The following is a 288,358-nucleotide window of genomic DNA, read 5'->3' as shown; positions in this document are numbered from 1 at the left end:
TCTATCTATCCCGCTCACTCTGTCTATCGCCCTCACTCTCTGTCTATCTATCGCACTCACTATCACCATCACTCTATCTATCCCACTCACTCTATCGATCTGTCTATCGCCCTCACTCTATCTGTCTATCTATTGAACTCACTCTATCGCCATCACTATCTATCGCACTCACTCTATCTGTCTATCTATTGAACTCACTCTATCGCCATCACTATCTATCGCACTCACTCTATTTTTCTATCTATCGCACTCACTCTATCGCCCTTCCTCTATCTATCTATCACCCTCACTCTATCTATCCCACCATCACAGCATCACTCAGGGGCACCACAGCATCACTATGCACTACCACAGCATCATTGAACGCCACAGCATCACTCGTCGCCACCACATCACTCAGCGCCACCACAGCATCAATCTGTGCAACCAATCAACAACTGGTTCAAATACGTTCTCTCAATGTTTCAAGCTTTATTACAAATGTCACAAAAAGATGTTAATATTTCACTTCTGTCCTGATTTTCGTCACAATAAAATACACTGAACATAATCTTCACAAAAGTTATTTACAAAAGTTTAAGCTATTGCCACTATAAATTACAATAACTTTTATTTAAGTATTCATTATTTTAAAAATGTTAAAGCCATTGTTATTTGTAATATCAATACATCTAAGTCACGTAAATACAAAACATCTTACATTACAAATGCTAGGGGTGTCACATTTGCAAAAGTTAAAAGTATTGGCATTGTAAATGACAAAGCTATTAATTTCGCTATTTTCAAAACGCACACAAATAAAAAATGTGTCATTTACAATACCAATAGCTAAAACTTTCCTAATGCGAGACCTATTGCATTGCAAATGCTTGTTATGTCTTGAAAAGTGTCATCCACATGTTTTCAGAAGAGAGCTTCCCCATCGAATGGAAGATCCAGTATTTTGTTCTGGACTTCTGGCCTGAACGATGTTGCTCTAAGCCAACCCTGGTGACGTACGACCGCAGCTCCCGCCAGAGATCACAAAGGTGTTGTAGCAATGTCCATTGCACAATCAATGACCTCCGAGGAGCCCTCTCCCTTCCTGGAAAATCTTTTTTGCTTCAGTTTTACTATCCTCAGGTAGTTGATCGATGTAATGAGATAAATCACACCACATCTGCCAGTCATAGCGGCCCAGAAAGGCTAAAGAGTTAGCTGCTTTCACCAGTAAACCTGACATAGAAGAGAAGGTCTTGCCTGAGTTGGTGAGGCATCTACTTTCCGTGTCCGGAGGCCTGGTGAGAGGAGCTGCCGGATTCTTAGACTTCCACTGCGCTGCCTGCGATATAACGGAGTCCAGTTTCGTATAACTCACCAGGCAAGCCGGGCTATCTTCTGGGGCCTTATATTTTTTCTCAAATCGTGGAAGCACCGGGACAACCGTGGCCGGGGTCTTCTTTACCTGAAGACCCTCCTCCCATAAATGATTGGCAATGGGAACGGCTCGCACCATCTTTTGAAAGGGCTCCTTAAAGTCATATAATAAATATTCTGTCTGCAAAGTATTAGGCAGATCAAACCTCTTGGCCGCCCTTTCCAGTAGATTGTGAAAGCCACCTATATCCACCTATATCCCCTGGTGGAGAATCCACAGGAACCGGTGAAGGGGAAGGAGTGGGGATAATGTAGTCATCCCACTCCCTATGCGGGTCTGGAAGATCCTTCCCCCCCCGATCATCATCTGAGGTATCTTGGTATTGGATAAAAGGTGGAGTTGGTGGAGGTTCCTCTATTTGCAGCGATGGTGGTGGTACCCGAGGGGTGGAAGGCACTGAGTGTTGCCTTGTAGGAACTGACACCTGTTCCGGAATCGAGGATGGAGTTGGAAACCTTCTCTTGTAGTCCAACAGCATGTATTGCAAGTCCGAAATCAAAGAGGAAGGCATACAGACTACCTCTTCCTGATACTCCCTATGGTACTCCTGGGGAGGATCATAGTCCTGCTCTCCTTCATATCCTTCTTCAGAATCGTCCTCCTGGCACTTAACGTGCAACTCTGGAGGGCTATGTGCATAACCAAAAGGTCCTTCCACATCTGAATCTTCCTCTTCCAGGAGGTGAGAAGGTAGTAGAGAATTCACCTTGCCTGGTGAAGTAAGTTCAGGAGGTACTGGACGCTTCCTGACTTTTCCCCCGGAAATTTTCACTCCTGTCGACGAGGTCTTCGACGGTGTTGTCGATGATGATATTGCCATCTACGGAGCAGTCGTTGATTTTGTCGTTACCGAAGTCATTGCGGTCGCCGTCATTCTTTCCGCTGCCATTTTCGTCGTCGCTGTCCACGACAACAGCTTCGCGGTCACAACCGTCATAGCCTCCGTCGTTGATGGAGGCAGAACCTATTATTGTCGATACCAGTGAGACTTTTGGGATGATCCCGTTGTCGGAACAGTTGGAAGCGGAGGAGACTGGCCTTTGTCACTCTGTGTCGACGATGATGGTTTCTTCGTCGATGGTGTCGTAGACTCTGTTAATTTCCTTCACTGTTTTTCCTCAAGAGGAACAGAAGAGGACTTTTGAAAAATGTTCTTGTTTCAGGAGGAGGAAGAAAACAAGTTACTTACCTGTAACTTTGGTTCCTCAGTATTGGTAACTTTCATAGATTACCATGCTTTTGTATCATTCCCCGTCGTCGGAATGGGAGTCTCGGTAACAAAAATACCATAGCAGTAGGTACAAAAGAGAAAGAAAAAAGGCCTAGGCCTTATTTCCTTTTGTAGCATATCACCCTCTTTTTGTAAAAGAGACCAAACTTAGGCATCAGCCAATCAGAAGTGCCTCACCCCTTAGAACCCTCCTGAAGGAACCTCAGAGCCTCAGATTTTCGTAGCCGTTGTGTACCAGACACCATATCTGTTGTAGGCTGAGCTTTCCTCGGGGAGGTGGGTGGGCGCATGGAATCTATGAAAGTTACCAATACTGGGGAACCAAAGTTGCAGGTAAGTAACTTGTTTTCTTGCCCCAGTATTGGAACTTTCATAAATTCCCATGCTTTTGTATCAGAGTAGCAAGCACTCAGCAATAAAGAACCACATTTTGTGTCATAAAATCATTGCAATAGCCAACATGACAGAGATAACAAAATGTGTAACAACGGAAGGTAGGATAGAAAGGAAAGCTCACCAATTATTGGAAGAGGTTCCTCAGGACCGTCTGTCCCACTGCCGCATCATCTTGTTGTAAGGACTCCAAGCAGTAATGCTTAGTAAAGGTGTGAACGCTGCTCCAGGTAGCAGCTCTGCAAATGCCCTTAATCTGTACCCCCGCAAAGAGGGCTGTTGAAGATGCCACAGATCTTGTGGAATGTGCCCGGATCCCGCCGGCCAGAGGTTTTCCTGCTGCTGTGTGGCAATGCAGAATGGCACTTGTGATCCATCTTGAAATACTCTGTTTGGATAGCGGGAGGCCCTTGTTTGGACCCCCCAAAGGCAACAAACAACTGAGAGGATTTCCGAAATCCCTTAGTCCATTCCAAATAGAATTTTAAGCATTGTTGCACATCCAGCGAATGCAGTGTTTTTTCCGCTGGTGTAGCCGGTTGAGGAAAGAACGTCTTCAAAATAACAGGCTCGTTCAAGTGGAAGTCCGAGGGCACCTTAGGCATAAACCTCGGGTTAGTTCTCAGGATCACAGTGTTTCTTTTAAATTGTAGGAAAGGCTCCTGGATAGTAAAGGCCTGCAACTCTCCAACACGTCTAACCGACGTGAGAGCCAGGAGGAGAGCCAATTTCCATGAAAGGTACTTCATGTCAGAACGATGAATTGGTTCGAATGGGCCGTTCATAAGCTGAGAAAGTACTAGATTTAGATGCCAAGTAGGAGACGGAGGCCTCACTGGTGGATAGACTCTGGTCAAGCCCTTCAGAAACCGCTTTGCAATCCTGGAAGACCATAAGGAAGGCCCAGACCCAGACCTTCTGTATCTTGAAATGGCCGCCAAATGGACCTTAATCGATGAATGGGATAGTCCCGACTTAGCCAGGGACAGCAGATAAGGTAGTAGCTGATGAGGCTTGGAAGCAAAGGGGTCAATCTTTTCTCTCTTACACCAGCAACGAAATCTTTTCCATTTAAGACGGTAAGTCCTGTTCGTTGAAGGGGCCCTTACCTGGGAGAGGACCTCCTTAATTTCGCTTGAGATGGGGAGATTCATAAACTGTCTCTGCTCAGGAGCCATGCTGTCAGGTGTAATGAAACCGGATCTGGGTACCAAACTTGTCCTTCGGACATTGTGAGGAGATCTGGTATAACCCTCAGAGGAAGAGGAGGAGCTAGAGACAAAAGATGGAGTTCCGTGTACCAGAACTGTCTCGGCCAAGCAGGGGCTATTAAGATCATCCTGCACGGCTCCACCTTGATCTTCCTGATGAGCCGTGGGATCAAAGGGATGGTGGGAAAAGCGTAGACAAATGTCCTTGACCAGGCTATCGAAAACGCATTCCCCCAGCGACCCTCGATGGTGAAATCTGCTTGCGTAAGCCCGGCATTTCTTGTTGGTCGGTGTGGCAAAGAGATCCACCTCCGGTCTGCCCCACTGGCTGAAGACCTCTTCCAGAACTCGCTAGTTCAATTCCCACTCGTGGCTGACTGAGGATGACCTGCTCAGTCTGTCGGCGTTGTCGTTCAGAACTCCTGGCACGTGTTCCGCCTTTAGCGATATTCCCTGCAGGATTGCCCATTCCCAGATCGGTTGAGCCTCTTGTGACAATGGACGAGATCCGGTCCCTCCTTCCTTGTTCACATAGTGCATGGCCGTGGTGTTGTCCGTCCTTATAAGCACTTGCGAACCTCCCAAGCGGGGAAGAAAGGCTTGCAGAGCCAGTTTTACTGCCCTTAGCTCCAAAAGGTTGATGTAGAGTCGCTGTTCCTGAGGAGACCAATGACCGCTGACCTGCAGGTCTTGCGTCACTGCTCCCCAACCCTCCAATGACGCGTCCGTTGTTACTACTTGAGGAGACGGGTCGTTTACGAAGGATAGACCTTGGGACAAGTTGTCTTGATTTGTCCACCATAAGGCCACTTCCCTCATCATTGGAGTGACGGTCACCTTGTCCTCGAATGATCCGTGAACCTGCTTCCATTGGTTGTCTAGCTGCTCCTGTAGAGGGCGCATTCTTAGTCTGCAATGAGGAATTAGGGGAATACATATTGAAATTACCCCCAGCAGAGATTTGTAGCGGCGTACTGAAAGATACCTTCTTTCTTGTAAGTCCCGAGCCAAGGTTTGTAGTTTTTCCTTCCTTTCCAGAGCAGGGAAGGCTTTCGGGAGCTTTGAATCCAAGATGGCTCCCAGGAAACGAGCCTTTATGGATGGGACCAGGGATGACTTCTCTTTGTTTAGAGTGAGTCCCAGATTCTGAAACAAATTTGTACAAGCCTGAACAGCGTCCAGCGCTGCTTCCCTGGACGGGGCCTTCAGCAACCAGTCGTCCAGGTAGGGGAAGACCTGGAAATGGTTTCTTCGCAGAAATGCTGCTACTGGCGCCAGCACCTTTGTAAAAATCCTCGGGGCTGAAAGGAGTCCAAAGGGTAAAACCCTGAACTGAAAATGGCTCTTGGCTACTGTGAATCGTAGAAACCTTCTGTGTGCTGGGTGAATCGGGACAGGGAAGTACGCATCCTCCAGATCGAGCGTGGCCATGAAATCCTCCGGGCTGATGAGCTTCAAGATGTCTTGGAGAGAGACCATCCGGACGGACAGGGAGATGATAGGTGTTGAGCTCCCCAAGATCTAAAATGGGGCGCCATTTCTCTAACGTCTGCCTTACCAGGAAGAACCTGGAATAGAATCCCTGTCCCTTTTGATTGGAGGGGACCGGCTCTATCGCTCCCTTCCGGAGCATCTGTTGGACCTCGAGCCGCAGGATACGCTGGTGTTTCGATGGAATGGCTGCCGGGGGCTTGGGTGGAGGGACTTGCGTAAATTCCAAGGTATGCCCTTTCCGAATGATGTTGAGCACCCAATGGTCCGATGTTATCCTGGACCAATTTTGAAGGTATTTGGCTACCCTGCCTCCAACTGATGATTTCTTGGAGGAGGGTCCAGTAGGAAGAGCCAGGAGGCCGCTATTGGCGCTTGGACGAATCTCGTCCTCGTCCAGCCTGTTTCCCTTTATTGTAATTGCAAAAAACACAGTTGATGGACAGAATGTAGAACAATGTCATACATTCACCCCAGTACCAGGATCTGGGCCTAAATCCATCGTTTTTTTGCACTCCACACCACCCTGGGTTAGACACTGGCTATATGCAAATCAGCTCTGACCCTGTGCCTCATGGGAACAGTCCAGTCCGAACTACCAAGCCATGTCTTTCCCAGACCGGAATCAAGCATCCAAGGACCGGTTTCTGGCTATCAGCCTTCATCAGCCTGGATAGCTTGACTCCAGTGGTGTGGAGAGCCTGGGACTCACGTCTGAGCATCCCCAGCACACTCGGGGTGAAATTGCAAAAAACACAGTTGATGGACAGAATGTAGATCAATGTCATACATTCACCCCAGTACAAGGATCTGGGCCTAAATCCATCTTTTTTTGCACTCCACACCACCCTGGGTTAGACACTGGCTATATGCAAATCAGCTCTGACCCTGTGCCTCATGGGAACAGTCCAGTCCGAACTACCAAGCCATGTCTTTCCCAGACCGGAAAGAAGCATCCAAGGACCGGTTTCTGGCTATCAGCCTTCATCAGCCTGGATAGCTTGACTCCAGTGGTGTGGAGAGCCTGGGACTCGCGTCTGAGCATCCCCAGCACACTCGGGGTGAAATTGCAAAAAACACAGTTGATGGACAGAATGTAGAACAATGTCATACATTCACCCCAGTACCAGGATCTGGGCCTAAATCCATCGTTTTTTTGCACTCCACACCACCCTGGGTTAGACACTGGCTATATGCAAATCAGCTCTGACCCTGTGCCTCATGGGAACAGTCCAGTCCGAACTACCAAGCCATGTCTTTCCCAGACCGGAATCAAGCATCCAAGGACCGGTTTCTGGCTATCAGCCTTCATCAGCCTGGATAGCTTGACTCCAGTGGTGTGGAGAGCCTGGGACTCACGTCTGAGCATCCCCAGCACACTCGGGGTGAAATTGCAAAAAACACAGTTGATGGACAGAATGTAGAACAATGTCATACATTCACCCCAGTACAAGGATCTGGGCCTAAATCCATCGTTTTTTTGCACTCCACACCACCCTGGGTTAGACACTGGCTATATGCAAATCAGCTCTGACCCTGTGCCTCATGGGAACAGTCCAGTCCGAACTACCAAGCCATGTCTTTCCCAGACCGGAATCAAGCATCCAAGGACCGGTTTCTGGCTATCAGCCTTCATCAGCCTCGATAGCTTGACTCCAGTGGTGTGGAGAGCCTGGGACTCACGTCTGAGCATCCCCAGCACACTCGGGGTGAAATTGCAAAAAACACAGTTGATGGACAGAATGTAGAACAATGTCATACATTCACCCCAGTACCAGGATCTGGGCCTAAATCCATCGTTATTTTGCACTCCACACCACCCTGGGGTAGACACTGGCTATATGCAAATCAGCTCTGACCCTGTGCCTCATGGGAACAGTCCAGTCCGAACTACCAAGCCAGGTCTTTCCCAGACCGGAATCAAGCATCCAAGGACCGGTTTCTGGCTATCAGCCTTCATCAGCCTGGATAGCTTGACTCCAGTGGTGTGGAGAGCCTGGGACTCACGTCTGAGCATCCCCAGCACACTCGGGGTGAAATTGCAAAAAACACAGTTGATGGACAGAATGTAGAACAATGTCATACATTCACCCCAGTACAAGGATCTGGGCCTAAATCCATCGTTTTTTTGCACTCCACACCACCCTGGGTTAGACACTGGCTATATGCAAATCAGCTCTGACCCTGTGCCTCATGGGAACAGTCCAGTCCGAACTACCAAGCCATGTCTTTCCCAGACCGGAATCAAGCATCCAAGGACCGGTTTCTGGCTATCAGCCTTCATCAGCCTGGATAGCTTGACTCCAGTGGTGTGGAGAGCCTGGGACTCACGTCTGAGCATCCCCAGCACACTCGGGGTGAAATTGCAAAAAACACAGTTGATGGACAGAATGTAGAACAATGTCATACATTCACCCCAGTACAAGGATCTGGGCCTAAATCCATCGTTTTTTTGCACTCCACACCACCCTGGGTTAGACACTGGCTATATGCAAATCAGCTCTGACCCTGTGCCTCATGGGAACAGTCCAGTCCGAACTACCAAGCCATGTCTTTCCCAGACCGGAATCAAGCATCCAAGGACCGGTTTCTGGCTATCAGCCTTCATCAGCCTGGATAGCTTGACTCCAGTGGTGTGGAGAGCCTGGGACTCACGTCTGAGCATCCCCAGCACACTCGGGGTGAAATTGCAAAAAACACAGTCCATCACCACCCCCTTTTGTACCGCTTTTGGCCACCATAAGTGTGGCAGGGTATGCTCAGACGTTAGTCCCTTGCCCACTTTGCCACTGGATTCAAGCAAGCCGGGCTGAAGACGGCTGGAATGCCAGAAACCGGTCCTCGGAAGCTTGTTTCCGGTCCAGGGAAGACATGGCTTGGCAGTTCGGGCTGGACTGTTCCCATGAGGCACAGGGTCAGACTGATTTGCATATAGCCATGTCTGAACTGGGGTGGCAGAGTGGGCTAAAGAACGGTGATGGATTAAACCCAGATCTTTTGACTGGGTGTGAGTGTTTGATTGATTCAGATGCCCCGTCCATCACCACGCCCTTTTGTACCGCTTTTGGCCGCCATAAGTGTGGCAGGGTATGCTCAGACGCGAGTCCCTTGCTCACTTTGCCACTGGATTCAAGCAAGCCGGGCTGAAGACAGCTGGAATGCCAGAAACCGGTCCTCGGAAGCTTGTTTCCGGTCCAGAGAAGACATGGCTTGGCAGTTCGGGCTGGACTGTTCCCATGAGGAACAGGGTCAGACTGATTTGCATATAGCCATGTCTGAACTGGGGAGGCAGAGTGGGCTAAAGAACGGTGATGGATTAAACCCAGATCTTTTGACTGGGTGTGAGTGTTTGATTGATTCAGATGCTCCGTCCATCACCACCCCCTTTTGTACCGCTTTTGGCCGCCATAAGTGTGGCAGGGTATGCTCAGACGTGAGTCCCTTGCTCACTTTGTCACTGGATTCAAGCAAGCCGGGCTGAAGACGGCTGGAATGCCAGAAACCGGTCCTCGGAAGCTTGTTTCCGGTCCAGGGAAGACATGGCTTGGCAGTTCGGGCTGGACTGTTCCCATGAGGCACAGGGTCAGACTGATTTGCATATAGCCATGTCTGAACTGGGGTGGCAGAGTGGGCTAAAGAACGGTGATGGATTAAACCCAGATCTTTTGACTGGGTGTGAGTGTTTGATTGATTCAGATGCTCCGTCCATCACCACCCCCTTTTGTATCCCTTTATTGTAAGGCCTGGAGTAGTTTGACGATTGGCCTTGCCTCTGCTGATAAGGCAGACGGTATTGCTGGGAACCTGAGCCCGTAGATGAATAGCGCTGCTGTTGATAGGATCCCCTGTAGTTATTATCTCTGCCTCTGGAACCCTTAAAAGGAGACTTGGGGGGGCGTGGCTTCAGCGGCAATGGAGTAGGCAGTGACTCCGATGAGCTCCGGTGCCCCGCTGCCTGTTTGAGCTATCTTGAGCGGAGTTTGGGGGCTGTTCATCATCTCCGGGGCTTGGGGAGACCCCTGGCTGAGTGGGGTGCTGCGACAGCGACAACAGGAATCTCGAGCACTGCCTGCGGAGCAGTGGTGCGACGGTGGGCAGTCGCGCCCGCCATCTTGAGCTTTGATCTTGCGCTGCAACGCCGGAGTCTGGTGCAGCTGACAGTGGTCCCGCCGGTGGAGGCCTCGGCGCCCCGTGGCTAGAACGAGCGCCGGACTTGTAGGCGGGCTCCCCCTGTGTTAGGCAGGGAGGCCCGAGGGAGCGGACAACCTTGGCGCCAGCTTGCCTGGGGATCGCGGTGCAGCCGCACATCAAGCCCGGAGACGGGCTCCCCCTGTGACAGGCGGAGAGGCCCGAAGGAGCAGAGACCTTTGGTGCTGGCTTGCCGGAGGGTCGCGGCGCTGAAGAAGCGAGACAGGCCCGGAGCGCCATTACAGCCGCCATTTTGGGCATCTGCCCACCGTGGTGGTGGCATCGCTGAATCACGGAGCCCTGAGGAACCGATGCGAAGGCAAGAAGGCGGAGGTGAGGTGCATTCGCTGGGGGCTGCGGGGGGTGCGGCTGAACGTGGAGGGCGCCCCCTCACCCCTGGTGTCTTTGGTGGGCTGAGGCCTGTTACCCTGCGCCCCTCACCCCTTGTGGACTAGGGCCCGGTCTGAAAGCTGTGCTCGGCGAGGGAGAGTTGGGGTCCTGCGGCCCTCTGGAGCAGGGGACACAGAGGGAAACTGAGCCTTTGACTGCCTGCTGGCCGCCCTCCCGTGTGTTCTGGAGGCGGGGGGCCGCGGCGGACTGTCCTGGCTGGGGGCCCTGAAAAGCAGCCTGTAAGGTGAGGAGCGGTTGGGTGCTGCGAGCCCTCCTTGAGGGAGGTGCGGGTCAGTTCGGGGCCCCTGGGGCCTGTGATGGTCCCTGACTGGCGAGCCATACCCTTAAATCAGCGGCGGCGCACTATCGCGCTCAACTGGGCCTCACCTGGCTACAGCCTGACCTCCCGACTGGCAGTGTGGACTTGGCGGGGGGTGCAGGGGCCCTGCAGACACTTGGAACTGCCGCTGAATGACGGTGGAAGGAGTTGCTGCCTGCCGTTGGGAATTGCCCTGCACCTTGCAACTTGGAGACTTTGCCCTTGGTGCGGTGGCGTGGGCCCTGGATTGCCTGGGCGGAGGAGCTGGCCGGGAGGACTTCCGGCGCCGCTAGACCCGGTCCCTTGACGGTGAAGGTGCCCCTCCTCCGGCCTGCTCGAGTGGGCTACAGCGCCTTGCTGAGGTGTTGAGGACGTTGCTTCACCTGGGGCATTGCTTCTTTGAACTGTGTGCGATCTCGCATCTTGTCTCCCTGCCTGTTGCCTCTTTACCCCCGGGTACGGTGCCTAGATCACCGCTGGGCCCTATCTTCTGCTTGCACTGCTCGAGCGCGCCCTCGGCATGCCCTCCCCCTGGGTCTGTGGTGGACGGGGGGCCCTAGCCACTGGTCCCTGAACTGCTGCCGCCTGGGGGACCCGGGGCTGTGCCACACTGAGAGGGGGTGAGGGGACTTGCGGTGACGCAGCCTGGTGTGGACCCTCCTCCCGCTGACTATCCCCTTGAGCCTGCGGGGTTGCACCCTGCTTGTAGTGGCACGAGCTCCTAGCTTTTACCTGCAGGCCTGACGATGACAAGGTCCAAAGGAAGCAAACAGGACCCGGCGGCGGCGGTTAAAGACACGTCGGTGATGGCTATGTGGGGCAAGACTGGAGCGGCGGCGCCGGCCGACGGCCCCCCGTTGGCGGCTGCGGACTCGCCTTTATGGCCTCCTTCATGTCTGACCTTAAGACGGAGATAGGTTCCTTACGCACGGAAGTACAAACATGCGTCAAGGAAATGCGCAAGGAGGTCACTGAGCTGGGCGACAGAGTGGACGGCTTGGAGAAGTTAGTCGACGCGCGCACGGAAGACCAAGAACAGCTGTGGCAGAGAGTGGCGGCCCTGGAAGAACAGAATATTGAACTACAGGTTAAGCAGGAGGACCTTGAGATCAGGAGCCGCCGGAATAACCTCCGAATTCGTGGTGTTCCGCTCAACGAGGAAGGGACGGACATTCTGACCTACGAGGCACAGCTCCTACATGAGGTATGGGGGGATGAGGACGCCTCCCCCCGACTTTAGATCGTGCCCATCGGGTGTACGGACCGGCAGGTAGGGCAGGCCTCCTCCCGGACATCCTGACGCGGGTGCACTACTTTACGGAGAAGGAAGCCATCTTGAAAGCGGCTCGGGACAAGCCCAACCTCACCTACGGAGGCCACAAAATACAGATTTTTCAGGACCTGGCTCCTAACACCCTGCGCCGGTGAAGAGCTTTTCGGCCGGTGACGGAGAAGTTGAGGGCTCTCAACATTGCTTACCAGTGGGGCCACCCCTTTGCCCTCATCTTTCGCTGGGAGGACAAACGCAGGGTCATCCGGTCCTATCATGAGGCAGCGCAACTTCTCAAGATGCCGGAATCGCCGGCCCACAGCCCTTCACGATCGCGACAACAGGAGAGAGTCCCTGCTCGCCCGGACTGGACCAAGGTTCGGCAATATCGTCGGTCCCTTCCGGTGGATGAGAGGTCCACGTCGCAGGTCAAGCAGGACATCATAGCGCACATCCGCTCTCTTGAGGGCGACCGAGATGGCCAGTCTTCCCATCCGCCTACCCCGTGACCTGGACCTCATTGGGACATATTCTTCCGCGGCCCTTACTGGCGCTATGGGGCGTTCCCTTGCCTACTATCCTGCGATACTGTCTTGGCATGCTGCCTACCCTGATGCCCCTTGCGGTGCCTGGACTCCAACACTTTACTGCTGTCGCCAGAAGGAACACCAATCTCCTTGTAGCGCAGATGATCTACACCCCCTTGACGTCCTGACCTGGCCTGCGCTTGGGGATTCCACTGCCCCCGACCTCAGCATACGGGCCCCCTCTGGTGCCGTTCACATAGTGGGCCTGGACCTGTAGGGGATCCGCCTGAACTACAATGCCTGGTTCGCCTTGAGGGGCTGAGTGATGGCCGTTGATATGCCCGACTACCCCGTCCAGCTGTGAGGTGCCCCTGATTCCGGTTCGAGCAGCGGGGCTACCGGTGTCGAGGTTTCCTATCGTACCCGTGGGTACCCCCTGTACTGCCCCATAGGGAGTGACATTCCTGAGTGCGTCCAAACCCTCGGGTAGAGGATGCTTGGTGACTGGGGTAGTCCGAAATGGCCCTGTTGGCCTATGTTGCCCTTGGTAAATACGAGGCGTGTTTGGCCTCCTGTTGTTTCCTCTCTCCCTCTCTTTCTCTCCTTCTCCTCTCTTTTGCTTTCCTTCACCTGGAATGCCTCTCTTTCCCTTTCTTCTGGTTTGGCGGGTGGTGGGACAGGGATGGGGTGGCGGCTATCACCTGGGTGAGGCGGGCGGATCCTTTGGCAGGCTCCTATGATCGCCTTTCCCTGCGCTGGTGGGAGCGGGGAACGTGGGCAGATCCTGCTCGCTATTCGCTATGGCTGCGATTGTGCCTAGAACCCTGAAGGTTTTGTCACTCAACGTTAAGGGCCTGAACTCCCCTAATAAGCGCAGGCAGGTTTGGCGCTATCTCCTCCAACAGCAACCCGACATTATTTATCTTAAGGAAACCCACCTACTGCAGGGGGACACACCGCATGGCCCACCCCAAGTACCCTCTTCAGTTCTGGGCAGCTGCGGACACTAAAACTGCGGGGGTGGCCATACTATGCAGAGCTGGCTTCAGGCGGGGAGACCCCGGACCCTATAAGAGTGGGGATGGGCGCTTCCTAAAGGTAACAGTATATGCGGGACTACGCAGATTCACTTTGTGTAACGTGTATGCTCTCAACCAGTTGCAGGACCGATATCTTCAGACACTCCTGAGGGAACAGATTCCATGTGGAGACCCGCACATGCTATTGGGAGGAGACTTCAACCTAGTGTGGGAACCTGACCTGGATCGCTGTGGTGCTGCTTCTAACGCCTCTGGTGTGATGTCCTCTGCGCTGCGCAAGCAGATTGCAGACTTAGGACTACTAGACGTGTGGCGCTATCACAACCCGGATCTTAGAGATTATTCATTCTATTCGCACACCCATAGATCTTACTCCCGTATCGATTTCCTCTTTGCGTCGCTGGAGATGCTCCGAGACACGTTGGGAGTCTCCATCTCGGACATTTCTGTCGGACCATGCCCATGTGGAAATGTATCTCCAGGACCCGGCGACGCGTCCCATGCGTGTCGCTCGTTGGTCTTTCCCACCGAGCGTCCTTCGGGACGCTGACGATGTGGATAGCATTCGGGAGGCCATAGACGCCTATTTTGCCTCTAATGACACTTCCGAAATGCCTTTCCCGGTGGTGTGGGACGCCTTCAAGGCCACGATTCGGGGGCACATCACCTCCCTGGCGATTGCACGGAGGCGCGCTGCCTGCAAACTGGAGGTTGATTTGGCAGTGGACATTAAGAAAGCCGAGGTGCAGGATCGGGAGCGGTCGTCACGAGACACTAGGAGGAGATTGGCCACTCTTAGAGGGCAACTCAGGCTTCTGCGCACCAATAAGGCGGAAGGTGCCCTGTTGGCCCTGAAGCAAAGGTACTTTGAGGGTGGCGACAAGGTAGGCCGACTGCTGGCGGGAAGGCTGCGAGCGCGCGCTGCCAAGGCTCACATAACTAGTATCCAAATGTAGGATGGGTCCAAAGTAGTCTCGGAGAAATCCAAGCAGGCTGCATTTGTGGACTACTATACCTCTCTGTACGGGAGGGAACCTGTCTCGGTGGATGCAATAGCGGCTGTCCTGGATAACTATGAGGGACCGGCGTTATCAGCTGGGAGCGAGACGGAGCTGGAAGGCTCCAAGGTCACGGCGGCGATTAAGGACCTCCCTTTGGGGGAAACGCCGGGTCCGGATGGCCTGCTGCTATCTTTCTATCGCACATTTCAGACCCAGCTTCGGCCTTACCTCCTTCGAGAGGTGGGCCCATCCCCTGACATGGGCATGGCGGAGATAGCGTTAATACCGAAACCCGGGAAAGACCCCGCACTGTGTGCGTCCTACCGCCCTATCGCCTTGCTTAATACGGATCTTAAAATATACACTAAGCTCCTCGCCCAACGCCTAGACCCGTATATGCAATGGCTTGTGGACCCCGACCAGGTCGGATTTATCCATGATCGTCAGGGGGCAGACAATGTTCGCAAACTTGCGCACCTTGTAGGGAAAGTGCGTCATTGGAAAATCCCGGCCTGCCTTCTCTCCCTGGAGGCAGAGAAGGCGTTTGATTGGGTGGACTGGGCCTTCCTTAGGGCGGTACTTCGTATACTCGGGCTGGGTCCGAAGATGATTGCAAGGATCATGGCTCAATATATAGGGCCCCAAGCTAGAATTTGGGTCAATGGAGACTTAACGCTGCCACTAGCGATACATAGGGGCACTAGACAGGGGTGCCACCTCTCACCCCTCCTATTCGCCCTTGCAGTGGAACCTCTCGCTGAGCTGATACGGCGCGACTCGGACATCCACGGGATAGCGCACGGTGGGCGGGACAACAAGGTGGCGCTGTTCGCGGATGACCTGATCCTTACTCTTACGCGCCCGCGGGAATCCTTGCCGGCTGTTCATAGGGGGCTTTGCCTCTTCGAGAGAGCTTCCGGCCTCAAGATCAACCACGACAAGTCCTGGGCTCTTAATCTTACCATCCCGGCAGAGGATCTCTCCACCCTGAAGGGGATTGTGCCCTACCAGTGGGCTGAACGCCATATCAGATATCTGGGCCTCACCTTGACCCCCTCCCTAGACGACTGGACCTCTGTCAATTGGCGCGCCTGCCGAAAGGAAATCCTAGAGGACCTGCGGTGGTGGAAACCCCTGATGTTGTCCTGGTTGGGCCGCCTCCACGCGGTCAAAATGTCGATCCTGCCCAAAATCCTCTACGTGTTTCAATGCCTGCCCACTCCAATCCTGCTTCACTGCATACGAAGCCTACAACGCGAACTTACATCCTTTATTTGGGGTGGTAAGCGATCACGCTTCTCCCAAAAAATTCTTATGGCTCCGCGAGACAGCGGAGGACTAGCTTGCCCTAACCTGGTCCACTACTACTGGGCTGCGCACCTCCGATTTGTGATAGAGTAGGGGGGGTGGGGGGGGGGGAGAGAGTGAAAAAGGGTGGCTACACATGGACAGGGCGCTGACGGGGCGTACCATTTGGGACCTGCCGTGGATCCACCGGGCGGCCCGCTCCAGAAGTGCGTACCTTGCAGTGCCCACGAAAACGCTGCTGGACATCTGGGATGCCACTGCTGTATCCAGGGGTCTTACTACGTTCCCGTCTCCGCATACTCCCATAGCGGCAAACCCTCACTTCCCGCTGGCCTACCAAACTCGGGCGTTCGAGAATTGGGTGCAGGGGGACTGCAGGGTGCTCTGCGACTTGTTTGACGGGGGCTCATTTAAATCGTTCTACCAATGTCGCGAGGAGTTCCTCTTGCGGCCCGCTGCACGGCTGCAATATGCCCAACTGCGACACTGGGCCTCCGATGGCGATACGTACCGAGCTGCCACACGTGCCTTCACCCCTTTCGAACGCTTGGCGCGCACCCTCGGGGGGTTAAAGCAGGTTGGTCTCCAAAATCTACCACATTCTACAGCATCCACCACTCATACCCGTCCACCCGTACCAGCGCCAATGGCAGATAGCGGTCGATACGGACATTACACCCTCGCAGTGGGACGCGGTGTGGAGAGACATCCCCAAGGTATATCGGAGTATCACGCAGAGGGAAAATGCTTATAAGCTTTTAACTCAATGGTATTACACCCCTTTGCGGCTTCATAAGATGTTCCCCAATGTCTCGCCACTGTGCTGGAGGTGTCGGGTTGCGACGGGGGACTTTGTGCACATATGGTGGGCATGCCCGCTCCTCACTGTCTTCTGGAAGGAGGTCCTTAGCCATATAAGGGGGGTGTTGGGGTTCCCCTTGCCTGAAGCCATAGGTACGATCCTGCTGTGTGTCAGGCCGCCAGACCTTAAGGCCCTCACCCGTAGTGACTGGATTGTAACGCTACAAATGCTAGGTGCGGCCAAGCAGCTCATAGCCTTGTATTGGAAGAAGAGTGAAGCACCTCCCATAGCTTCCTGGTTTGTATGGCTATGGCACGTCTTGGCAATGGAGCTTCTCACGGCGCGGCTCCAGTTGCGTCACACTCGCTTCGAGACAGTTTGGAAGCCCTTGGTGCGCTACCTTTGCTCAATGAAACATGCACGACACATGCCCACTAGGCTCCGGACCCTGCATCTCTTTGAGGATGCTGTCGTCCCTACAGATCCCACTAGGTTGCTCCCATAGACAACTCCCATAACATCTGAGTTCTAGAGGCAGACCCTCGCTGCCCGATGCCACCCCTCACCCACTGACCAACTCATCCAACCTGCTAGCGCGCTATCCCTTCCATCTATTGTCTCTGGCCTCTTTCCTCTTTTCTTTCCTTTTCTCCCCTTCCTCTGTAGCTCTTCTCTGAGTTCACGGACCTCTGTTGGGTCGTTCATAAGTGTTGGGCTTGTTGACTGCCCACCTATTCTCCCTGATCTGTCTTTGGGGCTCTGTAAGCGCTGAACAACATTAAAAGCTTATCCTAAGCCACCAGCTGGCCCCCTTGGGGTTGTAGGCAAGGTGCTGTGTTAAACAGTTTGACTACGCGAAATTCATGGCCCTATTGCACATTCTTCGCGGCCGGCCTCGGATAGAGGTTGTAGGCTAAACGCTGTGTTACTGTGCCTCTTCCAGGGGTTTTATTCCAAAATAAAACAGACTTGTAACAAAAAGGAGACTTGCGGTATTGCAGGGTACCCAAGGATCTGGCAGTGTCCGTATCCTTTTTAATCTACTGAAGAGAGTCAGCAATCACTTTCCCGAATAATTGCCTCTCCATCAAAGGGAAGATCCAGGACTTTGTTTTGGATCTCAGGCCGAAACCAAGTAGCCTTCAGCCACCCCTGGCGACGAAGGACTGCAGCCCTAGCCAAGGAACGGAATGCTGTTGTTGCAATGTCCATGGCACAGTCAATGATCTCCATTGACGTCGCTGTGAGAAGTTGGCCTGATATACGATGTTCACTAGTTCTAGTGACCACCTTGTATCAGTCCAAACAACCCTTATGGTGATTGGTTGTAAGTCAACCTTATAGACCAGCTATCCTAATGGTAGCATGGACAAAGCAGTCTTTAGGCTAAACTCTTTTGGCATGTGAAGCCAGCTGTTTCACCACAATATAACCCCTTGAATACCAGATGAAAGGACACCACACAGGTTGTTATGAAAATAAACAGTATATTTATTAATAACAACACCTCTGAACTCTTTATGAGGTCAGAGGGCTAAGCACATGACAATCTCTTAGGAAAAATACGTTAAGTTGCACGAAATCACAATGGTGCCCTAGGGGCACGACAAACCATATACTAAGTAAGTGGAATGTGAAAGTCAATAGAAGGAATGGAGCTGTCCAGAGGCTGTAGGATCGATGGGACCATGCTACACTAACACTAGGTAAGTAATAGGAGGCCCACGGAACGCGTGTGCAGAGTGTGAACTCACACGCGAGATGCGTAACAACAGCTATGGACAGTACAGTTCAAGTTAAAGGGGAGTACGGACAATCCTGACTAGATAGAACTAAAAAGACTGTGGAACTGGACACTAGGACAGTTAAACTACCCTTGAGCACCGAAATGCTCTTGTTACCTCACCCACGGGCCGCGGGTGCATAGGGTTTAAAGTGCGTCGGGTTCTCGCGTTGAAGTCAATGGAGCCTGAAAGAAAAGATGCTGCAGGCGACCAGGAGGAAGATGTCCGGTGCAATCCAAGGGTGGATTGTTGAAGGAGGAGACCTGAAAGCAGAGGGGACAATGTTCACAGTCACTAGCCAGTGACTGGAGTGGAACCAGGAAGGAACCAGATGTCGTCGTCGCGATCAGGTGAAGAGTGGACGCTTGACTCTGCAGCCACGTGGACCAGGAGGTGTCTTCGACGACCAGGATGGAGGCACGAGCTGTCCCACGCAGGCTCTCGCTGTCGGCGGTGTTGGATCCGGAATCGGCGTCAACAGGCCTTGGCAAAGGCAACCCAGTGGAGAAAGCGTCTGGTGCGGACTACGAGAGTCCAGGGTGCCCCTCTTTTGGAAGGGAGCAAGGGCCAGTCTGGAGCAACCAGACCAGCAGCAAAGATTCAAAGGTTCGTCGTCTGCGAGGCCACTAGCCAGCCGGCAAGTGACCAGACAACGCGTCGAGCAGCAACAAAGCAGAAGGGCCCCACGCAGATCTCGTGGATGCTGGAGAGCTGATCTTCGGTGCAGGAGCTGCTCGGGGATGGGGCTTCTCAGTCCCCAAAGCACTTGGTCGAGTTTACCTCGGGAGTCGTGCTGGAAGCGAAGTGCAGTTTCTTCCAAGATGGCCGGTCCCACGTGTCTCGTCGCACCCACGGGTCTCAGCTTTGCTGCAGATGTGGGTTGAGGTCGGAGAGGCCTGGGAATCCGGGTCTCGTCGGGCTCTGAAGTCTGGATCCTGGAAGGAAGACGACAAAGGGAAGCCGCTGGACGCTTGATGGTGCCTGCTTGTGCAGGGTGGACACTCCTTGCCCACAAGGGAGATTCTTCAGTCTTCTGTGGAGCAGAACGTCGAAGTCCAGAGTTTCTTCTTGTAAAGTTGTTCAGGATAATCTGATTTGGAATGGGACCAGCTCCTACCTTTATCCTGCTAAAGGGGGCTGCACTACTGACTAGGTCCCTCCCCTGGGTGGGACCAGGAAGGGGGGTGGTTACACCCCCTATCCTTTGCCCGGTTTCCCGCCAGAGCTGGGGCTGGAGTGACCCAGCAACTGGTTGGAACTGGTGTATGCACAGGGCACCTTGTGTGCCCCAGGCATGTCTCATTCCTTTCAAGCCTACCCTACCCAATACACAAAATCCTGTCTGGGGTGGTGCTAGCACCTCCCAAGGCAGGAAACCCTTTGTCCAAGCCGTCCTCGCTGGAAGGACTCCCAGCAGCAGGAGGTCAGACTTGTGTCTGTGGTGGCAGCATCCATTTTGTGAAGCCAAGGCTCGAGTTAACTTTAACCGGGGTTCTCAGTTACATACATGTCGTGTCCCTCTAGAAGGGTGGAATGCTACCCCCGTCGCCAGAATTGGTGAGGGGGTAGTATTCCAATTCGTATGACACCTTACTCGACATGTTTTGATAATGTTATACCAGAGTTAGCATTTAACCGCGAGGATTATAATGCACTTAAGAGTATATGGTATAGCGTTATCATGGAACAGCTATTAGGACTTGGTTCCGCAAGCTGCAAACGGGCTCAGCTCTTGCCAGAGCACCATCTCACATAATTCCAAGCACTCTGCCTTCAGGATTGATAAGGCCTTCCATAGGAGTGACTGATAGGAATATATGTGTCCATTTTAGGTTTAGATATAGGGAACTATATCTAAAGCAAAGGGTGATTACACCACCTTGCCCCAGCTGTCGTGCAGCCAGTTGTGTCTGTTTAGATGGCCAGCCAGGGGTGGCATAATACATGCTTCAGCCCCTGGTAGGCCCTGGGTACACCTATGCCCTGGATACCTAAGGTATACTGTACAGGGACTGATAAGGTGGCCCAGTACCAATTGGTAAATGCACCTAAAGTACATGGTTGTAAATTTAGAGAGAGAACAGCTAGGCTGTGGGTCTGATTAGCAGGCCCACAGCCAGGGAAAGTCGTAAACCAGTGAAGCAAAAAGCAAAAATCTGGGGTGACCATAGGATTGCAGACCCCACTCTCCTACATAACCCCCCCCCAAACTTAGGGACATTAAACTAACCTTGACCAGGTGAGTCTTCCTGTTCTAAGTGGAAATACCTGGAGAGACCATCTGCATTGCCATGGTCAGTCCCTGGTCTGTGCTCCACTGTAAAGTCCATCCCCTGTAGAGAAATGGACCACCTAAGAAGTTTGGGGTTTTCACCTTTCATCTGATTTAGCCATAAGAGGGGCTTATGGTCGCTCTGAATCTTGAAGTGAGTTCCAAACAAGTATGGCCTCAACTTCTTCAGGGCCCAAACCACAGCAAAGGCTTCCCTCTCAATAGCTGACCAACGTTTCTCTCTAGGGGTCAGCCTTCTGCTTATAAAAGCAATGGGCTGGTCATGACCATCAATATTCAGTTGAGATAGAACAGCTCCCACACCCAACTCAGATGCATCCGTTTGGACAATGAAGGTTTTGGAGTAGTCGGGACTCTTGAGAATAGGTGCAGTACACATGGCCTGCTTTAGGTCATCGAATGCCTTCTGACAGCTAACTGTCCACTGAACTTTCTTTGGCATTTTCTTACTTGTCAAGTCATTAAGTGGTGTCACAATGGACCCATAATTTTTGACAAATTTCCTATAGTAACCAGACAGGCCCAAGAAAGCTCTGACCTGTGTCTGGGTGGTTGGAGGAGCCCAGTCCTTTATGGCCTGTATGTTGCTTTCCAATGGTTGAACCTGGCCTCCACCTACAAGGTGGCCCAGGTACACAACCTGACTCTGCCCTATCTGGCACTTAGTAGCCTTGATAGTGAGGCCTGCCTTTTGCAGGGCCTCCAAAACTTTCCTCAGGTGGATCAGGTGATCCTCCCAGGTGGAGCTAAAGACAGCAATATAATCTAGATATGCTGCACAGAAGTCATCCAACCCAGTGAGAACTTGGTTCACCAACCTTTGAAAAGTGGCAGGTGCATTTTTCAAACCAAAGGGCATCACCACAAATTGGTAATGACCTCCTGGGGTAGAAAATGCTGTTTTGGCCTTGGCATCCTCAGCTAACCTGATCTGCCAATAACCAGCTGTTAGGTCAAATGTACTTAAGAAAGTTGCAGAAGCCAACTTGTCTACCAGTTCATCTGCCCTAGGTATTGGATGGGCATCTGTCTTAGTGACAGCATTGAGACCCCTGTAGTCTACACAAAACCTCATCTCTCTCTTACCATCCTGGGTGTGAGGTTTAGGCACTAGAACTACATGACTAGCCCAAGGGCTCTCTGAGGGTTCAATGACTCCCAATTCCAACATCTTTTGTACTTCTTTCTTTATGCAGTCCCTGACGTGGTCAGGTTGCCTGTAGATTTTACTCTTGACAGGCAGACTGTCACCAGTGTCCACCTCATGGGTGCACCAGTTTGTCTGACTGGGGGTCAGTGAAAACATTTGTCTAAAGGATTGAAGAACCTGTTTGCAATCCGTTTGTTGATGCTCAGAGAGGCTGTCAGAAAAGACTACACCATCTACTGACCCATCATCAGGGTTCTGAGTGAGCAGGTCTGGGAGAGGGTCACTCTCTTCCTCCTGCCCCTCATCTGTGGCCATGAGCAAGCCCATGTCCTCCCTGTTGACAAATGCTTTGAGCCTGTTTACATGAAGCACCCTGTGGGGGCTCCTGGGAGTTCCCATGTCCACCAAGTAGGTGACCTCTCCCTTTTGCTCAATGATGGTATGGGGTCCAGACCATTTGTCTTGGAGAGCTGCTGGGGCCACTGGCTCCAACACCCACACCTTCTGCCCTGCATGATACACAGTTAGGACAGCCTTTTGGTCATGCCAATCTTTTTGAAGTTCTTGGCTGGCCTCAAGGTTTTTTGATGCCTTCTCCATGTACTCTGCCATCCTGGAGCGGAGACCAAGTACATAGTCCACTATGTCAAGTTTAGGCTTTTTGAGAGGTGACTCCCATCCTTCCTTTACAAGACATAGGGGTCCTCTTACAGGATGTCCAAACAAAAGCTCAAAAGGGCTGTAACCAACCCCCTTCTGTGGGACCTCTCTGTAAGCAAACAGAAGGCAGGGTAAAAGGATGTCTCATCTTCGCCTAAGCTTTTCAGGTAACCCTTTTATCATCCCTTTGAGGGTCTTGTTGAATCTCTCAACAAGCCCATTGCACTGTGGGTGATAGGGTGTGGTGAATTTATAGTTGACACCACATTCCTTCCACATTGCAGTCAAGTATCCTGACATGAAGTTTGCACCTGTGTCAGAGACAACCTCCTTAGGAAACCCTACTCTGGAGAAAACTCCAAGCAGGGCTCTGGCCACAACAGGAGCTGTAGTGGTCCTAAGAGGAATAGCTTCTGGGTACCTGGTGGCATGATCCACTACCACCAGTATAAACCTGTGCCCAGATGCTGTTGGGGGGTCCATTGGTCCAACAATGTCAATCCCCACTCTTTCAAAGGGAACCCCCACCACAGGTAGTGGTATAAGGGGGGCCTTTGTTGTGCCACCTGATTTGCCACTGGCTTGACAGGTGACACATGAGCGACAAAACTCTTTGGTGTCTTCAGACATATGAGGGCAGTGAAAGTGTGGGGCAAGCCTGTCCCAAGTCTTGTTCTGGCCTAAGTGACCTGCAAGGGGAATCTCATGGGCTAAGGTGAGAAGGAAACCTCTAAGAGACAAGGGGATGACCAGCCTCCTGGTAGCACCAGGCTTGGGGTCTCTTGCCTCAGAGTATAGGAGTCCATCTTCCCAATATACCTTCTGGGCACCTGTAGCATTCCCTGCAGCCTCAGCAGCAGCCTGCTGTCTGAGGGGTTCAAGAGAGGAACAGTCTAATTGGGCCTGCCTCAAGTCTGCCCTGGAAGGTCCCCCTGTCCCAAGAAACTCAACCTGTTCAGGTTCAAGTTCTTCTAGGACAGTTCCTTCTGGGGTCCCTCGGTCAGCCTCCTGAGAGGGCTGATCCTCAACCTGAGGCAGGGGGGAAGGCTCAGCCTTACCCCTACTGCTCTTTCTCTTGGGTAGTGTCTGGTCCATTCTTCCAGGATACAGCACTAGTTCAGCTGGGAATTTCTTGGCCTGTGACCTGGTCACAGCAAGGACATGTGAGGAGAGACCTAGCATTTCTACATGAGTCCTGTACTCCACATCTGACCACAGTGAGGATTCCAAATCATTGCCCAAAAGACAATCTACTGGGAGGTCTGAACTAACTACAACCCTTTTGAGGCCAGTTACCCCTCCCCAGGAGAAATTAACAACTGCCATACTGTGATTGGTAGTGACATTGCTAGCATTGGTCACTAGGTAATCTGAACCTAGCATGATCTGGTCAGGGTCCACAAATGTTGGTGTCACCATGGTGACACTTGCACAAGTGTCCCTGTAGGCCTGAGCCATCTTTCCATTGGTTAAAGGCGTTTGTCTGTATTTGCCCAGAGTACTAGGACTTACAGTAGGGGCCATATCCATGTCCCCAGTACAAACAAGAACTGCCTGAGTAGGAATTCTGACTAAGTCAGAACCCACCTCAGTTCCCAGGGTTAACCCAACTATAGCCTTGGGAGGTACACTACCACTACTAACTGTACTAGGGGGTGCAGATGTCTTCGGGACAGTAGTGGTAGGAGTTTGGCCTTTCTTGGTGCACTCACTAAACCAGTGAGTTTTACTTTTACAGTATTGGCACCATGGTTTCTTGGGACCATCATTCTTCTTCTTTTGGGAATTTTGGGACCCACCCTCCTTAGGTTGTTGGGGCCCTGTTGAAGACTTCTGGTCATTTTGCTTATTCTCATTACCCTTCTGGTCTGCTTTCTTCTGGCCACCACCCTGGTTCTGGTTCTGCTGCTTGACCCTTGTCCTGACCCATCTGTCTGCCTTCTTTCCCAATTCTTGGGGAGAGGTCAGATCTGAGTCAATCAAGTGCTGATGAAACAACTGGTTCTGACAATTATTTAAGATTTGCTCTCTCATAATTAGATTATACAATCCTGTGTAATCAGTAACTTTACTTCCCAGTAACCAGCCCACCAGAGCCTTAGTGGCACAATCAACAAAGTCAGTCCAATCTTGAGCCTGAGTTTTCTGGGTATCCCTGAACATTAACCTGTATTGTTCAGTGGTTAAGCCAAACCCATCAATCAGAGCAAGTTTCAAGACTTGGTAATCATTAGCATCCTCCTCTCTAACAGCGAGGAGCTTGTCTCTACCTTTACCTTCAAAGGAGAGCCACAATATAGCTGCCCACTGACTCTGGGGTACCTGCTGTACTTTGCAGGCTCTCTCCAAAGCAGTCATCCACTTGTGGATATCATCCCCTGTCTTATAGGGGGGCACTATTTTGCTCAGGTGCCTATTATCAAAACTCCTGTATTTATCCTTAGGGATATTGCTGCCACCAGTGGGGACTACCCCACTCAACTGTTGCTCTCTAGCAAAGGCAAGCTTCTCTTTGGCAAGGGCAAGTTCTTCCCTCTGGATCCTCAGATTAGCCTGTCTCATCCTTGCTTCATGCTCTCTCCTCTGAGGGGGAAGTCATTCTCCTCTGGGGAGAAATGCTTCTCCTCTGAGCAGAGGCATGAGAGTGCACAGATGCATTGGAGTCCCTAGAATGAGATCTATCTCTTCTAACTCCAAGGTTAGGCCTGCTCAGGGTCAGTACTGGGGGCCCCCCAGATCCTTCCCTATGTAGGTCTAAGTTGGCCCTTGTAAGTCTGCTGACTAACTCAGGACCTTTGTCTGCCTCATCCCCAGAGGTGTCCCCTTCTTCCTCCTCCTCCTCATCTACATTCTCTGTTTCAGGGAGATCTGGATCACCAAGGGTACCTTCTAAGGCTGGCATGCTCCCATCTGTATTAGAAGCCTTTCTAGCATCATATGTCTCTAAGAGACCTAACAGAAAAGGGGTGGTAGGGTTAGAACCCTGTTTCAATTTCCTGGAGGTACACAATTGTCTCATCTCCTGGAAACTGAGTGCTGCATATCTGGAAAGGACCTGTGGAGGGTCACTAACCACTAGGGGAGTCTCTGAAGACTCTCCATGGGTAGACATGCTTCTAGTGAGGTGTAAGTGATGCACCTACCTACACTATGGGGTTTCCTACTGATCCCTTGCTAAGAGTTGTAGTCAGGGTGTGCTAGGCCCTTTCGTCTACAACAGCTGGTTCAGTAGAACTCAGAGTATTTCTAAGCTTGTTATATGTACCTAGAGTACCTTATGTGATCTTTCAAATGATATTTCAAGATTATACGTGGTAAAAACAACAGCAAGCTCAAATCCCAACCGCTGCACACCAATGTGAGAAGTTGGCCTGATATATGATGTTCACTAGTTCTAGTGACCACCTTGTATCAGTCCAAACCACCCTTATGGCGATTGGTTGTAAGTCAACCGTATAGACCAGCTATCCTAATGGTAGCATGGACAAAGCAGTCTTTAGGCTAAACTCTTTTGGCATGTGAAGCCAGCTGTTTCACCACAATATAACCCCTTGAATACCAGATGAAAGGACACCACACAGGTTGTTATGAAAATAAACAGTATATTTATTAATAACAACACCTCTGAACTCTTTATGAGGTTAGAGGGCTAAGCACATGACAAGCTCTTAGGAAAAATACGTTAAGTTGCACGACATCACAATGGTGCCCTAGGGGCACGACAAACCATATACTAACTAAGTGGAATGTGAAAGTCAATAGAAGGAATGGAGCTGTCCAGAGGCTGTAGGATCGATGGGACCACGCTACACTAACACTAGGTAAGTAATAGGAGGCCCACGGAACGCGTGTGCAGAGTGTGAACTCACACGCGAGATGCGTAACAACGGCTATGGACAGTACAGTTCAAGTTAAAGGTGAGTACGGACAATCCTGACTAGATAGGACTAAAACGACTGTGGAACTGGACACTAGGACAGTTAAACTACCCTTGAGCACCGAAATGCTCTTGTTACCTCACCCACGGGCCGCGGGTGCATAGGGTTCAAAGTGCGTCGGGTTCTCGCGTTGAAGTCAATGGAGCCTGAAAGAAAAGATGCTGCAGGCGACCAGGAGGAAGATGTCCGGTGCAATCCAAGGGTGGATTGTTGAAGAAGGAGACCTGAAAACAGAGGGGACAATGTTTACAGTCACTAGCCAGTGACTGGAGTGGAACCAGGAAGGAACCAGATGTAGTTGTCGCGATCAGGTGAAGAGTGGACGCTTGACTCTGCAGCCACGTGGACCAGGTGTCGTCTTCGACGACCAGGATGGAGGCACGAGCTGTCCCACGCAGGCTCTTGCTGTCGGCGGTGTTCGATCTGGAATCGGCGTCAACAGGCCTTGGCAAAGGCAACCCACGCGGTGAGTGGAGAAAGCGTCTGGTGCGGACTAGGAGAGTCCGGGTGCCCCTCTTTTGGAAGGGAGCAAGGGCCAGTCTGGAGCAACCAGACCAGCAGCAAAGATTCAAAGGTTCGTCGTCTGCGAGGCCACTAGCCAGCCGGCAAGTGACCAGACAACGCGTCGAGCAGCAACAAAGCAGAAGGGCCCCACGCAGATCTCGTGGGTGCTGGAGAGCTGATCTTCGGTGCAGGAGCTGCTCGGGGGTGGGGCTTCTCAGTCCCCAAAGCACTTGGTCGAGTTTACCTCGGGAGTCGTGCTGGAAGCGAAGTGCAGTTTCTTCCAAGATGGCCGGTCCCACGTGTCTCGTCGCACCCACGGGTCTCAGCTTTGCTGCAGATGTGGGTTGAGGTCGGAGAGGTCTGGGAATCCGGGTCTCGTCGGGCTCTGAAGTCTGGATCCTGGAAGGAAGACGACAAAGGGAAGCCGCTGGACGCTTGATGGTGCCTGCTTGTGCAGGGTGGACACTCCTTGCCCACAAGGGAGATTCTTCAGTCTTCTGTGGAGCAGAATGTCGAAGTCCAGAGTTTCTTCTTGTAAAGTTGTTCAGGATCATCTGATTTGGAATGGGACCAGCTCCTACCTTTATCCTGCTAAAGGGGGCTGCACTACTGACTAGGTCCCTCCCCTGGGTGGGACCAGGAAGGGGGGTGGTTACACCCCCTATCCTTTGTCCGGTTTCCCACCAGAGCTGGGGCTGGAGTAACCCAGCAACTGGTTGGAACCGGTGTATGCACAGGGCACCATGTGTGCCCCAGGCATGTCTCATTCCTTTCAAGCCTACCCTACCCAATACACAAAATCCTGTCTGGGGTGGTGCTAGCACTTCCCAAGGCAGGAAACCCTTCGTCCAAGCCGTCCTCGCTGGAAGGACTCCCAGCAGCAGGAGGTCAGACTTGTGTCTGTGGTGGCAGCATCCATTTTGTGATGCCAAGGCTCGAGTTAACTTTAACCGGGGTTCTCAGTTACATACATGTCGTGTCCCTCTAGAAGGGTGGAATGCTACCCCCGTCGCCAGAATTGGCGAGGGGGTAGTATTCCAATTCGTATGACACCTTACTCGACATGTTTTGATAATGTTATACCAGAGTTAGCATTTAACCGCGAGGATTATAATGCACTTAAGAGTATATGGTATAGCGTTATCATGGAATAGCTATTAGGACTTGGTTCCGCAAGCTGCAAACGGGCTCAGCTCATGCCAGAGCACCATCTCACATAATTCCAAGCACTCTGCCTTCAGGATTGATAAGGCCTTCATAGGAGTGACTGATAGGAATATATGTGTCCATTTTAGGTTTAGATATAGGTATGCTATATCTACAGCAAAGGGTGATTACACCACCTTGCCCCAGCTGTCGTGCAGCCAGTTGTGTCTGTTTAGATGGCCAGCCAGGGGTGGCATAATACATGCTTCAGCCCCTGGTAGGCCCTGGGTACACCTATGCCCTGGATACCTAAGGTATACTGTACAGGAACTGATAAGGTGGCCCAGTACCAATTGGTAAATGCACCTAAGGTACATGGTTGTAAATTTAGAGAGAGAACAGCTAGGCTGTGGGTCTGATTAGCAGGCCCACAGCCAGGGAAAGTCGTAAACCAGTGAAGCAAAAAGCAAAAATCTGGGGCGTGGCCAAGGCGGCGATCATGGCGGTCGCACTCTAAGAGAGCTCCGTCCCGCCGGCGCACTATCCTATCAAACATCCTGCATCGCCCTGACCCACTACCGCCCTGGTGAAGTACCTGGCCGCTAACAACGCAGAGGAGGCTCCGGCGGTGTTTTGGGGTCATTTGTGGCATCTCCGCCGAAGATCCGAGTCTTGAGCTTGGAGGGCCTGTGCCGCTCGGGAGTGCCGGGACCTTGCGCTGGCCTGCGCCTGGCCGGAAGTGAGCCGACGCGGCGTGCAGCAAGACGGAGTTCGCCGGGCCCCACTTCTGGCGGCGGACAGACCCGGAGCTGCGCAGGGACCGGCCAACGGCTGCTGCGGAGGGGTCCCAGTGATATCCTGAGGCCGTCCTGCCATCGGGGGCCGGGTAAGCCGCAGGCAGACATTGCGGGGGGAGGGGAGACATCCTCGACTGGGCCTGCTCTCACTCGGCGGCCTAGTCAGACCGCGGGAGCCAGGCGACCCGAGTGTGGGGAACGGCTCGGCACGTTTACACCTTCGGCCCTCATCGACCAGACCCCCCACCCCCCTCCCCCCCAGTGGGGACCCGGATACCGGAGTGAGGCTCGTGGGTCCTACCGGCAGAAGCCCCTGAAAGAGACCAGACGGTCACAGCTGGCCTGGATGCTAGCGCCTCGGCCCCCTGGCTACAGGTCTGTGACACTAGACACTCCATCCTGCACACTGGCGCTATTCTTGTGACTGGTGGGCGCTGCGGTGACCATACCCCCCTGCGTGGCCCGCTGGTTCTTCGGTGCCGCCTACAAAGGCCGTGTGGCTGCAGCCAGAGGCCCACACCCGGTGTGAGACAGGGGTTCCTCCGGCGCCCCGCGGCCTGCTTGGACTACGCTCCTGTGCCAGTGGCTCACCATGACGAGGGGGGGCAATAGCGGCAACACTTCAAAACAAGGCACTATAGACAAATTCACGGGGCCGAGTGGCGGGGCCGGGGCCGCAGGAGGCTCCCAAGGACCGGGCCCAGACAACGCGGCCCTCATGGCTGCAATCACGCAGTCCAGGGACATGTTAGACGCAAAAATTGGGGCCGTCGGTGCGGATGTTACCCTGCTTCGACAAGACCTGCGCAATGTGGTGGTCCGCATTACCAAAACCGAGACCAGGATCACCGAGGTAGAAGATGATGTGGTCATCCTTAAAAAGAAGGTGGCTACCATGGAGGGCATACAGAAGGGCCTCGCGCTCAGGGTTGAAGACGCAGAGGGTCGGGCCCGGAGGAACAATCTACGCTTTGTGGGATTTCCGGAGGATAGCGAGAAGGGCGATATGGCGGAATTCCAGACCCGTTGGTTGGAAGGGTGGCTCCCCCCGGATTCCCTATCGCGCTGCTTTGTGGTTGAGAGGGCGCACCGAGCACTACTCCCGATGCCACCTGTGGGTGCCCGTCCTAGGCCCGTGATCGCCAAACTGCTCAACTACCATGATCGGGATGCTATCTTGCGACAGGCACGGGCGAAGGAGCCCCTGATGTATGACAATCAAAAGATCCTCATCTTTACTGACTATACTAAGCTAGTGCAGCAACAAAGACAATCCTTCACTGCGGCAAAGGCGCGCCTGCGAGATCTGAAGATTCAGTACGCCCTGCTGTACCCAGCACGCCTCCGAGTGGTCTTCGAATCCCGGACACCATTCTTTAACTCACCTGAGGAGGTCTTTGCTTGGACAGATGAAACAGTTCGCATTAGGGTGCATACTCCTCCAGGTAGAGACTCGGACTCTTCATCGACAGGCGGACCTTCGAGAACTCCCCGGAGGTCACGCAGCAGAAGCAACTGGCGTGCGCGCTCCCAGAAGAGTCAATCTTCCCGCACTGGAGAGGCCGGGGCGGCTGAGGAGGTGGACAATCCGACATCGGCGTCTTGAGGCCCCGCGCTACGCCGCACATCCTGGCCATGGGGCTCGGAACCTTTCCCATTTGACCGTGGCTACACCGGAAGAGAAGTTCTTGCTTGTGACTTCCCATTTCACTGTGTGCTCCGTGTAGCATGTATACATGGGGGTTGTGGATTGGGGCATGCCTGTAGGAGGGCGGATGTACCCCCGGGGCTGTTAGGTCAGTTGGGTAAGGGGTAGGTAAAATTAGAGTGGGTAGTTGGTGGGGATCCATTGGGGTAGTAGGTACCTGGCCTCCCGTTGGGGGCTGGCGATACCCTATTCCGCGACAGGTACTTCCATGTTGGTGAGGTATGGGGTGGGGGGGTGGGCGGGTAGTTGCGGGTTTAGATGGGGGGGTTGGAGGGATGGGGGTGCAGCGGGAGGGGAGCGGGGGGGTAGGGGGGCAGAGGGGGATGATGGGGAAGTTGGGGTAACTTGTTATAACACAGTGTCTATTCGTGTCCGCTTAACTTCCTATGTGTGCGTGCAATCAATGACACCCAGGGCCTTGCTGTACTTGCCCCCTGATGGCGGGTGACACTCGTGACACAGAATCCCCGCTGGCTTCCCTGCGAGTCGTGAGCTGGAATGTACGGGGGATGCTTGATAAAATCAAGAGGGGTGCGGTCTTGCGGCTGGAAAAGAGAGAAAAGGCGGACGTGCTACTCCTACAGGAGCCGCACCTCCTTGGGTCCAAGACTCTGAGCTTACAGCGTTACGGTTATCGGCAGGTGTATCATGCTGGATTTGTGCGAGGGTCACGGGGGGGTTGCGATCCTTGTCCACCATAGAGTGTCCTATTCCCACGAAACACAATGGGTGGACAGCCATGGCAGGTATGTCTTCATCAAGGGGAAGGTGGGGAGTGAATCTGTGGTCTTCGGAAGTGTGTATGCCCCACCTCCACTGCAGGCAGCTCTAGTTGAGAAACTGTTTGATGTATGGGCTGAAATCCCGACCGTGTTGGCGATAGTAGGGGGTGACTGGAATGACGTGATGAATGGGAGCATGGATCGCCACGGACCGGGAGGGGGCCCCCTGGCTGATACCTCGACTAGATTGAAAGGCATGGTGCAGGGGATGGGCTGGATTGATGCTTGGAGATATCAACATGCGCATAGCCGTGAATATACTTATGTTTCAGCAGTCCATGGGTCGTTCTCTAGACTCGACTACTTGTTCGTCCTCCAGAGTTGGATAGAGAGGGTGGCCTCCACTTCCATTCTCCCGCGCGGTTTATCCGATCACTCTCCGGTCTTGTTGGACCTCCACCTAGACAGGAGACGGCAGCCTTTTAGATGGCGCCTCTCCACCTGGCACTTGCAGCAAGTAGATTATCAGTCGCATATGAGGACCGCCATAGCCCGTTACTGGGACGAAAATGACAGGCCGGAAACTGACGCAGTGACCCTTAGGGAAGCCTTGAAACCTGTACTTCGTGGGGTGGATATTGCATGGTGTGCCGCAGCCCGAGTGGCCCGAAGGGAGGCTATCACTGATGCGGCACATAGGGTCCGAGATCTAGAGGTAAAGTGTACGACTGGGGATGATGCCGATGCCGTGGGACAACTGCTCCTTCAGCAGCAATCATACACCTCCTTGCTGATGGACGAGGCTCGCCAACTCTGGTTGGCTACACAAAGTAGGATCTACCAGTGGGGGGACAAATCCAGCGCCATGCTTTATAGGCTCTGCCAGTCTACGTTCCAGGCGCACTCTTTGCCAGGCCTATGTGATGAGGCGGGTGAAGCGGTGACGGCCCCACCAGCTATCGCGGCCAGCTTCGCACGCTACTACGCGACCCAATATACTCCTCGGGAGTCTCTCCCGGCGGAGGACGTGGACAAATTCCTAGCGGATCTCCAGCCACGGGCGCTGTCGGATGCGGGACGTGCCAAGCTTGACCTTCCATTGTCGGCCGAGGAGCTGGGCACGGCGCTGGGAGAGCTGAACACTGGCAAGGCCCCGGGGCCCAATGGCTTTCCCTGTGAGTTCCTGAAGATGTTTCATCTCCAGCTGGGAACCTATTATGAACGAGCGTTAGAGGCGGCAAGGGACAGTGGGCGCCTTCCGGCAGACTGGCGACATGCCGAAATAGTGGTGTTCTGTAAACCTGGGAGGTCTCCTAAACACCATGAATCTTACAGGCCGATCTCGCTCCTGAATGTGGAGGCGAAGCTGCTGGCAAAGGCCTTGGCTAATCGTCTGCTCCCGTACATAGCGGATCTGGTTCACCCGGACCAGGCCGGATTCATGCCTGGTATGGCGACACGCCACAATATCAGGCGTGCTCAGGTGGTAGTGGAGGCGTCTCGAGCAGCCGGGCTTCCGGCGGCGCTTCTCCTGGCGGACATTGACAGGGCGTTCGACTCCCCGAGTTGGGTCTACCTACGTGCCCTCCTGAATCTGGGGCCCCGATTTCTTTCCTACATACACTTGCTATACACCGACTTAACGGCGTCCGTGAGAGTAGCGGGAGCGGTGTCCAACCCCTTCCCTATAGGCCGGGGCACCCGCCAGGGTTGCCCCCTCTCGCCCTACCTATTCGCCCTGGCGATGGAGCCACTTCCGGCATGGGTGCGAATGGACGCTCAGTTGCGAGGTGTGGAATGGGTGGCGGGACCCTCTGACAGGATAGCGCTTTATGCCGACGACGTCCTATTCTTTCTTACGGACTTAAATAGGTCGGGCCGAGAGTCCTGGAAATTATGCGTATCTTTGGTGAGGTGTCGGGCCTCTGCCTGAACCTGCGGAGCTATGGACGCTGGGAGATCGCGGGGGTCTGGGGCCCTGGGCGGATGTCTTGCAGGAGGCTACTGGAGGCATTAAATACTTGCGGATATTCCTGACGGACGTCCCGGGGGTCTCGTGGGCTCGCAAAGTACTGCCTGTGTGGGATCGTGTGCGCTCGGACATGACGACGTGGTCCAGAATGCCCCTGAATGTCTACGGCCGTTCGGCCATATTTAAGATGGTGGCTCTCCCGCGCCTACTGTACCAGCTACAGAACTATCCGTACCCTATTCCGCTGCAATGGTTTCGTCGAGTGAACTCGGCACTGAGCCAGTTCCCTTGGGCGGGTGGGGTAGAGAGAGTGGCACTTCGCACGTGTTTTCTTTCCACTTACTGCGGGGGGCTGGCCACGTCGGATATTCTGTCCTATTACCAAGCGTCCCACCTGTTGGTGCTGAACGAATGGTGGTATGGGGATCGTAGCGATCCAGCCTATGCCCTTGAGAGGTTTCTGATGGACCCAGCCACACTGCACACCATCTTGTACTCGGCGGCGGCACGGAAGAGGCTTCCGGAGGTCACACAGGTGATCTTTCGGGTGTGGCGCGGTGCGCTGCGCCGCATGGGATGGTGGAACAAATTGACGAGGGAGACTCCCCTATGGCACAATGGGCGACTGCCGGCGCTGGCATCCCTGAAAGGTTTCAGCGGCTGGGACGCAATAGGTATATCTGCCCTGGGCCACGTAATGACAGGCACGGCTTTTAAGACGTTCCAAGCCCTGCGAGAGGAATATGATATGCCCACAACACAGTTCTTCTGCTATCTACAGCTCCGACACGCCCTGTCTCCCTCCCTGGTCGGTCTGGACTCCTTGCCCGAGTTCAGCCCGCTGGAGGCTAAGGTCTTCATGGGTGAGCTAGGCACGAAGAAAATTTCTAGTATATACCAAACGTTAATCACGCATTGCTCCTCTTCTCTAGATACTCTGAGATCTGCTTGGGAGAGGGACATAGGAGACCTGGAAGAAGAGGACTGGAGGGAAGCCTTGGAGGCCCGAGGGGGGCGGCAATAGCGGTTCGCCTGCGCTTTATCCAATTTAAATACTTGCACAGGGCCTACTATACTCGAGACAGATTGTGGAGGGCGGGCCTGATAGCCTCCCCTGATTGCTTGCGGTGTGGCCGTGCGATTGGAACCTTTGTACATACGGTGTGGGCGTGCGATAAGCTGGTGAGATTTTGGACTGGTGTCTGGGACTGCCTGTCTGAAGTGTTGGGATGGGACCTCCCCCGCTCCCCGCAGCTGGGCCCCTTGCACGTTATGGAACAGGTGGGAGGTAACATCTACAAGCGCCACTTGCTGCTATTGGGCCTCACAGTGGCCAAACGTGATATCGCCCGAGCCTGGAAGGACCCAAGGGCTCCCTTGCTAGGGGTGTGGAAAAGGGGATTAGACTTCTGTATGGGGCTGGAGCGTCCGGTGTTTGCTGCCAGGGGCTGCCCCCGAAAGCACTTTAAAATTTGGAAGAGGTGGGCGGAATATAGAGGGTTGTGGCTGGAACCGCCAGCGTGTCATGATGTTGATGACGGACACTCGCTTATGGACCTGGGGTGAACGGATCCACGCACGGACTTTGCTATTAAACTGTATTAGCTATTGGACTACACTGGCACTGTGAGGGGTTAGGGGTGGGATCCGGGAGGGAGACTAATGGGATGGGAGTTGGGGGGATGGGAGTTCAGGGGTAAATGTTCCTATTGAATATTGCTTGTGCTGCCTGTGGATGATAGCTTAAACAAAACCAAATAGATTTATCGAGCACTCAAAGTCCAATCAAAATAATCAGTCTTATGTTATCTTGCAAAGACAAAGGTTTTATTCTCGAATCTTTCCAATTCTCATCTTCATTGGATACATCCTTTACATCCTTCTGAATAGTACAATCTTCATACTACATGTAGCCACGCAATCTTGCAGCCAACACGTGTTTCGTCCGGTCTATGTGTGACCTAATGACTTCCTAAGGGCTGCAACCCAAACATAATGCAATAATGCCAAATTATTAAATTGTAATCATAAAATATTAACTTACGAGGCATATCTAAACTATTAAGGGATAACATCCCAAACCTTAAAAAGGTGCTCAATGGTAACAATACACAAATCAAGAAGAGCTAACCACCAAGCGAAGGAAAAGCTAGAGGCACCAAGGTATAGTGAGATCTAAATAAATTCCAAATTTAAGTCAATGTCACACTAATAAAGTTGGAGGGTGCAAGAAAAGAAAATAATGATTAAGTTGTGTCAGAGACGAACATGCTGAGGGGTATCATACCTAATTTCTTCACGTGTAGAGTTATAGAGAATCTGATCCTATTATTTCCTGTGTGATGCTACACAAAGTAAAGGATCAAAGTTATCCCACCGATTCTTATTTTCAAAGTAAAAAGCTAAGTCTTCTCAGAAATCTGCTCGTTTCCTCTTACCCAATATCCAAACGACTTCACGTATTTCTGAAGTCTGCCCTGCTCGCAAAATGCCAGGTGTCCGTGTTCGTCACCTGCAATACGAGATGCCATTTAGCGTGTATCGCAAACTGTCAGGATTGGAAAAAACTAATGTAAATATCGCACAAGGAATCATCACAGGCATCTGCCGGCCTGGAAGGATCCTGTGGAAAAGATGTTTGAGGGTCAGGGGATACCTAAGCAGGTAATCCAGGCATAACCGTTGATGGAGAAATCAATACAGGCGGAGCAGGCGCTGCCGGAACCAGAGTTGGCCTAATCGCCTTAGATTTGTAGTCCTGCAGCATCTTATGCAGGTCCTGAAGAAAAGAAGATGGTACTGTAACCATATCCTGCCCAGAATGATGTTGTGACTGGGCTGCTTGATGACCTCCACCATCCTCCTGGTCATATTCTCCTTCAGAGTCCGTCTCTTGACATTTGACTAGAAGTTGAGAGGGCCTACTGGCATAGCTGTACGAGTCCTGGTCATCCACATCCGACTCCCCTTCCTCAAAGAGCAAAGCTGGTGGCAAGGGGGTCACTCTCCTAGGAGATGTAATCTCCGGCGTAATTCTCGTAACAGAAATTTTAATTGTCTTTTCTGAGGACAATACCGTCGACGGTTGGTGTTGTCGATGTCGTCAACGATGAAACTGTCGACGATCCAGCTGTCGTCATTGTTAAAGTCGTCGTCGACGATGCCCTAGTCGATGAGATCGTCGTCGAAGTCGTAGTCATCATTATCGTCGGCGACGCTGTAACCCTCGTCGTCGATGCTGTAGTACTCGTCGACGCCTTTGTCGTCGACGTCTTCGTCGTCACCGCCTTAGTCGACGCCTTCGTCGTCGACCCCGTCCTCGATGCCGTAGTCGTCGAGCCGTCGTCGGCAAACCTCCAGTCGACGCTGATGAACCTGCCGTCGACGCTTCCTTCAACGACGATCCCTTCGTCGACGAATCCCCCGTCGACGAGCTCGTCGACGAAACCAATTTTAATTTTGACTTTGATTTCTTCGTCGACGGAAACTCCGCCGTCGACGCCTTCGTCGTTGAGGACTTCGAACTCCTCTCAGAAGACTGGGAAGAGGGTTTCTTGAAGGCTGAGACAGTCTTCTCACCCTTGGAGGGCGTAGCTGGTCCTACCCTCTCCTTTTCACCTCAGTGAGGAGATTTGCTGGCACCCTGGCTCTCAGACTCACTGGGGGTCTTTTTTGAGGCCTTAGAAGAACGCTTCACAGAAGGAGAAGGGGAACCCCAACCCCTCTTCACTGACCTTCTTGAGGAAGATGCCGATGCGGTCTCCTCACTGTCACTAGAGACAGTATCCTTCCTGGATTTCAGCTTCTGGAGCCATGTCAAAAGCCTACCCTCACGGTCCCGGAGGGTCTTGGTCGAAAAGGTGCAACAGGTTTTACAGTCCGCAGCCTTGTGGTCAGGATAGAGGCAATAGATGCAGTCCTTATGCTTATCCTCCACAAAAAGCCTTTTCTTGCCACAGGTGGAACATGGCTTGAAAAGGGCCTTTTTCTTCTCCTTGTCAGGCATCCTGGAAGTCAGCTAACGATTCTGAAGTGAATCTGAAAAGAATCTGAAGATAAAATCCTGAAGAAACTCCTTGAAGAGTAGAAGTTGAGAAGAGCTCAAAGGAGACTCCCTAAGCACAACGTGCGGTAGAAAATCGGAGGCTCGGAGGTTCCTTCAGGAGGGTTCTAAGGGGTGAGGCACTTCTGATTGGCTGATGCCTAAGTTTGGTCTCTTTTACAAACCGAGGGTGATATGCTACAAAAGGAAATGAGGCCTAGGCCTTTTTTCTCTCTTTTGTACCTACTGCTATGGTATTTTTGTTACCGAGACTCCCATTCCGACGACGGGGAATGATACAAAAGCATGGGAATATATGAAAGTTCCAATACTGGAGCAACAGAGTTTGCCTTCCGTATTCCACTTTCTGCTATCAGAAGTCCTTTGCACCTCGGTGAAGAGATTTAATTGGACTGAGCCTGTCAGACCCATGGGAGGTCTTTTTTTTACAGGCTTTTTGAGGGCGCTCCTCTTAAGAATTGGGGTCAGGTATACCCCTTTAATAGATCTTCTAGAAGAAAAAGCAGATGAGGCCTCATCACTGTCGTCACTAGAGACCAGCTCTCTCCTGGATTTTAACTTATGGAGCCAGGTAAGGAGACGTCCCTCATGGTCTTAGTGGAAAAGGTAGGACATACCTTGGAATCCTTAGCTTTGTGGTCAGGATACAGTCAGTAGATACAATCCTTATGAGGGTCATCCACAAAGCCTCTTAGAGCAGGTGGCACAAGCTCTGAAAAGGCCTTTTTTCTCCTTGTCGGTCATGAGGAAGAAAACAAGTTACTTACCTGTAACTTCAGTTATCCAGTATTGGTATATTTCATAGATTCACATGCCTGAATCATTCCCCGTCGCCGAGACGGGAGTCCCAACTCCCGCCTCGACGACGGGGAATGATTCAGGCATGTGAATCTATGAAAGATACCCCAATACTGGATAAGAAAACAAGTTACTTACCTGTAACTTCAGTAATCCAGTATTGGTATCTTTCATAGATTCACATGCCTGAATCATTCCCCGTCGCCGAGGCAGGAGTTGGGACTCCCGCCTCGGCCACGGGGAATGATTCAGGCATGTGAATCTATGAAAGATACACAATACTGGATAATTGAGAAAACAAAACCAAGTTGTAGAGTAGTCTGGAAGATCAACAGTTGAAAATATCTCTCAAGAGTAATAGAATAAAGAATAATTGAGCAGAGCTCAGTGGAGACTCCCTAGCACAACGTGTGGTAGAAAATCTGAAGGTCTGAGGTTCTCTCAGGAGGGTTCTAGAAGGTGAGGCTGATCTGATTGGTTGTGTGTTTTATTTGATCTTTTACACAAAGAGGTGGATAGGTTACAAAACTGAAATGGGCCGAGGCCTAGTTTCTAGTTTGTAATAGCTTTGCATTGCTATATATTATTTTTTTTTTTTTTGGTTAAAAACTTTTATTAAGCAATCATATAAAAAGTACAAGGATGGGCCTACAACCACACGGGCTGGCCGCTAAGTCACATAGCACGACACATGAAGTAAACAATCATTCCCGAGGCCAGGCCGAATCATAGAATGAAATTGCTTCAGACATAGGACAGGATACAACAATTTTTATATTAAACATGAAAATAACAAACACAAAAACAAGGCGAGTGCAGCAATCAAGTCAGCCCGGATGGCAGAGGGGAAGGTCACTAAGCAGGAGAACAAAAGTAAATCAATGAGACTCGGTAAGGCCGTGAGGGGGGGGAAGCAGGGAGGACAGGAAAATCCTAGAACAGAATGAAAAATTTCGGGAATGTCAGCCTAAGGAGACAGGGTAACATCGGAGGTGGCAACCAAGGGAGGGGTACAAATTTCTCCACGATATGTATTCCATTGACCCCAGATTTTCGTCCACGCCCCGGGTCTGCCCCTAGCCACATAGACTGTCTTCTCTCGGAACATGGACCAGTCCATGTTATCCTCCCACACCGAAACTTCAGGAGGTCGGGATGCGCCCCAGAGCTGCGCAATGTGACGCTTCGCGACCATGTAACCCAAGGTCGCCCATCTAGTCTGGGCCACAGAGTAATCGGAGGGTTCCCACACGTTCAGCAGGCATCGTCGGGCCTCAGGCCGCAGGGCAACACCAGTCACTACAGTCATTACCGCAAGCACATCCACCCAGTAGGCTGCCACCACAGGACACTCCCAAAGTATGTGCATAAAGGTAGCGCTCATCCCGCAGCCACGCTTACACAAGCCATCCGGGGAAAAACCCATTACAACCAGACGCGGACCAGTCACATACACCCGGTGGAGAATCTTAAGTTGCACCAAACGAAGACGGGCGGGAATGGCGACCTCTTTCGGAGAGGAAAGTGCCGACTGCCAATCCTAGTCATCTAATTCCAATCCATCACCGACCCACATCTCCCTGTGCGGGACCAACAAATCAGCGCGATTATGAATCAGTTTCTTGTAGATGAGGGAGATAGTGCTGTCGGGCAAGTGCCCATCTAGTATACGATCTTCAAGGGGGGAGGACTCGGGCAGGGCCACATCAGGAGTCAGAACCGAAGTCAGGGCATGCCGGACCTGCAGATACCGGAAAAACTCTATCACTCAAGTTGTATTCCGCCTTAAGGGCCTGGAATGACTTCACGCGACCATTCACACAAACATCACCCACCTTACAAATCCCAATCATATCCCAGCGTTCAAAGCCCTTAGTAGACCAGAGACACCCCAAACGTTTAGAAGCATAAAGCGGAGTCGCCAGCGTCAGTCGATTCTCCCATCCCAAACTCACATTCGCAACGCGCCACACGTTGACTGCAGCCCTGGATGGGCCCGCAAGATGGCGCCCGGCCGATCTAGAATATAGCGCTCTATTAAAGTCCCCTCCCGGCAACTGGAACTTATCCATCTCAAAGGCCGGATCGCGACCCGGCGAGTACATCGCGTGGTTAATGGCCGATAGCTGGGCAGCCCAGTAATACCTCTTGATGTCGGGAAGCGCCATGCCCCCGTCGTACCAAGGGATAGTAAGTTTCGCAAGGGCGATACGTGGACGCCCGTCCCAAATCAGTTGTCTCTGCAGACTCTCGATTTCTCTGAAATAAGTAGCGGGAATGTCGTCAAAGGAATTCTGAAAGCGTAGAGGAACCGCGGCAAGGACATCATTTTAAAAAGAGCTGCCCTACCCAGAGGAGACAGGGGTAGCTTACGCCAACGGGCCACATCCAGTCGCAATCGAAGAAGCGGGGGGAGGAGATTACGCTCAAAACCGGAGGGAGGGGTCCAGAGTAATAAAAATCCCCAAGTACTTGAAGCCAGACTGGACCACCTGGATAGGAAATCTGGCCGGCAAAGGGGGCAAAACACCCGAAAGAACATACACACAGGACTTAGCCCAATTAATAACAAGGCCCGAGTTAGCACCGAACGAAGTAAGAACATCAAATAAGACATTCAAAGATTTACGCGGGGATGTAAGATATAGAAGAATGTCGTCCGCGTAAAGAGAGACGCGGTCCTCAAAGTCCGGTGACCAACGGATCCCTTTGAGTGAAGGTTCCCATCGAAGCCACGCAGCTAACGGTTCCAAGGCCAGCGCGAAAAGCAATGGAGACAAGGGGCAACCCTGACGGGTCCCTCTACCAAGGCAGAAGGGGACAGAAACTCTACCGTTCACCACTACTTGCGCTAAGGGTTCAACATACAACAACTTCACCCATCCGATAAATTCAGGTCCAAAACCAAATTTTTCGAGAGCAGCCCAAAGATAGGGCCACTCGACCGTGTCAAAAGCCATCGAGGCATCCAACGAGGCCAAAATGTCCGGCTCCGTCAGAAGCCCCGCCCTCGCAACAGCACCGTGGAGACGACGTAGGTTAAGAGCCGTGTTGCGATGTGGGATAAATCCGGACTGATCCGGATGAACCAAGCCACTAATGACCGTCAGTAGGCGGGTCGCCAGGAGTTTAGCCAGGACTTTAGGTTCAACATTTAACAGGGAAATGGGCCTATAAGACGAACAAAGGTCTCGCGGTTTCCCGTCCTTGGGAATTACGACTATCGTAGCCAGACGCTGGTCATATGGGAGAATACCCCGTTCCCGGGACTCCAAAAACATAGCACGAAGATAGGGCGCTACCCTGTCAGGGCGTAGTTTGTACAGCTCAATTGGCAACCCATTCGGGCCCAGGGCCTTGCCCGAACGGAGCGAACGAATGGCAGTCGCTATTTCATCCGTAGTAAAAGGGGACTCCAACGAGACACGGTCTAGATCGGAAACACTGGGCAAAGCTATATCGCGCAACAAGAGGCGAGAGTCAGCCACATCCCGCCCAGACACAGGGGTATAAACCACACGAAAATACTCTGCAAAACATTCAACAATTCCAACCGGGTCTGTCACTTCGACACCATTCGACGACTGAATCACAGGCACCACACGATTCGCTCTCTCTTTCTTATCCAACCATGCCAATAATTTACCCGCTTTGTCCCCCACATCATACAGACGACCCTGCTGTTCCCGGAACATCAACCTAGCCGCATCCGTGACCAAGGACTTATAAGCAAATTGTTTCAGACCCAGGGCGTGGAGTTTATCAGAGGTGACCTCCGACTCTAAGTCGGCCTCCCTCTCCGCAATCTCTATCTCAAGGTCCACCACCTCCCGATTCCTAGCCTTCTTGGAGTCAGCAATAAGGGAAAGGGCTTGCCCACGAATCACTGTCTTAAAGGCCTCCCACAGGGATACCGCCGAGGAAACGGACCCCTCGTTATCCAAAAAATAAGCATCTAAAGATTTAGTCAAAAGGTTGCGGGTCTCAGGGGAGGCAATATACCAGGGGTTAATAGGAGCCACTCGGCCCGTCGCTCCCACCCCAAACTCAAAACAAAGCCAGAGCGGAGAATGATCGGAGATGCCCCGGGGGAGGTGTCTAATCTCACGCACCGCCGGCGTCTGCGCCGCGGGCATCAGGAAATAATCCAGTCTAGACAGACTCCCATGGGCCCCCGAATGGAAGGTGTATTGAAGCTGGGTAGGATGCAGAAGCCTCCAGCAATCCACCAAACCAAACGTGTCCAAAAACCCACCCAGCCACTGTTGGGCTGAAGGAGTATCCCTAGGGGGGTAGCGATCTTGTAGACCGGAGAACACAGAATTAAAATCGCCTGCAAGAAAGAGAGTACTATCAGGGAGGTTCAACAACACACGGCCCAAATCGGAAAAGGTAGAAGTCTGTAGGCCGGGGGGCACATAGACAGCAAACAAGGAGAGGGTACGACCCTCATAGCGACCCACGAGGACAGCATAACGCCCCCGATCATCAAGGATCACATCATCAATAGCTAGGGGAAGGGAAGCCCGAACAAGGATACCCACCCCCCTGGAACCCGTGGTAAACCCTGAATGTGCGGCAAGGCGATATCCCCACCTATTCATCGCACGACAAGTATTGCCCACCAAATGAGTCTCCTGCAAAAAAACAATATCTGGAGATAAACGGCGTAGACATTTTAACACCACACTCCGCTTAATGCGATCTCCCAGACCATTAACATTCCACGAAACAATCCTCAACCCGCTACCCCCATCCCACACAGCAACGCCGAAACCCCTCTGCAATGAGCATGACACAAAAAACATCAGAAGCAAGATTGATTCGCCTTGAAAACATAACACAAAAACATCGAACATCCCAACCACCCACCCCCCAACAATCAAGAAAACACCCCCCACCCTGCACCCCTGCAAAATGCTAAATAGCCACCCCAACATGCAGTGTGCCTGTCGCCCAAGAACCCCCATTCTACAAAAAGAACCCCGGAGGAGGAAAGGCTCTGGCCCACCCGCCACCCCGAGTAAGACAGATAATGAGGAGAACACACAAACAGTAGAGGCACTGAGGCATAAAATCCCTGAAGAGTTTACTCAATACGAGGGCCCAGGCGTGGGCGGATTGTTCAGCTCTCCACACCACTCTCAGCACCACCCGGGTGGGCGGTGGACTCAGTCTCAGGAGGTCGGTCAGGCAGGGAGTCCATCCAGCCATTTACAGAATCAGGCCGATCAAAGAAAAAGGTTCGATCGTTGTACTCGACGCGCAGCCTGGTCGGAAAAAGCATGGCGTAGCGTAACCCCAATTCTCGGAGACGTTTCTTGACACCACGGAAGCCCATACGCTGTCTCTGGACCTGTTGAGAAAAGTCCGGATAAAAGTTCACCGTGGCGTTCTCAAAGGCCACCGGGCCCTTCACACGTGATGCTTGCAGAATAGCGTCCCGATCCCTATAATGGAAGAGTTTCGCAACAATAGGCCTCGGCGGGGCACCCGGCTTACCCTTGCCCCCCGGAACACGATGGGCACGCTCCACTGCGAAAAATTTAGTCAGACCAGACGGAGAGAGGTGGTTCTGGATCAAGTCCTCAACAAGGAGATCAACAGAGTGAGGTTCTGGATTCTCCGGAACTCCGACCACGCGCACATTACAGCGACGTGCCCTGTTCTCAAAGTCCTCCAAGCGCCGGGTCATGAAGTCGTTCACCCTACGAAGGTTGCCGATCTCCGTCTGTATCTCCGAAACGTCTTCCATGAGGCTGGATGACTTGAGATCCAAATACTTCACCTTCTCATTGGTTTTCGACAGGTCAGCTCGAATCAAGTTCACATCAATGGCCACGGTGTCGATTTTGTGGGCCAAAGCTTCATATTGTTGGCCTATCGTCTCCTTCATGGCAGAAATGGCGCCCATGATGTCCTGCGAAGACGGCTCCGTCGACGCGTCCACAGTGTGGTCCGCGGTACTTGATCCGGGCAGGGCGGCTCCGGGGGACCCCTTGGAATGGGTGTAGCGGTCCATAACGTTAGACTGGACCGGGCCCCCACGCAGGGGCGTCTTGGTCTTCCGAGTCTCTCGGTCCCCCCTGCCAGCCATATTAGAACTGCGTCACCGGAAGATTACCCAGGCTCGATGGAATGGCCACAGGAAAGTAGGGCCTCGGGACCAAAGAACCGCAGCTAGGGTACCACTAGTAGGAGGGCCAACAGATAGGAGAATAAACCAGCCGAAGGCCCGATAACCGTTCCGTGCCCCGAGTCCAGCCCAGGCCAGGCTCTTCTGCCAGATGTCTCAGTCTGAGGCAGAAACAAAACCGAAACCTAAGAGGGGGACCCACAAGTCGAATCCCCCTGCCGCTGTTGTTCAACTTCAAGACGGCCACAGAGCCTCACCCAGTCCCGGGCGTACCTCGAGGGCGGAGCCCGAAAGTTCGAATCACCGTAACTCCGGCATCCCGGGTCCAAATCAAATTTCAAAAAGTCCAGGGCAATCAGCCCAGCGTCCTCTACACAAATCCTCGTTAAAAGTCAGGGTAAGTTCAGGATATCATGCCGGGAGTGGCGGGGGTCCGGGGAGCGCTGTGCTCACGCGGCCATCTCGGATGCCCGCCAAGCTCCTCCTCCATTGCTATTTTGATGTACCGGGGACTCCCATTTTGACAATGGGGAATGATTCAAGCATGTGAATCTATGAAAGTTCCAATACTGGAGTAATAATGGTTTTTAGGGTTCAGAGAAGGGCAGGGTTAATTCGTTTTTAGGGTTCAGGAAGGGTAGCACTATGGGATAGTAGGGGTTCAGGGAAAGGTAGTGTTAAGGTAAGCAAGGAGTGTGCAGTGTTCCGGTAATGGTAGCGTTAAAGAGCATTAAGGTTTTTTTAGAACTGGAAGTAAATTAAACATATTAGTGCAATTTTTAATAATTACATTTAAATTAACTTAACTTTTGGGAGCAGAGTGGATTAATAAAAAGTCGCTCCAGCACATAAATCTTAAAACTAGGAATTAGAAGTAAAAAAAACACATTCTCTTGAGGAGTACCGTGTTATGGTGATAATGGAAGGGGGAGGTGGGCTGGGACTGCAATACAAAAACATATTTCTTCGGACAGTCCTCCTCGCGTCAGTGTTGCTGCCAGAGAAGAACTTCCGTATATCACTCGGAGAAACGTCATTGAAGTGGCATGTGTTACACTTAAAGCTAAAGTGCTCTGACACCTTGATAAACAAATGATTACAGCTCTTGTAGGGTAAGCACTTCCTCTGTGGAAGCAAACAACTTCTGCCAATCAAAATACGTACTCCTCTCCAACATGTGGGCAGAACCAAAGCCCCTCTTTGTAGTACTCCTGAAAGCTTGTTTTTAGGTTGTTCACAAAGTCTGGTGATGGTGTACGGTTAAGTCATACCTAAAAAAGGGGTTACTTAGTGTGTGAGAATGCAGGCCAATCTTTTGAAAAGTAGAATCCTGAAGAGCTCTTGTTCAATCCAAACTTTCTAGTTATTCACTAGGACACGGTTCCTTCAATTTTCAATGAGTTACTGGAACTTATTGACTGTAACCAAACTGCATTACAATTTACATACATTTTAACTGTTTGGCTAGTTTCAAGTTTCTTACCCACATTCTATATATAGCTGCATACCCTGGTGGACCCTGCAAAGATTTACTCTGGCTGCCTGTAACCAGTGCCCTTCTGTGGGGTGCTCCTGCCACTCCGGACTGGTCCCAATGAGTTTTTATGATGGCTGCATTTCTTCAATACATGCCACTGAGTTACTTCCGGTTGTTCCTGTATGGATCATTTACCATGGCTGGCAGCGAAGCAGCAATAGCTGGGAGGAAATATCTTGCACTAGGTAGGCCTCTATGTGACACTCCTGAGGTCCAATCTTGTGCTGCCCTCCGTGCAACTGTCTTCTACTTTGACATCTGACCATCACTATAGGTAATAAAAACAAAATGACAGGCAGCAACGGGGGGGCCTAACAAGGGGCTGGCTGAGCTTGACAGTGTAATCTATAACTAAACACATTATGCACGCTGTGCTTCTAACAGCTTATTCAAGCCTTTAGGTTTGACCTCAGTTGTGCTACCTAACTATGCAAGCGGAAAACTGTCCTTGCATTGCAAGGGCAAAGAAATGCAAGGGGAAGGGCAGTTTTCTCCACTTGCTAAGAAGGTCCCAACTTATTGCACGGCTGTAAGAAGCACAGCTGACACAATCTGCTGTTGTATAGTTGGCCCTGTCATGTTGGACAACCAATAAAAGCATCAATGCTTAATCTCTTGCAGCATCCTATATTCATAAAAACACCTGGCGCAACACCTTCTTCCGTAAACTAATATACCTTGGACAAACTCCCAGAAACTATTCCCAGATTACAAGGCTTCGGTCATTACTCACTCTCCACTTACACATGTGAGCAATCACTCCTTCGCCCATCCTAGCTTGTGATCCCTTCTGCACCCTTAACAGGACCTATCAGACAGACGGAGAGCTTATCAAAGGGAATGCAAAGATAATTTCCCATCCACCTTCTCAATGTTATGTCTGTTGGACACCCAGTTAAAAGTCAGATTACCTTTTCTTAAACTTTACCAAATTTCAGTATTTTAGTTTTACTGTAGCTGAGAATTCAGGGGCCACTGAAGTGACCACTAAAGAATGGTGACTGGGCAAAACCTGTGTCAATTTCACAGCACATGGCAGCTGGGTTTTCAAAAGGCTCTAATAGGCCTTGGAAGGGAAAAATAGGGTGAATGTTCATAGTCAAAGATAGATATTAATAGAAAGGTTCTACTTGTAATCATCACTGGGTGCGAGTCATGGGAGAATCTTTGAGAACAAAGGCTATAGATTAAGGTGTACATTAAGACTTACTCCAGGGCTGGCAATGTGTTGCTGACCAGGTCGGTCTCCAAGCAGTAAACTTTGGCAACAGTGTCAAGGCGATCATCCAAGTCGCCACGTTCAGATGAAAAGGTCCTGGTTGGACTCAACCTGTCCATCATCTTGTCAGCTCACGGGACAGGATGAGTATATGTCTTGTAAAAGGGCTGGGATTCTGGGAGCAGACACATCAGCGCAAGAACCGAGCATTGATCCCAGTTTATGCTACTCAAATTAAAAGGGTGTTATACACAAGATTCTCCATAAACGGTTTCGATTGTGGTAGCTTGTTTCAGGTGGTGGGAGGGTGGCAAGAGGTGTGGTGAACGAGCAGGGACAAACTGAATGTAATGTCAGATTTTCAGCAACAGCAGTGAGATTAAATGAAAGGAGTGGTAAGACCAAACATTTTGAATATTACCATAAGCTCTGCAGTAAGTAAAAGTCCACACAAACATTAACCAATCAGGATCACTTTAATTATTTTTACACTTTGTAAACATTTGTTAATATGTAATAATGCTCCTCGATTTGTAAACATAGCAGAATAACTACAGGATTAATATTACAAGCTTATGAACATTATGCTAGCGATTTCTATTTATAATGAAAGATTACAGGTACTGTATATCAGAATACTGTCTCTTCCTAGAATTGCAGATATAAAACTTTTATTTCTTAAATTGTTCTTTGTGCAAAAAAACCTAACACACTAATTTGGCATTTATGAAGACATGGTAGTTCAGATTTTTATACTTCTGAGAGCTACCAAGCCCAACTATCTGACATTCACCGGAGAGTGTCACTACTTACTCTCCTAGCAATTCTGTGCAAATTGATTGGTTATAAGTGCAAGCTCTGTTTTAGGACTGGCCAGAAGGCGGAAACTGTCGAAGAACTAGCATCGAGCAAGTTGGAAGTTAACCTCTCATACACTCATATTTCAAAATCTTGGAATGAAGAAGACCAAAATGTTTGCCCCATAAATACTTCACATGCTCAGTGAGACTGCAACCCCACCGCCCCCCCCCAAAAAAATCAGAGTCCACTTTAGCCAAGCACAATCATCTGTGCTGCAAGCAGTAAAGTGAATTCTTAGTTCTGGAAGTTAATTTTCGGAAATTCATTGCACATTCAAACATTCATACAATGTAGCTAGTCTACTTCAGCCAAATAGCACAGCTCGCTGTTGCTCGTTTTCTGGTAAAGCGCTTTGAGTCATGCCCGAGATAAGCTTTTCAAGAGCGTTAGGCTTCGGTCGGGCCTGGGCACAGCAGAAACAGGTAGCTGGTGTCAGTCAGGAGGGTTTTGCTGGTGAGATGAAGTGCAGAGGTCCATGAAGGTGCAAGGAGGTGCAAGACTGTACAGTCCTGGGTATAGGCGGCTGGTATCGACCCGGAGTTTACTACCAACTTGAGTAAGAATGCTTATGATCTTGACATAATCATGTGAGCTTTAATGATTACATTGTCCAAAGGGACATGTGGCAAAATACAATCTGGGGGATGAACAACTCTCCATTGCCTAGGAAAGAGTATTTGTGCTGCGATTACATTCATATCATGGCTCTAGTGGGGTCCATCATTTTAAAAGGAGGGGGAGCACCACACAAGCTGGTGTAACCAGGTTCAGAAAGAGTGAGCAGCAACTGGTAGTGAAAAGGTACAACTAGATCCCAGATGTGTTAAGATCTCAGACAGAACTGTGAGCCGAAACTCAAGGGAAATGGATGGAATGAAACCAACATGTTTGTAAAACTAGGTTTGTACATTTCTGTTCCCAAGAGCAGTTGATCAAGTGCAGGTCAGCATCCTATTGGGGGGGTGCAGAGTATACATATATTGGCACCCCCCGGAGCACAGCTCGGTAGGCACGGGCAAGAATGTCCCTCAGGCCAGCCCAAGCCTCTTCTCTTCTGGAGATCAGACCACTTCGATGGCAGGGTATACGTTTTCCCAGTCTCCCAAGAGCCAGGTGGGAATGACATTTACCCAAACCCCTTCGGCCAACGTGGAGTTTCTTCTGCCATCAAAAGCATTGTGCTGATTAAAGGTCATCATCGCCAATACCTTCAAAAGCAAAGTTTCCGTGGAAGTCATTTGCCAGGTCACCGGATGAGCTGGAGTTACTGATTCCACGGAGGCTGACGGAGGATAGCTTACTCTGCACAGAAGCCAGCGAGGAAGGAAAAACAAAAAGTTAAAGTTATTAAACATTTTAGTTGTTGTTGATAACTTTTATTTCGGTCAAACAACCATAAAAAGTGCATATAAAATACATCCGCACAACATTAAAATAATAAATAATCATAGGATGTTTAAAAAAGAATTAAACTAGAAGTTATCACAGTACAAGACATTAAAAACAGTATATAAAGCAATTACGTTAAAAAGGTTTGTCTCCTACGCCACACATTAAATAAATAGCGAGAGACCGCAAACACAATGGGAGGATGGGTATCATGAGTCAGTATCCTACAGGCCTGTGTAAAGTGCAAAAGTCCCAAGTTCTTACAAATAGGTTTTAACCAGCATTTTCTAATTGCAGAATAGGCAGGGCAGAAAAACAATACATGGGTTACGTTCTCAGTTTTATAGCTACATGCAGGGCAAACTTCATTGTTCGGGTTTGACCATTTAGATGTAAAGGACCTAATAGGAAGAGTGCCATGCCTTAAATGTAGACATAGCTTTCGAGCAACTGGGGGTTCAATTAGGTTCATGAATTCCTCAACTTTAGGTTCTGGTTTAACTAGGAGGAACTCAGATGTCAGCCTACCCAGTGATGCAGAGCTCATTAGTGTTTGGTGATTTAACATACGTATCTGAGAAAGAAGTTCATTCTTAGATATCCAGAGGCAAAAGATCTCAGGGGTTTCCCACAGTTCAGGAAAACCTAACCGGATACTAACAGCACTAATGTGCTGGAGCCAAGGGATCGTTTTATTTTTAAGAAGAGACCAAATCTCAGAAAATTCTGCTCTGTACGCGACCAATTCAGGGACTGACCACAACCTCTTCCAGTACATAATTGGTCTAGCACTTGTGATCTCCTCTATTGGCAACATGCCAAGATCAAATCTAAGAGGGATCAGAGGCGTACTGGATGGTAACCCAACTAAATTTCTAACAAAGGACTGCTCCACCTTTTTAAGATTCATTATCTGCTTGTGCCCCCAGAGTTCAGCCCCATAGTTTATTGCCAATCTAGCCTGGTGACAATATATCTCTAGGGCTGGGGACACCAGCCTAAAAGTAGACTCCCTGAAGACTCTACTTATGCCCCCCGCTAACTGGGATAACCTGAGTGAAGATTTAGCGATCTGCATATTCCAATCAAAATTCTTTGTCAGAGTGACACCCAAATAAACAAATGTTTTAACCCTTTCAAGGGGGGTGCCATGTAAAACAGGGTTTGGGCGTACGCGCTTAGGGGGATTAGAAATCATAAACTTTGTTTTTCCTAAATTGATTTCCAATCCCCGAAGCTCGCAAAACTCCACAAAGCCATCAAGTATTCTTTGAATGCCCGATGATGCTCTAGACAACAACAGGGTGTCGTCTGCGAACATCAGAGCAGGCACTCTACCTGTAACCAATTTAGGGGCATTATTATTTTCCACACCATTCAAATGTTCCACAAGGCCATTTATATAGAGGCTAAATAACGTTGGTGCCAATACGCACCCTTGGCGAACTCCTTTTTGAACAGGGAATTGATCTGTAAGTTCGCCATGCCTACCACACCTGACCTGGGCAAAGTTGTTTGCATGAAGCCTAGAAAGAATGGCTAGCAAGTAGGGCGGAAGGCCCAGGTCTGCTAGTACTCTCCACAGTTTTTCACGCGGAACTAGTTCAAATGCCGCCCGCAGGTCCACGAACACAAGGTAGAGGCTGCCACCCTCCACCTTTGCTGTTTTCCAGTACAAGACCTGCAGGCGGAATATCTGGTCTAGAGTGGAGGTGCCGGACTTGAAGCCTGCCTGGAGTATAGACAATATCCCGTTATCCTCGATCCACCCAAGAATCCTATCAAGGATAACCCTCCCCATCAGCTTTTGAGATGTATCGATTAGGCTGATGGGTTTATAATTAGTGGGGGTTAATGGGCAGCCCTTTTTTAAAATAGGCACGATTTCAGCTCCAAGCCAAGTGGGGGGCAGGTCATCTCCCTGTAGGATACCATTTAATAGAACAACCAAATAGGGGCCCCAGATTTTCGATTGCGTCCTAAACAAATCCCCTGGCAATTTATCCAAACCTGGAGCCTTATTAGGAATCAATTTGCCTATAGCTGTCTCTACCTCAGTCAAGGTGAAAAGTTCAACTGGGGCGGGCATGAGGGGACTGTAGTTAACCATCCCCGCTTTTAATGCGAGGTTGGTGGAATTCAAGAGTGCTAACAGGCATTCCATCAAACTCAGAGATGCCATAAAGAGCACTAAAGTGGCTTTCCCAGATTGAAGGGGCAATGTTGGGGGCAAGTGCGGGGGTATGTCCACTAAGTCCAGTTGCGACAATGGACCAGAAAGATTTGGATTCGTTGGATCTAAGCACAGATCCCAATTCCTCCCACATAGTGGCCTCCCATTCCTTCTTGGCATCACAGATTGCCGTTTTATACATGATGCGATGGACCCTGATTGCTTCCCTGTTATTGGTTTTTATTGCTGTTAGAAGGGCCTTTTTGGCCTTCCGACAGGAGGTATTGAACCATCGAGAAGTCGTGGTTTGAGGCTGGTTTGCCCTTCTCACAGGATACAAAGTATCTTTAAGTGCGGCAACCAATTGAATGTGTATTTCAGATGCCCTACCTAGATGGCCAACTTTCCCCATATCTTCAATAAATGGAATAACGGTTTCGTATAATTCGGCAAGTTTACTAGTGGACATCTGGACGCTTGGCCATTTAACCCTACGCCTGCAGTTTGTTATTATTGAAGGCACAGTGGTGCAATGTTCAACCGGAGTTTGGCATTTCAACCCAAAACTCCCCGGTTTAAGTGACAGGACCAGGGCATTATGGTCACTGTCAGATCTTTCAATAACCCTGAACTCATGCAGCCTGTCCCAGGGCCTGGCCTCGATAAACATTTTATGCAAAGTCCATACAACCAAACACTTATGCCTCAAAGTTAAACAGAACATGATTTTATAGATAGAAACAGGGCTGGTTCATGTGCATACAATTGCAAATCTAGCACCAAAGGGGTTTAGGGAATAAAGTATCATATCCAATATTTAAATAGTACAGAATAAGGTGCTATGATGAACTTTATTGCTCTCATTAGTTCAGTCTACTCAACTTGAATGATTCCTAATCTATGGCCTGCTTGTCTGTGCTTCGGTACTCTTCATGTATAACATGAATTTATGATAACATGTATTTTTTTGTAACCACCATGTGAAATTAGTGAGTGGCATTATTAAGGCTATTATTAAGCTATCACCAGTGACCGTGAATCAATACATGTTAATGCCGGAATGCATTAACTGAGGTATCTGCATTGTTCACTGCAATAAATGGGTCTTCTACATAGTAAATAGGTGGCCTTATCTGAACTTTGTCACAACATTAGCGATGTTGAAAATTAAAAAAGTTACAGTAAGTCAAACAATGGCACGACAAGGCTACAAAAGTTAATTCAATAGTAGGTTTATAGGAAAATCCAGTGTAATTGTTTGATTATAGTAAATTATTAGCGGAAGTAAATTTACTATCACACAACACCAGAATCCTGTGCATTGGTCATAATGTGGACTTGGTAAATTAAAAAAACTGACCCAGTAGAGTAAGAAAATAGGAGGGAGAAGTTCAAGTCAGCGGGTGAGAGAACGGAGCAGGAAATCATGAACACCGAAACACATACAACCGTTGAAAAAGGGAAAAAAGAAAGGACACGAAAATGGGAGGCAGAGGAGTGAGCTAAAAGTGATGCACTGGCCCGTGGAGTCGGGCAGCATCACTTGAAACCGCTTGCAAAATGTACACACACAAAACATACTAAATGGACAGGCAGGTCTGTTTCATCCTAAGAGGAAAAATGCTTAAGGAGAAAGCACTCAAGAGAAAGGCATGTGTGTGGCTGAATTTATCAGCTTTGAGACTTTGGTGGCTAAATGATCTGGCACACTATACCGTATAGTTTCTTACCTCTCGGTGTAGTTTTGCAGCTTGAAGTCTTTCTGGATTTACTATGCTGTGCATTATTCCTTCATCTAGTGTTTGGGTCCGGAATTGTAGTACTTTCTCTTTTTTTTCGTGGCCCAGGTGGGCGTCGACATACCACCATTTGGTGTCCTTCGTGACGTCGACACGGTTCCTGCGGAAGCTCCCACCTTTGTTGGCCATCTTTGGATTGTTTTTTCTGGTCTTGTGTCATCTTCTTTCGCTGATCCATTTAGTTATGTGTGCAATATAACCCCCTTTCCTCCTGTCTTATCTTTCTGGCGGAGGAGGGTGGGGTCGCTAGTGAATCCAGAAAGCCTTCAAGCTGCAAAACTACACTGACAGGTAAGAAACTATACGTTTTGCACCGTGAATCTTTCTGGATTCACTATGCTGTGCATAGACTTAGTAGCGGTTTGTTCTTATTGAGGTGGATGGGTGGAAGATAAGCACTGGTTACTGAAAATGTGTTGTAAGGCCTTCTGTCCCACTTGTTCATTTGAATATCCACACAGTAGTGCTTAGTGAATGTATGCACTGAAGACCATGTTGCAGCTTGGCAAATGTCTTGAATAGGTGTGTTAGCTAGAAACACAATTGTTGCTCCTTTCTTCCTTGTTGAGTGCGCCTGAGCTGCTCCTTGCAACTGTTGTCCTGCCTGGTTGTGGCAGAGTTCAATTGTTTGTGCAATCCAGCGTGCAATTGTATTCTTGGTGACTGGTCGTCCCAAGGAACTGCTAGCAAAGGAAACAAAGAACTGCTTTGTCTTTCTGCACTCCTTTGTCCTTTCCATATAGTGCATTACAGCCCTTCTGGCGTCTAGAGTGTGTAGCAACCTTTCTGTGTTTGTGGTAGGTTTTGGGAAAAAACTCCGTATTTGGATTGTTTGGTTAATGTGGAACCAAGACACCACCTTCGGCATGAAGTGTGGGTCTGTTCTCATTACAATCCGGTCATTGTGTATTTGTAGGTAGGGCTCTTGGATTGTTAGCTCTTGCAACTCGCTTACTCTTTGCAACGACGTGATAGCTACTAAGAAGGCTGTCTTTAGCGTGAGCATGTGCAGTGCAGCCTTGTGCATAGGTTCAACGGGTGCCTTCATCAATTGAGTTAGCACTACGTTGAGGTTCCATGTTGGTGCTGGCATTCTTTTTGGAGGTGCGATTCTATTAGCTCCTTCCAGAAATATTTTCATAACTTGGGAAGTGAAGAAACTTTTCCCCGTTTCCCCTCTTGTGTAAGCCACTATCGCAGCTAAGTGCACCCTTAGGGATGTGTAGCTTAGTTTGCTTTGAAGCAGGTGTGTTAAGTATCTTAGTACTGTGGATTCCCTTGTGATTTTCCATTGTTGTTTCTTCTTGATGCACCATTGGATGTACCTTTTCCATTTTGCTATGTAGCACTTTCCTGTAGTAGGCCTCCTTGAGTACTGCCATAGTACTTGCTGGTAGTTTGAGGTGTGCAAATTCTAGGTCTTCACGAGTCATGCTGCTAAGCGAAGGCTCTCTGTCTCTGGGTGTAGCACCCTTCCGTTCTGCATGGTTAACAGGTCCCTTCTTCTTGGTAACCTGTGTGCTGGTTCTTGTGCCAGTATTACTATTTGTAAGAACCAGGACTGTCTGGCCCACTCAGGTGCTATTAGTATTAGCGTGATGTTGCTGATCCTGCATTTGCTGAGTACCCGGTGTATCAGTGGTTTTGGGGGGAAAGCGTATACAAATGTCTTTGACCAACTTATCCATAGCGCATTCCCTCGTGACCGATGGTCCGGTTGTCTGGATGCGAAGCGTTGGCATTTTGCATTCTGGTGTGTTGCAAATAGGTCTATTTGCAGTGTTCCCCACCTTTGGAATATTTTTTCTATTTCCTGCTGGTTGATCTACCATTTGTGGGATGCTGATGTCTGCCTGCTGAGTCGATCCGCTTCCACATTGTCCATCCCTGGGAGATGTATTGCTAGTAGGTCTATCCTTAGTGGAATGGCCAATGTCCATATTTCCTGTGGTAGCCCTGATGGTGCTACTGATTGTGGTCCACCTTGCTTGTTGATGTAGAACATGGTAGTTGTGTTGTCCGTTTGGATCAACACCCTGTTTCCGTACAGCTGCTTCTGAAAGGCTTTTAAAGGCAGGAACACAGTTTTTAGTTCTAGGTAGTTGATGTGTCTGACCACATCTTGCTGTGACCATAGTCCCCTCACCTTGAGTTTGCTCATGTGTGCGCCCCACCCAAGCTGGGAGACATCCGTTGTGATGGTTACTGTTGGAGTTGGTTGTGTGAATGGTTTCCCCTGTGATATGTTTTCCTTGTTCCACCACTCTATTTCCTGATGCACTGCGTGTGTGACAACCAGTAGATCTTCCCAACTCCCTGTTGCGTGTGACCATTGCTGCTGTATACATTCCTGGAATGGTCTCATGTGGAGTCGAATATTTTGGACTAGGTGGATGCATGACGCCATCATTTCCATTAGCTTGCTCACCGTCCTCACGGTCAGAACTTGCCCCTTGCGGTAAATATGTGTTTCCTTCAGTATCGCCAATGTTCGCTTCCTGCTGGGGAACACTTTGGCCTGTATGGTGACGATCTCCGCCCCTAAGAATATCTTGATCTGCTCTGGCTCAGTTGACAATTTTTTCCAATGGATTGAGAAACCCAGTTGGGTCAGTGTTTGTACGACCTGCTGGATGTGTTGTTTGCAGTGGCTGTCCGAACTTGCCTTTATGCGCCAGTCGTCGAGGTACGTGTATTCCTTGCCTTCGTAGGTGCGTTGCTACTGCTGCTAGGCATTTTGTAAACACCCTTGGTGCGGATTTGAGCCTGAATGCCAGTACTATGAACTGGTAGTGAGTTTTGTTGATCACGAACATTAGTAGATGTTTGTGCTTGTGGTTGAGAGGGATGTGTAAGTACGTGTCCTTTAAATCTATAGTTGCCATGTAATCCCCTTGTTGTATTTCTGGTATTACCTCGTGTAGGGAAGTCATTTTGAATCTTTGAGTCCTTGTGAATTTGTTCAAGAACCTTAGATCTAGGATATGTCTTAGTGTTTGGTCCACCTTTGGCACGAGGAAATAAGTGGAGTAAACCATCTTGTTCCTTTGGTTGTGCGGTACTACCTCTATCGCCTCCTTGCTGAGCAGTTCCTGTGCTTCTAGTTGCAAGAGTGAAAGTTCCTTTGCTGAGTGTGTCTTGTTTCTTGGTTTCTGGTTTGAAGGTTGTTTTTCTAGCCCGTTACAGTATTCGTATTGTATGATGCTTAGTATCCATTTGTCTGTTGTGACCTTCCTCCACTCCTGGAAGAAGTCTCTTATTCGGCCTCCTTCTGGTGTTGTGTGTCCGAGGTACTGTTTGTTGTGGAACATCAGGTTTTTGTTTTTCTCTATGTCTTTCTGCCCCTCCCGTGGTGTTGCTAGGGTGGGTGTTTGCTTTTTGGCTAAGTCATTCAAAGGTAGGCTGCTGGCCTCATCTCCGTGTCTCCCTCGTCCGTTTGAACGCCATCGAAAGGATCGGCCCCGGGGCTGGTACTGCCAGTTCTGCTGCTGCTGCCCCTGCTGGTGCTGGTCTTGGTTGTTCCCTTGATAGCTTTGTTGGAATGTTCGGTGTGATGTAGTAGGCATGTTGTCTCCCCTACCACCTGGCCTTCTCGCGGGTGTACACCTTCTCATCCCTCTTAACTGCAGCGCTCCCATATACCTTGCTGTCTCGTTGTCCTTTTTGAGCTGGGTTAACTTGTCATCAACTGGTGTGCCAAACAACTGCTCTCTGTTAAAGGGTGTGTTCAGGATGTTGTTCTGCACCTCTGGCTTGAAGCCTGAAATTCTAAGCCATGCAGGTCTTCTCTCGGTCACTCCGATCATCATTTGTCTGCTGGATGTGTCCGCAGCATCCAAGGCCGATTTTAAACATGTATTCGCCATGTTTTGCCCTCTTCTACCAGGCGAGCTGCCCTTTGTTGGTACTGGTCTCGTAGAGACTTTAGGAGTTGCCCCACTTCCTCCCAGTGCCGGTATGCATGCCTGTTGATTAGGGCCTTGGAGTTTGCGATGCGCCATTAAATTGCCGCACTCTGCTCCACCTTCCTCCCCACATCCTTCTACTCTCCTTGTCTGGAGGTGGTCCAGCATTTGTGGGTACATTGGCCCTTTTCCTAGCCGTTGCTGCAATTATGGAATCGGCTGGCATTGACCCCTGGATGTACGCAGGGTCCTTTGAGGAATGCTTATATTTCTTCTCTGTTCTTGGAGTCACTGCTTTGCATACTGCTGGTTCTCTGAAAGCATCCCTTCCCTGGTCCGGCACACTAGGGAGCATGCGCAGGAACTGACCCCTAGTTTGCTGAGGCCTGAGATTGCTCTTCTGTGCAGACAGGTTCCATCTCGGCTACTATGACCCAACCCAAGAGCAGGACATTGAGGAGATTAAGGTGCCAACCCAATGCACTGAACTCAGTTCCTAAAGGCTGACAGACTATGCAGGATAGCAAACTAACTTTTAACTTTAGTAAAATACACATAACCACTCCTCCTAACGGGGACCCAAGTGGAAATGGTGAGGACACAGTAGATGCATTACTAAATGTAAGTAACTTATCTTATCGATGCTTCTACCTGTAGATTCCTCTCCTCTTCAACCCATACTCAAGTAGTACCCCAAGGTGGTGGGTCCGAGAAAACGATTAAAACAATAAGTCCTGCAACGCTGATCAGGCAAAATGGCCAACACTGCAGACTTCAGAGTCCAGGCACTGTGGCCTGGTGATGGTGTGGACTGATGTCAACGTCACTGGAAGCAGATATTCAGGACAGGAACACCCCTGGAAAGTCCAAAGACGCAACCTTTGTCCTTGTGATGTCCTCAAGGGGCTCCTTCTTTTGTAGTGCAGTTCCCTGCGCAATCCAGGCCTCTTACTTTAAAAAAGTAGAAGCTTTGATCTCCTCTTTCTTATGGGCAAAAAAATCTCCCAGACTTGCACTGAGCACTTTATATTTATCATCCACACAAGGAGGGCTGCCCCTTCCAAATATTAGAGAATATTATTTTGCGTCTTTTGCACATTATAGTTACAGGTTTTTTTATTTAGATTCTCATGAGACAGACGATTTTTTTATGAAAGGAATGTTGTTGGAATTAAAAATCTATGATCCGGTCAGAACCACGAAAGATCCAAAAAAAGTACGATATAAATCCCTGCAGTGGATTTTTAAGGTGAAAACTCCGTTTTTTTAATTTTATGACTTACCTAATTTAAGTAATAAGACGAATTTAATAAATTTTAGCTTGGGAGATGCTGGCTGTATGGACAAAAATATATTAACTCTCTGGAAGGAGAATGGCTTTGAGAAAATTGAAGCCTTCCTGTTCGGTAATAGGTGGAAATCTTGGGATGAAATCTATAGCCAGTTAATCCACTCGCACTTTACGCTGAACTGGTCCTTTATTAGGATAAATCCAAAACTTAGAGAACGCAATATAGGAAATGTATTTAATAAAGAAAATATTTCCACTATCCTTAATAACAAAATACAAAAGAAAATGAGTATCTGGATTACATTATTAAAAGAAAGTAAAGACCAGGACTTTTACAGCAAGATTACTGAAAGATGGAAAAAGAGGGAAGATATTACAATTAATCAACAGGTATGGGATAAAATAAATACATTCAATAAAACCATTTTTCGAGGAGCAAATTTTAAACGTATGCAATTTTATAATAAATGGTTAATATATAGAACTGCGTCCTTTTTACATAATATTTTCCCCCAAGTAGCCGACAAATGCTTCCGATGTGAAGGAAAAGGCACTTGGAAACACACTGTCTGGGAGTGTCCAAAAATCCAGGTATTCTGGAAGGATATAGAAAAATATCTCTCAATTGTCCTTAAAACTAATATTGTATTCGATGACCTAATTCCCCTCTTAGGCTGCTCTCCTATTCACACCCAACATGACGAGTCCCTTTTTATAGCTTCTTTAATAGCTAAATCCCTTATATTACAGTCCAGGAAAACAGATCTTGTCCCATCCTTCCAGGCATGGAAGGCAAAATTACTTCGAATCCAGGGTAGGGAAAGAAAATATGCTCTAAGATCAGGGGCTCTCAAAAAATATGATAAATACTGGAGTGTGTTTGATTCTTAAATTTGTCTTGTTACTACTAAACCAGATCCATACTCTCCTGAAAATATTTATTAGTCTATTATGATTGTCTCGACTCCGCACGCTGCATTTTATAACTTCGCTATGAGATATTAACTGAGAAGAAGCCCATCGTATTTAACTGCTACATACTGTTTTAATTCTAACAAAATCTTTTGAATATCAGTGACAGTCGATTGATTGTTTGCTCTTACACAACTCTGCACTTTATAATTTAAATGTTACAATAACAAATTGCATGGATGATTTTAATATTCTTCTTTCTCGTACTGTATTAATTGGATTTCAACTGTGTCTTGTTTCCTATATTGTATTGTTATATTTGAACGCTCAATAAAAAATGAAATAAAAAAAGGGGCTCCTTCTTGCAGAGTTTGAAAATAGTCCACTTCTGAATCTCCTTTTTAAAAAAAGACACCTATTTATTCCTTTTGTCAACTCGCAAGTATTTATATCCACTGCAACATACCATGAACCCAACAGTGAAGGTTTATGGACAATGTAGTCACTTATCAGTAAAGCAATTTTAGCCCATCTTTCCTCCCGCTTTCTACTCCGGTTTTCCCTGTTCCAGTAAGCCGCCCCTTTTATTAATACTTTCATTCAGCTGCAGGAGGGCTGGGCTGCTGCTGAACAGTGGGTGCATTTCCAAGTCAATGCTACAGTAATATCAATGCCCTTCCCACATCTTTGCGAATTTCTATGGGCATCCTCTCCCTTCATAATCCACCCTTTCAGTTTCCATGCAAAGATACTCATGGCTGTTTGCCACATTTGCTTAGTTGGGGTTTGTTTGATGGTCCCCTACTTAGCTTTTGGTAGAATAAAACCCAATGTTCAAAACACTTTAGACACTAGGGGTGGGGTGGCGGAGTGTCAATATCACTTGGTAATGCTCAGGATGACAAAATGGGGGTGAGAGGTATTTTGCTATCTTGAAAACCTCTCGAAGCACTGAAACAGACAAGACAGTCTGGATAAACATTCTGGGACCAGTGAGGTAGAGCAAAATGTCATCCGCTTAGACATCTTTTCAGGTTCATCCATTTTTTCTGGAAATCCACTCACAGCCACACCCCACAGGCCAAGGACTCTATAAAGAGAGCAAATGGCAAGAGGAAACCGGGCTCTAGCGTAAATAGCTCAGAGAGCCCCCCCATTTATCCTCACAGCTATCCATGGCACCCCAGAAAGCAATGATACTCCTTTACAGAAGTTCTGGCCAAGCTCAAACCTTCAACCTCAAGATCATATATTTCCAATTTATAGAGTTATATAACTTTTGGAAGTCCAACAACATTACATTACATAACATTTCATTTGTAAAGCGCGCTACATACCCGTGAGGGTCTCAAGGCGCTGGGGGGGGGGGGGGGGGGGTTGTTTGGAGAGTGTTCCAGGTCTTGGCGGCGAGGAAGGATCTACCGCCGGTGTTGTTTTCCGGAAGCGTGGGACCATGGTGAGGGCGAGGTTGGCAGTCGTTGAGGTATGCTGGTCCGGTATTGTGTAGGGCTTTGTGTACGTGGATGAGGAGTTTGAAGGTGATCCTGCTGTTGACGGGGAGCCAATGTAGGCATCTCAGGTGGGGTGTGACGTGGCTGCGTCGGGGGACGTCTAGGATCAGTCGCGCCGAGGCGTTCTGGATGCGTTGCAGCCGTCTCAGGAGCTTGGTTGTTGTTCCTGCGTAGAGGGCGTCCGTAGTCCAGCCTGCTGGTGACGAGGGCCTGGGTGACGGTTTTTCTCGTGTCGGAGGGGATCAATTTGAAGATCCTGCGGAGCATTCGGAGGGTGTTGAAGCAGGAAGCGGAGACGGCGTTGACCTTCCTGGTCTTGGAGAGGGCGGAGTCGAGGATGACCCCCCAGGTTGTGTGCGTGGTCGGTGGGTTCTGGGGCTGTTCCGAACGATGTTGGCCACCAGGAGTCGTCCCAGGCTGAGGGGGTGGGGCCGAGGATGATGACCTCCGTTTTGTCTGAATTCAGCTTCAGCCTGCTGTCCTTCATCCATTCGGCGACGGCCTTCATACCTCTGTGGAGGTTGGCTTTGGCGGTGTGGGGGTCTTCGGTGAGGGACATGATCAGCTGGGTATCGTCGGCGTAGGAGATGATGTTGAGGTTGTGTTGTCGTGCGACGTGGGCGAGTGGTGCCATGTAGATATTAAACAGCGTTGGGCTGAGGGATGATCCCACAGATGATTTCAATGGTCTTGGAGCGGAAGGGCAGGAGGCGGACGCTCTGGGTTCTGCCGGAGACGAAGGATGTGGTCCAGGCCCGGGCCTTCTCCTGGATTCCGGCGTCATGGAGGCGTGCTGTTAGGGTGCGGTGGCAGACCGTGTCGAAGGCTGCTGATAGGTCCAGCAGGATGAGGGCAGCCGTTTCTCCTTTGTCCATAAGGATCCTGATGTCGTCGGTGGCGGCGATGAGGGTGGTCTCGGTGCTGTGGTTGCTGCGGAAGCCGGACTGGGATGGGTCTAGGATGTTGTTGTCTTTGAGGTAGCGGGTCAGCTGTTTGTTGACGATCTTCTCTGTGACTTTCGCCGGGAAAGGGGGCAGGGAGATGGGCCGGAAGTTCTTGAGGTCGTTGGGATCCGCTTTGGATTTCTTCAGTAGGGCGCTGATCTCGGCGTGTTTCCAGCTCTCTGGGAAGGTTGAACATAATGGCCATTGGTTCACTTGTAACTCCTGCTTGATGTAGCCAACTCTGAAGTCTTCTAAGATTATGTATCCTCCCCACCCCTTTGTTTCATACTCTGGCTGAATTGCCTTCCACTATCACAAAAATAAAATGTATCCCATTAACTGTAAATGGATTTTACTAATGAATATTTTACTTGTTTTATTGGTGATTGTGTAATACTCTATATTTCCATAATATGTTTCCTTAGCAATAATTGAATTCAAAGCAACAATAATAATGCAAATACTGTGAAGCTTCCTATCCAAGACAAGCCAGCGCTTTATTAGTTTAGTATTCTTTATCTGGTGGGTCTGTCCTCAACAACTGAAGCTCTGTGGCGCAGATCATAATCAATTACGAAAAAGGTGGTGGAGCTTTCCTATCTGCTTAAAGCAAAACCACCATAGGAAAGAGACTAGCAGCTTCAAAGAAGTTACTGTTTTAAAAATGAAAATGAAAGGGGATGGCAAACCATAATTGTGACAATATTTGCTTTATAGGTCAGCAGATCTTAGTACAAGGTGACAAGTAAAAAAGGAAGGGGGTGGATGATGGCTAAGACTACCATAAGAACAGAATGCTGCCTCCTTAAGCGAAAGTGAAGGGAGTGAAGGGAGTATGGAATGATTATAGAAACTTTAAGTGATAACTATGGAAAATAAACAGGGCAATGGAAGGTTGAAACAAATACAAGGTTAGAAGAGAGGTGGAGGATCTGTAAGTCAAAGGTAACGGTACAAAGAAGTTAGAGGAGCACAAGGAAGGGGATGAGATGGTACTGCTAGACTGAGAATTATAATAAACAGAGCGCTACGACTTACCGACAGTTTGACAATGGGCTCTCTAGTACCATCTGGAGAGTCCTGAAAGAAAAGGCAGACTGGTGGTTAATCAATGCCTACACGTTAAAGATGCAAGAGATTTGAGAAGAACCATTCCTTACCAAAAGAGGTGGAGATTTCACAGCTTGCTGGCTGTCCGATCGGCGTAAAGAACCGTTCGGGCGTTTTCTTAACATCTGAAATGAGACATGAAATCAAATGGGCTGCGATTCAAAGAATTAAACGTGTCTGTGAACTGACAACGTAAATGGTGAAAGCCAACATGGTCACCGACTGCTCGCGCTTCCACTTTTCAACCTTTCCAAATAATGTACGTTCGGCTCAATCGCACCTCTTTTCCCCCAGAAAGAAATTTCAGTAATCATCAGCTCCCCATCAACCGTCCTAATTATTTTGATGATATTTAAGGGGAATGAAGGTACACGGAGCACAATCTCTACGATAGCATTGCATTTGTAGAAGCATATAACAGAAGAGGCAGGAGTCCCTGCTGCAAATCACAGTGAAACACTTTCTACAGTCAAAAGGAGTTGCCTGCATTAAGCTGAAGTACTGAATGCTGCAAGGTAGAGTAGCAAGATTTACAAACATGCAGACTCGTATTAGGCCAAAGAACAAGAATATCAAGAAAGATTGAGACTCCCTTCCTATGGAGTCCCCAGTGCACAAGCACCAGGTAGGATCCCACCTCCCACTATGGATTAGCAGAGAAGAATTTGAAGAAAATCCAATAGCTCGAGGGCCGCCTAGCTTAGTTCTCTCGGTTATATTTCTACGTGGTCCTCTAGCAAACTTAACCTTGCATAAAACACACAGACAAAAGTCACATGTTTTAAACTCTGCAACCAAATGATATTCCTACAATGGTTTTCAGCCTTCACTTATCGCTCTCATGACCTTTCCTCTCAAAGACCCTTCTACTCCTTAGGTAGGCAAAGAAAGCGCCCATGAACTATGAGAATAATGGAATTCCTTGCAGCAACTGTGATCCAATTTCCATCATTAACTCACCACCTCTTTTAACCCACCCAATGACCAACCTTCCAAAATGCAATTTTCAGAAGCCATCGGCACCACTGCCCGATAACCAGTCCACCAAGACACCACCAATAGCCCAAGAACGTATATATTCATCTTCCTGAACAACGCCCTGTTTTATAATTAGAGTTCCCAAAAGCATCCCATGTCTCCGATATGAAAATCTAAACTGACAGCATTGCAAAATATTTGATAGAGTGAAAATACGACATATACACCATCACCTCTTCAAATATGCGCAGCTGACTGGCAATACAATGTTTGCTCCTTCCACAATCCTGAGATCAGGTTAATGCCAAGTTGGATGAACTAATCCCCACCCATTTCAAAGTGAAGCCTCACTCATCTTCCAACTCTCACAAACGTTAAAAAAAAAAACGGACCATAAAAATCTGTTACTAATTCTATACAATAAACCCAAATTGACTTCAATACTGACCTTAAACGCCATCTATGTAAGCTTAAGTTTGTTGTGAGGTGCCTAACTATTTTTGCGGCGTTTTTGCAAGTGGAATTAAGTGTGCTTGGCACGATCAATTTTAAGAGTATCAGATCACAATTGGTATGTTTTGAATGTGGGGAGTGCATACATTAACCCTCTCGATGGAGGTGATTGACAATGCTGTCTATTTGTTTTACAGAAAGATCTTGGTCTCAGGAATACAGGTGACAAGTAAGGTCGCTGCATGATTTTATCATATCACAGTTCACTAACAAGTAGGATTGACTGACTGTGACAGAGATTGTAGGGATCTTAGTCCTGAAGAAGGCCACCGACCCCAAGTGGCGATTGAAGATTGGCCGAAACACACTAACAGACAGTTTGGAGAGATGGTAGGGTGATATAACCCTGAGGCCATCTCATGTGTTTAATCCTACATAGGAGACTCAGAATACATTAGAATGGATACTTCTAAAGTAGTTTTAACTAGACATTGAACTGTGGATCCTTTGAACTGTTATGAAATTGAAAAAAATCATTGCCCCTTCCCTCGTGTTGCTAAAACAGGAGGTGTAGTAGCAGCCCTATGATGAAGCATGCCACTATTAGTAGGTGAGGGCACTTTTATCCCATAATGTGGGTCCCTAGAGAGGGTAATAATCTTTGAATCCTATCTCCTCAACTCTCTGGTGTGTGATAAATTCTATGCAACCTGCTATATTTGAAAGGTAAAGTACTGAGTGGGGTCTTATTATTTATTGAAAACAATTGAAACAGGAGCCTGAGGTCACACTAACCCAAATCACCAATTTTTTAATTTTTATTTTTTAAACTGTGTTTTTATTGCAGATTTAGAAAACATACAATCATTTGGTCCGTCAGTTCCGCCATTCACAAATGTCTCATAGATATCGTTAATCAGTTATCACACAGCCGGTGAGCCCACATCCCGGAGGCCGGGCGGCGCTAGTTAGCGAGTGCCTAAACCTGGCAATAGTACAAGGAAATAATGACATCTGTTCGGCTAGAGAATCCAGCATCTGCTATTCTTCGGTCACCCCATCCCCTGGTCCCAACAAACAACCTGCACTTAAACTCGGGCGGGAAATACTAGTATGTGCTGCTATTACTGTTTGGTGTTCCTCCGCCAATCATCTCGTACCCATGAGTAGCCACCCCATGGGGGCTAAACTCGGCGTAACTTCCCTAAGTGGGGAAAGTGTGAGCAGTCATACACTTCAAACAGCAACTCGTGCAGCCCTCGAAAATCAGAGTTTCATTACCTCAACAATAGGACTTCCCACCCTCCCACTCCCACCCTCCCCTTGAACCTTGGCTGGTGTGGGCCTAGCTCACTTGCATCGATCGCCAAAAGGTAGAAGCCTGCAGGAGTCTTACTCATCTATCTTTGTATGCCATGGAACTTCCCTTCAAAACCCCCTTCCGCCCTAGTCATCCTCATTCGCCAAACTGTTTTTGAGCGTTCCCACCAGTTCCTCCCAAGCTCGCGCCATCTCTAGACTCTTCTCATTAGCTGTGCGCGCTGCCTGCCTAAGTCTGATAGTACCATCGCTACAGGCCCATTTACACAGTTCAGTCGCCCATCGTTTACTAGACGGGCCCTCCTTCGATTTCCAGTGCCATGTTATCTCCCTCTGGGCTAATATAAGACCTAAGTCAATAAATTTACTAGTGATCTTAGTCCTCTTTGTGTGGGGAAACCAGAGCAACAAACAAGCCGCCTTGTCGTATATCACCTGTCTATCAGTAATCTTGTTAAGCAGCCCCCCCACCTCGGACCAATAGAGCCCTAGGTTCGGACAGTCCCACAACATGTGGTCCAGTTCTGCATCAGGCAACAAACATCTAGGGCATGCAGCATCTTGTACCTGGAAATATTTCCGGATCTTCCCTGGGGTAAGATAAGCCCGGTGCAGCTAACCCAAATCACCAATGCAATTCCTTCTGTTACTAATTAATGTTATCGGACAAGTTAGTTATCTTCGGTAACACTCTTTCTGGTAGAGACACCATCTAGCTGCAGATTCCGCGCCCCTTGAATATTCTCTAAGCGTCAGCCTGGCTCGAGAAACCTTTCCATAGTACCTCTACTGATCGGAAGGTGATGCTGTGCAGCTCCACACTGATGCCATTCTGCTCCGGGAGTGACATGTGGGGCTAGCCTATATAGGCACCACCCACGCCAGATGTCAGTTTGCAGATTCCTAGACCCGAGATATTAATGGGCAGAGTCCAAAAACAGAACAGCGATGATCGGTGAAGAATCTACCAGAAAGAGTGTTATCGAAGGCAAGTACCTTGTTTTTCCGATAGAGAATTCTAGCTGCAGATTCACTTTTTAAATAGATACCAAAGCAGTATCTATGGGAGGAGGGCTGTGATCAGACTCAAACTAGAAAGTCCTGCAAAACCAAGCAAGCAAAGTGCCCTTCTCGGCAGCCTTGGCTGTCCAGACGATGGTGCTCTGTGAACGTATGGAGGGACACAAATGTAGCTCCCTGGAAGATCTATGGCAGGGACTCTGTTAATGCAGTGGTAGCAGCTTTGGCTCTGGTGAAATGGGCAAACAGTCCTCTGGAGGCTGCTTCTTTGGTAGTTCGTAGCAGATCTAAATGCAGAGCATGATCCAGCACAAGATGGTACGCTTATGCACTGCCCTGTCTTTTTTTGCTCCGGCAAACCCCACAAAGAGCTGATCGCCCACCCGGTGGTCTTTGGTACGATTGATGTAAAAACAGAGTGCTCTTTTGGGGTCCAAGCTATGGAGTCTCTCCTCCTCCTTCTTAGAGTTGTGAGGTGGAGCACAGAATGCCAGCAGGGTGAATGTTTGACCGACGTGGAACAGTGTCACAACTTACGGCAGAAAGAAGGCTCTAGTTCACAGAACCAGCTTATTGGGGAAGAAGGTGGTGTATGGTGGTTGAACATACAGAGCCTGGAGCTCACTCATGCGCCATGCATAGGAGACAGCAATCAGAAACACAGTCTAAATGGTGAGAAACCACAAAAGACAGCTATGGAGTAGCTTGAATGGAGTATACTTTAAATAAGTAAGGACAAGATTGAGGTGCCATCCAGGTGCCACAAACTGGAAACCGGAGAAACGTGTTGTACCCCTTTAAAAAATCACATCACAGCTGGTGATTTGAACAAAGAAGGCTGATCAAGCAACGTGGCCAAGAGGGCCGAAAGATAACCCATAACTGTACCCAAAGCAAGGGCTTGCTGAGTGAGAGAGAGACAGAACAAACAATAAAACATCAGACAGTTTAGCCTGGAGGGAGTCAATCTGGCAAGTCCTGCACCAAACCTGAAATTTGTACCAATGACAGGTGTAGACCGTTTTTGTCGATGGACGTCTGGATGCCAAGACGACAACCACCACCTCTGGAGGAAAGTCAAAGGTGTTCAGCTGTTGCAGCTCAATCTCCATGCAGAAAGGTGGGCGTTGCAAAGGCCCAGGTGCAGAATCCGGAGCTTTTGTTGTGACAGCAGGTCCTCCCAGAGGGACACCCTGATTGGAAGACATTCTCAAGCCCACAAGTTCTAGATATCAAATTCTGTGCCAAATCCAGAGCCACTGGATGACTTGGGCCCAGCCTGTACTCATCTTCTTCAGAACTCAGGGCAGTAGTTGTATTGGCGGAAAGACATGCAGGAGTCGAGGCACAGAGGCAGAATGCACCTCCGAGATAGAGATGCCTTAGAAACTCCAATGTGCAGAAGTGCAGACACTGCGCATTCTGGGAGGTGGCTAATAGATCGAGCAAAGGTTCTTCACATTTATGAAACAGCCCTTGCGCCACCTCCAGGTGTAACTTCTACTTTTCATACACTAGACTCCAATGGCTGAGTTCGTTCAATGAGTACACCAGGTAGTTCGCCACCAAGAAGATACCTTTGGCGGTCCTGCCATTTACCGCAGCACATGGCCTCCTGGCACAGGGTGTGTGAATTCTCCCAATCAACTCATCGGTAAACACTGTGAGGCACAAAGCTGTACTGTGTCCAGAATGGTTCCGATAAAGGCAAGTGTGTGAGAAGAAGACGGATGTGAATTTGGTATGTTGATCGTGCACCCCAGAGATGACAGGAGGTTCATTGTAGTCTGGAGGTGGTTGATTACTGCCAGGGGTGAGACCGCCTTCAACAGCCAGCCATGGAGGTAGGGAAGGGTGGAACCTTAGATCCCTGAAGGTGTGCTGCCAACACCATCATCACTTCCGGGAACACCCTAGGGGCGCTGGTGAAACCAAAGGGGAGCACAGCAAATTGAAACTGCTCCTCTCCCTCCTCAAACCATAGGTAGTGCTGATTGGCTGGCAGGACAGGAAAACAGAAATAGACAACTTGCAGGCCCAACACCACCATCTAGTCTCCGGGGTCGAGAGCAGACCTCGGTCCTTCTTGGCACCAGAAAGTAGCAGGAATAACAACCACACTCTACTTCTGGTACTGGCACCCTCTCGACAGCCCATTTGGCCAGAAGGGCTTGCAATTCCTGGTTCAAAATGGAGAGGTGGGCCTCAGTCACTGGGGTGATGGTGGGAGGTGTGGCGGGGAAGAAAGGAAAAGTAAGGCATCACCTCTGAGGACACACCTCTCCGACATGATCACTTGCCAACCCGGATAGAATTGGTGGATTCTGCATCCCACTGGGTGAGAGTGCCCCTATAAGGGTACACTAAAGATGTTTTTGGCAGGTGGGGATGTGGACTGAGCACCACGCTGACCCTGGCGAAACTCCTGCAAAACTGCTGGGTTCCCTGCTGGGGAAGGATAGGCCTCATCTAAAGCCACGAAAGAACGCTGAAATTGTTGCTGACTAGGCAGGGTAGAAAGGCCAACATAACGAGCAGTAGCTCTTCTCTCCTGAAGCATTCAAGGGCAGAATCAGCTTTTTCCCAAACATGGAAGTTACATCTAATGGACTGTCACTCAGGGAGGACTGGATGTCGCCTGAGAACCCAGTTGATAGAAGCCAAGCATGTTCGCGAATTGCAACACTGCTGCCAACAGCCCATCCAACGGAGTTGTTGGTGTCCAGGCCACAGTGAATTTTGAACTAGGCCTCATTACTACCATCTTGAATGGCCTGTGACAGAACAGGGCGAAGGGCTTCAGGAACAACAGGGAGAACTTGCACAACTAAGCCCCAAAGGGAGTGAGTACAGCAGCCCAGCAAACAGGAGGCTTTAAATGGCTGCATGACCAAACTGGCTGTGGAGAATAAGCGTTTTCCGAAAGTTCCAACTTTCTTTGATTCCCTATCAAGGGGAGTGGTAGGGAAATTGTTGGGGTCGGTTCAGCTAGTGAAAGCCCTACCAATGATCATGACCTGGGAAGCAGATTCTTCTGTGGTGGGCCAATAGGAGATAAAAGGGCTGCTCCGGGGAAGCATCCACCCCAATAGCGTCTTGCAAGTCCTTATACCAACTGCCATCAATATAGAGCTAAGCAAACTCATCACCTAGTCAATCATTATCAGAGTCTCTTCTAAAAAGTATAAAGAAAGTTGCTTGACTTGTGGTAAGGCGAGTGAAGGAACCTCCTTTAGATTCAGTTGTGATGTCAGCTGAAGTTGGACCAGTGTCGGAGAAGACAATCGAGGCAACCTCTCTGGGAAGCGAAGACGGCGCGGACGTATCCAGGCTCAGAGTGGGTATAGGAGCTAGGGGTGGTATTGGTACAGGAACCCAGGGCAGAAGCGACTCAAAGAATCCAGCTGGTGCCGAAGACTAATCTGCTGGTGGTAATCTAGGTGGAAGCTCTCTTGGCTGTCCGAGGGAGTTGGTCAAGATCTGACACATAGCTGGACAAAACTCCTCAATCTGGCATAGCGTGGCTGAAAGCCCCGAAAACTGGTTGTGCGGGAATAATGTGCAGAATCGATTCCAAAGTTGGTCATGTTCAGGAATGGGACTGTTGGTGCTGCCAACCTGCTTTTTCAAGCAAGTGAGAATGTCACGAAGAAGTGGAACTCTGCTTCTGCTCCCTATGCTTTTTGCATTTACTTGAGGATTTGAAGCAAGATGTAGATCAGCCTCTAGAGAGGCTCTCTCAACGCCAGGAATGGGAGTAGGACCTGGAACAGGCTTTGGCCTGGCGCGGTGTCATCTTGTGCTTGGCAACAAAGTTTCACCTCACGTTCCCTAATGGCCTTTGGGTTCATCCATCTATGCAGACCCCACACTTCACTTCTGGAGCAGAACGGCTACAGTGCGGAGCCGCAGGGTGCCAACTTCCAACAAAGAGGTACTATGAAAAAGTTTCTGTATCTAGTCTGATGATTGGAGAATATTCAAAAGGCGGCTAGAAGTGTCCACCTGTGGAAAAGTAAATTTTGCCATGTTCTGTGTCCCTACGTGTTCCCCCATCTTATGTTATATGTGCATGATTAATATGCATGTATTCCCTTTCTGATCAATTAAAGACGCAATTACAGTTGTGTCCAACTCTAGTATGCCAGTTTCCAGTTCTCGTGAAAGCTACGAGTATTAGGCCTATGTAAGCCTATGTTGCCACGTTTTACAGTGTGCACGTTAATTCATTGAATTGTCCCCGTTTCTAGGCCTCAAAAGGGCCCGGACTCAGATTCAGCTCCTGTCTCCTGAACCCTCTCCGAGGAGCGATATAGCCCCCCACCTGCATCCCTGACCCTTCACTTACTTCCTGCCTCACAGTGCCCGGCTCTGCCTGGCTCTGCCTGCCAGTCTGCCAAGAGTATGTTATGATTCTAGTTATCAGTCCAGCCCTCCTTCTCTGCATTCCTAAGCTACTGAATCACATCAATAGTTTCCGTCATGGTCTAGCCTTTATGTCTCCATGTAAGAGAAATACTGTATTAATGGTCATCGAATATTCCTCAACACGCACTATATGTAGAATTATGCATGCACCAGTCTTAGAGTCTGTTAGCCTTTGCCCTGATAACTCTTTTGGATTCTATCAACATGTTCTCTAAACATCAGATACTAGATAGTGTTTAGGTACATGTCGCTCTGACACTCCAGACTTTAGTCTCCTCTTCTAGTGCAGAAGTCATAGCCCCCAGTTCCTCCTGGTATCACGTCATTGCCAGCTTGCGCGCACCACTAGGTTAGAGGTCCCAGCTCCTCAGGTAGCCCCCTCCATGTTTCCGCCCCATTTATGACATATTCTGTTACGTTTACACCACATGTCTATGTATACGCCCTGTACACACCTCTTGTTACACCCACTTTATGCCTTATCTTTCGCGACTGCTACAAACCCCGCCTACTGCTACGCCTACTGTATTGACTGTAATGCAATTGTTTTAGTATATATATGTTATGCACTGTTATTAAAGTAGCTGTTGTCCCGATCCTGCCCCCGGCAGCTGCCATCCTATTCCCGTGCAGGTTGTCCTGTTCCTGTCCTTTATGATATATTAAAACCTGCAAAACTCCAGCTACCTCGAATCTTGACTCTTATTTATTGAGCTATCTGTTTATATTGTATCCAGTCAAAAATAGACCCGGTAATTAATTATTTATTTACCACATAATGGCGCCCGAATAGGGACTTGCCCTTTCCCCACGCGCCGGAGAAGCCATGCAAGCCCCCTGACCCTCTGCAGCCGTGACGGAACCATACCGTGCACGTGCAGATATTTCTGCTTCAAGTATCCCTCAGGCCCACGGAGGAGACGGAGGTTGCGGTCCAGCATCCAGACGAGGCGGTGGAGGAACGCGGCGAGTCCCGACCAGAGCCCAAGCCGAGAGTCCAAGGTCCGAGGTATCCGGAGGCCCACCCGTAACTGAAGTCCGAAGTTCGTAGTCCGTTGTCGTAGCAGTCCAGTCCAGTCCGAGGCCTTCCGTTCTTGCTGCCCGGTGAGTACCGTTGCTGGGGTAGTATCTAGACAGGGTCAATTAATTTGTCTCTGGTCCGTGGGTTTGGGTACGCAAATCCAACACGAAGTGTCCACCTAGGTGGATGCGGGTCCTGACGTGTCTCTTTATGGGACCGGTATGTTTCGTACTGTTTCAGCAGTGCATCTAGTAACTCTAGTAAGTTCCGTTCGAGAAATTCATGTGTTCTGTTCTCAAGTATTCCAGGTAATGTTTCTGTCCGAACTGTTATTTTAATGTATTTTCAATGTGTTTTCAATGTCGTGGTATGAATGATTTGTTTTCTCAAGTTATTATTGTGTTTATCGTGTATTGTATTGTGTTCAGTATTCTAGTCTAAATCATGCCTCTGTTCTCCAAGTTACGTCAGTTAAAAACTAGGAAAGGTCTGCTCGAGGAAGCAGTTCCTGTCCCGCCTAGGGACAGTCCAGGTCATTTTATGTATCATAAGCATGGCATAAGTGCCATATTATATCTAGATTTATGGGTGGAGTACACCAAGGAATTAGAAGAGAAATATAGATGGCCCGTATCAGGTACGTGGGATGCCGAGTGCATCATGCGAGTAGAAGCATTATGGAAAAAGAAATCCAGACAGTCCCAGAAAGATGCCATCGAGTTATGGCGCAAAGAATCTCATAAAAGAACCGAAAAAGAAATCAGAAAGTCAGAATTAAGTAGAGAGTCCTCAGAAAGAGCCCAAGAAAGGGAATTAATCGAAATAGGTGAACGAGTTAAAACCGAACAGTCAGACAGACAGAGGAATGCCCTTATTAAGGGTATGTACCCTCTTCTTGCCGAGGGCTTGCCAAAAGCAACCCCGGAGGCATCCAGTAATTTTCCGCCACCATTAGTTCCGACCAAGCTACGTCACAAACCGACCGCAGCTGATATTTTTCTCTCGTCCTATTTGGACGACACAGTCCCAGAATATGCAAATCCTGCTCCGCCAGCTCCTGTAAATAATGTAATTTCTGTTCCTCCAGCCACCGGGGCACCTGTTACAGCACCTGTTACGGTACCCCCGGTCCAGCCTACAGTACAAGTACCCGCTACATCGGTCACTCTGCCAGCACGAAGAGTATCAGTCGATGATTCCAGTTTAGGGGCCGCGGGGGGAGGTCCTCCTGGTACCCCGCCGCCACACAAGCGTGAAACGTTAGTCGAGTTACATGAACGTGCGTTACAGCGTACGCCCAAACATCAGTCCGTTGCAGATATCAAGCGAGCTCTTACCGAATGCCGTTATGATCCAGTCCCAGGCGATGATAATATGGTTATATATTCATTGCGTGTAAGACGGGTGACCGAGTATTTGGACACCCTACCGAATATGAAAGAAGATCTAGACAGAATATATCGTTTCATCCGTACAGGAACAGACCCAGAAAGTATTGGCGAAATCATGTCTCTAAGGAAAGCTGAGACCCAGCTCATGCTTTTAAAGTTTCTAATTAATTGTTTAATAAGGGAACAAGATTATCCGACTAAAGATCCGACCGAAATGAGAGTTCTGACAAAATGGAGTGATCATATAGCCGAGGGAAGACACAAGACACTAAGTAGTATAGAGAGTATGTACAAGAAAATTCGTAAGGAAATAATAAGGTTACACGAGAAACGAAAAGCCGCACAAGTAAGCGAGAAAGAAGACGACTCTGATACTGAAGAGGTAAACGACGAGAATCCCACCAGAATAGCGTATGTAGGAAGAACTAGACTTTCCGACCGACATTCACGTCTAGACTACAAGAAAACTGTTCCTTCTTCAGTACCAGAACAGTGTTCTCTAGAACAAGTATTTCAAGCTACCGATCACATTCTGAAATCACGAATCGGTTATAGTGAACTTAGTACTATGCATGAACAAGAACTAGCCCGATCAGCAGTCCGATGGGCTACTGATTCTACCACTTTTCCAGACGAATTAGTGGCACAAATGTTTCTGAAGTTGCCCCCAGCCGAGCAGCGACTGGTGGGTATGTATATGATCCAGCACCTCATTACACTGTATGAGGGTCAGCATTCTGATCCAGGTCCGTTACATGATGTATTAAACGAGTTACTACAGTATAGATGGAAAGGTCTAGGTACCGATTTAATTAGTGTCATTCTAGAACAGCGCCACAAATATAGAACGTTCCTGAATCCGCATTTTGTTCACGTCTCACCCCCAGAAAGTAAACCATTCTACATAGACAGACAGCATCCGTTACGAGAAGTACACCCAGTTAGGACAGCGGGTGGTGAAATGCAACGAGTATTTGTTTACACCCCGATTACCAAGATGGAACTCTTAGAGATGAAAAAGTTAATTCCCTGTCACGATAAAGATCCAGCAGGGTTCCACCGTGAATTAAAAGACATGCTCCGTATGGGAGAATACACATATCCAGATATAATTAAAATGCTAAAGGTCCTGTTGCCCGCAGGGGTATATGAAAAACTCAAGGAAAAAGAATGGGAGGTGGGAGAGAAAAAGATAGATTGGACAGCTCTAGAAGCTGAAGATAAAATATGAGTACCAGGTACCGGTCTTGGGGACAAATGTAAAGAATTGCCTGAACTGTTAATACAGGTCTTGCCAAGATTACTAGCCACGAAAAAGGAAGACTGGGATGCAATATCAGCATGTAAACAGAAACAGGATGAAGACACTAGTGATTTTTATTCTAGATTTGAGAAATGTTTTATTATTAACAGTGGTTTGAAAAAAGTAGCGAGTCATACCCTCATCTTTTTGTTACTAAACTAGTCGAGAATTCAAGTCCACAAGTTAAAAATAGAGTTTTGAAAGTCGAAAGTACCTGGCAAGCAAATACTCCGTCCCAAATGTTACAGATGCTCCAGTACCACCAGAACAGAATCAGGGAAGAGCAAGAACACGAAAGGAAACGTATGAAAGACACGAAAATGAAAGTATTAGTTGCACAATCTGTTCCCCAAGACAGTCAGAAGAGGGGTACGAATCAAGCCAGTCATTCTGCAGCTCCTGTTAAAGGGACCTGCAATTATTGTAAACAGCCAGGTCATTTTATAAACGAGTGTGCAGTTCTGAAACACAACATAGCTACCGGTAAGACTAAAGAAAGACCACGTCCGCCTAGACAAGAACAAGTTACACAGACTTCCCAGTTACCACAGAATGCACAACAGACAGTTACAGTACCGCAGCCTATAGCTGCAACACAGCATGTTACACAGCAGATGTACCAGTATGCACAGTCCGAGTATCCGGATTACCAGCAGTATTCATGAAACAGCCTAGAGAGGGAGGTAGGCTTGCCTCTCATCGAGATACCTGTAGATCAAGAGGGTCCCTATGTACACAGTCAAGTATTAGGGAAAGACAGAAAGTTTTTGATTGATACAGGGGCAAGTAGGACTACTATCAGTCATGACGAGGTTCCAGGGGCTCCGCTCTCAGGCTCTAGAAATGTTTCCCTTGGATTTTCAGGAAAGCCTATTGTAAACGAGATTTCAAAACCAGTTACTCTAGAAGTTGGTCCATTGTCCCGAACTACTGATTTGTTACTTACAAAGTCATGTCCAGAAAATTTGTTAGGTATTAAGACACTGAAAGAATTAGGTGCAGTTATTTGCTGCTCCCCAGAAGGAATACGATAGTTTTTGCGTGACTTTAAAGGTCACTATGTATTACGTGATTTTGAGCCAAGATTATCAAATGTACCGCAGCATTTATGGGCACAAGGTCCAACTGATGTAGGTTTTATGCACATCACACCTCATCGTGTGACTCTGAAACCAGGTATGGTGTTACCACGAATCAGACAGTATAGATTGCCACCTGAGGCTGTAGCAGCCTTATCCGAAATTATTGACGAGCTCATTGCTCAAGGAGTGGTTGTAGAAACTGACTCCAATGTATGTAATTCTCCTATCATTCCAGTCATGAAACGTACTGATCCGAATGCACCTCCAGTATATCGATTAGTGATTGACCTTCGAGAGCTTAATAAATGTATCATACCCCAGTACCCAGTAGTCCCAGATATCTCATCCCTATTGACAGCCATTGATTCTGAAGCTACGTTTTTCACTGTCATAGACCTCAAGAATGCATTTTTCAGTGTCCCAATTCATCCAGACAGCCAGTTCCTTTTCGGATTCTGTTTAAATGGAAGGAGCTATAAATTCACACGAGCTCCTCAAGGTTTCACAGAAAGTCCTAGTATTTACAGTCAAGCACTTAAGAGACAACTAGACAATATTCACATGCCAACTGACACTGCCCTGCTCCAGTATGTCGATGATCTACTGATCACAGCCCGTTCTGAACGTGACTGCGAGCGTGCGTCACTTACAGTTCTGTATTTCCTAGCCGAAATGGGGCACAAGGTGTCCCCTTCAAAGCTTCAATTCTGTGTCCAGCAAGTGGTCTACTTAGGACACTTACTGTCCAAGAGGGGTAGGCAGTTGACACCTGACCGTATCCAGTTAATAGCGAGTCTTCCTCAGCCCAAGACCCAGAAAGAGGTACGAGCTTTTATCGGCCTCACTTCCTATTGCAGACAATGGATTCCTCAATATGCATTTCTAGCCAAGCCACTGATACAGTTAACGACGCAGGAGGCAGCCGTATCGACTGTCCTCCCTTGGACATCTGAACATACACTTGCTTTTAATGAATTAAAGAAAGCCTTATGTCAAGCACCTGTTCTAGCAACACCGAACTACAGTAAGCCTTTTACACTTTTTGTCACAGAACGTGATGGTACCGCATTATCTGTTCTCACACAAGATCAAGCAGGACAATACAAGCCCTGTGCTTATTTTTCGAGCACATTAGATCCAGTAGCCCAGGCTCTGCCTGCGTGCCTCAAGTCAGTTGCAGCCACAGCTCTAGCTATCAGACAAAGCGATTCCATAGTATTAGGACATTCCCTGACAGTACAAGTTCCACACTCCGTGGAAGTTCTTTTAAACCGAACACAGACTCAGCACTTGACAATTGCGCGTTTAACAGGTTATGAATTGACACTGTTCCAGCCACACATAGAAATCAGACGCTGCAACGTTCTAAATCCTGCTACACTGTTACCGTCAGTTACTTCAAATCCTACCACACATGACTGTGTGGAAGTAGTTAACACCATGACAAAGCCAAGACAAGACCTGACAGATATTCCATTACCAGATCCCGACCTGACACTTTATGTGGATGGTTCATGTATGAGAACAAGTACAGGAGAACTAGTAGCCGCGTATGCAGTGACTACTGACACTGAAGTTATAGAGACACAACGTATTGATATCATGTCCGCTCAAGCCGCAGAGCTAGTCGCTCTGACCCAAGCCTGCATACGTGCCAAGAACCTGAAAGTTAATATTTACACAGATTCACGTTATGCATTCGGAGTCGTACACGACTTTGGAGTGCTCTGGCAAGAAAGAGGTTTTATGACTTCTCATGGAACCAAGATTCAGCATGGTCTTCTCATTCAAGCTCTGTTAGATGCAATACATTTACCGACAGCTATCGCTATTATGAAGTGCAAAGCACATACGAAAGTTACTGATATCATCTCCCAAGGTAACGATCTAGCAGATCGAACAGCCAAGCTTACAGCTCAGACCCCAGACATTCCAGTTAACACGACACAGACATCCACTCCAGATCCGACTACATGTATGACAGTTAAGGACCCTACACAAGATGTCATAGATATACAGTTACATGCTACTCCCGATGAAATCAAGAAATGGTCCGAACAAGGAGGGGTCCAGACAGATCAGGGATGGTTGACGAAGGGAAAAGCCACATGGTTTCTCCCCGACTCAATGGTTCAAGTCATTATTAATACCGCACATAGTCCGGCACATCTAGGAGAAAAAGCTATGTTAGACAGTATCCAGAACATTTGGTTCAACAAGCATTTACGAGCTGCAGCCAAGCAGAAAGTCCGTACCTGTATGATATGTTGCCAGTTCAATCCAGGTAAAAGTGTCCCGGTGGAACAAGGTGGATTCCAACCTCCTGACCACCCTTTTGAAGTCCTCCAGATGGATTATATTCAGATGGAGCGATGTCGAGGTTTCAAGTATGTCCTCGTAGTTGTATGCGCTTTGTCCAGGTGGACAGAGGCATATCCAGTCCCAGATTACACAGCCGCGACCACTGCCAAGCAGTTGGTTCGTGAATTCTTTCCTCGTTATGGACTCCCTAGGGTCGTGTATTCAGACAACGGCCAGCCATTCTCATCAGAACTAATGAAACATGTTTCCCTTCTGTTAGGGTACCAGTGGAAGTTCCATTGTGTACGCCATCCTGAAGCAGCAGGTCTCGTAGAGAGACATAACCAGACCCTGAAAATCCGCATTGCCAAAGTTTGTAAAGAGAAAGGTGTAGACTGGCTAGTAGCCCTGCCAGTCGCCCTATTTTATATGCGCATGGTCGCACATTCCAGATCAGGTCTGTCCCCTTATGAGGTCGTATTCGGCCGCCCCCCAAATATGTGGGGTACACCTAGACCCCGCAGTATTACAGATGTTTCCAGTAATATGCTGACAGATTACCTAGCTTCCTTGATGTCTGCCCTACACTCTTGTCGTTCACAGGTTGCCGCCGCATTTCCAGACAACACTGAAGTGAAACCGCATGAGGTCATTCCAGGCGACCTAGTCCTTGTAAGGAACTTTGATTGTTCAAGTCCGCTGGAGCCTCGTTGGAAACAGCCGCAACTTGTCCTCCTGACCACCCGCACGGCCGTGAAGTTGGAAGGCCGCAAGGGGTGGGTCCACCTGTCCCACGTCAAGAAATTCCATGGAGTTCGAAAAAAAACATTGGACTGTTCTATTTCTAAGGACTGCCTAAAAATTGACTTTGAATCCAAGCCTCCCCTGTTAGAGGAAACTCCGCAGCAGGAGTATAAAAAGAAACTCAGGTCTAGTAAAATAAGTCAGCCAGTTTAATTGTCTAAGTCCCCCTCGGGTGAAACGGTTAGACAGGTTTCTGACATGTATGAGATAGACCCCCATAGTGAGAGAGTTAGTCAAAACTCTATCAGATGTATCGTTTTTCTAAGTTTCATATTGTTTCTAAGTCTTATGGTTACCTGCACAAGTTATGCATTACATTTATGTTTTCCAATTTCTCATGTAAATAAGTTTTCTAATGCTACAGTAGAGCACACATTTAGTGATCTGCCTCCTCACGAGCTATCCTATCGTCTTGCTATGAGAAACAATACATTTATCAGAATGTTACACTATTCACACCAGACCAGCAATGCCACTAATTGTTGGGTGTGTGGTCGACTCCCCCCTTTCCAGACACCGAAGGGAGTTCTGCCACTCTTTCCTTATCCGTTTTCACATAATGGTTCGTGTGGAGCCTGGTCCACGTTAACGTCATCCACAACTGATATGTCCCTTCTGAATAGTACATGTTTTCCAGACAAGCAAGGTCTCACCCATAGAATAGGGTTAGATCTAGAAAATGAAGTATATGATTTAGGTAATTATTCTTCGAATGTTATGGTCCTGAATGTTCAGTCTGATACTACTCCAGATCTGCCTGCTATTTCAGTACTACCAGTCAAAGGCGAATTATGTGTCCGAAAGAATGGTTCCACACATGTAGGACATAGTGATTGTACTACTATTGTCAAGTATAGTGACAGTGGGAAATCTCTTTTCAAAGCCTCACGTCATTCTTATTTTGTTTGTGGTCAGACCGCATATGTTCGTCTGCCCCTCGATTGGGATGGAACATGTTACATTGCCTTCCTACTGCCACCAGTTTTTCTAGCCCCATCCGATTATCATAGAAACACACATCTAGTACACGTTAGACATAGAAGGGAGATCGAGTCCCCAATTGTCGATCAAACTGAAACTACTCTAGAACAGTATCAAGACTTTAATAAAGGTTTCTTCTTCTTTATAGGACCTATCCAGAATAGTAAGTTAATCCGTAGGTTAACCAGAACCCTTGAAGCAGTAGTGAATGAGACTACTTCTGCTCTAGGTAACTTAACAGAAGAGCAATCTGCTATGAGATTTGTCGTGCTCCAAAATCGTCTCGTTCTTGACGTCATACTGGCCGATAGAGGAGGAGCATGTAGAGTCATCGGATCTAGTTGCTGCATTTTCATTCCTAATAACGCACCGTCTGTTTATTCAGCTATAACCAGACTTCATAAAATTGCCCATCAGTTACACCAGAATCCAGGCACCTGGACATGGTCCGGTTGGCTCTGGAGTATAATTTCTGCCTGGGGATGGAAAGTATTGTCATTCCTAGGTATTGCAGTAATGATCATATTCAGTTGCTGCCTCTGTATACAATGTGGCCCTGCGATTTGCGGCATTTGTGCTACATCCTGTATTCCTAGTCCTAAGTCCCGTTCCAAGACAATTCGAGACGAGCAAATGATGCTGTATGAAATGATAGATGGTATCATGAATATTGATGTTTCCTGATGGAAACGTAGTGACAAGGAGGGAATGTGGAAAAGTAAATTTTGCCATGTTCTGTGTCCCTACGTGTTCCCCCATCTTATGTTATATGTGCATGATTAATATGCATGTATTCCCTTTCTGATCAATTAAAGACGCAATTACAGTTGTGTCCAACTCTAGTATGCCAGTTTCCAGTTCTCGTGAAAGCTACGAGTATTAGGCCTATGTAAGCCTATGTTGCCACGTTTTACAGTGTGCACGTTAATTCATTGAATTGTCCCCGTTTCTAGGCCTCAAAAGGGCCCGGACTCAGATTCAGCTCCTGTCTCCTGAACCCTCTCCGAGGAGCGATATAGCCCCCACCTGCATCCCTGACCCTTCACTTACTTCCTGCCTCACAGTGCCCGGCTCTGCCTGGCTCTGCCTGCCAGTCTGCCAAGAGTATGTTATGATTCTAGTTATCAGTCCAGCCCTCTTTCTCTGCATTCCTAAGCTACTGAATCACATCAATAGTTTCCGTCATGGTCTAGCCTTTATGTCTCCATGTAAGAGAAATACTGTATTAATGGTCATCGAATATTCCTCAACACGCACTATATGTAGAATTATGCATGCACCAGTCTTAGAGTCTGTTAGCCTTTGCCCTGATAACTCTTTTGGATTCTATCAACATGTTCTCTAAACATCAGATACTAGATAGTGTTTAGGTACATGTCGCTCTGACACTCCAGACTTTAGTCTCCTCTTCTAGTGCAGAAGTCATAGCCCCCAGTTCCTCCTGGTATCACGTCATTGCCAGCTTGCGCGCACCACTAGGTTAGAGGTCCCAGCTCCTCAGGTAGCCCCCTCCATGTTTCCGCCCCATTTATGACATATTCTGTTACATTTACACCACATGTCTATGTATACGCCCTGTACACACCTCTTGTTACACCCACTTTATGCCTTATCTTTCGCGACTGCTACAAACCCCGCCTACTGCTACGCCTACTGTATTGACTGTAATGCAATTGTTTTAGTATATATATGTTATGCACTGTTATTAAAGTAGCTGTTGTCCCGATCCTGCCCCCGGCAGCTGCCATCCTATTCCCGTGCAGGTTGTCCTGTTCCTGTCCTTTATGATATATTAAAACCTGCAAAACTCCAGCTACCTCGAATCTTGACTCTTATTTATTGAGCTATCTGTTTATATTGTATCCAGTCAAAAATAGACCCGGTAATTAATTATTTATTTACCACACATCAGAAAACTGTGTTCTTGTTGTGAGTGTCTATCTACTCTCTACCGACTACTAAGGTAAGCCTCGACTGCTCGACTTCACAGTCCCTGGAGAGTCCTGTGCCCAAATGGAATAACTTTGTGCTCCAACACCGGAGTCCTTGAGACACAAGTAAACCGTCTTAGTAGCCACATAGCAAACCGGACAGCAACCACTAAGTCCCAGACTACCTTTTTCCTACCACCACAGAAAAGCCCTGTTATCACGGAGTTAAGGGAGCAAGATTCCTGATCAAGAATACCGGGCGAGGGCAGGTAAGATAGAGGGCCTGAGAACACTTAATGCATATTTTAAGAACAGAAATTTATAGCCACGTACCTTTTTAATACTGCCTCCTGATTTCTTTACCATCAGCTCGTCCACCATGGACTGCAAGCAGATACTCATCATGATGGCCTAGAGAAAAGATTAGTTTGTTGTTAAAGGAGAATGATTCATGAGAAGCAGGGTGTAACACCTACATCATCTGAGACACACACTTATTCTTGGACCATGCTCCACCTGCAAGCTCATACACATTCTAAACTATCACCTTTTGTGCTGCCACACACCCTGCAAGCACCCACATATTCTAAAAATAAATCACCTTAAGTGCTGCCACACACTATCTCACTACCTTGTACAAGGGCCTATTTCCTTCAGATTTCTCCCCTCTCGCTACTCTACAATGTGTCCCCCCTTTCACATCCCAGAGTCTCCGCAGTATGAGGCTCTCCTTTGTAGACCTCGCTATCCCCAGCCCAGTTTGTCATGGCAGGTGCATACTTTAGAGGCAGCTGAGCAATGAAAGATGCATTAATGAATTTGGGCCCCAATTCTATGTTACAAGACAGGGGACTTGAGGGAGGTTTGCTAAATCTTTTAAATTATGACGAGAAGGGCATTCCCATAGTCAGGACCAGAACTTAGACCTAAGGCAAACATTTACGTTGACAGTCAGAGGTTTCTGATACTCTCAGCAACTTAAACTGCTATCAATATTCTTCAGTTATAATTTCAGAAGGAGTTGAAGTTGTAATGTCTCCACAAGAAAGCACAGGGATACGGTGTTATCAAGCACGGTGGCAGCAATGTATAATGCCATGATGCTAGTTGATCAGAGATGACTTGGAAGCTTATTGATCACTAAAGGGATAAATCAGGAATTCTAGATTCTGTGAGTTTAGGTTGAGTTGTCTGAACGACCCACATGTATGGATTCAACTCCTAGCGAAACTGAAAACACATTAAACTCTGAAGGTACATTTCACTACAACTGTGTGTTGTCTGCAATTGGGCTACACCTAAATCAAGTAGCAGTTTACCAAATGGTTCCATAGAAAGAATGAATAACCTGGGGGCACCGATGGAGCATTGAGAGACGCCACAGGGTAGTTATTTATTATTATTACTTTTCTTTAAAGGATGAGTTAATACTCACTTGTTGGGAGCATTTGTTCAAGTAATCAAAAAAATACCACCACCTGTCTTATTGCTGGATACTCCTGGTGGAGTTCAAGCTTCTTTGTGCTGAACATTCTGACAGCATGACTGCCCTCTTTATTTCCAGTGAACAAACTGCAAAAGACATACCCACACAACAAGGGGAACCCTACCGTTCAGATCTGGTTTCTGATGCGGCCCCTTCCAAAACCCCAAAAATAACTTCAACAAACATAAGGACCCTCATTGAGACTCGACAACTAGATGGTGGGATACATCTAATATATCTGACTTAATAGCTAAGTCCCGCTGAAAAAATTGTTGAGTACCTGCCACTTCATGCCCAGGCAATTCTCTGGCCTGTCTAGACTATCTCCACGGCCTACCATCTCACATGCCAAGGTCTCAGTACGAGGGCAAAAAGGAAATATTCTCTTTTGACCATGATGTGGTAACCATCATCCATGATCTAAAGTTTAGCCTGCCTTGGTACTAAAGTCTAGCATGAATCCAGACTACTAACGACCTAGCATATTATTTTTAGAAACATCTCTTCAGTTGGGATGTTACTCAACTGTCAGTAACTGTGGCAAGAAAAGGCAGACCAACTGTGGGTCAATAATAGTTGAGGTCATTAGAATCAACAATGTTTTTTTAAAGGAGGGGCTTAGTATTGCAACTGGGGAGCCCAACAATACATAGATTTGAGTGTAGCAGGTTGGCCCAGTATGGAATGATATAGCAGACAGAATGACATTTTGAGTTGGACCACCTATATGGTCATCTATTTGGAGTGTTCCATCTTTAGAGATTAGGTCAAGAATGAAGTGTCTGATGTGGGTACTATTGTCTATGCATTGTTAAACAATGTATTTGGTCTCTCTACAGGATCAAAAATAATGAAGTCTGCTAGAATCTACGGGAGGGACTTGAGCTCAACCACCGAGCACCAAAATGCTGGAGTTTCTACATAGATTGGTTAACAGTAAAGGCTATTTTAGTAGACAGACCTCTCTGTCTATTTGTTTCATAGAGATATCCAGAACAATGAAAACATATGCAACAGTTTGGTAGGCTTCATGAACTCATGACTCAGAGGAAATCAAAAGGTTTAGGTTAAATGAATCACAACACACCTCAAAACTAACTGCTCATAGCAAAAGTGTATGAAAAGCAGAAGAGGGAGGTAAACTCTACTTTGAGCATACGTGTGGTGATAAATTCAGGTTTATTTGCACGAGGATGCCAGGTGTGCCAGCTTTTGGTATCAAGGACAGTGAGGCCCTGAGTAGCTAAACCAGATGTATCAAGCCTTTTCCGTAACAAGAGCTACTTTTGATAGACGAAAATAGTCCTGAGCTTCTGACTTTTACAATTTGTTGCAGTGTGGACCAAATCAGAGAATCTCCGTAGTGGACACACCTTGCAGGATTACTGGTAGTGGCTGCCCAGATGTATTTCACAGCATTGAGTGATGCCAAAATATATGCAGAATATTGACTAATACAACATGACAAAGGTAAATTTACAAGTACGTATATATGGACTATTCAAAAATCCACACCTATGCACCTTCAAGAAAAACGTGTGGGCTTAAGAGCGTAAATAAAACTCTACCCCTTTATGTACTTACTTTCATGATATTGTAGTCTTTACTTTGGATTCTTTATATTAAAAAATTCAATATTCTGGTAGAACATCAATCACCCAGACATATAAAACGGAGTTGCTAACAATAATGTCAGGAAAGTATCATAATAAAATGCCTATAAATGAATAATGAAATAAGCGCCACAACAGTAAGTGTACATTGAAACAAATGAAATGAATTAAAAGCTATAAATCTCCACAGCTAGGCATGAACTGTCATTCAAAGAGTAGTTTAAATCGGTTTTAGATGTTCAATCATTTTATTTCCAAACAACAGCATGTTTGGTTCTCAAAATACATGGTTTTCTATCAAATATGCAAGTTTTATTTTTGGTTTACACACACAAAGAAATTCTTGTTTTTATCTTGCAAAGTGACTTTTTTCAATAAGGCTATATTAAGTGTTCTGAATTAAGTACTGTTCTGGGCTATCGGCGAGCTACCAGTAGCTCCTGAGCTACCCGTTGGAGACGCCTGAGATAGACGGACGTGTTAATTTTGGATAATTCAGAAATCACCAGCTGTGATTAGACACTGACAGTTTGGAGGTCGCGATTGTGCTGATTTTTGTGATGAGACATTGAGGACTGAGAACGTCGGGAGGAGACAGCCAGGTCTAATAGCTCAGTGGACTAAGGCATCCACTTCTGGAATTTGTGTTTAACCCGGTGGACAGTGATTTGGAACCTGGTGGGTCACCCAGCTTTCTAAAGGTCAATGAAGTCAGGACCATTGAGGTGATGACTATAAACATCGGTTCTTAGCAATGTAAAGAAGACGGCCTTTTCAGTGGACGAATTACCCACTTTCACATTTTTCCTCAAAACACACAGAAAAGCTTAGTTTTTCAAATCTAGAATGTGGGATTGCCACGTTTACATACACAAATCACAAACCAGTTGTCAGGTTGATTAAAAAATAAAAGCAATAACTTGTATGGCAGTGTTTTCCTAAATCAGCTTTGAGTCACTAAATAAGTATCAGTTCAAGTAATCAGAATTGTCATACTTTTAAAAGTGCCTTTCAAACAACCCCAGCCATAGCACTACACCTCATACCTGAGGGCTGGTGATGGTCACCCATTGCAGCCGGTCTTTGCTCATTAAGTACTCAAAGGCCAGCTCCAGCTTCACCTCCGTTTTCCCAGGGCTGCTATTCCCTGTTCCATTGGTCATTGGCACCTGGAAGAACAAAGCACGTCTTCAGCCGATTGTGTGTTCTTGCAAACAAATACTCATTGATAAATCAGTGGGGTTCATTAGGATGCTCCTCAAGAAGAAGTTTAGGGATAGAAAGTCGTGTCCTGAAATGATTTGGGTCATTTGTGTTGCATATAATTTAAAGAGTGAAAACTGGAGACTTACCCTCTGTAATCGCCTGTCTGCAACACGGGATGCACCATGCATCGTCCCTCCCTACCATCAACTTTAATGCACACTTGTGTCCAGGAGATAAACAGTTCCTTTGTAAACTTCTTGTATGCAGTGAAACATGTCAACATTTTCTTTTACCCACTGTCTGAATGCAGTATTAATCTGTTATTACATAATGCACCCAGAGATCCTTTTGGGTCTTGTCGTTTGCACTCCTAAATAAATAATACTCCTAAATAAACAATACAGATGGCTCCCAGCTATGCAAGCGCTTCTTAAAGGGCACTCAAGGATTCAGTTTTCTCAACATAATTAAGATTGAAAACCTTCATGAAGGCAGGACATGTCCATTCTCTTCACTTGACGAAGCTTGATGGGTCGTGGTGTTACTTGAGTTAGTGCATTTGCCTGTAACCGTGGTTCTCCAATGCTGGTATCTCTCATACTTTAATTATTCCATCTTACAGTATATGTTGCATCATTGCTTTATCCAATGCTGTGAAAGGCAGAGTACATCACTCCCCCCTCAAGACAATTTCCTTCAGGTTTTCATTTTCATAGTGTGTAATAAACTGCTTTGCAAAGAATGGGATGGCAGAATTCAATGTAGGCCACAATTCAGCAAGTGATTCAGAGCTTTGAGGTGACTTCACCGTTGCTAGATTGACCATGAATGAAAAACAAGCACTGGCCAGACTTCTTAAACAATGTTTTGTCTAAAAAGGAATCCGAGACAACTCTTGTGAGATCAAGGACCTCTCTGCAGGAGAAGATGCATCCTAAAACAATGGGGGTAAAACAAACTAATTGACTGAGGACTAGACCAGCAATTGTTTATACAACAACTTTAAAAAATGTAATCCAAGTTATGTTTATAGAAAAGGCTTGAACTTTCGCAACCAGTTTTGTAGATCAACTAGTTTCCATGTTACAGATTGGATTACAATACGTTAAATAGGCTATGGGGTAAATGCATCCATTTATGACTCGGAGTTGAGTGTTTGAAAAGTTTCAACAATCCAGCAATAATTTTAGTTTGTGACGTTGCTATGTATGGGTATGCCCTGACGCGGGTCCCTTGCTCGCTGAGCCACTGGATTGAAGCTAGTCTGGCTGATGAGGTGATACCCCAAAACCATTCCCAAGATGCTCATTTCTGGTCCAGGGAGGACCTGGTCTGGCAGTTCGTGCTGGACTGTTCTCAGGAGGAGCCGAATCAAGACTGATCTGCATACAGCTGGGTCCAAAAGGGGGGTGACGTGGCAATCAAAATAACAATAAACCGTGTTGAAACTTTTTAAACACTCACCCCAGTCACAGATCTGGGTTTAATCTATTGTGATTTTGCTTGTCACGTCACCTCAATTTGGACCCATAAATAGTCGTCGCCAAACTGCAGTCCTCAAACAAAGGAGAATATGAGGAGCTGCACCGCGACAAGGGACTGAGAAAGAAGCACACTGTCAGAGGATGCCGACTTTGAGAATTCAGAGATGGAAGAGAGTCTGTCAGGGTTCAAATGCTATTGGGATTCTGCTGTACTCGTCCTCATTCAAGTACATAGTCGCGAAGGCAAGGAAGACTCAGTAACTTATTGCCATGGCCATAAGGCATGGCTTTAGCCCCCAAGGCAAGGCCCCAAGCCACGGTTTATCCCCCAAGACACAGCTTTAGTCCCCAGGACACAGCTTTAGTCCCCAGGACACAGCTTTAGTCCCCAAGCACGGCTTTAGCCCCCAAGCACGGCTTTAGCCCCCAAGGAAGGCACGGATTTAGCCCCCAAGGAAGGCACGGCTTTAGCCCCCAAGGAAGGCACGGCTTTAGCCATCAAGGCACGGCTTTAGCCCCCAAGGCACGGCTTTAGCCCCCAAGGCACGGCTTTAGCCCCCAAGGCACGGCTTTAGCCCCCAAGGAACGCACGGCTTTAGCCCCCAAGGAACGCACGGCTTTAGCCCCCAAGGAACGCACGGCTTTAGCCCCCAAGGAACGCACGGCTTTAGCCCCCAAGGAACACACGGCTTTAGCCCCCAAGGAACGCACGGCTTTAGCCCCCAAGGAACGCACGGCTTTAGCCCCCAAGGAACGCACGGCTTTAGCCCCCAAGGAACGCACGGCTTTAGCCCCCAAGGAACGCACAGCTTTAGCCCCCAAGGAACGCACGGCTTTAGCCCCCAAGGAACGCACGGCTTTAGCCCCCAAGGAACGCACGGCTTTAGCCCCCAAGGAACGCACGGCTTTAGCCCCCAAGGACCGCACGGCTTTAGCCCCCAAGGAACGCACAGCTTTAGCCCCCAAGGAACGCACAGCTTTAGCCCCCAAGGAACGCACAGCTTTAGCCCCCAAGGAACGCACAGCTTTAGCCCCCAAGGAACGCACAGCTTTAGCCCCCAAGGAACGCACAGCTTTAGCCCCCAAGGAACGCACGGCTTTAGCCCCCAAGGAACGCACGGCTTTAGCCCCCAAGGAACGCACGGCTTTAGCCCCAAGGAACGCACAGCTTTAGCCATCAACGCACAGCTTTAGCCATCAACGCACAGCTTTAGCCATCAACGCACAGCTTTAGCCATCAACGCACAGCTTTAGCCATCAACGCACAGCTTTAGCCCCCAGGACACAGCTTTAGTCCCCAGGACACAGCTTTAGTCCCCAGGACACAGATTTAGTCCCCAGGACACAGATTTAGTCCCCAGGACACAGATTTAGTCCCCAGGACACAGATTTAGTCCCCAGGACACAGATTTAGTCCCCAGGACACAGATTTAGTCCCCAAGGCACAGCTTTAGTCCCCAAGGCACAGCTTTAGTCCCCAAGGCACAGCTTTAGTCCCCAAGGCACAGCTTTAGCCCCCAAGGCACAGCTTTAGCCCCCAAGGCACAGCTTTAGCCCCCAAGGCACAGCTTATACCCAAGGCACAGCTTATACCCAAGGCACAGCTTTAGCCCCCAAGGCACAGCTTTAGCCCCCAAGGCACAGCTTTAGCCCCCAAGGCACGGCTTCAGCCCCCAAGGCACGGCTTTAGCCCCCAAGGAATGGCTTTAGCCCCCAAAGAACGGCTTTAGCCCCCAAGGAACGCACGGCGAAGGTACGGCTTTAGCCCCCAAGGAACGCACGGCTTTAGCCATCAAGGAAAGCACGGCTTTAGCCATCAAGGCATGCACGGCTTTAGCCCCCAAGGCACGGCTTTAGCCCCCAAGGAACGCACGGCGAAGGCACGGCTTTAGCCCCCAAGGAACGCACGGCTTTAGCCATCAAGGAACGCACGGCTTTAGCCATCAAGGCATGCACGGCTTTAGCCCCCAAGGCACGGCTTTAGCCCCCAAGGCACGGCTTTAGCCCCCAAGGCACGGCTTTAGGCAAGTGCTGGACCTGGTCAAAAAGACCAAACAGGCAAGTAAAGCATACACGTCTTATGAGGACACACTGGGAACAGCAGGATAAGAAGAGAGAAGCATTTGTGGAGATGTTAGAGGGGACCAGAAGGGCATCTTGGAGGTGGCAGTATATAGTCCTGTCAAATGTGTGATTTCCAATCTTTACAGAGTATTTTGTTTTTATACTCACAATTCCAAATGTCATGCGTCCTGTCCTATATATCTCCTGGTTTGACTTAATCTCTTGATGTGCCTTTCAGAGAGGGAAGACACCCCGTCCTCAACCAACCACCTACAATGTCAACCAGTCTTGAAGGGATTCAATTAGTGACAAATTCCACTGCTGGAAACACCTCATGGAAGAGGCTTCCTAAATACATATTATGGCTACATTACAGACTCCAAAATAAAAAAAGAAACATTATGATTATCGTGCTGTCCTATTACTTCTTTCTCCTTACAGTGGTGTAGGAAATGAGAAAACCTATGCTGCCATGATACAGCGGCTACAGGTCAATGCCATCTGCAAACTGTAATGACTCGAAAGATCCACAAACGCAGCATGCCATTCTTGATTTCACTGGCATTAGCCCTAATGTGCCCTCCTCAGGGCTCTCAGCAATTTCAACCCAGAGAAGATCCAGCATATTGGGTGTTTTCTTTTATACACATACTTCGATTATGTGGCAAAGTGACTATATGCTCCAATGCAAGGGATACAGTGATGGATGCAGGAGTAACATATTGAAGCATCCAGTCAGCCACAAATCAATTTACCCAATGGAACTGATCTTCTATGATTAAGCTAAAGGTTTATTTGGTACCCTAAACCTATTTATCTGAAATTGCAAGTAACCGTTGATCGAAGAGGACAGACAGGGTAAAATCTAGAGTTCTGCCAAAGTACACGTGCTCGACAGCAAGAAACCACTGCAATTTATTTTATTATGTTTGTCATGAGGGTGTTTTACAGTAGCTTCTGCTGTTGCGTTGGCAACTGGATCATTTTCTGCAAGCCTGAGGTTTCCATTGCAGACCTGACTATGATCCGGCTTGTGAATGTGTTACATGTAGAGTGCATGTTCTCTTCTTCCATCAGTTGACCATCAATTATTTTTTTTTAAACCTTTATTTTGCATTTTTCAGAACAGTAAGTTTAACGTTCAGTGCATATCAACAAGTTGACCATTAGTTATAGTGATTGCTGAGTAAACATTCTTGGTGATTGGTGGGTAATAGCAGTGGGCTTTAACAAATGTGGTAAAAAATAGGTTAAATATGAAGATGGTAGGCGCGCCCACTTCCCAATGGGCTAAAGAACGGTGATGGATTAAACCCAGATCTTTTGACTGGGTGTGAGTGTTTGATTGGTTCAGATGCTCCGTCCATTACCACCCCCTTTTGTACCGCTTTTGGCCGCCATAAGTGTGGCAGGGTATGCTCAGACGTGAGTCCCTTGCTCACTTTGCCACTGGATTCAAGCAAGCCGGGCTGAAGACGGCTGTAATGCCAGAAACCGGTCCTCGGAAGCTTGTTTCCGGTCCAGGGAAGGCATGGCTTGGCAGTTCGGGCTGGACTGTTCCCATGAGGAACAGGGTCAGACTGATTTGCATATAGCCATGTCTGAACTGGGGTGGCAGAGTGGGCTAAAGAACGGTGATGGATTAAACCCAGATCTTTTGACTGGGTGTGAGTGTTTGATTGGTTCAGATGCTCCGTCCATTACCACCCCCTTTTGTACCGCACTTCCCAATGTGTGCAAGAATCATTACTGCTCCTTTTATTTTGAGTTGTGGAAGAACCCCTATTCCCATTCCACCCGCCATTTTCCTGAGTAAGTCACGCCTATTTTTCCAGCCTGCCACCAACATATCATTTGTCGTTATGTTTTCTTGGTTATCATGTTGAGATAATGGATTTCTTGGTTATGGCATAGAAATTTTCAAGCATACATGCACACAGGAAGCATCTTTCCACCCTGCAATATGAACCAGGATAGTAAATCTCCACCATCATGATTAAGCCAGCAATAAGCTGCATTGGTCTTACTGTAACTCACAGAGGACGTCACCCGCCAGCACCTCATGCGGGTCACCTTGAAGCTGCCTTCCTTCATCTGCTCGCTCGGTAGCTTCACCTGGAAGTTCAGCTCATTGTTGCCAGCGCTGACAATCACATGACAACCCTTCTCAGGGAAATCCGTAATGCAAGGGTCAAATTTGAGATAGCCGTAATACTTCAGGGTCTGTGCTAAGCGGATGAACTGCAATTACAAAAACAAAAACATCTGACCACGAATTACAAAACAAGAATCATCTACATTTTCCACTAAATTTTAAGCTTAAAAGAGGTAATGCTTTTACAAAAAGCAACATATTTCTTCCTGTTTTACTAATTAATTTGCTTATAATGCACATTAAAACCTGATAACGGAATTTGGCACCTGTACAAGATGAGACCGAAACACTGGTCACTTGCAATGAAAACCTGAAATCCAAGGAGCTAGAGTAAGGCAGGCCAGGAAAAGACTAAAGGCTGAGAATTTATCCCCAAGAGTACTATAATGCAAAATAAAAAGCATCTGCGTACTGGCACTCTGTAAACAATTCAAGACTTGTGAAGAACACAAGGCATTTAGTTTTCCATCGTGACCGAAAGGAGTTTCCACCTCATCCAGTGGAAGAGAGGCCTTTTCTGCCTAAAGAAGAGACCAACACCTAGCTGCCCCCAGTCCCTTGACATGACCGTCACCTGCAGGTTGCCATGCTCTATTTTAGCAGACCACCGACTGAGACTTGTAGGTCTAATTTAATAAATGGAAGACCAGAGTAGCTGTGAATCCAGAGTATGGCTCGCAGATGGTGATCTTGTGGATTGGGTGAACTGTAGCGAGGCGCAGTCTCTTTACGAACCAGGACGACCAGTTACTGTCTTACAATTCTGAAACGTCAACAGCGTCACTCCAGATGAAACCCGTTTCAATACTGAAATGCATTGGCAAAGTTTGATAGGAAATGTCAGAAGCACAATGAGATATCTGTTCAATCTGGATTGTGTATTGTGACTGGGTACGCACACACATGGGCTTGTCTGCAGTTATTAAACAATTGATAGGTACCAGATGCTCCAACCAGAGAATAAACTGCCACTAGTCAAGCCATTGCATAGCAAAATGTCAAAGTTTTACTTAGCGGCAAAAATAGATTTCCAGCTTTAAGCTATTACAGATTGTCTGCATTATTTTGCCATCTCAGGTTTGGCTCGATCAAAGTTATGCGAGTACTGACTCAACTCACAACTCACGATGATACTGAACGCCCACAAAGACAACAAAACCTCCATCTTTAGATTCCATTTTCTCCATTCCATATATGTAGTCAGAAGCTTAATACTTTAACAGTCAGCAACAAGACACCGATCAATGTCTTTCATAACCAAAAGACTTTCAGGTGGGCACCTTTCCCAGAGCTATTTATGTAACTCGGTACATTAGCAAGAACACTAGACTACCCATTGACCTTGGGCTCCGGCAAAAAGCGCTTCAACGTCTCATCTTGGCAGTAAGAGCTATATGGATGTAAATGCAATTAAATTTAAGATGTTATTATACTTTAAAATACTTTCTCACTTCCAGGGCCAGCTAAACCATGCAAACAAGAGGCCACACTCCTTTCAGACAGCTACTGACACCCCTCTCCTCCGTTTGGTGAGGTGTTCTACATATTTTTGATGATTCCGTTTTATATTCGAGTTACGTTTGCAGATTATAAATGTATTGTTAATTTCAGAGTTACTTGCACTGGTCCAATACAAGCGATCATCTACAAACTTAGTTTTCCTGGATCCACAAGGTGTTGAAGCCTACACTCAATATTTGCTCTGCATTCTTCTTTCTCACTGTACATTGTTACAATGCCCCATGAGGTCTCACCTGTACTAAAAAACAGGAACGAAATGTGTTTTTCAAAATGCATTTGAAGAGGACAATTTTAGTTCATGTACGTCAAACATATGGTAAAGGGTACCATACAGTATGGGATATAATACAGGTAATCACTGGCCGGGAAACAGAGCATTTACGTATTCATGTTTGGGCATTAATACAGATAGATTGCAGTGGAGAACTGTACAAAAATGAAGTCAGATAGGGGAATCAGTGGAGGGGATGCAAGCCGAAAACTGTGGAATACAAACTGGTAAGTGGTCCATCATACAGAGGTTTACGTAAGGGTGATGTGCCATTACAAGGGGATGGCCTTTAGCTCTTTCCCAAAGAGCAGGAGGGAGGGAGCTTGCTGGATCAGAGTAAGGAGGTTGATCCAGGACACAAGTACACTGCAAAAGAATGCTTAGCATCTTCTGTTCTGTGTTTTTCTCTGCAGCTTTTACACAGTCCTGTCACTGTGGAGAGCTTAACCTTGCGAGACAAACTAAACAAAAGTGGAAAGCCAATCTCCTGATGACAGCAATTCTCATGTGCAAAGCACGCACACACACACACACACACACACACACACACACACACAAACCTACCTCCTTTTTAGATACTTTCTCCTGCAGAGATTTCAACTGCCGATGCTGGTCCTTATTCACAAGGATCCATCCTCGTTCGATGTCAGAGACGGTCTGTGAACGTAAGAGACAACATGTTAGAAGAGTTTCCCTACGCCCTACATGTAAATGTATCTAATATATGACATATTGCACAATGAATTTAGTGGAGTTGAAATGGACATTTTTTACAAAGTGATTAATGCAAATAATGAATTGTATGAAATGAAAATGAATGTTAAAAAAATAAGTTTTTGTGTACTGGATGAATTGTATGATTATTTGAATTTGTATATATTGTATGTGTCTTATTGCCCTGAAGAAGTCCTGTTGCCTCAGTCTTTTTGAAATCATTAGTTGTACATTCATATTTACATTCACTGGGTGCCAAAAGGAAATGAGGTACAAAGGCATTGAAAAATGACCTGCAGATGAGCACTTACTTGAGCGTACAACAGGTTGAGTCCCACCCGGTTGTCCATGACATCATTATCGTACGACGAATCCCAGTAACTAAAACCAAGAAAGGACGCAGGTCAGATCAGATTCAAAGGCAGAGGGCATTGATAGTGATGCAGTTCTTTGTGACAAATGAACTGGGTCCTGAAACTATTACACAGAACACACACAAGTGACCATACAGCTGTCCGAAAAAGCAGAATATGCACAATGCTATAGGCATACTTTAGCAATATGGATTTTTAACAGTTCATATAGAATTATGGAGACCGTGACTACATTTGATAGAAACCACTGACAGCAATGCACAAGAATCGACAATTTTGTTTTACTTGCAGTTTCATATTACTCTAGGCTTACTTACATATGTGCTCTCCTAAAGTATCAAAACAGCAAACTATAAATCCATTGTAAGTGGCATCAAAGATTAGTATGACTACATCTACTAGTCCTGAAACGTTTGGCATACAGACATCTTAGAGTAAATTGATTGCAATAGCACTTGGATTTAGGAAAAAACTAGCATTGGCACAGACAATCTGGGGTTGGCTGTCAACCTTTTGGGTTTGCAAACACTTTTTTGTTTTGTGATGGTTTTTGTAAAACTATTTTAAAAATATTTTTGTTTCATCAAAGACACAAACTAGGCCAACAGTCTCTGGCACTAAAGGAACTACTTTTTCTATGTAAATGCATATTATACAAGAGGAGAATACAGTCACTCACAGCGAAGTTAGACAATGGCTGAGGTGGACAGACTTACTCACTTCATGCTGTAGTGGGCGGAAGAAAACGTGAATGGCACAATAAAAGACCATAGATGAAAAGCGCTGGTTTAAAGCCCCTATATGGAAGTGTATTAAATATATAATTTTACAAAAACAAAATTCTTGGCTTACATCAGATCTCAAAACGTGTTTTAAAGGTCAGTTGGAAAAGAGGAAGACAAAGGTAAGGCGCCTCCTTGGTTCAGAGGCGCTTTAGAAAGGCACACCTGTGACCTGCAGATGAACACCAATTCCCTTCTAGGTGGGAGCATGTGCATGGTTGATAACGAGCATGTACGTATAACACTGCAACTTGCCAACATGCCCAACATACATCTGATTGCCCCTGTGCTCTGTTCAGGCTTTAAACTCAGGGCCTTCCACTGCATCAATCCTCACAAGGCCCCATAAAGGCAGGCAAGCCTTCTTCCAAGCTCCCATAGTCTCTACCCCTCTCACTATCAAGTCTACTTTCACCTCTGCTCCAAACAACGTTGGAGAGACCACGCTCCCTGGGTTGTATGAACAGCCAGAGCCCCTTGTGAAGCTGTGGCCCTCTCCTGCCAGCAGGCCTTTGTTTGGCGTCTGGCCCCTGCTCCTCGGCATGTGCTCGCTCAAGGTGTGGTCTTGCATGAATTGGTCTTTGGCACACCGGTGCTTTGCTCGCCTGCTGGAGAAGGTCAGACTTGCTCACCACATGTTCTATTTCCATATGTACCATACCGCGTTCGCTGCAATTAATACCCATAGGAAAATCAGACACAGCTACAGCTAAAATGGCTGAACAGAATTACACCACATTTGGCAGAAAGCTATTACTTGATCCAGAGCGCATGTTTTTGTGATTTGCGGTAAAACTCGTTGTTTTTGAGAAATCAAGGATTAATATATAAGTAAATATAGAGACGTGGAGGAATAGTGGATCCAACAGATCTAAAGATAAGATCTGATTGGCTGCCACATCATCGGCAAAGATGTTGCGTTAGTCATTTTAGGACTCCGTCTCCTGCCCTAAAAAAACATATTTTAGAAAACGAGTGGCAGGGTAAGAATACCCCGACTTCCTAGGCCTGCTGGGGGAGCCCTAAAGTAATTATTACTAGGGCCCCCTCCATGCACACGGTTGTCATCAATGATGTCATTTCAGATGTTGCCGTGATATTATCATTGATGTCATAGAACATGTCATGACTAAATGTAATATGTGAGGTAAATAGCAGTGCATTGAGAGTTACTTGAGACAACTATAACTGGTGAATATCAGTTGGTTTATGCGTTTAAAATGGTATGTCTTACCTGAAGTTTTCACTTCACTATAATGTCCCATCAACCTCTCGTTTTTCAATGAATTTCTACAGTTTTCTTCATGTACAGTAGGATATTATTACAATTACTAAATATAATTTCACTTTTACCTTTGGTTTTCACAGACGGCTAACCCCTCCCCCACCAACCTGCACACCCAACTGTTACCTAACAATATAAAGCATGTCATTTTAAGTAAGGCAGACCTACTGGTTTTGTCAAAAGGTCAGACCATCAACATATAAAAAGTGGGCTTGTTTAAGTTATTAACGTACATAAAGCGGACTTACTGGCTTTGGCAATAAAACACCACAATAATTTACTAATAACTATAATACAACAAAATAATAATAATTCCAATTTGTAAAGGGCAAACATATCACCCCCTTAAAGGTTTCAAGGCGTTGGGGGGATTAAGTGAGCTATTGCCCAGAGTCACATGATCTGCCAGCAGCGCCACGGATCAAACCATGAACCTTGCGCTCCAGAGTCAGCCGCTCTGGCCGCTGCTCAATACGTCTCTCTATGTGTATACATGGCAATGATTTACAATAATCACTGTCACACAATAAAACATTTTTCTTTAAAACAACTATAAACATATCTAGAGTCTTTCTTTAACATTCCTCAACCCACAAAAAAACTGAAATAGAATTAACCACAAGGTGTCCTCACACTCCAGCTAACATGCAGTTCCAGCTAACAGTGCTTTAAAGGAGTTTGGTTAGGCTCTCCTGGGTTTATGAATTGAATGTCCCAGGAGACTTACTGCAACTAACTTAAAAAAAAAAAAAAAGTTCTTTTCAATGCAATTGGTCTCGCATTTGAGAGAGTTTAAGCTATTGGCATTGTAAATGACAATGCCTTGTATTTCTGAGTTTTTAAAACCAACACATATATAAAAGGAATTGTTATTTACCCTTCCAATAGCTCAAACTGTCACAAATGCGAGACCACTTTAATGGTGTCCACGCCCCTTTCATTAGACGCTGCTCGCCGTATTCAGGTTAAAGTGAGCAGTCTCTAAAGAAAGGGGCGCGGCCAACATTAAAGTGAAAGCCCAATTTGGGACGCTTTCACCGAAAAATGAAAAATAAATAAACAATGGTACTGTAGGGCAACTGCTATAGTTAAAGCGGACCGCGCTGCAAATTAAATAAATAAATAAGCGCACCACTAGAGTTAAAGCGGACCCGCAGCCATTACTATTAAAAATATAAAAGCAAGTGGTGTGCTGCCTTGTAAAAAGCACGTCGTGATGGAATAGTGGTAGATCATTAAAGAAAACAGTGCTCACAGACTAGATAAAGCAGAACATGTAACAAGTAAAAAATCCAGTTGTTATGGGAGGTTACAAATGCAGACAAGGAGGGCCTACTAAGCCTATTTATCAATCAAAAGCAATAATTTTGAAAGGACAGTAACAGGAGCCAATTAATAAGATGGACGGGAAATGGGCAGAGCTTCTATTCCAAACCTGAATACAACATGCCTGCAGGGCAGCGAATGAGCTGCCCAGGCTCGACCTAAAAAGCATGGTGGTGTGTCTGCCTCCTCTAGACAAACCATATGCATCCGCACATGGGATGGGTGCAAGAAGGGGAGGCGGCGAGGGCCACAGGTGTCCTGGTGCTCCCTCACAGCCCCAAGGCCTGCCATTGCTGTGGGTCTCCCTTGTGGGGCTCCCATGGCATTTTTGATTTGTTCAGGAGCTGCCAGGGGATAGGGATGGGGATGGGATCCCCGTGGGTCATGTAATGGCTTGGGGGGGGGGGGGGGGGGGGGGCGCAAAGCCCACCCCCTTCAAATAATGAGGTAGCCTGGGAACAGCATGCCCCCTCTCCTAAAATACAAATTTGGGGGCTGGCTGCAGGGGGAAATTAAAACTGAAAGCGGCAGGAGACCATTTTATTTTTCAGACAGAAGGCAGTGGATACTCAGCTAAACAGTGACCCGCTCCCTCATCCCCCAACCCCCCACCCCCACCAAATCTTCACCACCACCAGGCAAAGGTAGCCAATGGATCCCTACCCCCTTATATGTTTTTCGTTTTACCTTTTTGCAGCACAGGGGACTGAGTTGGATCACACTTTGTTTGGAAAGTTTCATGAAGATTTATTAACGGCACCAACGTGATTAGAAAACCAAATAACCCATTGCTGTGGAAACGTGATCCAAACTATTACTATCCCGTGGCAACTGCCACCGGTGGGGGGAATGAAGAAGAGGGGGTGTATGGGGGGCAGGTGGAGGGCTCGGTGATATATATACATTATTTGTTTGGGGGTAAAAAGCTGAGGTTATAACAACAATTTACCTAGTTTTAAATATTTTTAAACCTGCTTACAAATATATACATGACTGATGACAATTTCTTCAAAATCAAGAAATTTTACATTGAACTTCTTATAGTAGGGAGTGTAATACAGATGTTTCACCCTCCTATGCAAGACTGCCCACAAACCAACCAACAGCTCCCCAACACCAGCATTCCACCTCCCTGGTTAAATGCCCAACCTCATGCCCCCTTACTCGCTCGCTCCCCTATTATTTGCAGGCCTCTGCCCCTCTCACGGTCCTCTCCAGGACTCACTCCACTGGCTCTTGTGAGGTCCTTCAGACACCTCCACACATGATCACTTGTCCAGCAGGGTACTTCCAGAAGTTAAACACAAGGAGATGATGGACAGAGCGCTAAAACTATTCAGACACTCACCCCCAGTCACAGATTTGAGTTGAATCCATCATCGTTCTTTAGTTCACTTCGCCATCCCAGTTCAGACCCGGTGCCTCATAGCAACAGTCCAGCCCGAACTGCCAAGCCATGCCTTCCCTGGACCAGAAACAAGCATCCTGGGACAGGTTTCTGGCTAACACCCCTCATCAGCCAGGCTAGCTTGAATCCAGTGGCAAGGTGAGAAAGGGACCCACGTCTGGGCATACCTGGACAACTTATGGCAAACAAAGCAAACACAAGGAGATGATGGACGGAGCGCTGAAACTTTTCAGACTCTCACCCCAAGTCACAAATCTGGGTTGAATCCATCATCGTCCTTTAGCTCACTTCGCCACCTCAGTTCAGACCCAGCCATATGCAAATCAGTCTGACCCTGTCCCTCATGGGAACAGCCCAGCCTGAACTGCCAAGCCAGGTCTATCCTGCACTGGAAAAAAGCATCCTGGGACCGGTTTCGGGGTAACACCCCTCATCACCCAGGCTAGCTTGAATCTAGTTGCAAAGTGATCAAGGGACCCACATCTGGGCATATCCTTCCTACTTGGGGCAAACAAAGCAAACACAAGGAGATGATGAACGGAGCACTGAACCTTTTCAGACACTCACCCCCAGATCTGAGTTGAATCCTTTGCCACCCCAGTTCAGATACAGCTATATGCAAATCAGTCTTGACCCTGTGCCTTGCATTTGTCACCCCGAGTGGGATGGGAATGCCCAGACGAGGGTCCCGTGCACTCCATGCCACTGGAGTCAAGCTATCCTAGCTGATGAGGGGTGAAACCCTGAAACCGGTCCTAGGATGCTTTTTTCCAGTCCAGGGAGGACCCGGCCTGGCAGTTCGGGCTGGACTGTTTCCATGAGGCACAGGGTCAAGATTGATTTGCATATAGCTGGGTCCAAACTGGAATGACATGGTGAGCAAATAAACAATGGATTTAGGCCCAGATCTCTGGACTGGAGTGAATGTATGACATTATTCTGCATTCTGTCCATCAACTGTTTTTGTTGTGTTTTTTCGCATTTATTTCCAGAAGTTCCCAGGCTCTCTCCCTTGCCCCAACTGACTCCCGAACTCCCATCTCATTTTCAATCATTGATAGGGCCTCACTCTCTACACTTGTACCATGAAGCAGTCCACCTCAAGACATCTGCCTCCCGCCTCTCGTAGAGCAAAACACATCAGCTCACAAGCCCCCACATGTGCTTACAAACAACCACTAACTCAAACCAATGACTGTCCCTCCATAGGGCATAACATTCCACCCTCGAACAGACAGGCTACTCGCCTCTCTTATCCCTCTCCTAAAAATATCCTCAACCACAGCCCCCTCTTCACCTAGACTGGTCTCATCACAGGGTCACTCCCTACACAACTCGAAATGACAACGCCCACCACCATAACTGCCCACATCCAACTGGGCGCATACCTTGATTGGCTCCCCATTTTCTCAATCCCTCTTTGGAAATATCTGGCTGGCTGGACTAACCCCCATGCTCTTCAGCTTGCTCTACATGGCATCAGCCATATCCTCAGAACTCGTTGTTGACCCCAGAGTGATCACTGTCGTTCATCAGGCTGCTCAACAGGTAACCCGAACAACTCCTGAAGTTACAGCGAGTATCACACATCTATATACAATACCCTCCCAATCCGCCTCTGGTGCCAGCTAGAAAACAAATTGGCAAGAGGAGGTAAAGGATATTGCGATCAATCTCATTGAGACTAGCCTCTCCGAGCGCTACATGCATACGTAGCTAGACCACTTTGTAGCCTCCATCCCAGGAAAGCAATCTCCCACTCCTCCACGGCTCTCTATACTTGCACGAAACACCTAAAACCCCAAAAGACCACTCTGCCGTCTCACAGAAGTGGAATCTGACTCCCTTTTACAGCCCTACAAACTCCTCTCTGATCCTCAGTTGCCTCCACACGGCATCTGGTCACTGCCAACACCAATAGGAGCAGACACCACATGAACGCACCTGGACATAACCCCACATACCTCATCTCGATCCCTCTAATGCTGGATAACACGCACCCTTTCCAAGCACTGGCTGATGCGCTCAAATGCATGCTTCAAAATTGTAGATCAGCACCTACACTTGCTGCAGACATCGCTGAGGTGAGAATCTGAAATGGACTAAACATCATATTCCAGACTGAAACATGGCCCAATCACTCCACTGCTCCCCTGATGAAAATCTTAGTACCCCAAAATTCTCCTATTTAACAACTTGACCACAACGATCATCCAGGAGGTGCTGTTGCAGTCATACATTGAAACTCCCTAAATATCTCCTCCCTACCTGTGAATACCTCGGAGTTAAGCTCTTCTCAGCTGGGACGTTGTGGACAAAATGTTACCTCTTCTACCACATGCTAGGAGTACACTAGCTTTTCCCGGAAAAGCTGATTGAGTTCACCACACTAGATCGATTTTACTGATTCACAAGTTGTCAACCTAACAGTCTTCCTTTCTGATGACAATCATGTGCATACATGAAGGTGCGACCCACATGAAAGGGGCAGCCCTGGACCTCCTTGTAGCCAAATAAGTACCATGACACATAGAAGCCACCCTACAGAGTGACTGGTCAGACAATCACCCAATCCTCTTATACCTCATCGCATACAGACAAGATGACCAGGGCTATGGTTTCAGATCCAAACGCTGGATAAGATAGAAAATAGATCAAACGGCATGAACTATACTCACTAAGCCCGAGGATCCTCACACCCTCTAGTGAGATGCCGAAAATACAAGCGCTGACCTTGTACTACAGCTGGACAATGACGGACATCATGGATGAGGTGGCTTCTCCTCGGGCCAAAAGACTGAAAAAGAAAGGATCCCACCTCTGATGCAGCCAAAACAAAGGAAATGAGGGATATCAGCCAAGCTGAGAGAAGATGAAGACAAACCTCATTCTCCTTACATCTAAGCCAACACCAAGATGTAAAAAACGGCTACCAGAAAGGAATGTGAAATGAATAAGCCTCACTTTTCAAGTCCCAACTTAACTCCACCAAAAAAGGCAAGCCAAACTCTTTAAAATCATCAAGCATGCCCTAACACTACCACCATGCTCAGTGACACCTCCTCCAAAACGTGAGAAATTTGACCTTTTTTGAGGAGAAGGTAAGAAAAATTGAAAGTTCTATCGCCACTGAACTTGGTGCAAACCAGACTTCTCTGAACTGCCTACCCTTCTCCAAAGAGCAGCACATGCACTCTAAGCTGGTAATAGCTCCCAACCATCCTCTAAAGCCCAAAATATTGCTACATGGAGCAAATTCAAAAGTCTCAGTGAAACAGACATCTGCTAGGTCATAGCAGCGCTGAAACCCACCTCACACTTCATTGAACGGATGCTCTCATGACTCTCAAAAAATCGGAGTCACCTTTCTTACCCTCTCAAGACCAAAAGAGTCAATGCATCTCTCACCCAAGATACAATCAGAGACTGCCTGAAAATTGTGCAATTGACAACTCACTTGAAAAAGCACAAGCATGAATCCAGCTGAACTAAACAACTGTTGTCCAGTAGCCAATCTCTCTTTTTTGGCAAAAGCACTAGAAAAAAATTCCCATTTCCCAACTGAGTCAACAAATTGAAAACTATGATCTGCTCAACAACTGCCAATCTGGTCCAGGCTAAAGAACAGACAAATCCAGCCTACACATCAAGGACAATGCTCTCAAAATCTTGGACCAGCACAACAACTGTCTTCTCGCCCTCGTTTATCCTCTGCTTTAGACACAGTCAACAATATCAATCTACCGAAGGCGCTTGAGCAGAGAATGGGGTTTACAAGAATGTGCTCAGATGTTTCTCCTCTTATCTAAATAACCATGCACAGCTAATCGAATTGGAGGTTTCCTTAACTAACCCACCCTTGCTGAGGTTGGAAGTATCTGAAAGCTCAACCCTCTTCCCACATGGAGTCACTGACCGAGATTCTCAATCACTCATATTTGGCGTACCATATGTACGAGGATGACACTCAACTATACCTAAAAATAGTCTACCTGGTGACTTTATCCTTCACAACAAAGTGTGAGCAAATGTCAAAGGCTGGCTAGTCCGGAACTACTTAAAACTGATCTCCTTCAAGACTGATTGCCTCCTTATCTCTCCCCTCACAACCCCCTTGGCACACGAGTGTCTCAACCGATTAGACACTGTCAACGGTAAAACATTCAGCATTGAATCAACGAAAAACCAAGGAATAACATTGAACAAAAACATGAAAATGCAAGCCTCCATCAGCGTATACACATGCAGTTCTTTATTCCAGACTTGTGTGAAATGTAACGTACAACTTGTGCTCACCTTTTCCGTAGAATTATTTTGTATTCTTGATTCCTGAGGCTAGTAACAGAGACATAGGGTAATTCAAACTCTTGAAGCTTCCTTACAACTGTAAGCAAGAAAAGGGAGACAGATTTAATAGGATTAGAGCAAAGGCACAAGGATTCTTTTGTAGACACAAATATCTGAAAATTTCATTTGAAGTAAGTGGATATATTACATTATCTGCCCTTACATAGTAACACATTTCATCAGTAATAAATATAAGATTTGTCATCATGTTTTGCCTATTACCAACTCTAATGAATTGGGAATACTGAAAAAACGAAATGTTTTGTTTATCTGCAGAAGGCATGTCAAGAACCATTCTGATACCCTTCCTTCTGAGGACAGACCACTGAATGCAGGAGGACAAACTCAGGCAAGAGTTCTCACCACCATATATATGTCTACTAAATTAAGTTGATAAAGTCAGGATCTCTGAAAGAGTCCAAGCTAAAAAGGGGATGAAAAGTAAATATTAGGAGACTGGTTGGAGACTTTCTTTCTGACAAACTACATCATCAACAGGTGACTAGCGACTAACACGAATCTTTTGTCACTAGGGATTGTGGTATGGATTACAAAACGAACAACTGAATTATTCCAGCTTGACACAAAGTTCAAAGATGCCTGTTTATAATCCAGGGGAGGATTCAGAAAACCTGCTGGTACCCAAAGCTGCAAAATGAGACTGCTATAGAAGACGATGCTGGTAAAATTGGAGTGTGCGTAGCGTAAGACTGCCCATAGTTCAATGATCATAGGCCCTACAGAGCATAGTGACAGGATGCAGGGTAAGGCTGGCAGTGGGCAGGTACTTCACATGATCCCTGGAGATCATCCCTAGATTACAATAAAACTTTACAGAAACTCCTTCACTGCGCACATTCCAAGACAACAATGTGGGGACAATATGTACAATGCGAAGGTGATTCCATCAAAGGCGAGGCCTAGACACAATGACACTGCAGAAGTGGGGTCTGTATCCAAAAAAGACGAGCACACGAGTGGGGTCGATTTGGATTCTGGAGACTTCCTCCATAAATTCTGGGGTGGGGGTCTCAGACCCCACGGTACAAGGACTCCGTTCATTTCACACGCCTCATCCGTTTGCTCGAACGCAGGGCTGAGAGTGGGAATCTGAATAAGCAATGTTCAGGGCAGGTGGACTAGTGATTGAACCAGGTCTGTAGTCATTCATTTTTGCTGCTGTGATTTGGTGATCATTTTAAGGTGCTCTGCGGACCTTAACATCCAACATCCCCCGCTGCCAACTCTCACCTGCCCAGACCAGGGACTGCAACAAAGGGTACCACTACACCCCATCCTCTCCTAGAACGGTCAGCATCCTCAATGCTGGTGGCACAGGGGCTGAGAAGTGATGCGACCAATAAGAATATTCGCTCATTTGACCCCTTCAGGTTAGAAGATAACAAGCTTCGCGGAAGAGGACAGACATGTGACATACACAAACATTAGCCTCAATCATATCAAATGAAAATTTCAAAAGGATTACTGAATACTAGCTTTAGAAGGTCATAACCACAATCTGAGATGAGAACAGAAAGTAGAGCATTGTTTTACCAGATACTATTGGCTACAACGCATATTGCTAGGGAGTGGTTGTTTTATAAATTGTGCACTGTACATTGGTTTTTAAAATATATACTGTTTTAGAATAATTACTCCTGAGATTTTGATGCTTCATTAAAAAAACGATTTAAATCTAGTTTACAGCAGCTGCATATAATAGATGCGCTAAAGTACAAAGAAGATTAAGTGATACATGTTACAAGTAGCATGAGTAACTTCTCAAAAAAGTTTCCTGCATACAGTTTTCGATTTTCGAAACCGGACTGGTTATGCAGACTTTCTTTTCGTGGCCACTTCATAATGTCATTGTAAATATAAATGTATTTCGATTTATATAGCGCACGAATCACCCAGGGGTCTCAAGGCGCTTGCTTAGGGAACCCGTCCTGGTATTCCCCTGTGAGATACCCCGGCAGGGTGTCCACAAGGTGAAAGCCAGGCATCCCGCCGCGAGGGGCCGTAGTGGAGATTAAGCAAGCTATTGCCCAGAGTCGCAGAGTGTGAACCCGTGAGTCGAGTAGGCACCGGAGCGAGAATTGTCGAGTCCGTGGAATTTTGAGCCGAGACCTGCCGAGGCGGGGAATCGAACCCTGGTCCAGGGTCGATCTCAGCTTCCGGGTCTGCCGCCTCTAACCACTGAGCCACGCTTCTCCACCATTCTCCATTGCCATAGGTATAGCGCTTAGCTGCAAATCGTGTGGCTTTGCAGTGTTGTATCCTAGCAAGAGGTCTAGGTGGGTTGAGTCTATGCTAGATCAGAACTCATTTCGGTCATGCAAGCAGGCTAGATTTGTAATCGGATATATGTCGCTGCTGCTAATGGCAAATTATTGCTCCTTTATTCTAGGTAATAACATTCCTGAGAAATCTTCTGCAATACGAAGGACCTCCTACAAGCTATCGCTTTCAACAAACTATTCCCCACACTGCTTGGGAGTGTGGGGAATAGTTTTAACCAATACATTCGGAATTAGAAAATTCCTCTCCCTGAAAATTCAGTGAGGGGGGAGGGGGTGGGGGCGATGAGAACACCTGTAAATTTCACAGATTCCATTAGATGGCAGACAGCACATTAGAACAAAGGTGCAATCCTCTCGAGTGCAGTAGATTTGTGGTGTTCTTCCTGATCAATAATGAACATTGAATTTAGTTGCGCTCACCACCAGATTTACACGGGAAAAGTGAATCCTTCATTTACACAACACACAGTAGACCGTAATATCCAGTCTTTCTTCTCAAATCGACAATATTCCTTTTTGAATGCGTAAATATATATTGAGTTACACAGAAACTTTAACCCTACTCCTACTTTATCTTTCGGACACCAGCTCCTTTAAAGTAACGGTACATCTTCTAAAGGATGTGTAGCTACCATAAGATCACGTTAGAGACATCATAGTCCCGTCTCAGTCTCCAACACCCTTATTTTCTTTTGATTGGGCACTCTCTACAAGTCGGCCAAAGTATGCCATCAGGTCGTTCTTTTCAACACCATTGTATCTCTGATTCCACAGATGGTCAACGTCACCACCTGCGCGTCTTCCAAGGAAGGTTACTTTTGAAAGGACTAATCTTGTGCTTGAAGTGATTAATTCTAGAATTAAGTAGTCAAAGGAGATTCTTGCAGGATCACTTCACAAAATGTTGTTAGAAGTGTTAGAGTACAAAATCAGGCTGTCCGTCTCACCTTGTGTCTGAAGCAGACCGACAACATCTCGCTCTGGCATCCCACAGATGAATCAAGGCTCAGATTCAAAATCTGATCTCTCTAGCCTACAGCCAATTAATGCCAAACACATTGTTGCCTCTCTGGGCTGCCGACACGAGACCTTTTAAGGCCACTCTAAGAATTTGATAAGTTACTTACCTTTTATAATGCTCTTTCAGGTGGATAGTCTAACCTGACCTTTCCGGTCCTCATGTTCCATCCAGACTGGATATGGAAAAAGTGTTCATACCTCCCACACCACGGCAGGTGGTACGATCGGATTCCACGAGACCCAGATCAGCACTGGAGGCACAAAGGCATCACCCCCACGCACTGAAGTCAGTATCCAGTCTTTTCTCCATGCCCCCAGAAGCAGAGACAGAGTAGGATGAACCCAACTGAGGTGACACAGGCGGTGAAAAACATCTAACTTGGGATCTGAATAATTCCCCAAACATCCATGCAACAGAACAGGGAGAGGGCGAGGAATATCTAGGTCTAAAAAGAATCCAAAGAGAAATTTTCCGAAGGATACTCCGCACTGCAGATTGCTCGCCTTGTGAATTATTACTAGAGCAGTCTCTCCTTAGTAAGAGGTGGGTTTGATGAGTAGACCTGCAGAAGTGCTGAAGAACTTAACTGGCAAAATGATGGTTTCTCTGACCTGATTATCAATGGAGTGGTGCCTGGTGAAAATATGAACGAAAGTGCACGTGGCAGGTTGGTAAATGATTAAATTGAAATACCCCCTCCCACTGTTGAGGTATAGCCATAGTCGTAGCCTTTGCTCTGGCGGAATCAACTCAGAAGCCCGCTGGAGGTCCTTTTTTGCCAGAACTGAACACAGCTTAATGAAGTGAACAATACAATGGGCTATGGTTTGCTTCTGGACTGCTTTTCCCTTCTTCGTACTGGTGAATCCGATGATCAGCTAAGCATCAACACCGTGGTCCTCCGCCCCATCAGCATAGATGCTAAGGGCATGCACTAGCATAAAATCGATGCAGCCTTTACTCCTCCTTGGAATGACGGAGAGGGTAAAAGGCATGGGAAATGTAACTATTTCATCGCATGAGAAGGCAACTGACTTTTGAACGGAAGGACCAAATTGTCTGGGAACAATGTTTTAATTGGAAGATTCACAGACAAAGCTTGAAGCTCCCTAATGCGGTTAGCAGAAATAGGCGATTTGAATAATGACAACGGATCAGGTAGGTGGAGAAAGGCAACAGAGCCGATAAAGAACCTTTAACTGTGCCAGAGGCAAAACCTTGTCTGCGGAGGGTTAGGAATATGCTACTTACCAGTATGCATCTGTTCTTGACATGTAGGGCTGCTGACATTCATATCTGTGCATAGATCGCCGCCTAGTGTTGGGTCCGGGTGATTGCACCTTGTTGTCCTGGAAGAGTCTTCGAAGTATCACGAGATAGGTGGCTCCTCCCTTGGACTACAGTGCGCATGGGCATCGACTCCATACCCAGATTGTTTTTCGCCATTGTGGCAGAGATGGAAATAGTAAGTAAGAGATGGCCATGCAAAAGATAATGCTGCAGCTGCAACAGGCACCGGGGAGGAGGGCGAGCAATATGAATGTCAGCAGCCCTACATGCCAAGAACAGATGCATACTGGTAAGTAGCATATTCCGTTCGAGGCATGTGGGCTGCTGAATTCATATCTGTGCATAGACTGTATAGCAGTATCTCCTCTAGCGGTGGTTACCTGTGCCAGCTGCAGCAGTTTGAAAAAGAGTTTTGAGGACAGCTTGGCCTACAGCAGCTTGCTGCTTTGCTTGCACATCTACGCAGTAGTGTTTTGTGAAAGTGTGTATAGTAGACCATGTGGCTGCTCTACATATGTCTTCAAGAGGAATATTCCCTAGGAAAGCCATGGATGCCCCCATTTTGCGCGTAGAGTGTGCTCTTGGGGGAACAGTTAACGTGCGTTTAGCTTTTTGATAACATATTTGAATGCATTTAACTATCCATCTGGCTATTCCGGACTATGATATGGGATTCCCTTTATGTTGTGGTGAAAAAGCAACAAATAATTGTTTTGTTTTTCTGAACGATTTAGTTCTGTCCACATAATAAAGCAGAGCTCTCCTTACATCTAGTGTGTGTAGGGCTCTTTCGGCTACTGACTGTGGATTTTGGAACAACACTGGCAGTTCTATTGATTGATAATGTGGAAAGTGGATATGACCTTTGGCATAAATTTAGGGTTTGTCCTAAGTACTACCCTGTTAGCATGTACTTGCCTGAAGGGTTCTTGAATTGTTAGTGCTTGAAGTTCACTAACTCGCCTGAGTGAAGTAATGGCAATCAAGAATGCTACCTTCCATGTTAGAAATTGCAATTCGCATGAGTGTAGAGGTTCGAAAGGAGGACCCATAAGTCTGGGGAGTACTATATTGAGGTTCCAAACTGGCGAAGGTGGGTATTTTGGAGGAATCACCCTTTTGAGACCCGCCATGAAAGCCATGATTGCTGGTAATCTAAACAGTGAAAGGTGTTGTCTGTTTTGGAGATATGCTGCTATAGCAGCAAGGTGTAGTCTTATAGAAGAGTATGCTAGGTTGCATATTTGAAGATGCTATAGGTAACATATAATGTTTTGTATGGAAGCTTCTAGTGGGTTGATTTGGTTATTGTTGCAGTAAATAACAAATCTTTTCCATTTGACTGCATAGCATGCTCTAGTAGTTGGTATCCTTGCCTCCTTAATGATATTCATGCAGTCTGGGGGCAAGTTAAGGTATCCAAATTCTAAGACTTAAGGAGCCAGATCGCTAGGTTCATCTGATTGGGATCTGGGTGTCTGATTTCTCCATGGTTCTGAGTTAGAAGATGGGGTGCAAGGCGCAGCCTTTGATGAGGAGCTACTGAAAGCTCCAGGAACGTTGTGTACCTTGGCTGTCTCGCCCATGTGGGAGCAACTAGGATCATTGTGAGTGACTGTTGCCGTAGCTTGCGTGCCACCAGCGGAATCAGTGGTGCTGGGGGAAAAGCGTACGCAAATCTGCTTGACCAGTTCATCCATATCGCATTGCCCTGTGACAGCGGATGTGGGAACCTGGCGGCAAAGTACTGGCATTTTGAGTTTTCCTTTGTGGCAAACAGGTCTATCTCTGGGTGCCCCCACTTTTGGAAGAATGGCTGGAGAACTTGGGGGTGAATATCCCATTCGAGTAGTTTTACAATTGGGGGTGGGGTCGCACACTACTCACACACCAGCGGTATCGCCCCTAAGGACTGTGGTCAATGTAGTTACGTGTTCCGCGATGCATCTTCTTTCGATTATCTGCTATCTTCGCTATCTTCGCCATCCCTGGACACGTGTTTCGGGGTATCACCCCTCGTCAGCAGGGATAGGCCGTGTTCTGGGGTTGCCGGTGGCTGCCAAATATCTGCCAGGTTTAGTACCACTCAGGCGCGCAGGTGCGGGGTCCCAGGCTCGTCAGTCAACTGCTCGAGGGAGCTTTAACATTACAATTGGGGGTGGGGTCGCACACTACTCACACACCAGCGGTATCGCCCCTAAGGACTGTGGTCAATGTAGTTACGTGTTCCGCGATGCATCTTCTTTCGATTATCTGCTATCTTCGCCATCCCTGGACACGTGTTTAGGGGTATCACCCCTCGTCAGCAGGGATAGGCCGTGTTCTGGGGTTGCCAGTGGCTGCCAAATATCTGCCAGGTTTAGTACCACTCAGGCGCGCAGGTGCGGGGTCCCAGGCTCGTCAGCCAACTGCTCGAGGGAGCTTTAACATTAAAATTGGGGGTGGGGTCGCACACTACTCACACATGGTTCTGAGTTAGAAGATGGGGTGCAAGGCGCAGCCTTTGATGAGGAACTACTGAAAGCTCCAGGAACGTTGTGCACCTTGGCTGTCTCGCCCATGTGGGAGCAACTAGGATCATTGTGAGTGACTGTTGCCGTAGTTTGCGTGCCACCAGCGGAATCAGTGGTGCTGGGGGAAAAGCGTACGCAAATCTGCTTGACCAGTTCATCCATATCGCATTGCCCTGTGACAGCGAATGTGGGAACCTGGCGGCAAAGTACTGGCATTTTGAGTTTTCCTTTGTGGCAAACAGGTCTATCTCTGGGTGCCCCCACTTTTGGAAGAATGGCTGGAAAACTTGGGGGTGAATATCCCATTCGAGTAGTTGTTGGCTGTGTCTGCTGAGCAGATCCGCTACTTGATTGTCTTTCCCTGGTAGGTGTTCCGCCAGGAGAAAGATGTTTTTTTAGAATTGCCCACTTCCATATGCTCTGTGCCAAGTGGGACAGCTGTGGAGAGTGTGTTCCACCGTTTCTGGATACAGTACATGGCTGTCATGTTGTCCGTCAGGATCAACACAGTCTTGTTGTACAGGAATTTTAGGAAAGCTTTTAGGGCTAGAAATATTGCTAGCAACTCTAGTTGGTTGATATGCAGTTTCTTTTGTTTGATTATCCAGAGCCCTTGAACGGTGTATTGAAGTAGATGGGCTCCCCAGCCTGTCAGTGATGCGTCTGCTGTTAGTACTAGTTGTGGAACTTGCTCTTGGAACAGTCGCCCCTTGCAAAGGTTTTGTGGGTTCCACCACTGCAGAGAGTTGTAAGCGCGACTGTCCACCAACACTAAGTCTTTTAGTAGTCCTTGAGCTTGGTTCCACTGTCTTGCAAAGCATTCTTGCAGTGGACCTATTTGAAGTCGGGCATGAGGGACAATGAATATGCAGGAGGCCATTAGGCCTATGAGCTGCATGAAGACTCGAGCTGGCAAAGAGCGTTTTGGCTGAAATTTGCGAATGAGCATCTGCATGCTGGCTATCCTGGCTGAGTTTGGAGATGCCTTTCCCACTGAGGTGTCTATAGTAGCTCCCAGATATTGCTGTATGTGGGATGGTTGTAGATGCTATTTTGGGTAGTTTATTGAAAACCCTAGGCTGTGTAGCAGCTGAAGTGTTTGAGACGTGTCTCTTACACACTGTTCGTACGATTTTGCCTGAATTAGCCAATCGTCCAGGTATGGAAACACGTATATGTGTTGCCTCCTGAGATGTGCAGCTACTGTCGCGAAGCATTTCGTAAACACTCTTGGGGCCGTGGTTACTCCAAAGGGGAGAACCTTGAATTGGAAGTGTTTCCCTTCTATTGTGAACCCGAGATATTTCCTGTGTGCAGGATGGATATAGGTATGTGAAAGTACGCATCCTTGAGGTCCAATGTTGCTATGAAGTCTCCTTGCTGGAGCATCGGGAGCACTTGCTGCAGTGTGATCATGTGGAAGTGCTCCGACAGTATGTATTGATTTAGGGACCTGAGGTCCAATATTGGTCTGAGAGAGCTGTCCTTTTTGGGAATAAGGAAGTCTAGTGAGTATACTCCTGTCCCTTGGTGTTGGAGAGGGACTGGCTCTATGGCCTCCTTTTCCAGCATGCATTTCACCTCTTGTTGTAACAGGGTGATGTGTTCTATGGACATAGGACGGGCTCGGGTGGTATGTTGGGTGGATTAGAAGTGAGTTCTAGGCAATAACCATACTGGATAATTTGTCTCACCCACCGGTCTGTGGTAATGTTGTTCCAGACTGGTAGGAATTGTTGGATTCTGCCTCCGACCGGTGTTAAAGGGTCTGGAGGTAGTGTGATGAAGTCACTGTTTTGCAGCAGTGGAGGCTCTGGTGTTATTGCCTCCACGTCCCCTTCCCTTATTATTGTTGCCCCTGTAACCTCCGCTGTTGGGAGTTCTTGTTAAAGGAACTTTGGGTGTTGCTTTTATAGGTTGATTAGGTTTGCGAAGTATTGCCTCGTGTAGCTCCTCTGTATGAGGAGCGTCGAAAGGAACCTCTGTGTTGTTGAAACTGCAATGCACCCATTGAGTTTGCAGTTTCCGTATCCTTTTTCATTTTGTCTAAAATGGTGTCGACTGCAGGGCCAAAAAGGAAGTCTTGATTGACTGGCTGGTTAAGAATGGTAGATTGCACCTCGGTTTTAAAGCCAGAGATGCGTAGCCACGCATGTCTTTGTAGTAAGACGCTAGTGTTAATGGACCTAGCTGCAGTGTCAGCTGCATCAAGCGCACATTTAATGGAGGCGTTTGTTATAAATTTCCCCTCCTGTATGAGGTCGTTAGCTTGGGCTTTGAAAGGCTCAGGGAGGTGTTGCATTAAACTTTCCAGCTGGTCATAGTGTGCTCTGTCGTAACGAGCCAATAGAGCTTGTGTATTTGCAATTCTCCATGAACTGGAAGCTTGTGATGCCACCCTTTTACCCGAGGCCTCTAGTATTTTGGACTCAGGAGGTGGAGCTTCTCCTGTTGTCTGTGAGTTGGCCCTTTTGCGTGCATTAGCCACTACTAGTGAGTCTAATGGTAACTGACCTTTGATATAAGTTGGGTCCGTAGGGGAAGCTCTATATTTCTTTTCAATCCTGGGATTGATTACACGTGCCCTGGCTGTATCTTTAAATATATCTGGCGCGTGTTTTAATACCCCTTTTAGCATAGGAAGTGTTCTGACATTTTTCTCAGAAGGAGGGAATGTGTCAAATAGAAATTCTTCTTCTATAGGGTCATTGTGCATGTCTACGTTGTGGTACTGCGCTGCCCTATCTATTAGCTGGTTGAAGACAATGGTGTTGTCAGTAGGTGACGGCTTTGTTGGGTATGGGGAGGTGTCAGGGATGGGATGTGTGTCATATGGTTCAGTGTTATCATATGGGTCATTTTGGGAGTTAGGAACCTCTGGATAGTTATAATCCTCTTGAGGTTCTTCCCCTGTGTTATCCTCATCGTAATCTGAGCGTGTAGGGGAGTAGGAAGCAAAAGGCATAGCAGGCATAGCGGGAAAGAAAGGAATGAAAGGTCTAGAGGGAAAAGTCCCAAAGTCTTTCTTCTTTAGAGGAATGGTGGAATAAGAGTCTTTGTCCAATGGCCTTTCTTCTTGTGTAGTACCGTGACTTTGCCAGTGTCGGGGTTTATATACAGTTTTGTTTGTTCCTCTGAATCTGGATGGAAGAGTTCTTCTTCCACTGTCCGTGCCTTTGATGTAGACTTCTGTGGCGAAGTCTTTTTTGGTGAGTCGACGACTTTTGGTGCCTTATTGCTCTTTCTCGGCTCGGCCTCTTTGTCCGGGTCGACGACTGAGTGCGGATCGACCGGATCTTAGGCAGTACGGCCTTCTTCGGTACGACGGCCTTCGGGCCGACGACCTTGGGGATAACGTTAGTTAGACCCGGAGTCTCTGAAGGCTTAGATTTCGGTTTCGGAGCCGAGCGGACAGCGGGGCTGCCGAATGCGGTCTTGGATTTTGGCAAAGGCCTTTAGGCGATGCCTCGACCGGAGCCTTCGGTGACAGGGCAATCGGTGTCAGGGGCAATGTACTCACGGTTTGCCCAGGTGGGATATCGTCATCGGAGTAGTCTTGGTCCTCGACGGTGACTATCTCTAGATCTGAATCTTCCTCGTCTGGAAGTTCTTGTTCATCATCGAAGATGTCGTCTGGTTCCGGTGCCTGTCGCTGCATCTCTTGCCTAGCGGCCCGTCGAATCCGGATGGTTTTCTTCTAACGGAACTGGGCGCAAGCTGGACAGGTTTCTTCCTTATGGTCTGGAGATAGGCACTTGTTGCATACTGTGTGTATCAGTATGCGGGAACTTGGAGTGGCATTGTGGGCACCTTTTGAATGGACTCCTTTCCATCGACGGTAGTCCCACGTGGCGTCGAAAAGGCCCAACGGCCCGCGTCGACGACCGGTTCAAGATGGAAAGCCTGATCGAGTCAAGAAGTACCGAGCGAGAACAATACCGTCGAACTCGAATGCCTTTTGGCCTCTAGAAAAGTTTAGTTTCGATTCCGAAGTTGGAGTACAGGAATAACATCCGAACCCAATGGTGGAAAAAAAACAATCTGAGGATGAAAAAGATGCCCATGCGCACTGTAGTCCAAAGCCACCTATCTCGTGATACTTCGAAGACTCTTCCAGGACAACAAGGTGCAATCATCCGGACCCAACACTAGGCGGGGATCTATGCACAGATATGAACTCAGCAGCCCACATGCCTCGAACACTAAGTTCTCCACACACTAGGAGCCCAGGAAACAAAGTAGATTGATGGAAGGGCAGAGCATTGTCAAGATGACATCCACTACTTGCATCACAATGTCAAAACATCTTAGCTGGTCTCTCTCAATCATTCTTCATGCATGAAGGTGTTGAATGTGCCGTGTTGCTGGGACAGAAGGTCCTTCTGAAGAAGAAGCCAGAGGACAGATGCGCAGGGTCAGAAGTCAGAGAACAGTTCTCTTTGAGCCCAATCTGGGGCCACCACAATTCCCTGCACTCAGTGGCCTCCGATTTCCTCAGGGTTGTCTCCTATCCCAGTTGATGACCATTCTAGCCAACTGAACCCTGGCCAGGAAACTAACACAACACAATCAAAAGGTATCCCTTTTGGCGGAGAATGGGTGGGACTCTGTGTACAATATAAATCACCATAAAACGGACCTCCTATCCCTCGCTCTCGGTAGAACAAATGTAAATCCTGGGAGTCAAAAAGGGGGCTGTATGATTTTCTGGCAAGAAATTAGGGCAGACTCAAGGTGGCACTGACGATTAGCCGCACAGCGATGATCAAGCTGAATACAATTCTGAGACTGGCTCAAACAGAAAAAAGAACATTAGATCAACTCCATTGATCCTTGGTCAACTTTGTGAGGCCAAGGAAATTAAGAGCTGCAAAAAATAAAGAGCAGAGACGGCTTCCCCTATACATTCATAATGATTACAAAGTGGTTTTACTTCATGTATGCATGAGTGGCCAAGGAGAACGTCCAACAAACATTATCCATGTAAACTAAACTGTGGTTAAAAGATCCCTGTGGGATTAAATATATGGTTGCCATTAAAACACAGACTTCAAAATGTCTACTACAGTAAAACAACCACAAACTATTAGAAGTTTGGAAAAAAATAACCATACGTGACAACACACAGTATATGCCTCCTTGAGGGAACTTGGCATGCCAAAGATGAGGGCGCTTGTCCGATGCAGTCAGACATACTTAAGAATGAGCAAAAGAGAACCTTTAGAGACCACAAAAGCACATAAGGACGGTCACTGTCCAAACGTTTTCACTATCCACAGATCCGCCATTGTGCACTACAGTGGGAATTCAGAAAAAGACATTCTGTTGCTCACTCAAGGGGAGAAAACTTTCATATCACATCAGGGTACCAAAGTGGGAGACTCTGGCCTCTATAAATTTATCAGCTCCCCTGAGAGGAAATAAAGAAATTTGTATGTCTAAATAAGAAAGAGGCCTGGGTGAAGTGAAGGCCCTGGAAAAGCACGAACCTCAGAATAAAATCACTTACAAAAATAGCAATTCAGTCCAACATCAGGAATCTGCATTGAAGGTCACAACAGTGTGGTATCTACCTCCATACAAATTCCACAAGATGTTTCCCAGAGATGACAGAGTTGTTTTATGTAGTAGGTGGTGAGAGGTGGAGTTTGGACAGCTCTTCAAATATGATGGTCATGCCCTTTAATCTCAACAAATTGGAACGAGGTGCTGGTTGCTTTGAAAGACAAAGTTGGATTTCCAATAGCAGCGTACGCAGCCATCGCAATATTTGGCTAACACAAAATAGGAATGGAGGAGGTTAACCCAGTGACCATGAAACTGCTCCATCAACTCTTACCAACAGCCAGGCAATGGATCCCGACTTGGCATGCGTAGTGCAGGAGAACGTGCAAAACAATAGCTGTAGACAGACTGTCAACACACATAACTAAGGATTGGGACAACCTTTTGGCTATTTGGTAGCCGGTTTTAAGATATATGAAGGGGGAACATGCCTTCCCAGACCACGACCCTTAAGAATGTTTGACTGATATGTACTGGGGACACAGCCATGAAGCAGCTGCTCTACGTGTACAGGGAAACGAATGTTAGTAATACTGATAGAGATCTCTTGCACAATTCCAACCTCTTATGCTTGAGGAGGGGCGTGTGCTTCACAGGGTGGAAGTTGTGGTTTAATGATGCTCCTTTTCTTTTTCCTTACTATGCTGAATGAAAACTACTGAATATTGCTTCCAAACTCAAACTGATGTCATTTCTCACACAACTGAGAAATTAGTATGAACTGTGTCAAAAATAGTATCCAAAAAAATGTGCATCAGTGATCTTGTTAAAAATGGGAGGAGCTGATTAAATGTATTAAATGCTGCTGCACCCCATCTGAAAGATCTCCCCCTCAGAGAATGGAGGGGGCCTGACAATTACAATTGTGCTTATAAGCAAAGGCAAAGCAGATCTGGATCCAGGTTGAGGTTATGAGATTAAAGAACCTCTTTATAACATGATGCGGCTGCTCCTATTTTCAGACGTTAGTCACACAATAATTCAAAGGGAACAAGTGCTTCACCGAAGTGGAAAATGTTCCAAGTGTAAGGGGAGAAAGCAATCATTCTATTTCCATAGTTAGTCAGCGCTTCGCTGGACAGCTGGAAGAGTGCACAGCTACAGTTTGAAGCGCCCAGACACGGTCAGTAGAATAGCAACATATCAGATTTTGAGGGAGGACAGGCAATCATAGGGCCCGAAGTGTGAACGGATTTCCCCGGCAGATGGAGAACCGGCATGTTCAATACTGCTGCTGCAAAGAATCACATATACTTGTACAATGTAGATATAGTGGTAGTCTGAGGAGAACTTTAGACGAGGGTGGTATTGGTGGAGGTGCGGGGAGTTACTCAAAATCAGACCCGCTTCTCCCCTCTTGACCCTCAAGAACTTCGTACAGTACCGATGATCATTGGTGCAGATAGCCCTTGTGTGGGTGTGCTCATGTGCATGAGAGTTGTAATCCAATTGATTAAAACCAATTACAATATAGGTCTAAAAGAATGAAGGACACTCATACATGTAGAGTGGTGTGGCTCACTGGTTAGAGGCGGCAGACCCGGAAGCAGAGGTGGACCCGGGACCAGGGTTCGATTCCCGACGCGGCAGGGTCTTGGGCCATGGTCAGCGGACTCGATAATTCTCGCCTCGGTGCCTACTCCAACCATGGGTCCCACTCAGCAACTCTGGGCAATAGCTTGCTTAATCTCTACTAACGGCCCCATCAGCGCCGGGGATGCTTGTCTTCACCTTGGAGATGCCCAGGAGGGACCATCTCACAGGGAAAGCCAGGACGGGTTCCCCAGCGGTATACAGCACCGGGACACCCCTTTGCTGGGGCAACTGTGCACTCTACAAGTATACAACATTTAACATTTAACAAGTCTTCTCTGCATGTTTTGGAGGTTGGTCCCTCCAATCCATTTGTATTTCCTACAAGAAAGGCTGCAATTTCATCAGAATATTTACAAGTCATTGGTGAAATCAATTCGCCTTGTGCATCAAACATGACCTGCTACACTGAAGAGCTGCTTCTGCTTCCAAAAGCATACACGCAAAGTGAATCGAAGTTTAATGCTGTGTAAACAAAGGACAGCTACGCCTTTCTCCATAAACCTTAAGTCATCTATATGGAGCCAGACGTAACAGGGGCTCAAGAGCTATACGGACTAAATGCATAAATGGGAAAACGTCACCAGTAACAAGCTGTTATAATGAATTAGTTTATATTTTCCAGCTGGGACCCATTAGGAGTGATGATGCAAAAACAATGGAACAGGCCGGGCAGGAAGGGTGTTCCCATGACCTGCGGACAGGACATCACCAAACTCAGAATGAGTTTCAGGAAACATGTTTACTTGCAAACATCTGTCACCACATTAAATGTGCAGTCACTTACAGGAAAACGAGCCGTCCTTCCCCTCTCGGACGAGGAACAATTTGAAGTATCCCACCAAATCATCTGGCAGATCCAACTTGGCAGCAAGGGCCTGGGGAAAGAAAGAGCTTTCAGAAGATACTAATCTGGAACAAGAAAATCACCCAGGCTGAAGCAAGACCAACCATATCCACATTTAAACACAGATATTGTTACGCTATATATAACACATAAAAGCAGAAATATAGTAAAATATGAAATACAGCAAGAATTTTACTTCATCTCATGCACAACTTCCTAGGAGCAGCTATTGACGTGCTTCAGCCTCCTGTTACTTATACTAGGAATCGCCCAGTCTCCACTAAAATGCAAGTACTCCATCAAGAGTATCTGCTCAAGATAACTCATTCCTTAAATGGTGCGCCATTCAGAACAAAATCACATTCAGACCACAATGCTAGTGAGAGCGCGGACTGGGCCCAAAAATATATAAACGACTAACATTTATTTTATCAGTCAGGGTTAATCCCTCTTTCGTGCGCTAAATCCTCCTTCTCAGTGATGGACACTGGAATGCGTATTAGGAGTCAAGGAGCAAATTAGACATCTTAAACTTAAATTTCATTAACAGTTTAAGTTCAGTCAATGATGACAAGTTGTGTTGGCCTTTCAAAGCTTTGTTATTTAGAGATTAGTAAAGTTCTTGTCTTTATTTTTTGGTCTTTATTTAGTGAATTGATCAATCAAATATGAAGAGTTCGAATTCAATGGAAAAGAGTGAAATCAAAGGAGCATTAAAATTCAAATTTGAATGAAAGCAGCAGAACTCCCCATAAAGAGTAGTTCCTAACACTCAGCAGAACCTTGATATATCCAATTAGATCAGCACACAGTTACAGTAAAAATCTGTCAAATCAAATACCAAAGTATGGCAAGGAGGGGAAACAGTAGCAGAAGTAGCCACAACAGTCAAGGGTCTGAGAAAAGCATCCAAAGGAATCTGAATTATTTACCCAGGAACACACACTAATATAAAATGTCAAGAAAACATGTTGGAAGCATTGTAGTAGGCTTCTTCCGCCACAAGCCAACCGGAAGACATTCTTCGGTAAGCAGGTTCAGCTCCTCCGATCCCATGGAAATACATGCAGAATAGACTATCATACAGTAAGCTACAGTCAATCGTACGTCGTTCGATTCTGGAAACATAAGGAATAGTTCCCATAGCCCTTAAACATCAATTAACCTTCTCTATCTTTACTTGTTACACTGAGAGAACAATGAGCTACTAACTAAGAGGCAGAATCACTGTTAGGTAATGCATTCTCTACACTACGAATCAAACATTCTTTAAATCCACAAGTTATTCTATTCAAACATTAGAGGAAACATAAGGAAATAGGACGGTCATGGCATTCAAGAACAAATTGTTGCTAAATAAAGTAATACATTTTGTTAAATTGAATTAGTCGGCAGTTATGACAACATCTCCAAGCAGGTCATTCTAAGGTCAAGCTTCTAAATCACGTTGTGCACATTTCAGTGATATCGAGTTCCCTTCTAGCTAGAACAAGCTTGCTTGATGGCCTATCTATGACCTACAAGAATAACAAGGACTGCCTACAGCGACTTAGCACATTTCAAATGCGAGTCACTTTAATGTTGGTGTTCACACTCTTTAGCTTACTATGTTAATTTTGCTTTATAATTAATAGTCTATTACTAGCAACTGATCACATGAATCCAAACCACACTACAAATTAATTATGTATGTTCTGGAGGTGTAGGCAGGTGAGCAAACAGCATTCTGAGCACAGACACAAACAATATCAGCATTCAGCAGGCACATCAACAGGTGAGCTGTGAATGCACTGCAAACCCTGTATTATCACCAAAGGACACTCTGCACATAGCTTGCTCATTTCAGGAATAAACTCAAACCTACTTCTTTACCATATACACCTAAATGATGCAGGTTTAGGCCTCTCTTTCCACACGGACTGAAAACCCATGTTGATCAATTAACAAACCATTTAAGCAAAGTTAAAGAGTTTGCCTGCAACGCCGTCTGGTTCTGCGACTAGGTTACAATATTTACAACAAAGCTACTTGTCCACAAATCTCTCATTTAAGATGGAACTTGTTTCAATGGATTTAAGATGTTTGACATTCCGAGGAGTGAACAGTTTGATTCCACATGCCACATTACATAAATAAAATCATTACTGCGAGTTAAAGATTCTCCCAGGGAATGTATGAAAAGAATAAAGCACGGTGCTCTATCGCCTGCGTGATGTTTTGTAAATGAATGACCAACCCCGATTTTACGATATGGAAGACGCTTAAGTACAAAAATAAAGTGAATAGAAAGTATGTTGGGTTGCCCCAATTAATCTGGAATTCCAGTCTGAGGTATTAACCATCTGTCTAAAAAGCTGCCTCCCACTTCTCTAGGACCAGAACAGTTCTGAAGCAGCATCAGAGGCTGCCTGAGACCAGGTACATTGACCAAAGTCAGATTAAGGCAATGCCACAGCAGAAGACACACTTTTGATTGATCGAGAAATACTTCTTTGAAGGAAAACTGCCACGCAATTGATGCCCACGCCCATAAACTGCTGAATACCTGTCCATGTGAGCCGTCGATGTACGCCTGCACCGTTTGGGTGGCATCCAGTTCATCATCGCTTTACCTGCGCTAGGATACGAAGTTCTCAAAGTCGCCTCGCAGTGACAGGAGCATCAGACTTTCTTTGGGTAACTGTCCAAACAGCTTCAGTATTTTGCAGACTGATCTGAAGATCACCACTGTTGCTGCTTAAGTGATGCAGCAGCTTAGAGCGCGCCCACTCACCTTCTATTTACTCCTCTGATCACAGGCAGAAAGCTGCAACCGTGGACTACGAGTAGCAGATTCAAAGACACAATGAACAAGCATTGGAAATGCAATAGGTCTCGGATTTAATTGAGTTAGAGCTAATGGCATTGTAAATGGCAATGTCTTTTAGCCATGTATTATGGAGAGTATGCATGTGGTGTATAGTGGAATTATGTGGGTTGGATTGGAATTGTTAGTTGGGGAATTGTGTAGCGTGAAATTGTGTGGTGTGGAGTGTATTTGTGTAGTGAAATGATATGGCATGGTAGAATGTTGTGGGTAGTAATTATGTGGTATTGAGTTTACTGGAATTGTGTGTAGTGGGATTGGGTGTTATTGAGTGTAATTATGTGTAATGGTATTTTGTGTTGTGGAATGGTATGTGGTGGAGTTTAATTATGTGGTGTGCTGTAAAATTTTGTGGCATGATGTGGAATTCTGTAGTATGGATTAGATGTATGTGGTGTGGTGTTATTGGGTTGTTGAGTTGAATTATGTGGATTGATGTCAAATTATGTGGAGTGGATTTGAAACAAGCCCTGTGGTGGTGCCTTAATCTGCTCTTCTAAAAGTGGATTCATTAATGAGTTGCAGTGGTGTGTCTCTGTCATCAAAGATTATACGTGGCTCTTTGAAGATTCAGTGAGGCTGAACATAACCTGCAAATGAATGACCAATAATAACCGCGGCGGTGGAATGTAGAGGCTCACACAGAGTGGGCATTGGGAAAGGCTACTGTAGGCATTGGCATCTGGCCACGAGGATCTCTTTACACTGTTGTACCTTCAGAGTGAACACTGCTCGGAGCCTCAATCTGCGAGGATTTCACACCGGTCACCCATGTTAGACTTCAGAGCCGCGCCGTCAAACCATGAGTTGATGATTGTGTACAAAGGGCATTTCTACTCTTATGAAAATGATCTCTTCCCTTATTTTCAAGCTGAAACTTTCCTCTTTTCAGAAGAACAGCCTCTGATCACACTCCACCTTTCCACGTAGCCCCCACAACAACATTCATAACTTGCTCGTAAACACTACAGAGACAAAGGCGTGTTTAACATTCCAACACCAGATGTTTGTAAAACATAACCCTCTAATCGCAAATTGGAAATCATATTTGTAAAATGCTTGAAATTAGGAATGATAATATATGCATGGAGAAAGAAAACACCAGATTGCTCTCAACAGCACAATTCACATTAATGGTAAAATGTGATACATCAGTCGGCAGCGTTTGTTACGCATCTACCGAGTCCAGGCGGAAACCCGCTTGTCTCCTCTTCTCACAAAGGGCTCTGCAGCACAGTCCATGACGGCTTCTTTGAAATGTGCCACTGAAAGCGATCGCTATAGAAAAACGGCAAATACCAAACACGCACTACGATTCACAACAAAGACAACCCTCCTCACAGGACGCTAAACCAAAGAGCTAGATTTTAAGGCCACATCTAAACTATCATTCAGTCTGTGTAAATGATAGGTAAAGCATTTCATAGCCTGGGGGAACATATAGAGAAAGACCGCCTAGCCTGATCTAGCTTTGTGAATTCTAGAACTTTATAGAAAATTACCCCCTAAAGATCTATGCGTCCTAGAAGGGTGATATCTCACCAGCCACATCTTAAAACAAGGGTAGGTGCAGCACCCTCGTCTGCAGCACCTTGGGGGCCAGGGTAGGTGCAACACCCCAACTTGCAGCACCTTGGGTGCCAGGGTAGGCGCAGAACCCTCGCCTACTGCGCCTTGGGGGCCAGGGTAGGCGCAGCACCCCCGCCTCCTGCGCCTTGGAGGTCAGGGTAGGTGCAGCACCCCGCCTCCAGCGCCTTGGGGGCCAGGGTAGGCGCTGCAGAGCAATGAAGGACAGATTGGGGCGTGCTGAGGGAGGGCCGGTGTTGGGGAGGGAGAGGCTATGGTGGGGAGAAGTGACGGGGAGGCTGGTTGAGGATGTGGGAGGAGAGCGCATTCCTCGTCTAGACCTGGAAAGAGCCGAGGTCCTGCCGAGGCAGACAGACTGCACACACCATACCTTGCACACACGCTGACTCTTGCTGACACACACAACTTTGAGACACACACAACTTGCACACAGGTGACACACCCACCACTTAATCACACACCCATACTTACACAAGCTAACTTATGCTTGCACATACATACACACCGACATGCTCATGCATGCACCCACAACTTCACACACACTGACTCATGCTTACACATACGGTGACACACCCACATTTTACCCACACACTGACTCATGCAGGGCTCTGAAACTACTTACTGCTCTACGTGCTAACACTATGAAATAATGAAAGCAGCGATCAATATAACAGCAGCACTGTCCATAGGTGGAAGCACAAGGAAAACTCGATAGCCAATTATAAATCAGCGCCAGCATTGCTGAACAATTAAACGTGAAATAAAATACAATTGTATGTGTTAAGTAAGAGCAGCAGCCAGGACGAGTTTGTGCTCTGCTCACAAGAGGCGCCAAACTATTTTCCAGCTCCTGTTCGTTTAAAAGAAAAGCACGATGGTTTTGGACCGGACCCCACGCCGCATTTTATAATCACACCAGCCATTATTTGCCAAAGCAGGTGCTCGCTCCGGGCAGGCACGCGCAAGGAGATGTCAACAACGGAAAAAATATAAAAGAAAACAAACACATGGGGCTTCATACAAGTTATCAAGGTGACAGAGGCCAACTCTCTCGCACTCCCCTTCCAGAACATTTTATGCATTCCATGGTAAAGTCAATGAACACTGCCTTAGAGGTGGGCATGTCGTTAGCAGCTTAGTGGGTTGCAGTGTCTTAGTCATCTGGTTCATACGGCAAGCATAATGCAACAATGACCCTCCACTTAGCAATCTACTGTGGTTTGGCCGTATTTAGTGTCCTCCATAAGTCCACACATGGGTCTATCCCCCCTGTGCTCTTTCTGTCGTCCACCAGTAAGTTATGCCTAGAAGTGGCCCAGCAGGTTGTGTTCAACCACTAGCTAAATGCTTTTAAGGTGTTTCAATACTGCCTTCCACAGATTCACCAGCACGTTTAGCATTGTGCAAACACTGCAAACCATAAAATCCTTTTCAAATTTGAATGTGGTGCAAACATTCTTCCACACAACATAATCCCCACCATAAACCTTAGGATCACACTGAACCTCAGGGACCCATTGGTTAGCCTGGGCGACACCCACAATCCTTCACGGCAGGACGGTCCGAACCTGGCGACACATACCACTGTGCCACAGTGCTTAGATGCTAGTAAACCGCCGAAAGGCACCGCACAGTCATTGTACTTAAAGCAAGTTACTTCTCCGAGAATAGGACGGCGGGGAGGTATCCTCCAAGCACCGTCTTGTTGGCACTCTAAAGATGTTGGCGACATTCACGTGAGTAAACAAAGTGACACACAATAAAATGCACCATTCATTCATCATCCACGAGCCAAGAACTCCTCATGCAGAGAGGCAAGAGATCTCCTTTCTAGGAACACGGTCTGTGAGAGTTTCGGCTCAGTAACCTCATCTGGAATGCTGACATGAAATTCCACCAGGATGAACATTTAACAAAACAAGCGATCGCAAAAGCGATCCTATTGTAAAAAAAAAAAGAAAAAAAAGCTGCACTTCAAGCAATCGCGAAAGCGATCCAATTGAAAAAAAACCGCCTGCGCTGCGTTAATTGAAGACATATGGCCTTAGGTGCGCGTAACAGACACCAACAGGCCATGGGCGGAGCTACGTGACCGCCCTTGGCGTATTGCGTGTTCTGTTAAAAAAGTACACGCACGCAAAGCCCAATGAAAATGGACCTAAGAAATGCACATGCACGGGCTGTGTGGCATTTCAAGGTCCATTTTCAAAACCCAGAGAAAAGGTCTCTGGCTGCGCGAACACTGCTGCGCAGTGTATCACTAGGCCGAGACCTAAAAAGTCACTACTCAAATATGTTTCAACTCTTTAGCACTCAGTCTTCCCACAAAAAGGTGTTCACCACGGTTTCCACCCTTGCCTTGGTTGACTGGGCTGTAACTGGAGCTTCCCTTCGCTTTGAGGCAGCATAGATGTCTTCGCTCTTCCTCTGGACTGCTGTTTGCCTAAGGTAGACCTAGTTGTTAAGGTCCGTAATGAGCCCATCGTGTTTGCCGTTCTCCATGCCATTCTTCATCTTTTCTAGAAATCGAATCCACCGGAGGGTCGAACAGATGCTCACCATCGACGAACATGTTAAGGAGATGCAGATGCACCTCTAGTCTTAAGCCTGAGACCCTCAAACCACAGTGAAACTGTAGCAGGATGTTGGAGTTCATTTGGCAGTATCAGCAGAATCCAATGCACAACTAAAATTGGCGTTTAAAATGATATTGACTTTTGCCACCAGTCCCAGGCCCCCTCTTACAATTAACTTCTGGGAGGTGTCTGACTAACTCCTCCATCTCCTGCCAGTATTGACAGTCATATCAGGAGAGTAGTCCAACCGACCTAGCAATGCTCCACTCTGTGTGCACCCAAAAAGCCACAAGCTTGCCAGCTGTTTCGATACGCTTACTCTCCTCATCGGGGTAAGGACATTTGCTGTGACGTTGGACCACCACTGAGTCAGAAGGAACCTGGCCTGGGTCTTAAGTTCGTGGTCGAGGTCTTAAGCATGCTGAGAACGACAACAGTTTCTTACTCTTCTCAGGCCTCTAAGTTAAGGGGGTTTTTCCAAGCCAACCTAGGGACAAGTTGGAGTGCACAGCTAGACAATGATTCAGATATAGGTTTTTCAAGGTCTCGCCGGTCGGGGCAGCTCGGATGGGAGTTGCTGTGCAATGGCCCATAACTGGAGGCTTGATTGGGGCCAAGGCAGCCTCTAGGGGATCGAAAGGTGTCAACCATGAGAGCAGAAAACAAGGGTCGGTGCCTTTTTAGGCAAGGCTCGGAGCGCGATGCCAGACTCTAAAGGGAGTGGTACTCAACCTCGACTAGTGGGCATTAGGAGGTTCGAACACCACGGGGTTGACTCATGGGAGCAGGAAGTGGAACAAGGGCTATGGTTGTGGTCTTTATCCAGGAACCGGTGCTCTGCCATCCACAAGCTCCTGTTCCTCGAACTCCAACTCAGAGGCATCAGAATATCAGACCGCTGGGCCCTGTTCCCCCTTCTGCCAGCTGAAGGCCCGATGGGTTTGCCTCTTTCCCTTCCGCTCGAACAGATGCCGTGTCTCCAGCGACCCTTGCTGCTGCATTTTATGGTGTGCCCAGGGACACGCACAACCGTGCCAGATGGTCTTTTTGCATCTAAACATTTTGCACACAGCTTCATTGTGTTAAGTTGACAAGCAAACGTTGCACATCCTAAGTTGATCACCTCAGGAGAATTTGGCAGAATTAGAAGGGTGTTCTCTTGGTAACTCCATCGCCCTTCACCCCACCTAAAGTCATACCCCAAATATGACTCAATTCCTTAAAGCGCCAGTCTCAATGCCACTCCGTGAGCTTTCTCAGCCACGGTCCAGCAAAGATCCATTGTTTCTAGCATCAAAGATTTCAATTTCCCTGCACTGAACATAGGCATTGTCTGTAGGATTGTTTACCTTTGCTGGGGTTGAAGTCCTGGTGGTTGGCACCGAAGCCGAAGATACATAGTCAGTACCAGAGATTGTAATCTAACATCCAAAGCAGAAAGGGGGAAAAAATATCTTAACTTGAGTGTTTGTCCTGGTGCTTTGGGAGCAGGGGGGTGGAGCTCACAACAGATCTAGTGACTCAAAAACAACTACAGAGTTTAGTATGCATGGACTAAAAAGCAGTTGCCAGATCCCTAAAGTGGTGACAATGCCAGTAAAGGAGAAAGAAGAGTGGAATACAAACTTTAAGCACAGTTTGTTTAACCTACAATCTTGACATGCAGGTATGCAAACAGTGTTCAGAGAATGTGCGATCAGAAGACCAAGAGGCAGCTTTAGGTTTGGCAGCGAATTTGATGTTCCATATTAACGCTATTGTTCCCCCATGCTTGCGCGTGAGTGGTGTATAGTGGACGCTTGCCTATAGCATAACGTTACTTATTGCACTTATCTATCAATCTCGCATTTGAGACGAGATTAACTAGACAGTTGGCCAAAAACAACAACAATTTCTATGGTCTTCCTAATTGAACTCAGAATTGTCCGTAAAGTACATGATGGCCCTTTGGTCATCTAGAGAACGTAAAACCCTTTCAGTAGAAGACTGAGGCTTTGGGGAAAATATGGTAAGTCAAGAGATTGATTTACACCAACACTACTCTGTCCTTGAGTACTTGTATCAAAGACTCTTCAATTGAAAGAATTTGAAGAGTACGGACTCTAAGGGAATCAGTAGCAACCAGGACTGGAACATGGAAAGGCTCAAAAGGCTCCCCAATTAACGACGAGTGAACTATATAAAAGTCCAGTCAGTCTTCTATATACACGTGCATGACTCTCCAATCTGCAACAGCAGGTTGGCCTCATGCAGAGTCATCATTTTGAAGTGGTTGGATTAAATATATCTGGAGAAATTGAAAATTGGGGAGAGTGATTTGCCCCCTTTGGTGATCAAGGATTTGAATGAAAAGTTACACCTCTTGACCTTCTTGCTGCACAGGCACTTTTTCTTTTGTGTCCTTCAGGAGAAAAGCTTTCACTTTGTGCAACAAGAGAGCAACATGCACCATGTTTGCAGCATGGGCTGCACTAAACCACATGCTCTGCACACTCCCGCTGCCTGTGGCTGGGCAATTTATTCTTCTTCGAAGAACTGCTTTGGGATTCAATGTGACTAGTGACACGTCTCCTGGCATCCACAGTGTACCAGGAAACAGGCTCCACCTCAGATTCTTTTCACCATTGGTTTCAGATGAATCTTCAGAGCTCATTTAGAAACTGCACACCGACAACTGTTTTGACACAGGAAGACGCGTAGCCAAAGAATGGCACCTCAGCATCAAGCACACTCTAAAAAGCAATTGTGCAGGAGAGCCTGTGGCTAGGCACACCTCTCCAGCTGCCCCAATTTAGGCTACCCTTCCCATGTACTCATTAAGGCATACTGCACACCGCAAATTCACATTGGCACACCTCCAACCACACTATCCAAACCTGGCTGGGGCAATGGATGCCAAATCGGTCTCCCTTTGCTGTGCTCAAAAGTGGCAAGGGGAGGGATTAATGTACTCCCTCACAGGCCTGGTCTTGCAGTACTGAGAACATCAGGGAGGGCATACTTCCTGTCTTGTTACAGAGTGAGTGTTGAGGAAAATCATATCTGGCAGCTTATAGCTACCACACTGTGTCCCCCTCAGAACCAAACTGTTGAAGTAGAAAAAGGGGATAAAAAGGTTCAAACCACCACCCTGCCCAATGTTGAGGGGACATATGTACATAAGTCATTCCCGTTCCCTAAGGGAGGGAGTTTAACTCTGCACCCACCCATCCTAAGGTAAGGGAGTATAAGGCATTATGGTGGTTCAGTGGTCCTGTGGTCAAGGTCCACCTGCCATGCTAAGAAACTGAGTAGACATCGAAAAGGACTAGGATGAAAATACTACCCCTCACAGCAAGGGGGAGAAAAGGTTGCCATCTCTCTTGAGAGAAAACACTTACTAATACTCCCTAGTGCTTGAGCAGCATGACACCACCCAATAGCAATGACAGGGGCAAAGGAACTACTTAGTATATGGACTAACGTCTTCTGCCCAATCAAAGGCTTTAGATAAGGGTTGGGGGGGGGGGGGGGGGGGGGGGCGATGTTGACCCCAAGTCTTATGTATATCTGAGCTGCAGAATTAATCTGTTGACGCTAGTAGTTATACGGCAGAGAACATGATTTGTCAAAGTTTTCAAATTCATTCCAAGATAGTCTGTTGTCTCTCCAGGTGATTGGAACAGAATTACTGGATCTTCGTGGCAAATAGTAAAACAATCTAAATGACCACCTTTGGATTGAGGCACAATACTTTACTTACACCACTGGTCAGGTGGTGTCCAGTGAAGAAAACACAATTTCTTTTTCTGCAATGATGAGTAAAAGAAAAGGTCTTCAGTCACTCATGATCCAGCGGCTGTTCCCTTCAGGTGCTTGAATTTCAAGACAATGAGAACTAAAAGGAAAATGTAAGACCTGTGAGTGCTTTAATCCCTTGTCTCATGAGGTCCACGTAGTAGAAGGTCAAAAAAGTCTTCAAGGAGAGGCCCATTAAGTACATATCTAACAAAACACCTGCTGTATTTCGGGGAACAGGTCAAACGCTCCAAGCAAACGTGCTTTCTAAATGAAACCTGCTGTACTTGCACAAACAAAAGACTCACCGGTCGACTTGACCTCCAGACGAAGCAAACTATAAAGGACGACTGGTGTTCATTGATAACAGCTGATTGTAAATCCTAACTTCTTGGCTCTCATCCAGAGTTTATGTAGGAAGAAACCCGCATACTTCACTCTTAACATAGCAACAGTAGGGATGTGACCTTGCGCTAGACAAAGTAGCTGTATCCAACTACCTTGGTAGATTGTGAGCTACAGAAATGCTAATATAGCCTTATAGCCTGCCGTAGAGGGCTACACCGGCTATTAAAATCTCCAGCGTTAAAGGCCCCGAGCCAAAGGCGAGGGTCTTTAACAAGGGAGAGGGACTTTAATAGCAGGTATAGCCCAGTTATGAAGGGCAATAAGGCTATTAGAACATTCTGCCACTAGAGGGCAGAATGTTCTAACAAAAAAAAACAAAGCCTTATGGGAGCGCGAGGGGATTGGAATCCCCTCAGGCTCCTTGAAGCCTTTGTTCACAGCCATAGCTGTGAACAAACAAACATTGGATGTTGGAGCTCCAGGCTTCTACCAGCCATTATAAGCCCGGAGCACGCCGTTGTTTTCAATGGAGCTCCAAACAATCCAATGTTCTAATTAACAATACTGTATTTTGTCACAACTCATGTTCCCGCTTGCATTAAACAGTTTTTGAACGTGCCAATCACTTAAACCGCAACATCAAAACACATCACTAGATGGACAAAGAAAAGAAGCCAACATTATAATCTACCCATTTGTGACCCAGAAGATTCGCTTGCAGAGATCCTGAAAACAAATCAGTTCTACACAGAGGCGGAACACACTGCGTTAAGTAGAAATCTGAAGTGATGTTAATGTATGGCCTTTTTTCAGGCTCGCATTGAAAGCACAGGAATGAAATATTGAAAAATATTTGGGCATTCTATTTCAAACTAAGAAGAAAGGCCACAAAAGAGGTAAATTAGTAGGATTATATTAAAAACTACGACTTAAAAAAAAAAAAGAAACTACATTTTTGGTGGAGGGGATTTGTTATATATGCTGTCCAACACCACTATAATTACATGTTTACGTCTCCCTCCTCATGATAGCCTTATTTCTGTAATATGGTCTCAACCAGAACCTACACACACCACACTGTACTTAGTGCAAAACCATGTATTATTTTTACTGTGTAAAATGGTCTACATGCAGTGTTTATGGTATGTAAATGGCGCCACACGCTACTTAACCCCTTCACTGCGGTGGCTATTCCGCCGCAGCGCTAAGGGGGCTGGGCAGCGGCGCGGCGGTCCCGTGCTCGTGACAGAACCGCTCAGTCACGGCACACGGGTGAGCTGTGCTTGTGACGGAACGGTTCCGTCACAGCCCCGCCCGCTCAATAGAACGCGCCACGCAGGCGCGGGGTCGTGACAGAACCATTCCGTCACCAGCACAGCCCACCCGAGGCTCGTGACGGAACGGTTCCGTCACGAACATGGGAGGGGTTAAGCATCCACCAGTGACACAGTTAAAGTTAGGGAACAGTTGGAGTTACATTCAGGATTAGGATTAGAGGTTGGGTCAAGTTTTGTGGTTTTAGGGTAAATTATAGGCTTTCATATAGGGTTAAATATATCGCGACTGGTAGGGCTGGTCTTATAATTAGGACAAGGAGTAATATTAAGCTTTGGATTCGTGTGTGTAAATGTTACAGCGAGTGGTAGGGTTATGATTAGAGTTCATGTATAGAGCTTGTAGTAGTGTGGATATAGTGGCTAATTATTTCACTATATAATACTACGTCAATGGAGTTGCTTCTATGCACTGGAGCGGTAATGTAATGGTACTCAGGCATAGTAAACACAACTACGTAAATATTCTCTATGTGCAGTACTCCCAGTATGTAAATACACTACATCTGATGTCCTCAATATGTAAGTATGTTCTGAGTGAGTTCATTGCCTTCTTCAGATCATTACCAATCTTCAGTGTACCACCGTTACAAATGTCCTGACTGTGCTCTTATCACCACATTGATGCTACAAAATAACACTTAGATATGTTCATGGTGGTCCCGCTGCAAAAATATATGCTCTGTAAAGCAACCATCTGCTCCTCTGCGCTAGGTCTGCACTGCGTTAATACACCCAATCGCTTGTAAAAATCCAGCCTTCGAAATATGCTTTGGATGAATCCAGTCAAGTAAGAGCTTCTGAAGCCTACATTCAGAGGACAGCACTACATCTGTGACGGCCTGCTTCATCTATGGTAGGAAGTCACCTTTATTGCAGAGCTTCCAGATACATTGTTCACCTACCTCCAGTACTTCTTCTGTCTGGTCAGATGTAAGTATTGTGACTTTAACTTTTTGTTCATTTGAAAGTGATACCTCCAACTGCACCTCTCCAACTGGGATTTGCTGCGTCTCCTGTGGGTACAAGAAAGGTACTTAGGAATCCTACTGTCAAGACCAAACATAAATGAAAATGTGTAGAGGATGACTGTAGCAATGGCATGCTTGCATGCATACAACTCCACCCAAGCAGCACCTCAGACTTTTTTGCCAGAAAAAAAAGAGGAAACCAATTACTTGCTTGTACCGACTGCTCTCAGAACCTTGTGGTGTAGGCACTATCCCACTTTTTAATTCACCCTTGTACAAAATAAAATAAAAAGAGCCGTCTCTTTTTACAGTATGAAATAAAACTTGAATTGCATTCATTTAAATCATTGAACTCAGTTTTATTTTAAACTGCATGTCCTCAATCTTCTGCTCTAAAAGAAAAGGCTGCTTACCTCCAGTAATGCTGTTTCTGTTCGAGACTATCTAACCGCAGATCCCCACCTTAGAATATTCCCCAGATGTCAGACTGGATCTGGAAAATCGTGAGCAGTTCCTCTACATGCCGGTAAGTAGTGATATCTATCAGCTCAGCGTTGGGCGTGTTAAAGTGATGTGCGCAGTGCTATCAGTTTCTTTCATGACTATTTCCGTGCCAAAAGCGTAGACCTACGTTAGACTCTGTATGTAACCAGTGAGAATACAATCGGATGTTAGGGTGAAGGGCACTTTTTGCAGAAAGAGGAGGATGGAAGGGTCTGTGAGGAATCTGAGGTTTGAAAGAGTCTCTATCAGAAAAAGCATTGAAGAAGGTAAATGAGTTGTAGTTCTAATAGAGAATTCTAACCGAAGGTTACCCACCTTAGAATAGGTACCCAAGCAATAACTCCCCTGAGGTGGGTCTGCGAATGGCTCAAACCAAGAAGTCCGGACTGGGCAAGCAAAACGCCTAGCCCAATGGACCTGGCCGTCCAAACAATAGTGCTTCATGAAAGTGTGGAGTGACACCCATGTGGCAGCTTGGGAAAAATACCGGACAGGCACCCCGCATGCTAAAGCACTAGTAGCGGCTTTGGCCCTGGTGGAATGGCTATGCTAGCCCCCTGAATGCTGATGTTTAGCTAATGGGTACCAGATTTTTATACAGAGTACAATCCATCGAGAGAAGGTCCGTTTCTGCACCGCCTTGCCCCTTTTTCGCTCAAATGAAGAGCTGATTATCTACCTGATACTCTTTGTGCAATCGATGTAGAAAGAAAGCTCTACTTGGGTCTAGGTAGTGGAGTCTCTCTCCTCGTTAGCATGTTGTTCTGGCCGATATGATAGGAAGTGACAACCTCCAACAGAAAAAAGCATGTGTTTGAAAGAACAGTTTGTGTAAAAGCTGGTGTACGGAGGGTTAACTACAAGAGGGTCAAGTCAGAAGTCTGAGCAGACAACTATGCAGAGGCTTAAATGATGAGCCCATGAGGAACGTCTCCACTAAATTAAGGTCCCCTTGGGGCATGATGAAGAGGTAATAGGGGGGACAATTGTTACAAGCCTCTAAGAAAACATGTCACAACGGGGCAGCATTAACAGGGAGGGCAGATACAGGGACAGCAAAAAGTAGATGTGCCCAAAAGGTAACCTTTAACGATGCCAATGGCAAGTCTGTAGTGGGCTAGGGATTGTACAAACAGCAAAACTCTGACAAGGAGGCCGAAAGTGGGCCAACATGTTGGAACACCAAACCACAAATCTTTCACAATCTTTGTTAAGGGACGACTGGTTGTCAGAATAACATCGCAGATCTCAGGAGACTGAGCAAAAGCATTCAACTGTCGACGCTCTATCTCCACTCATGAACATTGAGTGTGCATAGGTTCTGGTGTGACAGAAGGTCCTCCAAAAGAGGCAGCCTGATCGTCGGAAAAATGCTCGAGCTCAGGATATCAAACTCTCCTTGCCCAGCCTGCAGCCACTAGATTAACTTGAGCCTGGTCGGTCCCGATCTTCATGAGAATTCTGGGCAAAGGCGTACAGGAGTCCTGAGTTCTAATCTAAAAGGAATGAGACAGCAGGCGAGATCCGCTTTACAAACTCCAACGTGCAGCAGAGCTGACATGACGCATTCTCAGATGTGGCAAATAGATCGAGCCAACGTTTCACACCTTTCTCAGAAGGGACCTTGCGCCACCTCTGGTAGTAGACGTCATTCATGTTACTCAAGAAATTAGCAGCTCAGTTTGTGCACACTGAAGTTCAGAGATCCCGCTAGGTGCTGCGCGACTTGGAAGACGTCCTGTCATTCCAGCCAGGTCCAAAGTCACAGGGCCTCCTGGCACAGAGTCCACAACCCCACTCCACCCAGTTTGTTGTAATACCATAAGGTGGTAGACTGGTCTGTGAACACCTGAAACAGCCTTCCTATGATGGATGGGAGGAAGACTTTCAGAGGCACGCAGATCTTCCTCTACTCGAGAAGACTAATGTGTAGCTGGGACTACACTGAACACCAGAGTCCTCTGATTTCCACCTCTCCCAAGTGGCCACCCCGACCCAGAAGCAAAGCATCGGTCATCACCATCAGTTCCGGAAGGGACAGGAGTTTGACGTTGGTCCAATCACAGTTTGTTAGACACTTCTGCAAAGTAGCTGGAATAGCAACCACCTCCTACTTCTGGCGCGGTCACCTTCTCGATTGTTCCTTTGGCCAACAGAACCTGCACATCCTGATGGAGAAAGAAGAGATGGCCCTCCATTAGCTATTCTGGGGATGGTTGCAAAGTCAGACGGGGTTCCACAAAAGGAAAAGCGTAACCCCTTCGAACACTCTGAAGCACCCACTTTTCTGAAGTTATCCTCTGCCATTTGGACAGATGCTGTTTGATTCTGCCATCAACAGCATGAAAGTGCAATGCTGTGTTTATATGCTGCGGTAGCCAGAGGGGCCGGGCATTTGACAAGCTGGTGTTGGTCCCCATGTCCTCTGTGGGAGCTGTGTCCACATCCAAAATTACTGGGAAGCCTTGGAAGTATGGCTGGCGCTGCTGCTGGGAACCTTTACCATAACCACAGAAAAGGCAAAAGGAGGAGTGCAGCGGGGGCAATGCCAGGGAAAAACATTAAGATCTGATGGTAGCCTGATTCTCCGTTGAGGGCGCAGGGCTGAATCGACCGTATCACTGAACAGGCGAGTGTCATAGAAGAAGAGCATGCCCATCAATGCCGACTGGACATCCCACGAGAAACCAGTTGACAGGAGCCAGGAATGGCAGTGTAGTGCCACTGTGGAGGCGATAGTCCTGCAGAGTGAATCAGTGATGTTCAACCCACACCGGATGGAGAATTTAGCTGCATGGATGCTATCAGTAATGGCTGGTTCAGTATGACTCTGGCCTCGTCCAAGACTATGGGTAGCACTTGCATGCCCGTGCTGCACAAGGTATGGGAGTATCGGCCCAAAAGGCATACAGTGACCCCGGATTGACTTGCTAGGTTGGTAGAAATAAAGATTCTCATTGCAAGAGTGTCCAGCCTTTTGGGTTTTCTGTCTTGGGGAGTGGTAGGGAACACACTGGGATGAAGTTTGGTGGTCGAGCCCTGCACCACCAAGCCCTCGGGTGTTGGGTGCTGGGTGAGGAAAGGCAGGTCCCCAGGAGTGTGGCGGTGGTGGCAGTCAATCATCCTGTGAACTGGAATACTTGTGCAGGGCTTGGACCCAAGTCCCCAGGAGAGTGTCCATGAAGGCAACAAAGAAGGATAGCAGGGGCTCAGAAGAGAACAGCCGTGGCTTAAGCATCTCTGTTAAGACGTTGCTCTCAACCTGGATGGAGAGAAGCTGCAGGTCAAGGACCTCCACTGCCATCTGCCATCCTCACCCCATAGCGAAGGGCATGCTTTCCTCCATAGCAGGAGAAGAGAACAGGCCAGCATCTGGAGTTCTATCCAGTCCACTGGCAACTCCCAGCTCCTCGTACCAGTTGTTGTCTTGGTAGGTATGGGCCAACTCGTCAGAGGGGTCAAAGATCTGGTAGGAACAGTAATTGCACCACCACCAAAGTCTAATTCCGCACTAAGCCTGTCAAAGGTCATGGGCAGCATGTCCAAGCCAGATGGTTTATGTGGGCCAGGTTGCGCTGGGCTTAACATAGAGCAGCACAGATCCACGTTGTCAGTTGGCACTGGTGGCGTCAGGTTCAGGAGGCCACACTCTAGCGTGGGCCTAGTCACTAGGATTTTGGAGGTGGATCAAGAGGACCCAGCTGGCGTTGGGAGCAGGCTCGTCAGCAGTACCCCAGTTGAGACACCTTTCTACTCTGTGGTGATTGAAGGCGTGCCAGAGAAAGCCAGGGGCCAAAAAATGAAGTGCATTGCAATATATACCTCGTTAAGTTGGGCAAGAGTCGCTCTGGGGAAGTCAGGGAGGCGCAGATGAGACGTATTACAGCCTCACACCTTTGGGTAAGCGATCGACCCCATTAGGTTTTAATGTTCTGTTGGTATATCACTACAACTGGGTAATCCTTCCACCCCTTTTTATTCTACATAGGGTTATCTTCTACCCTTGGTTGCCCTTTATGGTTTGTCCTGATGAAGACTCGCATGGTCCAGGTTTAACTCACCGGATGACCTTAAGTCGAGTCGAAACGTCGACGATACTAATTCTACCTTGGACCCATCTCTGTTATTTATGAACAAGTGTACGCATTAACATGATTGATTGTATTTATTTGATTTAGATACTAGTTGCTATCAATTGCTGTGTGGGCCAGGTTGTATGCGTACGGGAAATTGGAAGACCGTAATTACAATATAAAATTTGTGAATATTTTCTGTTTATTTTCTATGAATTTCCTTTTCTTCTTGATTCACTGCACACTTCTTTAATCACTTACTTTTGTGCACGCTCTTTTGGGCAACCTCTGTCATTTTAATAGTATTGAAAACTTTGTGAAATATCAACCATGTGATAGAGACAATGAATTAAACATTGTTTTCTCCCCTGTTTTGACACTTTTGTTGTAGTGATATTGTTTGTTTCTGAGTAACTTTGCTCATCTATGGTTTGGAGCTTATCTGTGAGGAACGCCAATGAATATCTAAATGTTGCAATATGAACTGATTGAATCAGTGTATTAAGTATTAGGTTCTGGACCATTGTTTATCCTTATCGCTAAGAGATGAAGGACTTGTTCCCTGATCGCCATCGAATGCATCGATAGACAGTCGGTACAGGCCTTTGATTCGTCGTCTGACTCACGACACACCAAGAGGGGCGGTCAGCAACCGAAATCGGTCTATGGCACTCCTCAATGGTTTGGTAGGGGACATGTTCCTGGCACACTGGGAGCAAGTTGCTCAAAACGTTGACAAGAAGTCAAAAAAAGATGGTCAAAACATGATTTCGGGAGCTCTCCAGTTCGGTGCTGTTGGCATGGAAGCAATAAGAACTGATGTCAGTGCACTGGGGTGGCTTGTACAGAGGTACAGTGCATGTCACTTTCAATGCATACAATACCGGCATGTGAGACTACTGTAGTGTGCAGTGTAATTGTGTGCAGGTAGTCCGGTGCAGAAAGGTCTATGCAAGGACAGGTCTGACCTGGAGTAGTGGGCATATATAAATCGCTCAGTAATATTTACTGGAAAATACATAGTGCTTTCACTGTATTGTATACATAAGTGAAATGTGGCTTAAAGTGCAATTTACCTTCACTTAAGCCTATACATTCCACCAATGTGTCAAACTGGGAAAACATGCATGATTTGGCAGGTTTCATTAACATACATATACATCTTAAGGGACATGAAGAATTGTCCTATTTATCTGGCTCAGCTCATAATCAGATTCCAGGCCTTTGCCCCACCCGCTGGGCCACGTTAATTACTCAGCTACCCAGAGAATACAAAGGCTTCTTCACACAAAAAGAGCAATTATCAGCAATTAACCCAATTCCTGGGAGGGAAGGACTGGGTAGGAAAACCACTGTGCTTGGGTCACCCAGGCTTACTGAACAAAGGAGAAAACCAAGACATCGAGAATCAGCACACGAGGGGCTCCGCTTTAAAGTTTTGGTGGGAAAGCAACTAGCAGTAACGTCGGCATGGGGTGGAGCCGAGACCCTCTGAGGCGCTCTAACACAGAAAACTTGACGGCGCCATATTGCATTGCCCTAGAGAGTCAAGTAAAGCTGGACTAAGGGCTTTGTTTGCAGCTGACCCCTCAGGACAAAGGGTCTACCAGAGTCAGTGATTCTAGACCCCTTATGCCTCCTAAGCACCAAATGGGGAAAGAGGTGGACCCTACTGCCACTAAAGTATTCTGTAAGATGGCCAGAAGGCTGTAGGGCATCCGCGGTCCGTGCAGGTAACAGTGATGGGGCACTGTAAGAGGAGATTCCGAGGGACGATTCCAAGAGAACATTTTTTAAATTGTCCATCTGCATCGTAACTTGGAATCCCCGCTTACACAGCTTCACCGCTGCTACCTGCATGGACCGCGGCTGCTGTGGGACATGGAAGTGCGGGTTGGACTTCTGCTGGCTAGTAGCGGAGGAGCTGCGCCAGTAGGAGAGAGCACATGAATCCAGGATGAGAAGAAGGCTGGTGCAGTGAGCCGCTATATACAGCTCAGAGCAAAGTGCACAGTTATAGAGACCAGGAGTCGAGCGCTCACCACCAGAAGCAAAGCGAGGCAAAGATAGGGAAAAACCAGTCCAGCTGCACCCAAGATATTCACTTCAAAAGATTTGACTTTTGACTTAAGAAAGTAAGACTAGATTGTGTGGAGCTCCGCCGACATTTCAATAAGACCATTGGGGTGAGCCAGGGCCCAGCAGACAATGCACATCAATTTATGATTTTTCTGGTGAGAGGGGCATGAACGGGCCCAACAACAATGTCCTGTAAAGCCTATTCCCGAGGACCAAAAAAAAAAAAAAAGAAAAGCAAAGACCTAGCAGTCCTTCTGCTCCCAGGTTGGCCAGAGTGCCGGGACCGACGTATGCCACCCTCACCAGTGCCGAATTATGGGGTTAGGCAGCAGTAACCCACCCACACCCCCATGGGCAGGGGAGGAGAAAGAATGTTATTCTCACTGTCCACAAAAACAGGAATGCTCGGGGAGGGAACCAAAGACATCCCCCCATCCCTGCTGCCTCTCAAGAAAGTGGAAGGCTGTGGGCGTCTCTGGTGGCACCTAGTTAAAAGTAAAAAACAACCTGTGGTGGAAGGTTGCAGAAGCCGCGGCATTGCTGGAGAAGTCACTGCTTATTCACTGCTCCCGGCCTGGAAGAGCTCCATGATGCCCTGCGAGGGCTTCTTCTGAATATGCTTGTGTCTTCTGTGGTGTTTCAAGACAGGCAGGGGCACCACTAATCTACTCTAAAAGTGCTGTGATGGAACTGCATGAGGTGCAGCAGACTGCCCGCCTTAACTCCTAAGAACTGACCCCAAGTCTCCTGGGGCCTAGCATCCATGACCCCGGGAGAGGCTAGTAATAATTTCAAGCACTCCCAGAGCTGGAACGGTTGGGCTCTGGGGTGAAGCACCCTTAGTGGTTGGTCCCATGAATGCTTTATGCGGCATGCCATGAGGCGGCCATCCACGGGTCTTCCTAGCTCTCATAAGCCTATCCCATCCTCGTAGCCAGTGTTACAAGGAAGAGACGTACAGGTAAATTATCAGGAGTCATCTTTATTCAGTCTCGACACCATCACAGGTTCCAGTCAGCTGGAGTCAGCTGTAGAATGTTCACACGTTCTAGCCTGGGCTGTACCAAGGGGTGGAAGGGCAGGGGGTGGCAAGAGGAATTACAACAGAAAGCTTCAAGAAAGACTCAAACACATGCTTGTTTTTAATTAAAATGCTTGACTGATTATTTTATCGATAAACAATGATTATACTGGATGCATTCCATTATGACGATTTATTCCATTGGTTTTAATGATGAAACATAACAAGTAACTACTGCTTTATAAACATCGCGCGCCCTCGACACCTCATCAGCCAGGCTAGCTTGAATCAAGTGGCAAACTGAGCAATTATTGTGTTTGCCCCAAGCTGGCAGGGTATGCCCAGACGTGGGTCCCGAGGCTCACTTTGCCACTGGATGCAAGCTAGCCTGGCTGATGAGGAGTGTTACCCCGAAACCGGTCCCAGGATGCTTGTTTCCGGTCCAGGGAAGTCCTGGCTTGGCACTTCGGGCTGGACTGTTCCCATGAAGACAGGGTCAAGACTGATGTGCATATGGCTGGGTCTGAACTGGGTTGGCATGGTGAGCAAAAGAACGATATGGATTCAAATCAGATCTGTGACTGGGGGCGATTGTTTGAAAATTGTCAGCGCTCCGTCCATCATCTTATTGGGTTTGATCAGAGTACTATCCCAGATGGTGCGGAAACTCACCCCATATTCATGTTCCTTTACTACCTTGGTAGTGCCCTCTTACACAAAATGTGACAGTAGAGAAGGAACATCCTTGTGCATTCACAACATTAAAGCTTCTGGATAAAGCAATATCTGCGTCATTCCAGGCATCTGCTATAAGTCGATTGTGGTACTCACTGCATATCGTCCTCTCTCTACTTCCCTTTTCTCTGAAATCTATTATTTCCTTCAAATCACAAATTTTAGATTATATTTGAAAATTGTAATTATCATTTAGATATGAAATCTGATACTACTGTAGCTGAATATTTGATTTAGCGGAATAACTGAGGTCTCTGTGTGCTGACAATGTCCCACACATCAGGCGGGTATACACAAGACACTTATCTTCTTTTAATTCCTTTCATCTGATTGAAACCAACAGGCCATGCCTATTGCGCATATACTTGCCCTTTATTGCAACAGAAACAAAATGAGAAACACATGAGTTCCTCTTGATTTAATCAAAAATATAAAGATATTGATATCAGAGGCCGGTGCACAGAATGTAGATGGCACTTCCCAACATAGTTTAAGCAGTAAATTATATTAAATGAAGCTTTTACTGTTTTTGCTTACACATTGTTCTGATTATTTGTATAATGCACCAGACTAGAGAAAATTGAACATCCGAAGTGATCTTGCGAAAAACTCGATATCAATATAAGATTCCAACCAGTTATTTCGCATCAAATTGTCCTTATATTTATTTAAGTCGAAAACTGCATGTATCGAGATTCAATATAGGGAAGTACGGCAATGCCCTCCGAGCAGTCACAAATGTAGTAAATGACACTAATGAGTATGGGCTTCCTATTACCAAGGGACCCAAAACTGCAGCTGTCAATCAGCTTATCACGCCACTGACTCGTTCGCTAAAACTGCCATAGCTTGTAAATTTGGTTCTCTGAAAGATCGGATTCTGTTAAAAATTCTCCCACTGGATTTTTCATGAGTTTTCAAGATCCTTTTAACATCACAGAGCTCTCCATCATGATATTGAGCCTCTGCAACTTAAGCAAGGGATTGTCAAACCTCTATTATTAAAACCCCACCCTTTTTCCTGAAGACCCAGCTAACTAAGGGGCCATCACACTTTAACCAGCAGCAACAAAGACCCTGACAGCACTGAGGTCTCTTGACTCTTGGACCATCTTGATTTATTTCTATTTTGGATGATGCCCAAGGACACGTTTGCTCGTGCAGAGGCACTGAGTCCGCTCTAGTTACAGATGATATTCGCATGGCTGCCAACTGTACCCAGGCAAGTGCCATTTATAGACCAGGTCAGATTGCTGCATTTAGGTATTGCAGGGAACCACATCAAGAAACTTCAGGTGGCGTAACATCGCGAGCCAAGGGCTGTTCTCCTTTCCTCTAGCATTACTCCAGCCTAGCTCGTCCATAAATGTTTTTTGGGATCTTCACCAAACTTTCCTAAAATGAATATGAAGAAATATCTACCCTAAACGAACCTTTATTTTCCCTGTAACAGTCTTCTCAGCACCCCTCCATCTAAAAAAGCCACCTCTGGAGGGAAAGCGTTCACATGCCTGGCCTCAGGCTTTGGAATGGTCTGCCTTTTGATCCGACCGAGCTCTTTGCATCTTCTCTTTACTAATAAACTCTTTCTTTTATGTAGCAGAGACCTTTGGATACAAAAGCGCTTTGTAAATCTGAAATACGACAAAGACAGTAGTTGCTCAGTACAATAGACACTTTGTAATCTAATCTTAACAATAATGAATTTATTGCCCTAACGGCTGCTGGCAGCTAAAGCCACCTGCCTCAACTGGATGATTCAGTTGTGTTCAACTACCGTGCCAAGTCAGTAGAGCAACCCTGCTGCAAAAAAGTTTTAAAAAAACAATTTGAAATGAAAGCAGGTAGCTGACTTACTTATGCAGATAGCAAGCAGAAACTAACTTAGAAATATGGGTAATGGACTCTGCTGGCAGTGTCCTACTCACCAAAGTTTAAGATGCGGCCATGAATATGGAGAATACAAAATGACAACATTCATAATGAAAATGTGCTTAATTTTATATTACAATGTGAAGACTTACAACAGGATCCGTAGAAGCGAGTGCTTTCAAGCAATTTGTTTCCGGTGCGGAGACAAATTGATATAGTCTCACCCCAAGAGAAACCTTCGAGATGTCTTTTTAAAAAAAACATTGTTTGATTTAGTTTTGTGGCGTTTATGTTTAACTTCTTGCTCAATATAAGTTTCCTCGTCGAATATAAACCGCAGCTGAAACGCTTCTGAATAAGGAGATTTGTGCTACTGAATGGCATTTCCACAAACTGCGATAGAAGTTACAGCCCCTTCATGGAGGGCTTGAAATGAATATGAAACTGATCAGAGTTTTAAAAAGGAATACTGTGGGCAACAAAGTGCAAATCCCATAGTATAGCCGGCCATTCCAGGTGGAGAGCAATCAAGTCACTAGAACAAAGAAAGCATAAAATAGCATGCAGATCTTGACTCTGCTTTGAAAGTCATTCAGCAGGTCTACACACTGCTAGGTAAGGTCATTCATTTAGTATACTCATCCCAGAAGCAGATTCCAAGAGACCAAAACTTTGTAAAAGGCGAAGAAAATAGCAAAGAAACGAAACCGGTCATTCAAGTATATGAAAAGTTGTCAGGTAGACCACCATCCAGAACATGGTGTGAATAGGGGTGAGTACAATTAAATATTAAAATCAACAGTCTTACCAAGAGATTTAAATTTTGAAACAAATAAATAAATGCATATGCAAGAGAAAGCAGCAGAGAAGGAATGCGATGGCAATTCTAAAATTATATGTTTTTACAGAGCACGTATGCTCCTACAAAGCCAATGATATGAGACGGTGGTGGATCTGAGATTTCAAAGTATTGTATGAAAATGTTTGTACAGAAACTTCCAGGTGACAGAAGGAAAAACAAATGAATACAAAAAAAGACCAAGACAGGCACAACACAGTATTAGTTCAGCGTTTGAAAAGGGTAGTACTGAATTCCAAATTCCTTGCAAAGTCCAGATATTGGGAGTAAAAGAAAACTAGCATTGGCATAGCCAATCGGTCTCGCTTTTGGAACCTTATAAGTATTTAGTTATGCAGCACAATATCCTTTGTGCAACAACATCAACTGTTGCACGGCTAAGCACTTATAAGGTCCCAAAGGCGAGATCTATTGGCTATGCTAATGCTTGTTTCAATTGTGGCTCTGTCAGGCATGGTGGTAGATGTGTTTGTGTATGTGGTGCCTGTGTTTATGCAAGATGATAGTTGAGCTGGTGTCTATTGTGGCTCTAATTGTATGTGATGATGCCTGCATCACCCCTGTTAGTAATGGACATTGGTTGAAATGAGATGCGCTTGAGAAATGATTCATTATTTTAGCAAATGAGTAGAATGATCTACGATTGTGTGACCACCCTTTTTGTACAGTGCGCAGTAGTGTAAAATTGTGCTTGTGTGATTGTATATCAGTTATTGTGTTGGTATTTGCTTTTGGATGTGTGTTTGTAGTGTGGTCGTTCAGACGATGTACTTTTGTTTTTGCTTGGAGCTATGGAGGTTGACATATTGGCTTATGGCTGTCCCTGTGCAGTGGTAGGATGGTGTTTGTTTTGGAGCCATATGACAGGTGTATAGACATATTGTTCACTGTTGCACTAGGACCATGGCTGATTGGTTGTGTGATTAGGTGTGTGGTGGTATTGTGTTTGTTGTGTGGACATGGAGGTGGTTGTGTTTACTTTGCAGATGACCCATATCTATTTATGCATGTATGTATTTTAGGTGTGCCCTAAAGACAGCTTTACTGTGTGTTGGCCTCATGTAATCATTAATAATAACCCCTCCCACGCTTATGATGGAACCGCTCCGTCACGCCCCTCGGGTGGGCTGTGCTGGTGACGGAGCGATTCCGTCACGGCCCGCTCGCCGCGCCTGCGCGGCGCTGATTTCGCACCTGCGCGTTCTATTGAGCGGGCGGGACCGTGACGGAACTGCTCCGTCACAAGCACAGCCCACCGAGGGGCGTGACGGAGCGGTTCCGTCATAAGCGTCGGAGCGCGCACGGCCCCCCCGCCCCTTAGCGCTGCGGCGGAATTGCCGCCGCAGTGAAAGGGTTAATAAACAAAAATATACATATATACATACAGAGGGGCTTTAGATCAGCCATCTTCATCCATATTTTTGTTCGACTGTCATTCCATTGCTTTCTAGCCATACAGTGAGAGAAAACAGATGAAAGCGAGGCTTGGCAAAAAATGCTGTGCGCGAGAGCAAATAGAAAGACGTGCTCAACAAGAGGCTCAGCAAAGCGTGCGTGAGCCAATCAAGTGACACGCCTCAGTGCACACCAACAGCCTCATCCCAAAAAACTTTGCATTTGGCCCACCGTAAATTCCAATTTCTCTAATTGCGCAAAGGGCAGACGTTGCGGTACAGGCAGCAACGATAATCCTCTGGTGGGAACTGCATTGCAAGGAATTTAAAGAGATCGCCGTGTAGCTAGCTGTACACTTGCAAGACAGCGAGAAAAGAATGGCAGCGTTTGTATGAAAGAAAGCTGCTGTTCCTCCAACCCACCCTCGGGCAGTGCAGCAGTTACAGCAGGAGGGTTTAGAGTACACCGTTGCTGCACCTATAACATAACAGATCCCTTTAAACATGCCTAAGCTCTGACGTGCAACGCGCCCGACGCAGCCTTCCCACTGCAGTGCCAGACCCTCAACCTGCCTACTGCCAACCCAGCAAGTATAACGATGTGCAAAAGTGAGACTTTATCAGTCGACACTTATCGGAAGACGACAACACCTTGAACGGATGGCAGGTCAATTTAAAATATTCCATTTCAGAATTTTAATATGGAAACATTTTTTTTTAAAGTCAACGAGCGAATGTCTATTCGGAGGACATTTAAAGCGGTCATTTGCAGCACGTACGCGCTTTACATGGTAGAAGAAACTTGTGGAGTTTGTAGCCCTTAATTCCGTTCTGATTGATTCCTGTAGCCTCTTTGGGTTGGAGGAGGATAGGTCGTAGTGTGGGGAGGTGGTGTGCGCACGAGATTGCACAGATGGATCAGGTTCATTTTGACGGGGATCATGTAATCCGGGAAAGTTCCTGCACGGCCGTTAAAGTGAAAGTGTGGCTGTGAGACGTGCTCTGTGGTGGGCGAGGGGGAGGGGCAGTTGTGAGAGGCGCTTAATTGCACATAACACAGGAAAGGCAGATGGCTGCACTCAAGCTTGTAGCCAGCCAGTAAACGCCTGGGTAGCACTTTTGAGATGCCCTTTACTAAAAGTCGAGCAGCAGCGCATGCGCTGTATAGGCTCGACCTAAAAAAGGGGGAGAGTGCAATAGTGTAAAAGTTTTCAAAGTGCCCTCAAATTATAGCCTTTCACATCAATCAAATCCAGCATAGTCAAACAAAGCACCTGTGGCACAAGGAAGACAAACAAGTGTAATCTTTCAGCTGTATAATGAAGAATCGGTGGGAAAGGAGATTGGGCATTGCAAGGTGAAATACTACAGTCAAATATTCTATCGCACACACCACAAACAGTAGCAGTTAGAACATGACAAGACGGCGCACACATAACACAGCCAGCCACATGCCAGAAAGCTGGAACAGACAGTTATCAGGTAAGAGAGCATGGAATAAAGTGATAAGAGAAGGCAGAAGGAAGCTTTCAAATGAAGACGGTATCAATGTCAGGAGGTACTTACCTGTTGGGCCTTTCGCAGGAAGCTGTTGAAGGTCTCACTGACTCCTAACAATGGCTCCTGGCGCACTGGGGAAGAAAACCAACAAATTCTGTCAAGCACAGTCTCCAAAAGAGCACACCTAAAAGAACATAGTGCATGATCTGGTCGCACATGCTCCGTACTAGTGCAATCAGGCTAAGAAGCACTAGCTGCAGCAAAGGCGTAAACCATCTCTCAGGTGGACATCAGAACTGACAAACCGAATACAGGAAAGAGCGAGTGCTCCACAACCAGGCAGCCCAGTCACGCAATGAACAAATACTGAAAAGATCATTTAACACTTTCCAACTGACCTATACAAATGTACTCTGGTGTGGGCTGTAAAAGAGTCCACTGAAATCATAGCCAAAATCAATAATAAGAGAAGCACAAAGACCAAGTTACTTACCTTCGGTAACGCTCTTTCTGGCAGATACTCAATCTAACCACAGGCTCGTCAACTTTAGAATATTCCCCATGCATCAGATTGCATCCGGATGTTTTCATAGCAGTGCTCCAGCGAGCCACTAGGTAGACTACTGCAGCTTTGTAATAGCCTCATTGCACAACGGAAGTGACGAAACAGAACCGCATACAAGTACCACCTCTGCATGGGGAAGTCAGTTTCTTGCTTGACATTCTCCAGGCCCTTGGATGTGAAGCACAAAAACAATCTGGTGTAGTAGTGTGCAGCTCTCTGATTTGAGAACTTTTCAGAAAACAATAGAAGACTGCTCAATCTGATGGGGAGATGGGAGGACAGTGAGGAATCTGCTGTCAACGTATTCACCAGAAAGAGCGCTACCAACTGTAACGTGTTCTTCTGATCGATGCTTCTAACCAGAGATTCCTGGCCTTCCAAATTGGAAGGACCGTGGATTGGGCTCAGACCGAAAAGGTGTGATGGGAGAAATACCCTCCCCATCGCCGGGGAGGTGGAGAGATGCACGCTGTAGGTGATCGGACGGAAATTGTTCCTCTTATCACATAGTGTGACCACGGTGACTTTCTGAAAACTCCCCCCTCCCATGTGGCAAGTTGTCCTTCTTGAAGGGTTAATGGACCCAGCCAGTGGAGAGTGAGTAGTGATCACACCCACCCAGTGGTACTGCCAACAAAGTTTGGTAAGATTGGAGCCCCCTTTTTTCTGGTCCGGACGAAAGCCATGTACCCATAGGGACAACTGGCAGAAACATGTTGACCTATCTTTTTAAATAATTTCACAGCGGTGACTGGATGATTGGATCCTTACTCACCGCACTCTCCATTTTAACCCCACACAGGCTCCCTTTTGAATAAAGGATTTATGGTTGTACTGTGATGGCCTTTTAATTTTCACTTTTTGGGCCCCCACTCACTTAGAAGTGCATCCCTGTTTCCGGGTGCATGCCCGCCCTCCACCAAACGCGGTTTCTGGAGGGCGAGGACTGGCAGATGATGAAGCATGACACCTGGTGGTGTGTGATGCCAGTCTATCACTTTTTGTGAGATGCCTCATTATCACTAGGCACCTCACTGCAAATTTAATTTGGTCTATAGCTGGGAGCGGTCTCTATTGTGTTCACTACAGAAGTACCCTATGCCCTGGTCGAATGAGCCCCTAGCCCATCGAGGGTGCTTCTTGCGCAGTGCGTAGCAAGTCTGAATACAGAGGACTATCCACTGTGACGGAGTCCTTTTCTTCATCACATTGCCTTTATTTGCTCCATGGAATCCAACAAAGAGCAGATCATCCTCCTGATTGTTTTTGGTGCAATCAATATAAAAGGTCAGTGCTCTCTTGGGATCCAGACGGAGTCTCTCCTCCTCCTTCATTAGATGAGGTAGAGCAAAGAACGTTGAAAGGGTGATGGATTGCCCAAGGTGAAACTGAGTCACACATTTTGGCAAGGCTGCCCAGGTTATTAAGACCAACTTATTGGGGGAAACAATGGTGTAGTGCAGTTGCTCAGATAGAAACTGGAGCTCACTCACACGACAAGCTGAAGTGAGAAACACTGTTTTGAGAGTGAGAAGGTGCATACAGCAGCTGTGCATGAGTTCAAAGGTGGAATGTCTAAGAAAAGTCTAGAACAAATTGAGATCCCACTGTGGTGGCATCATCAACCTTTTGGGAGGTAAAGTGTCAAAACTTTACTAAAACACATTACAACAGGTGAAATTCAAATAAGGACGACTGGCCTAGCAAATGCAAAAACCACCTTTAAGTGTGCTCGCTGCAAGACCTTGCTGGGCCAAGGACAAAATGAACCGCAATACAGTTTACATTTCGGCTTGTAGGGAGATCTACGTTGTGGACTCGACCACAGGCAACAAATCTGTCCCAGTGTCCAGTATAGATATAATAAAGTCTGGATGCAAGGATGACACGCACAACCTCCAGTGGCACATCGAACGCATTCAACGGTCACCACCAAATCTCTACGCATGTGCATACCCTAAACTGCTGCTGAGACGGAAGATCCTCCTGCAGAGGTAGCCTGATCAGAGGATAAACGCTCATTCACAGACATTTCAGGTACCATACACTCCTGTCCCAAACCAGAGGCATTACGATAGCTTGGGCCCAGTCGTTCCTGAGGATCTTTAGAACTCGAGGCAGAACAGACAATGGCAGAAAGACATACAAAAGTCTCGCGCTCTATTCTAGTGTGAATAAGTCTCCTAGAGAGAATACTTGGAAACTTCAATGCACAGAAGTGTTTACATTGTTTATTTGATGGTGACAAAAAGTTCCAGCCAGGGCTCTCACCATTGTTAGAAGATGCCCTGTGCCATCTTGGATGCAACCGCGATTTGTGATCCACCAGGCAAAGAGGACAAGCAGGATGCATGAGACCAACAGACCTAGAAGTGTCAGCTGCTCTCACTGAGATCCAAGAAAGAGGCTAAAACATTTGGATCATAGGCCTAGTGTCCTGGACTTTTTGCGCTGGAGGAAAGGCCCTGATCTGTTCCATGTCCAGAACAGCTTTTAGAAAAGGAAGCCTCTGCAAAGGAGTCGGTGTGACTTTGGCTCATTGCCCGAGAACTCAGACGCAAAGAGGTTTGCAGTAATCTGGAGGTGATCTACCACTGACTGTAGAGAACAAATCTTCAACAGTCAGTCATCGAGGGTGGGAAATCTGGTATCCTCAACTTCCAAAGATGGGCAGCGACCACTGACATTACTTCTGTGAACAGCTGAAGGGTGCCGCTAACACCGAAGGGGAGGAAGACAAATTGAAAATGCACCTGGCTGAACTTGAATCGCATGCAACATATGTGAGACTGCAGAATGGGGATGTGAAAGTACACATCCTATAGCTCCAAGGTGATCATCCAGTTACCCGGACCCAGGGCCGATAGAATTTGGACCACGTGAGCATTTTGAATTTTGTTCTTCCAAAGAAAGCAATTTAGAGGGCGATGGTACAAAATAGGATAAATGCCTCCATTCTTCTTTGGCACAAGGAAATAGAGTGAGCAGCAACCCGTCCTTGCTTCAGAGGCCGGCAGCCTTTGGCCAACAAATCTGGCATCTTTTGCAACAAGATGGATAGGTTCTCCTTCGAAAGCCACTCAATGTAGGGGAGACTTGGGGTGGCCTGAAAGGAATGGCAGGGCACTGCCTTGCTGGACCATCTGGAGAATCCATCTCTCGGAAATGACAACCGCCCACTATGGACGAAAATGTCTTATCTTGCCTCCCGCACGGTAGCTGTGTGCTGATAAGGGTAAGAATTTGACTCGGAGGCTGATGCAGCCGGGGCAGAGGGCCGAGTATAAACGTGCACCTGGTTATCTGCCTGATGTCTGCTTCATCCCCATCCTTGACGGGGCATTGCGATGGCTATACAGTAGCTCCCCCACCCCCAGGGTTCTCTCCAAAGGGGCATAACTACTTAGGGAACTGCCAGGCAGGTGTAGAAATGCCCAAAAAACACACTCTTACTTTAAAGAGCTCAAGGGCAGACACTTCCTTTTCGCCAAAGAGGAAGGACCCATCAAAAGGAAGATCCAAAAGAGATGTCTGCACAACCCCAGAAAAGCCAGTAGATAACATCCACATATGTGGTGGAGCATCACACCACGCCCCAAGCAGTCAATAATATCCAGGCCATCTCTAAAGACTAACTTCGCTGCATCCAGACCATCTTGATTCATGTGTGCTAAACAGGACTAAACTTTTTCTAGGACCTCCAGTAACGTCTCGCTAGCCATATCCCAAATGGTGTACTTATAGCAGTCTAATAGGCAGATCGCATCAACAGATCTCAACGCCCAGTTGAAGAAGGAAATCAATCTGCTTTCCGAATGCCTCAATCCTTTTAGACTCCCTGTTCAAGGGGGTTGTGGAAATGCATTAAGGTTAACTTTACTGGTGCATACTTGGACCACTAAACTCTCATAAGCTGGATGCTGAATAAAAAAAGTTTAGGTCGTCCCGCGTCAGTTTATGATGCCTTACAACCTGTCTGTTTACTGGTGGGCAAGAGCAGGGCTTCACCAAAGTAAGTGTGCCAAGCAGGGCTTTATTAAATGGCATTAAGGGCTCAGATGAGGCAATGCAAAACCTCCGTAAGGACATCCGACTTGACTCCCACTGTAGGTGCCTGTAGGTCCAGGACCTCAGCTGCACATCTAATCGCCACAGCAAAGGATGTGTTCTCCTCCGTAGGAAGCCCAAGCGGCAAAACCAATGAAATTATAAAGGTGATGACGCATGTAAGGAAGTCCTCGTGGGAGCGGAAGAGTTTGGTCAGAATCAGAGCATGGTAAGAGTGAGCTAGAGTGGAGTCAATTAATTATAATGGGGTGTCCCAGCCACCCTCCGAACCTGGTTTCTAAAGTTAAACAAAAAATAGTGGTCCTGTCGGGTAATGAGCTATTTCTTTGTTTTGCTATATATAGAAATATTCTTTACGTATTGCACAACGAGCCATTGAATGTACCATGTGTAAAGACAACACACCTTTCCAGTTTGAAAGTTTTTTCTTATTGTAAATATTTTGCAAGTATCAATCAAATATACAATTGGCTATCCAAAACAAACGTGATATATCACGTTTGTTTTGGATAGCCAATTATATATTTGATTGATACATGCAAAATATTTACAATAAGAAAAAACTTTCAAACTGTAGAGTGGAGTCTAGGCGCTGACCTCAGCCAGGGCTATAGCAGGTTCTGCTCAAGGTCAGACATCGCAGTTGGTAGGAGCTCAACCTCTGGCAACAGAGGGACCAGCCTTGGTGGAGAAGGGAGGGACGCAGATCTTGGAGTTGAAATGGAAGTTGACATCAGGGATGGGTTTGAGGGCACAGATGGCGCCAAGGACAGATCAGCAGATAGTAACCAGACTAGAGCCCCCTGCGGCCTAATATGCACCAAAGGAAGCCGGAAGAGTGCCAAAAATACGCAGCATGGCCACCTTAGCAGCCTCACCTGCCGCGGTGGGGCGCAATGGGTCCAGTTGCGGCCTTGGCTCAAGCATCAGGTATCAGCTGGCACCTTGATGTCCTCCCAACTTGTCTTTCGACCGTGTGGCAGTGTGAGAAAGTGGCTCTATATATACTGGACTAGAAGGAAGTACAGTGTGTATAGAGTCCACCAACCCCAGAGGTATAACAGAGGTTAAAGTCAGAACTGACCTTACTCTCCAAAGTGGTAGCTTGGTCGAGCAGTAAGGCAGTACCAGAGGACAGTGTAAAGCATTTGTTGTACACATTTAGTCAGCAAAAGGTTTCACACACTCAAAGAATGAACTCCAGGCCAATTGTTTTCATACCCACAGATATAGTTATTTTATTTCTAGAACCAACAAGCATAAAAATATACTTTTCAAGGTACGAGTACTCTCAGGTAAATACTTTGCAGAGGAGCAGTACGTTTGTACACACAATAATTACAGGATAGCTAATCAGCAATACAATTCTGAAACACACTCTAGCATTGGGCTCAATGGGTTTTTCATAGGAAAGTACAGTTGATTACTTTATGGATCCAGGACTAGATCTTAGATTCAGTCCGGGGGTCTAAGCTGAAACCAGATTAGCAAAAAGTTTTAGTTACTGTGATGAATTTTCCTGAATATAAAGCGGTTTTAAAAGTTCACACTTAGAAACTTTGAGGGGATTCTGACAATGTTATCCAATGGGAAAAAATTCAGGTTACAGGTAAAGTATGAACGCGTTACTTTTGTAACCCAGCACTAGTCTCCTAGGGCTAGAACTGGGGGCTTAACTCAAAACAGGTAGGTAATTGCGTTTCAGTATTTCGTACGATTTTTAAAGAATATTTGCCGTTTTCAAAACTAGGCACTAGGAGAAATTTCCATAGAAAAGCAGACAATGGGTTCCTATGGAGAAAATACAGGTTACTAGTAAACCCGCTAGGGATTACTTTTGCGGTTCAGTACTGGGCTGAAAGGTACACACACAGTACTGGCTTCTCTCCTGACCACAGGTGAGTATTTTCGAATTCGGACTTTGGCTGATTTTATAGGAATATTTTCAGTTTTCAAAAGTTCACACTAAAAATTTCCGAGTCAAAATGGGTTAATGTTATCCAATGGCAGGTATTTCAATTTCAATTTATTTGCATATGATTTGGAACTCAACAGAGATCCACATATTTACAAAGATAAAAACATACAATTACAGCGATTTTTTTTTTCCATACAATCATTACAATTAATATAAAGCCAAAAAACATTTGAAAAAGTTAAAAATTCTGTGAAAAAACATTTAATTAGGCGGATTACACATAGCGTCCAATAGGGATTTAGAGGAAGAAATGCATAACTTTAAACATATTGGTCTCAACCACTTTCGACGCTGAGCCCTTAGGGCAGGACATATAAAAAGGATATGAGTGATATCCTGGATTGAGGAATCAACGCTACATAAATTACATTTATCGGAACAACCGTGCCATCTGGCTAATAATTTGTTTAAAGGGAGAAGGTCATATCTTAAAAGAAACCAAAAGCGGCGTAAGCCGTGGGGGAGGGACTAAGATGCGTAGGGTTGTGACTTTTTAAATATGTAAGAATTAACAACCTTAGTAACACCTTTCTTTGTACAAAAAATATCTCTGTCCCTCTTAAAACTTAACTCCCATGTTGCCCGTTTTAAAGTCAGCTTTAGCTGATGCAAAGATAATAAAAAGAGCGATGATTCCTCCAATTTTAATAACGTAACTGCCCTTCTAAAATTCTTTATAAGTAAAGAATATTCATTCATAGGGCCCAATAGTTCTTTTTTGATTAGGCATCTTAATGTGTCGGGGTTGCACTTGGCTAAATGAAAAACCCAACGTATTACTCCTGCCAGCGCCTGAACCCAACTGCTTCGTAGGCCTAATTCAAGTCTAAGGGTTTCAACTGTGCACGCATTGTTGAGTGACAATAAACAACGTAAAAGTCTACCCTCAATGGTATCCAAAAAACCCCATTGACTTAGATCTATCAGTTCAGTGCCATAGAGCAGGGAAGCAGGAATTTTCGCTCGAAAAGCCTCCAAGAGAATTGCAAAGTGTCTTCTACCGGTGGATTTATAAAGAGCGCCCAGTCCCTTCCCCTGGGACATGGCTTTCCTGGAGTTACCATCTATATGTGCTTTGTCACTTAAATTGCCACACACTATTTTTCCCAGGAAAACATAACTCTTTACAACCTCCAACTTCTCATTCCCTAAGAGCCAACAGAAATTGCATAATTTAGGTTTTTTCTTCCCCGTGAAACACAGTACTTTGCTTTTAGACATGTTAATTTTCAAATGATGATCTTTCGAAAATAAATGCAAAGCGTGCAGGCGACTATTAAGGCCCTTAGGCGTAAGATCAAGAAGAAGTATGTCGTCTGCATACATTAAACATGCTACCTGTTTGTCTCCTAAAGAGGGGGCAATTCCTTCACTCAAGGAAAGGATCTGTGGGAGATCAGAAACATAAAGGGCAAATAGCAAGGGTGCCAATAAACAGCCCTGTTTAAGACCATTGGCTGTCGGAATTACTTGGGAGAGGCCTCTTTCCCCCCCCAACAACACTCTACACCAAGTCTCAGAGTGAAGTTCCCGAACTAGATGCAAAAGCTTGACTGGCATACCCAGAGTAAATAATTTCCTCCACAATAGTGGGCGATCAACTCTGTCAAAGGCCGTGGAGAAGTCTATGAAAGCCGCATAGACTCCCCCACCTCTAACCTTGACGTATTTATCCGTTATTACCTGGAGAGCGGTTAAATTGTCCAGGGTGCCATGATTTCTACGGAATCCTGTTTGTTCTAGAGGGAGAATATTTGCCTGGACTACCCAGTCATTAACTTGTTTCAGGAGGCATCTAGCGAAAACCTTGCCAATAGCGTCAAGCAGAGCTATTTGGCGATAATTTTGGGGGACTAATCGATCACCCTTTTTAAAAAGGGGTACTAAAATACTACCTTTCCATGAGGAAACTATCTTTCCGCTACAAAGACAAGCATTAAACACTGGGCATAACAACTTGCTCCATTTTTCACTATTATGTTTTATAACCGAAATAGGTAATTCGTCTGGCCCCATTGCGCCAGATGAACGCATTTCCCTTATAGCTGTTCTAATATCTTTTTCCGATAGGGGAATCAAAGGCTGATCCTTATCATTAACTGCTTCATTAGGTGATAACAATCCGTTTATTGCATAGAGGGATGTAACATACTCCACCCATACAAGCTCATCTATGGGAATAGGGAGTGGGCGGGTTCTTGATCCACACCCATCACCTATAAGTGACCAGAATTTTCTCATATCCCCTTTAAAAGTAGCCTCTCTTAATTTGATCCAAATTTCATCCTCCTCATCCTTCCGTAGTTTTTCCTTCAACCTTTTCCTCCTTCTTTTTAATAAGGTTACTTCACTAGCTCTTTCGGTAGTTCTATTCAGATATTGTTTCCTTACAAGTTTATTTATTTCTATATTAATGGCTCGTAAGGGCCAAGAGGTAGTTGCAGAGCGCCTATTCCTATTCGGTTTTTTAGTAAGTGAAGTTATTAACCTCATAAAATCTTGGAAGCAAGTCATTTCTGAACCCTGCCAATTGGGGAGATCATCAATTGCAGTATCAAGGACACTCTCCAGATTTAGTTCAGCTTGAGGGTTCCAATGACACCTTCCTGATTTTACTTCAAAACTTACATGATCACTATTTACAGACCATTGATCAGGTCTCTGAGGAGTTATGTTCATGGTAGAGAGGAGTAATTTGTGGTCGCTGAAAACTGTATCAATGACCCTAAGATCTTTAAATAAAAAAAATGAAGAATTCTCGACTATAACGTAATCTAATATGGATTCTCCCTGGTGGGACTTATGAGTAAAATTTGCGGGAGAGTCAGAGGGGAGTCTTCCGTTCACTATAATCCCCTCCATTTCAAAAAGTTCTTTGAGGAGCATCTTCCCGCGCTTATTTGTTTTAGATTTCTCGGGAAGAACAGCTTGTGGGATATGATAAGATTCTTCTTTGTCTTTATCTCGAAACAAAGACATACTTGTATTGGAAATTTTACAATTCAAGTCCCCTACGAAAATAATATTAGGGGAAGAAAAATTCTCCCTTAGGCTCTGAATATACACAAAAACTCTTTTTAAGATTACATTAAAACTAACTTCAGGGGGAATATATGCGTTGATCAATACTAGAGGTTTAGCTATTTTTACGTTCTCGTAACTAAACAGCGTTATAGCTTGAAAGAGATTACTAGAATCCATATAGTGGGAGAAATTCCATTTTATCTCAGTGGATAGGAGACAGGCAATTCCCCCCTTTGCGTGTCCTCTCCTGGAGGGAACCGCCTGACCATCAAGAACAAAATAGTCCCTTCCTAAAAGGATTTTCTCCGAGCACCAAGTCTCTTGGAGACAAATCACACTAGCTTTTAATGACAAGAGGAAATTGGTTTTTTCTGGACAGTTCTTTAACCCTGCACAATTCCATGATAGTAGCGTTATATTCTCGCTAAAGATGAGAATTAGGGGGATAAACGATTGTCAAGTTCTTTGACAGAACGCCAGGCAGCCAGTCCCAACGGACAGAAGCATCTTCTGCTTTATCCTGTGAATGGAATGTTGATGGCTTAGGGTAAGACACTGAACGGAGATCTTTTGATAGTTGAATTTTAAGATCATTAAAACCTCTATCTTGTTCTTTATTTCCTAGTACTGCCTTCGGAAGGGGGATGGAGGATCTTAAGGGCCCTAAAGATTTAGAGGGTTTATCAAAGGAAAAATCTCCCCAAAAGGGCGTCACATCGATCCCTCTACTCTGAAAGTATTCCGACCGTTGTAGAATAAGATTCACCACTAATTTTGAGTAGAATCTCACCCTCGTTAAGCTACCCCCCTCGATCTTCAGAATCCGTACTAAGTCTATGTCCGAGGTAAGTAACAATTTCAAGTTTGCAGACCCTTGAAAATATTTAAGAAGCAGTGATCTATTTAGGATGCAATCTGCATCAAACAGAGGAAGAAAATCTAGGATAAGAGTGTCTACACTCTCATCCATAAATGTTTCAGGGGAATTTAGACAGACTGCTGCAATATCCCTTTTATCAGAGAAAGGGCTAGCCAAGGGGTTAAGCCTAGGGGAGCCAGAGTTTATGATGATGGTTTCGTTTTTCTTCGGCTTCAAATTTTGCTGGACCCCTATAGTATTTGGGGGCCCCTCCAGGGGGCATGAATTCAAAGGATGAGGAACCAAAGTCTGAATTTCATCATTTTGTACCGTCAGAGGGGACTGATGAGATTCTTGAATACAAACCAATTCCAAATTTTCCTTCCAACAAATTTTCCGCCGTCTATTTTTTTCAATTCTTCTGATTAAACGCCTCTTTTTTGCCCCAAGTTTTTTAATTTTCCCAGGCTTCTCCTTATTTCCAACACCAACTGGATCGGGGGCCTCCTTATCACCCACACCCTGCTGTTTATTGAAAATAGGAAAAAGTTCCCTATCGTCCTTAGGGTCTATTACATAAGGGACCACTATTGACGGATCCAATATTAATGAATCCATTTTCAATGGGGGGGGAACTATATCTTCCTTAACTGCTCCTTCTTGTAACACCTCTACTAATGGAACTACATGTATTACACAGTTGGAGGAGGGTTGTTGTTCCACAAGGTGAACTGATTGTTCTTCAGCGCTTAGGGGATGGGAAATATTAACAGTCCCAGTCTTCATCTCAACCTTTTTGTGGCCTGAAAACTTTTCTGCAACCACATCAAGATTGGAAGCAGACTCCCTCTCTAATTTACCGTGAACTAAAACTTTTAGTATTTGGGTAACTGTGTCCATTACGCAATCTGATCCCCCAACAAATTTCTCTAATAATACTAAAATGGACGACAGCAGATGATCCAGGGAAGATAAAAAGTCAGAGACAGGTTTATCCGATTTGTCCCTCCTGGATGGGAGTAAGGAGTCAATACCTGATATGTTGAGAGTGGGACTCATTGAGATATGTGACTGAGAAATATTCGAGGGAGTGCTATTATATAAGTGAAAAATCGGTGGCATTGATGTAGAAGGTGTTTTTACAGACTCCCTGCTCTTAACAGGATCAACCTCGATATATCTTTTACAAACCTCCAAATCCGAAGCGGATAAAACAAAGTCGTTATTTTGAGCTTCTCTGGAGGCGGAAAGTAGGGATGATGAATAATGTTCAGGAGGTCGCTCTCCGGTTTTGAGCGAAGAGATTGGATCCCAGCCTCCCACCGCTTGTGGATTGTCTTCAAAGGGAATATGCGTAGAGGAAGGAATAAGAGTGGAATCCTGTACAACTACAGGAGTTACTTCCTTCTCCATGTTATTTTCAAACCCTGAACCCATAAGACTCAATCCCATTTGAGCAGGAGGAGCTTTTACCAGAGGCGTATGTGCAGAATCAGCCATGGCCACTTTATTCTTTCCCCTTTCCCAAAGATTAAACAATTGACAATTACCTTTCAGTTGTTTAACATGATTATCCTTGTTTCGAAGGGGATTAGATTTTGTTTTAGAACAGGCCTTACCAACCAAGATTCTGCCAGACCGAAGCTTTTTGGCCGTCATTTGTTATTAAATGAACAATAAAAGATCTAGGGCGTTAATAAGTGAAAAGCAAATAGCGAGAAAAAACACAATTTATCAAATATAAAACAAACAAACTTAGTAATGTTTGTAATATCCTTCAAAGAGATGATGGCACAGCACGGCCTACTTCGGCCTCAGAGGGCCTCAGAGGGCCCGCCCTTTGCCCGGGCTTTGTCCGCGCTTCTGCCCGCGCTCGTTCCGCGTTCGCGTCAGATAGCAAAGCTAAGTAGGAGGAGGAGGGGGCGGGAATAGGTACCAGGTGCGCGCGATGATCGAGCGCTAGCACCTCTGGGACTCGCAGTCCCGCTCCCGCTAGGGTAATTCAATGCTTCTCTCCCTCAGCAACCACGCAGATTCACAAATAGAGCACACGGGCTCCAAAATCCACACAAGTGCCTAGAAGCAGCGCGGTCCTCGGCGTCTCCAAGAGCAGTTCAATTCCTCAGCGCAAGTTCACGCACAGAAAGACAAGCACTTCGAGGAGTAATGAAGCTTTCAGGGAGGAGGGGGCGGGAAGAGGCACCAGGTGCGCGCGATGATCGAGCGCTAGCACCTCTGGGCCTCGCAGTCCCGCTCCCGCTAGGGTAGTTCAATGCTTCTCTCCCTCAGCAACCACGCAGATTCACAAATAGAGCACACGGGCTCCAAAATCCACACAAGCGCCTAGAAGCAGCGCGGTCCTCGGCGTCTCCAAGAGCAGATCAATTCCTCAGCGCAGGTTCACGCACCAGCGTAGCACCCCTCCGCGCTCTTATGCTGTTCTTGTGCTGTACAGGCGCAGGATAACAGGCTCACAGGCTCCTCAGGCTCAACCGCCCCTCAAGCCAGTGCCTCGTCCCACTCGCACCCCTATCTCCTCTCTCCTCGCTTTTTCCGCTTTCCCAGAAAGTGCCTGCCGAGGGCTCCCGCCGCTCCCGAATTTTACCCGCCGCTGCGAGTTCTGGCGGCCACCTGCAATCGCGCTCCCGCGCTCTGCCCTGCAGGGGGGGGGGGGCAGGGAACAGGCGAGCCAGCAGCCTGAAAGCCCCTCGCACCGGGGGAAAGGCAGAGAGCCCGGAGGGGCTGAGAAGGCTGAGAAGGGTCAAATCCGTGGCACTGCCTCTCACACGCCGTCTCACTCGCGTCCTCCAGCAGAGAGCGGCGCTCTGTGATCAACTGCTTCAGTCTGCTTCAGTCTGCCCACATAGATCATATATGGCAGGTAAGTGAATTACCGGTTTCCAGGTGAGAACTTGGTTGGAGAAGTTAGGGTTCTGGGCGTAGACTCAGGGGTCCCTCAGGGTCAGGTGAGTACAGTTAGTTCAGTCCCAGCGGCACAGGGGCGGCCGGGTGCAGACGTAGGTAGGCCCAATGTTATCCAATGAGGGAAAGGGGGCATTCGGTTGGCGGCTGCTGGCTAGCAGGCCACGCGGCTCTGGGAGCTGGGTTCCTGGTCACTTGCTCTGGGCAAGCGGGGGCGGGGGAAAAGGATAGGGCAAAGAGGTCACAGCCAGCGGCACTCGGGCGGCTGGGTGCAGGGTGGTTTTGAGCCGTCGGGCGCTCAAGGTTATCCAATGGGAAAGGTCAAAGAGTAACAAAGGCTGCAGGTTGTAGGAGTCTGAAGGTTTGGGTAATTTGTGGAGAACGAAAGGCATTGATAAATGGGATATGATTGGTATAAGCAAGGTGGGTGACCTCTGGTCTAAAGGTAACGTTAAGTCCTTCGAGGTGCTAAAGGCGGAATACGACCTCGGTGACACAGAATTCTTTAGGTATGCTCAGGTCTGCCATGCCCTATTGTCAGTTTTTGCTGTGGGTACCGATATTCCAGAGTCCTTCCCTCTTGAGGACCGTATCCTAGATGGCCACGTGCCCGACAGCACAATTTCATTGATCTATAAGAAGCTGATCAATAACAGGGCCGATCTGCTTGTGCGCCTCAGGGCTTTGTGGATTGCTGACTGATTAGAACTAGACGACGAGGACTGGCAATCGGCTCTGTCCTCGCCTAAGGAGGTTGCCATACCTGCTCGCCTTAGATTTGTCCAACTGAAGATCCTCCATCGCGTGTATGTTATGGGTCCGAGTCTGGTTCGTATGGGCTATTCTCTAGACGTGTTGTGTAAGCGTGGCTGCGGTATGACTAGTACCTTCCTCCACATTCTATGGGAATGCCCGGAGGTGGTTGAATTTTGGTCTCGAGTGCATGTGGTGATGGAAGGGGTCACTGGGGTGCCGCTGCTGCCTGAAGCCAGGCGTTGTCTTTTGAATGTCTGGGAACCTAACGATTACAACACGGCACAGGTGCATTGGGCGACCCTTGGTAATATGATTGCGAAGAGGGATATTGCGCAGCTCTGGAGCTCCCATAGGTCGCCTACTGTACTGGAAAGAAAACATGGATTGGTGCATGTTTCGGGAGAAAACTGCATTTGTCACGGGGCCGGCCCAAGAAATGGGGCAAGATCTGGTCACAGTGGACCGCATATCGTGGAAATGTATGTACTCCCCCACATGATTCATCTTCCGATGTCTCCTTGTCCCCCTAACTGACATTCCGATTTCTATCAGTGACTGTATTATCGATTGTTTCCTCGCTGCCCCCTTTCCCCCTCGATTATTGATTGCACTAAGCACACTGTACAGTTGGAGCTCTGCATGCACGGACTCATGACCATGCTTCATTGCATTCCTGCCTTGTGAAGTTTGTTACCTTGTTTTTGTATCATTTTAATAGAAAATAAAAAATAAATTAAAAAAATAAATCATCAAAAAAAAAAAAACAAAGGCTGCAGGCTCGAGGACGGTGACTCTTCAGGGGCAACCAGCACTTCGAGAGGTAAGTTGGGATCTTGGAGCACAGGTAGGTACCCCAAATGGAGGCACAGGGGGCTGCAGGACGCCGGGTGCAGGGTGTCTTTGGGGGTCGGAAAAGCTTACCCTCGGCTGGTCGCGGTTGGGGTGGCCCCTGGTTCTGAGACTGCAGGCGTCGGCTGGTTCGTCGAGGAGGGTCTTTGGGCACTGGACTTCGGGTCCCAGTCGCCGGGGGGACGTCCTCGTTGTCTTGGTTCAGGTTGGCCCGGCCCGGGCTCAGCTGGTGCAGTGTGGGCTGGTCCGGAGCTTCCTGGTGAGCACCAGGTTGGGTGTTGCAGCAGAGCCTCTGCTGATGGGAGTCCCAATCTTCGAGAGGGTCAAGGCAGGCAGGTCCTCTGGGTGTCCCAAGGTTGCTGTCCGCGGAGGTCGCCAGGATTAGGCAGGAGCAGGTTCCAGGATCAACAGGCCGGTAGGACTGGGGCCAAGTCAGTTGTTGTTGTCCTGTTAGCAGCTGCGCGGCTGGTCTTCTTGCTTCTTTTGATATCGGGATCTGAGGAAGGAAGGTTCAGGGAGCCCCTAAATACTAAATTTAGGGGCGTTCCAGGTAGGGCAAGGGCAGGGACCAATGGGTCCCTGTCCTGGGGTGAGGACACCCCCTAGCCTGCTCCTCTCCTGTGGGAGGGGGGCAGGAGCCTAGCTGGGATTGGGCAGGGCTCCCCATCTACAAGATGGCCGGAGCCCGGGGTTGTGCTTCACCTCGCCTCCTCCACCTGAGGGGTGGGGTTGGCAAAGGTTGGCACACCCTCCTTCCTGACGTAGTTTTTCCCGCCAGAGTGGGGGTAGAACGGGTGGGGGCCCAGTTGCTGGGTACAGCAAATGGTCTGGAGAAGCTCTCGAGGCTGTATGCCTTTGAAGCTTCCCTCTGTCCATCCTAGGGGAGGAGACACATCACCTCGCCCAGGATGTGCATTGTTGCAGGCCCAGGAGAGCGAGGGGCTCTCCACCCAGGGGTTCAGCAACATGTCTGCTGTGTAGCAGCCTCTGCAGCCACACATCCCAGACGTGGATTGTAGGTTCGGGTTTTGGGGGGCATCTATAAGATGCCCTCTCGTGCATTTTACATTAAATCCCACTCTGGCATCAGTGCGGGTTTAATGTGCTGAGAAGTTTGGTCCCAAACTTGTCAGTCTTCAGTGTAGCCATTATGGTGCTGTGGAGTTCGTAATGACAACCTCCCAGCCCCATATACTCTTAAATGGCATCACTGCACTTACAGTGCCCAGGAATGGCCATGGGTACTGTAGGGGCACAGGGCTCATGCCCTTGTGCCCTCACTTCTGCCATAGGGCACCCAGCTAGAGGGATGACTGAAGTATGCCAGGGCAGTGGGGTCTGTGGGCATGGCACACAGGGATGTGTGCCATGTCGACTCTTGTTTTAGTTCTGTACGTAGGCACTCACCTGCAAAGGCAGGGTGTGGGTGCCAGGGTACAGCGCCCCTGAGGGTGGCACAATAAGTGCTGCAGCCCTCAGGGGTCTCCTCTGGTCACCATGCCCATGGTACCTAGGGTACCATTTTACTGGGGGCTGACAGGTGGTTAGAGGTGCCAATTGGGTATTTTGTTTCAGCATAGCTTTTCTTTTTAGGGAAGGAACACAGGCCCTGGGTACCTGATTGGCAGGGACCCAGGGCACACTCAGTCAAGCACATCAGCAGTTCAGAAAAAAGTGGGGGCATACCAAGGCAAGAAAGATGCCTTTGAGGTCGGAGTCCCTGTTCCTGGCGGTTGTCCCGCGAGTGAAGAGAGCCCGCTTGGGTGGCCGCTCTTTTGGTTTACTTGCACCGCAGTTGTGGAACTCCCTGCCGCTCTCTTTGCGGGGAGCAACCAGCTTACTTGCCTTTAGAAAGGGCCTTAAAACGTGGCTGTTTACTCAGTAGACCTTACTCTGTATGCCTTTCTGGTTTTCTTTGCTTTTTCCCCTTCTTTTAAACGTGTTATGTTATTATGATGCAGCTCTCCTTTACTAAAAGCGCCGGGATACTCTTTTTGAGTCGCCGTGCGCTATACAAAAGATTAAATAACATAACATAACATAACATAACAAGATGGCATTTCTCACAGGCAGGATGTGGTTGAGTCACTAACTTCTTAATGTTTTCCTTAGATTTCAACATACTGGATGACTTTGACATACAAAGAGAACATTTTGCAGTGTTGCCGAGAGAGGTAACGAGTCTACACAGTCAATGTGGAGCGGCACTTACACAAGGTCCCTGCCTTCTTCGGTGTTCTACAATTTGCAGCTTTGGTTCACGTCCCAGATCACCTTCTGGTGCAAAATGACACAATCTTCGCACAACTTGGAGTCATGCCCTGAGCACAGAACAGCAGAGGCAGACTTAGAACAGATGTCACAGACATCCGCTTCCGAAAATCACAGCATAGTTTTAACCCTGTTATCATTGGTCGGGACATTGTTCCCATAAACACTGGAAATAATTTTGAAAGGAAAAGTTGTGGAAAGAAAGGAAAAGGCATCCAAGTATATGGGTGGCACTGATACACAGTTCCACTATGTCAATTCCGGGGAGGAATGAGGCCAACACAAAGCCGCATGAAGCTACCTAGTGGCACGCAGGAGCACTGCTGTGAAAGCATTCAGATCCAGTCTGCTGGATGGGGAAAACTTTAAAGGTGAAGAATCAGCAGTTCAATCAATCAATCAATCAATCAGAGTACTTGTAGAGCGCGCTACTTACCCGTGAGGGTCTCAAGGCGCTGAGGGGGGGGTCCTGCTACTGCTCGAAGAGCCAGGTCTTGAGGAGTCTTCTGAAGGCGAGTAGGTTTTGGGTCTGCCGTATGTGGGTAGGGAGGGTGTTCTAGGTCTTGGCGGCGAGGTAGGAGAAGGATCTGCCGCCGGAGGTCGTTCGTTGGATGCGGGGGACAGCGTGAGGGCGAGGCTGGCGGAGTGGAGCTGGCAGGTGGGGGTGTAGAAGCTGAGTCTGCTGTTCAGGTAGGCAGGTCTGGCGTTGTGGAGTGCTGTGTGTGCGTGGGTGAAGAGCTTGAAGGTGATCCTCTTGTCGAGGGGGAGCCAGTGTAGGTCTCTCAGGTGGGGTTGATGTGGCTGCGGCGGGGGACGTTGACGATCAGTCGGGCAGAGGCGTTTTGGATGCGTTGTAGTCGTTGTAGGTGTTTGGCTGGGATTCCTGGGTAGAGTGCGTTGCCGTAGTCCAGTCTGCTGCTGACGAGGGCCTGTGTCACCGTTCTTCTCGTTTCGGTCGGGTCCACTTGTAGATCCTGCGGGGCATGCGGCGGATGTTGTAGCAGGAGGAGGAGATGGCGTTGACCTGCTTAGACATGGTGAGGGAGGAGTCATGGATGAATCCTAGGTTGCGTGCATGGTTGGTGGGTGTTGGTGCTGTTCCCAGTGTGGTCCACAAGGAGTGGTCCCTGGCTGAGGGGGTGGGTCAAGGATGAGTACCTCCGTCTTGTCCGAGTTCAGCTTCAGACGGCTGCTCCCCATCCAGTCGGCGACGGCCTTCATTCCCTCGTGGAAGTTGGTTTTGGCGGTGTGTGGGTCTTTGGTGAGGGAGAGGATGAGCTGGGTGTCGCCGGCGTAGGAGATGATGTTGAGGTCGTGATGGCGGGCCACTTGTGCGAGGGGGGCCAAGTAGATGTTGAACAGCGGCGGGCTGAGCCCTGGGGGACGCCGCAGATGATGTCGATGGCTTCGGATCGGAAGGGTGGGAGGCGGACGCTCTGGGTTCTGCCGGAGAGGAAGGACGTGGTCCAGTCAAGGGCCTTCTCTTGGATTCCGGTTTCTAGGAGGCGTGTCTTTGGAGTGCGATGGCAGACCGTGTCGAAGGCGGCCGACAGGTCCATTAGGATGAGGGCTGATGTTTTGCCATTGTCTATTTGGCGCCTGTGGCTGCGATGAGGGCTGTCTCGGTGCTGTGGTTTCGTCTGAATCCGGACTGGGATGGATCCAAGATGTTGTCTTCCAAGTGGCGGGTCAATTGTCTGTTGACGATTTTCTCGATGACCTTTGCCGGGAACGGGAGCAGGGAGATGGGCCGGACGTTCTTGAGGTCCTTGGGGTCCGCCTTGGGCTTCTTGAGGAGGGCGTTGATTTCGGCGTGCTTCCAGCTTTCCGGTAATGTCACTGTTTCGAAGGAGATGTTGATGACCTTCCGTAGTTGAGGTGCGATGGCTGCGTCTGCTTTGTTGAATACGTGGTGTGGGCATGGGTCTGACGGAGTTCCTGAGTGGATGGAGTTCAAAACCTTGCGTGTCTCGTCGTCGTTGACGTTGGACCAGGAGGTCAGGCGGATGGTGCTGATGGTGTTCACAGGGGAGGTGGAGTCTGGCGTAGTCTGGGCGGTCATGGTGTTGAAGCGGTCGTGGATGTCAGCGATCTTGCGGAGGAAGAAAATGGCTAGTGAGTCGCACAGTTCTTGTGAGGGCGGGATGTCATTGGCGTTGGCGCTGGGGTTGGGGAGTTCCTTTACAATGCTGAAGATCTCTTTGCTGTCGTGTGCGTTGTTATCCAAGCGGTCTTTGAAGTAGGATCTCTTGGCTAATCTGATGAGGTTGTGATGTCTGCGGTTGGGGTCCTTGTGGGCTGCGTGTTTGTCCGGTGTGCGTTCGTGGAGTCATATTTTGTACAGTTTACGGCATGCGCGTTTGGAGGTCTGGAGTTAGTCGTGAACCAGGTGGCTCTCTTGATGGCGTGGTTGTTGGAGGGTTTCTTGAGCGGGGCGAGGGTGTTGGCGCAGTCGCCGATCCACTGTCTGAGGTTGCGGGCTGCGGCGTCTGGGTTGGTGGGGTCGGTGGGTGTGTTCTGGGCGAGGGTGGTGATCAGCCGGTCTTCGGTGACTTTGCTCCAGCAGCGGCGAGGCAGCTGTTGGGTGCGGTGATGCGTGGTTGGTTTCTTGAAGGTGAATTGGATGCAGCGGTCGTCGGTCCAGTGGAGTTCGGTGGTGTTGTCGAAGGCGACGTGGGTGCCTGTGGAGAAGATGGGGTCCAGTGTGTGGCCGGCGGCGTGGGTGGGTGCGGCGACGAGTTGTCTGAGGCCGAGGTTGGCGGAGTTGGCGTTGTCGTTGTTCTCGAGGTGGAAGTTCAGGTCCCCGAGCAGGATGTAGTCCGTGGAGGCGAGTGCGTGGGTGCTGGGGAGGTCGGCGATAGAGTCGCTAAACTGGGCCCGGGGGGTCTGTAGATGAGTGTTCCTCTGAGGGTGGTGTTGGGGTCGGTGTGGATCCGGAAGTGCAGGTGTGGCGACCTTGAGGATGGATTTGTGGACGATGTCTATTCCTCCTCTGGTTCCGTTGGCGCGATCCCTGCAGGTGACCTTGTAGCCGTCCGGGATGGCTATGGCGATGTCAGGTGCCGAGGAGTCGTTCCACCAGATCTCGGTCAGGAAGGCCACGTCTGGGGCGGAGGTGTTGAGCAGTTCTCAGAGCTCGACGGCGTGTTTGCGAGCGGAGCGGGTGTTGAGGAGTATGCAGCGGAGGTGGTTGGGTCCAGTCCTTGGAGGTTTGGTGGTTCGGTCGCAGGTGAAGCTGCAGGTGTGGCAGGAGAAGGGTCCGTTGGTCGGTTTCGGGGTGGCCTGGAAGCAGGTGTTGTTTTCCGTCCGTGGGGTCTGGTGTTGTGGCGTTCACGGGGTCCAGGGGTTCTGGCGCTGGGCGCGGTCCAAGCGTGGACGGGTGCAGACAGGCTTGCCTTAGGCGCGCCAGTGGCGCGGCCACGCAGCTGCCGCCATTTAAAGGGGATCTGGGAGGGAGGAGCAGCTGGGAGGCAGGGGTTAGGGAATGGGCGCGGGGGGATAGGGCCGCAGGGGCAGCAGCGGCGGGAACAGCGGGCAGTGGGCGGGGAAGGACAAAAGTCGAGGAAAAAAACGGCGCCCAGGAATGGGCAGCGGAACCAAGGGTGCAGGGCACAAGCGCTGGAGGAGCTGCAGTGGGGGGGCAGGGGGTGAGGGGGGGGCGACCTACCTGTTAAGGTCAAGGGTCGTTAGAAGAACTTATCAGAACAAATAATTAATAGGAAGAGAAATGTCAACCACCATGGTGAAAGGGCAAAGCAACATGGTGGATTCAATGCATAATGAACATATGAAGTCTCCTTGGTACCACCTGCTTGAAAGGATGCATGGAGGAAAAGCTGGGACCCTAATGAAGCTATTCGGGATGACTGAAAAGTGCTCGAGTAATGTTGAAGGTATTGAAAACATCTTCAAAGGTCATTTTTGTTTAGGCGAAATTGTGAGAGCAAGGTAAGAAGGGAATGGTTTGTTTTCAGGATTGATGGAGGTTTAAGAGAGTGGGCAGATAGTCTTTTAAACTGTCTGAATTAAATGTATGTAATAAAGATAAGATGGTAAACGTACATGACTTGAAATATGTTGCTATTAAAATTCCACGAGAGGCTCCGGTTTATGCTTCTTTTAACTGCATTTGTTTATTCCATTTCATAGTTACTACCATTCGCAATCTCTATGCATCTAGTCCCATTTTAGAATCTTTGTAATTATGAAACAGCTGACTTCTACAGCACGGATACCCTTGGGTCATGTTTGTGCTTTAGAAAACTCTTTAAATACATTCAACTCACAGGAGAGTTGTAAGGCAGACGGGTTGGTGAATGTCAACAAGAGAGATGGAGTCACTTATCCAAATAGGAGGATGACGTTCTTACCTCATGTGTGTTCCTGGTTTACTCTGGCCTTTTTGTCCCAAGTGTTCACTGAAGTGAGGTTGTTAATGTGCAATTTGATGAACAGCATTAATGTTGTGCCATTGTTTTATCTATCACATGTAACTAATTGTTGCACTAATTAAGTGAGGTTATGCTTATACACTCCGCATAATCCATTATTCTTTCTCTTTTAAAATATTAAAGGAATAGGATGTGTGGTGTTATAGCCTTTGCCAAGGTATTTTAAGAATGAGTCAGCCTGCTTTCTCTTCAGAGCGGCTGCTGGCAGTTGCCCCTGTGAGTTAAAACATATGCTCCGAATCTGAATAAAGTTCATATAAAGCTATTCTTTAATGTATGAATTCTCCAGTCGCTCAGCAAAAGCAGTGATTCCCGCCACTTTCCCTTTTTCAATAACAATCAACTTATGGAGCGCAGGTAAAACGGATACTGCGTTGCATATACACTTTAATGCTCCCTGCGGAATACCCCAAGAGTACACTTTACTGCAAATAGTTTCATGTAAATTATATAGTTGTGTAGGAAGGGGGAGTCTCTAGTTGGCGCAGTGCAGCACTGGCGACAAGCAGGGACTCTCTCTTCCCCGTCAGGGCTGAGGGTTACCTTCAAGACAACCTCTGCTTACCCTCTAGGTAGTAGTGTGGCTTAAGCAGTCTTAGGCTAATCTCTGGGGCACATAGGGTTAAACATTTGCAATATTACACCATCACCACCAACCCACCACACAATGAAACCAAACTGTATTTTGTAAAAATATATACTCTTTATATAAATTTCAAGCAGGCTTGTAAATACAGTCTTGGTTACTTTCTTGAATGCAGGTTCCAGTTTACTTGTAGCAAAACAAAGTCACAGTGTCCTAAACAAAATGCGATGTCTTCTTATTCCCCAAATATGATATTGTTGGGGGCTTCCCTGTTCAACGTTCTCAGAAAGGCGGGATGTCTGCTGAGGCCTTGGTGCGCCTCTGGTAATCAAAACGGGCCCGACCGGCCCGGCTCACGCTCCTGGCGGGAGCGGCGGCAGGTCGGTTCGCGTCCGCCTCTCAGTGCGAGCCGCACGGCTGTGCGCGGCTGGCGGGGGAGAGAGCGGGGGCCCTGGGAGCGCTCCACACGCAGCTCCGAGGGCTGCGCTGGCCAGAGGGGCGGTGCGAGCGGGGCAGGTCAAATGCTCGTACCGCGGGGCAAACAGTACCTTAAGGAAACTTGAACCATTGTCGAGGCAGCAGGGTCCCAGGTCGGCTCGGTGATCCTCGTCGCGGTGTCTTCCTCCCTGGGCTGGAGCGAGCGGCGGCTCGGCTCGGAGGTTGGCGTAGCAACGCGGGCCGGGTCACCAGGACGGAGTGCCTCGGGGATTCTGACAGAAGGTGGCACACTCAGTGGGCGGCGATCCTCGGCGCAGGCCTCTATTAATCCAGGCGACGTTCAGGCACCCCACGCAATAGCTGTTTCACGGACAGCGGCGGCGCGTTCAGGGGCACCAGAAACGAAGGGGGTGCAAGCAGGCACCGGGCGCCACCTCTCTTCACGTTGCGAGCTGCGGCTCGGGGCCAGTCACGGTGCTCGGATCAGCTGGGCTGGTCGTCACGATGTTTCTGGGCCAGGCAGGCGGCAGTCACTTTGTTTAGAGGGAGGGCAGCTCCCAGAGCGTTGTTGAAGAGCGCGAAGGTCACAGCGCGCTCCGCTTTCTCCTGGAGAGGCTCGCAAAAGGAAACCAGCGTCCCACAGTGGTTCTTCTGTCAGGGGGTAGCGCCCACTGTTCCTGGGGCGCTGGTCAGGGGGCAAGTTCACAGGCAAGCCCTTGGAGATCTTTCAGCAGAGTTTGGCTAAAAGTTTCAATAAAGCAAAAGTCTCTTGCAGTCTTTTCTTTCCTCTCCTTTGGCAGCAAGGCACCAGACACAGGCCAGAGACAGCACTCCTCCTTGTCCTTCCAGGTCCTTCTCTTCGGGCAGAGTATCTTCTGTAGCGCAAACAGGATCTAATTTACAAGGAGCAGGGCTCCTTCTTTTATACCCAGTTTCTTTTGTTCTAGCAAGCCAGGGGGGCCTCTGCATAACTGCTCCAGTCTCTGAGCACTTGTTGTGGGTACTTCTGGCTTCTGCATTCAGTGTGAGGGCAGGCACATCAGCCGCTCCCCAGGGGGCCGGAGCCGGCATTGTGAAGACAGGGGCAGCTTGAGCACTTTGTTGACAAGCTTCGGTCCTTCCTGGGCCAGGTGCAGGCTGAGTCATCAGTCGCTCCCCAGGAGGGCGGAGCCAGCATTGTGGAGGCAGGGGCACATCCTGATGCATCATTCAGGGGAAACTCCCACCACCCACTAAGGTGTCATCCTGCTAATCACTACCTGTCAACTCCCAGCCCTGTCACTCACACACACCAGACAGTCAGATCCACATCCAAGCAGAGGCGGGCTGAAATGGTTAGGCCAGCAAATGCTAACTTTCTAAAAGTAGCATTTGCAAACCCAGGATATTAAAATAAACTTTACTAAAAGAAGTATTTTATTATTCTGAGTTCAGGCATACTAAACATGAATTTCTACCATGTTCCCTGAGCCTGCTGGGATTATAGAGTGTAATAATTCCAGCAGCCCATCTGGCCTAGAAGGGAACTGGTAGCCTTACAATAGTGAAAAACGAATTTGGCAGTAATTCACTATTAGAACATGCCACACACATCAGGGCATGTTCTACCTTACACTTACAATGCACCCTGCCCTCAGGCCTACCATAGGGGTGACTAATATGAAGTTAAGGGAAGGTTTAGGGGCTGGCAAGTGTGTGCACTTGCCCAGCCAGCATGACAGTACCAGACTGCACGCAGGATCTGCAATGGCAGACCCTAGACACATTTTAAGGCTGCTTCTGTGGGTGGCGCAACCAGCGCTGCAGGCCCACTAGCAGTATTGGCATTCACAAGCCCTGGCACTCCTGGTGCACTTTACTAGGGACTAACAGTAAATCCAATGAACCAATCATGGACATCAATCACATGTACACTTTACAGTAGGGAGCACTTGCACTGCGGCACGGGTTGGCCGTGGCGCAGTGCCCTGAGTAGCAGACACCAGCAAAACATTTGAGGCACCACAGCAAAAAGTGGAAGGGAAACTCCTGCCAAGGTGCCAGGTCTAACAAGTTGGATATAAATACAGAGCGTGTTATAAACATTACATGTAGCCCGAAGCATTAGAACCACCTGGAGCATCCTCTCCTGGCTTCTCTCTTCCTCTCTGCCTCTCAAACCTTTCTGTGCACACTGATTGTGAAGGGGACTTTGGTCGCCTAACCTTCCTGGATACACAGTACACCGGCGCATTCAGGGTTTAGCCAAGGCTTCACAATAAATACAGATGTAGGAATAGGAAAAGGACACCTCAAAGCCTGGCTCATCCTATCCAACTCTCCACTGGATTCCTTCTAAAGATGATCCCAATGTAACGTATTCACAACAATATTCATGCTACATCAACAATATGACATATCTGAAAACTTACAAGTTCTTTGAGGTCTGTTAGGAAATAGTTACTAACCACTCTTTGGACCATATATGGGTTCTGGAATGGGTATATTCTGCCACTCCACAGTATGTAATAGTACATGTCTTGGGAACACTTAACTATTTCAATTGAGAAAGGCTGTTGGGAGTAGGGCAGGAGTAAAGAAACATTCATAACCGCTGCTTGATCTCTGTAATGATTTCTCTGCAGGATTTCTGTTGTTGAACTCTCACGCTCTTCGATTCAACCACAAATCCAGACCTATCAAAATCATTCTGTGGCTCTAGGTCATGCCTGAAACCGCAGTATGCGGTACAAAAGTGGGTGGTGATGGACGGAGCTTCTGAACCAATCAAACACTCACACCCAGTCATCAGATCTGGGTTAAATCCATCACCGTTCTTTAACCCACTCTGCCACCCCAGTTCAGACATGGCCATATGCAAATCAGTCTGACCCTGTGCCTCATGGGAACAGTCCAGCCCGAACTGCCAAGCCATGCCTTCCCTGGACCGGAAACAAGCTTCCTAGGACTGGTTTCTGGCACAGGGTCAGACTGATTTGCATATGGCCATGTCTGAACTGGGGTGGCAGAGTGGGCTAAAGAACGGTGATGGATTAAACCCAGATCTGTTGACTGGGTGTGAGTGTTTGATTGGTTCAGATGCTCCGTCCATCACCACCCCCTTTTGTACCGCTTAAACCGCAGTATCTGCAGCACAATGTTACCCCAAAGTCAACTTCGGCAATAATGTCAACACACAAATCCTACATAACAAAATCATCAACATGGCACCTTGAATATTTCTGCAAAAGTCATGTTCAGCTAAGTCTTACATTGGGTTAATTTTCTTCTCTTACTCCAATCCTACCAGGTTGGGTAACAATGGTGGGATTGGTCAATTCTGTACAAGTGCCCATTATGAAGGAACTCAGTAAATGTTGAGGTTACTGCAGTACCTACTTTGGTGTTTATTTAGATAGAGCGAGCTAATCGAGTCTGGACAGCGTGCAAAACCCAACAATTCCCACACTTGCTTAAAGGTTTCAAAAGCACCAACCACAAAACAAAACACACTCACCCGCCTGCATGTACTTCTCCAGCTGCTCTCTCCTCTGTTCCACCTCAGCAGGAGTAAGTGTAAAGATCTTCTTGGGAGGGAACGCTGGCACCACATTGTGGCCATACTCTTTTCTTAACTATGAAAATCAAAGTAGAAGCAAGTTAACAGGGGAGAAGAATTCTCAAAGTCAAAACCATCTAAGCTTTCACTAAATAAAGAAACAATAATCGCACACACTAACCTTGCACCAAAAACTAAAGGTATTCTATGGAGTCACAACATCAATGTACCACCACATCACACAAACCCCTAGGATCAGAGACCTCAGGCAAGTCACAAACAGAAGAACAAAGCACATGAGCCTAGGAGAGGACACGAGGTGATGGCAAACCAAACATGTTTTGGTAGGTCAGGGACAGACGAATCCAAGGACATGAAGGTGGAAAATACAGAGGCGGCAAGGGTCACCACAAAGGTCAAGGCTCCGAGGCAGGATAGAGCAGTCAGAGGATAGAAAGAAGACGCACTTCAAAGACCAGCTCATGAAGCAAGGTTTAAAGACCCAGAGAAAGGAAAGGGGACCAAGATGCATATTGGGGCCTCGTGATAAACTTTACCTGCTCGTGAAGACCCAGAAGCTGGCTGTATCGGACCCGGCAGTGCAAGACACCGTTCACGTGGATGTTATAAGCCTAAGCAAGAGAAAGAATAAGGTTAACAAACTCACCCAATAACCTAATTACCAACAATCTATGCTCAAGCAACAGTGTATATTCAAAGGCTCTCATGCCAAAAAAACAAGGTTGCTGACCCAGTAACTAATGCATTACAGTGCCGAAGCGCACGTCTTGCATCAGTTTAGAAAGCTCCATTGAACAGGACTTGCTTTGGTGCCTGTCAGTTTGACAGATCCAACCTGTACATTCTTAGGGGCTATGTTAAAAAAAAGTAGAGTGGGAGGAGTCATGCAGGTCTGCCTGCGCAATGTCAAAATGTGGAACTTTTGCTGTTCCTATTTTAACATTCTTACACCAGGTACAATATGTTTAGTGAGGATGAACAGGTAGATCTTTTACGTTGCATAAATGATTATCTACTCAAGATAGTATAAATGTCTATTTTTATCTCGCTATCAGGTGAACACCGTGTTCTTCATTAGAGTTATTTTATTATTGACAAAAATAATTAAAAGATAAGCAACAAAAAATAATCTGCATCACCTAAGTCAATCTAACGCTCAGAAGGCGGTGAAGCTTGCCGCATCAAGATAAAGGTATTTTTAGGTTGAGCCTAGGTTGCAACCGACTTATTGTCCGCTTCCCAAGATCTTACAGTGGGCTTAAAGGCCATCCATTGCTTACCACTGGTTAGCTGTTTTGTCACTCATTTGCTTGCTTCTTATTTAATAGCCTGCCTTGCCCTCTCTCCCCCGCGGTGTTGCTCTCTCCTACATCTATTCTTTTATCCTCCCTGCCCTGGCGTCTCTTTTGCTTAAGCACCCTCAGTGCATGTGTTTTCCAGCTGGATCTCTCCGTGCTTCTCTCCCTCCTGCCACCCTGTGTTGCACTCTAACCCCTGTGTCCTTCTCTCCCCCTCCTGCACTGTGCTGCTCTCTCCTGATGCTTCTTCCACCCCCACTTCCTCTCTCTCATCTGGGTGCTTCTGTGGTGTTAGTCCCTCGTGCTTCATCTCACTGTCCTCCGCGTGGTGGTTTTCACCTTCATCCTCACTCGCTCGCTCCTTCATTGAGACCCGCAATTTCCCCATAACTCCCCCAAACATCATTGTTTTTTTCCCCCCAAATGGTGCTTTAGGGCAACAAAATCATTCGCTTTTTTTGTCATTTACAGCGCAAGTGGCCTCCACCTTCTTGGTTCCATAAATAAAATGAAGCAAAAGGTGCCCACATGCTTCTCACAAATGCACACCTCGGTGGAATGATGGTACAGCAATTTTTTTTTAACTTTTTATTTTGACAGTGCTGCACAGCATCCTGATGCTGTGATGCACCACCAGACAACTGGCAAAGTCAATGGATACAAAAGGCAAGTCCTATTGGCTTTGACAACGCTGGTTTTCTTTTTAACAGACTAGATTTTTTGTTTGTGCACAATCGGTTGTGAATTAAACCCAAATACCACACATACACCATTTAAAGCATTTGTCAAAGGCGGAACCTTGACAAACTTCCTCAGGCAGCACACCGCTGCATGGTCCTATGAACTGGTCTTCATATCTGCTGCCACACTCCTCAACTGTCACAGCTATCGTGATATGACCAAGCCCTAGCTTTAGAAGTCCAATGTTTACAGTTTAGCGCCTAGCAAGTGTGCATTAAACTGCATATGCAAAAAGAGTGCCCACTGGAATGCATCAAGGCTCAGAAGCCGATAATCAGAGCTGGGTGAACTAATTTGCATCATGCAAATCGAAGCAGGCAGTGTTTGAACGGAGCCAAGCTCGTGGGTCTGGAATCCGGTCGCACTCCATAGAGTTATGGACATAGATTTACCACCTCCCTCACTCACAGCACCTGTCCCCTGAGCTCTGTAAGGATGCAGGCCCTCCAACCACACCTGGTCACATGACTTTATGCTGCCTCCTCCACAGGGCTCATGTGCAGACCCTCTTTACCACGCTCCTGGCACCAAAACTTTCTAGAATGCCAACCCTACCAGCACCAGGAGCCACAGTAGCAGCCCCTGCTCGGGTTTGGTGAACCGGTCTCTTTGAGCCACTGTGGTACTTGACCTGCTGCTCTTTGGCTGTGTAGGACAGTCAATGAGGAGTAGAAGAGATCTCACCAGTATGGTACTGAAGGTGGGCAAACATCATCTGAAATTAGTCAACAGTTGGACCACAGGGAGAGGCGGTATGCCCTGACTCGGGGTGGCGGTGCTAATTTGACTGTGGCTGTATTCGGTTAACGCATATTGCACAATGGGACGCAGATTGGCCTTGTAGTCTCTTTTACATGCCAGGAGCGGCTTTTCATAAGCAGGAATTACAGCAATGCAATGTGTACAGTGGTGTTCCTTATGATCCTGCTTAGGGGGCAGCTTTGATTAAAGTGCAGAGTGCTGGGAAGAGGAAGGTATGATGGATCTGAAGATCACGTTGAACCAACACATCACATGGACACACGCGACCTTCCTTCCCACTCAGCAACATATCCAAGCCCGCCTTGCAAGACCCTCATACTGCTACAGCCTGAGCAGTTACTGGTCTGTGTTCAGGCAATCCCATTTACTTACTGCCTTTATCACTTCTTGTGGGAGTGTGTAGGATTGTAGGCCTGCCCATGAAGAGTAGGCCAATTGCGACGTGGTGTTCGTTTTTCCCTAGATTTGCATCAGTTGGCAGACAATGGGTCAATGCAACCTGCAGGTTAAACCCTGTGGGCGGATAATACGTTGTAGGGTTGTCTTTGAAGGGTATTGCAGTGGGGGTGCAGGTCAGTAGATCTGCCGTCAAACCTGTGTCAAAGTCTGTGGGCTTGGAATTTCGGTGCACCTCATGCTGGACTTGGGATTGCTAGACTTTCCTAGGTGCTAGTGGAGTGTGGAGCCAAAAATGGGTGTATGGGGCCAGATGAATTTACACTGATTCCAATGTAAGGCTGCTGGCAGGTCCGCGCCCCGGCCCAAGATCTGTTTTGAACACAAGACAGGTGCTCAAAAGTCCCTGAAAAGTTATGCACAGGTTCATGACTTCAGCACAAGCAGGGTGCTATGACCAAGTGAAAATTGAAACATCTCTAAAGTTGCAATATTTTTCCTGCAAGACATTCATAACTACTGGCATTCGAGGCTACTGGATAATCACAGCAAAATTCATTCCACGTGCACAGAGTCAATAGTTTCTTTATTTAAAATTAAGACTAAACTCTGTCCTTGCAGCTTTTAGCTGCACAGGTGGATGCTGGAAGTGGGTGCTAATCAAACACAGACCAACATTTCTGCACACTCGGAGTTTAACTCCAGGTAGCTTAAAAGGATACAGAGTTCATTGTGTCAGCACAGAAAAGCGTTCTACTAACCGTCCCTGTCTGGATGTATATCATGGTTGGGATGAAAGGCCTGCGCTTAGGAAGAAAGGCCTTAGCTGCTGATGCTCTGAGACCACAGACATGCCAGTGCCATTCTCGCGGGGGCTCCTCTAACTGGGTGGGTGTTGGCCCATGTTCATAGGGTAGCCAGACCAGTCTGCGCCAACCACAGCATTGCCATAACTACTGCTGGTCTCCCCTCCAACACCTACTCCAGGACTGCGAGTGTGGCACAGCTGGGGGGACGGTAGCACTACACCCATCAGTGCTCCTGTCCAAGTTACGCCTCTGTTGTTACAGGTGGATAAACTTGAAATTACATGGCAGAGTTCACTGGATTCCTGTGTAATCTGTACCTAGGATGCCCATTACATTTAGGACAGAATCATCCTGAAATGCTCCTGAGAAGGCCAGTAACGTTTCTGAAACGTGGCCAGGAGATGTAGGCTGAGATGGGAGGTGGTTTTAAAATCTGGATCAAAACTTTAGAGGGTTGGGGGTTTAGGGAAGGGGCCCCTTTCGAGAAAGCCTCCTTTTAACTGCTCTCGCCTTGAGAGACGACCGCAGAAAAAACAAACAACTTGAACTAAACTCATACACAGCTGAATCCACTTGTAGGTTGGTGATGGCACTCACTGCACACCAAGCTGGAAGCCCTTTTACACCCGGCTGTGGAAGTGACTTTAGGAAGTGACCCCATGGACAGGGCGCGAGCCCCCCGCCGCGGAAGGTTCTGTGGAAGGGCGATAAATTAACTGCCATAAGCCGCGGAAGGATCCTACGAAATGCTAGTAATTCGGCCGCCACAAACCGCGGAAGGTTTTTAGGAAGGGTAGTAATTCGACTGCCACAAGCCGCGGATGGTTTCTAGAAATGGGGGTGTAATTCGGCACCACACGCCGCGGAAGGTTCTTAGGAAGGGTGGTATTTCGACTGTTCGTGGCTCTTTACAAGCTGGAGGTTGCACTCCAACCCCCACCCCGGGGTGATGCCAGGCACGGCTGTCTGTCTGAAGAGACAGCGGCCGTGAGAGTGGAGCGCGCGGATTCCGAGGATCTGTGGTGTGAACCCCTGTGCGCGAGAGCAGAGGCCGCTGCGGGGCCGCAGGGCTCCTCCGCCAATGAAAACACGGGGCACGCGCCAAGGCTCACGGGAAGTGTCAACGCTGTAACAAGGCAGGCACGCGCTACCGTGGAGGGAACACAGAGTACAAGCCGCTTACAGGCCGGGCCCGGCACGTGCAGCACGTGCCTCAACACTGGGGGCGGGGGGGGGGGGGGGAGATATTTAAGTATTACCATTACAAAATATGCCGCATAATCCCAGTGGCCCTGGTTTTAGGTGTCTGCAGGAAAGGGACACTTGTTCCCCAGTGGCATGTTCAGCAGACCTGATGAACAATATATAGAGCAGTGCAGGTGAACAACAAGCATTTACAATGCAATGGTTTTGCCTTTGTTAAAGTTCGAGCTATTGGCATTGCTCTTGACACTCTGAAGCTCCACTCTGAAGCTCCACTCTGCACTCTGAAGCTCCACTCTGCACTCTGAAGCTCCACTCTGAAGCTCCACTCTGAAGCTCCACTCTGAAGCTCCACTCTGAAGCTTCCACCATCATGGTATCATTAACCAGTGGACCGGAAGCATGCATGGCTCCTGCCCCTGGCAGAGCCGTGGCACCCCGTCTTTGCCTTAGCTCACCTCCAAAAAACAACCCCAACACACTTTGGATGCAACTGTCCAATCAATATCCACTGCCTTAATGCCAATCGCCAAGGAGGCCCGGCCCTGGGAGACAACCCCTTATGAAACCTCTTGCCTTACTCTCCTCTCCTCCTGAAGGCCAGGGCAATAGAAACAGAGGGGTAAACCAACCGTCTCCACCTACGGTGGCCCCATGTGTTCAGCTACCATCCTAGCAGGTGAGCAACACTAGGATGCTGTACACTCTGTCGCCCTGCGTGTGACGTTGCCAGCTGCATCTATACCGGTCTTTAAATGATACGCTGCACCTTCCCCACAATAAAAAATATACACACATATATAGTTTGACAAGCATACGGGGCCTTCAAAGGGGACGTGCAGTGAAGGGAAGAAAGTAAACAGTTTTGTTTACCTTCTCCTGCATCAGTGACAATCACCACAAATAGACATTCTAAAATATTGCTGTTTGATGACGTCTGCTTGGGTTTTTGCGGCATATTGTGACAACACTGATTGTACTGACCCATATAAAAGCCAACAAATCTCTTTAATACCTTGATATACAGGGTTGGCTACCTGTCTTAGGGACTACCACTGCATTATGCTCGCAGGAAGTAGGTGGGGAAATGAGGCATGAGAAATGTGTATGGTAGGCAATGAAGAAAACCCCATCTACAAATGCACAGTCCTTTTCCTTTGTTCCAGTGGTTGGACATTGTTCGTTGTACCCCCCGCACTGACTCTTGACAAACTGTTTCTTGTTCGCCCCGCGCACAATTCCCAAGGGTCTCACTGTTGGATTCTGGGAAATGAAGTCCCTCTACACAACGGGACTCAACGCAAGTGTGGAAATTGGCTGAAAGGGGGAGGAGCGTACCTGCTCCAACAAGGTACATGGGGGTTGAACTCACCACTATGCTGTGAATGCACAGTTGGGACGCTTTGGGCGCTGAGGAAGGCAGTGGTCTGCCGAAATGCATTCGCCAGTTTTTTCATTAAAGTTGCTTCCAACTGTATCCTCCTGGGTCTCTGCCTCGTTCCTTTGGAGGGAGTTTTGTGTTCATATATATATGTGTGTGTGTGTGTGTGTGTGTGTATACGTGTGTGTGTGTGTACGTGTGTGTGTGTGTGTGTGTGTGTGTACGTGTGTGTGTGTACGTGTGTGTGTGTGTGTGTGTGTGTGTACGTGTGTGTGTGTGTGTGTGTGTGTGTGTGTGTACGTGTGTGTGTGTACGTGTGTGTGTGTACGTGTGTGTGTGTACGTGTGTGTATATGTGGATTCTGTATGGCGAGAACCTAACCAAAAGGCAGCACAGCTCTGTACAGTGTCAAAGGCAAGCAGTCACTATTCCAAAATGACAGCCTTTTTGGCAACCCGAGATCAGCATCTGACAACAGATCACTCCCATGTCCTTCCACAAAACGGATGCCAATGGAAAAACTCTGAGAACATGTGATCCACAACATTTGGAACAGTTTGAACCGGATTTGTAGACAACAAAAAAAGATTGTTCTAAGCTCAAAAGGAAACTCAAGAATGTCCTATGCCAGGCCTTCTCTGGACTCACTCCTGGACCTTCTGACCCCTGGATTTGTGTCAGCTGAGCCGAACTTCCCTACCAACTCTGGGACAATCTCAGTCGATGTCAACAAAGAGGCTACTTATATCCGCCACTTACAACAGGAGCTTCAAGGCAGTCTTCCAGAAACTGAGCTTATGTGCTTTTCTCAAAGGGGGGGCTTTGAGGGTATCGGGTGTGTTTCTGCAACGCTAAATCTGATCCACTCCTTAAAAAGAGCAGCAATGGCGATTCTGCCAGAAACCTCTGGCCACCATGGGGACATCAAAACACAATGCAGTTTCGTGATGCATGCACTGCACAAGCAGTAGACAACAGTTTACACCTGCTGTTTGTAGACACCCCAGGGGGCTGGACAGAATAGCATGCGAGGCCCGCCCTGTAGACTGCACTCTGTAGCAATCTCTAATGCAAGATTACTGATGGAACAGTTTGTGCCTCAGTTATACGGACAGTGATTTTCAAGACCAGCTTATCCAGCACAAAGCACCACGCAACAAACTGGTGCCGCCTCACAGCTCTGCTCTTTATAACACAGACACATCACGTTAGACAAAGCAGGTCTCACTTTCAATCAGCTGTTTTTTCGCCAACATCTGGGAATGGCCTCCAGAGTCGTTAACCAAAGTTTGTATTGCCTGCAGCGTCGAAAATGGTCTAGAAAGATGGTTTTAGAAAAAGGCACATCGCCACTGAGTGGCTGTCAGAACCTGGTGAGCCTGGTAGAACATGGTGGGGTCAATGCGGTTCCCAGTAAACCAAAGTCACAACTGGTCCTAACCGGTACTGCCTTGGCTGCACAAGTAGAGGGGTGGAATAATCTGCAGGAATTCAATATGGACGCCTGCGCTCATGCATTCCAAGTATTTTTGCTAAAACAAAGGTGTACTTGCTGCATGGCTTCACAGAGGTGTCCGGAATACCCTATGTGGTACCAAATTTGGGGCACTTGAATTTTTTGGAACTCACAATTGGCTCATTACAAGCTACAACCATTAAAATTCGCCACACAGCCCCGAAAACGCGAGCCTCCTATTCGCCTACGTGAACACACAATCACTGAAATTAAAATGTAAAACTGCCGGCCCTCTCTATCCTAGAACACCCGTATGCTACCAAAAAAGTGCCGTTATACTAGTAATATACGTGCATCACCTCTTCTGAAAAGTGCTGGTACTCTCAAATTATAGAAGTGCCTGCCTGTCCATCGTAAGCAATGTGTGTTACTAACACTGCCGCTGCAGGGTGTAAATACTACACATGGTTTTTCCCTGTAGGGTGTCAGAAGATAAGTCTGTTGTACTATCCCGTGTACAAGTTACTGCTGGTGCTGTCTTACAAGAAACCCTGCTGCTGCCCCTGTGAAAGCTTGAACTGTAGATGTGTGCTAGTCTGCACTTGTACAGCGCTCTCGACGCAGCAGCAAGAGAAACATCTGGAGAGAGGAAGCCAGCTCCCAACAAGCAAACAGCACTTAACCCGGGACATAGGGCAGCAACGAGCCAGGTCACTGCCCTCTGTCCTTGGGACAGACAGAGAGCCGCCTGCACTTGGAAAGCCCTTCCAACCTACTGGGAACAAGAGCGAGTGGTCTTAGGTTACGAATGTTCCTAGGTCTGACAAAGAACGTATAATGCAAGCCTTTGCCTACTTGAGACACGATGCTCTATTAGAGACGGGCCCATGTGGAACAGCAGGGCTGAAAGAGGCACGCCAAGCGCGTGAGCTTACCCCATGGTCCTGCCTTCGGAAGCAGCCGGACCAGCTTGCAGCTCTGCCCAACTTTCTTTTCCTGAAGTCTCGAAGAGCCGCTGCGAGCGAAGTGAAAGCGAGTCACTTCCTGAAACAGCACGCCCGCCTCCGCGAGCTCCGAAGGGGTGGCCTCTGCCTGTCGTGACATCAAGGCAGACAGGGCGCACCTCGCCGCTGCCGAGGCTGCCTCATGGTGGGAGGCCGTCTTAAAGGAACATTGTCATTTCCACCGAGGTCAGTATCTGCAGGAACACACTGATGCTTCAGTATGAAGAAAGAAACCTTTGTTTAATTTCCCACACCAGGAAACAAGCGGGAGGGGGAGCAAGGGAGGTGCCGGCAATGCCGGAACAGAATCGGGGGCGTTCCCGGCGTCGCGTGACGTCGGCAAAAGCCAAAGAATGTCGGGAACGCCCCCGTGTCTGGTCCGGCATTGACGGACAGGCCCCTCGTCCAATGGCAAGGCTCCATTTACGGAGCCAGCCAATGAATGAGGAGGGCCGACCCAAAGCACACTACAATTCTCATCAGGTTTTCGCCTGCGCGAAAAAGATGCGCAGAGCGCATCTTTTTGGCGAGGCAAAACCTAAAAAGAGCTTATCCAGTTCTTTGTATTTCTTTCTTTCTGGTTACTCGTGGATGGCGTTTGCTTGGAGGCAGAGGTGACCGACCGCGTGGAGACTATCCCACTGGGGATCGAAGGCATTTATCCATTTTGATCTTTGTATTACTCGATTATCATTTGAACTGACTCGATACTGTGTTTGTTTGAAGATAGACTTCGGGCAATTGAATTTGTTTGGCCCAGATTTTAATATGACATTTACGGAAGACCATTAAGTCTGCCCGTTTAATTTAAAGAGCCCTGGAGAAGTTCTCTTGGCTACTCGCCGAATTGAACGAAACGCGTTGGCTGCCCCTTTGTTGTGTAATCGTGTAAAATTGTGATAATAGAGGACTGAAAGAAATATAAAAGAACTAAATAAGCTCTTTTTGTTCACGTGCACTGCTCTATATGTTTAAAAAAAATTGGACTCTGTAATCAGTGGCACCAAAAGGCAACAGGTGCTGAGAAGTGTGCACAAACCCTCTAATAGGACTGGAGCACAGTGAGGAGATGCGAGTTGCTTAAGTCCGTTGCCTAAAGCTCTCGGTGGATTTATGATATTTTCAATAGGTGGTGTCCCAGTTCTTTACTATAGCTCCTCCTTTGATATTAATTCACGAGCTGGGACTAGGATGGGCAAAAAAGAAACGCTCTGGATCAAAGTTGTCTAACAAACTTTAAGAACTGACTTGCTCATAAGCACAGACTGCATTGGATATGTATGGGGATGGAGAAGATGGCCGCTCTAGGACAGTGGCAATAGTCCTACGCCGCAAAGCAAGCCAGGGAAGCTTCACTATGGATCCACCCTGACAAGAAGACCAGCATGGAAGAAGCCCAAAAGTGCGGATCCTCAGGGTTGCAAAGCCACGGAAAAAGCATTGCTGGCTTTATACCCCACATTGTTCCAATGGCCTGGAAAGAAGAGAGTCAAGAGCTTCCAAGCAGAATATACCTGGTGTGAAAGAGATCCCCCTGCCTGACCTACGCTCAAAGGACACTGGACCAGGCCACAATGGAAGCCATGTTACAGGCAGCCCTGGCCACGTGAACTGAAAGAGTGGGGGTGGGAGAAGATTGGGCACATCTAGACACGTCTTGCTGATAACCCTCGGCGGGGAGTTGACAATATCAGAAGTTGTCCAGTCTTGGGTGTGGATTGCTCACGCCCGCTCCAGAAATCAACAAAAACAGCTGGCATGAAGCTGGTGTGTAAGAAATCCATCCCTAAGCGTGGAGCGGGCAAGCCATTTTAGGAAAAACTACTGTTATTCCCCTCTGCACATCACGATCAAAAATAGCTTGTTGGGAGGAATCCATGCCCCGAGAGCAGAATGTTGTTGTTTATCGCATGAATTAACAAAACAGAGTATGTTCTCAATGAACAGATCAATGCTTGTGTATTCAACCAAAAACACTGACAAAAATACACGTTCTTTAATAGATTTATTTTAGCATCTTTACAAAAGACGTTTATAACAATTAAGGAACTTAACAGGTAGAATGTTAAACAAGCATTGGCAAAATCAACATGTCTCGCCTATGCCAGAGCAACTGGCATTGGTGGTGTGTTTTAGCCATGCTGTACTCCAGTGTGACTGCTGTTCAGCATGGCTAAAAGTGAGTGGGGTGGAGCAGATTGGGGTAGAGTGGGGTGGGGGAGATTGGGGTAGACTGGGTGGGGTAGATTGGAGCGTGGTACATTGGGGTGGGTACATCGAGATGGGTAGATTGGAGTGGGGCAGATTGGGGTAAACTGAGGTGAGGCAGACATGGGTAGATTGTGTTAAATTGGAGTGGGGCACGTAGGAGTGGGGTAGATTCGAATGTAGTGAATTGGAGTGGGGTAGGTATAGTTAAATTGGAGTGGGGTAGACCGAGCTGTGGTAGATTGGTGGGTTCGACTGGAGTGAGTTAGACGGAGGTAGGTTGGGTGTGGTAGATTAGGGTAGACTGGGGTGGGGTAGGTTGGGGAAAGGTAGACTGGGATAGACCGGGTTGGGTAGACTGGAGTGTGGTAGTTTCAGATAGACTGGTGTAGGGTAGATTGGAGTACACCGAATAGAGTAGATTGGGTGGAGTACATTGGAGTGGGGTAGAGAGGTGTAGATTGGATGCGGTAGATTGTAGGGGAGTAATTATAGTAGGATGGGTGGGGTGATTGGGTGGGGTGATTGGGGTAGGTTGGGACAGATTAAAGTAGGGTGTAGTAGGGTAGATTGCGGTAGGGTGGAGTGCGGTGCAATGAAGAAAGGGACCAGTAGTACGTGGAGATAATGGGGAGAAGCGGTGCTATGACGACGGAGGAGCAGTAGTGCAATGAAGAGGGAGGGGCAGCGATGCCATGAGGAAGTGGGCGCATTACTGCAATGAAGTGTGCACCCCCCTATATTATCAATAGCAGTGTAGCCAATTTGTTTTGAAAAGTGAAAAAAGACTTTTCCGGCCCATCACACATTTATCCCATTGCAGGAACACCTAGAAAAAACAATCTATTTTGTTAATAAAATGTTTTCATTTTGTGTAATTTTTGTCTTTGCATAAAATGGGTGTTGCTCTACGGGGAACAACTGCAATATTGACAAATTCTGTTTCACTGCATATTAGCTTCATTTCTTACTAGTCATTAACTGCAACGTCGAGGCAGGGTTCACTTGAAGGCCCATAGTGCCATGGGCTTTAATTACCGGTTTAAGCGGCTTCCTCCTTTTTAATTGACTTTTAGCCACACCAGCAATATGTTTAAAAGTTGCCAGTGCAGAGTGCATGGGCAGCGAACCCTGATTGTTGCCGTAGGGCACATTTCAAACAGCAGGCAGGGTCTAGCATTGGGGCCCATGATACGCTGCCTACACCGCGGCTCCCTCTATCCTCGCACAATAGATTGCGCTTTCTGGCCACATCTGTCACGCGCAGAGATCCTGCCCTGCAGGAAGAGGTCGTTAGTATGCGCTGTGCAGCACTGCAGCCAACAAAGGAATGCAGATGAGCGCTAATGCTGCAAGGAGCGGGGTCTCGAGCTCTGAATAATGAATGGGCCTCAGTCCTGCACAAGGCATGTTCCGCAGTGTCAACCGATGCTTATGAAGATTCCCGCCATGAACCCGCTTCACTATCAAAGGGAAGGCACCGCTCAGTGCACAGAGGTCCCTTCCTTGCAGCACTCGCAGGCACTGCTTGCTCATGCAGATCAGGTGTGGCCAGAGCATCCGTCCATATGAATGATGCATCAAGCGGGCCTCCAGCATCCCAATGAGGACCAGGAGCGCTGCGTCAGAAGAGCTGCAGCGCTCACCGACAGCAGACGCGGCCTGCAAATGAGATCTGGGGTGGGATATGCAGGCAGGAAACTGCAACCAGGCTAGAGGACACTAGGAAAATGCAGACTGACGCTCAACAACGGCCAGGATTAAGCTTCCTTTACCAGGAAAATATTCATAATGTAGTAAATTAATCATGTAAGGTAAGCAGCATGGAAGATACATTGCTGCGATCTACTCAAGGAAAAGGGAAGGTACCTTGCTGCAACCTACATAGGAAGCAGGGAAGCTACCTTGCTGCAGTCTACTCGAGGAACAAGGAAGCTACCTTGCTGCACTACTGTGGCCTACTTGCGACTGTTCTGCGCATCTGAAGGAATCTTGCACCATTGCGGTCTATGCGGTGACTGCGTGCACCTGAAGGAAGCTTGCACTGCCGCTGCCTACACTGCGACTGTTCCATGCAAGGGAAGTAAGCTTGCACCAATGCGGCCTACGCTGCGACTGTTCCATGCACCGGAAGGAAGCTTGCACCACTGCGGCCTACGCTGCGACTGTTCCACATACAGGAAGGAAGCTTGCACCACTGCGGCCTACGCTATGACTGTTCCGTACACCTGAAGGCAGCTTGCACCACTGCGGCCTACGCTGTGACTGTTCCGTGCACCTGAAGGCAGCTTGCACCACTGCGGCCTACGCTGTGACTGTTCCGTGCACCTGAAGGCAGCTTGCACCACTGCGGCCTACGCTGTGACTGTTCCGTGCACCTGAAGGCAGCTTGCACTACTGCGGCCTACGCTGTGCCTGTTCCGTGCACCTGAAGGAAGCTTGCACCACTGCAGTCTACGCTGTGACTGTTCCGTGCACCTGAAGGAAGCTTGCACCACTGCGGCCTACGCTGTGACTGTTCCGTGCACCTGAAGGCAGCTTGCACCACTGCGGCCTACGCTGTGACTGTTCCGTGCACCTGAAGGCAGCTTGCACTACTGCGGCCTACGCTGTGCCTGTTCCGTGCACCTGAAGGAAGCTTGCACCACTGCAGTCTACGCTGTGACTGTTCAATGCACCTGAAGGAAGCTTGCACCACTGCGGCCTACGCTGTGACTGTTCCGTGCACCTGAAGGCAGCTTGCACTACTGCGGCCTACGCTGTGACTGTTCCATGCACCTGAAGGAAGCTTGCAGCGACTGTTCCATGCACCTGAAGGAAGCTTGGACCACTGCGGCCTACGCTGTGACTGTTCCGTACACCTGAAGGCAGCTTGCACCACTGCGGCCTACGCTGTGACTGTTCCATGCACCTGAAGGAAGCTTGCAGCGACTGTTCCATGCACCTGAAGGAAGCTTGCAGCGACTGTTCCATGCACCTGAAGGAAGCTTGCAGCTACTGTTCAATGCACCTGAAGGAAGCTTGGACCACTGCGGCCTACGCTGTGACTGTTCCGTGCACCTGAAGGAAGCTTGCAGCGACTGTTCCATGCACCTGAAGGAAGCTTGCAGCGACTGTTCCATGCACCTGAAGGAAGCTTGCAGCTACTGTTCAATGCACCTGAAGGAAGCTTGGACCACTGCGGCCTACGCTGTGACTGTTCCGTGCACTTGAAGGCAGCTTGCAGCGACTGTTCCACTGCTGCCTGCAATGTACGTTTAATCAGCAGAGGCTCGCACAGCTTGGTAAACCTCTGCACTATACAACATTCTAAACAACTGGCTTTGTCTTTAGTGTTTACTTTGCACATCCCTGACATGTTTCCCGCCACAGCTGCAGTGTGTCTTAAAAGGGGAGGCGCAGAGTGGAGTTCACACAGCGAGAGGTCTGCTGAGGCCCAACCTCTGGGCGTGGGGGGAGAAACAGCTGGAGAAGCGGGCAGGGCACCGCAGCGCTGGAGAGCCGCCTCGAGGCGTGCGGCCTGTGGTCGGCGGTCAGACACGGGCCAGCCTCTCCACAGCCCCCTCCAGGCACCACTGACCGCACCCGGGTCACCCTCTCCACAGCCCCCTCCAGGCACCACTGACCGCACCCGAGGCCCAGGGTCACTCGGTCTCATTAAACGCTCATTTCCAGCTATTATGGAGGGCTTGCTCCATAATGGCTGGGGGGAGGGAGGGGCTGTGAGTAAGTGTAGATCTAATGGTGGCAGGAAGAGCCACCACGTGGGGTGGGCGCTCGCCCAGGGCGCCAGGCTTCGAGGAGCTTCGGGAAGTCTCTCTGTATCACCAGACACCACAGAAGACGACTTTTGTTTATTTTGGACTTCGGTGACTTCCGATCCCTGGCACTCCCGCACATCCTGCAGTCCTTGATAGGCATTCATTCACAAAGGGCTGGCAGGTGGAAAGAACCTTCTGGCCAGACTCCAGAGAGAGGCGAGCCCTCTACATGCCAAGGCCAGGGCAGAGCCCTCCACATGCCCAGGCCAGGGCAGAGCCCGCTACATGCCCAGGGCAGAGCCCTCTACATGCCCAGGGGGGCAGAGCTCTCCACATGCCCAGGGCAGAGCCCTCCACATGCCCAGGGCAGAGCCCTCCACATGCCCAGGGCAGAGCCCTCCACATGCCAAGGCCAGGGCAGAGCCCTCCACATGCCCAGGGGGGCAGAGCCCTCCACATGCGCAGGGGGGCAGAGCCCTCCACATGCCCAGGGGGGCAGAGCCCTCCACATGCCCAGGGCAGAGCCCTCCACATGCCAAGGCCAGGGCAGAGCCCTCCACATGCCCAGGGCAGAGCCCTCCACATGCGAAGGCCAGGGCAGAGCCCTCCACATGCCAAGGCCAGGGCAGAGCCCTCCACATGCCAAGGCCAGGGCAGAGCCCTCCACATGCCCAGGGGGGCAGAGCTCTCCACATGCCAAGGCCAGGGCAGAGCCCTCCACATGCCCAGGGCAGAGCCCTCCACATGCCCAGGGCAGAGCCCTCCACATGCCCAGGGCAGAGCCCTCCACATGCCCAGGGCAGAGCCCTCCACATGCCCAGGGCAGAGCCCTCCACATGCCCAGGGGGGCAGAGCCGTCCACATGCCCAGGGGGGCAGAGCCGTCCACATGCCCAGGGCAGAGCCCTCCACATGCCAAGGCCAGGGCAGAGCCCTCCACATGCCGAGGGCAGAGCCCTCCACATGCCCAGGGCAGAGCCCTCCACATGCCCAGGGCAGAGCCCTCTACATGCCCAGGGGGGCAGAGCCCTCTACATGCCCAGGGGGGCAGAGCCCTCCACATGCCCAGGGGGGCAGAGCCCTCCACATGCCCAGGGCAGAGCCCTCCACATGCCCAGGGCAGAGCCCTCCACATGCCAAGGCCAGGGCAGAGCCCTCCACATGCCCAGGGGGGCAGAGCCCTCCACATGCCCAGGGGGGCAGAGCCCTCCACATGCCAAGGCAGAGCCCTCCACATGCCAAGGCCAGGGCAGAGCCCTCCACATGCCCAGGGGGGCAGGGCTCTCCACATGCCCAGGGCAGAGCCCTCCACATGCCAAGGCAGAGCCCTCGGCTGGCGGAGTACAGAGCGCCACCACCAGCCGGACAGAAAGTGAACCACTATGTCACCATATTCAGTTCTTTTTAAAGTTTAGGAGACCGGCAACTCCAGCTCCAAACAACATATGAACTGAAAACTGAAAATAAACAGGACTAAGCATTTCCAGTACGTCAATAAAGATGTTTATTACATTTTTAGTGTGCATGGCAGTACTTGCACTCCTGCCTTGGAACGAACAAATGAACGAGGCATACGTTATTTATTTTACAGAGCGCGGCAAAGCAGAGCCCGGGGCGACTCAAAGGTGTTACCAGAACAGAGGTTATTCTTATGAAAAAGTCACGAGGCTGCTGGACGCCGAAGGGCCACGTTTTGGGAGCCTCCTGAACTCAAGAGAGGTGGAGGGGGGGGGGGGTGTTCTGCAGATGAACAGGAAGCTCGTGCCACAGTTCTGCTGCAGCAGGACAAGCCCCGCCTCCTGTGAGCGGATGTGCGTCAGAGGAGCGGATGGACGTCAGAGGAGCGGATGTGCGTCAGAGGAGCGGATGGGCGTCAGAGGAGCGGATGGGCGTCAGAGGAGCTCAGCAGGCCAGAGGGAGGGGAGGTACCGCCTGAATGCACTAGCCCCTCCCCCATGAGCGGCTTTGTATCCGAGGCGGAGGGATTCAAGGTGCACGATGAACTCACCTCGAGGGGACAGAGCATGGGTACTCGCAAACTTTCTGGGGGGGGGGGGGGCAAATTTACAGTGTTTTAAGACCCTACCTCTGCAAAACCCTTAGGTACTGTGAGAAGACAACGAATAAAGTTGAACCTAAATCTAGATAAAAGGAAGCAATGGTGCAAATTGTTGATCAAACACCAAAAAGGTTAGTCTAAATTCCCAGGGCTTATTATCATGTAATGTCTAACTGTTGGTTTACTGAGTTCAGAGGGTTCCCTTTCCAGCCATCTCCTGCTTAAAACATTGACTTTTAATGTCTTTCACCTCCCTGAGGTGCAGCTGTCTTGGTTGGTTAAAAAGCTCTGGGCGCCCTAGTGCTGTGAGATGTTGTGATGGTAGATACAAAAGGGGGTGGTGATGGACGGAGCATCTTAACCAATCAAACACTCACACCCAGTCAAAAGATCTGGGTTTAATCCATCACCGTTCTTTAGCCCACTCTGCCACCCCAGTTCAGACATGGCTATATGCAAATCAGTCTGACCCTGTGCCTCATGGGAACAGTCCAGCCCGAACTGCCAAGCCAGGTCTTCCCTGGACCGGAAACAAGCTTCCGAGGGCCGGTTTCTGGCATTCCAGCCAACTTCAGCCCGGCTTGCTTGAATCCAGTGGCAAAGTGAGCAAGGGACTCACGTCTGAGCATACCCTGCCAACTTATGGCGGCCAAAAGCGGTACAAAAGGTGGTGGTGATGGACGGACCATCTGAACCAATCAAACACTCACACCCAGTCAACAGATCTGGGTTTAATCCATCACCGTTCTTTAGCCCACTCTGCCACCCCAGTTCAGTGAGATGTTGTGAGACATAACTTTGCGGGGAATATCTGCGGACCCGTCTAACTTCATGCAATCCTCTAAAATAGTTTGATTTAAGCAGGGCTTGGATCGAGACCACATTTTTAGCCACCATGTTAACTGGGCCACTGCAATACAATCTGCGATGTAACCCTGCCTTAGGTCCTCATGCACCATAAATGCCGGGGTACACGGGGGAGCGGCTAAAGTTTCCTTAAGAATGTATTTTCGGCCCCTTGCAGACCAATTACCTCCTTATAGCCCTAAACCTCACTGCCATATGTTGTCATGGGGACGCATTTCTCGTTGTAGACTTTCAGTAATAGCAATAAGGGTTTGCTCCCTAATCTTCTATCAAAGTCCAGTGCTGGCCCTGCGGCTCTCGCCAGAGTGTTTTTCTTCAATGCTCACTGAGCCACCTATGATCCCTTTTCATCAAAAAGTACTCCCAAATATGGATCTGCTGCAACACTGGACAACTCCCCACCTTTACATAAAAGTGATCGCTTCTCACGCTTAATATTTCCAGATGACACCATATGAGATTTTGTAAAATTAGTAGAGAGGTCCAATGAGTCCATAAAATCAAGTATTTACAAGTCGTTTTACCCCAATTGGTATCCTGGCAAGTAATACCGCATCGTCAGCATATAAAAGGGCAGGGATGGGCTTTAAACCTACTCTCAGAGACCTGGCCCCTAGGTTACTGATATAAAGTGTAAATAAAACCGGAGCCAGGATACATCCCTGGTTCACCCCCCCCCCCCCCCTGACCTTCCATGATTTGGTGGGGGACCCATTTTCATTATATTTAGCTGAGGCGATTACATTTAGATTAAGACCAGTGCAAGAAGGACACCAAATCTACATCCATGCCTATTTGTAGCAGTAATGGCCATTGTTTTGTTCTATTCACTCTATCGAAGGCGGTCGTTAAGTCCATGAATGCCATAAACATACATTTTTTTGGGCAAGGGTATGTTTACTAGTCGAACAAAGCGATACAAAAGGGGATGATGGACGGAGCGTTTGAGTAAATCAAACACTCACCCCCAGTCAACTGATCTGGGTTTAATCCATCACCACTCTTTAGCTCACTCAGCCACCCCAGCTCAGACATGGCCATATGCAAATCAGTCTGACCCTGTGCCTTGTGGGAACAGTCCAGCCCGAACTGCCAAGCCATGTCTTCCCTGGACCGGAAACAAGCATCCTAGGACCGGTTTCGGATTCATAATCCTCATCAGCCAGGCTATCTTGAATCCAGTGGCCACGTGAGCAAGGGACTCACGTCTGAGCATACCCTGCCAACTTAGGGCGAACAAAGCTATGTTTACTAGTCAACATAAGCAGATTCATGCACAGGTCCACTGTTCCCATGCCTTTTCGAAAACCAAATTCCAAATCCGATAGCACGTTCTTTTCTACTAACTGATTACTTAAACGATCTAAAATTACCTTACCCATTATTTTTGCTGCGGAATCTAATAATGAGATTGGGCGGCAGCATGCTGGGTTCGTCTCTGGCACACTTTTTGTGGATAGGTAGAATCACCGCCGTAGACCATGAAAGAGGCAGGCCCGCCACTGTAGCAGCATTAAACACCCTTGTTAAAATCTTTGCCCAAGTGCCTTGGTTTGATTTATAAAGATCCACCAGTATTGCATCGGGCCCTGGGGCTTTTCGCGATGAAGCGGCCACTATAGCTTTCTGTAATTCATCCACCTTAAAGCATAGCAAGGGCGATTCCGCACTGGGTTCCCAGGGAGTGTCCGTGTGTTCTACGGCCACTTCAGTATAAATCTGCTCAAAATGGCTGACCCATCTGTTGGCAGGAATAACACACTTTGTTCTCGACAAGTCATTATTTTTAAAAAAAGGGCCTATTTACAATCTTCCAGAATTTAGAACTATTTGCCATGGTACTGGCCTGATTTAACTAGTCCCATGCCTGTTCCCGTATTTCACCTTTCCTTCATTTTATACGCTTTCCTACTGACTTTAATCGATTCTTGATCCCTAGGCTTGTTTTTTAATGCGACAATGAGGGCATTATGGGTTTTGGAGCAACCTCTTTGTTGTCAACTGAACTTCCTTTACCAGTTAGACTTTTTGCAATCCGTTTTCCCAAGTTATCAAATGCTTTAATACCACATCAGGTTCAGTATGAGTATCAAGGGATTGGTGTCACTACAACGCGGTTTATAACAACGCATTCCGTTACATCGGAATTTTTACAACGCAGGATCCATTACATCAGATGCCATTACAACGCATGGCATTACATAGCAGATGCTATTACAACGCATGGCATTACATCGTAAGTATAGGTAAGTATACCTTTTTAAAAAAAATGTAATTAAGTTAATTTAATTAATTTAATTTAATTAATTTAATTAAAATACATTTTAAAATAGTAATTAATTTTATTTAATAAATTTAAATCTATTTATTTAAATTAATTTTAATAAAAATTGTAATTAATTTTATTTAATTAATATAATGAAATTAATTTAATTTAAATATTTTTTTAATTGTAATTAAATTAAATTAATTAAAATAATGTATTTAATTTAATTATTTTAATTAAGAAATGTAATTAATATAATATAATTAATTTAATTTAACCTAAAAACACCCCTGTACCCCAAAACCCAAACCCTGCCCTGAAACCTAAAAACACCCCTGTACCCCAAAACCCAAACCCTACCCTGAAACCAAAAAACACCCCTGTACCCCAAAACCCAAACCCTACCCTGAAACCTAAAAACACCCCTGTACCCCAAAACCCAAACCCTGCCCTGAAACCTAAAAACACCCCTGTACCCCAAAACCCAAACCCTACCCTGAAACCTAAAAACACCCCTGTACCCCAAAACCCAAACCCTACCCTGAAACCTAAAAACACCCCTGTACCCCAAAACCCAAACCCTACCCTGAAACCTAAAAACACCCCTGTACCCCAAAACCCAAACCCTGCCCTGAAACCTAAAAACACCCCTGTACCCCAAAACCCAAACCCTACCCTGAAACCTAAAAACACCCCTGTACCCCAAAACCCTGCCCTGAAACCTAAAAACACCCCTGTACCCCAAAACCCAAACCCTACCCTGAAACCTAAAAACACCCCTGTACCCCAAAACCCAAACCCTACCCTGAAACCTAAAAACACCCCTGTACCCCAAAACCCAAACCGTACCCTGAAACCTAAAAACACCCCTGTACACCTGTACTTATTTTAAAAATTACTTTAATTAATATAATAAATAATAAATTAATATTAAAAAACATAAATAAATATATTTAATTATAATTAATATTAATAAAATTTAAAAAAAAAATACTTACCTATACTTACGATGTAATGCCATGCGTTGTAATAGCATCTGCTATGTAATGCCATGCGTTGTAATGGCATCCGATGTAATGGATCCTGCGTTGTAAAAGTTCCGTTGTAAAAGACTCCCGTTGTAAAAGTTGCGATGTAACGGTGCATCACCGTATCAAGGCACTGCTGAATGTCTCCCTTTCCCTCAGTATACAGCTGGTTTAAAAAATACTCCGGGATGATCTTCCCCCGCCTTATTTTACGGACCTGGTCTGTTGGATAAAATTCCCTGTTCACGAAGGCCATTTGCTCTGCTCCCCGAAAGACCATCAAGCCCATAGATTCAACAATGATAGGATTGTGGTCACTGTAACCGGTCCAGGAGGAACTCACTTTCGTTATGTTTTGAAACAACGGGGCGGACACCACAATGTAAATGTAAATGTAAATTGATACTTGTATAGCGCACTACTCACCCGCAAGGGTCTCAAAGCGCTTGTACGAATACCGCTGTGGAACCCATCCTGGCTTTCCCTGTGAGGTGTCCACTCCTGGGCACCCCCAAGGTGGAGGCCTGGCATCCTTAGCGTTGTGGGGGCCGTTGTGGAGATTAAGCAAGCTATTGCCCAGAGTTGCAGAGTGGGACTCCATGATTGGAATAGGCACCGAGGCGAGAATTATCAGGTCCGTGGAATTTTTGAGCCCAAGACCTGCCGAGGCGGGGAATTGAACCCTGGTCCCGGGCTAGACCTCTGCATCAGGGTCTGCCGCTCTAACTATTGAGCCACACTTCTCCACAATGTAATCTATGGTTGAACTACTCCCCCTCCCATGAAAGGAGGGTACTGCCTCGGACTCGCTCGGGTGCTCTAAACAATGTAGATTTTATTTTCCATGTGGGGCACCCGACGAGCCTTTTTAACCCCTTCCATGCTGCTGTCGGCCAGTGGCCGACGGCAGCACTACCTCGCTGGTGCTGCCGTCGGCCAATGCCCGACGCGGCCCCGCCCGTCTTGAGGAAGTGCCGCACTGACGCAAAACGGGCAGCGCAGCCGAGGGGTTAAAAAATGACCCCAAAGATGATGATTAATTCATTGCACATATTGTCACGTTTTTAACTGCTGAAATTTTTAGATGGATTTTATGCTTAGCCTAATAGTATTTTAATTATGTATTATATTTAAGGTATTAATATTTAAGGTATGCAGTGCTAGTTTAGAAGACTTAAGATTTAGGACTGGTGTTCAACGGTCTACAACCATGTTTTTTCTATCCATACTTAAGGTCTACAAATCTTCTATTATACTCTTGCACAGGCACTTTAATGTAACCAGTCATGCTGCTAATAATTGTTTTAATGACCAATACAAATACTGTAAATAATCATATGCATTTTCAAGTGTTAGTTGATACGAGTGTTAAATCAAGTCCAGATAAACCATCTTGCTGCTATAAATTGAACCTAAGTACTGTATATACAGGCAACTGCAGATCGAGGCATCAGGACTGGTTGCAAATTAGATCTGAGCAGGCAAAACCATGCATCAGTTACAATGTTATCCGATGTCTGTATACCTTTTATTTTTTACTTGTTTTTAACTTAAGTGAGACATTGAATTCTGCTTAAAATGCTTTTATGATCATATTGATCGAAATAAAGTTTATTGATTGTCAGCTAATATACTCTCTAACAGAGAGCCTTGGGTGAGTGTTCAAAATGCGCCACGGGAGCCAGGCTGTCCCATGACCCCCTGTCCAGAATACAGTTTAAAGCGCAACCATGTAGATTAAAGTGCCCCATTATGATGAATTCGCGGGGGTACTGCTATCTTGTGCAGCCTGCTCTATAAAACAAGAGAAGCTAAGTGCTCACTATCATGGTTCCTACAAAAGGAGTTATAAAAATGAATGACTACCAAGATAGGGTTCCTGGGGAAAGGTAATTCAACTGCTAGCAGGTGTGTGGATGAGCTGGCCATGCTTTAGTGCATGACAATTTCAACAAGATTAAAATAAGCAGGCCTCCTTTGGCTCGTCCTGTGGCAGAAGAGGATGCGGCATATGAGAAAGAACCAAAACCATCCACAACAAAAGAGTCTGACGTGTCCCAAGTTTCTTGCAGTGAAGCAAGGAGGCCAGATTTTATTATGGCTATCCATTGCTCGTCATCTTTTTTCGCCCTCAACCCTGCGATATTCCAGGACAAAAATTTGCAGAAGGATTTGGCATTCACAGCGGGAACTAAATTCGGCTTGATCTCATTGGCCATTCTAACTGGTGAGGGGTGGCTGATACCAGCCAAACTATCACTTGAGGCGAATGGTCAGTGAACACTTTCCAAGTCCCTCAGTAGGGCGCATCTATTTACAAGGGGAATAGGCATGTACCTATTTGGACACACTCTTGGGCCTTGCATCAACTTTCCCTGCGTCAAACTGCGGGCTTTCCAGAGTGCTCCAATTTTGAACCCGATCAGGATAAAAGAAAGAGAGTGGAAGGGCCCGAATACCTGTATGGGAATCTGGCCTGTGCTGGTTACAGGTCATGGCTCTAACATATGACGGGTGTGTCAGATTAAATACAATCAACCCACCTTTCTTTGCTGGAGGCTTTCCCCACCCAACCCACTCTTCTAGCCATAATGACATGGGGGGGGGGGCTATGGTGCGGCCAATAACCAATGATCTCTCCAGCCAGTGGGCACCGTATGTATCAGATCTATTGTCGCCTCCTTAGCACCCTGCTTCACTGGTGGCACACCCACTAAAACAGCCACTGGAGGAACGCACTCAAAAGGTAGATTTAAAAAGTCAGTTCTCTCTCCTAGTTGGCAAGGGGTGTTAGAGGATCTAGTACCCTGTGATTCAGTCCCCTGGATTGCCCGAGGATCAGCCGCTAAAGATGTATGCGAGGCCGCCCCTGGGGCTTCACGTTCCTCCCTATGATCTTTTAAGGCTCTTACACTTCCTTGTGGGCCCATATAACCTGAGGGGTGCTTGTTATTTACTGGGGCTGACTGAAGGCTCTCCCTATGTGCCAAAGGCGTGCCTCTACTTGCTTGCAGGCCCTTGCTGGTTGTGGGGACTTTGGGATCAAATTCACCCCCGCTGTGTACATTCCAACCCTCCCCTCAATCCCTGCAGTTCTGTCTCCAGGCCACTTGACGTAGGACTATGGTGAGACTCTTTCGGCTTATAAAGTAACGCTTCCATCTTTTCTAAACAGAGCGATAATAGGTGCTGGCTGTGTCTTTAAAATGTCTTCCATTTTTGGGAAACGATTAATCCAGAACTGGCTCGAGGCCACATTGTCTAGGTCAAGGACGACTGATTCCGCTTGTTTTTTAGAAGCCTGTATAGGTCTTTTCCCACCGCCTCTTTTCTTTTTAACTGGGGGTTCCGGCATGGAAGCACCGTCCCCTTGGATGGCCTCTGATTCTACCGATGAAGTGGTAACAGCTGTCGAAGTGGGCACAGTGTCGCTGTGCCTGTCTATTGGGGAGAGACCATTGGGGGATAGTGGACTCTGTGGTCGATCAGTTAATTCCAAAGAAAGTCTCCTTTCCGTCAGGACAATTTCATTCAACAAGACATTTGCTGCCCTGGCCAGGAGTGAGTCACGAGTTGTTACATTCGCCCCTCCCAGTGACCCAGGCATGGTTTGCTTTCTCTTACCCATTTTCTTTACACCTGACCTGTAGTGAGAGGCTCCACCAGTCAACTCACAGAAAAGTTACCTTCAATGGTAAATTTCAGGGCCGCAGAGGTTAGGCGGGTATCCTGGCCTACTACGGGCGCCGACGGGTCCGCCCTTGGCCCGATCTGGGTGTGTCCAGGCACGTCTGCGCGCTTCCGGAGTTGCGGGAGCCCGAGCAGTTCTTAAGCGCCTCCTGGTGCGGGTCAAGGGTCGTATGCACTGGCGGCTCCTGCGGCAATGCAGGGTGAGGGGTGAAGTCCCCCAACGAAAGTGCCTGGTGCTGCTGCAATGATGGGCTCCCCATGACATATGTTATGTTATTGACATTTATATCGCACGCAGCTACTCCGAGGAGTGTCCCGGCGCGTGCCTAAGAGGTAGACCGACAGATTCTGCGAAGAAATTATCTGAAGAGGAATGCAGTCAGTTTCTTCCTGAAAATACTTGGGGAGCGGACAGCACGAAGCTCCACGGGAGGCTGATTCCAGGCCCTAGCCCGTAGATGGCCCAGCGAAGTGCCACCAGGTTTCTGTTTGCGGGCCAAAGGGACAATCGCCAAAAATTTGTTAGAAGAACGAAGCTGCCTGACAGGGAAATAGAAGCCAAATCTGGATTGAAGATATGTCGGGCCACTGCCATATAATGCAGAGTGCACGGTCACAAGGGCCTTGAACTTCACCCTCATACCCACTGGAAGCCAGTGCAGAGCGTGAAGATGGAATCTGCCACTTGCTCTCTTGGGAACGTTGAGCAGAAGTCTGGCCGCGGCATTCTGGATCACCTGCAGTTTCTTGAGTAGGTGGGCAGCCAAACAGACAGAGCATTGGCTTAATCTATGCAGGAAGTTATCAGAGCTTGGATAACTGTTTTCCTAGCATAGATGGGGAGCATTGGGAGAAACTTTGAGAGATTTCAGAACACTGAAACAAGAACCCTATAAACTCTTGTTTGGTCCACAGATTAAAATGCCCAGGTTTTTTTACCGGACCGTCATGGGGGGATGGCAGAGGGAACTCATCTGGCCAGAAGGAACGCCAGAACTGCGGAGAGTTTTTTTTTTAACCTTTTAATCTGTGGACCAAACAAGAGTTTATAGGGTTCTTGTTTCAGTGTTCTGAAATTTCGGGGTATCATCAGCGTACGAGATCACTTTAGCCCCAAGATCTCCGGCTAACTGAACAAGAGGAGGCGTATAGATTTTAAATAAGAGAGGGCTCAATATGGAGCCCTGAGGAACCCCGTATTCAAGGCTTGGGGGGCGGCCACGTTCGACACAGTCGACCACCAAACCTGCTCGCACGCTTGAAGGAGATTGGTTTGAGAGGCACAATGTTTGCTGGTTCAAGTCCTACATCTCGGACAGACTACAAGCAACAATCCTTTCACCTTTCACATCTGAATACAAAGAAATGGAGCATGGGGTCCCCCTGGGGCTCTGCCCTAAGCCCTATATGTTCAATGTACGTCTTGGACCACTGCTAACCCGGATTACATCTTTTGGGATAACGTTTGTAAATTATGCAGGTGATATGCAGTTAATAAAATCCTTGACTAAACCTGATCCTAACTAACTAAATAATCTCCACCTCTGTTTGAAAGAGATAACACAATGCTTGGTTGAGACAATGTTAAAACTCAATGGAGATAAAACAGAATTTAAACTACAACAACGTCCAGCCAACATCTGGCTGTGGGCAAATAACCCAGACATAGAAGCAACAAATTCGGTAGAAACCTGGGAATCCAAATTGACAAACTTTCAATGGAAACTCCCATCGGTACAACTGTAGCAGTATGCCATGGACTCCTTGGAAATTTGAAACAAATAGTCCCACTGCTCCCCCAGGCCTATAGGAAGCTTGTAGTACACACAGGCTTCAATATTAAGCAGACTGAGCGCTAGCAGCTCTCTGCTACCGGGGAGCCCCGAGTATTGACTCACCCGGCTCCAGGGGACGCAGGTGCTGGCGGCCAAGCTGGCACCAAACAAGGGAAGCAGGGACTCTGCAGCAGAAACACTGCAGACACTTCACTGGCTGCCCATAAAATAAAGGTGCACTTTAAAGCTCAGTGCATCCAGCATAGGGTAGTGAATGACACAGGACCTAAAGCACTCCAACGAATAACTGAGCCGTCCAAGCCTGCACGAGCCTTAAGATGATCTCACGCTGGCCTCTTATCCATTCCCACCTTCAAAAAATGGTGATTTTGAGGTAGAACCTTCCAGGCTCAAATCTGGAACAATCTCCCCAAGATCTAATACCAATTTGTAAAGTATAACAGCATTGCTGTGAAGTGCAGGTACTGTCCCTAAAAAACATGTTCAAAAGTCCCCTTGTGTCCCAATAAAAACAGAACAGGCATGCGAAGAGGTGGCTTAAGTGCCACTGCGGGCAAGTGCTAGTTCTGCACGATGGGCACATAAAGCAGCCTGCGAAGAAGTGGATGAAGTGCCGCTGCGGACAAGTGCAAGGTCTGTGCGAAGGGCACATACAGCAGCCTGCTAAGAGGTGGCTTAAGTGCCGCTGCTGACAAGCGCTAGTTCTGTACGATGAGCACATACAGCAGCCTGCGAAGAGGTGGATGAAGTGCCGCTGCGGACAAGTGCTAGTTCTGCACGATGGGCACATAAAGCAGCCTGCTAAGAGGTGGATAAAGAGCCGTTGCGGACAAGTGCTAGGTCTGTGCGATGGGCACATACAGCAGCCTGCTAAGAGGTGGATGAAGTGCCGTTGCGGACAAGTGCTAGGTCTGTACGATGGGCACATAAGTCAGCCTGCGAAGAGGTGGCTTAAGTGCCGCTGCTGACAAGTGCTAGTTCTGTACGATGAGCACATACAGCAGCCTGCGAAGAGCTGGATGAAGTGCCGCTGCGGACAAGTGCTAGGTCTGTACGATGGGCACATAAAGCGGCCTGCGAAGAAGTGGATGAAGTGCTGCTGCGGACAAGTGCTAGGTCTGTACGATGGGCACATACAGCAGCCTGCGAAGAGGTGGATGAAGTGCCGCTGCGGACAAGTGCTAGGTCTGTACGATGGGCACATACAGCAGCCTGCGAAGAGGTGGATGAAGTGCCGCTGCGGACAAGTGCTAGGTCTGTACGATGGGCACATACAGCAGCCTGCGAAGAGGTGGATGAAGTGCCGCTGCGGACAAGTGCTAGATCTGTTCGATGTGCACATACAGCACAGCAGACGGGGGCCGGTCCACCGATGACGGCCGCAGCCCCTCCAAGGAGCCTGGCAGGCAGACTCGGCTGCTGCAGAGATTGAAGGGGCCCACTGGTGTCTGGCACCGGAGACAGATGCGGCCCCTGCTCAGGTGGGTTTATGGACAATAAATCATCAAAGCTGCGCGCATCTCATTAGCAAACAAATCCACAATCCTGGCACAGAGCATCGAACTTCATTTCCATCAGATCGAACAGCTGGTCCCCATGAATCCAGGGTTTCCAGGGCTCACAAGGACAGTTCGCTGCTTTTCGCACCCCTCAAATACCACCCGTACCCAGAACGGGCTGAAGACATACAGGCAATAATCGAGCAACAACATGACGTCACTACTAGCAAAAGTGCAGCTGTTGAGATAAAAATGTATTTTTTATTTATTTATTTATTTAATGCGATTTTATGTAGCACAAACTTTACCCGAAGGTGTCAGAGCGCTTTACATAAGAACCAGTTGCAAAACATAAGGACTAAGATTTACATGCGTTACATAAAAGATACAAACAGAAAAAATTTGCAAATGTACAAATAGTAAAGTCACTCATGATGCGTGGTCTTGGAGAAGTCGCAGAGCAGCAGAGCTAGAAGCGAACCTCTCTGCACCAAGAGCGGCTCAGAAACTCATGTTCTCATCTGGGAGAGAGAAAATGTAGAATTTTCCTAGGAGTAAAGCCTAAAAGTAGTAATACTCTGATCCCCGAGGTGAAGAGTATAGATATAGGGGAGACCGTGCCTGGCACGGCTTGATACCTTACCCCGTTAGGTGTTTAGACAACTTTTAGAGTTTGCGCGCTGTAACTTGTGTGTATGCTAAATCATCTTGGTTAGCCCAAAAAGCTACAAGCCTTGCGATACAGACGGGCAAGGCATAGGGTGACCAACTGGCATTGGTGCAAATTCAGGACGGTGAGTGTAAAAATTCAGGACAAAGGGTCAAAATTCAGGACACAAATTCAGGACAGGAGGTCAAAATTCAGGACAAAACTTCAGGACAATAGGTACTTTTTACAGACACGTCAGAGGTCACGCAATAGTATATAATTAAGCCCAGCCATTTCCAAACATATTCAACCATTTGCAAACCTATCCATCATGTATCCTTCCATCTATCATTTCACTCATCCATCCCTTCATCTATCTCTTCATCCATTCCTTCATCCATCCTTTCACTCATCCATCCATTATCCATCCATCCACCCTTTCACCCTATCCATCTGTACACTTATCCATCCACTCTTCATCCCATCCATCCATTCACTTATCCATCCAGCCATTTACCCTTTCACCAATCCAGCCATCCTTTCACTTACTAATCCTTCCACCCATCCACTCTTTTAGTCATCCATCCATCCTCCCTTTCTCTCTCCATCGACCCTTTCACTTAGCCATCCTTCCTTCCATCCATCCATCCACCCACCCTTCCATCCATCTACTCATCCACTCATGAATCCATCCATTGACCCTATCACTCATCCATCTATCATTTCACTCCTTCACACATCTATTCATCCTTTTGTCCATCTACCCTCCCTTTCACTCACTCATCCATCCTTACATCCACCCTTTCACTCATACGTACATTCATTCACCCTTGCACTTATCAATCCATCTATCCATCCATCATTTCACTCATCCACCCACCCACCCATCAACCACCCAACCATCCACCCACTCATCCATCCTTTCACCCACCCAGCCACCATCCAATCAACTCATCCATCCTTTCACCCACCCACCATCCACCCACCCACCCACTCATCCATCCTTTCACCCACCCACTCATCATCAATCCATCCATCCTTTCACCCACTCTCCATCCATCCATCCATCCATCCTTCCCCTCATCATCCATCCATCCTTCCCCTCATCATCCATCCATCCATCCATCCTTTCACCCACCCCCTCATCATCCATCCATCCCCTCATCATCCATCCGTCCTTCCCCTCATCATCCATCCTTTCACCCACCCCCTCATCATCCATCCATCCATCCCCTCATCATCCATCCATCCTCCCCCTCATCATCCATCCATCCATCCATCCTTTCACCCACCCCCTCATCATCCATCCATCCTTCCCCTCATCATCCATCCATCTTTCCCCTCATCATCCATCCCCTCATCATCCACCCATCCTTCCCCTCATCCATCCATCCTTCCACTCATCCATCCATCCTTCCACTCATCCATCCATCCTTCCACTCATCCATCGTTCTCCTCATCCATCATCCAGCTACCCTTCCACCCGTACATCCAGCTATTTACATTTTCTCTCATCCATCCTTCCTCTCACTCATCAATCCATCAATCCTCGCATAATCCATTTATTCAATCTTTCATTCATACATTCACCCTTTCACTAATTCATCCAGCCATCCACCCATCCCTTCACTTACTTACTCGCCCACCTTTCCATATTAATTTGAGCTGAGCCCTTTTGAGAAGTGGCCCATCAAGAACTCCACCCTCGCTGCAGGAGCCGTTCCAGGACTGGGACAGAAGCCACCCAGGGCGGAGACAGGATCCACCACAGGGGGGGACAGGAGCCATCACAGGCAGGGGCGGGGGACAGGATCCACCATAGTGGGGGGACAGAAGCATTCACAGGGGGGGGGGGACAGGAGCCATTACAGGCGGAGGGGAGGGGGACAGGAGCTATCACAGGAGGGGGAACAGGATCCACCAGGGTGGACACAGGTGTGGGCATGCAGTATTCTAGTATCATCTTGGGCTCCTCGCCCCCTCCTGCACAAGACAACGAGATGACAGGCTCTCTGTCCAAAATGCCACCCCCCACTTTGATGTACAGTACTTACAGGAGATACTCTAAGAGAACTGGTTTAACTGATTGTCCTCCACACTTTGTTAATCAGTGTGGGTGCGATTGTGCCATTTCTTAATTGTATTCCATTATAGACTGCATGTTTGAAGAACCGAGATTTGCTTACAATGATTTATTTGGCCGTTACTCCAAATAGAGCATGAATAATAATTAATATTATTTTCCAACCTTAGGGCTTTTGGGAGAGGTTAATATTTCACAAGTAAGCCCTTACTTTTTCTGTGAGTACACCATGCAGTGATTTGGCGATGTGAATTTGCCCATTCCAGGAGTGGCCTCGATATCCTTTCAAAAGCTCGGTTTTGATATTATATGAAGTAGTTATCACTTCGATATTTCTACTCCAGTATCGCATGCCTTTATGTAAAAAGGGTCAAAGTCACCATTTTCGAATTTCCTGTGATTACAGGGTGACACTTGTGACCTTTTTCGGTGAGCTTTGTTTCTATTGCAAAGTGTTCGGAGATATCCATTCAGATTGCATCAGTATGTCAACATTTTTATGTTCTGTTACAAATGATCATATTGACTCACACCTTTGACAGAGACGCAGTCTGAAAGCGACTTAAGCTACAGTAAGTCACAAACTTGACGAGAAAATTATTTTCACCTTCATAAAGCTTACTGGCCTACAGTCCTGAAGCGACAGACTGTCGGCTGTGTGCAGGATGTTTGGGGCCCTGGGTAGAAATGGAATGTGTGAGCCCCCCTCTAAATTGCAGAGACGTGAGGCATTCACGGCTGTTTGCATCTGAATAGATGCCCCCTGCCCCTGAAGCTGCAGCCCCCCTCTGTCACATTCAAGCACCTCTTAACAGCTCATCAAGGGCTGAAGTCAAGGGCTGGAGGTGTGCGGGTTGCCATCCCGCTGTGCCTCTCTAATGCTGCGGGGTATTTGAGCTTTGGACAGCATCGGTGTCAAGAAGGGAGGTGGCGGCAAGCTGTGCCTGGTTAAAATTACGGACAAATGGCGTCCGTTAAAGAATCCTTCACGGACAACGGACAGACGGCTACAATTACGGACTGTCCGTGAAATTTACGGACGGTTGGTCACCCTAGCAAGGCAGTGTCCGTCCACGTCTGGCCAGAGCTCTAGATGTGTCTTGGCTCTAACTTTTACACCCATGGAGAGAGTACGAAGGCCAAAGAATCTTTGCTCTCCCGCTTGACAAAGCTGTGATCTTCAGCAAATCACCTGATCTACCCTTGTCACACATGCCTCATCGGTTACCATACTGTGCAGCAAGGCAGGAACACGAATACATTCATAATTAACAGGGGGAAGGGGCAGCTGGTGGCATGTATTATAAGGAATAAAGTACCTCCTTGTGAAAGTGAAACATGCATTAAGTCGTCTTAGAGTTCTGTAGTCTTATAAAATGACTTGGCCTCCGGTTTTACCGCTCTGCATCGCAACTGAATTTCCCAGAAACTTCCAAAACTTTACCATGGACCACTGATGTACTGAGTTCGAACAATGTCAAAAGGTTCAAAGTGCGGCGCACCCCCTGGCCCCGCGTGTGCTCTTGATCGAGCCGGTTACCCGCTGGCTCGACTCTGCCTTCCTCCACTGCTGCGCCTTGTGCAACAGCATACAATTACAATAGAAGCAGTTTATGCACACCTCCGCCCCGACCGTCCGGGGGAGGGAGGCGGGAAGGGGACCTCTTGAGACCTGAAAATACACAAGATCAATCAATCAATCACTCAGGTCATTTATAGAGCGCACTACTCACCCGTAGGGTCTCAAGGCGCTGGTTTGGGGGGGAGGGGGGGTGCCGTTACTGCTCGAACAGCCAGGTCTTGAGCTTCTTCCTGAAGGAGAGGTGGTCTTGGGTCAGGCGCAGGTCGGTCGGGAGTGAGTTCCAGGTCTTGGCGGCCAGGTAGGAGAAGGACCTTCCTCCTGTTGTCGCTCTTCGGATGCGGGGGACGGCGGCGAGGGCGTGGCTGGTTGATCTGAGGTGGCGCTTGGGAGCGTAGAAGTTGACTCGGTTGTTGAGGTAGCTCGGGCCTTGGTCGTGTAGGGCTTTGTGTGCGTGGGTGAGGAGACGGAAGGTGATTCTTTTGTTGACCGGGAGCCAGTGCAGTTCTCTCAGGTGTCAGGAGATGTGGCTGCGTCGGGGGATGTCGAGGATGAGTCTGGCCGAGGCGTTCTGGATCCGCTGGAGTCTCTTCTGGAGCTTGGCTGTGGTTCCGGCGTAGAGGGTGTTTCCGTAGTCCAGTCGGCTGGTGACGAGTGCCTGGGTGACCGTCTTCCTCGTCTCGGTGGGGATCCACCGGAAGATCTTGCGTAGCATGCGCAGGATGTTGAAGCAAGATGAGGAGACGGCGTTGACTTGTCTGGTCATGGAGAGGGAGGAGTCCAGGATGAAGCCCAGGTTGCGTGCGTGGTCCGTCGGTTTTGGTGCGGTGCCCAGGGCGGGGGGCCACCAGGAGTCGTTCCAGGCAGAGGGCGAGGAGCCCAGGATGAGGACCTCCGTCTTGTCCGAGTTCAGTTTCAGGCGGCTGGTCGACATCCATTCGGCTACCTCTCTCATCCCTTCGTGCAGCTTGGCGGTGGCGGGGTCGTTGGTCAGGGAGAGGATCAGCTGGGTGTCGTCGGCGTAGGAGATTATGTTGAGGTTGTGTTGGCGTGCGATGGCCGCGAGGGGGCTCATGTAGACGTTGAAGAGGGTGGGGCTCAGTGAGGATCCTTGAGGGACGCCGCAGATGACTTTGGTGGCCTCTGACTTGTACGGTGGTAGGCGGACTCTCTGTGTTCTTCCGTCGAGGAAGGAGGTGATCCATTCCAGTGCCTTGTCCTGTATTCCGATGTTGCCGAGGCGCTGTACTAGGGTGCGGTGGCAGACAGTGTCGAAAGCCGCGGAGAGGTCCAGGAGGATGAGGGCCGCTGTTTCTCCGTTGTCCATCAGAGTTCGTATGTCATCGGTGGCAGCGATGAGGGCGGTCTCGGTGCTGTGGTTCGCTCGGAAGCCAGACTGTGAGGGGTCGAGGGATCCGTTCGTCTCGAGGAAGGCGGCCAGCTGTTTGTTGACGGTCTTCTCGATGACTTTGGCCGGGAACGGGAGGAGCAAGATGGGACGGTAGTTCTTGAGGTCGGTGGGGTCTGCTGTGGGTTTCTTGAGAAGAGCGCTGAGTTCGGCGTGCTTCCAGCTCTCAGGGAAGGTGGCGGTGTCGAAGGAGGTGTTGATGATGTCCCGCAGGTGGGGTGCGATGACAGCGTCGGCCTTGTTGAAGACGTGGTGAGGGCAGGGGTCAGTCGGAGATCCGGAATGGATGGAGTTCATTGTGCGGATGGTGTCTTCGGTGCTGATCGGAGTCCAGGTGCGGAGGGTGGTGGTGGGTGGCGTTGTTGCGGTTGTGGCTTGCGTTGGTTGGTTGCTGAAGCTGTTGTGTATGTCCGCGATCTTGTTGTGGAAGTAGGATGCGAGGGAGTCGCAGAGGTCTTGCGACGGGGTGATGTCATTGTTTCCGGCGTTGGGGTTGGAGAGCTCTTTCACGATGTTGAAGAGTTCCTTGCAGTTGTGTGCGTTGTTCAAAAAATAGAAACCATCTTCTCCGGAAGCGAAAGAGCTGAGCAGTGAAAACTCGAAGCAGACCAAGGGGCCAGCCCCCCCCCCCCCCCCCCCCGCCCCACACACAGCAGCCCAGGCCCTGCACACAGTCCAGAGGGGCTTCTGCAGACGTCCACAGCCCTTCTATGTGTTCTAGGCCCAGGGAGGGAGGGTAGCTCAGATACAGTAGCGCTCAGAGGCCCTCGCCGCCGTGCAGCGCCTTTGAACACGTGAACCACCCCCAGGCTCGAGGAGGGGCGTTAAAGCGCCGCCAGATGTGCAAAGGAGTCCTCAGTGAGCTTTGCAGACACTCTGGCGGGGCGCGGGGGCATTACGTGTCAGGGTGGACCCAAGGGGAGCATTTCCAACAAATGTTAGACCTGGCATCTGGACCCTGCACCATCACTCACACACACATTCCAGTCACTTCCTTCCTGCTGTGCCACGTGACTTCCTTTCTGGCACTTAAAGTCTCTTCCGTCCTACTGTTATCAAAGTAAAGACGTGCGAGGAGCCGATTGGCTTCAAGGCGCCTCACATCAGAGGGGCCCCTCGACCTCCGCACGAGCCATGAACCACAGCTGCACAAAGAATGCACCGTGTGATCTGGTGCACAGATGTGAAACGCCCCCCACCAGACAACTGAAGCCCCCACGGAGCCTAAAGACAGCAAGCTGGATAAATACACGGTGGAGGAGGGCAGGACAGCGGGGGCGCCCATCAGATAGACCAAGAGCAGGCGGCCGATGCCAAGGGGCACCCTGCCACAAGCCGGAGTCAGCAGAACCCGAGGGACGGGTGGCACCCTGCCACAAGCAGGAGGCAGCAGAACCCGAGGGACGGGTGGCACCCTGCCACAAGCCAGAGGCTGCAGAACCCGAGGGACGGGTGGCACCCTGCCACAAGCCAGAGGCTGCAGAACCCGAGGAACCCGAGGGACGGGTGGCACCCTGCCACAAGCCAGAGGCTGCAGAACCCGAGGGACGGGTGGCACCCTGCCACAAGCAGGAGGCTGCAGAACGGGTGGCACCCTGCCACAAGCCGGAGGCAGCAGAACCCGAGGGACGGGTGGCACCCTGCCACAAGCAGGAGGCTGCAGAACGGGTGGCACCCTGCCACAAGCCGGAGGCAGCAGAACCCGAGGGACGGGTGGCACCCTGCCACAAGCAGGAGGCTGCAGAACGGGTGGCACCCTGCCACAAGCCGGAGGCAGCAGAACCCGAGGGACGGGTGGCACCCTGCCACAAGCAGGAGGCTGCAGAACGGGTGGCAACCTGCCAGCAGATGCCAAAAACCTCTGCAGACCCGGGGACGAGGCCCAGGTCCTGGGCCAACTTGCACACAGGTCAAGGATCCACGCACCATGCCAGCTCTGGGTGACACGTGTGTGCCAGGGAGGGAGGTGCCATGAACAGGTGTTGCTGCAGCTGGCACGGCGGTGGCGGACCTCTCAAAATGCAAAGGTTGCTCGCCCAACATTATTTTCAGCCAGGCAGCGATCTATGTCGCCTCTCAGAGGGCCAGTGGAAATAAAACCAGCCCTGGCAATGCCAGCACGTTTCGCCTTTTGGCTTTGCCTATGCAGTTCAGCATGAGCAGAAAGAAACATATTGCTGCCAACGCTGAACAGCAGAGTAAAAGAAAAGTGTGCGTGCCATCCATCACACGCGCATGCACGCGAGACGTGCTGCCACGGCAGCCCAACGCAATGACATCATATACTTGCAAGAGTTACCACACATGCAGGTGTAATTTCCATGACGTGCCCACCGTTTTGTACTTTTTTCAGTTTGCACAGGAATTTTTTTGAAAATACGTGCTCGAAAGTACATATTAAGAAAGTTGTTGACGCAAACTGGCGGTGGCGACGGTAAAGGGGAAGCAGCAGACCTGGAAATCGGGAGGGAAAGAAATCAAATGTGCTAAAATGCAGAGCTACAAGCACAAGAATAAAGTAGTTCCCTGAATGTAAACTGTGGAAGGATACCGACATCCAATCAAAAGAGTGATATAGAGGATGAGTTCCAGAAGGCGGACAAACACAGGAGTAGCGCACGGAAACCACCAAATATGAAGAAAGCAAATAAGACAGACAAGAAAGTCAAGCAGTTTTACACAAGGGCTGACCCAGAGCCCACGGTAAGTATTCGTGTTGTGCACACTGGGGGCTTATTTACAAGCCTAGTGCGCCGCCACAGAATCACTTGTAATGACGCTCAGGCAGTGCACTGGGCTTACCCGTACCTACGAGGCCACGTAAACCCACTTGTGGATATGGTGTGAGGCAACGCAAGTCGCTGCGTTGCCTCACACTGCGATGGGGGGTGCCATGGAAGTTACGGTGGGTGCGCAATTTGTGCGCCAGGGCCGTGAAAGAGGACAGGAATGCGCCGTATCTCAGGGCCATGAAAGAGGACAGGAATGCGCCGTATCTCAGGGCCGTGAAAGAGGACAGGAATGCGCCGTATCTCAGGGCCGTGAAAGAGGACAGGAATGCGCCGTACCTCAGGGCCGTGAAAGAGGACAGGAATGCGCCGTACCTCAGGGCCGTGAAAGAGGACAGGAATGCGCCGTATCTCAGGGCCGTGAAAGAGGACAGGAATGCGCCGTACCTCAGGGCCGTGAAAGAGGACAGGAATGCGCCGTACCTCAGGGCCGTGAAAGAGGACAGGAATGCGCCGTACCTCAGGGCCGTGAAAGAGGACAGGAATGCGCCGTACCTCAGGGCGGTGAAAGAGGACAGGAATGCGCCGTACCTCAGGGCGGTGAAAGAGGACAGGAATGCGCCGTACCTCAGGGGGGTGAAAGAGGACAGGAATGCGCCGTATCTCAGGGCCGTGAAAGAGGACAGGAATGCGCCGTACTTCAGTGCGGTGAAAGAGGACAAGAATGCGCCGTACCTCAGGGCGGTGAAAGAGGACAGGAATGCGCCGTACCTCAGGGGGGTGAAAGAGGACAGGAATGCGCCGTACCTCAGGGCCGTGAAAGAGGACAGGAATGCGCCGTATCTCAGGGCCGTGAAAGAGGACAGGAATGCGCCGTATCTCAGGGCCGTGAAAGAGGACAGGAATGCGCCGTATCTCAGGGCCGTGAAAGAGGACAGGAATGCGCCGTACTTCAGTGCGGTGAAAGAGGACAAGAATGCGCCGTACCTCAGGGCGGTGAAAGAGGACAGGAATGCGCCGTACCTCAGGGGGGTGAAAGAGGACAGGAATGCGCCGTACCTCAGGGCCGTGAAAGAGGACAGGAATGCGCCGTACCTCAGGGCGGTGAAAGAGGACAGGAATGCGCCGTACCTCAGGGCGGTGAAAGAGGACAGGAATGCGCCGTACCTCAGGGGGGTGAAAGAGGACAGGAATGCGCCGTATCTCAGGGCCGTGAAAGAGGACAGGAATGCGCCGTACTTCAGTGCGGTGAAAGAGGACAAGAATGCGCCGTACCTCAGGGCGGTGAAAGAGGACAGGAATGCGCCGTACCTCAGGGGGGTGAAAGAGGACAGGAATGCGCCGTACCTCAGGGCCGTGAAAGAGGACAGGAATGCGCCGTATCTCAGGGCCGTGAAAGAGGACAGGAATGCGCCGTATCTCAGGGCCGTGAAAGAGGACAGGAATGCGCCGTATCTCAGGGCCGTGAAAGAGGACAGGAATGCGCCGTATCTCAGGGCCGTGAAAGAGGACAGGAATGCGCCGTACTTCAGTGCGGTGAAAGAGGACAAGAATGCGCCGTACCTCAGGGCGGTGAAAGAGGACCGGAATGCGCCGTACCTCAGGGGGGTGAAAGAGGACAGGAATGCGCCGTACCTCAGGGCCGTGAAAGAGGACAGGAATGCGCCGTATCTCAGGGCCGTGAAAGAGGACAGGAATGCGCCGTATCTCAGGGCCGTGAAAGAGGACAGGAATGCGCCGTATCTCAGGGCCGTGAAAGAGGACAGGAATGCGCCGTATCTCAGGGCCGTGAAAGAGGACAGGAATGCGCCGTATCTCAGGGCCGTGAAAGAGGACAGGAATGCGCCGTACCTCAGGGCGGTGAAAGAGGACAGGAATGCGCCGTACCTCAGGGCGGTGAAAGAGGACAGGAATGCGCCGTACCTCAGGGCGGTGAAAGAGGACAGGAATGCGCCGTACCTCAGGGCGGTGAAAGAGGACAGGAATGCGCCGTACCTCAGTGCGGTGAAAGAGGACAGGAATGCGCCGTACCTCAGGGCGGTGAAAGAGGACAGGAATGCGCCGTACCTCAGGGCGGTGAAAGAGGACAGGAAGGCGCCGTATCTCAGGGCGGTGAAAGAGGACAGGAATGCGCCGTACCTCAGGGCCGTGTAAGAGGACAGGGATGCACCGTATCTCAGGGCCGTGTAAGAGGACAGGAATGCGCCGTATCTCAGGGCCGTGAAAGAGGACAAGAATGCGCCGTACCTCAGGGCGGTGAAAGAGGACAGGAATGCGCCGTATCTCAGGGCCGTGAAAGAGGACAGGAATGCGCCGTACCTCAGGGCCGTGTAAGAGGACAGGGATGCGCCGTATCTCAGGGCCGTGTAAGAGGACAGGGATGCGCCGTATCTTATAGATTCCTGCCCTTTTCTTCTGACGTAGGGCAGCGCAGCAGGAAGGCTGGCGCCACCGCCCTGCGCCTAAAATAAGTAAATGAGGCCCTAGGTCTTTTAACAACAGACAGCTAGGCAACACATCCAAAGCACAAGTGCACACCAAGTTGTATTGAACATATTACAAATCAATCCACAGCTTCACCTGCTGAGACCAGGCATAAGCAGCAGAGCGAGCGGGGGAAAGAGAAAGATGGCGGGGAGGCCTTTGAGAGCTTTTCGGGTGAGTTTTCACCTCCTCACTAGTTGTACGGTTTAGTCAGTTAAGATCTGACAGCTTATATCAGCACCCAGACTGCACACCACAAGCCCAGAAGGATGAATCCTGGGAGGGCCCCCTCAGCACGCGGTCTTCTAAGGTGCATGGTCTGGGTAAAAATCACACACGTCTTACATAAGGGAAGATTTACGATGATGTACATTATGCCAGCAAGAAGAATGAATGGGTGTGTGCTCTCCACGGGCATCAGTGCTATTTGTACATCATCAACACACTGATACACAACGACACAGCGAATCAGAACCTGTTTGTACAGCACCTTCAAATAAAGTTACCAAACCATGAACACAAAGACTGCAAGAGACCTGCACCAAGACAAAGGAGTCCAATTAGCTCTTAACATCTCCTCATCTTACAAGAACAGACCCTCAGATCCACTCTCCTTTGCAGGCGTTTGGATGGTGTTATTTTTGTCTCTCGCCTTAGGATTCATTCTCTCCACAGAGGCTTTTCTTGCAGCTCTTCACTCCACGCCTCTGCTTGCAACTCCCTGTTCGATTACTAGGTTTCTAAGAATACTTTCTGTTCCTAAGACAAAGGGCCTTTTTGATGCAGGCCTCGCCGTGTTTCTCTCTAATACAACTATACCGTGTGCCGTCTAGTAATGTCCTGGCGACAATCCTCCAAGACTCCATCGCCGCCACTCGAGCATCCCCCTGGGCTTTTGTGATTCAGTGTCTACCTTTCCTCACACGCCGTACTGTTCTCTGTCCAGAACCACTTGTTCCTACCACCAGGAAACCGATCACTGAGGTGCACTACTGTTTGGAGCTTGGTCCAGGCTAGAACAAATACACATCTTAAAAATGAAAAATGCTGAAAAGAGTTTTTCAAGGAGGCAGCTTCAGGTTGAAGCACTTCTTGCTTACCCTAAAAAAGTGCATTGGTGCCACTGCTCGTCAGAATTCATCTCCAGGCTGTAGCTGGTCTAGAAGGAACCAGGCTATCAAGCAGATGACCCGGCTTCTAACTTCAGTGTGCACTCTCTAGTCCAGGGGTCTCCAACCGGTCGATCGCGAGCTACCGGTAGCTCGCCGAGACCCTGCGAGTAGCTCGTGACACTTGCTGCTCAATTTAGTAGCCCTTTGGTGTTGTTTGGGCTTTTTAGGCTTTTTTCAAGCTGCGTTTCCCGACCTAACCCAAACCAACAGCTCCGATTGGCTTTGTGGTAGCTGGGGCGAGTTGGGCCGAAGAGGATGACGTTCCTGTTCTACGTGGAGATCAGCGTCTCGACTATGCGCCCCCTTCTTTTTCCTCCAAAGCACCGCGCTGCTCATTGTTAGAATCATGAGCGCGAAAGGTGCTAGTGTGGAGCAGAAGCAGGCATGGCAGGGCAGACCATCTGGTTTCGAGGTCATGCAAGCAGTATAGAACTGCCGGGAGGCCCCCCGCCATTTACTGATTACACCAGTGCAGCCTGCCACCTTATCGATCATAAGCAGCAGGCAAGACGTGAGAGCACACCTTAGTCTAGTCAGTCTCACCCAGAGGTAAAACAGAGCTCTTTAGTTCAGAAAGCGCGCATCGGTTAGAAGAAAGGAGTAAAGCCTGCGAGACACCCAAGTATTCGTCCACAGGCGCAATATGCATTTTTAGATGCTCGAAGAAAAGAATTTTGTTTGAAATTTTAGGGCGCCTCTAAAGTGCGACCAGATCATAATGGCAACAAGCCTTTCTAAAAACTACACAACGTAAGCTGGGTGGGGGATTACGAAAAATGTCCTAAAGTCCAGATCAGACATCTCAAGAAGCCTAAAAACATGCAGCGAGAGCTGTATCACAGGTCGAAAAGTCAACGAAGACCACACCGTCCTCAAGGAGCAGCACCAGCTGCCCAAGCGCAGTCGGAGCAATCAGAAAATACTGTGCCCGACACGGGCTGGCTTCTGGGCACTAGGACCTTCAACATGGAGTCTGTAAACCAAACACCTAGAAGGGAACTGTGGATGAATAACTCAAAACTCTGGAGGTTCCAAGAACTGAGGAGGAGCATCACAGCGCTAGAATCAAAAATGGACCCACTCACGTCAAAATTAAGATTTACTCAAGTTCTCAAATATACATACACGTCAAGCGCTTTCAGCATTGAAAGAGGACTATTAAACTAACTTCTCGAACCCGTGTTCTCCTCCGTCTGCTCCTGGTACTTTACGCCCTTTGTACATCTTCCACCCCCAGTGGGTTACCACCAAGGCCTCTGCTCGCAGTACCAGCACACCGCTGCTGGCTGTTGCGGCGACATGCGGCTTTTTGAAAATCCATCTCAACATAACATTCAGCAGGCCGCAGTGTCTCCGCGCAAGACTGGGCTTTCTGCAGCTTCAGCTCCGATGCAAGAGTGAATAGATTAGTTTGTGGTCCAGTTTCCAAATGATTGCGGTAGATCTCACCAATGGCTTCTCTCTCTTGGCGATGAAAGGCGTAGCCTCAAAGTCCACAAACCCCTTTCAAAAGTCCTTCCAGTTAGCGGGGAGTTGCTGTTTTCCATTAAACTAAGTTCGCCTGATGGAAGGAAATGGAAAAGTACAGGAACTCCATCTGTCGCCCGGTCAGTAAAAAGTCAAACGCATCCCAAAGCAATCCTCAAAGTTTCATGGTCTAGGTAGACCTCTGCCAAATTTTTCCGCACACTCCGAAACGTGCCAAACTCAGTAGAGAGGACAAAAATGTATGCTGACCTTTTGTCTGCAAATTTACTTTAAGGCGCATTTTTTCTCTGCACAACTGCAAATGTATGCAGAATTTTTGTCTTCAAGTTTACTTTTTTGCAACAAATTTCTGAATCATCAACATGGTTTCGCAAATACTGGAGAATAAGTTGCAAATCTGTAAAATTTCATTTCATATTGCAACATTTTCTCTAGAACTTCGAGAAAGCCTCAAGGAAAAGATTGGCCTTTTCTCCTGCTCCCCATTTTGAGTCAGATCCTTGGCTCGGGCAGGTCTCTGCCTCCTGCTCACCTCGCAGAGCCGGGCAGACAGGCAGACAGACAGACAGCACGTCAGCTGGCCAGACAGTCTAAAACACATACTGTACCGATCTCATCTCTCCTGGGCAGAGAAAAGCTGAATACCTCGATTCATCCCGGCTTTGAGCCGAGTGTAAAAGAACTGGAGAAGCCGCACAACCTTTGCAGGAAAAGGTTCCCCCAGAGCAGAGGAAGAGGATGCAGGTGTCAGCAGAGCAGGCATTCTGCAGCCTCAGCATCCGAAGCCGGCCCCAGCTCCGTCTGCACAAGCTGAGCAGAGAGGGGAAGGGCACCCCGGGACAGAAGGGCAGGCGAGGAGGGCAGAGGTGCGGGAGAGGGAGTAGAGAGGTTGAAGGGAGAGGGCTGCCTTCTTCTATTTCTACAGGAAGTGACATAGTGGGGCTTCCAGAATGAGCACTGGAACTTGAAATCTATACTAATATAATAAAGAGAGAGCCCAAACCTTTGAGGCCGGTAATCTCAGGAACCACAGCACCAATCACAACACCCAATACAGCGTTGGAAAGGGCAGTTGCAGCAGAAGGACATAGGCTATGCAGATGGCCACCATATACATTTAAAAGGTAAAAGAACCGTGACAGCAAAGTAGTCCCTTGTGGGCGTGTCTGCGTTGTGCTGTGGGCGTGTGCTGGGGAGCGTGTGCTGGGGGCGTGTGGTACGTTCCGCCCTTCATGCCATGTCTCATATCGTGTGCTGGGGGCGTGGGCGTGTGCGGGATTATGGGGAAAAAAAAGAGAGCGTTGTGCCCAATATTTCATTGTTTTTTCTTCCCAGGTTCTGTACATTCCAGCTCCGGGTGTCCACCCTGCTCCCTTTAAATACCCCTGCACCCCATAATCATAACCCACCCTTACTCCTTAAAATACCCCAACACCCTTAAACACTAACCTATCTTAACCCTATAAATATACCCTGTACCCCAAAACCCAAACCTATCCCTAAACCCTAAAAATACCCCTGTACCCCAAAAGCCAAACCTAGCCCTGAACCCTATAAATACCCCTGTACCTCAAAACCCAAACCTAGCCCTGAACCATAAAATACCCCTGTACCCCAAAACCCAAACCTAGCCCTGAACCCTAAAAATACCCCTGTATCCCAAAACCCATACCTATCCCTAAACCCTAAAACTACCCCTGTACCTCATAACCCAAAACTATATCTGAACCCTTAAAATACCCAAACACCCCAAAACATATACCTCAGTACCCCAAAACATATACCCCTATACTCATACTTACCTTATCCAAACATTAAAAAAGAAAACATGCTTACACCATTCATGCATTTACAACTAATTTCGTTGTAAATGTATGCGTGGTAAAAGCATATAAAATGTAATGCCATGCGTTATAATGGCATTGCGGAGTCATGGTAGTTTCGTAATGAAAGTATGTGCAGTGATGGTATGCGGAAAGAAAGTTGCGGAATAATGGGTGTTTACCCTCCCCGGTAAGTACATTGGTGGCACGGCGGCCCACATCTCCAGCAACATACTCATTTTTTCACCACCGATTTGAAAAATGCACAGGTCTCTCTCATTGATGGCCAGCACCGACATACACTTTTAGACACACCTCCCGCCACAAGTTCTAGAATTGCGAACTTTAGAGCTGGGGAGCTACGTTCGAATCTCTGCAACAGCTCAACATCCTGTGATTCCAGCCAAATCGCTTTGTCTCCCCGTGCCTACCACAAATTAATATGCTCTTCTGTAATGTAAATTGTGCTCATGCCATGTTGTCGAGTTCGCGCTATATAATATTGCAAGGAAAAATAAAGTAGGGAAACTAGAGTTCACACACTACTGAACGCGCACTCTTAAGTGCATCAGCAGCGCACTGTGAATCGGAGCGTTTCACAGGCCCGTCACAGATAAGAAATGCTATCAAAACGAAATCCTACAAAACAATATCCTACTTGCCGGCAGCAATTCATACCCGGACAACGTCGGGACGGGCTGCTAGTGTAAAAATAAAAGGCATTAATACGGAATATGCATATCATGGAAGCCAAAAAAGTTATTCATAATATACCCATCCACTGCTTTAACAATGCATAGTCATAATTTATAATTTATCAACATAATCATAAGGACAAAAGAGAAAAACACCGTATAAAGTAGAATATATGGACACAAACAGATGACGCACTCCACAACAGCAATTACAATCAGTATATTGTAATTGCTGCTGTCGAGGGCGTCAACTTTCACCGGGAAGACCACGCCAACCCCAACTCAAAGACCTCGGAAGCCGGGACCTCACACAACTCGTAAAGGGACTCCTGTCGCCACAAACCTCTGGACAATAATTTTCAACACCGTTGACAACATCCAAGTGGATGGGCCCACACCAGTCTCCTGGACAGCGCACGCCCTGGTTGCAGTTCAGCATCCCCGTCCCAGTCAAACATACACACATCACCGCAAGACCAGCCCGCCAAAACTGGAACAGCTTCACTGACAAGGACTGGAACAACGCTATCAACACAAACCAACCCAAAAATAGAAACAGCCTCCCCAAAACCATTAAAAGTTTCAACAATTCTATCAACTCATATGTTGATTATCTGCCCCCCCCCCCCAAAGACAACAAAACAACAAGATCTAGTCCCCACACCTGGTGCTACATGGAGCTCAGACTGATAAAAAGCCACTGCAAACAACTGGATCGCAAATGGAGATTGAGACAGGAAAATACAGACAGGAGCACAATCAAATACGCCCTGAGACATCACCATCAAATAATTCGGCCCACAAAACTAGCAACACAGCAGACCGCATTGATGCCCACACCAGCATGAGCAAAGACATCTTTGCAATTGCAGGGCTCGAAAAATCCAAAAAAATGGTACAAGTCCTGCAGGACTAGTACCTTGAAAAATCTCCTCGACCTAACTGAAACCTACTTGACTTCGTCTCTGAAGGCGGAGCAAATGTGACAAGATAACAAGATTTAAAGGCCTCTTTATTGCTCATTAACTTTGTGAGCAATAAAAATGCCTTTAAATCATGTTATCATGTCACATTTGCTCCATTTTCACAGACCAAGGACAAAAGTTACCTTGCCTTCCTACTAGTCAGGAAGGGTGAGCAGGACCTAAAAACAGCTCGTCATAGTTAAATTTAGCTCGCCTATGCGAGCGGTCGAGTGGATTTTTCGAGCACTGAATTGTGAAGGATATCACCTCACCAGCGGCTGCCTCTAACTCGCTCACCCCTCACAGGCCCGCTGAAAGAATCTCTCTCAATTCTTCAGTAACAAAACCATCGCCATTTACAGCAACTTCAAACCGCAACTGGACCAGACCGACCCCGCCAAACAAACCAATGCTAACCACAGGTCCCGTCATCACTCTCAGAGGCATCCGCCACCACCGTCCATCCACTCATGGGCCCCATCGGCCCCCACCACGCCTATTCCAGAAGACAAACACAAACTAGCAAATTCAAACTCCTCACCCACACTTTCAAGGGACTAGATAACACTGGGCCATCGTACCCCCAACAATTGCATCTGCTTTCACAAACCTGCCAGACACCTCTACTCATCCCGACTCCTGCTTGCACACATCCAACAACAATAAAACCCAGCTCCGGCAGTTGTGCCTCCTCCTACATCGCTCCCAAAGTGTGGAATGACCTGCCAGGATACTCTAGGAGTTACAGTCTTAGTTCCCGTCCATTATGCCAAATGGACCAACGCATCTGAAAATGATTCATTTATAAAACAAAAATTAAAAAAAACTACAAACTGGAACATGGTGCTCTTGTGCACACTGAAGGTGTGTGGTAAACTTACTCAACAAATAAGTAAATAATAATTCAGCAAAAGGCCTGCAGTAGTGAACACCATCTATGAAATGGGGGGGGGGGGGGCTGTCCCACGAATCAGATTTAGACTAGTGGTTAGGTGGTTAGGTGGCCATCCATGGAATAGGGAGACAATTGCAAGTCCTGGCTCCAGAAGCTGACCTGCACAAGTGATCCTGAGCAAATCACAACTGCATGTGCTCAAGTGTCCTGATCTGCCAGAACTGGAAGCATCTGGCGAAGGCTTAAAACCCCTATTAAAAGCTGTAGAAAGTGCCAACTACAAGTAATGATTTTTTTAAACAAATCTTTTGCAATACATTTCTGACACTCCCTTTGCAAAGCCAGAAGTTAAGGAGAGTTTGCTGAGTAAGTAGAAGGATTGTGCCCCGGGCAGACAACGCGAGCTGCGGCTGGGCACCCTGCCTAAGAAACCTATAAAGAAATGCCTTTGAAAAGAAGCGGAAACGATTGAGTCTTTCTAAAACAAAATTATACTTTATAATGACCCAAAAATCTGATGTGCCCCCACTTAGCTGTGCCGCTGGGCTGTGTGGGAGACAAGTTGGACAGCAGGTAAAGCAGCACACTATGGGGATGCACTGTACACAGCACTTTCCGGTAAAACAATAGAAGGCACGTTGTGTCATTTTTAGGTGGCTAACAAGTCAGAAGTGGTAGCTGCCTGCAGGTTGTAAAGCATAGACAATACTTTGCTCTCATCAAAAGTAGGATGTAGACATATACAAAGTATTCAACACAGTGATTCAAATACTACACAAGACAATGTGAAACACAAACAAGTAGGTGCTCTTGGTGAACGGCGCAGTGTAGTGACAAGTGAGAAATACAGTGAACAAGGAGTGTGCTGTGAGATAAGAAACAAGCATGCAGTTGACTTATAGTTGCACAGTTTCAGAAAATGATGTAGCCCTGTATTCAGGGCCACACAAATGGCACCTAGTATTATAAAGTGAACAGAACAATATGTCGACGTTTCGACCCCAAAAGCACCATTTAAACCGAGTCTTTATCAGGACAATGCTAGTAGACATCTCAGAAAGTGTAAGGGGAAGAACGTACAGGTTATAGTGGTTACGAATCGATCAATTTCACAATACCAATCAGTTTCTGCAGTCAGATACTATAAAGCGCACTCATGAAAAACAAGCAAGGGTCAGTCACAATTGCAGCGTAAATGAAGAATCTAATCAGCAGGACGGTTGGCAGAAACAGATTGGCATTGTGAAAGTGATCGATTCACTGGTTTGCCCCATCTATTGTTTACCCACCTTCTCATCTAAAGTAGTCATCTCCAGGGCCCTTGCAATAGCTGCCCAATCATAGCCGCCCACACAAGCCTCACAACCAGTACCTGACAACTGACCATGTGGGGTAGGTTACGTTTTTAAAAAAATATTAAAATGACCAGTCAACTAGCCTGACATTTTTTCACTGCTCTGCAACTCATCTCAGCCCACGCTCATCACCCCCTGCACAGCACTCCTCGGTACCCAATCTCTCATAGTCCAAGAAGCCAACTTCCTCTCTGTAGGCCACCGGCCACCAAGGCAGGTCTTTAACCTTCACAGGTGATCTTCACAGATGTTCTGCTGACTCTTACTCAGTGACTACGTCCAGACTCCGTAAAGCTGCACTTTATACTTCTTATAAAGTTTGAAAAGCCAACCACAAACACAACAAACTGTCCTACTGCTGTATTTCTTTTAGTTGCGGAGCTTTTTCAACTCACAATCTTCAAACTTCTATTTTTTGGGAAAAGGCTTCTGTCTCCAGCTGTTTCGATAATCAGAAATAAACCTTCAGATATGAATGAGATCATCTTGCCTCAACCCAAATATTGCACTCCTTTCCAAAATACAAGCAGTAGCCAAGTCAACATCCTCTGGTGCCAACAGTGCCTAGTTTGTACTAAACGCCTAATTCAGGTGATTTAAACATTGTGCTGAATGCAAGTTCCTCAATGAGCCTGTCCATTGGGCTATCCCGGATCTTATGTAGAGCAAGATCCTATACAAGCCGGGCAAGCGACATCATGCTCCGTAGAAAACCCTCTACCAATGTGGGCCAGCACAGGGCGACGCCTGATCATATGACCATCATGCTCCGTAGAAGATCCTGTACAGGCACTGGTCTGACCGTTGGGGAGACAGAGACATAACACGCCAGTCAACGACCATTCATACACATATCATGTTCCATATGAAATGCTCTACAAGCCGGGTGAGCACAGGGCTGTAGTCTGCACACATGAATGCAGTGCAGAACATACTCCGCAAGCCTGGTGAGCGGCGCGGATCATGTGTCGGTCATGCATTCCAAAAAGACCCTACAGACGAGACCATCAATGCTCCATTTCCTGAGTCAAACCGATCCGTCTTCTGTTACACCATCCAAAACACACAAACATTTGGGGGGCAACTTCGTAACAAATCAGAAAATGACAGCAATAACACTTCCAACTTTAAATATTTCTGTAAGAAAAAAGGGCTATTCTCGGTTCCCACAGGTGCTTTTATAGAGGGCAGCGACGGACCCTACTTGGGAGACTGGAACTGAAGTGAAAAGAAACTCCCTGTTGGACAAAGAAGAAATTCATCCTGTTTTTAAAAAGCAAAAGTAAGACAGTTCTAGAAGCCTGTAGTACATGACGCTTAAGGTGAGATAGGATTCTCTTTCTTCTGAGAACTATCTTGGGAAGCCTTCTATGACACCATATTGAGGTTGGGAATATCGACCTATAACATCAAGCACCCAGTATATTGCCCACCACTGCACGGTCACACTAATTAGATTACTATTTCCATCACCACATTGTCTGCTTAAGCTTATTAACTATTATATCCACCCGTCCTTCTCTTGCAATGGAGTGTTTCGGTCGATGCAATGGATGTGATATTACCGTTATGTGACATAATGCATACAACACAAGGGGATAGATAGATAGATAGATAGATAGATAGATAGATAGATATACACATACACACTAAGTAGGGAGGGCAGTGACACCTTTGCACTTCTGAAAGGCAGCAAAGAAAAATAAGCGACTTTCTAATTTAGGTCTACTTTTAACAAAGTCAGGTTTCATGTATTTTTAAGTGCAAAAAGATAATTTAGTAAGTCCAAAAAGTAAATTCACAGCTACACTAGACAAAATGCATGGGAAGTACACAATTAGAAATTCATCCATAAAGTGGTCAAGTTCACAGCACTTAAGTTATAAAGTAACCCCATCGTGTCCTGTTCCAAGTGGTGAGTCGAGTGTCATTGATTGCAGGAGTCCTTTTCTTTCACTCCCACCTGCCCCCACTGTCCCTCAGCCACCCCACACACCTATGGTCCAGAGACACCATATCATGCCACGTGCTCTTTTGTGTATCCAGGGGAGAGAGCCAAGGCCCAACAGGCCCTCAGCCCATGTCAGCAGGCCTGGCACCAGTCACTTGATTGGTAATAGACTACAGAGAAAACTAGTAATGTGCGACATCTTCCTACGTTCCATCGCGTGCTAATGTGGATTCCATGTGGGGTCTACATTGACCCAGCAAGAAGCACATCCACCTTCCTGGACCTTGGGATAACCTTCCAGAGGTTGTCCTGCTGTGGTGCACACACCACAAGGCTTCTAAACAGGGTTCTGAGCCTGCTGCATTTAGCCTTTCCTAATGGATTTTTACTATGGTAAGTTGTCTACACCTTAATGACAGGCGAAGTGGTCACCAGTAAGGCCCTTTATTTAGCCACAGACCACAAAGGTGAATCTGCCCCTGCCAGCCTGCAGTGGCCCCTGACCTGCTGGAACCCATGCAGGGATGCCCCTGGACTGCAGGGGGCGCCACATTCTACATACCATTGAACCCTACATTTCAGACCGACGGCGAAGAGTATTTTAACTCACCTGGGAGTGGTTCCCTTTTACTGGTTTTTGATTAATACATTGTTTTGTTTTGCTTTTTGTCAGGACACTCTTGTTTCTTTATTTACTATTTTGGGTTGCATAAATTCCATGCATCCCTGTCGCCTCGAAGGTTAATTATTGAACCCGAGGCAAGCTCGGAAAGGACTGGAGTATCCCTTGGAGAGCCAAAGCGTATATAAACCTACTTTTGAACCTCTACTGACGCAGTCATGGAGAACCTACGTCATACATCCAGGAAGTGCACATGCAGTGCTCAAGAGGCGGGCACGAGGAAACCCGGAAGTGGAAGCTTCGGTGGCAGTGCTTACAATGCAGCGCCCTCGAGGGGAGGAAGCACACTTCCGGTCCCAGGACTGTTAATGTGCGAGAGACTCTTTGCTACCGATACACCCTGCAAATCTACTACAACACACAAATGTGCCACATACTATAGCCTTATAGCCCGCCGTAGAGGGCTATACCGGCTATTAAAGGCCCTCTCCAGCATTCAAGGACCGAGCCGAAGGCGAGGGCCTTTAACAAGGGAGAGGGACTTTAATAGCCGGTATAGCCCAGCTACGAAGGGCTATAAGGCTATTAGAACATTCTGCCACTAGAGGGCAGAATGTTCTAACAAAAAAAAAAAAAAGCCTTACGGGAGCGTGAGGGGATTGGAATCCCCTCAGGCTCCCTGAAGCCTTTGTTGACAGCCAGAGCTGTGAACAAAGAAGCATTGGAATGTTGGAGCTCCGGGCTTCTACCAGCCATTATAAGCCCGGAGCACCCCATTGTTTTCAATGGAGCTAAAAACATTCCAATGTTCTAATCGTGGTTAGCGGATACAAATGGACCGTCTGGCGTTAGTACTGCAAGCTCCCAGAATATAGGGCCGGGCAACCCAAGACACCCAGACAAGCTGCAGGTGGAGGGCTGAGGCGGAGGGGAGGGAGCAGTCCAGATGTATGAAAGCATCTGTGTTCACCAGCCCAGAAATGTGCTTAACAAACAACAACACATCTGCTCCCAGCGTACACAAAGGCCGACTTGTGTGGAGGACAAGCTGAGCACGAGCGAGTAAACAAACAACAAAAACCCGCCAGTGACACAAGGCGGCTGTAAGAGGACTACAGAGCCGACTGAACCAGACGCCCTGACCTATAAGAAATGCTCACAGGAGGAACAGAGGAGGCTTTCTTACTTCATGCCCTTTAAAACGCATGAACTTTGAGAAACCGCTTTTGATTTCACTACCCTGTGCCACCCGAGGACACCACACTCAAACCTGGCATCGAAGAGAGTCTATCGCTGCAGCGGTGATCCAATAGCAACCAGTGGGCCCAATACAGTCATGCTTATGATGGTATTACAAGAATATACTTTGCAAAAACTTAATTAATAAATCTCGGAGAGCAGACATGTAAACACTTAAACAAAAAAAAAATCCCTGGCTGCTTGCGTCTTCAATCCTACAGAAGACAATGCTGCGGTTACCCACAAAGCGCAAATGGGTGTATCTTCTCGAAGTTGCTGCAAATATCAAATTGTGCACAGCAACATATCACAACAAGCATTGAAAATGCAATAGGTCTCGCAATAACGCGAGTCTGAACTATTAGCATTGTAAATGATTATGCCCTTTATTTTTGCGTTCTGGTTTTTGGAACATAAATAAAAGGCTTTGCCATTTACAAGGCCTATAGCTTAAATTTGCGTTAAAACGAGACCTATTGCATTGCAATGGTGGTGGTGCTGCTGAGTTTTCTCTGAATCTGCACCCACAATCTGCACCCACAATGTGTGAGTGGCGTTGCCTGTGTCAGTGGCGTTGCGCGGGCGAGTGGCGTTGCGCGGGCGAGTGGCGTTGCGCGGGCGAGTGGCGTTGCGCGGGCGAGTGGCGTTGCGCGGGCGAGTGGCGTTGCGCGGGCGAGTGGCGTTGCGCGGGCGAGTGGCGTTGCGCGGGCGAGTGGCGTTGCGCGGGCGAGTGGCGTTGCGCGGGCGAGTGGCGTTGCGCGGGCGAGTGGCGTTGCGCGGGCGAGTGGCGTTGCGCGCGTGAGTGGCGTTGCGCGCGTGAGTGGCGTTGCGCGCGTGAGTGGCGTTGCGCGCGTGAGTGGCGTTGCGCGGGTGAGTGGCGTTGCGCGGGTGAGTGGCGTTGCGCGGGTGAGTGGCGTTGCGTGGGTGAGTGGCGTTGCGTGGGTGAGTGGCGTTGCGTGGGTGAGTGGCGTTGCGTGGATGAGTGGGGCTGCGTGGGTGAGTGGGGCTGTGTGGGTGAGTGGGGCTGCGTGGGTGAGTGGGGTTGCGTGGGTGAGTGGGGTTGCGTGGGTGAGTGGGGTTGCGTGGGTGAGTGGGGTTGCGTGGGTGAGTGGGGTTGCGTGGGTGAGTGGGGTTGCGTGGGTGAGTGGGGTTGCGTGGGTGAGTGGGGTTGCGTGGATGAGTGGCGTTGCGTGGATGAGTGGCGTTGCGTGGATGAGTGGCGTTGCGTGGATGAGTGGGGTTGCTTAGATGAGTGGGGTTGCTTAGATGAGTGGGGTTGCTTAGATGAGTGGGGTTGCTTAGATGAGTGGGGTTGCTTAGATGAGTGGTGTTGCGTGTGTGAGTGGGGTTGCGTGTGTGAGTGGGGTTGCGTGTGTGAGTGGTGTTGCTTGGGTGAGTGGCGTTGCGTGGGTGAGTGTGGTGTTGCGTGGATGATAGTGGGCTTGCGTGGGTGTGAGTGGCGTTGCGTGTCTGTAAGTGTTGCTGTGTGGGTGAAAGTGGCACAGAGCCTTTGATGTGGCCTGGTGCAGGAGAAATGCTGCTGCTGCTAATTAAATACAAGAGCGGCCGGGAAGCGGCCAGGAAACACAAGTACGGCCGGCCACATAATTAGGGGAGGAGAAGCTGCACAGCACACGCTGGGAGAAGCCCTTTGATGTGCTGTGCGGCCGCGATGCGCGCTCTGTGCTGGGGGAGGGGGGAGGGCCATTAGCCTGAACTCGCGGCAAGATCAAACGAAGGGTGGGAGGGACATTGAGGAACAGGAACAGATGGCCATGAAAGTGTATGGGCCAAAAGCGCGTGCCTGTACTTGCACTCGAAGAAAACGCCACGAAAAAAAGCGGTGGTTTGACAATCAGTTCGAGCACTTGAATTCTCGCCATTTCCCATTCCTTCGGAATGGTAAAGGACGAGACCTAAAAATTCAACATATTGACATGGTGTGAACGGCACAAACAGAAACATCTAAACAATTTGGTCCCTAGTTGGGGACATACTGGACGCCTCTCAATCAGGATTCCATGCCAACCACAGCACAGAGACCGCGCTGATCACCACCACTGATGACATCAGAACACTTTTCGGCCATGGAGAAGCTGTGGCCCTGATCCTCCTCGACCTCTCTGCGGTGTTTGACACAGTCTCCAACAGCATCCTCTTCAACAGACTCCACAACATAGGCATACGGCAGAACGCCCTCAAGTGGATCACCTCCTTCCTCACAGGACTCCCACAGAGCATCCGACAGCCTCCCTTCACCTCTGCACCCAAAGACATATGCGGTGTACCACAAGGATCGCCACTCAGCCCCAACCCGTTCAACATCTACATAGCCCCCCCACCCTCCCCCCTGAGACGTTGTCAAGTCCCATGGACTCAACTATCTCCTACGCAAATTACACTAAACTAATCCGCTCGCTCACCAAAGACCCCGCCAAAGCCAACTTCTGAAACGCCATGACCAACGTAGTTAAATGGATGCGAGGCAACAGCCTTCAACTCAACTCCGACAAAACCGAAGTCCTGATCCGTCAGGAAGAATACTTTTGCACGGGACCACAATTGGTGGCCTGCAGAACTCGGACCCACACCAACTGACCACACACCTTATCTTGGCATCATCCTCGACAGCCAACTGACTATGAAACCACAAGTTAACGCAATCGCCTCCTGCTGCTTCCATACACTTTCGGTGGTGCCCAGAATCTTCAGATGGATTCCAACACACACCAGCAAAACCATCATCCGGACCTTCATCAGCTGTATTGACCTCGGCAATGCTCTCTACGCCAGCATCTCCACCCAGCTCCTCACAAGACTCCGGACCATGCAGAGCGCTGCAGCCACCCTGGACGCTGGCAAACTTGCATGGCCCCCCCACCTGAGCGACCTCGACTGGCTCCCCATCCATAAAAGAGGTCAGTTCAATATCCTCACACATGCCTACAAAGCCCTCCACGACCTGCCTACCGCTAGCCGACATTGGCTCCTACCAGCCACCACCTCTCATACATTGGCTCCCAGTAGCCCCTCGTCGCTCATACATTGGCTCCAGCCAGCCACCACCTCTCATACATTGGCTCCCAGTAGCCCCTCGTCTCTCATACATTGGCTCCAGCCAGCCACCACCTCTCATACATTGGCTCCCAGTAGCCCCTCGTCTCTCATACATTGGCTCCAGCCAGCCACCACCTCTCATACATTGGCTCCCACCAGCCCCCCGCCTCTCAAACATTGGCTCCCACCAGCCCCCCGCCTCTCACACATTGGCTCCCACCAGCCTCCGCCTCATACATTGGCTCCCACCAGCCACCACCTCTCATACATTGGCTCCCACCAGCCACCGCCTCTCCTACATTGGCTCCCTCCCACCAGCCACCGCCTCTCATACATTGGCTCCCTCCCACCAGCCACCGCCTCTCATACATTGGCTCCCTCCCACCAGCCTCCGCCTCTCACACATTGGCTCCCACCAGCCTCTGCCTCTCACACATTGGCTCCCACCAGCCTCTCGTCTCTCATACATTGGCTCCCACCAGCTCCTCGTCTCTCATACATTGGCTCCCACCAGCCACCGCCTCTCATACATTGGCTCCCACCAGCCTCTCGTCTCTCATACATTGGCTCCCACCAGCTCCTCGTCTCTCATACATTGGCTCCCACCAGCCACCGCCTCTCATTGGCTCCCACCAGCCACCGCCTCTCATTGGCTCCCACCAGCCTCTCGTCTCTCATACATTGGCTCCCACCAGCTCCTCGTCTCTCATACATTGGCTCCCACCAGCCACCGCCTCTCATTGGCTCCCACCAGCCACCGCCTCTCATTGGCTCCCACCAGCCACCGCCTCTCATTGGCTCCCACCAGCCTCCGCCTCATATACATTGGCTCCCTCCCACCAGCCCTCCTAAGCAGTATTCATCTCTGTGCTCCACGCTCAGGCCCCCTGGGCTCGGTATGCAGCACAGGGACAGCCGGAAACTCCTCAGCAATCCATTCTCTTTTATGCCCTAGGAATGGACTCTTTTCCAGACTCCAGATATGAATTTACAGCTGGAAATGTCAACACTTCGAAGCTGCAGTTCTTGCTCCCGCAGCAATGGCTGCAGCCGAGAGGGGACTCGAGTGTTAATAATAAACCAGTGGAGGCCTGAAGAGCCAAGAAACACAGTTCAGTCAACAGGGCCCCCGCCGGGGGAGGCCGGCCTCGGAACAAGGATTAAGATGTTTGTGAGCAGAACACAGTGAAACACGACTGGGAAAACAAACAACAGAGCAGCTGTCAAGCTTGTGCCGCGCTCAAGGGTATGTAGGTCTGTCTATGATAGAACTACAGGCATCGACCAGAGAAGGATGAACGACTGAATGGGCCTCTCCGAAGCAGAAATCCAAGTAACAGTCAACAAGTGCACACTTTTTTTTTAGACAAAATTACACGGCCTTATCCATAGGGGCAACAACCAACCTCAGTCAAGACAAACTATGAAGTGCAAGAAAGATAAGGACAAGCAAGGAAAGACAAGGGCAATCAAGGAAAGACAAGGGCAATCAAGAAAAGACAAGGGCAATCAAGAAAAGACAAGGGCAAGCAAGGAAAGACAAGGGCAAGCAAGGAAAGACAAGGGCAAGCAAGGAAAGACAAGGGCAAGCAAGAAAAGACAAGGGCAAGCAAGAAAAGACAAGGGCAATCAAGGAAAGACAAGGGCAATCAAGAAAAGACAAGGGCAAGCAAGAAAAGACAAGGGCAGGAGGAGCTACGCAGGCAACTAAGATGGCCGCATAAGCTCCGGGCTCCGTCGACCTCCGTCGCTGGCGGAATTATTTGACACTGTGTCGCATGACATCATGACCTCCAGACTAGTTGACATCGGTCTGGAAGGCAAGGCCCTGGCCTGGCTAAGGAGTTTTTTCATCAAACGCAATCGATCTCGAAGGGGGTGCCACAGGGCTCTTGTTTGAGCCCCACGTTATTTAACATCTACGTGGCACCCCTAGCTAACATCATGAGATCCCATGGGTTCATTCCAGTATCATATGCGGATGATACCCAACTCCTCTTCCCTTTTAAAATCATGACTCCTGAAGTGCGTGATTCCTTTGCCCGGGGGATGAAGGAAGTGGCACGTTGGATGGCAGCAAACTTCCTTCAGTGTAACGTCTCTAAGACCGAGGTTATGCTCTTTGGGGAAGCCAAACGCCTGTGGACTCCGGACTGGTGGCCCCAAGACCTTGGCCCCGTCCCTGAGCCCAAAGTGGTGGTAAAAGATCTGGGAGTGAAATTGGACCAGGAGCTTGCCCTAAAACAACAAACTAATCAAGTGGTAAGCTCATGTTTCCATGTTATTGGGCTTCTCAGGAGAGTATTCCCTCTGTTACCTGATACCACCAGGAAAACATTGGTCCAGTCGCTAGTGTTGAGCAGGCTGGACTATTGCAACGGTTTGATGCTAGCTGCCAATGAGGGGATCTTTGCCAGACTGCAGGTTGTGCAAAACACTGCTGCACGATTAGTTCTAAATGTCCCGGCTCGTACTCCCTCAAAACCGTTGCTGACTAAACTTCATTGGCTTCCAGTGAAACAGAGGGTGATGTTCAAGATCTGTTGTGTCATCCACAAATGCCTCATTGGAAAAGGTCCTGGTTACCTTACTGAAAAATTCATTCCTTACGTTCCATCTAGATCCCTGAGATCGGGAGATCAGGAATTGTTATGTGTTCCCAGGGCCATGAAGGCAAGAAAGGGGGGGAGGGCCTTATCAGTAGCTGGCCCTAAGTTGTGGAACCAACCCCCGAAGGAAATTAGAGTATGTAGGGAACATTTTTCCTTTAGGAAAAAACTTAAAACATTTTTCTTTAATTACTAGATGTCCCTGTGGGTACTCAAGAAATCATGACTAGTTTTTCTGTCTCTCAGATGCTGCCAAAGGCGCGGACATACTCCTTCGGGAGTCGATTCCCAGCGCCATACAAACATGCAAATAAATAAATAAATAAATAAATAAATCCTGAACTTCATCCTGACCTCCCGCCAGACTCCCGTGTGTCTGAATCGTCGCTGAGTCCAGGAGGGCAATCCCGGAGTTTTTATAGCCTTTATAGACGAAGTTACACCGTCTTTCATTTTTGGGCCTCCTCCAGTGTGTAAGCCGGGGCCTCGAGTACTGACGGGTCCGCGGGTGGGGCCCCCGCTCTCGGCAGTGGTGTAAAGATTGCCAAGCCTGTGAGTCGCCAGTCGCCTCCGTCCACTCCGCGCCTGTTGGTTTCCCCCGGAGTAGCCGGCCTCCGGGGTTGAAGTTCTGCTTTGTTATCGTTCACGCGGAGATGGATCGGACGGTGTGTGGATCGACCCTGGGGACCGTAATGGCCGCCATCGGGGCTCTTCGCCTGCAAATGGAGGCTGCTCTCCACAATTTGACTGCGCGCCTCGAGGCTGTTTGTTTGAGACCGGACTCCAGCCTTGTGCCAGACCTGCAACATACGGTTACCCCCGCGAAGCTTGTTCTACCTCGAGAGGAGAACCCCGAATATGTTCTGAAACTGGTGCCAATTGTACCCGCACGATTACAGCGATACGTTATTGGAGCCCCTGAACACCTAGCAAGATCGGCGAAGTCATTGCCCGCACAGGACTCACTTCTTCCTTCTCTTCTGGAGACCTCCACTCATATTTTTTGGATTAACTTTCGTGTATCTGATAGACTTCGAGACTTAACCTTTTTGACTCTTTCAGGCTATATTGATCTCCTTTTTCAACAACGCTTTGACTCTTTTGCTACTATATTGGTTCTACTGGATGTGGTTTGGGCAATGGATCGTAAGGGCCAGGGCTGAATTTGACTTTAATTCGGTACAGTGACTTTCTTTTGGCTCTGCTGGGTTCTATCTGTGGGAGCGCGGGCCAGATGGAATTCTTATTGTCTGGGTTTGGTGTGACTGCTACGATCGAAAAGGGGTTTGCTGCCTCTGTGGTACCGGGGGCTGGGCGGGACGGTCTTTTCTCTGTCGGTGGCTCCCCTGCTGGTTTGCTTATTAGTCTGTTATAGCTTGCTTAATACCACGGTAGGGGATGTCTGCTTTTGGCGGGGGGGAGGGGAGTCCGGGAGCCCGTATCGTCTTGCAATACATCTCCTCCTCCATCTTTTCCCTTCCTAGGGGTGTAGTTTAGGGGGCGACAGGCATGCTGCTAGTGGGGTTAGGTCGTAGCCATCTGCAGGGGTGCAGGGTGGGGGGTTGAGGGTTTTTTTATTTTTTTATTTTTCCTTTATTTTGTTCTATGACCTTTCTAATCCCTTTTCCCTTCTTCACAAGAGATGTGGCATATTCTCCTGATCTTTTTGTCCCTCATATCCGGGTGTCGAGTGTCCAATCTGCATATCCTGTATTCCTGGTGGGCGGGTTCTGATAAAGTTTGCTTATGGTTATCTGTATCGTATTGGTTTGCCTCAGCTCTAAGTTGGTATTGATGTTTTTCAGATGCCTATAATTGTAATGTATTTCCTCAATTCCTTCGCCCGTTCACCGCTGTAATATGTCCCACCAAATGACACCCGTTATGTACATTTTTACTCTTGTGTTATAATCAATAAAAATATATATTAAATAAAAAAAAGAAAAGACAAGGGCAATCAAGAAAAGACAAGGGCAATCAAGAAAAGACCAGGGCAATCAAGAAAAGACCAGGGCAATCAAGAAAAGACCAGGGCAATCAAGAAAAGACCAGGGCAATCAAGAAAAGACCAGGGCAATCAAGAAAAGACCAGGGCAATCAAGAAAAGACCAGGGCAATCAAGAAAAGACCAGGGCAATCAAGAAAAGACCAGGGCAATCAAGAAAAGACAAGGGCAATCAAGAAAAGACTAGGGCAATCAAGAAAAGACTAGGGCAATCAAGAAAAGACTAGGGCAATCAAGAAAAGACAAGGGCAATCAAGGAAAGACAAGGGCAAGCAAGGAAAGACAAGGGCAAGCAAGGAAAGACCAGGGCAAGCAAGCAAAGACAAGGGCAATCCAGAAAAGACAAGGGCAATCCAGAAAAGACAAGGGCAATCCAGAAAAGACAAGGGCAATCCAGAAAAGACTAGGGCAATCCAGAAAAGACTAGGGCAATCAAGAAAAGACAAGGGCAAGCAAGGAAAGACAAGGGCAAGCAAGAAAAGACAAGGGCAAGCAAGCAAAGACAAGGGCAATCCAGAAAAGACAAGGGCAATCCAGAAAAGACAAGGGCAAGCAAGAAAAGGGCAAGCAAGACCAGGCAAAAGCCGGGCCAGAAGAAGACCAGGCAAGGGCCGGGAAGGAAGACAAGAGGGCAAGAAAGTAAGACAAGAGGGCAAGAAAGTAAGACAAGTGGGCAAGAAAGTAAGACAAGTGGGCAAGAAAGTAAGACAAGTGGGCAAGAAAGTAAGACAAGTGGGCAAGAAAGTAAGACAAGTGGGCAAGAAAGGAAGACAAGGTGGCAAGAAATGGAAGACAAGGTGGCAAGAAAGGAAGACAAGGTGGCAAGAAAGGAAGACAAGGTGGCAAGAAAGGAAGACAAGGTGGCAAGAAAGGAAGACAAGGTGGCAAGAAAGGAAGACAAGGTGGCAAGAAAGGAAGACAAGAGGGCAAGAAAGGAAGACAAGAGGGCAAGAAAGGAAGACAAGAGGCAAGAAAGTAAGACAAGAGGCAAGAAAGTAAGACAAGGGGGCAAGAAAGTAAGACAAGGGGGCAAGAAAGTAAGACAAGAGAGCAAGAAAGGAAGACAAGAGGGCAAGAAAGTAAGACAAGAGGGCAAGAAAGTAAGACAAGAGGGCAAAAAAGTAAGACAAAGGGCAAGAAAGTAAGACAAGAGGGCAAGAAAGTAAGACAAGAGGGCAAGAAAGGAAGACAAGAGGGCAAGAAAGGAAGACAAGAGGGCAAGAAAGGAAGACAAGAGGGCAAGAAAGGAAGACAAGAGGGCAAGAAAGGAAGACAAGGGCAAGGAGCACAAGTGCATGGAAAGACGTGCAAGGAAGAGAAGGCCAAAGGGATGTGGGTTTTATATTCAGAAGGAAACCAAGAGCAGAGCCTAACCAGAAAGAGCTGCGCTTCTCCTCACGGAGGGCCCATGAGAGAGGAAAGGGGAACTGGGAGATATGTTACCGGCAAAAAGGCGAGGCATAACCGGACAGGAGGAGGCAACAGGTCTCATCCAACACTCTATTCTGCTGTGAGGTCTACACCAGTCAGAGGACACAAGGGCAAAATGCACAGCGCAGTCCCTGCAGCCAGGCAAAGCGAGCCCTGCTAGAAGTGTGACTTGGTTAACATATACATGAGTATAGTGTCGTGCTGCTATCGTGGTAACCTCTCGGTATGCATTCTGAAAGGAGCCCAGAGTGCAAAACCATAAGACTGGACAGCTCTGTCCAACTGTTCCCACAGCCAGGACTGCCTCGACACCCGGGCCCGCCCGTCACAGCCCAGCCCGCCCGAGCACAGCCAAGCCCGCCCGCCATAGTACAGCCAAGCCCGCCATAGTACAACCAAGCCCACCTGCAGCAGCACAGCCAAGCAAGCCCGCCTGCCGCAGCACAGCCAAGCAAGCCCGCCCGCCGCAGCACAGCCAAGCAAGCCCGCCCGCCGCAGCACAGGCAAGCAAGCCCGCCCGCCGCAGCACAGGCAAGCAAGCCCGTCCGCCGCAGCACAGGCAAGCAAGCCCGCCCGCCGCAGCACAGCCAAGCAAGCCCATCCGCCGCAGCACAGCCAAGCAAGCCCGTCCGCCGCAGCATAGCCAGGCCTGTCCACCGCAGCACAGCCAAGCCCGCCCGCCGTAGCACAGCCGGGCCCGTCCGCCGCAGCACAGCCAAGCAAGCCCGTCCGCCGCAGCACAGCCAAGCAAGCCCGTCCGCCGCAGCACAGCCAAGCAAGCCCGTCCGCCGCAGCACACGGAGGTCAGATTCCTACACTATGCCCAGAGCTTTCCCAAGGACAGTGTTTAAAATGCAGACGGTTCCTGTACACAAGTCATATCTGGAGAAGTCCGGAGAAGGGTCAAGCGCTACACTGTCCAGAAAGTTACCAGCTGGGCGCTTTTATCTCTTCAATACAAGATAAAAGAGGGACACGGACTCCCAGGGATGAGAGGGCCCCGGCTGACCATTGCCACTGACCTGCGGTGACCCAGGGGCCCTCACGAGACTACTCATGTTCTAGGATATGGAAGGATGCTAGAGCCCAGCCTCGCTGGGGGCTCCAGAGAGCACGACCGACAAAACCTAAGCGTGGTTGAGAAACCCCACCAGGGGCGGCTCTAGGCTCATGGTGGCCCTGTGCAGGGAACGTAGGTAGGGGCCCCGGAAGAGGGGGTGCGGGCGGAGCGGAGCGTGGAGGCCAGTGAAGAGGGGGTCAGGGTTTTTTCGAAGTGGAACAGAGCCGGAGCCCGCCAAATCCCTGCCAGGGGCCGCCATGCAAATATCTATTATATTGAGGATATATATTGGCGTGGTGGCCCCTGGGGTTTGGTGGCCCCTGGGGTTTGGTGGCCGTGTGCAGGTGCACAGCTTGCACATGCCTAAGGCCGCCCCTGACCCCACGGAGCAGCAGCCAAAGGGGTTAATATATTTTTAGGTTATATCATTTGGGCTCCCGGTTTTTTGGTAATTTGTTTTTTTACTTTTATGTCTGTATTTATCCATATTTATTTTTCGCTAATTTTATCTGTATTTATCTTTATTTATTTTGTGAAAATAGGCTTGATCAGTCAAACCGGGATGCTTCACAAGGGAGAAGTCTTTCTTCAATGAAGAGGTAATCGCTCTGGATGCAGAGAAGCAACAGAGGAAGCTGCAGAGAAGCAACAGAGGAAGATGCAGAGAAGCAACAGAGGAAGATGCAGAGAAGCATCCTTGCAGAGAAGCAACAGAGGAAGCTGCAGAGAAGCAACAGAGGAAGATGCAGAGAAGCATCCTTGCAGAGAAGCAACAGAGGAAGATGCAGAGAAGCAACAGAGGAAGCTGCAGAGAAGCAACAGAGGAAGATGCAGAGAAGCATCCGTGCAGAGAAGCAACAGAGGAAGCTGCAGAGAAGCAACAGAGGAAGATGCAGAGAAGCAACAGAGGAAGCTGCAGAGAAGCAACAGAGGAAGCTGCAGAGAAGCAACAGAGGAAGCTGCAGAGAAGCAACAGAGGAAGATGCAGAGAAGCAACAGAGGAAGATGCAGAGAAGCAACAGAGGAAGATGCAGAGAAGCATCCTTGCAGAGAAGCAACAGAGGAAGATGCAGAGAAGCATCCTTGCAGAGAAGCAACAGAGGAAGATGCAGAGAAGCAACAGAGGAAGATGTAGAGAAACAACAGAGGAAAATGCAGAGAAACAACAGAGGAAGATGCAGAGAAACAACAGAGGAAGATGCAGAGAAACAACAGAGGAAGATGCAGAGAAACAACAGAGGAAGATGCAGAGAAACAACAGAGGAAGATGCAGAGAAACAACAGAGGAAGATGCAGAGAAACAACAGAGGACGATGCAGAGAAACAACAGAGGACGATGCAGAGAAGCATCCTTGCAGAGAAGCAACAGAGGAAGATGCAGAGAAGCAACAGAGGAAGTTGCAGAGAAGCATCCTTGCAGAGAAGCAACAGAGGAAGATGCAGAGAAGCAACAGAGGAAGATGCAGAGAAGCATCCTTGCAGAGAAGCAACAGAGGAAGATGCAGAGAAGGAACAGAGGAAGATGCAGAGAAGATGCAGAGAAGCAACAGAGGAAGATGCAGAGAAGCAACAGAGGAAGATGCAGAGAAGCAACAGAGGAAGATGCAGAGAAGCAACAGCGGAAGATGCAGAGAAGCAACAGCGGAAGATGCAGAGAAGCAACAGCGGAAGATGCAGAGAAGCAACAGCGGAAGATGCAGAGAAGCAACAGCGGAAGATGCAGAGAAGCAACAGCGGAAGATGCAGAGAAGCAACAGCGGAAGATGCAGAGAAGCAACAGCGGAAGATGCAGAGAAGATGCAGAGAAGCAACAGAGGAAGATGCAGAGAAGCAACAGAGGAAGATGCAGAGAAGATGCAGAGAAGCAACAGAGGAAGATGCAGAGAAGCAACAGAGGAAGATGCAGAGAAGATGCAGAGAAGCAACAGCGGAAGATGCAGAGAAGCAACAGAGGAAGATGCAGAGAAGCAACAGAGGAAGATGCAGAGAAGATGCAGAGAAGCAACAGAGGAAGATGCAGAGAAGCAACAGCGGAAGATGCAGAGAAGCAACAGCGGAAGATGCAGAGAAGCAACAGCGGAAGATGCAGAGAAGATGCAGAGAAGCAACAGAGGAAGATGCCGAGAAGCAACAGAGGAAGATGCAGAGAAGCAACAGAGGAAGATGCAGAGAAGCAACAGAGGAAGATGCAGAGAAGCAACAGAGGAAGATGCAGAGAAGCAACAGAGGAAGATGCAGAGAAGCAACAGAGGAAGATTCAGAGAAGGAACAGAGGAAGATTCAGAGAAGGAACAGAGGAAGCCGCAGGCAAGCAGCAGAGGGTCAGACTTTGATATGGTGCACCAGACTGTGAAAATCAACACCGCCCAGAGCAGTGAGTATATTGAACGGTCAGGCTAAACAGATCTCAGTGCTGTGGAAGGTCGGGGCATCTTCCTCCCTCCCAAGAGAGGAAGACATTTGCTATTAAATTTACATAACCTAATTGACCTGGAAAAAAACATGCACACACAATTAATTATCCACTATGTTCCAGCTACTCTCCTCCTGGCAAGTGCGCCTTAATAGAACTACTGGGATTGATGGTCAATAGGTTTCTAAATACTCTTGAAATTGGCAGAACTGAGGCACCAATAAATTTATTAGCGAAGATAACACAATTTTGTCCAAGTGAGCACCCCCTCATGCCAACGGAGATGATCGTGAGACAAGGCCGAGGACTGATGACAAGTAAACAACCAAAGATCCAAGAACGCGTTCTTTCCTCCCGTCAACTCTATTCTATGGGAAGTGCGGTAGCCGCAGGGCTAGCTGCAGGCTCAGTAGGAAGCCAAGACTGCAATGAGGCCTAGGGCTCCAGGGCCGTACTATAGGTGCGGTGCGGCTCCTTACAGGCCGATCTGTCCTTACTGGCCCATCTGTGTTTCACTGGGCAGGCGGCATCCCACCTGCACTTTCAAGAAGGAGGAGGAACCCTAGCAGCACGGTACGAGTCAGGGGTGGGGGGGGCACACTCAAGTAGATGGAGGCTACCCACTATTTTCACAGGGTAAATGCCATCCACCTTGCCAAGAAGCTGTGCCCCAATGAACATGCTGCCTTGTCCTGGTGTAGAGCACGTTCAGCAGCGCCGGCGTGCGGTCTGCTTTCCATCCCCAGCTGCAACGTGCAGAACACGATGGGACCCTTTTTGGGTTTCGCCTGCCGAAGGCTGCGCTCTGCGCAGCTTTTCGGCGCAGGTGAAATCCTTTGTTGACAATAAGGACTTCGGGAACGTCCCCCGGCTCTCATTGGCTAGCTCCATAAATGGAGGCTAGCCATTGAGTGCCGGATCTGTCCATCAAGGCCGGACCAGATTCGGGGGCGTTCCCGAGATTTTTTCCCTGGGCGGAGTTACGTTTTTTCCCGTTCCCTCCCCTTTCACTAAAAGTGATTTCAGATGCGCTGTCCATTCCCGCCCCCTCCGTGTGCCTTTCCGCCCCCCCCCTCGTTGTCCTGTGCACGTTTCCCGCCGTCCGTGTCCTCTCCCGCCCCCTCCCGCCGTCCGTGTCCTCTCCCGCCCTCCTCCCGCCCCCTGTGTCCTCGTAGGTGCTTGTTTGTGTTAGGAAACAGGACCTGGAAAAATAATTGTTCGTTGTGGGATCTCGAGCTGTGACGTCAGAGCAGTGGGGAATAAATGTCAGCTATGAGTGACTGTGGAAGCAGCTGCCAAGTAAAATTTAACTTTTGTTTTTCGTGGTGATATAATTCTTTCCGCCCCCCCCCTCGCTGTCCTGTGCACGTTTCCCGCCGTCCGTGTCCTCTCCCGCCCCCTCCCGCCGTCCGTGTCCTCTCCCGCCCTCCTCCCGCCCCCTGTGTCCTCGTAGGTGCTTGTTATTTTTAGTTGTCTTCTCTACTTCCAGTCATATCACAGTATAGTAGTCCGTTGTCTATTCACCCTTCGACTATCACTGACGACTATGTTTATACCACAAGGAGGCTGGAATAGTCCGCTCTTTATTTTTAGTCGTCCACCTTACTCCCGGTCGCATTATTAATGACGAGACGAAAATACTCGCAGCTGAAACCAATAACTAATCCACACGCTAGGCTAAAAATGCGACCGTTTTCGATGTCTGCGTCGCCTTGTATCCCGCATTTGCAGCCGTAGGATCTTCGAATCTCGCCGACAGACCGTCAGAGCAGCTTAAAACTTTGCTAAAAGGTAAGAGCATATTGCCGCCCTTAACCAGGTCAACCAGAACAGCTAAGACCAAATCATTCGGTCTAACCCTTTAGCCAGTTAGCGTTAACATTAGTGTTCATACCTTTTACAGGTCCCTATCTTTTACACAAAAAAGAGAAAGAATTTCCCCACATCAGGAGGAATCGTCCCTATACAGAGGACACAAGCATACCCATACAGGTAGATTAAAACTTTAATTCTTTGAAACGATCATAATATCAGATATACGATTTGAGTAATTTAATCGATTCTGTTTAATTTTGTGTTTTTATGTAGTGGTATATTAGTCTTTTATCCAGTGAAATACAAACACTTTGATAGACGGCTAGCGGACGGCGAGAGTTTTATGTCCTGTCTTATCCAGTATATCAGGTACAGGTCTTGATGGTAATAGATATGAAGCTTGTAATCTAATAATCTAGGAGAATATTAGTATGAATATTTACCCCTTTGGTCATTTCAGAACCTGATTTTCGATCAAGTAATACAGATTCTCACATTACCTTGTACATAAATCGGAATCCTGGTTATGGTAAATACATTCTTTTTAGTCCTTAAAAGCCAAATATTAATATTCTGAGTGTGTGTGTGTGGCTCTGGGTGGGTGTGTGTGTGTGTGTGTGTGGCTCTGGGTGTGTGTGTGTGGTAGTAATTGCTGTCTGCTGAGCTCGTCCGTAGGGTACAATAGGTCTCACATTTGCAAGAGATTAAGCTAATGGCAATGTAAATGACAATGCCATTTATTTATCTGTTTTCAAAACCAACACATAAATACAAAATTTGTCATTTACAATGCCAATAACTCTAACTTTTCCAAAGGCGAAACCATTGCATTGTAAATGCTTGTTGTTGTTTCAACCTCCAGCTAAGCTAAATATAATGGCCAACGTTAACCCGTTCCATGCGGAGGACGGCTACGGCTGTCCCACGTGACGGAGGGCGTGTGCGGAGGACGGCCCGCAGCCGTCCAAACCCCACCCACTGATTAAAACGCCCGCACCGCGGAGGAATTCGCGCCAGGATCAACGGGTTAGGAGGCCAACATGATCCTGGCTGGGGGAGGTCTTGAGCTTCACACTTGGATGCAAAAGCATCCGGAAGGGAAACAAAGGCTCACAGCTGGTTATCCCTTCACGGGTGAGAGAGGCATGCTTTTGACTGTGTTCAGTCCCTGTATATAAGAGATATGTACGCGCTCTAAGAATGTCAGATGTGTTGGTCTGTTTCGGTATTAACAATTTAAGCACCACTAGTTTATTTCTGTTATAGCGCTCTCGTCCCAGTGCAGGGTGTCAGAGCGATTTACGTAACATACACATTATACATTGACAATAAATCCTAAGTGTGTAAATTAATGTAGACGTGTTACAGGAGTTACAAGGTGTAGGAGTCACATATCCTTCATAGCTCACTGTGCTATATTGGAATGATTACAATTTACGAACTGAAAATAATAAAAGGATCTCTGTGTCAAAAGCAGTCACCCGCTTACCTATCTACATAAAATAAAAATCTGTCCTCTGCGTGTTACATAATGTGCTTTACAGGAGACACATTACCTTCTATAATACTTTGAGTCCAAATCTGGGACTAGACAAAACACACAGATCTCTCCAGCAAAAGTGTTACCTTCAGAACTATCTTTCCATTATTATTATTCCCGGAGATTTACTGGGCACACAGATCTTTGCAGCAGGTGCATTAACCAGATAAGATATTTAAAAGTGCAGAATTTGCAGCCATTTAAGCGGAACAGATCTACTGCCTGGTTTCTCCTTGTTGCCAATTTATTTGTGGCAGTGTTATAAAAAAAAAAAAAAAACGTATTAGTTGAGACCCAGATTTTGCGTCACGTTGCGCCATTTTTTTGGCAGGACCCCGAAGCAAAATCTTATAATGTGCTTAAATGTACTCACGAAAGACCTGCTAAACATGTGTGAAGTCTTAATATCAGAGGTCACGTCCTGAGAGGTCACGTCCTGAGAGGTCACGTCCTGAGAGGTCACGTCCTGAGAGGTCACGTCCTGAGAGGTCACGTCCTGTGAGGTCACTTCCTGTGAGGTCACATGCCGTGACGCCATAGCCTGTGATGTTGCATGCCATAATGTCACTTGTATAATGCATAACTTGTTTAGTCCCCTCCACTTCTGTTTTTTAGGACTTGTGGCTTGCCTAGCAGGCAGGTGTAATGAACCAGCACCAGACTGTTAGACAGGGCTATATCTGGGACCATGGGACCCACTTCGCCCTCTCCGGAGGGCGAAGTGGGTCAGGAAGGGCCCTAAAGTAGCACAGAACCCAGATGCACTGTTCACCTCAAACTCTGTCACTGTTTAGATTTGCTCCTGCTAAAAGTCTGAAGAATGCAATATGAACCCCATCTCATGGGCAGCAGGTCGGCATAACAGAAGAGGGCAGCAATGAAATGGAAAGAAGAGAAGAGGACAGAACATGGATCAAATTTTATTCTTCATTTGAAGCTAATGATCTCACTTCCATGACTCTCCTGCGAGTAAGAGGAAACCCTGCATAATGAGAATGCACAATTAAAAGGCGAAGTAAAGGCGCGTGCTGTTGGCACAAATGTTAGGGCAATAGAATATTATAGAATGCATTAATTGGGAAAAAACACAACCCCGAATACCCATGTGACAAAGGTGTAAAAAAAAGTAAGATATTCTCAATGCACGGAGAAGAATAGTTTCCTTTAATTTCAGCTCAGTGCATTAAAGAAAAAATGATTTCAATAATAATAATCCACATTTTGTAAAGCGCACAATCACCCGTAAGGGTCTCTAGGCGCTGGGGGCCGTTGGGAAGATGAAGCGAGCTATTGCCCAGAGTCGCATGGTGCTGGGCTAACCTGCCGCCGGAGCCGGGGATCGAACCCTGATCCCCAGATTCCAGTGTCAGTCGCCCTGGCCGCGGCGCCACACCTCTTTCAATGAAAATATTCAATTCAAAAATATTTAATGGAAAACAGAAAGGAGAAATACACTTCACCAGAATTAGGAAAATACACCTTAGCGCCAGGGCTAGGTTTAGGTTTACAGGTAGAATAAAGGTTATGGAGACATACAGGCACAGGGTAAGGGTTAATGCTGGGACAAGGGTCAGGAATAGGATAAGCATGCAATTTTGTGATGAGTTAGTCTACGGGCGAGGTAAAACATTTTTTTTTAAAGAAGAAAAGGTTTTAGAATCACTGTTAAAGTAATTTAAAAGTGAAAATAGCAGTAAGAAAACACTTGGCTAGGGTTGAGTTAACGTTTTGGCTAAGTATATGGGCTGGGTGAGGGCAGGGATAGGATAGGCTTAAGATGTAGGCTAGGCTCAGAGGTCGGGGTTCCAGACAGAGCTAGACTTTCAGGTATTTCTAAAAACATTATAAAAAGCATTACAAATAGAATATTCAAAAAAGCGGGAAGAATTGCTGATAATCTAGACTATTTTCCAAGCGAGAGATTCCAGCCAAATGCTGTCCATTGCTACATCCATTTCAATGTAAGGCTTCTCAAGATCTTACCGTTCATTAAAATAGGTTTAGCTAATTTGCATTTTTTAAATGCAACGAAATGACAACACTAATGCAGCAGAATTACTGTTTTTAAGAATAAAACCAATACAAAAAAGAACCACAAATTCCTAAAGCGGGAAGGGGAAAAAACGTAATTTAGTATGGTCTGAGATGGAATGTGCATTTCTTTGTTCACATCTCCAGCTCAGCACAGAGCCAGACCCTCTTGGGTCCCTAAGTTAATGCCGGGAGGGGGTCCAGTCCTACTATTTCTGATACTTCTCCGATTCCTTATAGAATATTTTCATGAATTTAACGGGAGCAGTATGCTGGATTACAATACAACAAACTGCTTATGTACATGTGAATATATGCATCTTAACGTTTTGGTTAAATAGACAACTAACAGGAAGATTTTGACCAAGATCAAAATAATTTCACAATTGTGCCACAGTCGCCACAATTATACAGAACTCTGGATGGATACATACATCACAACAAAGCTACAGGGAGCGGGATAGTTCGATGGCCATCTGTGAGCGACTCGCATTTATTTTCATATTACTAAATATGATGTGAAATAAAATTCACGACAATGTACAGACAAAGGATATGAAACAAGTGAGTAAGGGCTTCCCTTACCAGTTTGGTGAGCAACATTGCTAAAGAGCAACCGCAAACATGAGGACACATACTTGCAAAAAGTATTCAAACATACGAGCCAAGTATTCTCTTGAGATTACGTGAACCTGAAAGTGAGTAACAGGTTGAGAACGTGTAGTAACTTGGTCCAGACAGATTGTAGTATTTCAGGAGTATTTATTGTACAAGTTGCATGTCCAGATGTTCAGTCCAGGACTAGCCCCTCCAGGAGCAGCCAGCATGCTGCTCGGCCCTTCTCCAGCTGTAGTCTCTGACCCCAACATTCCATATTACATCATTCTGGGAGGAACTCACTGGCAGAGCATGAACACATTGAAACCAGGAAACAATAGAAAGATAAGAGTCAAGGACACACAAGTAACAAGAAACCTTCACCCCGGCTGCGGATGATGCGATGATGCGATCGTAGGTTTACTGTACACTAGAATTACACGCCTCTCCCTTCTGGAAAGCTGGAACCTCAGGATCAACAATAAAAAATAATAATACATTCCAAATCCAAGCACATGCTGTTCAATGCAAAATAAAAGACACACAGACGATGGATGGAATGCAGGGCACATCAAACTTTCAACCCCAGTCAAGAGATCTGGGTTAAATTCATCGTTCTTTAGCTCACAACACCACCCCAGTTTAGACCCAACCATATGCAAATCAGTCCTGACCCTGTGCCTCATGGGAACAGTCCAGCCCGAACTGCCAAGCCAGGTCCTCCCTGGACCGGAAACAAGCATCCTGGGATCGGTTTCTATTGTTTGCTTTGTTCGCCCTAAGTAGGCTGGGTATGCCCATAGGCTGGGTATGCCCAGACGTGGGTCCCTTGCTCACTTAGCCACTGGATTCAAGCTAGCTTGGCTGATATGGGGTGGTAAAAACATACGACCGTAGGACATTGTCAGCGCAACGAGTAATGAGTAGTGTAAGGATTATGCTGCTCTGATATTCTCCCCATTACCAGCAGCGCTTTCTTTTAATCCTTACACTGCTCATTCCACGCTACGCTGACAATGTCCTTTTTAGGTGTCATTAAAAGCTCTAGGTATCCGAAGCTACCGGGTTCCACCGAATGCGCCTGATCACGAGTATAGGTGCTGTTTATCGCACCTGGTAAATAACAATACCACTGGATTTGTTATTTATCAGCTGCGATAAATATCACCGATTACAACATTCTGGGAAAAACTAGCATACTTTGGTACTTTAAGCACCAAAATCTGCATGATACAGTAATTACCGTATGGTTTTCCAAGTAAAATTTCAGCAGGTTTGATTTGCCAAAATTTAATGAAGGTTGAGGTATTTAGCATATCGGATAATTATCAGATGCAGTAAAAATCACTCAACTCGTAACTGCAACCCACGTAATCAGGCCCGGAGTTTTCAATTCAGGAAGTCTTTCTCCAGTCCACTTAAACCTCTCGGCAAGAATAATTTGGGAATTACCTGATCTGACACTTAGTCCCTATACCGCCACGAATGATTAAAACAGTTGCAGGAGCTGCCATATTAACAGGCAGAGTCTAGCATATATACAAGGGTATCTATCGTCTCCTGCATACATTGAAACCACATGTCTAATGTAGCAGCATGTGTGTGCCCTAATCTCTTATTTCAACCCTTACCGTGCCCAAATGGCTCCATCGCCAATGTCAAGAAGATCAGGGACACAAAGCAGCCCTGTCCGATACCACTCCCTATAGGCCAGCGGTCAGACATTACCCACCTGGGCATTACATTGGCTCTAGGATCTGTGAACAGCAGCTTAATACAGCAGAGAAAGTTGGGGCTCCAACACAGTTTGTATGTAGGACCACCCAACGGTCACAGGCTCTTTTTATATGTAAAATGGACAAACGGTATGGGTCTTCTCCCTCTCTAGACTATATAAGGCAAGGCTGAGCCTATGCACGTTGAAGAATGTTCTTCTGTGTGGTATAAAGGCACAGTGATCAGCAGGTTTCCGTGTGTCGACTCGTGTGAACAGTCTGTTAGCCAATACTTCATTCAGAACTTGAATTTTGAGGTGGACAGTGGGTTCCACGAGCTCCACTCAAGAGGGTCCCATTCCAGTTTCGGAACCATCGTAATGACCATCTCTCTTACTGAAGGCAGCAGGTTTCCAGGTTATTTGCGCCTCCGGAAATGCTCCCAACAGTATATCCGCTGTTCCACTAGGACACCACCTCTGTCCCCCACTCAAGCTGTTATTCTGTGAATCTGATGCATCTAGCGATATATTAAAAGGTTCCCATCCTTGAACGAGTGGTTAGTACAAATGTGATGGCTCGATCTCCCCCCATCTGAGGAACCCACATTGGTTACCCGTCATCAGGTTCATTGAATTCAAGGCTCGGACTCTGGCGTTCAGAGCAACCAGGGGATTGGGCCCGGCGTACCCGAGAGATAGACTCCAACATTACCATCACGCCCGGGCCCTGAGATCCAACCATCCGTGTCTCCTCGTCATTCCCCGCTTTCGTAAGGCAAGGACAGGCGGCAGAGCCCTCACGGTCAGGACCGCCAAACTCTGGAATGCCCTGCCACTCTCTATCCGCTTATCGGAGACGGAACGAACTTTCCACCGTGCCCTGAAAACCTGGCTTTTCAACAACATGTAGTTCCTTCCCTCACCGGTTAATCAGCCTACTGCCTCAGCGCCAGGACTCCTCTGTTGGGGGTAGCTGCGCGCTCTACAAACTCCTGAATAAATAAATAAAATGGCAATATTTCATTTTATCAGAGAGTCACTTCGCAACACTGTCCCACAAAACCTAGGATTACTGTCTATGCACATCCCTTTTAAAGTACCTAGGCAAGTACCCAGTTTTAACCCTTTCTTTGTGCAGCCTCTGCTGATACTCTGACAGTGTATGTCAAGTGTATCTCAGGTGTCCGAGTTTTCACCGACATTTACAGTCTCCTTGCCCCACCGTGAGCCAATTCCCCAATCTAAATTGCCATGCTCTTTCTACCTGCAGTCTGGGGCCATGCATCTTAGACATGCAGTCCAATCATATCACCACCTGAAAGGATTTCCAAGCAGGTTGCAATATTGCACTTAAAAGCTAAAAATCCATCAATAACCTAGCTCATGTGGCCCCTAAAAACAGCACATTCTGGATTGCCTCTACTTATATGCAAAGTGGGTACATGTGCCCTCCAGTTGGTGATCCATCAAATTTGGTGCTATCTAGCTATCGCCGCCCGGCCTCCGGGATGTGGGCTAAATGGCTGTGTAGTGCGTGTATCATGCTATATGCAGGACATTTATTGCTGAGTGGTGAGACAACTGGAACACGCAACTGTATGTTTTCTAATTCTGCAATAAAAACAAAGTTTAAAAAAAAAAGTGCCCTCCAGTGAAGAACCTACATAACCTTATCAAAGCAATGGTCCAACAGAAGCCCACCCAGATACTCTATGTGTTCGTATTCCTGACGATCTTCCAGAGAAGTCAAAATATAATCGTCGACCTGAGAGAGATCTAGATATATATAAGATCCGATAATACCGTCAGCCTAAACATCACCAGTGTAGTCTAAAACTCTAAAGCAAGTCTTGTATAGGCTGAACACATACAATAAGTATAGGCAGACGAAAGACAAAGCAATCAAACTGCAGCCCGTCCATGACCACACAGCTGCTTCCGTCCTCTTGAAGTGATGCAAACCAAGTTTTCCTCACCACATACCTGATCCACCAACTCCAGTTGTCCTAAGAACTCAGGAATTTAATTCACAGAGGACCTATTTCAGGAGAACCCATTCATTCCATTTGATATACTGGCCGCACACTACGGATTGCACACAGGGTCATTCCTAACCCACAGGCAACTCTTCTCCACACCCCACTCACTCTGGGGCATAATTAACACTGAGCCACAAACACACATCCCTCGACTCTGGCATTCTGAACCTCTGGCAAGGGTAGAAGCTTAAAACTGGCTCAAGTGGTGGAATAAATCTTAAACCGATAAGTCGGTCGGCTGAGGGAAAGATGGGAGACAAATGTGGGTAGGACCTCGACGCAGAAAGAGTGAGAGAAGCTGCTATCAAACTCCCATAAAATCCCTCAAAACATCAGGTTCCAGCATATTCTTCAGTTCACTTACACCGTGCAAACGTGCCCCCCGAGCGGTGAGGCCGAATATGTCCAGGAGACCGCTCTGTAAGCCTCAAATGTAATGCTTACAGACAGCGTCGGATTAGTAACGCGGTCACTCGGGCAATGCCCGAGGGGCCGGTATCAGACTTCCAGCTGTGGACTGATTTTTTTGGGCAGCCTGGGGTCTGTTTTGGGTGGTGTCTGTGTTTGAATACCGCCAGCGGCCCAGTGGGTGTCCGAGTGGCCTTTCTGGAGGCAGATGGGCGTCAAATAGCTCCCTGTTATCAATGGGCAGAGGTGTCACTCCCTTTATCTCTCTGAGCGGGGGCAGGGGGCCTAAGCAGAAGTGGCCTCACTTGTTTTCAGGTGTGTTTCACCAGAGGAAACTAATCTGTGCATTTTTTTTTTTTTTTTTTTTTTAAACACCCCACCCCCCTCTATTTTTTTAATAAAATTTCGCCGAAGCAGTGTTTTACGGAAAGGCAGTATGGAAATGTGGCCCACTTTTTTTAGCTACCCGGGCCGATTTTTATTCCCAATCCAACCCTGCTTACGGGGCAGATATTAAACACATATTAGAACATTGGAATGTTGGTAGCTCCATTGAAAACAATGGAGTGCTTCGGGCTTATAATGGCTGGTATCAGCCCGGAGCTCCAACATTCCAATGTTTCTTTGTTCTCAGCTCTGGCTGTGAACAAAGGCTACAAGGAGCCGGAGGGGATTTCAATCCCCTCACGCTCCCATAAGGCTTTGTTCTTTTAGAACATTCTGCCCTCTAGTGGCAGAATGTTCTAATAGCCTTATAGCCCTTCGTAGCTGGGCTATACCGGCTATTAAAGTCCCTCTCCCTTGTTAAAGGCCCTTGCCTTCGGTTCGGAACCTTTAACACTGGAGAGGGCCTTTAATAGCCGGTATAGCCCTCAACGGCGGGCTATAAGGCTATATTCTGGAACTATTCAACTGCGGGACATTACTGGAGGGAAATCAGAGACAGACTAGTGCTCATAACCAATCATACTGGCCTATGCAGTCAGAAGAACTGTATTTTGAGTGTCTTTAAGTGACTGAGCACATATGCGGAGCGGAGAATAGATTTTGAGGCCTAGCTCTCTTGCTAGCCAGAAGAACCATTCAATGAAATAGAAAGCACCACCCCTCACCAGGACAACTTTCTGGTATGGAACAGTTGTGAAGTGGGCTGAAGCAGAGGCTGTAGAGTTGAGGATATAAGAGACTAGCCGCACCAGGAACAAATTATCGCTGCCCTGTGGGGTGATATATTTGCCTTTTAAGACTAAATTAAAGATGACGCTAAACTCTCTTAAATGGGGACAGATTGTATACGGTGAAATATGCAACTGCCTACCCACATTAGCCATGGTATGCTCCACATCAGAAGTCTCTGCTCCTCAAACCCTCCAGCTCTGAATCAGCAACAATCTCTGAACACCCCTGGAGTCCTGTACAGTTGTGAACAATGCAACGAGGCGCGCCTGTCAAGGTTATATTCTTTCTTTTGTTCTCTTCATTATATTTCTGATGATGTACAGTCATGCTGTGATCAATAACAGGTGCTATGTGATTCTTTTTCTCAGCTCAGAGCTTGGTATGATGTTCTGCATAAAAAAATAGAATTATCAAAAACAGACAGTGAATTTTCAATAAGCAATTGCAGTTACGTGCTTGTAAAAGTCATCTTGCAGTATTGAGATATTGAATTGTAACAGCTTGAAAGCCAATAAGGATAATAAAAAACTTTTTTAAAGGGATTTAGAACATTTTTACTATGCCAAATTTTAAAATGTAGTCCAAAATATTTCTGAGGCAACCTATTTCCACAGCCTGGCCCTCTTGATGGCTTTGGAGTAACCTACTTCAGGAAAGTGGAACAGGAAACAGAGTAGAAGTTGCCATCAGGATCCTTGATGTTTGGTATCAGATCTCCCTGTAGTATTTATGGGCGAATCCCTCACAGGACTAACTTAAAATCTCCCAGATTAACACTGAACGAACGCGCCTCCATAGTGCTGTCATGTTGTGGGGTAAGCATGCAAGGGAACTCTTCCATCTCTTCAAAGAAGAATCAGTGAAGGGGCCTCAACGCAGCAAATATATCTAAACACTTATGTCCCACCCAACGAAAGCAATAAATGCTGAGTCGACATATCTCAAGCAGACCCATTCCACTCTCCTATGAGTGAAGTAGACCTACGAAGAAATTCCCAGTGTGTGTCCACCGTTTATTCCCAGACACAAATTATGTCCAGTGAGTGTCCCACCTTGGAGAGATCATAAACAGCAGCCCCAAGCCAACAAGCTGGTCAACAGGGTAATCGCGGACAACCAGCAGCACACAGGAGGAAAACACATTGATCGCAGCCAGCTCTATTTAAGTTTTGGAGAAGAAAAACGGCTAGATTTTTCCAGGCTGGCTAACTAAAAACATACCTGGTAAGAAAAAGGAAAACAGATGACTTCCTGAAAAAGTGATAGTCTCACTGAGATGCAACAAGTCGGAACTACCTGGCCTCCTTTGCCATCTCTTCTCAGAGTGAGGTTCCACACACTGACAACCTTCGACTTGCAACAAAAACATAAGTGCTCTGCGTACACAACAACATGCACACCAGACGCGGACAAGCAATCCAGAAGATTAGAAGTCCAGGACACTAAAAAGTCTCATTTCTACGCGTTCTCTGGGTAGCCATGGCCCAGGTGGTCTGGTGGAGAGGGTGGCTAATGAAGAACTGAGGCCACATTAAGAAAACAAATTTGATCTGAAACCACCTTTGCCTGAGTGGGGTGATTTTATTGACAATTGTTTAAAAATAGCTCTTTTAGTTTTGGAGAGGAGAAGATAAACCGAATAGTCCATTTTTTTTAAGTTAAAGCATAAACAGAAGAAAGCACTGTTAAGAGGTCTAAACATTTTTAGGATCAGGATCATAAGCGATCTTAAGACCGACACATGGTCTGGACTACTAGCCTCCAAAGTGCCAAAGAAGCTTCTCGTGACCACTGTGGGACCAAGTCCAGCCACATCAACCGTGTCACCAACCTCTGAGCCCGAGAGGACAACAAACACTGCAGACAGTTAATGTGTCAGGTATTACAAAACGCAAACCGTGCCAATCCAAGGGATGATCCTCTAAACTTTGGGGCAGTTTACAGCACATTAACAACACGATCTCTGTGCAATGTGAGGATAGAAGAGTAACATAACAGCACGGGAAACGGATTAGCAGGATAGTCGAAGGATACCCAGTCCCCCCTGAATCTCTCCCTTTCGCTACTTTTTCTCTTAGTCATATGCCCTTATTGTTTGTCTCGACCGAACATGTAACTGTGTTGCCATGCTCTAATAACTGTATAACCTTTGTAACAATGTAACCTGCAACTATGGTCTGATACTCATGTAAAGCACTCTGATACCTCCAGGTCTAGCCAGCGCTATATAAAACCTTTCAAATAAATAAATAAAATAAAATGTTACAATCTAGATTAAAGCTTCAAATACGTTTCCGATGTGACAATAAAAGAACCCACAAACGTACCCAGGTTTTAATAAGGGTAAGCTTGGTTCACCTCGGCCCTCATACAAAATGAATGAGGTTGAACGTAAGATACCAGTCAAAAAAGCTAAAGAAATAACTCATTTCAAAGTCTAAATCATATTTATTTAGAAAGAGAGCAGTAAAAAAAAATTACAAAAATGAGGATATGAAGATTTTATGAGGAAAAAAAAATTCCCATGAAAATAAAGGAAGGCAAAACTGTATGCTGTTAGTCAATGGGCAAGTTTGAAAACCTCAGAAAATGAGAGACCCTCGTAACGCAAGTCTTAGAGGGATGATAAGGCCAAGAATAGGCTCAGCTTGACTAAGGAGCTAGGGTCAGGGGGAATTTCACCTTCAGAATTAGAAATCTGCCCGAGCACGTTTAAACAGCATGGGATGTCCACTGAAGTGGGTTATGTACTAGATGTGCAGGAGGTCAAACAGCTCCATGCAACATGCTCCAATACAAGACGGGCCTCCTCTCACGGTGATATTTCTATAGCTCATGTCGGTCCGGATGATCAACCAAAAAGCTGCATCCATGCAGGTAGAATTTAATCTAAAGACTTCAAGAAGCAGTGGCAGCCGTGTCAAAAATGATTTCACACAGTGCACAAAGCAGGTTCAGCATAAGCAGAAAAAATTGTTTCTAGGAGGCGTCTCAAGTTGAGTGGTTCAATTGGGGAGAGACCGTTTTACCAAAAACCCAAGTTCCTCGGGTAGTTTCAAGTCTGATCCCATTGACTCCAATTCATGTGGACAACTGGACCGAGACCTTCCAACTAGCTCAGGGCCAAAAAAATGTCAGTGCACTTCGCCAGTCGAATGCAAATTATCAACCGGTTAGCTGTCTCTCTGGGTTCGAGGATCTACACAGCTTCGAGACCTACAGGCGTCCCGGAGGCAAGTTCCCATCAGACAACACATGCTGCCTCCCATGATGTTTAGACGCAAATACTCTTTTGCGTCTGTTCAGGGAATAGTCTCTTGCAGTTCTGAGAACAAGTCCATAAAAGAGAGATTCAGGCTAGGGCTGGACCGACTCCTACAGTTTTCCTCAAGCAGGCAAAGCAAGAATTACTCTTTAGCAACAACAGAAAGACTATCTTCTTTTGCTGCTTGTTTTTTGCTCCTGTGGACTATACATTGACGATGAAATGGTGACGCTAGTTTGGCAATGGTGCATACAACTAGACTGAACATAACTGCCCCGACTCCTATTCTCAATAATAGGATTTATTTACATTTCTGGGATACATGCCTAATGAAATACAAAATCTCCCATAGTCCTAAACAGTTAAACTCCTTGAAAGCATAGTTTTTCTAGTAAAGGCAGAGCTCTCTCCAAATAAAAAGCATCCCCTTTTACAACCAAGCAACCACTTTCCACAACAAATGAATTACAGCTCCTTCAGGCAACACCACAAACCGGGCATCCCACAGAGATGTGAGTGGAAGAGAAGAATAAACAAGCATTTACAATGCAACGGTTTCGCCTTTGCAAAAGTTAGAGCTATTGGCATTGTAAATGACAACATTTTTATTTATGTGTTGGTTTTGAAAACAGATAAATAAATGGCATTGTCATTTACATTGCCAACAGCTTAATCTCTCGCAAATGTAAGACCTATTGTACCCTACTGGACAAGCTCAGACAGCAATTACTACCACACCCAGAGCCAGCCACACACACACACACACACACACCTAAAGCCACACACACACCCAGAGCCACACACACACACCCAGAGCGACACACACACACCCACCCACCCAGAGCCACACCCACCCACACACCCAGAGCCACACCCACACACACCCAGAGCCACACACACACCCACACAGCTTTAAGAGGTCACTCAGAGGTCGCCAGTGAAAATTACCAGGGGCAGCATCTGTTTTTACCTTTGCGATCCCACCTCTGATAACACTGTTAAAGGACACTTGAAGTAAGCCCGTAATGCATTCAATAGTAGAACATACCCAGAAAAGCCGCTGATGTAGCTTGGTGGATTAATGCACCCATAAGGGAGCTCCATGTGTACTGGAGTCTGTAGGTTAGGATTCCAGTTGTCTCCAACCATCCATTCATGCTTCATATGTAGGAGATATAAGCATTATTAACTTGGATCTTATTAAAACACGTTCTTGGAAGCTCGCACTGATTCTCCTTTTAGAATATGTTGAATAAATGCAACAGATGGCCTAGTAAAGTAATCACGTTGAACTTAGTCCTTGCCAAGACTCAGGATAAAATGATTAAAGAACTAACACACCTGAAACATTTCTATACACCCTTGCTAACATTTTCCAACTAACACCGATTCACATTAATAATTGGTGACGTTTCTTCTGTATGGAAAACATACGTTGCAAATGGTAGATTTTAACACACCTAACTACTGGCCATGGCGCACCCCTTGTTTGCAGATCAAGAGGCAGAGGCGAAGAGATTTGGAGAAGATCAGACAATGTGGTGTGCTGGTTTGTCAACCATGTAGCTACCGATTACAGCTTACCCCACCGTGGGACGCCAACCTCGCTATGATATGAGCATGTATTTTAGTGAAACGGATGGAATGGGCTTGGAGACAAGTAACACTACATGAATCGTTCCTATTATTTATTTCGTTTTGGGCAATTGATATTATGTTGACCTATTGCCAAGGAGCAATACTTTACATTACAGTGAAGTCTTGTCACAACACAAGATCTACAAAATGAGGTCTTGTAAATGAAACGTTAAGGTTTGGGTGTTGAATTGAAAACAGATTACAGAAACCAGCGTGAGATGGGATCTTGCGCAAACCAGATGAAACCCCGGTGACTGGGATCAGCCCACCCGCTCCACTGAGTGTTGGATACTGCGCTCTACAAAGTGAAACATCCCTTCATGCCAACACCGGCTGGCTTTGTGGGGCTCAATACATCCCAAGCCGAAGGATGAATGGCCGAGAGGGGGGGGGGGGAGATCGGGTGCGCACCAGAAAGTGCATCTGCCCACTCTGTGCAAACTTTAAAGTGTGTGTCCGTCTGTTTGATTTTTTTTTTTTTTTTACAGATACTACCAGTATGTGGTCGATGATCGGGATATTTTACACCCATTCCCCATATTTTTGTCTATGTACACAATTGCTTCATATGCATTTACAAGGAGATATGGCAATATTACAAGAATCACAAGACACTTTGCTCAAGTGCTGACGCCGGGATTAAAGTTCAAATCATCGGGTTCCAAGGTCACAAGGTCAGTGAATTAGACACTGCTCCAACCCCGTGCAGTGATTGCTCCAAATCAAGCGGCCTCTTTTAATCAATCAACCTCAGAAGCATGAAATGCAGAGCGGACTCGTTAGAAAAGAACAAACGGGTCGTTACCGAAGTGTTCATCTCAACTTCTCAGGATCTCAAATTCTAATATTAACAAGCATTAAGCACGGGCACACGGACATGAGGGGGGGGGGGGGCGGGAACGGGCAAACGGACAGCGGGAGGGGGGCGGGTTAACGGGCAGGAACGGGCACACGGACAGCGGGAGGGGGGGCGGGAAATCGCGCAACCCACCCCTGCAAAGGACAATTCAGAAATGGCGAAAACAAAACAAAAAAAAAGCACCGCCGCATGACGTGGACAAAATGCAAAAAACTGTCGGGAACGCCCACGAATCTGGTCCGGCCATGACGGACAGATCTCTGTTCCAATGGCTAGCCTCAATTTATGGAGCTAGCCAATGGAACAGAGGGGCGGGACATGAGCACACATACTCTAAACATAAGATTTCGCCTGCGCGAAAGGCTGCTTGCGCAGCTTTCGAAAGGCGAAACCTAAAAAAGCACACATAAATGCCTGGACATGGTGACCGCAATCAAATTCAACTGGCCATGGGAAGCCAAGTCCAGGCCACACTACTACACACCACTCCCCATATGAATCCTTCGAAATTTGGAGCAGAGACAAATGGTCACTCAGTTAACCAACTTCCCCCTTGCCCCAGAAATGCAATTAGATCAATAATTCACAAAGGCTGGAAAATATACAAAACATTACATATCTCAAAATAAGTGATGAACAAGTTACTTATCTTCGGTAACGCCTTATCTGGTTGAGACTATCTAGCTGCTGACTCCTTACCTTAGAATTATCCCCTGGCTTCAGACTATTTCTGGAAATTTTTCATGAGCAGTACCCCTGCGAGCCGGTAGGTGGCACTGTTCGGCTCCATGTGGCATCGTCCACGCCGGAAGTGACGTGCGCAGTGCATATACAGGCGCCACCCCAGCAGTTTCTTTTCGTGACGTTCCTCACCAAGAACGCAGAGTCACAAAGAACACTGACCACTGATTTGGAAAACGAGGGCTCTAAAATGAGAACAACCCTGTTTCTACAAATAGGTCTGCAGATTGGGGAGGATGGGTGGCTCGGTAAGGAATATGTAGCTAGATGGTGTCTCTACCAGAAAAGGTGTGGCTCAAAGGGAGCATAGATCAGGAATGCAAGTATGAGATTGAGGTCCCACTGAGGCATGATAAAGGGTGAAGGTGGAAACATATGTTGAAGACCTTTCAGAAACCCATTTACCACAGTGGATTTAAACAGGGATGGCTGATCTGGCAACTGCAAAAAGGCTCAGATGGCAGAAAAATAGCCCGTTAATGTGCCCAAAGTAGAGCCCTGCTGGGCAAGAAAATGAATAAACAGAAGTACTGAGAAAGAGGAGCAGAAAGGGGGTGAACTTGCTTTTCTGGGTAGCTCACTCCGAAACTGCGCTGACTGGCCTGGAAAGAAAAGAACTGACATCAGTATGATAGGGTGGCGCCTATACAGGCACTGAACAGATCACTTCTGGCGCGTACGATGCCACGTGGAGCTGAGCGACGCCACCTAGAGGCACGCATGCGTACTACTCAGGAAAAATTTCCGGATTCAGTATGACACCCGGGGATAATCCTACAGTAAGGAATCTACGGCTAAATTCCACCCCATCCCCCGAATCTGTTCAGATTAGTTCTAATTGCATACACATTTAAAATGCCAAGTCAGCATCAACAAGGGCAATTTCTGTCCCACTTCTGGGGACTCTTAATAAGGTGAGCTGCTGGGCAGAGGATACTCCTCGGCAAAGGGGTTTGGGAATCCAGCCCCCTGTCTGCTATCAAGACCGTAGGGCAGCTCTGGAGTCTGCTTCCGGGCGGAAAGACGTGTCCACCCACTATCACTTTGGAAGGACACCTTAAGCAAGGTGTGGTTTATGGCGATGGTGTTCACTGCAGTGAAGGCTGCACAGGGGACCTTTCCAGGTGGATGGGAGCAGCGTCTGCGAGTCCTTGAAGGCAGGAAGAGCTCTGAGGAGCTCCAACAGAAGCTGAAGATCAGGTGAGAGGACTGTGCCTTTTACACCAACGAATGAACAGTACTCAGAAGGCAGGAAACATCAATAACAACGAGCCGGGCATCACATCACCCCTCTGAAATAGCACCTCTTCAACTGCCAATCTATACTCTTCTTTGCAGCACTACACTGGTCAAAGGTAGTTTAACATCTTAATCTCACAAGTCACATACCAACACCCTTTATGAATCTCAATTTCTTCAGAGTGCCTTTTAAGCATCAAGAGAAAAAGACGACTTTTTAAATACTCAAAGCTAACTGCAGCAGAGAGTTATATATGTGGCCATGTAGGAGACAGGTCAGAAACTCTGAATGGCTGCACTGCAAATGTTTGACCAGTGCTCCATCAGTGTGTCAGACCTGCAGCAATGGGGGGAAAAACAATCACACTAGAAGAAATATCTAAAAGCATGTGCCCCGCTGTCTAATACAATCACTGCAAGAGTTTATATCCCATGGAAATACAGGCGGAAGAAAAATACATATTCAGTTTCAGTTAGTCTTTATTCGATTTGAACAATCATAAAAGACACATAAAATAACAGTATTAAAAATCAAGAAATATCTTTAAAACATCATAAAATCACTAAAATCCCTTATAAAAACATATCAAGTAAAAAAGATATAATACACAGGGTTGGATAGACACCTCAATCTTATGTACAAAGAAATGAATACCAACTACTTCATATCAGATAACATCAGTTACATAGTGCCTGCAGCCTGTTCCTTCTCATGGCCCACGCCCAGCTCCAAAACTTAGCCACGGCAATAACCAGGACCTCACTTGTATCAGTTCTCAGGATACGTAAAGCCGTTTGGCAAGATCCTGTTCCTATTTTAGCACAAACTGGCTTGAGCCATTTATGGCGAGGAACCTTGTATGCAGGACATACAAACAGGACATGCAATAAGGTTTCTTCCTTACAAGAGCAACAGTAGCATTTTGAGTCTTGTACCGTCCCCCACTTATTCGAAAAAGGATTTTAAGGGGAGGGTACCCACTCTAAATTGATGATAAAGCTTCCTGTCGCCAGGACTCATTATGGTATACCAGTAAGCTTCCCGCCTGTAATCAATTTTATGTTCCAAAAAGAGACATGTTAAGGAAGTGGAATTCACCCGAGAAATAGACTTCAAATTAGCCATGTCCCTACATATTCAGATTCTGCTTGAACCTCAGATGGAAGGATATCAACTTGTGATATTTCTGGTATGAGATGCTCATACAGTTTTGCTTTTGAGATTTTTGTATAACAAATGCATACATCCAAGTACTGGAATGGAGATTTTAAAAAAGGATCTGGAAAAGCTTCACAAACGGGTCTTTTGTAATCGCCTTACTCCTTCACATGTTTCTATGAGTGATTTTTCATTTCTGAAAATAAAACCAATAGGGGGCAAGGATTGCTTTTAGAGCTTTCTTTGACCCGATCCTTTCTTACATTGGCTTAAGACTGTAAAACAAGTCTTCTTTAATATTCAATAGTGGACATCGGCATCAGAAGGCGGAAAGCCTTTGTAGGCCCCAAGGAGTTTTAGACATGCAGGATGAGTGCAGTCTCTACCGCATGCACATTTGGACTGAGAGCGGCGCACATTTTTTCCAGCAGCAGGGGTTGTACAGCTGGAAAAGGTTATTATTCTTTTTTAGGTTTCGCCTCGCCGAAAGCTGCGCAGCAGACTTTCGCGCAGGCGAAATCTTATGAGTTACAGTATGGATGTTTGTGCCGCCTCTCTGTTCCATTGGCTAGCTCCATAAATGGAGGCTAGCCATTGGAACAGAGATCTGTCCGTCATGGCCAGACCAGATTCGTGGGCGTTCCCGACAGTTTTTCGCATTTTGCCCACGTCATGCGGCTGTGGGCGTGTTTATTTTTTTTTGGGGGGAGGTTTTTTTTGGGTCATTCCGCCGAAAGAAGTCGTCCTTGGTGAGTGCTTGCTGTCCTGTCTTCCCCCGCCCCCCCTCCCGCTGTCTGTGTGCCCGTTACCGACCCCCCTCCTGCTGTCCATATGTGCCCGTTCCCGCCCCCCCTCCCGCTGTCCGTGTGCCCGTTACCGACCCCCCTCCCGCTGTCCATGTGTGCCCGCTCCTACCACCCGCCCCCCACCACCCCCCCTCGCTGTCCGTGTCTCCGGCATTGTAAAAGCTCGTTTCATTTTTTTGCTCTTTTACGTGTTTTTTTATTTTCACGTTTCTTCTTATTGCCCTTAACACTTTGTTAGGTTCTTTCACGATTTCATTTGTTTCTTTTATGCTCCGAGTACGGCTAATGATTATTATGTACCTGTTTCAATTGCACGTTCATTCACTATATCTTTGATGTACATTTGTTTAGCAGTCTATTGTTTATTCTTTATAACATTGTGCTTTCACACACATGTCATTTACATTTACCGAGTGTGAGACTTGGCCCTTTCCCCAAAATTTTTCGCCCTTTTATTTCCCTTTTTAATCAGAATGCCCTCATGGTAACAACAATGTAAAGGCCTTGGGTGGTGGAGAATGCCCTGTGTAGTTTAAAACTAGTGTTAAAATGCAGGTGTCTTATACCCCTAACATGGCTGCCACTGACCACTGCTGCTGCAGCGGGGTTAGTGGGCGCATTCTAGTGGCTAGGGCCTGGCTGGAACCCTCCAAACAATGTATCAACTTAGCCTGCCAGCCTGCCCACAGGTAGAATGGTGGAACCTCCTAGAACACCCTGGAACCTTCTGGAACAGGTGAGGTGACACCAACTGCCACTGCCAACTGTCAACTGGCACTGTATAAGGAAAGGAAGGAAAACTTTCCTGTCAGAGTGACTATGGGGAAGACCTGGGGAAGAACCTACGCAGGAGGGTCAGGGCAGGGTCTTATGATGCTGGAAATGACAGGGCCTAGAGTGCTGCTTTACAAGTATTGAGGCATCCTGTACCCCCCCACTGACCTAACCCCGCGGCAGGGAACCCCCAGGGACCACTTGAGGGGATTGGTTGAGGAGATCTAACACCAGCCACCAACTTAACCCCCTTCAAGGAAACAAGAAACCAAAGGGCGCAAGAAACATCACGCCAACAAGAAACTAAGCTTCTATTTACAAGGGCGCAAGAAACATCACGCCAACAAGAAACTAAGCTTCTATTTACAAGGGCGCAAGAAACATCACGCCAAGAAGAAACTAAGCCTCTATTTACAAGGGCGCAAGAAACCTAAAGCGCTAAGAAGAAATTAAATCATCACAGGACTTTTGAAGAAGCAAACAGGTATTGGCGCGGTACTGACCCTGCGTTTCCTGATGTCACCTGGGGTCTCCCTTGCTAACCTGCTACTGGGGTGTCACCTGTCCTGTATATCTAGCGCTGCCCTTGCTGACCCTGTGAAGAGCGCTGAAGTAATGGAGGGGGTTGCTGCCTTCTGAAGCGCTATATTTGCCTGAACTGCAGCACCCTGAACTGAATGTTATTAGACCTGCTGGTCTTGCCACCACCTCGTGAGGGCCAAAGCGCTATAGCCCTGCACCCTGCTGTCTGTGAAGCGCTAGAATCCTGGGCGTGATTCCTGCCTGAAGCGCTATATTCTGTGGTGCCCTTCAGCAGAGCTACCTGGAATGAACTGTCTGCCGAGCGCTACCTCTGCTGTGAATTGCCTGCTATATCGTAGCGCTGTGAATCCTGAAAAGCGCTATCCCCCTGAAGCGCTGTGTCACCAAGAACTTCTGTGGCTCTAGAAGTTGCTGCCTTCTGAAGCGCTGACTCCCTGCTCCCCCAACGCTCCTTTGCTGTCCCTGTGAAGAGTGCTGAGGTACTGAAGGGGGTTGCTGCCTTGTGAAGTGCTGTACCTGCAGGGTGCTATTATCTAAACCTGATTGCCTGCTGAAGCGCTGTCCCCAGCATTGCCTGTGGCCAAGCGCTGTCATGTGAGGAACTGAGGTAGTGCCCAGGGAAGCGCTGTAATTTCACTCCAAGCGCTTTCTTGAATGTCCCATAGAAGCGCTGTAATTGTGCCTCCAAGCGCTCTCTTGTAGGCCCCAGAGAAACGCTGTATTTTTGACCTTAAGTGCCCACCTGTTGGCCCCTAAGTGCCTCTAGTGACGTGGAGGCCATTAAGTTACTGTTTATGCCTGAGGACAGGCTTGCCATTCATTAACTGTTTGGGCCCTGGTTCCGGCGTAGGCCTAAAGACATACTGAGTTCATCTGCGATGGCTTAGCCCTGCATAGGGGAGTCCAAGGCATAGTAAAATGCTCATTGAGAATGCTTTACTGAATTGCTTATTGAAATGTTCACCTTAATTAACAGAAATGTTTTACTAGTCTAAAGCAAGGCCTGTGCTTGCTTAATGAGATGTTGCTCTCTAGCAATGAGTAATGTTCTATTTATAAGTTACTTAATGAAATGCCTATGCCTGATTCCTTCCCTGTAATGTTTACTCCTGATTAGGGGGATGTTACCTATGATTGGGGAAGAGTTTTGAAGTGGTTATTCCTGCTTGGAACCAGGATTATTCTGAACTATAGAAGTTTTATTACACCCCTGCCCCAGTGTTATAACCTCTACTTATTTACAGGAATACTCTTGGGTGCTGAAAGGTTTATGCCTGCTTAATGTAGGAATTAGAATGTTGATCCTGGCCTGGGGGTGGAAACGCCAACAGCTGCATAATGAACTGTGTCTGCTGACTAATGAAACATTTATTCATGTTGGTTGAAAGGTGGAGCACATGCCCACAGTTATGGAGTGAGGTGCTCCTTGCTTTAAAGAAATGTTTACATTTACTAAAAGGCTTTACATGCATAAACCAAGTCTTCTAAGCTCAGGCTTGCCTGTTAAAAATGGTTATCTCTGCCTTGAAGAGTTGTTAACTGTTGATTGCTGAGTAGGGGAACGTTAATGCTATAAGGATCTAGTTACACTGCCTAATGAGATGTTTTATCCGCAGTGGCGTGTTTTTATTCCTGCCATAGGAGTTTCATTCCTGCCTAAGGAAATGGTTAATGAAATGTTTTACCCTCAGTGAAGTGTTTTACTTCTGCTAAACTGATTATCTCTATTGCAGGAAATGTTTTACCTGTAAGCTCCTGATTAATAGGGGGAAGGCCCTGCCTGTTCAGGCATCAGGTAATAGGATGGTGTGTGATGCCTAAAGAAATACTTTATGCCTAATGAGAGGTGTTGACCTCATTTGAGGCAATGTTTACTCCTGCCCAGGGAAGGGTCTCATACCCCTGCTATAACAGAGATCTACTTACACCTGCTCAATGTAGGGATTTCTACTTCCCTGATGGAATGTTGGTGTAGCCCTGATACAGTTAAACCTGCACAAGGGGATGGTTACCTAGATTGCAATGTTTTCTCCTAGTTAGTGCTGGCTAATGCAATGGTTAGCTGGGCCCAATGAGAAGTTCTCCCAAAGGGATGCCCAACCTTGTTATATGGAATAATTATTCTTAATGAAATGTTTAATTCCTATTACAGGAGGAGAGTTACGTCCACATACTTTTGTGGCAAATGAAATGTTTCATATTTAAGGAAATGTTTGAACTACACTTAACGAATTGTTTATTCCTACAGCGGGGAGATGTTTCTGTTATGGAACTGTCCCTTTGTTTACCTGAGGAAATGGATATTGATGCTTAATGCAGTGTTGTTCTTATGATTTTGAGATGTATTCCTTTCAGGTACTGACCAAGAAGCAAGGCGTAGGTCGGGCCTGTGTCCCACTAAAAATGTATTTAACTATTTATTGATCCAATATTTAATATTTATTGCAGAACGGATATTTATTCATCCAATATTGATTGCAAGTCTTGAGACACATGTATTTTAAATGAATTTATGATTTCCCTGATCCTGCTCTATCTATCTGATTATTTATCTTAATACAAATCACTTGTTTTTATACAAGCTCTGGAGTGGAGTCATTTATTGCGTGCCCAGGTTTCTGTCTCAGTGTGAGTGTGTGCTGCATGATCGCTTAACACATGTGCTTTCGGATGCCTACCCGCTCGTGCCATGCTACCCTAGGGGACTGGTGACCCCAGTTCCAACACCGAGTTTACTGGCTCACCCTTATTTTGAAAACTTTATTGACAATTGTATGCTTTCCGGCGCATCTAATCACGCCGCTTTCTTTGTTTACCTTTTCGTACGATCACTACCCTTTCTCTACGTCTTTAATTGGGGCTGTAAACGGAGCATGCGCATAACACTTGGCGTCTTCTGACCTCGCCGGTACATGGTTCGGTCTTTACCTTTGAACACGGGGCTTCCCTTTCTACGTAGTTGGTAAGTGTTACTCGTTGAGGTTGACATCATGTTTAGTGTTTAACCACGTTTTTGGTAAGCTATGTAATGTTTACACCCCAATATACTTGCTAACAGTGGTTCTTTAATTTCGATGCACACCTGAGGCTACCACAGCACAACCGTTACTCACGTGCCCTCTTTGCATGAGTGGTTAATCGAGTCTCTTGTACTCCTCACTACTTGTTTTAACCGCTCCTACACATGCACCTTTCATATTTAAAGTGAGTCCACGTTTTCTTGCACGTTTAGTATTACTTAGTATTCGTCACATGTCCTTCTTCTTTTCCTTTCACAATCTTCAATGCTCTGACACAGGAAGTTGGCTACGCAAAGAGTTGGACATGCAAGTTAAACGGACCCGTGTGTGTACTTCTCTGCTTTTATTTTTTAATCGCGGGCTGCCTACGTTTGAAGTCAGTGTTATATTTGTGTGTCTCGTTTTGTGCGTTTTCTCTTCACCTGTGTATATTTCTACGCACGTGTTTCTCTTTCCGTTTGTATTTCTGTATGCTTGGGTGTATATGCATCTGTGTGGTAAGGTGTCCATGCCAGTATTTATTTTTTGTGTTTTGTTTTTCTCTGTGTTTGTGTGGGTTGGCGTGTACATATTGCTGCTTTTTTTCATTTACGCACTGAGGGTCGAAGGGTATATATGTAATAATATATTTCAGTGCGCTCAAAGTGGATTGGAAAAAATACATACAAAGTGTAATTTTTGTGTGTGCGCGAGGGTGGAATGGGTAATCACACAAATTATAATATGTATGTGGGCGGGGGTGGAATGGGTAGTCACATAAGTGTACTATGTGTTTGTGTGGTAGTCACACAGATGTACTATGTGTGTGTGGGCGGGGTGGAATGGGTAGTTACACAAAGTGTAAATGTGTGTGTGTGTGTGTGGGGCTCTGTTGGTGTGTGTGGGCCTGTGTGTGTGTGTGGGTCTGTGTGTTTTTTGTTTGGCATTTGGCAGAGATTAAACTATTGGCATTGTAAATGACAATGCCATTTATTTATCTGTTTTCAAAACCAACACATAAATACAAATTGTCATTCACAATGCCAATAGCTCAAACTTTTCAAAAGGCGAAACCATTGCATTGTAAATGCTTGTTTAAAGATGGGAGAACACGGACTAGCATTTGTGAAGTAGACAGGTTGGTTCATCAATACGCAACATGTTGCTTCCTGTGCTTTATGGACAAGGCAGACTTGGTTTGGAAAGTTTGTACACATATCCCCGCTTTTAAATGCGGCAACAAACAACAAGGTGATGGATCAAATGCTTGAATAAATCCCAGCCACTGCTGTGTGCTTGGACCACATTCGAGTCCATCGTTTTTTGCCTATCATGCCACTTTAGATAGAGACGAGTCTTATGCAAATCAACAGGGGTCCTTAACTTTTTAAATTATTTGGACCCTCACTTAATGATTACTGAGATTCGAATACCCCCCTTCTGAATCATTATTGGAATCTGGGGACCCTCACTGAGACATTACTGGAAGCCGGGAATCGCGGCCTAATCAACTTTGAGGATTTGAACTGCAAAACAATGCACCAAAGTACATTCACAAGCTTGCATCAAGCAAATACACAAATGAAAAATATTTTATTCAAATTACAAACACAAACAATCTAGATTTGAAACAGAAAGGTTGAAGCGTCTCTAAATTCAGATTAGCCACCCATCGTTCATATTATATTCTGTTTTATGCACTTGCCCTGCTCCAATGAATCTGAAGATATCCACTTAATTTTTAGCCTCGAATTTCAAATTATTTTACATTTTCAGACTGTGTAAACATTGTCAGTGTTGCTTGTTTATTTATATACATTTTATTAAACTGCTATTAGCTGGTCTAAGCAGTTGAAGTTAAGGGTTTTGTTAAGCGCTCGATCACCGCTAGGGAAGGATGGCTCCGGGGGTGGGCAGGGAGATCACTTAGGATGAGAAAGCACGGGAAAAGAGGAAAGTTTTGAGAAGTTTACGAAAGTCAGGATAGGTAGGAATAGACCCGATAGAGAAGGGAAGGGCATTCCAAAAGGGGGGGCCAAGGTAGAGAACTTCATGCCACCAAATTTTTTCCTCCTAAAGCGAGGAACACATAGGAGGATTTGAGAGGAGGAATGCAGGTCTCTGTTGGGGACATAAACTTTAATTTTTGAGTTGATAAAGGCTGGCGCTGCGCCGGCCTGGGCCAGGAAAAAGGTGCAGCCCATCTTGAATAGAGAACGTTCAAGGATGGGTAGCCAGTGAAGGGTTTTTAACAAAGGAGTGACGTGATGAAATTTAGGAGCCTCTAAGTAGGTGTTGCAGACACCCAAGGGTCCGTAGATCACAGGGTAGGCACCCCTTGCTTAGACTCTGCAAGCATCTTCTTATCACCTTTTCTTTCTGATCTATAAAATAATACCATGGTGAACAGGTGCAGACAAAACAGGAAGCGAAGCATACCCTATGCACATTAGAAAAGGCTGTGAATTACAACCTTAGGCCTCATTAAAGGTAGGCCCATAAATTCCAAGATGTATGGTAACTCCTATTTCAGGATGGACCGTTCCCACGATGAGAAGGTAAGCACTGATTTCCATATGGCAGGCCTGTCTAGAGTGGCATGGTGGGTGGAGAATGATGGACTGGAATTCAACCCGAGCGATCACCGGTAACTGATAGTAATCCAAGTATTCCATCCATCACCTTGTTTGTTGCATTAAACCTTGAATCTAAAAAGTCTTTGTGGGACTCGACAATTAACCTCTTCCACGCTCATGACGGCTCTCGGCCGTCATGAGTCACGGTGGGCGTGTGCTGATGACAGCCGGGAGCCGTCATGACCACACCCGTGATCGGAATGTTTAGCACTGCGGCGGAATTCGCGCCGCAGTGATGAGGTTAACTCTGCCTAAACAAAACTGACCATCTTTGGGACAATACTTTAATGCAGTGGTAAAAAGCATGCCATGAAGTTTAGCTGTCATGGTAGGTATGGGCATAAAATTAGTGCTGTAACAAGACTCTTATATGGCACCTAACCTCAACACTCATGTTTAGGTGCGGCTCAATTTACATATTTACATTAGCTATCCTTGCAGTAGAGCTCCATCTAGATTACTGTTAGGTCTGTATATATATTTAATACACTGCACGCTGGTAGAAGAGTATACGTTCAGGCGGGAAACGGCATTGACAACGCAGACGGAATCATTCGCTCTGTTACTACTCAAACGTTACCAAGCTTGACTTAACCACGCATATGCCTTTACCACACATATGCGTGGTAAAGGTAGTTAGCGGTCTAGATTCAGAGCGGATGGGGGAGGGATGAAAGGAACAGGAAGGATCGAGCGGCAGCTTGGTGAGTAGTGCTGGGAAAGTTTTTGGGCTGGGGGCTGGGCTTCAGGGCAGGGGCCAGGTTTTAGGGCACAGGGTATAATCTTTACCAATCAAACCCTTTACAACAAAATTTTGGGTAAAGGCACAGGTGGTAAAGACACATTCGGGACTAAGACAGCGTTATGGCATGCAATATCATTGCATCGTGGTTCCTTCATAGAACAAGTCCAGACATGAGAAGCGTGTGGATTCCAAACAAATATACACCCTCACCTCATCACGATTTCTAACTCTATGGAGAGACATATGGATAACCCTTAAAAGTTAACAGCAACAGAACAAAAGGCTGACCAGGGTCAAGCACATCCATTCCCTTTCTACAATCTATTTATAGATGGTGCAATCGCTTCCCGCACCCGCCGTCCGGAGATGTAGAGAAGGACAAAATGTTCAGGAGTATGGAAGGTGCACTTGATGCGAAGTCAATCAAGCAGGCCATTTTTGTCCAAAATATTGCTTTTATGAAGTTAATCATGAAACTGGCACACAGCATCGAGTGCACCATCCATATTCCTCAACAAAAGCTTAAAAGTTGTCTATGGCCAAGCGAAAAATGGTAAACTATGCCAATGTTTCAACAACTCGGATCATAGAGCCGTATTTGGAAGGGATTACAAACCAGACACATCTCCATTGGCTTACTCTTTTTAGACAATGCACTTTAAATCTGCCCCCCTTCTTCGGGGGATGAAATCAGATTTTACCTCTGTGGGGTTGTGACAACCTCTATTCAAAGCAGTAGTCATTAAACTTTGTTTTGCTCCTTATATCAAGAGCCAAGACGCCATCTTCTGGTGCCATTACTACAAAAGGATATGGTGAGACCGCATAAGAAAGGGCTCATCTTTTTGCAGTCCCTAGGATCCCTTGAAATCTGCTTTGCAGTACTAAGTTTTATAGAAGCAGCTTTTTATATACCGAGACTGTTGTCACCGCTGTCTTGGATGAGCTTAAGGGAAGGGCCGACTCCAATCTCCCCCAGGCGTTGGTGCTCCTCGACTTGTCGGCTGCGTTTGACACGGTTGACCATGCCATTCTTCTCGACCGTGTCAGCGCAGCCGGCATCAGGGGGGTAGCACTCTCCTGGCTGAAGTCCTTCCTCCAGGACAGGTCCCAGGCAGTCCAGCTTGCCGGTTTCTCCGCTCCCCCCCGCCCTCTTGTGTGTGGGGTTCCCCAAGGTTCCTCCCTTTCCCCTCTTCTTTTTAATCTTTATATCTACCCTCTTATTTTCTCCCTCCGTGAGCTGGGGGTCTCCGTGTACAACTACGCCGACGACCTCCAGCTCAACTTTGATCTCTCTACTCCTGACTCCTCCTCCTTTTTTAGTTCCACTTTAGTCTTTATTTCGGACTGGATGATCACGAACCACCTCAAATTAAATCCCGACAAGACGGAGCTTGTCCTCACTGGTGGTCCCTCTAATCCCTGGTCCCCAACTTACTGGCCCCTTTCTCTTGGTACCCCCCCTCTTCCAGTCCCCTCAGTTCGCACTCTAGGCATCAAGGTCAGCAATGACCTCTCCATGCATTCCCAAGTTAGCTCCGTAATTTCATCTTGTTTTTTATCCCTCCGTCTTATCCGTAAAATCTCCCGTTTCATTTCCACCGATGCCCTCAAATCCATCATTACAGCCCTCATCACCTCCCGCCTCGATTACGGGGACGCCCTCTATTCCGGTATTCCCGCCTTCGAAATGCGCCGGCTTCAGGCCATCCAAAATCAGGCCGCCCGGCTGATCTTTCACCTCCCCAAATTCTCCCATATCACGCCCGTCCTTAAGTCCCTTCACTGGCTTCCTGTACGCTTTCGCACTTCCTTTAAATTAGCTTGCTTAGCCTTTTTAGCTTACACTCATTCCGCCCCTCTTTTTATCGCTTCTTTGATCACTCCCTATACTCCTTCTCGCACTCTTCGTTCATCTTCTCAACTCCTTCTTCAAGTCCCCCGCTACCGTAAAGCCCGTATCGGTGGCACCCGTTTCTCGGTTTTGGCCCCCCAGTTTTGGAACAGCCTTCCATTATCCATCCGATCGATCCCTACTTACCCTACTTTCCGAAAAGCTTTAAAAACTTTTCTTTTTCTCCAGGCCTTCCCCGGTTAGTCCCTCCGGTTGCAGTGCAGAATCCGTTTCCCCCCCCCCCCAGCGCCAGGAAGCCGCTTGGCCACAGCGCGCTTAATCAAGTTTCTTTTCATTTCATTTCATTATATCAGGAGGAGACAAAAGTTATATTTAAGACTGTGTTAAACCGTTTCGCCCTGGCTATATTTTTATCTAATTATGTTATTTTGATATGTACAATACTGAATGTGGATGTTTACTGATGTTTTAATATTGTATTGTGTTTTATGGCTTTTTGGCAAAATAAAGTTTATCTTGACTAACAGAGACATACGGGCAGATTTTTATTTTTGAAATGTATGTATGAAATGTATCTCTTCCCTTGTCCGCTCCTCTTCCCACCCCCTCTCAATCCATTCATTTTTTCTCACTCCCCCTCTCTATCCTAACTTATAATATTCACTTTCCACTTAATGTTATCTCGGTTTCTTTGCCCCCTTAGCCCTGTTGAATGCATTGTCATACTGTAACTCTTTTTCGCTTAATTGTTAAATTTATCTCATTATGTTCACCATCCTTGTAAAGCGCTCAGATACTCTTGGGTCCAGTAGAGCTATATAAAACCTTTGAAATAAATAAAATAAATAAATATGCAGTGCGAACTTGACACAAATGTATTGGAGCACTTTATATGAGCACCAGTTAGTTACATTACACAAGAACACCTTTTTTTTTTTAGGCACAGGGAGTTTAAGTGATTTGCCCAGATTCAAAGAATGTTGAGCTGACGCTGAGACTCAAACCTGGTTCTCCAGTTCCAAAGTCAGCAGATTTGACCGTTATACCACATCCTGCCACACAGACTTTCACGGTATGAGAAACAATGGTCCAAGACAAAAGACCATACATGAAATCAATATATACTTAGAATCTTTTTTTTTTAATTCTATGAAAAACCATATAACTGAGGTAATATGATGGAGTGACTGATTAAAACTCCAGCTTTCAAACTCTTGTTTTTCGGTCGGTTGTTGCACATATCAAAAGTCAGTGAAGCAGATTGATACTAAAGAGCCAAAGGTCTAGAGGCTCCAAAAGATGTAAAAATAATGTTTAAAAGTACATATTGATTTCATGTATGATCTTTAGTCTTGGACCATTGTTTCTCATACCATATATAACCAAGGTCCACGACCATCTATTGGGTCACCCCATATTCAATAATGGACACAGACTTTCACTGCAGGTCTGCTGAAATACCGTGAGGGGAATAAAAACCGATAGAGCAGTAGTTTGCCCCATGCCCCACAAACAGTTTTCCCACCCTGTCCAGAGTTCTGCAAAACGTCAGACGGGATAATGCTTGTGAGTGATAGTACTGCATTGAAAAGCTGCACGATTTCTCGCCTCCCCCATGCAGGTTTCTCCCTCGCCCCCCTGTTGGGTCTCCCCCTGACCCAATGCTGCCTCATTCTAAAGCAGGCTTCTCCAATGAGCAGCTCCCCACCTGCCTCTAAGGAGCTCTCCTGTGTTCAGCCAGGCATAGTAAATTAAAGGATTTTGCTTGACTGAATTAAGATATGTATATCAAAACCGAAACAGGTATTTGCGACACAAATGTGTGTATTTGCATGACTCATCATAACCTAATGTTAAGAGAAAAATATTTTAAATGCTGATAAATCATGCGGCATAGGAAAGACTTATTACTAATATGATAACCTGGGTGCCAGGGAAGTATGTATTACCCATGCAGCGGCAGTCCAAATTGATAAAGCCTTTTTACATTACAGCCGGCAGTCTTTTGCGAGAAACAGAGGTGCTCACTGCTGTCAATAATGCATGGGGTGGCCACTAATGTAATCGTGCCAGATGTGGTCACTATTACTACACTAATAATATTTAATAGTATTTCAGGATTTGTAAACTTTTAGAAAACAAAATGCAGTGGTATAAAAAAAACTATATATCAAATGGACAAAAGTAATATAAAAACTTGTGTACAAGCCCCAGTAATGTATTTAAAATGTTACACAATACCCTATGAAATATGCCTTTATGTTTTGCAATGGTCCATTGCTTAATAAAATTATATTCATGAAAGGTAAACAAAGCCTCAATATTCTCATTCCTATAAGTGCTGTTTGTTGGCTGCACGCTTCAGAGAATACCTTTATTAATGTCTCCCTTTTTAATACAGAATTTGTTTTCAGCAAAGCATTGGTTTCTTTTCTGAAATTATTAACTATATTCCAGTAATTAGCGCTTGTTTTACTACACAAAAAAACATCAAATGGCACACTATATTGCTTACATTTTCAATAAACATTTCCTCGTTTTACAAAATAAACTTGTTTAAACTGTCCTCAAATAAACTTGTAACACATACAAACCACTTGGCCGCCTGCCTTATGGTTTCACCCAGCTTTAGGGCAAGAGCTTTATGTCGTCACGCCATAAACACGCATAATAGACGTTAATGCCTTACACTGATCCGCATTTCAGTGGCCACCATTCCCCACTAATGAAAGTGTTACCAGGGCCTTATAAACTAAGCAAGCGACGAAAAGGCCAACACATTTCTACATTCCTACAGCGCGCTCAAAATGAGCCAAGTCATCTCTCCGAGCTTCCTGCCTCTGAACATGTTAAATGATTTGGGGAAAAATCCTTAGTGCCCATGTCATACCCCAAGGCATTGGGATGACTTGCTCACTTAGTTCAGGAGACACAAATAACTTTCTGTGACTAATGCAAGTCCAACAGAGCGTGCACACATTCACAGTTGCAAAACCCAGTAATTGGCGTTGTTTTTTCCTTAGTCAAGATTGGAAGACATGAAAACAGTTTATGTAGCAATTTTATGGAACATTTGCACAACACACGTAAATTAAAAATAAAAACGGATGACAGCAAGGGCCTGAGACAAGGCTTCATTCAAGAACACACGAGCAGGCCGTATGAATCACCCTGCAACTTCCCCAACCCACAAGTCCGATATGTTTCAGCGGCTGGGTCACCGTAAACTGCATCTAAAGAAGGCAACAACACTCCACCTAAAGTAGCCAGGGGCTCACGAAATATGCACATATTGTAAATAGAAACTGGGATTTCCTCGCTCCAACTTATAGCTAGAAATGTTTTCAACAAGGCGACGTCACACAACTCTGTCCTTGGAAATTAAGGTTAATTATCGCCATCATTGCTGCACTTTAACAGAGCTGGGTCTCCCTGCAGAGGGTGGACTGGCGGGTTGGCCCAGGTGTGACAATGTGAGGGTGCAAACAAATGCAAACAGTGTGAACATCCGGAAAAGGTGGGGCACAGGGGGGTCATGGCAGAGGTGTAGCGAATAGGGCGGTCGAGTGATGAAAATTGGTGCAAGGGATGGGTGCAAGGTCACAAAGGGAAGACGGCTGGTTGGGTGGATTGACAGGTGGCTGGGTGGATTGACAGGTTGAGGGAGTTGCAGACAGGGTAGAGCAGGGTCATATGGCCAAGAATTGTGGCACAAGTAACAGACGAGCATATAGTACGAATGAAGGGGGCACAAGTAAGAGACAGGGGTTTAGAGTAGGAATTAAGGCTGGCACAAGCACTGTGGGGTGGAGGTACTGCGAGGAGGGTGGTACAGAGAGAATATAAATGGCACAGACTGGAAGGAGGGTGGTGGTGCTGGAGAGAGGGCGGGTGGCAGTGCGAGCAGAGTGCAATGGGCACGGAAGGTGGAATGGACCACCAGGAGGGTGCTGCAGGAATCTGGCCATGTACAGGGAGTGGTGGTGCTGTAGGCAGGAAGGTGAACATCACAGGGATGATAGATGCAGGGGGACAGAAGCAGGGTGATATGGAAAAGGAGGGCTGTATAGACAAGAGGGGGTACAAGGAGAAGCACCGCAGATGTGTTAGACAGACAGACGGGAGGACACGATGCAATGCGGTTTGTGGTGATCGGACAGGCAGGAGGGGGGGAGAAGAAAAGTGATGGGTAGAGTGGTGCAGATCTGAGTCAGGAAGGAGAAAAGGGAGACAGGCCAAATGGAGGGGAAGGGTTAAAGCAGGGCGGTGGGTAGGAAGATCCTACAGGCAGGTAGGAGAGTGCAGCACGTGTAACAGCTGTGCGAGGAGATGGTGCAAAGGCCAGGGCGGCATTGACAGCACAGGGGCACCCCCAGCAAGGGGCTATAGTAGGGCGACCAGGCGTCCCAGGTTTTCAACAGCTGGCCCAGCAGATTTAGGGACATTTAACTCATGTCCCGTTTTGGTGTATTTTATGTTTTGCAAGGATAGTTAGCAGCTATTATAAGAAAGAGTTTTAATTAACAGCCATGCTACTGGCTTTAAAAATTGAATTTTATTTATGTTCTCACTGCGCTTCTGAAATTCTCTGCTGAGCAGCGCTGTCATTCTGTGCACTCGGTTGAAGCAACATTTCAGTCCTTCTATTTTTGTGGAATGTCCCGTTTTTTTGCTTTAAAATTCCGGTTACCCCTAGGCTATAGAGATATTGGGGCTACAGTATTTAAAGGGAAGGGGCGGAACAGGCAGTAGAAGAGGGGCAACCAGGGCAAATGGGGCCCCTGCAAATAAATGCAAGCGGGCAAAGGAGATGCATTGGGTGGGAGGCCTGTGAGGGGTGCAGATAGAGGGGGAGCCTGGCCCCGCAGAGGGGGGGGGCAGACAGGAGGATGCTCATGCACCGGAATGATGGGGGGCAGAGTAAGAAGAGGGGTGACAGGCACGAGAGATGCAGGACGACAACAAGGAGGACCGCCAGCTGGACACAGGGGGCGCGGGTGACAGCCCCCGCGGACAGACAGCAGGACAGCCAGATAATAAATAAATAAACAAACAGAGTAAAGCAGAGGGGTGAGAGGAGCCCCCAGGGACCCAATCACTCACCACGTAGGAGGACCCGCCCTCCCCGCTGCGGGTCTCGGTCTCCGGGATGGAGAAGTGCATGTCCCCCCCTGGTCTCGCGCACCCCGCGCTCCTCTCGCTCCAGGCACGGCAGGCGCACCCTCTCCAGGCACGGCACGCGCCGTCTCGCGCCTGAGCCCCGCCCACACACCTTCCCCTCTCCTGGCTGGAACGCGCCGGGCACCCCTGGAGCAAACAACTTCTCGCCACTAACTTCCGGTCGCCATCTTGGATCGGGAAAGGAGGCCTTCAAGGCAGAGGCGGCGCGGGCCCAGCGGAGGCGGTTTATGAACGTTAACTGCACAAGAGATAGTGTTCGCAGCGAAGAAGCGGGTCGTGAACATACTGATGTGTTATCTTGCAGGCACATTGTGCCTTTCGGAAACAGTTTGTAGTGTTGTATCATAACATTGTGGGTCTACAAAATAAAGATAACAAGTGTTTGACCCGTGAAAACAGTATAAATGTGTGTTGCATGGTAGCCATTGTCGAATCAGGCAAAATCTTAAAGGCCGTATGATTTATCACCGCTTTATGCGTTCTGTCCATACGGCCTGACTTTAACATGGCGTCGACGGAATTTGTCCCACCCGCTTCACAAACTTAGTTATAAAAGCCGAAAGGGGGGCGATGTGTACTTGCTTTTGTGGGAATGCCTGGGTTGTCGCATGCTTGTGAACGCTCTAGACACTTACGTATCACAGTGCTTTACATAGCTGCTAAGTTTTCAGATAAAGATATATGTGACATTTTCTCTCTAACCCAGGGCTTTAAGTGGGCCGGGTCCTGCTGGTGCTCAGCACAAGTAGCTCTTAAAAGCAGGTGCAGAGACAGGTCCCTACCGGGCTCCCTGTTTTTACATTCAAGGTGGGGGATGGGGGAAAGCTTAACTCTGCAATACTAGTACCACCCATCACTGCTTTTGATGTAACTTCAAAGAGACTAATTTTTCAGTTTTATATAGCGCAAACATGAGCACCAGTTACATTACACAAGGACGTATTCATGTTATGAATCATAGGATGTTGGGCGTGGCTTGAGCGCCGAGGGAGATGGCGGCGTGAGCTCGGAGCTCCGTGCGTCTTCCCCACGAGAATCCTGAAAGGAGGGCCGACGAGTCCGTGTGTGCCCCGGCGCCGGTAGAGTGACCAGCGGTGACCAGTTTGCCGAGGTTTGGCGGCCGGCGACGTCTCAGCGCCGTGTGCGACAGCCGACTGCTGCGGCCGCTGGAGCGGAGGGGAGGAAGGCGCCGCGCAAGATGGCTGCCGCGGCGGAGCCCTGAAGAGCGGTGGGCTGGGCAGCGGAGCGCACTGCCGGCGCACATAGAGGAGGCGCGGTCGCCACCGACGGCGGACCCCACGCGGCGAGAGACGGTCCTTGAACCCCGGCTGCGGTGAGCGGCAATTGCGGGAGCGGCTGTGGAGGACTGCCCGGGTGAGCCGCCACGGGCGACGCTTGCGGCCAGACTCCTTTGCTGAGGAGGTGGGACCCGGATCTTCATCCCAGCCCTGAGCGCCACGAGAGCCGGCAGGTGAGCGGGGACGGCCGGAGAGGGGGCTCACAAGAGACGGAGCACGGCGCTGTATGGGTTGGGCCCCCCCCTCGCCCCAGCAACAGTGACCCGAGGAGCACAGGGGGGCATACCGGCGGAGCCTGTGGGCCGGAGAAGGGCCTTTAGCGGAGCCGGCCTTCCGGTGGAATGACCAGCCCACCGAGCCGCTCAGGAGCGGAGTGACCTTTCCTCCGCGGTACACAGGGTCGTGCACTGCGGCGGAAGCTGCCTCTGGGGCGCAGTGTGGATGCGGTAGGGCCCCATTGCACGCAGCAACTAGCCACGTGGTGGTAGCCCGGGGACAGGCGACAGCCAAGTACGGCGTGGGCGAAGAGGCCGGCTGATATGGGGAAGCCAGGAGCCAAGGTGGTGGAAGTGGCGAAATCGGATGCAGCAGAAGGGGGCCCCGCTGAACAAACTGACCTGCAACGGTTGCAAGATAAAATATTAGACGCCATAACGGCCACTAGAAACGCGCTGCATGACGATATAGCGCAGGTGGCGACGGGGCTGGGCTTGCTCCGAGCGGACCACGACAAGCTGAAGGACAGGGTCAAGGAGGCGGAGGTGGTGCTCGACGATCTGGCGCCGGCACACAAGGCGATGGAGAGTAAGCTGACCGAGGCCCTGGACCGTATACGCACCCTAGAGCGGCGGGCGGAGGACGCAGAAAATAGAAGCCGACGCGGTAATGTGCGGATCGTAGGCGTGCCAGAGGCGGAGGGGACGGGGGACATGGTGGCCTACATGGAGGACTGGCTGAAAACAGTGGTGGCCCCGGAAGGGCTCTCGCCGTTCTTCACCCTGGAGCGTGCCCATAGAGTCCCCTCGGGACCTCCCAAGCCTGGGCTCCCACCCAGACCGATCATAGCCAAGGTGCTGCACCACAAGGACAGAGATTTGCTCCTGCGGAAAGCTCGAGGGGATGGCCCTTACCAGATTGCGAACAGTAGAGTCACGCTTTTTCCGGACTTCACATTTGAGACGCAGAAACAACGGGCCTCCTTCCTCACGATCAAGAAGGAGCTGCGCAGTGAAGGATTGGCCTACTCCTTGCTTTTCCCGACCAGGCTCAGAGTGGTGGTAGACGACAAGGCGATGTTCTTTGCTACGTCGGCGGAAGCCTGGGACTGGTGGGAATCATACAAGGCCGGGACTGACGGCGCCAAGGTGAGAGAGGAGCGGGAGAAGGAGCGGGAGCGGTCGCCCAAACGGCTGAGGAAATCGAGGAGGCTATGGAATCGAGGGCGGGGGAAGTTGGGTCCGACAACATCCCAAACTGAGGCGGAACGGCAGGCCGCGCTGCTGGAAGTGGAGAAGCTCGGACGGGCGGAGGGACCCGGGTCTAGAGGGGCCATGGACTCGGACACTCTTGTATCGGCCTCTGGCTCGGAGTCGGATCTTTCGGGGACTCACCGCGCGGAGGGACCGCTGGTGACGCCGCAGACGGCGGACGAGATCCTGAACATATGAACTGCTGGCACTGCTATGTGGGTAATGTTTGAAGGGCTGCGAGGGGAACCATTGCCTATGCGCATTGCGGGGGTCGGGGCACACCAAGGGGCTCAGGGCTGAATGGTTCTTGGGAATTGGGGAGGAGGCGGGGAGCTGGGCGGCGCGGCCCCCCTTTGGACGAAGCCGCGCTCCGTAGGCCCTTAAGGCACCCACAGCTACGGCTGTGTAGTTGAGACCTGGGTCATCAGGTGTGGGAGTTTGGATGGGGACTGATATCTCGGTATTGGGGCCTGTTCTGGGGGAGGGGGGGGGCTCCACAGTTGGGGATTGTTTATCTTTTTCGGAATTGTTGACCCTGGGTGTACCATGGGAAGGGCTGTTGGGAAGTTTTGTTCTGTTCAGGGGGGGCACCACCACCGTCGAAGGGCTGGAGCTGGAGGAAGTGTTTCGACCGGATTGCTGGGACAATGGCTAATGTGCATGGGTTGACCTGTATTACTTGGAATGTCCGAGGCCTACATACTATGCAGCGCAGACACAAAGTACACGCCTTCTTAGTGCGCAGGGGGGTACACATTGCGATGCTGCAGGAGACGCATCTTACACGACAAGAGGGGGCGCGCTGCAAAGGCGATGGCGGGGACAGGTTTATTACACGAGCTACTCGGCCTATGCGCGGGGAGTGCTCATTTGGGTTAGAGCAGGCACACCTTTCCAGCTCACGCGTCAATGGGTTGATCAGGACGGGAGATATGTGGTTGCGGAGGGGAAGCTGGAAGGTAGAGATATAGTGTTAGCTAGTGTTTATGCCCCAAACACGGACCAGCTGGCTTTCCTCGCGAAGCTCTCAGGGACGCTGGCCCACTCCCTGGCGGGCCCGGTCCTGCTGGGGGGCGACTTTAATTCCATTGCCGACCCTTTGCTGGATAGGTCCCACCCCCCTCTGCGTGACTCTCCTGTTCACAGGCTGTCTAGGGGTAGGAGGGAATGGCAGGAGAGCTGGGGACTAATGGATGTCTGGAGAGGGCAGCACCCGACCGACAGGGATTATTCCTTTTTCTCTGGCCTGCATGATCTGCATGTCCGATTGGACACGATACTCTGCTCCCGGGAGGTGCTGCCAAGCGTCACTGGATCGGAGTACCTGTCGAGGACGATATCGGACCATAATCCACTCCTAGTTCGACTGGCGTGGATAGCGGAGAGGCCCAGGGTTCCGCTCTGGAACCTACGGCCTGAAACCCTGGAGGATCCCCTCTTCGGGGGGGCCCTGGCGGAGGGTGTGGCCCTCTATTTCACGGAAAATGAAGGGACGGCGACCTCTAGGGCGTCGGAATGGGACGCCTTTAAGGTAGTGGTGAGGGGTATCTGTATCAAGGATTATGTAGGGGTGCGGAAAGTGTTGTTGAGCGACTTGGCTAAGGCGGATGAAGAGCTGAGGGAGGCGGAAAGGGGACGGCCTGGACACCCAGAACTCCACGAGATACTTTGCGCGGCTAGGGAGGCGGTAGCGGTTGAAGTGGAGAGGCTTCGGGCCTTTGACTACAAGCGGTATGTGCTGCGCTCCCATGTCGAGGGCGATAAGGCGGGCACCCTCCTGGCATGGCTCTCGAACCCCACGCGACGCTGCGCTCCCGTGCTTCAACTGAGGGATGCGGCGGGCGTGCTACAACACACTCAACTGGGCATAGTCGACGGCTTCCGGGAATATTACGAGGGCCTGTATAAGAGTGCCCCGGGGGACAGGATGGGGCTGGTAGAACCCTTCCTGGCTGACCTACCCCTACACCGGCTGGGAGATGAGCAGGCGAAAGACTTAGGGTCGGACATTGCGGTGGGGGAGATACGATCAGCGGTGCGGCGCATGGCAAGGAACAAATCACCGGGAATAGACGGGCTCCCCATAGAATTCTACTGCAAATATCTGGACGCACTGGCGCCACGACTCCTGACCGTCTACAAGGAGGCCAAGGCGACGGGCCGACTGCCGCAGTCGATGAGGGAGGCGTTGGTGGTCCCGCTACTGAAGCCCGGCAGGGAGGGTAGCGACCCAACGTCCTATCGACCGCTTTCTATGCTCACCACGGACTATAAGATCCTCAGCTCCATACTAGCGGCGAGGCTCCTACCTCACATGGCGGGGCTTGTGCACGACGACCAGAACGGTTTTATACCGAAGCGCAACACCACAATTAACATCAGAAGGCTTGTCCGTATTATGAACGGGCTAGACGGCGGGACAGGGGCGGAACTGGTGCTCTCGGTTGACATTGAAAAGGCCTTCGACAGCCTCGAGTGGGACTACCTCTATGCTGTCATGGAGCGCCTTGGCCTGGGAGCTGGCTACATTCATTGGACGAAGGTCCTATATGCGGGGGCGATAGCAAGGGTGAGGGTGGGACCGACGGTGTCCATACGCTACCCGGTGGAGCGAGGCACTCGACAGGGTTGTTCCCTCTCGCCACTTCTATTTGCGCTGGCTATTGAGCCGCTGGCGGCTGCGGCCCGTACGGGACGGCACATCCGTGGAGTGCGGGCCCGAGACGGGCAACAATTCATCTCGCTATATGCCGATGATTTACTACTATTCCTTTGCGACGGTGTTGAGGACTTGCGGAGAGCGGAGGCCCTACTGGATTGCTTCGGGGAGATGTCGGGCCTGCGGGTCAACTGGCCCAAGACGAGTTTGTTCCCACTTCTGGAGGGCGCTGCCCAGCCGCTTCACCGGTCAGAGGTGGCCTGGAACCCTACCTGTATTAAATACCTGGGGGTCCATATTTACCATAGGCAGGAGGACTTGCTGGAGGGCAACCTAGGGCGCTGCGTACGCGGATTGAAGGGCTGCATGGCCTTCTGGGCCACGTTGCCACTCTCGGTAGCGGGCCGGATCTCCCTATTGAAGATGGTTGCCCTACCGAGATTATTGTACTATTTTCGGACGCTCCCAATTTGGCTACCTAGCTCCTTCTTTCGATTATTTAAATCTCAAATCACTACGTTCATTTGGGGTGCGGGACGGTGCAGAGTAGCGCTGGCCACGCTTTCTCGCCCGAAAGATGAGGGGGGTCTGGCGGTGCCGGACTTTGAGCTTTATTACCTGGCAGCCCAACTACAAGCTTTAACGCAGGAGGTAGCGAGGGTGTTTCGAGGCCCGGAAGATGCCAGCCTGCGGGGGACGCCCAGACACGTCCTGGCGTATATAGTCCTCCGGCAGCGGTTGGACAATAGGGATCTGTCGCTGGAGCAGCGCACGTACCGTCAATGTTGGAACCAGGCCCACAAGAGGGCGGGTATCCAGCGCCCGTATGCGCCTGAGATCCCCCTGGGCATGCTAACGGCCTTACCACATGGCGGCGACTGGTCGCGCCTACTGGAGTGGGAGGAAGCTGGTATACTTATGGTTGGAGACCTCTTTGAGAACGGCGCGATGCTCCCGTTCCAGGAACTATCGGAACGCTTCGGCATTCCGAGAGGGGGATTTCTGCTTCATGCGGCAGTAACCAGGGCGATGCTGGCCCACTGGGGTGCGGGACTTGAGGAACCTGGGACGGCAGCGGTGTGCCAGTACACCATGATGGCGGCGGGCACGATCAAGGCGGTGACGTGCCTCTATGGCCGAATGATTAGAGAGAATATCCCCCCTCTCACATCCCTAAAAGCCAAGTGGGAGGCGGATCTGGGAAGGGACGTACCTGACACGACGTGGGCACAGCTCGTCCGTCGGGCTCGCAACAGCACGAGAAACGCCAGGTTTCAGTTGATTCACTACTATGTATTGCATAGGGCATACATGACCCCGGGTAGGATTAGGCGGTATTTTGGCGACGAGACGGCGGCCTGTCCCCGATGCCCGGCAGAGGGGGCAGAGTTGGTGCACATGTTGTGGGCGTGCCCAGCCCTGCGGAATTATTGGCATGAAGTCGGGGAGGTGCTGAATGCGGTGACTGACAGATCCATAGTATATGGTCCGGCGGAATGTCTTTTGCACTGGTTTCCTCATACCCCTAAAAACAAACTTACGAGTAAGTTTATCGACATGGGCCTGATGGTGGCTAAGAGGGAGATCACTAGGAACTGGAAGTCGACGGTGGGACCGACTCCGCGGAGGTGGCGGCAGGAATTTCTCAAATGGGCTACGGCTGACAGCACGCATAGGTACCAGCTCGCGCGCAGGACCCCTAGCCAGACAGCAGCTGACGCCGCGACATCATGGGAGGTAATGGTGCAGGCGCTCAGGGACAGCGAGGCGGAGGAGGAGGAGGGGATCCCCGGGGCGGATGGGGCGGAAGAAGCAGGCTGAGGACCGAGGAGCGACAGGTATGCAGGGAGGCTGGCGCCAGCAATCCAATAATGACTGCAACAGGGCCTTAGACGGGGGGTGGTGCGAGGGACGGGATAGGGAAGGGAGTTTTAGGTTTTAGCGCAGGGGATGGGAGTTGGGGATTGGCGCGTAATTTGGTAGGACTCAAAAGTAGTTATGCACAACATTCCGGACACTAACCATTCCTCCTTTTGGAACGTCAGGCGGGGCTGAGCTGAGACACCATCGCCGCCCGACCCCCGGGTTGTGGGCATGACGGCTGTGTACTGTTTGACGAAGCATATTGGATATCAGCACGATTTTATGAAGCAACTACTACATGTGTCGAACTGTATGTGCGTAACTGCAATAAAAATTATTTAAAAAAAAAAAAAAAAAATGAATCATAGGATGTTGAGCGGAAGAGAAGCTCAAATTTACTTTCTCAGCTTCAAAATCAGTAGCTCTAGTGTTAGCACTTATGAACTTTACAAACATTGACAAAGCCAATAGTCCTGGCTTCTTGTAGGTAAAGTAAAGTAAAGTCCACATTTGTAAAGCGCACAATCACCCGTAAGGGTCTCTAGGCGCTGGGGGGCCGTCGGGGAGATTAAGCGAGCTATTGCCCAGAGTCACATGGTGCTGGGCTGACCTGCCGCCGGAGCCGGGGATCGAACCGTGGTCCCCAGATTCCAGCGTCAGTCGCCCTGGCCGCGGCGCCACACCTCTCCCACTGTAGGTGTTATGTTACTTGTGTTATATATCTGGAGGAATGGACAGAAGTAGTAAAATACCATTTGGGTTTACATACTCTGAAAGGACTAATAAGATCTGTGTTGTCATTAGGGAGGGACAGGGGGTTTTAACTAAAATGTGTGACTTGTTACCAATGAGCTTACTTGTATTGCAAACTTCAATAAAATTTGATTGTCAAAAAAAATACAATTTGGGGCAGCACACTATGCTAAGTACAGATTTTTAGCGTAAGTGTTTTTAAGCCACGCCCTTAATTACACCGGCCACGCCCCTGTAGGAAGGTGGATACCTGACTATGGTTACCCCTGATTTTTTGCCTTGTGTTTAGCTGGTTTTCGACTTAGTTGGCCTGGGATCCTGCTAATCAGGGCCCCAGGCTATCTGCTCTCTCTTTAAATGGACTCCATGTACTATAGGTACATAACCAATTTGGTACTGGACACCTTGTCAGCCCCTATCCAGTGCACTATAGGTGCCAAGGGCATAGGTGCATCCAAGGCCTACCAGGGGCTGCAGCATATCTTTTGCCACCCCTGGCTGGTACTTAAATCGACACAACTGGCTGCTCCCACAGCTGGGGCAAGGTGGTGTACTCACCCCTTGCTTAGATGTAGTATACCTATATCTAAACCTATATCTGGACACATCTATACCTATCAGTCACTCCTATGGCAGGCCTTTACAGTCCTGGAGGCAGAGTGCTTGGTTCGATGTGAGATGGTGCTCTAGCATGAGCTGAGCCTGACTGCAGTGTTGGGACCAATTCCTTAATGCTGTTCCAGTGATACTGCCTTACCATATACTCTTAAGTGCATTATAATCCTAGCGGTTATTGTAACTTTGGTTTGGCTTTATCAAAACATGTCGTGTTTGGTGTCATACACATTGGAATACTATCCCCTCACCAGCCCTGGTGATGAGGATAGCGTTCCCCCCTGCTAGAGGGAGAAGGCATGTTACTTTACTAAAATGCGGTTAATCCTAACCAGAGCCCCAGCATCACAAAATGGATGCTGCTGCCACAGACACATGTCTCGCCTCCTGCTGCTGACCGAAACTCGGCAGAGGACGCCTGGACAAAGGGTTTCCTGTCACAGGGAGGTGTCACACTACCCCAGACAGGAGATAGTGGATTGTAGCAGGGAGGGTTGAAAGAAACTAGACGCTGCCTGGGGCGCACAAGGTGTCCCTGGGAAGATTCCAGTCAAACCGGTTCTGGGGCCATCCAGCCCCAGTCCTGGCGCGAAACTGGACAAAGGGGTGTAACCACCCCCTTCCCAGGTCCCATCCATAGGAGGGACCTAGCAGGTAATCCAGCCCCCAGATTTGGAATATAGGTGGGAGCAGTGCCACTGCACATCAGATTATCCTGACTGAAACTTATGAAACTAAACTCTGGACCCTTCGACATCCCACTTCTCGTGGAAGACTGAAGAATCTCCCTTGTGGTCAAGGAGTGACAACCCTGTGCAAACAGGCACCATCCAGCACCTCGACATTTGCTTTGTTGCAGTTCCAGCCGGAACTCGAGCGACAGAGATCAACAAGACCCAGCGTGCCTGCCTTCTAACAGCCCGATCCACAGTCCCTGCAGAGCTGAGACCCGTGGAGGCGACCTGAATCGTGGGAGCGGCCATCTTGGAGAAACAACGAAGCGCTGACCGTGCAGCATCCGAGGCCCCCTCGAAGCTGTGCATTGGAGTCTGAGAAGCTCCAGCCCCGAGCAGCTTGTGCACCGAAGCTCACCCCTCCACACTCGACGAGTGTTGCGTGGGGCCCTTTTGCATCTTTCTGCTCGACGCGTTGGTCCGGTCGCTTGCTTGTTGGCTAGTGGCCCCAGTACCGACGAAACCTTGAATTTACACAGCTAGTCTGGTTGCTCCAGACTGGCACCAGCTCCCCTGAAAAGGAGCACCCGCTCAGACCTTGCTGGTCCGAGTGTTAAGCCATCTTCGATTCCTGCGTGGGTTGCATTTGCCAAGGCCTGTTGACGCCGATCTTGAAGCCGACACCGCCGACAGCGAGAGCCTTCGTGGGACAGCTCGTGATTCACTCCAGAACATCCTCGGTGCCCCAGAGACCACGTGGCAGCGGAGAGAAGCTACACAACATCGACCTGATTGCACCCGACATTGCCTGGTTCCTTCCTGGTTCCTTCCTGGTCACTGGCTAGTGACCCAGACTCTGTCCCCTCTGCTTTCAGGTACTCTACAACTTCGATCCACCCTTGGATCGCACCGGACACTTCTCTTCTGGACGCCTGCAGCATCTTCATCTCCAGGCACCCTAGATCTTCGTGACGAAACCCGACACACCTTTGCACCTGTGCACCCGCTTCCTGTGGGTGAGGTAACTCTTGAACGCCGGTGCTCCTGTAGTGTTTTACACCTCTAGTGTCTAAGTCTAAAGTTTTGTCCTTCTAGGCCAGTCGGAAGACTCTTAAAACTGTAACTCGATAACTTTTACGCACCATTGACTTTGCATTGGTGCATGCCTGTGCTTTCTGCACTGTACCCGAATCCCGCGGGCTACTCCCGCCCTAATTACTGTTAGTGCAACGTAGTCCAAGCAATTCCCAAGGCCCTAGGCTTTACCCCAGATCGATTAGTGATTGTTATACCACTTTATTGATATATGGTTTGAGTGGCCACCGGCCTCATCCAAAACGTGCAACTTGTCTATGTTTAACTGTGCTTTTATTTAAACGCTTGTGCTTCATTGCTCATAAAGAGTAGTGGGGATTATTCTAAGAATAAATACATATATTTTGATAATATATAACTTGTGTGGTGTCCTTTCATTTAATATTACAGGATTGTATATGGTAAAACAGCTTGCTTTACTCGCCCTTTGAAGTTAAGCCTTTAAGGTTGCTTAGTCCATGCTACCCCTAGGATAGCTTGTCTATAAGGTTGACTTACAACCATCACCATAAGGGATTGTTTGGACTGATATAAGGTGCCCCCAAAACTGGAGACATCATACATCAGGCCAACTTCTCACAGCCCCTATGGGAGACCACACAGTTTTTTCATCCCACTTAGAGCCCTGCACTAACCTGTGTTTTTTTTTGTTGTTGCAGAATTATATAGCGCAAACTCATCCCAAAGGTATTGGAGCGCTTTACATGAGCACCAGTTACGTTACACAAGGACACATTCAGATGCTGATCCCACGCCGAGCCTCAAACCTGGTTCCATAGCTCCAAAGTCAGCAGCTCTGGCCGTAAGGCCACATCCTCTCCTCATCCTAGTGCGCATAAGACTTTCCTACTGCAATACTAGTGCATCATATGAGTTGTATGCAGTTATTTGTAGTTACCTGAAGTGGAAAGACTATCAAACTGACAGAATAAAAATATTCTCTCAGTCGTTTTTCGCCACGTCTTTGTCACTGACGCATCACCCAAACATTCTGACACTGCACCCACCATTGTAGTCATACATTTTGAGTACATAGCTGCCATAATTTCAGTGTAATTATGAGTGACATTCAATGACTATGAGTGACACTTTCTTGCGAGTAAAGTCAAGCATTGGATGAGGGAAACATATAAATATCAGAAATTTCACCCATTTGAGGAACAAGAACGTTCTTCGCTGCCACACTGAAACGCCTGGAACAACCTCTTTTGTAAGACTCCTCAAGTGCATTAGTTGCATGATCTTAACTATAGGATCGCAGCATGTGCCCCAGGCAGCACAACTTGTCAGGAAGGCCGCTCAGCAATGAGAGGAAAAAAAACAAACCTTGCGCCGCTGCCATTGTGCCAATTGTGATCGAATGCTGCAAGATTATTGTGGCGCCTTGCCAGAAATAACAGAAGGCGGCAAGATGATACCGATTCACATAGGACCGCAGTTCTGACCGGCTAATGTATACATATCCGGCTGTTCAGATGTATTTTATGGTCATCATGCATTGCGGACTACTTGGTCGGACCAGAGAAACTAAGCCAGGGCTTGATGATCGAAAGAAGCGCCTGACCTTTACTGTGAACAACAGTGTTCACCTCATCAATTCCAGCCTGTCCCGCTGCTGGTGAAGCAGCGCCGGATTTAGACTTGATAAGGCCCTAAGATATTTGAAATATGGGGCCCTTTATAAGTCCAGATATTCTATGTGACTATGTCAGTGACAAATATGATTTTATAATATTTTTGGGGGGGCCCCAAGAAAGTGGGGCCCCAAGCTATAGCTTGTGTAGCTTATACGTAAATCCTGCGCTGCTTGTGAGAGATGATAATTAGGCTCTATGCAGCAGAAGTGCCGTCAGAAGCCAGTTTTCAGGAAGGTACCGCCCTATCCTGGAGCTGCTGCCGGAGGCAATGTTTATGTTTTACCACCAGTGCTGCTAAGACCACATGGTGCCACCCATACTCAGAGGCTGGGTTCCAGGTGTCTTGATCTGAAACTCATACCTGATGACACATACCCAATGAGAATTAAAAAATAATTTCAGGCAGCAGTAGTGAGACATAAATGTCAGAAACAGGCAAAATAGGCCAATTTTAGCCCCCAGGCAGGATCCTTTTATATTATGCAGCTCAGCTGGCAATTTTAAGCGCACCTCATCGTGTGGTGGAGCACAACGCGTGACTAGTGCATTTTAGTGTGGTAATGCTGACACCAGCACTAAAATGGGTTAGTCTAATCCCTGACGCATGATACTTGGCAGGCTTGGCTTTATATGTTTTTCCAGTCTGCCAGAGTTATATGAATGTATTTCACACAAGCGTGTTTGGTATCACCAAAGTGAGTTGCATAATTATTTCACTATGATCTTTTTTTATTTTTATTTGGAGGTGCAACACAGCATTTCATAAAAACAGCATTGATCTATCAAAAAGATTAGATACCCCTTGCACAGCATGCAGCATCTTGTGTACAAAACCCCACTAAATAACCCTCGGACCAGGTTTGTAGCCAGTTCGGAAATTCTGCCAACATATCCTCTATCTGACAATTATTTAAAATAATATCAGTCAAAATGGAAAGACTCAACAGACCCAAACTCTTATTGTCTGATAGCGATTTTAAACACAGATTATAAAATTATAATGAAGTTATTTTTTTTTTATAGCAGTTCTTTATTAAGGTTTGTTGTACGACAATAATTATACAAAGCAATCCAGCCAGTAGAAGTTAGTTGCTAATAGATTTAATAGTGTAGCATCCAGGCTTATTCATGACGACCATAAAGGTCTTATTGCAGTCCGGCAGCTTTGTTCGAATACTAATTATTTAATTGAAGCGCTGGACATGTTTTCCAAGAAGCAGATACCAGCTGTAATTTTCTTATCAGATACACAAAAGGCATTTGACCTCGTGGTCTGGGAAATACTCCTGTGTATACTAGAGACATTTGGATTCTCTGCCCAGAATACAGGATTAATAAAGAAAACATACTATAGGGCTGAACCTAAACTGATTTTAAATGCATCGGAAATAGGGGCATTTAAGGTCCATCGTGGACCACGGCAAGTCTGCCCTCTGTCACTGGGTCTTTTTGCTTTTATTAATCGAACAACGAGCCTTAGCCATTTTGGAATGATTAAACAATTCAGGCTCCTATTCCTCAAATGGCTAAAATTATACTTTATGCCAATGAGATTATGCTGCTGCTCTCCCTAAAAAACAAAAATACAGGAGAGAGTATTTGAAATTGTATCAGCATTTCAAATTCTAGGAGGATATAGAGTTAATATTTTGTTATGTTCTGTAGACTGTTGCTTTAATGGAGACCAACTTTCGATTACCTTTCGGTTCTTCGTCTCCGTCATTTCAAGTTGCAGCATACTTGTACATTCTGCGGATCCTGTTTTTTTGTTTTGCTCAGAATGCATTATATTTTTCCTGTTCTCCCCTTTGTATATCTACTTAGTTCTCAAAAAAAGTACTTTGTACCTTCTCCTGCAATTTGTTACTGCTGTAAATACCCCCTCCAAACAAAAGAGCATTTACAGGTGCCTTTCTGGATGCAGTATGAGATAGAACTATTAAGTATTCCATTCTATGTATCCTAGATTACTTAAACATTTGGTTCGACAAACCTACTATGCCTCGGCCAGACGCTATCATATCCTACGCAAATTGCTGCAAATTGTTTCCCCACACACTCACATAGCTCACCATTTCTTGGATGCCATATTTTGGTATATAGAACTCATTACTATCCAAAATACGAGAGCTGTCTACGGTAGAAGCTCACGCGCGCGACCCAATCCCAATGCGCATGGCAGAGTCGGATTCCGACGCGCGCGACCCAATTCCAAGCCGCGCGTCGGAATCAGACTCTGCCATGCTTCTTAATGTGCGCATGGCCATCTCCTGTCTCCAGTCCTTGTCGGCTGAACTGACAGCTATAGGCTCTCAGCGAGAGCGCGCTTTTCGCAGCGAGACCTAAAAATCACTCAAGATACATCATCCAATTACCACATCATCACCTTCTCACACACAATTTCACAAAACAGTTCTGCCAACTCCCGCATCAAGACATCTTCCTGTAGACTGTGGAAGAAATTGAATGTGAAAGATCTCGAAGCTCTGCTTACTTTCAATACAGACATGGAAATAATAGATACACATTGTGAATGTTTGCCTTCAGCCTTCAACATACCAAATCCAAAGAAAATGTCAAAATAATGCTACAAGAAAAAGAAGGCTCCTGGATAATCATGATTTGAGAAAAATAAAAGGGCAGATCTCTAAACTTGAAAGGATTTGATGTAAATTGAAGAACCCTCGTGACACATATACAACAGGATGTACAACTAAATGATCAAATAAGACAAACAAAATTGACTATTCAAACAAGATCTACAATGTCAGGTGCCCCTCAAATGAACTCTTTAAAATTATAGCAGAATGTTGTAATTCAAATGCAGTCACATCAACATGCTCAGCTCCCAAGAGGTTTGCCCTAAGCTAGCAGTTGGTGTAGTGGCTTTAACTTAATGCATAATTGTGTTAACACAATGTAATGAACACATAATAAATTCAAGATATTCTGCTGAGAAGCGGAATTTATTTTAACAATGATGCTTTAGGCCTAGATTTCAGAATTGTTGCTGTCTGTCGTAGTCTTTCCCTTAAACGCAGTCATCTTTCTGTCCTTTGCACACCATGCATTCAGTGTGTAACAGTTATTTAGTACGCAGTGCTTTGAACACAATTTCCTTCTCTCATGTAGAACATGATGCTTCGTTCTCAAGCATAGAGAATATTTCCCCAAAGTTCCACCTATTGGGACTACAATGTGATGCTCATGAAAACCTAACCTGGATTTGTAACGATATTTATACTAATTATTAAGGTGTTTCAGGAGCCCTGGGAATGGTAACTACCTTATATGAATCTGTGGGATAGTGCTGACAAATCAATCAGTCACGATTTGTAGAGCGAGCCTAATCACCCGGGCGGGTATCCAGGCACTAGCTTCCGGCTGGGCTCAGTCGAAAAACCAAATGTGATTTTAAACCGTATTGTTCTTTCTGTAGCACAATGGGATGGGATTTCTAGACTTTTGCACATTCACACCAAATGTATGAATATTAATTTTTTTCACTCCATAAAATGAGCCCTAGCAAGAGGGTGTTGGGCTCACTCTCCCCAGATCTTCAGAGGGCGACACTCTGTCTGACCTCTGACTTATATCTCTGATTCATTTCCTTATAACTGAATTATGCTGGACTCTGTTTGTTCTTTTTCTGCATCTATTCTGAGCTTCATGACTTTGTAT

At 47.9% G+C, this 288,358-nt stretch overlaps 1 protein-coding gene across 4 annotated transcripts; it reads right to left on the bottom strand.

The window, feature by feature from the left end:
• Window positions 1–47,472: 47,472 nt before the first annotated feature.
• On the bottom strand, window positions 47,473–272,735 carry SNX17 (sorting nexin 17). 4 transcript variants are annotated; one of them, XM_078650105.1, is made up of 15 exons: window positions 272,537–272,735; window positions 173,450–173,524; window positions 172,851–172,968; window positions 146,654–146,718; window positions 132,485–132,595; window positions 119,032–119,122; window positions 103,909–103,996; window positions 94,749–94,818; window positions 94,288–94,380; window positions 91,814–92,017; window positions 86,069–86,191; window positions 82,257–82,334; window positions 62,961–63,035; window positions 62,839–62,880; window positions 47,473–49,178 (listed from the first exon to the last, which is right to left on the bottom strand). In XM_078650105.1, the coding sequence occupies exons 1-15, from the start codon at window positions 272,594–272,596 to the stop codon at window positions 49,062–49,064; spliced, it is 1,410 nt and encodes a 469-aa protein (XP_078506231.1). In that variant the 5' UTR covers window positions 272,597–272,735; the 3' UTR covers window positions 47,473–49,061. The 4 variants fall into 4 exon arrangements, with proteins under 4 accessions (XP_078506231.1, XP_078506229.1, XP_078506230.1 ...); XM_078650103.1 differs by lacking the exon at window positions 272,537–272,735 and adding an exon at window positions 177,517–177,665; XM_078650104.1 differs by lacking the exon at window positions 272,537–272,735 and adding an exon at window positions 177,479–177,599.
• Window positions 272,736–288,358: the final 15,623 nt, after the last annotated feature.

This window comes from Lissotriton helveticus, chromosome 6 (assembly GCF_964261635.1).
Source record: "Lissotriton helveticus chromosome 6, aLisHel1.1, whole genome shotgun sequence".
Taxonomy (NCBI): Eukaryota; Metazoa; Chordata; class Amphibia; order Caudata; family Salamandridae; genus Lissotriton; species Lissotriton helveticus.
This window is presented reverse-complemented; position numbering and strand designations above follow the sequence as displayed.

What these genes read in the sequence shown, in the direction of transcription:
- SNX17 (XM_078650103.1), bottom strand. Translation starts at nt 177,642, where the DNA reads ATGGCAGTTAATTTATCGCCCTTCCACAGAACCTTCCGCGGCGGGGGG. An exon ending in TCCTGCGAAAGGCCCAACAG is followed by an intron (nt 132,596 to 146,653) that starts GTAAGTACCTCC and finishes TTGTACCCACAG; the next exon opens with GAGACGCAGCAAATCCCAGT. An exon ending in AGACAGAAGAAGTACTGGAG is followed by an intron (nt 119,123 to 132,484) that starts GTAGGTGAACAA and finishes TTCTTTCCCCAG; the next exon opens with GCCCTTGCTGCCAAGTTGGA.